This window comes from Protopterus annectens, chromosome 2.part2 (genome assembly GCF_019279795.1).
Source record: "Protopterus annectens isolate FY-2018-M chromosome 2.part2, PAN1.0, whole genome shotgun sequence".
Classification (NCBI taxonomy): domain Eukaryota; kingdom Metazoa; phylum Chordata; order Ceratodontiformes; family Protopteridae; genus Protopterus; species Protopterus annectens.
This window is the reverse complement of record NC_056730.1, coordinates 150,306,508-150,594,865: the sequence shown is the minus strand read 5'-3', so window position 1 is coordinate 150,594,865 and position 288,358 is coordinate 150,306,508. Positions and strand designations below refer to the sequence as shown.

The 288,358-nt window shown below is 38.9% G+C and overlaps 1 protein-coding gene across 1 annotated transcript; it reads right to left on the bottom strand.

Annotated features, from left to right (window-relative positions):
• Positions 1–67,067: 67,067 nt before the first annotated feature.
• LOC122796011 (protein DVR-1-like) lies at positions 67,068–191,341 on the bottom strand. Its single transcript, XM_044064492.1, has 2 exons — positions 190,986–191,341; positions 67,068–68,733 (listed from the first exon to the last, which is right to left on the bottom strand). The coding sequence occupies exons 1-2, from the start codon at positions 191,311–191,313 to the stop codon at positions 67,928–67,930; spliced, it is 1,134 nt and encodes a 377-aa protein (XP_043920427.1). The 5' UTR covers positions 191,314–191,341; the 3' UTR covers positions 67,068–67,927.
• Between the last annotated feature and the right edge of the window lie 97,017 nt (positions 191,342–288,358).

Genomic DNA, 288,358 nt, shown 5'->3' with positions numbered 1-288,358 from the left:
TTATGCCTTACTGCAGCTGTGTAATTCCACCAGGTTTGCAGTTGTGGGTGCCATCTTGGTCGTACGCTTGTCCATCCATGGGTATTGCCTACTGGACACTGGTATAGGGCTGTACACATTTCACACCTGCATTTAGCATTATCCGGGGGATGCTTTGCATTATTAGTGGGGAGTAAGGCATGTGCTATACCCACATCCCTCCCACGGGGCGGGACAACGGATTATCTGCCAAACAACACCGAGCCCCATTTCTGCATACCCAGGATCCCATGGCTGCAACCCTCGACCGTACCCATTACACATCCTTCAGGTGTGCGGGACTGGGATGTGGACGCACCTCTATGGACTCGACAATCTGGGGATTTCTGTTCATATGTCCTGCATTTCATGGACACTTGTCATCAACCTTAAACACACTGGTGGTGCATATGTCTAGCTGTGCCGTAGTCATGGCTATCAGTTCTTCTGGGTCTATCGGTCGCAGCTGGTAGATATTGCGTACGGATCAATTTTTGGGGTCCTACAATGGACACCAATGTGCATATGTAAAGTGTAGATGTTGTTGGACTGTGTCCATCTGGCCAGTGGTTTTGACTGCTGCTGTATGTTCCCCAATCGCGGATGTCTGTTTGACTACCCATATTATGTAGTGCTACGAAAACCAGGTTTTTCAGAACTGAAACCAAATGGTGTACATCCAAAGATGCAGGTTAGCAACTGCTTTAAATAATCCTCAGAAGTCCCAATAGGAAATATCCGCCACTGTATTGTCAACATAACACCACCAAAACATGTAGATCCTATTAATTCATTGAAGCATGTTCTTTATAAGTGGGAACGCCATAGTTTAACCATCCTATGACCTTCCTAGTTGACGTTGTTGGTGTGCCATTAGTATGTGTTCCACAGGTCGCCCATTTCTTCCGCAGTATGGAAGCGAGTAATCCCCATTTTGTTGCTGGCAGATTGAGTGCTGTGTACGCCGGTATTCGCACGGCGGTCTGACTTTGTATGGGGAGTGTCTACTGTAGTCCCTATCTGTATTTCCTGTGTTATGCCTTACTGCAGCTGTGTAATTCCACCGGGTTTGCAGTTATGGGTGCCATCTTGGTCGTATGCTTGTCCATCCATGGGAATTGCCTACTGGACACTGGTATAGGGCTGTACACATTTCACACCTGCATTTAGCATTATCCCGTGGATGCTTTGCATTATTAGTGGGGAGTAAGGCATGTGCTACACCCACATCCCTCCCACGGGGCAGGACAACGGATTATCTGCCAAACAACACCGAGCCCCATTTCTGCATACCCAGGATCCCATGGCTGCAACCTCGATGGTACCCATTACACATCCTTCATGTGTGCGGGACTGGGATATGGACGCACTTCTATGGACTCGACAATCTGGGGATTTCTGTTCATATGTCCTGCATTTCATGGACACTTGTCATCAACCTTAAACACGCTGGTGGTGCATATGTCTAGCTGTGCCGTACTCATGGCTGTCGCTTCTTCTGGTAGAACGATAACGGCTGGATGGTATTCCGTATGGAACAATTTTTGGGTCCTACAATGGACACCAATGTGCATATGTAAAGTGTAGAACTTGTTGGACTGTGTCCATCTGGCCAGTGGTTTTGACTGCTGCTGTATGTTCCTCAATCACGGATGTCTGTTTGACTACCCATATTATGAAGTGCTACGAAAACCAGGTGTTTCTAAAATGAACCCAAATGGTGTGAATCCAATGATGCAGGTTAGCAACTGCTTTAAATATTCCTCAGAAGTCACAATAGGAAATATCTGCCACTGTATTGTCAAACTAACACCACCAAAACATGTGGATCCTACTAATTCATTGAAGGATGTTCTTCATAAGTGGGAATGCCATAGTTTAACCATCCTATGACCTTCCTAGTTGACGTTGTTGGTGTGCCATTAGTATGTGTTCCACAGGTCGCCCATTTCTTCTGCAGTATGGAAGCGAGTGATCCCCATTTTGTTGCTGGCAGATTGAGTGCTGTGTACGCCGGTATTCGCACGGCGGTCTGACTTTGTATGGGGAGTGTCTACTGTAGTCCCTATCTGTATTCCCTGTGTTATGCCTTACTGCGGCTGTGTAATTCCACCAGGTTTGCAGTTATGGGTGCCATCTTGGTCGTACGCTTGTCCATCCATGGGAATTGCCTACTGGACACTGGTATAGGGCTGTACACATTTCACACCTGCATTTAGCATTATCCGGTGGATGCTTTGCATTATTAGTGGGGAGTAAGGCATGTGCTATACCCACATCCCTCCCACGGGGCGGGACAACGGATTATCTGCCAAACAACACCGAGCCCCATTTCTGCATACCCAGGGTCCCATGGCTGCAACCCTCGATGGTACCCATTACACATCCTTCATGTGAGCGGGACTGGGATGTGGACGCACTTCTATGGACTCGACAATCTGGGGCTTTCTGTTCATATGTCCTGCATTTCATGGACACTTGTCATCAACCTTAAACACACTGGTGGTGCATATGTCTAGCTGTGCCATAGTCACGGCTGTCGCTTCTTCTGGGTGGAACGGTAGCAGCTGGTTGATATTGCATACGGATCAATTTTTGGGTCCTACAATGGACACCAATGTGCATATGTAAAGTGTAGAACTTGTTGGACTGTGTCCATCTGGCCAGTGGTTTTGACTGCTGCTGTATGTTCCCCAATCGCGGATGTCTGTTTGACTACCCATATTATGTAGTGCTACAAAAACCAGGTTTTTCAAAACTGAAACCAAATGGTGTACATCCAAAGATGCAGGTTAGCAACTGCTTTAAATAATCCTCAGAAGTCCCAATAGGAAAGAATCGCCACTTTATTGTCAGAATGACACCACCATAACAAGTAGATCACGAGCACTTTCGCCCGGTCTTACCGGGCATTTTCAAGTGTAATTAGCTGAAACATATAACTAAATAAATAATAATAAATATTTTAATAATAAAGTTAATAATATGTTATTTGGACAATAGCTTCTGCTATTGACATACAATGCTGTGGGTGGTGCCGGTTACCATACATATGGCTTTCTCAAAAGCCGACTTCACATTTCTAAACACTAGTGTGGTCTCCTTTAAGGCCCCTGAGCCAGTGGTGAACATTACTCAAGCCACTGAATCACTTACATATGCCTTCTACCAGCACCTACAGGACTGCATGGATCAGGCAATCCCTTACACAACTGTGAGTCTTTGTACCAATGCCAAGCATCCAGTCTGGTGTACCCCAGCCATACACAAGCTCTACAATGAAAGGAGGTAGCTACTACAAGACAGAGCAGACTCCTTGTGAGGTATGACACCCTTGCTCATTATATGTGAAGAACTACAAGCTCTCATGACATCATCCATGGCAGGTCCGACAGATATATCACCAAGGACTCGACAGACAATCATACGGCCTTCTTTAGCTATGTTGGACACCTGGGAGGACACTCCCAGATATGCTCTGACTGGGTCCACAATGATGTGAAGTTTACTGAACATACACACATTGCCAACATACTGGCTGACAGGTTCTGTGAAAACATCTCCACCCCCTCCCCCCACATGGAGAGATGTCTGTACCAGAAGATTGTGGCCCCCGAATGTTCTGTAACGCACAGGTGGGACATGCTCTCTCCAAGGTAGTGAACACAGCATCCATGGGACCAGATGGTGTCCCAGCTGTGTACTCCGTGATCTCATTGAGGAATTAGACCCACAGTTAGGACAGCTGTTTAATCTTAGCCTCACCTCAGGTAACGTACCCAAGTTGTGGCGCACGGCGACTGTAGTCCCACTTCACAGGGGCAGTGCCTCCACTGACCCTGGTTATTACCATCCCATTAGCTTGAGAAGCCTTATCTGCAAAGCCATGGGGAAGGATCATACTGGAACTCATAGATGACGACATAGGGGACTTGCATACTTTGCATCCAACCCAGTTTGGCTTGGTCAAAGGCAGATCATGCGTTTAAAACTTGGTTGACGTTTTAGGAACAGTCACTGAGGCCATTGATGAGGGTCAGGCAGTCCATACAGCCTACCTCGACCTGGCAAAGGCCTTCAACACAATACCCCCCTCGGTTATCATTGATAAACCCATTGGCTTGGATGTGAACCCGGACATCGCAGGATGGGTTGCACACTGGCTAGGTGACACAACCCACACGGTCATAGTTGCTGGCACCATGTCAGACTCACTGCCGGTCACAGGCAGTGTCCCACGGGGCTCTGTCCTGGGTCCACTCTTTTTCTGCATCTACATTTCCAAAGTACAAGCAAACACAGGGGGGTTATGGCTGACATTGTTTGCAGATGACTGCGAACTGGGTGCCATAGTGGGACGGACATCTGACACAGATATCCTTCAGAAGGGCCTCACAGATATGGATATCTGCTGCCAGGGACATGGCCTACAGCTAAATGCCGGGTAATGCATAGTCATACCCTTTGGGAAGAACAAGGTTACCCCTAGCTGCCATATAGGTGGCAATCCACTGAGCACAGAGGGAATTACCAGGGATCTGGGGACCCAGGTTGTCAGTCACCATTCATTCAACACACACGTTGCTAACGTGGTTAGGTAGAACTTCTACATTGCCCACCTGATCGTGCAGGGATTCACATCTAGATCAGGGGAGGTCATCGTCTCCTTGTACTCATCACTCATTAGACCTATGATTGAGTACATTGCCCCGTTCGGAAGGTATCTGACCTGACACCTGCAGCAGCTGGGAAGGCCCCATAGGTTCATCATCAGACGGATGCAGGGTGTCAGGAATTTGTTTTATGCTGCCCGACTGTAAGGACTCCTGCTCCATTCAGTCACATACCACTTGTTCAGTGGTGACCTGTGCCTGACATACGAGGCCATGTCGACCCAGATTTGATGACTATGCTTCACCTAATGGATCTACATCCCTCAGAACCACAGGGGCAGGTGACGTGAACCTTGACACGGTCATTAATAGAATGTGTTGGAGGGACAGATACATCACCCAGACACTCACTATGCTGTGGAACAACATCCCAGTACATGTGAGGCAGAGAACCTTGCTGGCCTTGTTCGAGGGGGATCTTGACCAATGGATGGGAGATTGCAGATATACCCCAGGGATTACATCATTGTCACTGCTTGACAGAGGTACAGCAATATAATAGGCATTGTTATCTCCGGACTGGAGGGTTGGCAAAGGAAACATAACTATGGGCTAGGGTTATAGCTGCCCTTGGGCAGATAGCCTACTATGTACCTATGGACCTATGAACCTATGTTCATAGTTTGTCCCATTCACACTTGTCTATCCCCTATCCTCATTCATATGTGTATATTTCTGTGGCACATGATTGAACTATGTATTACCTGCAGGTATGCTGTCTACAGTGCACATACATCACGGTTGATTACAGTGTATCTGTGTACCTACCTCTGTGATACTGAGGACTACCACACATCCTTCACAGCATTACATGCATATGTCCATACTATTATTCTTTGGCCTGGGGGGGTTGTTAGGGCAACGGTTACACGTGTCCCTGTTTGTGCACGCGTCATGGTGGTCTTTGACCAGCCTCCGTTGCTATCGTGGGATGGACGGTAGTGTTGGTGTGTGTTTGGGATGTGTTTCCACTGCCGGTACATCTGTGGGGGGTGGGGTTGGCACATGTTCCTCTTTGCAGGGAGCCCCATCCTGGACATTTGTGTCATGCGTCAACACTTGGCACATGCCATATGTTCTGTGCTATTCCCACAGTCGTGTATGCCTTCCTGCATTACTACTGCGTGTTACTGGCTGTTTGTATCTGGTACACATGGCTATTATGGTGGATAGCTTGGCCTATTCCCATGCTATGACATACCCATTCATCCAGGCATATACATGTTATTCCATCCTTTGCATTGGCCGTGGGTGTTTGGCCATCCGGCAACGCTATTCTCAATGTGTGATGTCCCACCTTCACCTTCTGTGCCTGTGGCACCCTGTTGAGGCGTTCTGCTTGGTGGGCAGATGTTCCGCCATATGTGTTGTGTTTGACATGTCTGCAAAGCTAATCATCAGTATGGTGGCTGAACATGCTGCCTTGTCCAGATGTGTACAGTTATGGGCACCGTGGCGTGTGCACGCCTATGGGGTTTCGACAGGTCCATACCACATGCGGGATGTACACATTCTGCCGACACATTCACATGCAGCCATTTGGATATCTGTACCTGAGGTGGGATGTTAACATGTGGGGTACATATTTGCCCGCGTGGCACTGCCTAGGACAATACTTCTTACTACATTTCAGGTATACCCATTGTGTGTAGGTGTGCAGCTGCGCTAGGCTGCTAGCTGGGTTGGGTGCACGGTCATACATGGGTGCGGGTTACATGCTATGACGGGGCTGTTGTGTATTACATTTGCATGCATGGGTTCTGCTTCTGGATATTACGCTTAGGCATACGCCGTCCTATGTGTATGCAACGGGCACGTTGCTGGGTGTAGTACATGTTGCTATGCACATGTTTGTCTGTGTTTAGGGTATCTGGTTTCCTTCTTGTTGTTATATCGACACGGCTACCCGGCTGTGTACTCTCACTACTGCTGGTGACCATGCCCATGTGGCTACTTCTATGTAGGTGCGGCGCGCTGACATGCTGCGGTACACCTTCACTGGGTATGCCCACTGACAGTGCATTGCGTGACGGACATGGTATTACGCATATCCTTTGTTCCTTGGACGGGTACAATTTGGACTTCATGGGTTAATGTTTGGTTCTCCGTTTTGTGTGAACGGGTACTATGTTGCATACTCTGCGTACGTTTCATTATCCACGGACCCTGGCTGGTGCGGTTACTATTGCAGGCGGCCTGTAGAAGTCAGCACTTAAGGTTGCTCATCGCCTGCCGGCTTGGCCACGCCTACGGCCGCATCCTACTTGGGCTCGCTCACGTGCCCTCCACACGTGTCTGTAGTTGCGGCGCACACTCATTACTATGCATATGGCGCTGCTACGCCGATTATTCACTGCACTGCCGGCGCAAGCCTTACACCGGCCTTGCGCCGAGCTTCATGAATCTATTTTTGAATAAGTTTTATGTCTATTAGAAAAAAAAGTGTATGGTAATGATTTAGAATCTGCCTGATTATTAATATCATTCAAATGATATAAGTTAATGAAATCCTTTAAATGTTTTGCATTAGATGTGATTTTCCTTTTTCCTATAGTAGTAGTGTCTTTTTCATGCAGAATACAGTTAAAATCTCCTGCTAAAATAATATCTCCTATAGAGAATGATATAATCTTATTGAGATGGTGTTTCACTGTATTAGTGCCAATTCCTGGAATCCAGTATACATTAATTAATGTATATATTTTCCCATTAATCTGTATTGTGACCATACAGAACATTCCTTTATCATCTTTATAAGACTTAATAGTTTTAGGTATAGGCATATTTTTGTTCCATAGGATAGCCACTCCTCTTTTTTTCTGTGTGTGTTCTGAGCTAGCCAAGACTGTATATTTATTAGTGGCTAATTTATCTATATCTTTTTTTAGGAGATGTGTTTCTTGAAGGAATATTAAATTGGCTCTATGTAGATTAATATATCTCATTAAACTTGCCCTTTTACATGGGTTATTCAGTCCATTAATGTTTAAAGAAATCCCTTTTAAAGTTACCATTTAACTGTTATAAACATATAAAACTCATAATCAGAGTAACATTTATTAAAATAAGTAGTATTATGTCTCCTCCTTTAAGTATTCTATTAATTACAACTGTATTTAATGAAAATCTTATGGAATTTTCTGTAATTCTAACTCTTGTTTGTAGTGACAATGAGTTTATAAAATGTATTGTGGATGTCAAAACTATATACACATGATAATAATCAGGTGAAAATATTGTTTGGATAAAACAATGCATCCAGCCTGGAGTTAAAAACTCCAACTTCGAGTAGCAAATACCACTCAAGTTATCCCCCTATCCTAAGCAGAAGTACTCCAGCTGCCACCAAATTACTTCAATACTAACTATTATTAACTAAAGTTAACCTCATTTAATTTGATTATCTATTATAGCAAAGCTTAAATAATTTATATAACAGCTTCATATAATCATATAAAACATTTATAATCAACTAATATTGCTATGTACATCTATTCTATATAATAAATTCATAATCATAATAGCATTCTAACAATCTTGAAAGTGAGAGCTGAGAAGAGAGAGAGAGAGAGAGAGAGGGAGAGAAAAAAAAAAAAAAGGAGGAATACCCATATGGTAGTTTAATAAAAATTTGTAATAATAAGTCCATATTATATGTTTATGCTCAGTTGAATTCAATAACATTTGTTATCTCAAGCTATCATGACTCAGACATCACTTACATTAGGGTATACCCATTTTCTGTCAAAGCAGTACTGTTAGTAGTTTTAAAACTTTAAATTACATGCACTAAAAGCTTCCTTCTTATACTCATTCTTATCATATAAATAAAATGAATATTCACAATATATAAGTTAAAAGAACATACTATACAGCAATATTGATCCCTGGTTATACATAAATCATTGTGATGAAAGCCATCTGTATCCTATATATCTGCACTGCAGCTTTAAAATGTATCACATGACATTTTCTTCTGAAATATAATCATAATAATGCACATACTTGTCTTTTAGTCAAGGCAGATGCATTATAACATTACATATCTTTAAATCATATGCATCTATATGTTTTAAGGTGCAGCAGTCATATAAGCTTTCAAAAACATATGTGCATGAGTTTTACCTTCTATGCCTTCTAAATTTTTTCATTTGTTTACTATGGCATATTAAGTCATTTAAAATCATTATAACTTTTATATTTTATAAGTTACATCTTAAATAAGTAAATTATTATAAATAAAAACTCACATTTTGTTGTCATAAAGTTCGTTTTTCATCACAATACCGCATTTACAGCAGTTCTACTTCCTGAAACAGTTTACTTCTTGAATTTGCGATGAGTCTGTGTGAAATCAGGGGTCAAAGTTCAAAATGGCTGCTTTCATCTTCTCTGCGTGTTTTCTTGATGTTGAAGCTTTAAAAATGACTTGAGGACACTATTCACGAGGATACCCACACCCAAATTGTCTCCCATAACATTCTGGCGGGAATTTTAATAAAAGTAAGTGACAGACATTCATTTTGTAGTACAAATGGATCTATGCAGTGTAAAACCTTCTCGAAGCACTTCACAAGTCATTGCAGTCTCTATGGCAGTGAAACCAAGCCTTCAATTGTTTAACACACACAAAGGGGGGCCACAACAGACCCCAGGAACTACTGCCCCATTAGCCTGACGAGCCTTGTCTGCAAGGCCATGGAATGTATCATCATGGAACTCATAAACAAAGACATTGGAGATTTCCAAACTCTGGACCCCACACAGTTTGGGTTTGTAAAAGGCAGATCATGTGTCCTAAACCTGATTGACTTCTTTGAAGTAGTCACCAAAGCCATAGATGAGGGTAAGGTGGTTCACACAGCCTATCTAGATCTCGCCAAGGCATTCAACACCATCCCCCACTCTGGAATTATAGATAAACTCACTAAACTAGGTATAAATCCCTATGTCACAAGATGGGTTGCCAACTGGCTTACTGACAGAACCCACACCGTGAAAGTAGCAGACTCCAAATCAGACTTCAGACCAGTGACAAGTGGAGTACCACAGGGTTCAGTCCTGGGTCCTCTCCTGTTTGGTATCTACTTCTCTGAAGTACAGGCTAACACAGAAGGTCTTTGGCTAACTAAATTTGCAGATGACTGCAAACTAGGAGCCATAATTGAAACTCCTAACGATGTGGACATCCTGCAAAAGGGCCTCACTGAGACAGATGCCTGGTGTCAAAGACATGGTCTCAAGCTCAATGCCAAAAAGTGCATTGTCATCCCCTTTGGTAAAAACTCTGTACTCATGAACTACCACATAGGCGGTATTCTACTTAACACCAAAAGTGTGATAAGAGACCTTGGGACACAGGTGGACAGTAGTCTCTCCTTTGATAATCACATTGCCACAGTGGTCAGGAAATCTTTCTACATGGCACACTTCATCACAAAAGGTTTCTCATCCAGAAAAAAAGAGGTCATTGTTACCCTCTACTCATCACTCATTAGACCCATTATTGAGTACAACACCCCTTTTGGTATGTACCTCACAAGACATCTACAACAACTGGAAAGGCCGCAAAAATACCTCACAAAGAGGATTACTGGCCTCAAATAGATGCCTTATGCAGACCGTCTCAAAAAACTACAGCTTTACTTCGTCACATATCACCTACTCAGAGGCGATCTCTGCCTAACATACAAAGCTATAGGTTCATAGGTTCATAGGTTCATACTAGGCTATCTGCCCTAGGACATTTATAAGCCTAGCCAGAGTATGTTTAGCTTTCGCCAGCCATTTTAAATTAATTTTGCTATGCCCTTTTTCGAGGTTAGTATACTGTGCCTCTGTCTAACAGTGACACAGAAGTGATACCCGGGGTAAACCTACGATCTCCCATCCACTCATCAAGATTCCTCTTGAAGAGAGTCAATGAGGGACTCTGCCTAACCTGGACTGGGATTTTATTCCAGAGTGAAGGGAGCCTCTGGGTTATGAATCTGTCCCTCCAACATGTCCTATTTATTTCAGTGCTGAGGTTGAAGTCTCTCGAGCGTGTAGCTCAATGGGATTTGGATTTTTTGAGGTGCAGCATGTCCCTTAATTCCGGTTTGGACATGGCTTTATATGTCAGGCACAGGTCGCCTCTGAGCAGGCGGTATGCCACTGAGTAGAGCTGGAGTTTCTTTAACCGGGCAGCATATGGCATCTGTTTGAGCCCTTTGATCCTCTTGGTGAGGTACTTTTGGGGTCTTTCCAGTTGCTGCAGGTGTTTGGTAAGGTACATCTCAAAAGGGGCATTGTACTCGATTATGGGCCTGATGAGGGATGAGTAAAGAGACACGATGACCTCCCCTAATCTGGATGTGAATCCCTTCATGATTAGGTGGGCTATATAAAATGTTTTTCTAACCACTTTGGCCACGTGGTTGTCAAATGAGAGATTGCTATCAACTTGGGTCCCCAGGTCCCTAATTACTTCTTCTGTACTTAATGGATTACCACCTATGTGGTAATTTGTGGGCACTTTGTTTTTGCCAAAGGGGATGACTATACACTTTTTGGCGTTTAGCTTGATGCCATGGCTCTGGCACCAGTTGTCTGTTTCTATGAGGCCCTTTGGAGGATGCTTGTGTCGGCTGGAGAGTCGATTATGGTGCCCAGTTTGCAGTCATCTGTGAACTTGGTCAGCCACAGTCCTTCTGTGTTGGCCTGTACCTCCGAGAAATATATACCAAACAAGAGAGGTCCCAGGACTGAGCCTTGTGGGACACCACTTGTAACTGGTTTGGAGTCTGACATGGCTCCAGCAATTCTAACCATGTGGGTTCTGTCCTTGAGCCAGTTTGCAACCCATCTAGTGACATAGGGTTTATATTTAAGCTGGTGAGCTTATCTATCATGCCTGAGTGGGGTATTGTATCGAAGGCTTTTGCGAGGTCCAGGTAGGCTGTGTGGACCACCTTCCCTTCGTCAATGGCCTTGGTGACTGTTTCAAAGAAGTCGACCAGGTTTAAGAGGCAGGATCTGCCCTTAACAAAGCTGAACTGGGTAGGATCCAGTGTCTGTAGGTCCCCAATATCTTTATTTATGAGGTCCATGATGATCCTTTCCATAGCTTTGCAGACCAAGCTAGTCAGGCTTATGGGGCGATAGTTTCCAGGGTCCGTTGAGGCACCACCTTTGTGGAGAGGGACCACTGTTGCTGTACACCACTCTTTGGGTACATATCCTGTAGTAAGGCTGAGATTGAACAGTAGTTTTATGTTTGGGTTTAGCTGTTCTTGGAGTTCATGTAGGATGCAGCCCGGAACATTGTCTGGTCCCATTGATGCTTTGTTTTTTGCTTTGGAGAGGGCGGCTCTTACCTGAGCATCTGAGATGTCAGGGGGGCAGCACTCTGCTGGGATAGATATTTACCCTTTTGATGTGGGGGGGGGGAGTTTGCGCTGAACCTGTCAGCTAGGATGTTGGCAATGTCTGTGGGTTCGGTGTATTTTTTGTCATTTTGGACTAATTCTGAGCATATATGGGAATTCCCACCCAGGTTCCTAACATAACTAAAGAAAGCCTTGTGATTATCCTTAGCATCCTGTGCAATTTTTCTCTCGAAGCTGGCCTTAGACGATTTTATGAGTGCCCTTAATTTTTTGCTAATACTGATCAGAGATGCCTTCCCTTTTTGGGATTTTGCTCTATCATGTAGTAGCTTCCTCCTTCTATTGTATAGTTTGTTTATGGCTGGGGTCCACCAGACAGGATGTCTGCCTTTGGAGGATTGGGTCTTGGTTTTATTTGGGATTGCATGATCCATGCATTCCTGAAGGTGTTCATAGAATGCATTTATAAAGGATTCTGTGGTCTGGGCCGTATTTTCCACAGGCCCTGGGGCTTTGAAGGATTCCACCTCGGTTTTGAGGAGTGTGAAATTTGCTTTAGAGAAGTTTTTCACTGTGGTTTTCTGGGCAGGGGGTGGGGTCGGGATGTGAATATCCAGTGAGATCAGTTTATGGTCTGATCTTACCAGTGAGGATACACTTCTGGTCTGGAGCATAGAGTCCCCATGTTGGTGATGATCAGGTCCAGTATGTTTTTCCCTCTTGTGGGAGTGGTAACAAGTTGTTCCATAGCATTTGAGTTTATGAATTCTAGGAACCTTTGGGCTAGGGTGTTGGAGCTAGAGTAATGCTCCCAGTCTATGTTTGGGTAGTTGAAGTCGCCCAATATAATGGTGTTTGTAGAGACCTTCATATTTTCCAGTGTTCTCAGGAAGGCCGAGTGGGGTTCCTGGGTTTGGGAGGGTGGTCTGTAGCAGGCTATAAACTGAAGGCAGTTTTACCCACTGTTAGTTGCACATGGATAGTCTCTGATGCTTCGTGCTTTGCCACCAACCTGGAGGTGTGGGTATCTTTGATGAATATCGATACTCCCCCTCCTTTTGTGGTTTGGTCCAAGTTTTGGGGCCGAAAAGCATGGTATGAGGTATAACCTGGTAGTGCTGGGGTGCTCTCGGGGGCCCTGAACCAGGTTTATGTTACTGCACAGATATCGATGTTCTCCATGCTAAGGAGAGTTTCAAGTGCGTGCATCTTGAGGTTTAGACTTCTGGCGTTGAGTAGCATTACTCTTAGTTTCTTATCCCTTGTGATACCTATGGAGGTGGGTTTGTCTTTTGAGCCTTGCCTAAAAAAGGCACTATGGGGGTAGCAAGAGCCTTTGCCAATATCCGAAAGCCCAGGGGTGACAGGTGCAAGCCGTCCCTAGCGAAGCATTGTGGCTTGTCGAGCATATCATCCCAGGCTGACAGACATTGGATCCCCTTTGAATGACACCAGTACTTCAAATTGATCATCTTGTCTTCATATTGTGGCATCATTCTTGGTGAGGGTAAGATGCTACTCAAGGTCACGGTCATACCGGCCTGGGCTACATGCTCAGAGAGCTCCTCTATGTCTCTTTTCATGTAGTCCAGGGAGGTACGTCTCAGGTCATTCACACCAGCATGGACAATGACTGAGTCATATTTGTACTTGCCTTGAAGTGACCTGAGTGCTTGTGTTATGTGGCGGATCCTAGCGCCCGACAGGTTGCTCACTGTGACCTTTTCCTTGTTCAGCCTGGTGAGCGGGACGTCAGTGTGCCTGACGATAGAGTCACCTATTACAAGTGTATCAGGTGTGTTGTTTAGCCTTAAGGGCTGTGACTGTTCGGCACACTGGCTTTGTGAGATATGTGTTGCACGTGTTTTGTTTTGGGGTAGCGGTTGCTTGGGTGTCTGCTTTGGAGGTCTCTGCTGCTTAGGCAGATCTTTATTTAGAGCCTCCGAGTATGTTTTTGTGTGATTATGTGTTTGGTTTGCTGTCGTGGTAGGTCTATATGAGACTGGAATTGTAGTGAGTGTGGTTTCCTTCTCCTCCTGACTGGTTATGCCAGTACTGAGTTCAGAGAGCTTAGCCTCCAGTTTGGCTATATGGTTGCATCTCTCACATGTGTTGGAATTTGTTGGGAGGAGGAGAGGGTTGTCTGTGTACATGAGGCAGTTGTAACATCGCCTCAAGATTCCCAGGTTCACCAGCTGGACCGGAGAGGAGATTGACAACTGACCCTTGGACATGCTAGAATAATATTGGGAATTCCTTTATAATTGAAAACAAGGGCCGATGGGGAGTGAGGGTGTAGTGCTTTTAATTTTTAGTGCTGACTTATATAATTGCTTTAGTGAGCAAGTGCCAGGTAACTTAAGTGCAATGTGTTACAGGTAACTTAAATGCAAAAACGACAAACAGTAACTTTCATTCAAGTGAAACAAGGAAATAAGTACAGTAAGCAATGCAGATATCACTAGGGATCCACAGAAGCGCTGATAAGCCGCGTTTTAGGTGGAATTAGCATTCCAGGGAAATAACAAGCAAACAAACAACAAGCATACAAACAAAGCTAGATTCAGCAGGCCTGGATCTAGTCTATGCTACAGCAAACAAGGTGTACAAATTTCAGTAAGAAACAGTTCAAATATGCAGGCACTATAAACCTTTAACCAGACATTCCCAGCTCAGAAGGGCAGAGTCCAGCCTCTCCTCCCACAAGAGTGCAGGCCATGTCAAACCCAGAGCTGTTGGCCATGCTCCACTTAAAGAAATCCCAATCCCTCTGAGCTACATGCTCTAGGGACCTAAACCTTGTCACCACAATAAACAGAATATGCTGTAGGGATAAATTCCTGTCCCAGAGACTTTCCATACTCTGGAACAGACTACATATCTTTGTCAAACAGAGCTCCTCATTAACACTATTCAAGAAAAATCTTGATGATTGGATGGGTAATAGGAAATTCACCCTGGGGATCACTTCTGTGGTTTTGCTTGACAGGGGCACAGGAAAATAATTTTCTTGGGTGGCAAAAGCCAGGGTACCTTTTTGGCTAGGCTTGTATAGGCCCTAGGGCCATAGATATACATATATATATATATATATATATATATATATATATATATATATATGTAGACATTTATGTCTACATATATATATATATATATATATATATATATATATATATTATGTCTACATATATATATATATATATATATATATATATATATATATATATATATATATATATATATATATATATATATATATATATATATATATATATATATACACATGTATATATCTGGATCCTCTTCACATGGTCGTCTTTTCAGAAAGTCGACTTTCATGTGGCTGAGACCATATGATCAACTTTCAAAAAGCCGACCATGGGGAACTGCTATCTCTGTACAATGCAGAATGGGAACATTTTCCTCTGATGCACTTTAGTGCGATCTCGGAGTTGGTATATTTAAGTTACAGGGGGTGTAGGGGCAGAGCCCCCTATGGGGGGTGCAGGGGGGCATAGTCCCCCTGCTAACAGTTGAAGGTAAGTGTTTGTTGTGTTTTATGTGTTTACTTTACGTGGTTGGCTTTTTGAAAGTCGATCATATGGTCTCGGCCATATCAATGTCGACTTTCTGAAGAGTCAACCATGTAAAGTAGACCCATATATATATATATATATATATATATATATATATATATATATAAATATGGATCTAGGACGTTTGATCAAATGATTAAATGTCCGAATCCATAACCACTGAACACACTTTAACGAAAGCGCTTTAACTGAAAAAGTGCTTTCGTTAAAGCGTGTCAATAAAAAAAAAAAAAAAAAAAAACACTACATTTGCACTACATAGGTGCCCCCTGCACCTACTCCCCCCTAGGTGCCCCCCTGCACCTACTCCCCCCTACTTTAATATTCTCCCTCCAAGACCGCACTACAGTGGGGAAAAGGGAAGTTTCCCTTATCCGCACCGTAGTACGGCCACGGCAACAGGCATACTTACGCGAAAGTGCTTCTTTGGTGAAAAGCACTTTCGTGTAAGTATGCTCATTCTTATGGATTCGGACGTTTGATCAAACGTGTGTGTGTGTGTGTGTGTGTGTGTGTGTGTGTGTGTGTGTGTGTGTGTGTGTGTCTACATACATACATCTACATATGTAAATGCATTTTCCCTACTGTTGAATGACTGTGCTGCATGATATATTTGAGGAAACATCACATTTATATACTGCTTAAATGGCTTATTGATAAATCACTGTTGCTATGGTGGGGGGATCCCCTGTTTGAGACTTATAAGGGCTGATTATCTTGTTACTGGGCAGAACAAGGGCTGTTGGATACAGAGTGATTAAGGCACTTTTAAGCACTTGTAAGTGGGTTTGCGAGGCGGTAAGCCATGCTAACTTCAAGTTAAATAAGCTTACAGACAGTTAGCCTGACAGTGCTTAATCTGTGTAGCCATTGCTTGCTACCACTCAAACAGGCTTAAACCCACTTACTACTGGTTAAAAGTGCTTACTCCCGCTTACCCCCGAGCTAATTTCTTTAAAAGAAAAGAAAAAAGGGGTGATAGGAAAGTGGTGAAAAAGGGGGCACAAAGAGGGAAAACAGCAGTAGAGAAAGTAGCTAGGGATGTGCAAGATGGGTGTAGAGCTGTCCTTTTCTTCTATAGTACTTCTATTTACTGAATTTGGAGGTAGATTTGGACGCTCAAACCCCTGAGAGAGGGGTGAGGACAATAATAATGTGTTGTGAAGCCAGTTAGACCAGATTACATGTGGTCTAGTGGACACATGTGCAAAATGGACAGCTACGCTGCCCTCAAGCTGGCATAGTAGATCTCCAACCTCAGCAAAAACAAATTCCCAACGGGAACAAAAAACTTGGAAAAATAGAAAAAATGATCCCAACAATGACCTGGAGCACACCAGCTTTATTGACAACAAAATGTTCCTTCGACTAAGTGCTTTCGCCAGTAATTGGCTTCATCAGAGGGACTCTGATGAAGCCAATTACTGGCGAAAGCACTTAGTCGAAGGAACATTTTGTTGTCAATAAAGCTGGTGTGTTCCAGGTCATTTTTGGGATCATTTTTTCTATTAGACCTCCAAACTCCCTACACACCAATTCCTGGACCTGACTTCGGGTGACATGATCCTGTCCTCCGGGGGGGGGGGGGCATCCCCTGAAGTGGTTCCACCTGAAGGTGGCGCATGACCAGCTGATGAGGAGATCCCAGGGTGGGTCCCAGACATGCTGAGGCCTAGTGCCATGGCCAAATGAGATGGGAGAGGTGGGACCATTGGGACCGTCCTTCCCAAACATGCAATGGTGTTGCATTTTTAAAATATATGTGGGTTAGTAATAATCAACACAATCCAGGATTAGTTATAACAGCATGCATATATATTCTTATTAATCCAGAACACCAGATTTGGAAAAGTTGCATAGCAAACAGAACACATGCATATATGGAACCACAGTGGCCATTACAATGGCATGCAGGTAAAATTGATAGCAACAGGCCACCAATGATAGTATTTCAACATCGAACATTAACACATTTCAATATTTATTGAACAATAGGACATATGTCCCAACAGTAGGTTTGGTGTAAATATACCCATTGATTTATGTATTTAGATTATTGTTGCAGATATGGTGGGGGGGCAGAGAGAGATGTCAGTTAACTTATATATCCTTGTAGTACTCACAACTTTAATGATCATTGCTCTAATCATTAAGGTACAGGTATTATTACACTACCCTAAGGCCTTGGTTTGGGCAGTGGTATGTTTGTACACAGTATATACTTCATCTGTCTTATAGCTAAATTCTACACCTCTTACTTGGTAGACCTGTGGAGGGAATGTTTATTAACACTACCTGACTGTTTCTACACATATTCCCAGATTCCAAGTTAATATTATGCACATACCTCTTAATCTCTTAATGCACACACTCTGGACAAAACTTGACAACATGGAGGTACAAATAGGGACATGTTTTGAATATTGCTGTCATAAACTTGGACAGTTTCTAGAGTGTCAGGATTTGTTTTAATATACATTTTCTGAAGGTTTTGAGGTCTGAAAATCAAATGTATGTCATTATTTCTTGACTACAGTTCTGAGATCATCCCACCGATTTGTCAGGGGGACAGAGGAACAGGCAGAAAAAATGAGCTAATTATCTGGACATTCTGAAAAATCTGTACAGTTGAAGGTATGATTATGCATACAGCTTACTACCACTCCCAGGATTTGAAACATGGCTGTGTTTGCTAAAAATGCAACAATTTAAGTCACAGCAGAATGTGCTATTTGGATACTGCTGGTCATCTCTTCCGTGTTTTCTGTCTAAGTCTCTCTTGGTTGTACATTCTGATCTTGTATTTACAACAGTCTTATACATTCATTCCTAGAATTTTTTTTTATGTAGCACAGTGTGGGTAACAGTGGTTAACACAACATTACTATTCAAAGAATGCAACAATAAATGCCATACAATACCAGAGTAAATACAACCAGTCCAGGATTTAGAGCTTTATTGCCAGGCAGTTACAGTTTTATTTAAATATGACCTATATGGGACTATTACTGTCATATTGTCTGGTTTATTCAGGAAAACCCATACACAGTTTTTATACTGCCAGGTGACTTTCTACTACTTTATATTTATTTCTTCCTTGCTGCTGACTCCTTAACTGCATTTCCTCAGCTTGCTCTCTATCAGTCAAGTTTGTCTTTTTCATCTCCATACGGACAGCGTACTGTTACAAGTCCTGCATGTTGCATTAAATGGTTGCAACAAAACACGCCCATCATACAGCTTTGTTCTATCACCTTGCAGTATCTCCTTATCTGCAAACTATCAGTCAAGTTTGTATTTTTCATCTCCATACTGACAGCGTACTGTTAAAAGTCCTGCATGCTGCATTAAACGGTTGCAACGAAACTTGCTCATCACACAGCTCTGTTCTCTTACCTTGCAGTATCTCCTTATCTGCAAACTATCAGTCAAGTTTGTATTTTTCATCTCCTTACTGACCGCGTACTGTTAAAAGTTCGGCATGCTGCATTAAACGGTTGCAACGAAACTCACTCATCACACAGCTCTGTTCTCTTACCTTGCAGTATCTCCTTATCTGCAAAGAATGTTGGCTTAGTTTTTACATTTTACAATATACTTATTTAAGGCATTATCCACTGTACTCTCGAGCAAGTTGGTATGCTGTAAAGTAGATTGGCAGCAAGGAACCCCCACATTTCTTAACAGACTGCCTGTTAGTTTCAACAAACTTATGTCTATTACATGCTGGACTCTAGCCTGTGTTAAGATATTTCTTACCCAGTCTGTTTTAAGTTATTTCTTACCTGATAGTACAACACAACCAAAGCTTTTATTCTTACTATGAACAGTACGTAGCCTTAGTGTGTTAGAGTTTTTAGTAATTGTGCTTGACTCTGGGCTTGGCTCAACCTGCTCTGTTTGCCCTCGTTTCACTCGGGCTAACTTCGCTCTTCTCCCACACCCATTTCCACCCACCCCCATATCATTTTCTTTATAGTTAACTACTTTGCACCACCGACAACATAACCATCCCCCTCCTGTCTTTCATTCCATAATAGACTATACCTCAACCCACTTGCTGCTACAACAAAATATTCTAACTTCACCCCCCCTACTGGTACTAACTGGTATACACTATTATCCACTATCTAATAGACCAAAAAACTGTATTCCTGTGCATTTTATTAACTAAAAACACCCTACAATATGTACTCCTCCAAGAGTAAAATCTATGCATTTCTAACTACATCCATTCTATTACTGCCTTTCCTACTCCTCCTCCTTATACTCACATCATTTAACATCCACTTACACCCCAAACATATCTCCCCTACAAACCCAAATTACTGTAGCCATATAAATAATTAACAAACCTTCGCCATTTTTCAATCTATCTTCTCATTAAATACTCCTTTACCAAAAATATACTTACCTAACACCCAACTCACCCCTACCAAACACAAAACCAAATACTACACCCCCACTGCTAATATGCTCAAACTCATCTACCTCCACAAAAACATTCTCTTAGCTGGAGACATTCATCCCAACTATAGTCCAACACACTCCATTGCTAGCCCTCCTAACCCCAAAGTTAATAATCTCCCAAACAAATATCTTTCCTTCTATTCAATAAACACTAGGAGTATTTTGAACAGAGTAAGTGAACTACATGCTTGGATCTCCCATCATACTCCTGATATCCTTGTTCTGACTGAAACCTGGTTGAAATCCCAACACCAAGACATAGAGATCTTGCCCTCTGGCTATAACATACACCATCTAGCTCGACCAAAAAGGAAAGGTGGAGGTGTTGCTATCCTACACTCTAACCACCTTACCATTTCTAATTCTACTTTTACATTCCAAACCTTCTCCCCAGCTGAAATTTTATCTGTAAATTTAAATATTAATAGCCATTCCACTATCACCATTGTAACAATTTACATTCCACCAGGTGATAATATCCCGCTACTGGAAAATATGCTTCCTCATATCTCCCAACACATCCCAAATGAAACTATCATTCTTGGGGATGTCAACATTAACTGACTATCTCTCTCCTCTCAAAACTCCTCACAACACCTTAATCTCTATGGCTTTACTCAACTCATCTCTGATCCCACTTATTTCAATAACTCCCATACAGCCTCATCTCTCCTTAACTGGATTCTTGTGTCTCACCTTTCCAAATACCATAACCCTGAAATGCTACCAAATTCCCTAAGTGATCATTGTCCAGTAAAATTACTAAGATACACATCCCATCAAGATAAACTTCAAAGGTTTATCAAACACCGACAAATAACAAACTTTACTCCTGAAACTTTCAAATCTTTACTATCAAAAGTTAACTTGAATCCCTTAAAACTACTCCCTTTGGATGAAGCTGTCCACTTTTTTAACTCCACTTTCCTTAGAATTTTAAATTCTGTGCTCCCCTTAGAACAGTCCACATAAAGTCTAACATAGCTCCATGGCTGACCATAAACACACATGCACTACTAAAAAATAAAGACAGAGCATGGAAAATTTAGACTAAAACTAAACATCAACCAGACCTCCAGAAATGTAAAGAACTTAGAAATCTTGCCAAAAGTCACATAAATAAAGATAAGAAAAACTTCTATAATAATCCATCTTCTACCTTTAAATCCAACCCTAAAAATTTCTGGCACTCTGTAAATCAAATACTACACCCAGGTATGCAAGCCTCCCCTAACCTCATCCTGACAAAACACATGAGGAAACTGCCTCCATATTTAACAACTACTTTATAGACTCAGTATTCAAATTACTAAATCAAGACATAAACCATCCCAACAGCAATAATAGACCTAATAGCTCAAACTCTTCCATCAGTAGTAACCCTACCACTACCTGCTCCCTCAAACCTCTCTACACTAACTATATTAAAACTCTGCTAGCTAAATTAAACCCTTGCTCCACATCCATAGACACCATTCCCTCTCCATTTCTTCAGGTTGCTGCTGATGTTTTTGCTTTCCCAGTTTATATTCTAATAAAGTTCTCTATTATGGAATCCACAGTCCCTTCCATCTGGAAGCAATTTTACACCCTTTCAATACACAAAGGAGGAAACTCCACAGATATAACTAATTTTAGACCCATAGCCATACTCTCACCACTCTCCAAAATTCTGGAAAAATGTATACGCAATCAAGTCTTACAATACCTTCTGCAAGAAAATCTACTCACACCTACCCAACATGGCTTTCATCCCATGCACAGCACTACGACAGCTCTCCTCTCTTTCCTAAACTCTGTATCACTAGCTAGAGACAGTAACAAACTTATTTCCTGTCTCTTCACTGACCTCTCTAAAGCCTTTGATTCAGACTCCAATTAGTCAAACGGCTCTCAGCTTTCTCCCCTCTTCTTCCTGATAAAACGGGTGTTCCACAAGGCTCCATCCTTGGGCCCCTTCATTTTAACATCTTTACCAACCTTCTCTACTTTTCCTGTCCTGGATCCTCATTGATACAATATGCAGATGATGCTACACATATCACTATTGCTGAATCACCAACTTAACTATAGTCAGGCACACAGTCCTCTTTTAACTCTGTAGAAAACTGGCTATCTGAAAACCAACTTATCCTTAATCTAAAGAAAACCAAATTACTACTCTTTCTCCCTAAAAACCTTAACCACATAAAGTCTTCCTTCTCCATACTGTCACAAAATAATACTCAAATACAGGTGGACACCAGTACAAAACCCTTAGGTGTTACTATTGATGATAGACTAACCTTTGATTTGCACATCAATAACTGTATCCTAAAAACGCATCTCAAACTAGGTCTCCTCTATAGAAACAAAAAATATCTTACCAAAACAGCAAAACTAACCCTTTCAAATGTCTACCTCTTACCCACTTTACTTTATAGCTCCCAAATTCTCACCAGGCTCAACAATGGACTACTAAACAAGTTAGTAACAACTTATAACAGAATTGACAGATTTGCTGCCCCAAATTCTTACAAATCCTATCACTGTCTCTCACTAAAAGAACTAAATTGGCTAGACTTACCTAACCTGCTTTGGTATAATCAGTTTCAGATTAATCATTTCATTCTCTACAAACCCTCTTTCTGTCCAACTATCTCATCTCTAATCTCTCATTACCTACCCACTAGATTACTCTGCAGTTCTGAACAAGGCCTACTAAAAATCGACAAACCAAGGACCAAAATGGGTCACCTAGTCTATAGCTTTAACCCTTCCAAGTCCTCCTGGAATAGCCTATCACTAGATATAAGATCCCTTGAACATCCCAATCAATTCAAAACCGCTACAAAAAAATACCTTCATGAAAAATGGACTTGCCAATGTAATTATCCCCCGTAAACACTCCCCTATAACCTTCTACTTCTATTCTCTCTTTCTTCCCTTCAATAAACAAACTTACTACTTTATCTTCTCCTCTTGGTATATCACTGTACAAACATAACTAGTAAAATATTTCAGCTATGTAACTATTCCACTATTATGTTTATAATATGTAATTATGAATGTATCCCTCTGATGAATGTATTTCTATGTATTTCACTTGCCACAGTTTAATGTGTGGCACTGTAATGCAGTAACCTGTGGTACTGATGAATGTATTTCTATATGTATTTAATATGTAAAATTTCTATTTTCTGTTGGAGCTTTTCTCCTCGGGCCTCTGCTGGAAATGGGCATTTGTAGCCCAATCAGACAAACCCAGTCAACAAATATAAAATAAATAAATAATATATAAATAATCTGGTATGACTACTACAAGCAGGATTGTTACTCATCAGCCTTGTGATGCAGATTCCTGATTCCTGATTCATAGCCCGCTCAGTTGCAGCTGTAAGGAAAATAGAGAAATATTTAGGCATACCTATCCATCATATACACAGGCTGGACATTAGTAAACAGTTATTAGAATGAGTACTTACACACTGCTGGGACATCATCCCTCTGCCTTGCTTCCTGGACCCACTCATCCAAGAGCTCCCTCTTTCTCTGCTTCAAGTCGGCATAGTGGTGCTGGACCTGCTCACCAGTCGAAGGGATACCAGTGGCACTGGTGAGATCACGGGCAAGATGGTCCCAGGTTTCCGCTTTATACTGGCAGCCTTGGTACTGGCCCTGCAGCAGTCTCTCATCATGGTTTTGTACCAGGAGTCCTACCAACCATGACTTTGGACTCCTGTATGCCCCAGCACTGCGCACAGAAGCTCATGCCTTCACAAACTCCTGCCAGACTACCTACAGTGGGATGCTGCAACCAGTTATGAGCTATATTCCTGCCTGTGAGGTTTAAATATGGCTGTATTCCCACTCTTTGCCGTGATTGGATGGCTTTGAATATGCTGAGGTAAGCTAAGCTATGGGCAAACCTGCTTACCTAAGGTTGGCAGTGCTTAAAGGGGCAGGTTCAGCACCGCTTACAGATGGGCAAATCCACTTAGCTGGGCTACTCATTGCTTAGCAGTCATATTTACACAACGCTTACACCTGGTAAGCAGAGCTGTGCAATGCTTAGCATTGCTTATTTTTCATTTTATAGACTATCTGCTTTATGGCATTGATTCATCATTGATTACATATTATAAATTTGTTTACTGTCCCTGACATCCCCCAATGTGCTTTCATTACATTTATTCATGTGTGACTGTAGTGTATGGGGCACTTGTGTTTATATGGGGGTTTCACAACTTTATTAAACTGATACCTCACATCTGGACCTATTGCAGTACTCTGGTTAACAAATATATGTTATTTAGTAACTAATAATAATAAAAAAAAATATGTATATACTGCTTTCCAATGTAAAATGCAAATTGGTTACAGTGAGGATCAAACCAGGAATGGCTGTTTGCAAAGTGGAGGCTCTAACCACTACACTATTGCAACACTGCGCTTCTTGGATGTCTCTTGCTATTTAACTTATTGTGCTGTTTAAGCTGGACTAAGCGTAGCTAAGCAATGGGCACACTCGCATAGCTACGCTTAGACTTTATCGCATTTATAGAAAAAAATAATTTTTGTTGTGTTATTTTATCTTTACCCTTCAGAGTCTCCCTGCTAATGCTGAACCTGTTATTTTATCAACTTTCTGCTTTGTAGAACATTTGTCCCTTTTGGCTTTGTCCACATTTCTTACTCTGTCGGGTTGGGAGGTGTGCGTTATGCATTTATGCTACCTGTGTTATCCTAACAACATTTGGCTTGGTAGAGATGATTGTCCCTTATGCCTTTGACCAGAGTTGTTATCCTAATGAGCTGGGGGTGTTACAAGCATTCTTGCTCATTTTTAATTGCTGAAAGACAATTCTGGAGTGCAGGGGGAGTGTGTATTGTGAGAGCTTTGCTCTTAGATACATCCCCTGCGCTTGTACATGGAACCATGTCTGTTTTAAAGCATGGCAGTGTGCCTTCATAAATATGCATGGCATGCTGCCGTGCTGTACAAGAATGGTCCCTGGCATGCAGGAATAACTTATTCTATTTGCTGAATCCCAGGGATGGACTGTGAGCAACATACACAGCCACCACAGTCTACACCAAACCACACTAAAATGTCTTACCCTCAGTCTGTAAAAATCATTTCCAAAGCCTGCCAGATCCATGAAGGATTTGTATCTTTGATCATCAGCACCACATCACCTTTAGGTATAATTTTTTTATTTGGCAGCTTTATTGCAGATCACTTTAGACAGATACAATTGGACATTCCTCATGCATGGTGCATGCTATTTTCCCCAAGGCGATTGATCTATCTTTTGTTATCAAATGAAGATTGTTGTGCATTAAAAGTTTGTGCACCTGGATTCAGCCTGGGGTTACAATCATATCGCAGTATTATCAATTATTTACTGAAACAGTATTGAGTGTGTTCCATGCTTTTAAATCATCAAAAATTGTAGGAATGGGATAAAGCCTGACCCATTTCCTGCACTGGTGAGGCTATTATTGTTACCATCAGAGGCTGGATGCTACAACAGGAGAGCATGAGGAATATTGCAGTCCAAAATTATCCATTTTTCTTGTGACTGTTCCTTTTGCCTGTTTTGTGCACTATTAGCTCTAGCTTTTTAAGTTCCTCCATGATTAATATTACTCTTCAGATTGTGGATGTGTTCTGGGATTTCCATTTTCTAGTGACAGCTTTTTTGGAGGTTGAAAGTAACAAAGAAAAGCAGTGCTAGTAGGGAGGTAATTGGTTCTCATTAGTTACCCTTTGCCCTTGAATAATGAGTCAAGCTAGACCAGCTAGGTTTTGCTTGAATCTATAAGCGTGCTGCAGTAACCAAGATATGTTTCCATCTCTTGTTATTGCTGCTGAACATCTCTAACACTCTCTTTGAGATGTTCTTTATATGTGAAATAGTCTATTTAGGATATAAATGTATTTATGAAGGCATTTACAGCCAATGGTCTGGAATGTTTTGGATTTTGTTATTGTTTTAAGCCCCCCTCACAACTCTGTCCATAGGAGCTCTAGGTTGCTCATGTTTAAATAGGTTTCCCAGCCTAGTGCCCATCTGACTTTTACTTTGTTGCCAAGCCATCTATTAATCTTTTATATCATCTACATATTAAGCCCTTTTTGCTTGCTTCATCTGTTCTGTCTTCTATCAATAATTATATAACTTTGTGCCTAATCATTTTTCTGTCCTTTAATTCATTGTCATATTTTTTGAGATGGCTAGGGGACTTCTATAAAATATAGAGTATAAAGGCAGCTTGGAGAATCTGCCAACTCATTGCATCTTATCCTACTCTTAGTTGTTCCCATAAAGTAACTTTTCTGTCTTCTCGCTGCCACCTGTCAGTTTCTTTTTGTAATATTCAGTTTCATGTTAGGGGCTCCCATCCCAATTGGACATTGTTCAAAACCCAAACTTGTTTTCCCTCTCATTCTCAAGATTATGTCAAACGTTGCTTTGATATCCTTTATTGTTTTGGGCATCTCCTTGACCTTATGTAGGTACCACCAAAGCCCAATGTTTTTTTCTGGCTCTGACTTTCATAATTACTTTGCTGTGTGATATTCACATTGCAATAAAGAATTCTAAGCTGTGCAGTGTAGTACTCTTCAACATTTGGTAAACCAATTTCCCCTTCCTTGAGTGATTTGGAAGCTGGTTCTGTATCAACTCTTGCTTTTTTGCTATGTCATATATATCAAGACACCATTAGTTTTAGAGTAATCCAGTCATCTTTTGAGTATCCCCCTCTGAACCCTTCACTAAAATATAGGATTGGGGGGGATAACACACATTTTAATGACTAGGATCCTATGATCCAAAATCTATTTGCAGTAGGGATTAGTATCTGAGCATGGATCCTATACAACTTATAACTTCTTATAGTATAGGGATAGTGATGACTGGTTCGCTAACCAAACTCCCAAATAATTGATTTGCCAATGACTCCAAAGATAGGGAAATTCCTGTACCATCTCTAGTGGAGGTGCATAATTTACACACAAAGCCTTTGTCTTTTTAGTGTTGATTTTATAACCAGTATTATTACCCCAAAATCTCAAACAGATGTGGGTTGACCGGGTCTGGGGGAGTCAGGAAGATAATATCATCAGCAAACATAACAATCTTATATTCCTTCCCTGTGGTTTTCCAGCCATTAAGTACTGATTCCCTGATCTTTTCGGGAAAATGGCTCTATGTATATGCCAAATGTGAGGAGAGAATGCATCATGCTTAGTGCCTCTTTCCAGTTTTATTTCAGGAAATAACCTCCCATTCATGTTCAGTTTGGCAGCTGAGTCCTTGTATAGGTTTTAGAGCAAAGAGATCATCTCCAAAGGAAAATCAAACCCTTTCAGTACCAACCCAAGATAATCCCAATAGATGCTGTCAAATACTTTTTCTGCATCCAATTTAGCAGAACGAGCCTCTTCCCAGACTTTCTGCCTCTTGCTGAATTAAACTGGTTATCAGAATATTATCAAAAGTCTGTCTACATTTCATGAAACTACAATCGTCGTGCTTATGTTTGTGAAATATTTTGGCTATTCTGTTTGCTAAGACTAAAACAAAAAGCTTGTAATCTTGGTTTAAAAGTGCTATTGGTCTGTAAGATTGAGGGTTCAGGTGAGTTTTTTTTTCATAACAGTTATTATAGCCTTCTTCAAGGAGCGAGGAACCACTTTCTCCTTAAGAATTTTGTTAAATTGCTTGCCCAAATAGAAATAATTTCCTAGTGTAATCCTCAATTTAAGGGCCTGTTTCCTTCTCTTATTCAATTTGTCTACCTCTCTAGTCCTGTTTGTATTCATCTAACATTGAAATCTTTTCTTCAGTTAGCCTGCATTGTTTTTGCTCTAGTCTTTTAATTTGTTCTAATTTCTGTTTAGTGTCCTGAGATCTCATCTGTCTTCTTGCTGATTATTCCCCTTGTAGAAATGTTCTAATGCTGGGATATGCTCCCTTGAGATATAAAACCTATCAAGTCTAGACCAACTGATTTGGGGGGGGGGACTGAATGCTATGTGAATTCCCCTGGATCTCCGTTACCATTCCCAGGACTGACCAGCCATGGGCCCTGCACATTTGCTAAAGGAGTTTTCCTGTATAAGGTATTCTGATCACTCTAGGGCCCCACTAACGTGTCATATTTGTTATTAGATTCCAGTCTCTACCCATAATTATAATGCCTTCATGATATTCTACATTTTCATTTGCAAATGATTTAATCTCATTCACTCTTCACCTATATCCACTTAGAGAATATATCTACCGTTTGCATCTATTTTGTTATTCCCTCTGTTTATGTCTGCCCCTGTAATCATTCCACTCTGCCTTCCATTATAGGCTTCACTGCAGAAATCCACACATCTACTGAATAATAAGGAAGGTTTGGCTGTCTTCTGTAGTTAAGTGAGTTTCTTGTAGTAGCATTACATCATTTCTAAGTCTGCAAGTACTCTAAGATTTTATCTGCTTTCACTTGACCTACCAGCTCAATTATGTTCTACATAAGTATGTTTAACATGACTTTAAATAATGACTTGATTTCTTAATATCCTCTGTTCAAGCACCGAGATAATTCCCTCACAACTATAAACTGCCTGCACCCCTTTGTCTATTGCACTTTCCACTATACTGTCTAGGGCAGTGGGGTTATTCAACAATATTTGAGTTGTGTTATTCCTATTCCACTTTCGTCTTAGTCTGTAGTTATGAACAATTTTAATAAAGAATAGCTGCTGTAATGTTTGAACCAATAGTATAGCCATTTTGACAGAAGTGATTAACAATTGCAACCTGTAAACTATCTACAACAGTAATAATATGTCACTTCTTATTGTGTCTCTCCTGAGAGTACTGAGTGTATGCTCTGTATTTTGCACAAGATAAATTATAACCAGGAATGTAAAGAAATTGCAGTATTCTTCCTCCTCCTCCTCCCTGGCCTTGAATCAGATGTGTTATTGGAATATAATATATATATATAGGGATATAATCACACAGGCCTTTCTCTCATTTACCCCAGTAGTACATTGAGAAAGAAGTCCATTTCACTAGCTGAAATAGCTACTTGTGTCGGAAAAGGAAAGCAATACAAGTAGTTAACTCATATCCAACATTCCTTAATAAACTAATGAATATACTTTGGGTGGTCTTAGTAGACTATGGCATATGTATGTCACTGTTATCGGGTAATTTAAAAAGAGCCATGGTTCTTCAATAGTCCAAGTGTTTCCAAGCCTAATTTACTTAGTAATATCAGTCACCTCACCCAGTTTTCACATTCATATTAGAATATTATAAAATGGTTGCTAAATTACTCTCCTTGTTGACTGTCCTCATCAATGTTCCAGGATTCTGGTGGTCCCTCTGTCCCAAGAATATTGAGAGGCCACTTCATTTGGTAGTAAGCTTCTTTTTGTCTGTCCAGGATGTTTTGCCAAAACACTTGCAATGGTTCCAAAGGTAATCTCTCTAACAGCCTTCTGGAATTTATTTGACCTTAATTGGTTTCTCCGCATTCTCACTGGGATCCTCGCCATACACACTCATCTCAGAAAATCTTGGGATCTCTGATGTGCTTCCTTTGCATCTAGGAAGGACTTTCCCCCCTAGCAGAAAATAGACCTTTAGTGTAGCTGGATATAGTAATCTGAAATGTAGCCTTGCTTCTTTGCATTTTTTAAAATGGTATAAATTTGCTTCTACTTGGACCGGTGACCACTGAATCATCATGGTCCACATATACTGTTGTACCACCAGTTTTAAGCGGCTTTCCTGGTTTTCAGACAACAGAAAGTATTTTCTCCTTTGGTGAGTATGTCTGCAGTTTTATTACAATTGCTCGTGGGTGTTCTTGGCCTTGCTGTGGATCAGCAAAAACTCTGTGTGCCCTTTCTACATGTAATTGGTTTTCTGAATACCACTCCATTCTGCTAACCTGTCTATAAAAAAATTGAGGACAATCTTTCCCTTCCTGGCCTTCATGTACATTCATCAGTCTTCGTTCTCACATCTCGCTTTGTCTTCTGGCTTGGTTAATTTTTCTTCCGTGCTTTCTTTGGCTGCTTCTAATTGAAGTAACCTTTCTTTCATCTCTTCTCCTGTTTTAGTTAGCTTTGAGAGTTCATCAGTGACCCATTAATATCTCTTCAATCTCCTCCAGCTTTCTGTTTTTTTGATATAGTCAAGAGCTACTGATTTTGACCACTTTGATGTACATTTTGTCTATGTTTTGGTGCAATTCCAGATTATCTAGGCCTAGTTCATCATTCAGTTGCTTACTGGTTGCACTGGATGTTACTTCAGTCTGACGGATTTTACTTGCATTGTCTTGGTTTTTCAACCTTTTGGTGGTTTTTGTTAACATTACATTTAGTCATGGAGATGCAGACCTAGGTGCCAGTCATAACACTTGTGCTGGGAAAGGACCTTGTTTTCTTTTTTGCTATATTTTAACTTGAGGGTTTAGTGGGAAGTTCAAACACACTGCTTCTACCTTTCTGCCATTACCGGAAGCCCAGGATCTAGGTACCCTTTTAAAGAGTGCCCGAGAACAAAGTGAACTCAAACTCAGTACACCAGACCACTCTACAGATAAAAATGTTTTATTGATCAGTGACTTTATAGACAGGCACACTGATTCTCCTCTTACTAGGATGGACAAAGGTAGGGGTAGGCTGGACAAAGGTAGTGAAAGGGTAAGTTTTCTTTCAGGTGCCAGAATCTCTTTTACTTATCAAATATGACTATGACAAATGAGTGGTCCATGTGGGAATGAATGACATGAGATTCAAAATCTTAAGTTGATAAGCAGAGAGGAATTTCACAACTCTACGTGCATGCCACAAATGCAGGTAAGGATGTCGTCCTGAGTGGAAATCGTCCTTTTCCAAGAATGATGCATAAGTACAAAGGAATGATAATTATCTAAATAGCCATTGTCATTCCAGGGGGATCCAGTATGTGCCAGCATGGGATGAGATGCTTATCAGTCCTACTTCATCTACAAAGGATAGTCTGTACCTCTCACTCTAAGGCTTCTACATATTGTCTAAAGTCTTTGCTGCCCCCATAGCACCTTTTTAGGCATAGTCAGCTAATGGACATCTCAGCATAACTAACATATCAAAGGTGGTTCTGTTCAATACCATAAGTCTTAATAACTAACTGCCTGACCTTTAGGCTCTCCTGAATTTGGAATGTATTGATATCTGTGTGATTACTAAAACTTGGTTTAAATGTTCAGAAAGGACTCCTTCCATATTTTGTTTCAATATCTGGGTTTTGTGTCTGCCATATCTTCAGACACAGTGACAACTGTGGTAGTGTGTCCATATTTGTTAGTGACCATATCACCTCTAAACACATTTAAAGGGACCCAAAAATGGAACTCATTGAGCTACAAAAACAGTAAACAGAACCAGTCATCAGTTTATAGCCTATTACAGGATGCCCGCTGTGTCACCTAAAAATCACGTAGGGTTCCTAAATGCACTTGATGAACTCACTATAACAAAAAAATACATCATTTTGGTGGACTTATTTGCCCCTCAATAAACTGGAATATCTATACCTCTGGTATAGAATTTGCCCAAAAGTTCTTAGGTTTAATAAACATAAACTCCGTGGACCAGATTGTGAAGAGAACCATTAAAGAACATAATAATCTTGGGCCGGTGCTTTCAAGTACAGCTTCCAAATGTACTATGCGCAGTACTCTAAATCCACTGAAATGTTGTGTCTTTCGGCTTATCCTGGTTAGGGGTCGCCACAGCGGAACTCCAGTCTGCTAATGTTTGGTAGTGGATTTTTACATGCTGAGTTACCAGCCCTGATGCACAACCTTCAATGAAGGTACGCCCATTCACGCATGCCTCCACACAGAAGACGCTCTATCTGAGAATCGAACTGGACAAAGTCTTGCTGTGAGGTGACAACGCTACCGCAGCACCACTACCGCAGTTCCACTGAAATAAACATCTTAAAATTGTGGGATTTCAGAAGTAGTAATCCCATCAAATTGTATGATGAAGTTTCAAAATTCACTTATAGTAGCATCACCTCAGAGGCTCCCACAGCACGAAGCTTCACAAGGAGTTCTACTCATACTAATATAAATGCATAGAACTCACAGCCCCAACCAGATGTAAATATAATGGGAAATTTAAAAACAAACCACCCTGGTAGTCCACCAACATAAATAAACTATACAATAAAAGAAATAAAAACTCCTTAAAATATAAAACAATCAAAAAGCCTCATATCAAGGATATCATCAGGAACTGACTAAAAGCTTGGAAAATACTATTAGGTCTACTAAAGTAGCCCTTGAACTTAGGTAAGCATTTAAAGCTAAGGACAACAACAGATCATTATTTAACTGCACTAAAAAAAAAAACAAGAAATAGCACCCAACATTGGTCTGAACTTACTCATAACTGCGCCACCTACTCATGAATGGAAGACAATGCCAACATACCTATAAACTGATTCAATGTGAATTTTACTCCAGAGAAGATGATAATAAGCCCACTTATCCCTGAATCTTTCAGACCCTGCATCATCACTAAAGAACATGTATTGAAGGTGTTCTCCAAGACTAAAAATACTTTCTCTATTGGACCTGCTAATATGACTGCTAATACACCTGCTAATATACCTGGCTGTTGAATAAATAGAACTAAATAAGCCCTGGCAGAGCCACTCCTTAAAGTATTTAACCTGAGTTTGGCCACTTGATTTGTCCCTGAGGTTTGGTGCAATGCATTAGTGATCCCACTCTACTGACACTGGAAATTATAGGCCGATCAGCCTGATGAGTCAAATGTGCAAAGCCATGGAATGTATTATAAATGACCTGATAAACTATGCTATTAAAAGTCTCCTGATGCCAGACCCAAAGCAATTTGGCTTTGTCAAGAGTAGATCCTGTCTGATGAGTCTGGTTAGTGTCTATGAATGGGTAGCACAAGCTATTGACATCATTCATGCTTTCCAAATGACAAACTCGCTAAAAGAGAGACCCCACATGGTGCAGGTAGCAGGTTCCTCATCAGAAAGTATGAAGATGAGGCCTGGTGTCCTGCAGAACTCAGGGTTGGGACCTCTTTTGTTCAGCATTTACATTTCTGTTCTCCAGACCATGAATCAAGACCTCTGGATAACCAAGTTTCCAGATGTCTGCAAACTGGGAATCATTGTCACCTTCTTACGCCCAAGCCCTTCAGCAAGCACTCCTTAAAATGGGCTCCAATTAAATGCTAAAAAGTGAAATGTTGCCACATTTGGTAGACAACTCCTCCCCTAGCATATACCATAGATGACACCCGACTCCAAAATGAGAATGCTGTTAAAGAACTTGCAACATGGGTTGATAATTCCCTCTCCTTTGATCATCAAGTAATCAGAAAGTTCTTTTTAGTGAAAGAATTATCATGGAAATGATTAATAGAGATGTAGAAAACCTTCTGTCACTGGAGCCAACCTAGTCTGGTTGCATTAACAGCAGACCATGCCTACTCAACCTGATGGACTTCTTTGAGAAGGTCACCAAGGCAATGGATGAGGGCAAAACTGCCATATTTCCTACCTTCACCTTACTAAGGTATTTGATAGAATACCCCATGCAAGCATTGTAAACAAACTCATGGATATAAGCATAAATCACTATGTTACATGGTGCATAGCTAGCTGGCTCTCAGCTAGGACCCAGGAAGTTAGAATAGGGAAGACTACCTCCATAAAGAGGCTGGTCACTAGTGGATACCCTCAAGCCTTTGTGCCGGGTCTTCTCCTTTTTGGCATCTACTTCCCATAGGTCAATACCAATGTCAAGGGCCTCTGGCTAACTAAATTTGCAGATGATTGCAAACTAGAAGCAGTCATAGAATCCCCCCATGACACTAATGTCCTACTAAAGGCCAGGCCTAACACAGACAAATGATTGGTGCCAAAGCCACAACTTAAACTCATTGCCAAGAAATGTATAATAGTGCCCTTTGGGAAGTCAGCTACCCTAGGAAATTACCTTATTGATAACATAACCCTAAGAGTAGAACCAGTAGTTATGGATTTAAGTACATATGTAGGTAGTCACCTAGCTTTTGACAAATATGTGTCATAGGTTCATAGGTGTTTACTAGGCTAACGACAATAAGGGCCTTTTTAAGTGTAGCCATGCATCCCAAATCTCTGACAAGTTCTGATATTCTTGATAAGTATAAGCAAGGGCTTGGGAGATGAAACATTTACAAGCTAGGGCCTGGGAGATGAACCATTTCCAGGTTGTCTGTGTCCATTAGAGACATAAGTGCAAAACCAGGGATGAATTTTCTGTCCCCATCCAATTGTCCTGGTTGCACTTGAATTGGGTTAGGGAGGAATTCTGCTTCACATGGATGGCGAGCTTGTTCCAGAGACTGGCTAATCTCTGGGATACATACCTGTCTCTCCAGCAGGTCTTATTTATATCACAGGCAAGGTTTAAGTCTTTAGAATGAATTCTGGTTCTGTTTGTTTTGCAGATATGCAGGAGGTCCATCAGAGTGTGGTCTGACAGGACTTCACAGGACATTTTACTTAAGCCCTGTATTCTTTTAGTGAGGAATCTCTGTGGATGTTCCAACTGATGGATATGCCTGGCTAGGTACATACCAAAGGGGGCATTGTATGCATTATGTAGAAGATAGTAAGGAAGCATTCTATATTGCTCAGCTTAAAAGCCAAGGCATGGCATCTAGGCCCAAAGAAGTCATCATTCTACTGTATTCAGCCCTCATCAGGCCAATCATTTAGTACAATGCCCCCTTCATGATGTACCTGAATAGGCAGATGCAACAACTGGAACATCCACAGAGGTTCCATACTAAAAGAATGCAGAGCATAAACAGCTTGTCCTATGTAGATCTCCTCAAAGCCGCATCTCTTTTCCCACTGACTGTTGAGAGGCGATTTATGCCTGTCATACAAGGCATCCTAGGATGCAACTCTGATGGACCTTTTACATATCACCAAGACAAATAGCATCAGAATTACTCTATCTAGGGATTTAAACTTTGCTTTTGACGTAAATAGAACATGTTGGAATGACGGGTAGATATCTCAGAGAATTCCCCTTCTCTGGAAGAGGCTTCCCACCCATGTGAAGCAGAGCTCTTCCTAACCCTAGTCAAAGAGAAACATGGGCCAGTGGATCCAAAATCACAAGTGCACCCCAGGTCTAGCACCTATGTCTCTAATGGACAGTGCTAGCATGTAAATCCAGCTATAGCTTACATATATCCCTTAAAAACCCTCTAAGGTACATAAACTTATGGGATACATTTAGGAAGCTTGGCTAGGCTTACAAAAACAATGGTGACACCAGTACTTCTTTATGGTACTGAAACTTGGGCAGTAAAAGCAGAGCAGTTCAGGAAGTTAGAGGTGATGGAAATGAAGTGCCTGCAGTGGGCGGTAGGAGGCTCGCTGTTGGACAGGTGAAGAAATTAGGACAACAGGAGCAGGAGCTCAAGTAGATCCAATGGCAGAAAAGGTCAAAGAGAACAGATTATAGTGGATCAGGCACATGTGCAGGAAAGCAGAAGACAGTCTGGTGAAAAAGATTTGGGACAGACAGGAAGAAGAGAAGAGAAAATGAGGGCATCCAGCAAAGAGATAGATGGATTGTGTAAGAGAAGACCTGTGACAATCAGGCATGAGTATCGAAGAAGGTATGAGTGTGGCATTGAATAGAGAGAGAGATGGTGACAGTCGACATGACACCCTGTCCATGTTGAAAAAATGGGATAAAAGGGGTTGATGATGATGATGACTAGACTTAGAAAAGCCAGCATGTAAACTTATGGGATACATTTGGGATACTTTGCTAGACTTATAAGGCCCCATTAGCGTACTGTTCACTTATGAACCTATGAACCTGCATTTGCAGAAGGAATATTATTCATTTCTAAAAACTACATTGACACCCCTCCTTATATTCACTAGCCTAATGAGACTAACCTGTCAACAAAGGCTAAATTGAAAAAGATAAATATGTCTTAATCACCTTGTATTTTGATGAGCCTGTGATTATGATATATACCTGGAATTAGAATTCCATCTTCATTACTACCAGGACTTAGACTAGCAAGATTTAAGAAACTTTTCCAGCCAGCCTAGCCACTCACATTTACCCATAAAGCTGTACTTATCAGGACCAGCTCCAGATTTCTTTTAGTCTGTAGAAATTACCTTAGTATAGAGAATGGCTTCCTGCTACTGCTGTATTGCAAAATGCATTATTTATTTATTGGCATTTATTTACCAGGAAGTCTGACTGGGACATCACAGTCCCCTTTTCAGCAGAGGCCCAGAGAGAAAAGCTCCACAGTTAGCAAATCTTACAAGATGTCCTACAATACACTACAATAAAGTATAATACAGTAAATGTTATTTATCACATATACATACACGAATGGTGTATAAAGAAAAGAAAACCAAATTAAATAGATCCTAGATATCATTGTATTCCTCAGAGTTATATTTCAGTTTTACTAAGTAGCAGTGATATTGTTAAGAACTTACATTAGGATAATAGAAAGATGCAGCAGAATCTATGTAGGGCATCATTACCAGATATCAGATTTTTAAGTAAGAATTTCTAGGTGTGACTAAGCTATTGGGTCTTCTGATGAAAGATCAGAAGCTTAGTCTATGCTGGAAGACCAACAGGACACTACAGAGAACACATGCATAGATTTTTACTAATTTTTGCCAAGAGAAGAGTTGATGATTGAGTTATTTTCCATTATACCATGACCCCCCATTAATATTCCAAAACGTGCACGCTGATTGGTCAGCGTGCACATTGTAAATCGACTTATACTAATGGAAAAAGGTCCGGTCGCCTGGACTTTTTCCATTAGTATAAGTCTTTTTTTAAAACACTGTCTCGCTATGTTAAAGGAGTTTAACATAGCGAGACAGGTTTAAAAAAAGCAACGGAGATCTCCGTTGCTTTTTTTAAAGCTGTCTCGCTATGTTAAACTCCTTTAACATAGCGACACAATAAAAAGCAACGGAGATCTTGCTTTCTCCATTGCTTTTTTTTTTAAACCTGTCTCGCTATGTTAAATGGGTTTAACAAAGCGAGACAGCTTTAAAATAAGCAACTGAGATCTCCGTTGCTTATTTTAAAGCTGTCTCGCTATGTTAAACCCATTTAACATAGCGAAACAGTTTGTAAAAAGCAACGGAGATCTTGCTTTCTCCATTGCTTTTGCCCACAGCTCTGATGTACTGTGTAGGCATACGCATGCGCAGTACATCAGAACTGCCGCGGAATACCAGACAGCTGCGGAAGGGCAGCAAGGAGGCATTATACAATGCCATTATTTAAGAAAATGAATTATTTTTTTTCTTAAATAATGTCATTGTATAATAGCAATAACCCACTTTTGGGTGTGGGTAATGCTGGATTTACCCACGGTTGGCATTGTTTGGTCCTTCGGGCTTCGCCCTCATGACCAAACCACGCCAACCGTGGGTAAATCCAGCATTACCCACACCCAGGCGTGGGTTATTGCTATATTATATTTCTCCTCTATCTGGATACTGACACTCTGTCAGGGCTAACATTTGCAGGTGAGTATATTGCATTTGTTACTTTTTCCTAGGAATTGTTGCTGGCCTTCCCTTCTGCTCCCCTCTTCTCTTTCTGATGTCATGCCATTTTGCTCTGCAGTTAGTGTTCCACTAGTTAAGCAGCTAGCTGTGTTGATCAGACTTTTAGAAAGTTAATTTGTGGTATTCAGAGAACGTTTAGTTAGAATCACTCAGTCTTTGCAGCTGGTTTATTATATAGCTGTATATCTGTGGTAGAAGTGCTTTTATGCTTAATGTATGCATACAGTATTGTGGTTGCCATAGTTTCATAGTTTCAAATGTTCGTGATATAAAATTGATTGGGAAGACCATTTGTAGACTAGCCACTTTGTTTAGAATGAAGGGGGTTTTATTCTTTATAAAATTAATTATTTGAGTGAGGTATATATCATGCCAGCAGGTTTATGTTGGGGTGAAGTTAAGAAGGTCTTTAATATGAGTGATCACGATGTTGATGGTTTTGTGAATATGCAGGGGATATCTCAAGACCTGTAGGCCAGGTGGGGTTCATTCCTAAGGAGCTGGTATGATATAGATTTAAGGTGTTTTGTATAGGTAATGGGATTCCAGGGACAAAAAGGAAAGAATGCAGTGCAAAATGAAAACTCCACCTTCCTTTGCAGAATAAACATAGCAAACGTACCAAGTACTTGGGGGAAGGGGAAGACAACTTCACTCAACACTGTAAGATTTATTTATTTATTTTATTCATTTACATTTGTTAACCGGTTAGTGTCTGACTGGGCTAGTAGCCCGATTTCAGTGGAGACCCGGGGAGAAAAGCTCCAGTAGATTAACAATTTAAAAAACAAGTAGTTAATAAATGAGCAATTAATAAATCACAATTTACAACACAACAATTAACAAAGATGCTAAAGAAAACTAATAGTTGGGGAAACATAATATAATATATTGCAGAGATAACCTATAAACACCCAGTCAGGCACACTGGTCACAAGGGAAGACCAAGCAAATCCACAAACCACCAAGGTATGAAAAATGAGATTTAATAACAATCTAGCACAACAGAAGGATTTAACACTTTCATTCCAAAAGGGAACTTCATCAGAATAACACAGCACTAAAGAATCAGCCATTAAATAATCCAGTGAATACATATGCTGAAACATCATTGGCTGAAAACACAAAATGTACAAATGACATAAAAGAATGTGGTCAGACTTAAAAATTCTAAAAAAAATGGTAAATGGTAAATGTATAAAAACATATGTATATCAAAGGTATTTAATTGTGAAATACCTTACTTCAAAGCTCTTTTCTTTAAAGCTGGTAAAATGGAATAGAGTTCATTTAGCTCAGGGGGAGAGCAGGCATCAAACCTAAGCTGCCATATAAGCTCACAGTACTCGAGGCTAGTTTCCCAGTCCCCACCTCTCTCAAAACACTTAACTTGGTCTAACACCCAAAATTTAAAACAGTACTCCTCACATGTCAGAGTTTGTTTAAATAAAGTGTTGTTTTCTTCTTTTTAGATATTTCATAAGTGTGTTCGTAAATTCTCTGTTTCAACATTCTTTCAGTTTTACCAATGTAAAATGCAAAAGATTTGGAGCAATATGCCAGGTAGACTACCCCTTTAGTGTGACAATTAAAGTATCCCCTAGCTTTTAAACTCCCAACAGCGTCAGATAGATTTAGTTCACCCAAGTTGACTATGTAGGGGCATTGCGGACATCTCCCACATTTATGAGTACCTATCCTCTCTTTCAACACTAAATCAGATTTGGGACCTTTAAAAACATTCTTTAAATTCTGCCCCTTTCTTAAACTAAATTTCAGTTTCCTAGAGAAAACATCAAGACTGTTGGGCATACTAGAAAAAATATCCCAACAAGTTTGTATAATACTTTTCATAAAGTAAGTGTCTCTGCGAAAATCCATTACAAAATAGGTTTCTTTGACAGGTTGGGGGTTCACAACACGCAGATATCCATTACCGATAGTATCTTACAGGAGTAGGGCATGAAATATATTCCCATTTTACCACTTGACAATGATGAGGGTTATGCCGAGGGAGTGGCAGCTGCTGTGCAATCCAGGCGGGGGGTTGTTGTGAACCCCCAACCTGCTAAAGAAACCTATTTTGTAATGGATTTTCACCAAGACACTTACTTTATGAAAAATATTATACAAACTTATTGTGATATTTTTTCTAGTATGCCCAACAGTATTGATGTTTTCTCTAGGAAACTGAAATTTATTTTAAGAAAGGGGCAGAATTTAAAGAATGTTTTTATAGATACCAATTCGGATTAGTGTTGAAAGAGAGGATAGGTACCCATAAATGTGAGAGATGTCCGCAATGCCACTACATAGTCAACTTGGATGAGCTAAATCTATCTGACGCTGTTTGGAGTTTAAAAGCTAGGGGATACTTTAATTGTCAAACTAAAGGGATAGTCTACCTGGCATATTGCTCCACATGATTTGCATTTTACGTTGGCAAAACAGAAAGAGTGTTGAAACAAAGGATTTATGAACACACATTGAATTTCCAAAAAGAAAGAAACCAACACTGTATTTAAACACACTCAAACATGTGAGGAGTATTGTTTTAAATTTTGGGTATTAGACCAGGTTAAGTGTTTTGAGAGAAGGTGGGGACTGGGAAACTAGCCTCGAGTACTGTGAGCTTATGTGGCAGCTTAGGTTTGATGCCTGCTCTCACTCTGAGTTAAATGAACACTATTCCATTTTACCAGCTTTAAAGAAAAGAGCTTTGAAGTAAGGCATTTCACAATTAAATACCTTTGATATACATATGTTTTTATACATTTACCATTTTTTTAGAATTTTTATGTCTGACCACATTCTGTCATTTGTACATTTGTGTTTTCGGACAATGATATTTTAGCATGTGTATTGATTGGATTATTTAATGGCTGATTGTTTAGTGCTGTGTTATTCTGATGAAGTTCCCTTGTGGAATGAAAGTTCTAAATCTTTCTGTTTTGCTGGATTTTTATTAAATCTTGTTTTTCATACCTTGGTGGTTTGTGGTTTTGCTTGGTCTTCCCTCGTGACCAGTGTGCCTGACTGGGTGTTTATTGGTTCCTGGTGGCATTTTACACTCAGTTTTCCACCTTTTAAGTTCCTTAGTGTATACTACAAAGATGCTAATATTTTTTCTAGCGCAATCAGAACTCTATCAGAAAAATAGTCAACTCAGTTCTAGGCATAAGGCACTAGTTGTTTGAGGTGCAGGAGAGTACACAGTTGTGAAGGCATATGGCAAGGAATTACCCAGGCAAAGTACAGGGGTAGAGCCAGTTGCTACTGAGATATTCTTTTAGGCTTTTTTAAATGAGGAGATGTTAGCATTTTTTGGATGTGCTGAGGGAGAGCATTCCAGACCTTGGCTATCTTATTGGAATAGAGGGAGTCACCATGACAGTGGTGAAGAAGAGAGTACAGGCAGGATGGAGTGGGTGGAGAAGAGTGTCAGGAGTGATTTGTGACAGACGAGTACCAGTAAGAGTGAAAGGTAAGGTCTACAAGAGGGTAGTGAGACCAGCTATGTTATATGGGTTGGAGACAGTGGCACTGACAAAAAGGCAGGAGTGAGAGTTGGACATGGCAGAGTTAAAGATGTTAAGATTTGCACTAGGTGTGACAAGGGTGGACAGGATTAGGAATAAGTATATTAGAGGGTCAGCCCAGGTTGGAAGGTTTGGAGACAAAGCCAGAGAGGAAGATTACATTGGTTTGGACATGTGCTGAGGAGGGATGCAGAGTATATTGGGAAAAAGATGCTAAGGATGAAGCTGCCAGGTAACAGGAAAAGAGGAAGGCCTAAGATAAGGTTTATGGATGTGGTGAGAGAGAGGACATGCAGGTGGTTGGTGTGACAGAACAGGATGCAGAGGACATGAAGAAATGGAAACAGATGATCTGCTATGGTGACCCCTAATGGGAGCAGCCAAAAGAAGAAGAGCCATGATAGTTGTGAGACTGGGTAATTTTTAGCAGAAGTCTGTCAGAAGACCTAAGGGACCTACAGTTTACGTTGGGTTGGACCATGCTTGAAAGTGCAGGGCAGTTACTGGGGTTGTGTATGACTTTGTGGGCAAAGGTAAGTTGGTTTAGAGTTAACAGGTTGGGAAGTTCCAGCCAGCTGAGTTGCTGAAGAGAGTAGCAGTGATGAGTTTTGTGGGGGTGATCAGCTGGAAATCTAGCTATTTTTTTGCAACAGGATTCTAGATTATTAAGGTCAGCCTTGCATAGGTTGTTGAAAATATGTGAGCAATAGAGGAGGGCAGATAGTAAGTGGGATCTTGCTGTGGCTAGTCTGGCTTGGTGAGTGAGGTATGGTTTAGCCTGGTAGAGAGTGACACGTTTGGCATGGGTGTTTTTAATTGTTAGGGAGATATGTGCATCAACTTGTTAGTCTGTCATCTATTGTAATTCCTAGGAGTTTGGTCTGATTAGTTGGTTCAGTTTTTGTTCCATTAGAGGAGTACATGGTGAGAGGTAGAGAGCTGAGCTTGAATGATTTATGATGGTTTAATCATTATTTGTAATTTCAGAGTCTTTGACATGGGGCTTTAACCAGGTTTCAGTTATGACAGCTATATCTGAAGAGTAGGTGGCCAAGGTAGCATGGAATTCAGTTATTTTATTTACAAAGCTACTGAGATTCAAATTGGTTATTAGTAGATCTGAGTTAGTGATTATGGGAAGTGAAGTACATGGATTTGATCCAGTATGATTTTGGATAGTTGTAGTAGAGGGGGAGTTAAGGAGGTTGTGGTGATTAGGAGTGTAACATTTAAGCCTTCCACCCTCAAGAACTGCTGCAGCCATCTTAAGATGGAGAAGTTGAAGGCTACACCTTGTACCTAAGGAGACCAGGATGTCCTACAGCATTGACACTACAGTCCCGCAAAACATTCTGAGGGAAAAAACCTTGTCCATTTAGAACGTGAGTCTGCATCTGTTCTAAGAAACCCAGATTTCAGGTCTCTACCCCTCACCTGGGCTCACTGTATCCAAGGACTATCCTACCTATCACCACTGACCTGGCAATATCTCATCAGAGGCTTCTGAGCCTGGACTGGGAAGCCCTAGACTATACTAGATTGTTGGGTTAGTTAGGTTTAGGCATTCTATTTTAGTTGATTCCGACAAAATATGTCAGGCTTTTATATCAATGCAGCATGTGTGGCTCTAGGTCTTAACTCCCTCTAACATCGAGATTAGATGAGTATCCTCATTACCACATTTCTTTGGTTGTTCAGCCAAGACTTTCCTCACCATGCTCTGTCTAGGTTCCAGTCCTTGTAAGACCACCCATTGACCTTGCAATGCCAAGTTTGATGTCTGCAGATATATTGGTGTTGACCGTGATCTCAGCCCCAGGACTAGAGCTTTTGATCTCACCTTTCCTGTGGTCTATAGTGCCATTGTCATTGAGATTCTTGATTTCAGAGTCTATAATATCGAAGGAATCTTTGACGTTGAGGTTAGGTGCCTGATCTCTCAGGGTCAAGGTTATGTCTGAATTCGTCAGCACTGACCATTCTGATCCTGAGACTGGCCTTTCAGCAATCACCACTAAGACTACTGATAACAGCTCGGATACTGATCAGGATATTGGCAGATGATAGTGAGGCTGTCCAAGCCTTCATCTTCTCTATAGCAATTGCATTGAATAGACATACTTCATATCCTTCCCAGATCAAGCAATACATGCTTCTCTCATGTTTCCCACAAGCATGAACTTTCACAAATATTTATACTTTGGGTTTCACAGTGACTGGAAAGGGGGCTGCTTCTTTCTGAGGTTGAAGCCTCTTCCGAGCAGCTCAGCTGTTTTTTCTCTTTAGAATCTTCCCTTTGAAATCACGTAAGCAGACCTGATGTAAGAGGAAACACCTTGACTCACCTCCTGAGCCTCCAATATAGATCAAGATGACTGAGCTGCACCTCCATCCCTGCTGTATGATGATATGTTCATGTAGATCTTAGGGATTATAAGTGCTAAAGTATAACTGACCCCAGAAACCCTTCCTTTATCTGAACACATGCTGATTAAGGCTTTACAATCAATTGAGCTATCCTCCTAGATGGTCCCCAGCAGACAAAGTAGTTCATATGGTGGTTGAAACTGCATGAGAGAACACCCCTGTGGTGGCTGTCATTAAAAAGAGATTGTACAGCACTGAGCATTCCAAAAGTGGGCTTCATTTGGTGTTGGCTGCCTTGAGGAAGGGTCCTACTCCACAAAGCTAAGGAATCTCTCTGCTGAACAAACCATCATGCCCATTGGATAGGGAACACATTTTCTTATCCTTCACATTTACTCTGAAAGCAGTAATCTACACAGCTCATATATTGAGATTTCAGAGAAACCTGGCCTTAGAAACTTCCAGAATTTTGGAAGGGTTGATAAACTGGTGGGTAGAGAAGAAATTGTAGTCCCAGATATCAACCATGTGTTAAATTTCAAACATAGGCATTTGTCTGGTCTGCAATGCTACTGATATCAGAATATGGGTGGTAGGCACTCATTGCAAGTGTTCTTAACCCTAGAAGAAGCTGACATTTGTGCAGTCACAGAAACCTGGATCAAAGCTGCGGAGATCACCCTGGCCATACCAGGTTACTCATGCTATCATTCATTCAGGCCCCAAGCTGTGGACAGCAAAACAAAAGGAGATGGACCTGCAATATATGTGAAAGACATAAGAACCTCTAGGCTGGTCAAATAGTATGATGCACAGGAAATACTCCAGGTGCATTTAACAATTGACAAGACCTCTATTTAAATCATAACTATTTACAGGCCTCTGACTCAAGATGTCCATTCCACCTATCTGGACCTCTTCAACTCTATCAAGATTCAACCCTTTACCCTGATCCTGGGTGACTTTAACTATTCAACCATAGATTGGAAGAAATACTCATGCCAAACCACAAATGCCCAGAGATTCCTTGATTTCGTCAATGCAAATGCCTTGGACCATTTGTTTGACACCTCCAAAAGAGGTGAAAATATCTTGGACTTGGTATTCACCAACATGAGTAACCACTGCAGCATCCCTACAGTGTCATCATCCCTGGTACGATCTGACCACAAAGCAGTCACTTTTGAAGTCACCATCTCCCCTGACCCCCCCCCCCAGCTAGGGTCAAACAAAAAAACTTCTCCAAAGCTGATTACAACCTCCTGAGGGAAGGTATAAACAGCTTCACAGCCCCCTCCCCCTTCAAAGAAACTGGCACATATTTCCAAACTTACACCGATGTACTATATGAGCATTTATATAGCTGCATGGAATCAGGAATACCAGACATGATGAAATAATTCTCCTCAGGAAAGAGTAAACCTGTCTGGTGGAGATCTACAATAAATAAACTCTATAATAAAAGGTAAAAATTGCTGTCCAGGACCAAGAAGGAGCAGGTGTCTAATTGGAAGCAATCTCTCCTTAGCCTGAACAAGCAAATAAGAGCACTAGTGAAATCCTCCAAAGCAAACTTCGAGTCCACATTGGCCACATCTACTAAAGACAGTCATAAGGCTTTCTTCACATATGTCTGTAATCTCAAGAGAAGCACCCAGATCTACTCAGAACTGGTGGTCAAGGACACCACATATACAAACTCTGTAGGTATAGCCAACTTGCTGGCAGACAGGTTCAGTGAAAACTTCACTCCTCTGTCCCCCTATCAGTAAAACAGGACATCCCCAATACCTGCTCCCTCCCTTATCTCTAGGGAGCAAGTCATCACTGCCCTCTCATAGGCAAAAAATACAGCCTCCATGAGACCCAATAACATCCCAGGCTGCATCCTACATGAACTCAGGCAGGAACTTGCAGCACCATTAGGCACCCTGTTCAACCAAAGCCTGAGTACTGGCTTCATCCCAGCCGAGTGGAGGACAGCGACTGTCATCCCTTTGCATAAAGGTGGAGCATCCACCAATCCAGGAAATTATAGACCCATCAGCCTAACTATCTTAATCTGCAAGGCCATGGAGCGGATTATCATGGACTTCATTAACAAGGATATTGGCATCCTCCAGACACTTGATCCCACACAGTTTGGTTTTGTCAATGGGGAGGTCATGTCTGTTAAATTTGGTTGACTTCTTTGAGACAGTCACCAGGCCATAGATGAGGGGAAGATGGTGCACACCACCTACCTTGACCTGGCCAAGGCCTTTGATACTATTCCCCACTCAGGTATAATAGATAAACTCTCTCAACTAGGCATCAATCCATATGTTACCAGATGGGTAGCAAACTGGCTCACTGATAGAACCTACCTAATCAAGATAGGGGATGTCACCTCAAGTAGTGGACCCATAACAAGCGGTGTACCCCAAGGATTGGTCTTGGGGTGTCTGCTATTTGGGATATACATTTCAGAGGTGCATGCCAAATCTAGTGGGTTATGGCTAACCAAGTTTGCAGATGACTGCAAGCTAGGTGCTGTCATCAATTCCTCTAGTGATGTGGACATCCTCCAAGAGGGTCTCACCCAAACAAACGAATGGTGCCAGAAACATGACCTCAAAGTGAATGCCAAAAAATGCATCATCATCCCTTTTGGGGAGAATGACATCCCCACAAATTATCACAGTGATAATAAGGCACTAAGCACACAATCAGTCGTGAGGGACTTGGGCACCTGGGTTGATAGCAAACTGACTTTTGACCACCATATTGCCTCCATTGTGTAGAAAGCTTTCTACATGGCCCACCTCATTAGTAAGGGTATCTCATCCAGGGGCAAGGTGGTCATAACATCCCTGTTTTCTTCCCTTATAAGACCAATTATTGAATACAATGCCCCTTTTTGCATGTGCCTCACAAAGCACATGCAGCAGCTGGAGAGACCACAGAGATTCCTCACCTGGAAAATCCAGGATCTCAAACATCTACCCTACACAGATAGGCAAAAAGCCCTGTCCCTCTACTCAGTCTCCTACAGACTCCTCAGAGGTGATCTCTGTCTGGCATACAAAGCAATCTCAGACCCCGCCTTGATGGGACTGCTGCATATCTGCAAGTCAAGCTCCACTGGAGTAACCCACACACGAGACTGAAACCTGGTCTGTGACATCAATAGGACTTGTTGGCGGGACAGATTTGTGTCCCAGAGACCCCCCCTTTTGTGGAATAGACTCCCTCTCCAAGTAAAGTAAAGTACCTCATTAAACCTTTTTACGTGCAACCTGGATAACTGGATGGGGAACAGAAAATACACCCCTGGGATTCCACCTATGTCCCTGATGGACAGTGGCATAGGGTGCGGACTTGTTGGAACATGGGCTAAATTCTTGGCTAGGCTTATAAGGGTCTCAGGGCCAATAGCTTAGTAACTTCCTATAATCCTATGATCCTATGAGAAGTATTAGATACTATGTCTGGCTACACCTGATGGATTTTGCGGAGAATGCCAAAGTCAATATCATAAACACTTATTTAATAGAACCCTGGTTTTCAGCCAGGCAGTAAAATTCAAATTACAGAATCAGGAGAGCAAAGCCCTTACTTCTGTGAGGGATAAGTTGTAAGTTCAAAACCCCACAATACAAATTTTCCACCATGCATTGTCACCTGTTTCAATTATGATTCTGATGTGGTCAACATCAGTTTGACAGCAGAAGTCCTGGAAGAATTGGCAGATGTCATGGCCATGTCTGGAATGGCCAACAAGAAATAGTTCTTTAGAACTGATGAAACAGTCAGGAGTACCACTGGCCACATTACTTATTATCTCCTCCCTTTGGACCTGCCTAACTATCCCATTTTAGAAGTTGTTGGAGGTTGCCTGCCTTCCACATTCTGACATGTGTGGTAAACACAAGTAGAACATGGGTTAGAACCACCATTTACAGATGCTACAAAATACCATCTTTATCCCTTTCTATGCTGCATTCTCTTTGCCTTCTAGACATCCAACCTCATCAAGTTGACTGCAGCAAAAACGTAGGCATTATTTCTCATAAAACTAGAGCAATCCAAGAGGTCCCACCAAACTAGCAAGGGATGATCTTTTACTCTAGTTTTGTTCTAGTACCCAAGAAAACTAATGGCCTCATGCACATTCTTGATTTGAGCAGTTTAATTAATTCATTCTCAAAGAGCATGTCTGCATGGTCACCATACAATTCATCCCTCCTTGCTAGAAGGAGACTGGATGTGTTTTTTAGATGTCCAAGATGCTTACCTGCATATGAAATTGCAACATATTCACTGTTCCTTTGTTTCCATGTAAGAGTCATTCATTTATAGTTTTGGACTCTTTTACTTGATTTCATTTCATTACCCAGGGAGTTACTAATGTGTTGTGGTCATAACAGTACATCTAAGGCTCTAGGGCACCAAGGTTTTTCTCTTATTTGGATGACTGGTTTGTAGTATCTCCTTTGATGGACTGTCTTACAGCTTCCAGTGGCTACCTTTTGTTTCTCCTCTGTTTTTTACAGATAACTATGAACACTACAAAGTACCAGCTGATGTCCACATATTGTCATCACATTCAACACCTAGTGTCATATGACAGTAGATCATCAAAGCTCAGAAGAACCAGGTACTAGATCTCAAAGAACTTTTTATCAAAATTTCCTGGATGTGCAACGATCAAGTTTGCTGTTGAATTCATGAATCCGACCTGTATTTCACAGACACTTCCAAGCCCCCCCCCCCCCCCCCATGATGGTCACCATGGACATCTGTTTCCTAGAGCAGATGTGTATTTTTAAGAGCAGATAGTACAAAAGACATTATCAAATGTTCTGGAGATGAGAACAGCCCTTCTCACCTTCCATGTGTTTCAGGATTCCATTCCCCAGGGTGATAATGCCATGAATACTGGCAACATGGTATATCAGCAAATAGGGTGAACCCATTCCTATACTCCTTGTTGTGAGGCCTTGAAAGTTTCAGAATGGGCCTTAGAAACCAGTCACCATCTGATTTCTGGTCACAGCCCATGAAAAACTAGCTCCTTAGCAGACAAGTTTAGCTGCTGTACACTCATACATCATGAGTGATAACTCAACTATAGCCCAAAACACGGTCTCACTTTAAGGGGAGCTTTGCTGAGACCTTTTTGCCTCCTCAACCAATATCAAATGCAACAACTTCTATTCCTTTATTCCTCCATCTACAGAACATCCAGGAGATGCTCTTGTCCAAGAACTGACCCTCAAGTCTCCTTTGCACTTACCCATTTCCTCTTATTCTCAAGTTTCTGGAGGAGATCAAGTTTCACAAGTGCAGTCATCATCATAACATCTATTTGGCACTGGGATGTCTTGTTTTCCCTACTCTGGTCTCACCTACTGGACAGTTCTCAATGTCTAAGACAAACCACTCCTCTGGCAAGCCTCCCCTAGTCCTCACTTTCTGTGCTTCACTATATTGTTTATACACTCCAGTGGTGGTCAGGCACCCTTCTTAACTAGAAATAATGCTCCAAATTCTTGCCTCCACTCAGAGACCAAATGCCAGGAAGGTATAATAAAGTAGTGGATTTGTTTTTCCATTTGGGGTATAGCCCAGAGTATTGGCCATTTCTCTACTCCAGGTCTAATGGTATCAGATCGCCTTCACAACTTTTTTTTTATTCTGGCCTCGGTTATTCTGTAGGTAAAGTGTATTTATTGGCTATCTCTTATTTTCACCAAGACTCTACCTCTTTATTTTAGTTTTAGTAAAAGTGTGCAGGACATTGTTGGAAGGCACTTTTATTTTGTTTCTTCCAGTCGAGGATCCTGTTCCTCTTTGAGATCTTTATTGATAGCCTCCATTTGAAGCAGCTACTACTGCAGATCTCAAGTATGTTTTCTGGAAGACTATGCTACTTGTAGCTATTACTTCATTCAGGAAGATCTCTGAACTGTAAGCTTTGTCTGTTAGATGGTGTCCCACAAAGACAGTGACCATTAGAAGAAAAGCTTCCTTCATACATAGGGTTGCAACAGAGGCAAATTTAAATCAAACTATCAGTTTATCAGTATTCTGTCGTAACTAAACAAAAAAAAATATGTGTTGAACTGTAAGAATGTTTATGGCAGCTCAGATTTTATATTGATACATATAAATCAATCAGAAAAGATCCCGAGCTCTGTATATTAGATTCAGGAACGTCACTGTGGAGTAAGTTATCAAGATAAATTTTATCCAAGTGGTTATTTGGCTGTAGCAGATTCTTCACTAATTACTTTAACAAAGGACAATGTCTGTTACATTGCATGGATGTTCATAGACAGCTCAGATTTGTGTTGCTAGAATTAAATGAATCAAGAAAGATTCACAAATATTTTGGACCATAGTCAGAAAAGTCATTGGGAAGTGAGGAATCCAATGTAACTTTATTAAAGTAACTATTCGATTTCATCAGATTTTGCTATAAAACTAAAACAAATCTTCTTCCTTAGAGCCCGGGTCCTACTCTGTCAAGGCCATGGTGAATTCTCGGACATTTTCTGAATCTTTATTAATACCTCTCAACTTCTCAGTGCAAGAAATCTGGACAAAGCCAGAAATAATAGGGGATGAAGCCCCCAAAATAGAGACAGATTTTAAATATTGCTCTTATAAAGTTAGAAAGTTGTTATAATAACAGGTCTTGCATTGTTATGTCTTTTCTGAAGGATATGCTGTCTAAATCTCAAATGTCTATCATTATTTAGTAATATTTAGTTACTTCAATCCTCAATGATTTGTCAGAAAACCAGAAATTTTATGAGGAACAGACTGAAAATATAAGGCAAAAATCTGAACATTCTACAAAAATCTGGACAGTTGAGAGTTATGGATGGTATTTTTGTAGTGGCTGCACAGACATCATTGAATAGGGTTGCAGGACACTATAAACTCAGGGTGGTCTCTAGAGTAAGGTCTTTGGTGACACTGTAAATTGGTATATTTTTTCATGAGAATCCACCCACATAGTTTTGCTAGGAACTCGGGCCTACAAGAATGATAATGGAACTCCTAGATACAAAGGTTATGACACATCCATCCTCCCCAGCTTAGACCTAACTGGCTGGACTAGTGGCTCATAAAAGTTGCTATTTACCTTGAGTATAGTTGCTTTAGTTCTTAGTGTTTCCGCCTTGTGTAGACCACAGATACAGACATCTGGTGAGTACCCTGATGAGAACAGAATTATGGGCAAAGGAGGTGGGCTAATTAGCCTGATATGTTTATATTGTTGAGCTGACTAAATGCTGCTAGTCTTAGTCCTAGTGGTAATGAGGATGTAGCTGCCAGTCCAGAATTATTCTTATAGTCAGTAAATAACTTTTATATGTCTTCCTTTCAGTTACAATTTTGGTTGTGGGAAATATGCTAGCATGCAGTCACACTGTTTGAAGACAAATGTATGCTCATCTTTACATCTAATGTGAACAACTACATTTGAATTTAGCTAACTGTTATGACATATATTCCTGAAAAAATTGAAACAAATGAAAGGGCAACCAAGGACACAAGCCACCGTCCAGCAAAATAATACGAAAAATGATTGTAAAGCGACACTCTTTCCACTGCTTTTCATCCTGTGTGAATCACAAAACTTCTTTAGACAAAGTGTTTTCAGATGACAATGCTTATAAATATTGGTAATTAAACAATTAAGGGTGATTAAATACTTAAAAAAGTAATTCAGTAAATGGGTAGCAAAAAAAGTACTTATATAAGTGAAAAAACGTCAGTAGAAAAATACAGGTAATCAACCAACACTTCTCCCAAAATAAATGCCCTGTTAAAAAATAAATTCTACTTTTATTATTATTTATATAGTAAAAATGTTAAAAGCATTAAAAATATATAAAATATATACAATATATGTAAACCTAAATTTCTGTGGTCAGTGTTAAATCAACTTAAAAAACCATGAACAGCACTGTTAAACAACATTGGACAGTGTTATCTAGCTAGGTTCTTAAGCTTCAAAATACACTTGATGGATAAAGAGTCCCCAGGGAAACTACGTGCATACAAGCAGAGTTGCCAAATTAGTTCTAATTTTTCTAGTAGCAGTGACAGTGGGCCACCTCTTACGTTCATTGGAACCATATCTATCCCTTTAAAACTGAACTCGTGTTGGGGGTAGGTTCCTATGTGTTTAGCTAAGGCATTCTCATATTAATTTTGTTAATGCAATACTGGAGTTCATACACACGCTCCCGTAACCTCGTGTCGGTTTTCCCAATACAGAATGCGGGACAGTGGTTGCACTTGGCTAAGTAAACTACCCCTCTAGTTTGACAATTAATCTTGTGGATGATGTCAAATTTAGTACTTCCCACCACAAAGGAAGATCCAGTAGTCATGAACTTACAAAACTTACACGTTACATTTAAACATACCCTTCCTTGTCATAAATGGTATGTTCTCCCCCTCCAAAATACCTTTAAGGTTCATACCTCTTCTGAATATAATTCTAGGTTGGTCTACAAGATTTTCTCTAAAAGTGTTCTCATTAGTTAGGAAGCACCAATTTTTTAATATTATAGCTTTAATGTTACTGGCATCAACACTAAATGAACAAACAAAGTTCAATTCAGCTGGTAAATTCTCTTGTGTGGAAGTCATAAGTAAGCCAGCTTGGCCTAAATTTAAAATTGGTTTATAAAAGCCAATGTCCCTCTTAGTTTGGACTTCGTACATCACTTCCAAGACCATCCTGAGGGGGTACCCTCTTTTAATAAATATGTCTTTTAATAGATCGCATTCCAATAGGAAATTATCCATTCTTGTAACCATTTGGGCTGCTCTAACTAATTGCCCTTTCACAACTGATTTCTTCTGTGACAAGGGGTGACAGCTAGAATAATGGAGAAAGGCATTAGAATAAGTCTCCTTCCTAAAAATTCTAGAGACATAGCAGTCTTTACTATAATCTTTGGAAAGCTCTATGTCAAGATATGCTATCCTTTCAGTACAAAAGGAAGATGTGAACTGTAAAAATGTGGTAGTAGAATTAAAGTAAGATAGTAAATTTCCTGCCTGAGAGAGGTCCCCTTCAAACAAGATGAATATATCATCCAAAAAGCGCGTGTAAAAGTGGATGTTTTTGGAAATGTCGATAGTGTTATTCAATACAAATTGGTTCTCCCAGTGTGCCACTACTAGGTTGGTGAAGCTGGCCCCACAAGGTGACCCCATCGCTATGCCAACCTTTTGAAGATAGTACTTGTTGTTAAAGGTCACAAAATTACAAGATAAAATAATGTCAAGCAATTCACCCACCAAGTCGAGTTCCTCATGTGTGGCACCATTTTTCTGCATGGTTACCAAGGCCGATTCCATGCCCTCAGTGTGGGGTATAGAGGAATAAAGGTCTTTAACATCCACTGTTAGAAAATTATTTTCACCACAGAAAGGTAGACTGTTGATTTTGTCCAAAAAAGACCAAGAATCCTTACAAATCTGACTTTCTGGCAGTAAATATTTTTTCATGACAGAATCAGTAACCTTTGCACAAGCATATGTTATGTTATTTCTTGCATCCACTAGGGGACGCATCGGGAAGTCTTGTAAATTCTTGTGGATTTCTGGAATGCCAAAAAATATCGGTATCCTTGGAGCTGGCATGCTAAGGTAGCTAAATATGTGTGCATCAATTCAGGCTTCAATGAACATGTCATTAATATGTGAGTTGATCCTGTTATATGCAGTGTTTATCTCACTTCTGGATACTTCCTCGTATGAAACTGCTTGACATTGCTATTAAATTTCAAACTGTTTTTAGAGTAATGTCCTGTGTTAGTATGGAATACCACTATGCCTATATAGTCCTTAGACCATTCAATTTTGTACCATTCTGTTCAAAATAAACATGCAAATGTCATTTGCTTTAGCTAAGAAATTCAGTAATTTCTAAATTATCTCTGTTGTGTTGTGTAAAATGAGAATTAAAGATAATATTTCTTAGAAAAGAGGTATTTTCTGTCATTTTACAAATGTTACACCAAAATACTTTAAGCATCTGTACATTTAATATGTTGTTGTTTCCTTAAATTTAGTGTTATACGCTTATGTGATGTCTTAATGCAGGGCTGAATATCAAACAGTCTTATCTTCAAAAATTTAAAAGAAAATAAGATGTAACTACAAAAGGCGGAGCATTTACAAGAAGTAGAAAATTAAGTACAGAATAGTTACTAGAAAGTGATAATATATTTAAATAAAAAAACTTCAGCTGTGTTCAGTGGGCCCCTAACCCTGTTACGTTCTGTTTTCCATAGTTTTATATTTTCTTCCAAGACTATTGACCCTATCCCCATGATGTTTGTTTAGCCCCTGTAGTTTACATATGAATAACCTAGAGCAGACAATTTGTTTACAGGTTGCCCCTTTCCATAAAGGACAAGGGTACAATTCCAGGGTTGAATATGGGGTTCCCATCCATTCATCCAGATTATAGCTGAATAGAGAAAGAGAAGAAATTTATTTTATGCAGAGTGGAAGACAATTCCAAAGAAGTGTAATTCTGTGTGATATAAATCTATCCCTCCAACATGTTCTATTTATGTTGCAGTAGCAATTAAGATCTCTTGAGCAGGTATTTATGCCACCATTGGACTTATGGATGTGCAGTAGGTCTGAGAGAACAGGATCTGTTGAGGCTCTGTATGTGAGTTAGAGGTCACCCTTCAACAACCTGTATGATAATTATAATAGGGACAAGGCTTTGAAATGGTCAATGTAGTTCTTATGATTCAGACTCTTGATTTTCTTGGTGAGAAAATAATGTGGGCGTTTAAGCTGTGTCAAATGATTAGACAGATGCACACCAAAAGAGGCATTATACTCAATGATCTGTCTAATTAGTGCCGAATACAATGGGATGATCATATCTCTGGACCTGGATGTGATACTCTTATTTGTAAGCTGTGCAATGAAAAAGGACTGTCTTATAATAGTGGAAACATAGTAATTGGTGGACAGTTTGCTACCCACATTGGTTCCCAGGTTTCTAATTAGTGCATTGATTTTCAGGGGTCTGTTGTCAATGCGGTAGTCACAGGTGGCAATGTGCTTGCCGAAGGATACCATTATACATCTTTTGGCATTTAGTTTTAGTTCATGCTTTTGACACAAGCTATTTGTTTGAGAAAGACCCTCTTGGAGGATTTTGGTATCCTTTGGAGAGTTAGTAATGGCACCTACTTTACAGTCATCTGCAAACTTGGTGAGCCATAAGCCCTTAATATCATCTTTGACCTCCAAGAAGTAAACGCCAAAGAATAGTGGCCTAGGTCCAGTGCTCTGTAGTAAACTGCTGCTGACAGGTCTTTTGGCGGAGATGGAGCTGCCCACCTTAATTGCCTGGGTTCTGTTTGTGAGCCAGTCTGCTATCCATTGAGTTACATAGGGATTGATATTTAGCTGAGAGATTTTATTAATAATACCTGAGTTTGAAATGGTGTTGAATGTCTTGGTGAGATCTAAATATGTGGTGTTTACTGATTTTACCTCATCCATTGCTTCAGTAACCTTCTTGAAGAAGTCATCTAGTTTGAGTAGACAGGATTTGTCATTGACAAAACTGGATTAGCTTGGGTCAAGGGTTTCTAGGTTGCATATGTCCTTGTTTATTAATTCAGTAATGATCATTTCATAAGCTTACAAACAAGGCTTGACAGAGTTAAATTTCTTGGAGATGCTACCACCATTTAGAATAACTTTTGTAAGGAACCATCCATCATGATAATTTTAGGAGTATGTCATATAGGTAGAGGAAGACGGACTGATCGTATCATCTATGAACTTTATCTACTTAATATAATGACAGATGTGTAGGAGCATATTTGTTCTGAGTCAAGAAGTCTTATTAGGGAGCTCTTTTCTATATTTTTGACATTTATCACTTATTATGGCTTTGTGTGTGATAACAGATATGGAAAATGGTTCCTCTGTGCTTAGAATTATGGGCAAATGGAAGGAGCCAAGTAGAGAGGAAAAGTTTTATATGCTAAGCTGTCTATATCTTGCTGATTCTGAGTCCTATAGGTAGAGGAAGATGTACCTGACCCTACGCAGCTATCATTATATTAAGTGCATGACTTTCATTTAGTAGGCACTTTGGGGAAAAGGTCATGGTACTCAAAAACATGTACATTCGTTGAGTGGGTTTTGTAAGATTTGATTACTGATCTTTTATCTTATGTGAATTAGGAAATGAAAGCTTATCATTTAAGTCTTTAAAAAGTAGAGCAGTTATAACTATTGTGGGTTAGTACTTTGTTATAACTTGCTTAGAAAAGGGAGGAACACCCTGTCTAGAAGAGTTTATATACTTGAAATAAATATAGCAGTAGATGTTGATTGGTGTGTCTAAGCATCTCTGCAACAGGTTAAGGTTACCTGTGCTTGCCTAAGTCATCCTGAAATGAGATATATTGAGAGTTTCATTTCCACAAGGAACTTAAGTCAGCAGGCAACTAAAACTTTAACAGGCTATCCACCCCTTTACCCACAATGTTGTGCATCTAAGAATCCATCTCATCTGTTTTGCTCAGTGCTAAAGACAGTCACACTGAAAGACAGCCCAGGCTGCCATTCTTTCTAAGTGTTATTTTTGGAAGGTCTTTTTGCCACTGAAGTTATCACATTTGATTTGCTTTGTCCTCTGTTTAATTCAGCTCTTTTATTCACATTTTGCTTTATATCACATATTGTGGCAATTAGTGAGCTTCAGATTGCACTAATAGATTATTCACTGTATATTATGACCTTATAGTGTTGATTTCATCCACTGAGGTGACGTACAGCTTTTTGCTTCCTTCTCCTCAAGAGGACGGAGTTCTGAGGCAATTAGTTATCCTCCTGTCCCCTCCTATGTTCTGGCGCCATTTTATTTATTTCCTGCATTAGTGTTTGGTGTTATCATTCTTTTCAGTTATAGAGAAAAAGTGAGGTTCTCAATGCTTCAAAAACTACAAATGTTGGGCAAAAATGCTTCCAACATAAACACTGAGAATGTTAAATGCCTAGATGAGGGTATTTATTTTTATAGGAGCAATAGATTTGCTCCACCTTTAAAGCCCTCATTTTAAAAAATGAAGGAAGAACTGTTTAAAGATGAAGAAACTGTTCATTCTTGCTGTTGATGTCCTCAGTTTCTCCTTCTACCTCCAAGGCATGTTCTTCTAATCCTTAAAGAATGAAGTGACTCCTAGAGAACATTTTATGCCTGATGCTAAAATTCTAAAGTCGATCTGCTGAAATATCTGTTTCAGCTAAACCCATGTCTGCTGAAGGGATGGAGTTTGTAGAACCAATACTGCCAAGTCTAAGCATATTGAAGGTATAGCTCCCCTTAAGAAATCCCCTTTCTCATGCTAAAAGTGTTTCCTTAGTTATATTTGAGCCTGACCTTCATATTTCCACCCCTCTTCTTTGATGTCTTTCAAGTCCTACAGGTGTGAATTGGTCCAATTGGACTATAAAAGGATGTGGCAGGTATTTTTCAGTGTGCAGCAGATGCATTCTGACTTGTTTTTCCTGCTAATACCAAGGAATCAGAATCCCCTTCTATGTTCACCTTTTCCAGTCTGAGTCATGACCATTCCTCGTTGTGGTTGATTAGAGCCCCAGTCCCTTCAAGGACACCAGTCAACCCATCATCAGTGGAGTCTACCTCAATGGACCAGTAGAGTTGATACTCTTTGATTTCAGTGGCTCTGATATTAAAGGTGCCATCTACATCAATGCCTTTGATGAGGACACCTTTGGGTGTGGTGGTGCCTCTTTGAAGCCAGGGTATGACCTGCCAGGGTTATCCTCAGCTCTGTCCCTTTTGGAACCAAGTATTCAACCCTCAGGTTTGACCTTTTCAGAGTTGACATCAGGTCACCATTCTCAACGAGGCTGCTGATGGCTGTTTTGATTCTGCTGGTATGTACCAATTACCAATAAGTCAGCCTCATGGCTAGGGTCAACCTTCTCAACTTCATTCTAGGGATCATCATTTTTTTGTGTTGATTTCCTAGCTCAACAGTCTCGGCCTTGAGTCTGGAGCCAATGCCAGTTTTGATGCTAGTGAAACAGACTTCCATGAGCCTCCACCAATGGCAATTCAGGCTATGGCCCAAGAACCCTATGCAACTATTGTAACTCACATCTACCTCCCTTCCAGGTCAGGACAGAGAACCTGTGGGATCTCTGCAATATGTGTTAATTGCATCTGACCATCACTCTTCCCCCTCCTTGCCATCACCCTCTGCAGTCTACAGGCCAAGCTAAGAGTAAAAGGAAGCACTCCAGACATTGACTATGACTAGCAGGGCTGATTCCCCTTCTCCTGCCTGAAGATCCTAAGTTTGAGGTGATATCAGAATTTATTCAGTTCAAAGTGAAATGACCCTCCCCCCGCCAGTCAGACTGCGTCTTTATTGATGCCTTCCCTTTCCCATAGTCTTCCTTTTGGTTGGTTCCTTTGGCTGACAAAATGGCTCAACTGCTTAAACAAAATGCATGGAAGAACCCCAAAATGATGGCACATGTTCTGAAGAAACCAGACAAGATCCTCTGGTCTGCCAAGGCTTGCCTAAGCTTGTTGTAAAATGCTTTGATGGCGTCCATAAGTATCATGACTGCTGCTAAGAAGCCCACTGAATAACTGGCAAAACTATACATCCTCCCACCAAAAAAGCAATGGGTAGTAGACAGGGGAAGCATGTAATCTAAGATTGGAAGTTCCATCTTCATCATCTTTGGGACTCGGTTGAGCAGGATTTAGATATTCTGGAAGAGCATTTAAACTTTCCCAGGAATAAAGATGTGTTGATAAAGACCCTTTTCCTGATCTCTTTTGCAACATGTTAGATACAATTGCATATACAAATTGTCAGAGGCTGCTATTTTTATATTTGGTGTTTCTGGTGAAGTTTCAGTATATTTTCTTTTTTCCCCCAAACACCTTAACTTCACACAATAAAACATAGTGACAGGGATATACTTTCAGTTCTAAAAAAACAAACTATTACATAGATTTTTCCTTTTCATGCATTATGAATATAATATTTATTTATTAACAATTATTATACATTTTAGCATTACTTAGATTGCTCAAGACTTGCCTTCCTGAAATTTCACTCCAATTCCTCCTGAACATTGTTCTGCATACTTTATTCCCACAGATTCCATTTATTTTTATGTAATTTGCTTCTTCCCTTTCCTAAAGATCCCACCTTCAGTTATCTCTTCTGCTTTACAGCATACAATGATTATGTTACAGCTCGTTTAGCTTTTGATTTCTCTTTTCAAGTAATTGCTTTTTTTGCCAGCCAGCAGCATTTAACGTTGTAGGATTTTACTTTGTCTAGATCTCATTTTCTATATATTAACTCAAAAGAATCGTTTCCTTACTTACACTAATTTTCTTCCCCAATATTTCTCACATGCTACCCAACAGAGATTTTTTTAAATCAACCAACTCATTGTTGTTACATGCCAAAAAACAATGTTCCTAAGTAGTGCTCTCTTTCCCAGCATGCTTCCAATAATTGCTATCTGTGGAAAAATTCTCTGAAGTACTTGGGATATAAAAATACCTATGCAAGCACTTCCATGCAAAAATCCTAAACCTTTTAGATTTTGTTTCATATATGGGAACTGTACAAATATCCTCCCATTGTGTCTTTGTGTATTGCCTTTCCATTCTTCTTTCCCAATCTTTTCTGACTACTTCTGATTGTTTCTTATTGCTATCATGAATTATTTTATATGCTCTACTAACTATCCCTTTTTAACTGCAGCTTCTGTTTTAGATTCAACTGTAAAGTCAACTAGATCAGGTCTTTCATTTAACAACCCTTTCTATTTGTCTATACTTTGTGATCAATACCTGGCAGAGATGGCAGTCTCCAACCCATAGTCCAAATTTCTGCTTGGCGTCCTCCCACTCTGGCTCTGTGACCTTTCCCTCCCTAGTTATTTACTCTAAATATCTTGGTTCCTTTGCTAATTTTCATCATTAAATTCCAGCTCCTGCCTATTTTGTAAGTCCCTACTTGTAGATAATCCTACTTCTGAAATCTCCTTTCTCCAGTCTGGTGTTGTATTAATTCTCAAACTACTTTCTGCTACTTTGTAAATATAATATTGTGTGTGGTGGTTTTTGCTCATAAAGGGTCTGCATGCACAATTCTACTCTTGTTATTTTGTAAACTCCCCCATTTCATCATCATTTCTTTCCTCTTTGATTTGTAGTCTTCTGCTTGTGTTATGTATATAAGCCTTGGCTTTGTACCTCTAAAGTATCCCTTCCAAACTGGCAGTCTTCAACCAACTTGTTTTTTGGGGAGAAACAACTTATCACACTCAACTCTTCCCCTCTTTCCTTCCCAAATAAATCATCCAATTCCTTTTTTAATTATGGTCCACACCTTCTCCTCTGGTTGGTAAAAATATGCTCAGTTTGTGTATAGTATTAAAGGGACTGCAAACAGTTTCACTGCTTGTACCCTACTATCCAGTTCTATATTGAATAGCTTCTATCATCTTAATTTTTGCATTAGCTTTTGTTTAGTCTCTTACCAAGTAGTCATACTTGCTATAACAAAATATTTTTAATCCAAATACCTATATGCTTTATCTTATCATGTTCCCATGGGTATTGCTGAAACAATTGATGCACAGGAGCATTTGTTTTATTTTTATTTTATATCTTGAAAAAATAAACTGTCTTAGAATGTCTACAAAACTGAAGTATCATTTTCTGTATTTATCAAATATAAAATACCATCTGCTAATAAGGCTAGCTTTTCTTCACTACCATACCAGTTACACCCTTGAATTTCTGAGTTTTTTTTTTATTTTCTTTGCTAAGGTTTCCTAAGTACAAGGCAAATAACAAAGGGAAAAGAGGAAATCCTACCTGTTTTCTCTATTCAGACACAGCCTGTTAGAGAGGAACCCTCCCACCTTAATTCTTGCCTCTGGCCCTTTTTATATCTTACTAATTAACACTTTTGCACATGTAGCCCTATGCCTGCAATATTCAAGTCTGCTCTTACAGTGCGAGTTTCAAATTGTAAAACAGTCTACCATCCTACAGCCCTACTGAGTGCTCCACAAACACAAAATATTCCCCTTGACTAAAGAGATGAATATTCAAAGTCATGATTGCTGAATTCCATGATTGTGAGTCTTTAATTGCAAATAATAAAAAAGCATACGTACCATTAGAAAAAAAAGAGTAAAATGCAAATGTTCAATACCTTTTTCTTTCTCATATGGTAGATTTCCCAGTGACCGTATAAAATTATATTAGGCCAGCTAATCATCACCCACCATGATTAAACAATGTTATGCATCATTTGCGTTACACTGCTGGTAAAAAATCTATACATAAATAATTATTTTATTTGCCAGACCGTCAGGAAGCAATCTGAATCTCATTGTTCCATCTGGAACTGACCAGACATATGACATCACCAGAGAACAAGCCAATCACAGTGTCTGGCATCTGGGCAGTTCCAGACTGAATGAGTTACAAACCTTCATTTCCTTTATTTGCAGACGACTGTTTTTGTGCTCACCATTTTCTACTAATTTTATTTAACTTAACTGAATTCTCTCAAACTCTGAGCACAGGAATTGGGAGCAAAGCCAACAAAGATGCATGACACACATAACCCGTTGCTTGTGTACTTTCTTAGATGCAGTGCTCTTTTTTTCAAATGAAATATATATTGTGGTTATGCTGCATTACAGCCATGCATATTTATTGTTGATCAAGTGGATTTCCCTGGAGCCAATGTACCTGTCAATGTTATGCAAATGTGATCTTGTAATCAGGAATCCCCTGGAGCCAATGTACCTGTCAATGTTATGCAAATGTGATCTTGTAATCAGGATTACCCTGGAGCCAATGTACCTGTCAATGTTATGCAAATGTGATCTTGTAATCAGGATTACCCTGGAGCCAATGTACCTGTCAATGTTATGCAAATGTGATCTTGTAATCAGGATTCTAACGTGAGTAGATCTCAAGTACTTGTCTGCACCTTATACACATGACTTTTTCATTGCAGTCTTTAGAATTATTTTACGCAATGCAGCATTATAATTTATCTCACTAGTAATACTTTTAGTTATACATATATATATATTCAGAGCAATGTAGCTTTCAGATGATATCATAAACTTTTTATGGGTACATTGCTCCTGTTTTTGTTTTGAGAAAAGTAATCCTCCAATTCCTTGTTACTTTTTTAGGAACTAAACATGATATGTTTTGGAAAAAGCAGTGCTGTATCTTTAATAATGGCAGTATTTGCTCAGACATATTCCAGCTATAGAGTGCAAAACCTATAACACCACTAGTGCACAAGCACAGTGATTAACGGACTTTGTCAATACAAATACCCTGGAACAATTAGCCAGTGTATCCATTAGGGGACATACCAACTTGGATCTTGCATAGATGCATCTGTATCTTATAGGAACAAATGCAGGACAAACCCCAGGAACATGGTGGAATGGTAATATCAACAAGCTTTGTAATAAAAGGAAAAGAATTTTGACCAAAAGTAAGAAGAGAAATTCCCAGAATGTTATAGCCCTTGTAACTGAAATGAACAAACAACTCAGGAGTTTAATAAAATCCACCAAAGCCAAGCTTGAAGCTAAAATTGCTATCCAAGCCAAAGACAATCACAAGGCATTAATTATGTTCATAATCTCAAAAGTGCAATTCAATAATGCGCTGAACTGATTGCGAATGATGTTACCTTCACTGAAGCTGAAGATACAGAGAACCTACTGCCTGATAAATTTAGCTCTAACTTTATCCCTCTCTCCCCTCCATCTGTCCCTCATCATATACCTGAAACTGGCTCTCCACCAGCTATCACACAGACCAAGTCCTTAGAGTGCTATGAAAATAAAAATACTGCATTGATGAGTCCTGACAATAACCCTGGATACATTTTACATAGCATGAAGCATGATTTATCCACACCCAGAACAACACTGTTCAATATCAGCCTCCATACAGATTTTGTAACAAACAAATGGAAATCAGATACAGTTATTCCCCTTCATAAGAGTGGATCTTCCATAGACCCAGGCAATTACAGATCTATAAGTCTGTCCAGCCTCATATGCAAACATATGGAAAGACTTATCATGGAATTAATCCATCAGGATGTATGGAACCTCTAAACACTGAACCCTCTCAATTTGGATTCATCAATGTCAGGTCATGCTTATACTCAACCTGATGGATTTTTTTGAAAAAGCCACTAAAGCAACAGATGAAGGCAAAACAGTATACGCACCACATACCTCAACCTGACCAAAGCTTTTGACACTATTCCCCAATCAGGCATAGTAGAAAAGCTAAATAAACTGGGAATAAACACTCATGCCACCCACTGGATTGACAACTGGCTCACAGACAGGATGCAGATAATCAAAATGGGGAAGTTATCTCCAGAAAGAGACCAGCCACCTATGGAATCCCCAGGGTTCTGTGCTGAGACCTCTCCTGTTTGTTACCTACTTTTCTGAAGTAAAAGCCAATACTAAAAAGTTCTAGTTGACTAAGTTTGCAGGTGACTGCAAGCAAGGAACAGTCATTAAATCCCCAAATGACTTCACCAGCCTGTAGGAAAATCATAGACTTAAACTAAATGCCAAAAAATGCATTACTGTATACTTAGGGACATCATCTACCCAAGGGAGCTACCATATTGACAATACACCCCTAATAATTGACCCAGTTGTTCAGGATTTGGGAACTTATGTGGACGGTGATGTAACTTTTGCCTAACGTGTCATGGTTGTAAGAGAGTCCTTCTATATCGCACAGCTTCTAAACAAATGATTCATGTGTAGCTCTAAGGATGTCATTGCCCCAATTTACTCAGCCTTCATTGGGCTGATAATTAAATATAATTCCCCCTTTGGCATGCATCTGTCCAGACACATGCAACAACTGGAATGCCCATAGAGGTACCATACTAAATGGATGCAAGGCATAAATAGCATGTCTTACATGCACTACCTCAACTCCTTGTCACAATACTGGGTATCCTACAGACTGCTGTGATGTGATCTGTGTCTGGCATACAACGTATCCTCCAACCCATTACTGATGGATTTACTGCACATCAGCAAGTCAAGTGGCTTCAAATATACTTGGTCTAGAGATACAAACCTCTTCTGCAACATCAACAGAATGGTTTGGAGGGACAGGTATATCTCACAGAGGATACCTCTGCTGTGGAACAGACTCCTCATCCGCATAAAACAAAGTTCATCCCTGTCTATTTTCATGTGCAACATAGAACTATGGATGGGAAACAGAAAATGTACCCCACGACTACTTCCTGTACAACTAATGGACAGAGACAGCTCCTAAATGCTTTATCCCACTCATGAGATCCCTTAAATTATCAATGGTATGATCAAAGTTATTCTCATTGGGGTAATATATAATTATTGACCATGATATGCATAAGACAAATCTATAATCAAATGGGATAGGTTATTTTGACCACAGAAGAGGAAATTGGCTAGGCTCAAAATGGCACATGAGGGCAGGTGGCCTAGTACTTACCTATGAACCTATGAATCTAAATGAAAGTAGTTTTTCATACTGAAATTATGTCAGGATCATTTTGACTTACTTTTTAGGAACAATACTGTTTTTGCAAGCATGCACACAAAAAGAGGCTCACTTATCTGTCTGTACACATTAGAACATTTTTTCGACAGTTATCTGTTTATATAGAAATCCATCCTACAGAATAATTTCACAAACACCAGAAGAACATTATAAAGGCAACTGCATTTCAATTATCTCATATTTGCAGTTGTTACTTATTAGTAATGACAACAATATTAAAAGGTCCTATATAGTAAAAAAATGGGATCCTGAAATGAAATAGATTACCATTACTAATCAAGTTTTCATATTTATAGCAAAATAACCACATAAGATATTCTTCGGTAAACTTATTGTTTGCTGGTGGACAGTTGATCACAACTTCAGCGTTGTTAGTTATTAGATTCTTTTATATCTGATGGTCAGATAGTGTTTTTTTGGCAGACTTGTCTTAAAAGCAAAATACTTTTTTGTCAAATTCAGTTTGCTTCAATACATGCATCACCACAGGAAAAAAAAAACATTCTAATGGTAGTTATTATGCCAACAAGTAAATCAGATAAATTGTGTACCAAGTAATTTAAATTAAAAGTCTATAAAAAGGAAAGATAAATGTGAATTTTGATTTTAATTTCATGCTTAAATAAGGTCATCTGCAATACAATCCTGGAAATGACATATCTATGAGACGTAGGGCATTACGTTTCTATACCCCTTTATAAATATAAAAAACTAAATACTACAAAGCAGATACCGTTTATGTAGTTAAACCTTCATCGTGATGTTCATATCAACATTTCTGCTATTTGCCCAAACAATAATGCAGATGAATTCACATTTACTTTCATTCATTAACCTCAATTACTATGTATACATGCCTTATAACAGCATGTATTTTTCCTAGACATGCTATAATAATATTTTTACAATCTTGCTTCTAGAAAATTGTTATGTACATTTTGAAAATCAAAATCCACATTGCCAAGAGCTCTATACATTTTATAAGCATTTCTGTAGTGATTTATCAGATTACTTTTAACTCTTCATGTGGTCATTGTATTTCCACGTTTCCAATTCACTGGATCTTTCCTCCCTGAGCCACAACCGAAAATGGGCTTTTGTTAAAGCTCAGCCAGCCTATCCCAAAAGTAAATAAATATAAAACACAATATGAATTTACCTTCATGGCTATAATCTGCATGTATTCATGCATATCTTCATGTACTAAATCTGCCTTTCAGTACTACACTAATAAAGCCAGTACTAGGAAGTAAAAAACAGGATTGTGTTAGTCCTTAAACTGATGCTATATATTGCCATTTAAAACATATTACAGTTGCAATCTTTTCCTTCATGAAGCTAGGTTTCAGCTAGGATAATTTGTGTTTTTTAATTGTTTCAGTCTAATAGATAGTATTGCTATTGTCCCACTATTCAGCACTTTGACTCACTGGCAACATTAATTCCCAAGAATATGCACTGTGTTAGGATATTCAGAAACATGTAGCACTTATACGAACCACTAATTAATGCAATGTTTTTTTTATTTCTCGTAAAGTGGCTATAGTAGCTTGTTATGCATCTCAGATAGCATATCTAGCCTGGATTATGACTATAGTAGCTTGTTATGTACCCAAAATACATGTTTTTGCAATGCACATCTAGCCAGGATCTATGAAACTAGATAAAAGTAAAAAAAAAAAACACTTGCTTTTATTATTTAGCTCTTAGCATATATACTACACTTTCTGAATATTCATCTGTGTTTAAACAGGCACTTCCAGGGTAAAACCACATAAATGCATTACCCAGGTGAGGGTGGATAGCGATAGGGTTAAATGCATTACCTGGGTGAGGGCAGAGAAATGTGGTAGGATTAAATGCATTACCCAGGTGAGGGTGGATAAGTGCGGTAGGCTTAAATGCATTATGCAGGTGAGGGTGGATAAGTGTGGTAGGGTTAAATGCATTATGCAAGTGAGGGTAGATAAGTGTGATAGGGTTAAATGCATTACCCAGGTAAGGGTGGATAAGTGTGGTAGAGTTAAATGCATTACCCAGTTTAGGGTGGATAATTGTGGTAGGGTTAAAGGCATTACCCAGGTGAGGGTGGATAAGTGTGGTAGGGTTAAATGCATTATCCAGCTGAGGGTGGATAAGTGTGGTAGGGTTAAATGCATTACCCAGGTAAGGGTGGATAAGTGTGGTAGAGTTAAATGCATTACCCAATTTAGGGTGGATAATTGTGGTAGGGTTAAAGGCATTACCCAGGTGAGGGTGGATAAGTGTGGTAGGGTTAAATGCATTACCCAGCTGAGGGTGGATAAGTGTGGTAGGGTTAAATGCATTACCCAAGTGAGGGTGGATAAGTGTAGAAGGGTGAAGTATGAAAATAGCCAAAAAGTAATATGTCACTGAACATGTATGTATGAACTGTACAGTGCAGCTATCAAACCACACCCTATAGCCCAAATACTAAAACTACTGCAAAAGGGAGTTATGCAACCTTTTCAGGTACGAAATATACAACCTTTGCAGGTAGCTAATGTACCACATGCACCAAGGTACCTGGATTCAGATGTGCCATCTCTGTTTGATCAGCGCATGCATTTGCATTGTGTGTGTGTGTGTGTGTGTGTGTGTGTGTGTGTGTGTGTGTGTGTGTGTGTGTGTGTATGTGTGTGTGAGTTTATGTATGTCTATGTGTGCATGTGTATGTGTTTGGACAAGAACAGACCCAACACAACACCAGAGTAGGTATTTATCAGTTCACAACACTGTTACAAATCAAACCAATTTTAAAATAAATTATTGAGTGTAATGCATGTCAAATAAACATATGGTTTGCAATCTGAAACTATGTTTACAAAATAGCAGCTAGCATATGAAATGTATTCTGACAACACTGAGACAGTAAAAGTACTTAGCACTGTTTTAACCTATTTTTAATAACAATGTTGTTTAGATCTTTGTGACATATTTGTGTATGTGACTTACTCAGTTTTACAATAATTTATCTTTCCAGATGACATGATATGTTTGTCTAACAATGCATGCATTGTTGTAGTTATTTCCTTATGTGTTCCGTCTCCAAGCACAATCTTCATAAAGATTAGGAACGCGTTAATATTATGTAGAAACATAATGTTCATGATCAGTTAGTCTGCCAAACTCTCTGTTATTATCAGTAATGGTGCCTGCCTCCTTTCTGTGCATGGACCTGCAGTTTGCATGTCTGTTGCACAGGTGGTTAAAAGATGCAGTTCACCTATACCTTTACTGTATTGGCCACCATTCTTACCAAGTTACTTCCACAATATTACACAGACTGCAGCAACCTGAGATGGGTATCCGCAAATCAGCTTCACATCCAGTAGTGTATCCAGGGTCCCATGCTGTACTGTAGAGTCATTAACCCGCACACTAGCTTTTTAAGCATTACTGATTATACTGGTACCATTTCTTTGTTGCTGACAGTATTAATAAATAAATATATGCATAAGCAGTTAAAATTTTCAGTAAATGTTCATAAACATCTAGGAGCAGCTGCATTTTGATACAATCATGTTATCTAAGGCACTAATTGTTAACTTTCCTTCACTGTCAAAATGCATAATTGTCAGAGGTTCATGCAAAGCTGGGGCGCACTGTGGACCTGGAATCTGACCCTTTGAAAGGCTGTGCATTTTGGACTTAATTACGCTGTACGCATTTGCTGCTTTATATTTTGCAGGGCATGTACCATCACAGTAAAATGCATTATAGCTTTGTGGGGCTACAATCCAGTCTGACCAACCCATGTCTTTAAACGATACCAAAAGTGGTTTTCTGCAGCACTGCGTTTGGTTTTCTTGGCAGTCCTCACCTTCTACTTCACGCATTATTCTTTTTGGTTTTAATATTTTATGTGCCTCTATTTCAAGTTCTACCTGAATGTTGTAAGTGGCATTATAACCATTGTTCTCACTAGACTGAATGAGGAAATACGCAACCTCAATTTCTACATTCTCTTCTGGATTTTTATTCCAGTGATCAGCGAGCTTTCTAAAGCGGAAGCGTTCTTTCTTCCTTGATTGTGTTGTGATGAGTTTTGAGGCAAGCATCTGACGGCGGAATCCATTTCCAGGTGCTTTGGCTTTCATCACATGGTAAATTTCAACAAGATGAACTTCTGCACTCATGTTTTGCCTTCTGTTGATTTCCTCTTTAAGTTTTATAGAGAATTTTAGCTCACCTTGAATAACTTTCATATTCTGACTCCAACCTGCACTTAAATTAAACTTCAGCATCTGCTTTCTCTTTAAACTCGTGTTTCTTTCACTGATGTTCATCGATAACATCCCTATAAGAACATATTAGGAATTAATCAAAAGAACAATTTTCTATGCATTACTTTTTATGTTAATTAAATATGTAACTAACCATGGCATATTTAGCAGTTTTCACTGTTGTAGTGAATATTTTATTAATAAAAGTGTTTTCCTCTGTGCACATGACATATATTAACTATTATACAAATAGCAGCAGTATTGCTGCTGTTACTGGAAGAGTACTTTTAAGAAAAGTGCATAAATGTTCAAAATGAAAATTTGATTGTTGTTAGCCGCCAAGAATTAAAAAAAGAAATCAAAATAATACATATTTATTTTTCTGCACATCCACCAGTCCAGAAAGCTTTAGTGAAAGTGAAATTCATGACTACAACAACCGTGTTCAACATATTATTGTCTATAAAACTTAAGGCAACTTTTTTCTGTCCTGCAAGCATCAGCAAAATAAAGGCCAGCATACCTGTCTTCGGCCAAATTAAATACATTCATTTTAAATGGGTAATTTGTTTCCTACCTTACTAAACTACCAGTACCATTGTTGTTATTGATAACAAAACTACATGATATGTAAGCAGTGTTTTTTCAATATTCCATTAAGCACCATGTTAATGGAATGTCCCTTCCACATTTGCTATTCTGTAACTCAGTTTTGTCATCTGAAGCTTTTCTTTATGGTTGCTTTATCTTATTGATTATGACGGCAGTAGCAAGCAGCATGCATTTAAGGGGTACTTATGACAACACATTTAGTTTGAAGTATTAACAGGTTACATATTCCTACTCCTAGCCATATTGACTAGACTTAAACTGATACTGTGTGAACTGTAATTATGCTATAAATAACTAGTTTAAACAGTAAACATTCCCCATAATTATAGTTACAGAATTAATTACCCAAACCTACAGAAATGACAAGGATGAGGAAAGAGAGAGAGGAAGTACATGCAAAAACGTGACTAGTTACCCACATTTCAGTTTTGGAGTTAAATCTTTTATTTGGCTGTATTCTTCTTCTCATCATATACAGCTGTTTTGTTATAATGATTCTTGCCCCTCTCACAAGAGTACTTATTAATTATCATCAGATAAGATCCCATTAAAGCCATTTCAAAGCTGTCTTTTCTGTCTTCCAGCTCTGGATCCATTCAACTACTGTTTAGCAACGATGACTATGTATGTAGGCCACATTGGTACCATTCCCAGAATCAGCAATCAAAATAAATGAAGCCCTGAACTGGTCACAAAGCTCATCCATATAAATCCTCCCATTCGATCATTTCTTGCTAGGTATTTCCAGTGCTTCCCTGGCTCTGGGCAATATGTTAATTTTGAATTGTTTATCAGTCATCTCTCATGACTAATATCTAAAAGCAGTTTGAAGAATATATTTCTAGCATTTTACAGTGTATATTGGCAACACTTAACCTATAACCATTTTTTGTGGATTTTTCTCATAAAGTTGAGTTGAACTTAACAAAAGTATACTCTAGTAAATGTCAAATCCCCGAAAAAGATAATCACCTCAAGTGTCTGTTTTGTTTAGGGGAGAACCACAATTAATGATACTGATGGATATTGTTTCTCATTTAACAAAAAAGAAACAAAAAAAACTTCTTTCTCTATTTTTAGATCCCCTTCACAAACAAAAAGAAAAACATGTGGTGGACAATGGAAGAACAAAGCTAAAATGTGTAAAATGATGTAGGTTCTTTCAGCTACTATTCAGGAACAGGTAGCAGTGGCAGACAGGCCTGAACCTGATAGGTCAAGTGATGCAGCCTTTCCAATGTCTGCTGGTAAGCAGAGAAGTTTCCCCAAACCACTAGGGGCATCCTTTCATTGCTTTCTGGTCCCCCACTGCCTCACTGCTGGGTCTACTTTAGAACAGTGAATGATCAGATGATCGAATGCTGTTATATCGACTCCTAAACATCAAACTGGCAAAACAGCGAGTGGCCAGAACAATGATTTTTCTGCCCTGGGAAAAAATTGCTGGGCCATTGTCCAGGCTGTGCTGTTTCCTCCACTGTAGTGCGATCTCAGAGTTTGTATATTTAAGTAGGCGGGGAGTGTTTATTTAGTGTTTAGTGTTCTTTTTTTTTTTTTTTTTTTTTTGGGACCAGCTTTTTTTTCCATGGGAAAAAAATCACTGTTCCAACTGTTTGCTGTTTTGGCGATTCGACGTTTAGGGGTTGATATCATTTGATCATTCATTGTTATAATATAGACCTTTACTGCTTACATGATGTTTTCTGTAAGGACAAGCACTAGTTCAGTAGGTTGTTCTGATTACAAAAATTGTTGTCAAAATTGCACCTGAAGGGGAAAGATTTATGTTTGTAAAAAAAGTCTTCTCCAATCCAAGACACGTAATCTGATGTCAGGGCAAGGGAATATCCTCCAACTTTGCAGTAAGTCTCTAGATGCTGTTGGGTTTCATTTATTCCCCCTACTGACTTTCCTATTATTGAGATATGAAGTCTCAGAAATGGATACTGGAGGGAAAAGCCTCCTGAATGAGTCCATGCTTATTCTCATAGGAAAAGGAAGACAAATGCTTAGTCGCCTGAGGTTTAGAAGGTTCAAGAATTCAAGGTAGGGTAAGATGTCAATCTTCCAGACTTTACAGGAGGTTTCTACATTGAATTCTGCCAGGTTTACCAGAAATATTTTCAAATGAAGGAGCAGGCTTTGATGGTGGACTTCATGAGTTGCAAAAACAGAAGAAGAGAAAAAAAGGCTGTTATTCTTCATCATTCCATGTACAGTTTGGATGAAGATCATGGAACCTTAGCTTATACAGATCTTATGCTGGGGATGAAGACAATTTTAACGTTGGTTCCCCAATGAGGTGTTTTCCCCCCTCATTTGTTCCTACTGCCTTCTTCTCATCAGATCCCTCTCAGCCAAATGACTTATTTGATCCCTCTTCACCAAAAGCAAGAAGTGGCTGAGAGGGGCCCATGACTTAGGCAGGCATTGGGGGTGATCTGAAGTTTTTTTCTGCTTTTTTTTCATCTGTATGTCTTCATGTACATTCTGCTGCACAATGGAAGGGGATATTCAATGGGCTGTCTGCAATGGGTTTCCCTCACAATTGCAAGGGATGTTGCCATCAAGCTACCTCACCCACCACCCCAAAGCAAAGGACGTGATCTCCTCATTCTATATTAGGAAATTATACCTGGTGCATCTTCCCAGTGTGGTCCCATGTGCAACCCTTTCCACCCCATGGAAGAGGCAAGCAGGCAAACTTTCAATCCCTCTTACCTTGCTTCTTCAGTGCATGGGATGGTAATCAAATATTGGTCACCAAGGCCGCAGTCAGTATTCCTTCCTTCTGCATCACCGAACCAGGTTAGGAGGTGCTTCTTTTTATAATACCTTAAACTTTATGAAATAATATTTAAATGATCTACTTAAACCTTATCCTCCCTCAAGATTAAATACACTAAAGTGATTAAGCTACTGATTCTTTTAAGACTATTTCCTTAGAGCTTTCTGTAGAAACTACTTCAAAACCACCCGCTTCAAAGAAGCCTGATTTTACAGGGTTTGGAATTAGGGCAAACACCCACTTCAAAGAAGCCTGATTTCACAGGGTTTGGAATTAGGGCAAACACCCGCTTCAAAGAAGCCTGATTTCACAGGGTTTGGAATTAGGGCAAACACCCGCTTCAAAGAAGCCTGATTTTACAGGGTTTGGAATTAGGGCAAACACCCGCTTCAAAGAAGCCTGATTTTACAGGGTTTGGAATTAGGGCAAACACCCGCTTCAAAGAAGCCTGATTTTACAGGGTTTGGAATTAGGGCAAACACCCGCTTCAAAGAAGCCTGATTTTACAGGGTTTGGAATTAGGGCAAATCAGTCTGGCACAGTGTTCATTGTGAGTCCATCCATCAAATGGAGAATTTAGCCCAAGGTATTCAAGATATTTCTCTTAAGGAGAAAATTATTAAAAGTTGGGTCAAACTTCAGACAAGACAGAGGCATATACTCACCCAGGTAAAGACCTAAATGTCCTTAAAAGATATTATAACTCAATTGCTAAATGCCTATATCTTTATTTGCACCTTCCTTGGAGTAACTGATTTAATTACTGAAGGAAAAAACAACATTCTTGAATATGGAAAGTAATTGTTTAAGTCATCATTTCCCAAATACATCTGATGTTTCCTTTTGAAGCCTTAGCCCCTTTGTAGAAAGTTAACAAGTGGGTAGCAGTATAAGAAAAATTTAACAAGAACTGCCCGGTAAATAACTGTAACACTCACAAGAAGGAAGGAATCAGCAGCAGCCATGGCCTCCATCTCAGGAAGGAAGATGATTTTCCTCAAGTTTCATGTTGAGAGGAATTACAGTCACCCTTTACTGTCTGTCCTAGATCTACAACACAAAGGAGGTGGAATGTCGTTTTACAAACAGCTGTTATCTATAACTATACTCAAATGGATGAGAGGGTTATTCACAACAGATTACATCACAGAAATGTGCACCTCTCCCAGATTTAAGACCATATTTCAGACACCCTAAAAGTTCAGCTTCAGGTATATTAATTACATTGGATTCCAGGTTTATCAGGTTTGTGATGCATTAGTCCACATTTCCCTAGCAGACATAATAACTTAAACATAAATATAATATATGGTCAATATATTCAAATGATGATGAGTACTGTTTCAGGAAGTGAACGGGGATTGGTGTGCCTGTCCTGTGAAAACCATAGTGCCTGTTTTCCACATCAGCATTAGAAGAAAAAAACTGGTGCAAGAGGTTAGTAGGGACACCAAAAATGTCACAAGTTATCTGTGTGTTAGAGGACAGTCATTACAGTTCTGTATCAGTCTGGACTAGAGGGCATTTAAATGTAAATGCCAATGAATGCATTTATGAATGGGTTTTATTGTCCCACTTCTTGTTTGCTTTGGAACTCTTAACAAAAAACAAGTTTTGCTTACATAAACTGATGTTGCATTGAGAACATGGGCTACTTGTGGTGTGGCCGCTTAGTGGCCAGTTATTTAAAAGGTTATTAATTAAAAATATCTTTTCCGTAACTGCATGCTGTCTATAGACAGTGAGGTAATCTAGATGCTGGTTGTTTCCATCACATGTGCTATTTTATCAGGTCCTCCTTGCATACAGTCATAGCTCCAGTGACATCATGACACTGCCACTGTCACTGATGCAATGGTAAAATGAAATCTAGAAACTGTAGTTTAAAAGGGCCACTTAGAATTTTGTGATGTCTTATTATTATTTTTAGTTTAAAATGACATTTTTTGGCAAATACAAAACACTTGCAAGGTGTGATCTACACCATTATTAAATTCTTCATGTTTAAGGCCAGGAAGAATCTTTTAGAATTTGAGGAACTGAAGGCTACCCTAACTGATGACATCTTCCAGGTCTTCCTCGTCAACCATCGAAGACTTAGGTTGGGGTTGATGGCCTCTGCCTTGACAGTTCTGATACTGAGTTTGCCAATGGCATCATTGCTTCTGACCTTGGTGCCTTTTGGGCTGGTGCTCCTATTGGCATCCAGACTTGATCTGCTGGGGTCATCCTCAACCTCATTTCTGTCAGAGATGAGTATTTCATCACCCTAGCTGGATTTCTGGCATTGGATGTTGTAGCTACCAACCTTGACTGGTGTCTTAATACTTGCTTCAGTCTTGATGCATGGAGTAAAGCTATTGATCCTGAGGCTGGGGCCAAGCCTATCAGCATTGACTTTGGTTCCATCACATTGGCATTTGGAGTTGATCAATCAGGCCAGTGGCTATAGCTTCAGCTGTGGGACCATTACTAATACCACCTATTGTCCACCACCGTGCAACCTTGCAGGACATAAGGATCAGTGGGTCTCGGCAGGATGCACTTATCATATTTGGACAAGAAGTGCTGTTCTTCCTCAGAACTGTCAGCATTGAGGACAAGAAAGAAGGCCAAATGTAAGCGGAAACATTTAGATTCACCACATGAGTTTCCAATTATGGATATTGACAAGAATGAGGAAACCAATTACCCCATCCCCACCAGATGACCCCATAATTGGACAAATGTATGTATCTATTTATTGCATCTGATTACTGGACAAATCCATCTGAGCAATAAAACCTCTTTTCACTAGAGACTGGGAGAGAGAAACACACCATTTGATATAAAAATATATATACACACATAAGATACATATAATCTACATAAACAGCAAACATCTCTGCTAAGACAAAATTAGTAAAATAAAATCCATATTTACATGCAATTTACAAGGCTGCATTCACACTGTAATCTGTAATAACATACAATGTCATTCTCATTGCATAATGCCACTAACAGTGATTGTTATGTGTGTGCAAACTCCATTTAGATTTAAGAAAGGAGAATATAATCATACAAACAATATACATGGTTGTGTTTGTGTTGCAATATACAGAGTTATGTCTCATTGAATCAGTTAACAGTGGTGGAGATCTGTGTGCATATTTTATTTTTAGATTCACTAAATCATCTGTGAAGAATATCTTGCAAGAATGCAATAAGCCATACTGCAAACTGTAATAACACATTTTTGTCAGCAAAAATTAGTTAACTATTTTGGGAGGGAATGAGTGTGTAAAAGATTTTGATCCAAAGAAAAAAAAATAGGAGAATGTATGGGAGATGCTACCTGTAGTACTGAGGTATAATTTGGGGTCTAGCCTGGAGAACTGCAGGAGCCCAGCCAGGAGACTGATAGCTGTTTGTTTTTAGTTGTGGCTGAAAGAAGTTTGGATTGTCCATTTGTCTGACAGTGAGAGGGATGGAGTCCCACTTTTTGGAGATGTAGTGGGAGTACAGGAATCTCCTACTAGTTACTAGTAGTCAGTGTTTGACTGTGGAATACAAAATTCTGTGAGTGGAGTAGCACCTGAACTTGATTATACCATTTAGAGATGGTCAGTGTTCTGATTTATTAATAAGATTATGAGTAGTCACTGACTGTAAGAAGGTTAGGTAGTGGGGCAGTTCTGTCCGGTTTCACTGTTTCAGAACCAGGCAATGGTGTGTTCTATGAAGTAAAGTAGCAATGAATCTAGTAACCTTGTTATACAATTGCTCTACTTGACTTTTCTGTGATTGTAGGTTTATGATAATGGTAGTGATATAAAGGAGTACTGGAAGAAGATGAGTTGAGGTAATATTTTATAAGTTAGATATAGTTTGATCCTACAGAGTGAGCTGAAGTTTTGGTGTTTTTTTTTAACTGCCTGTTTTATGTGAAGGTCAAATGTCATGTTTTCATCATCTATGACTGTCCCTAAAAATTTGGTGCGAGTAGCTTGCATTTTGCTTTTTATTAAACTTTAGGAATTTAACTGATCCGTTGGTGTTTTATTTTTTAGATTATATAGGAATGAGAGGTGTCCTAACTGGTTCACAGAAAAACTAGCTGATGCATAGAATGTACTACCAACTTACATTACAGCAAGCAGTAGATTAGGTATTCTTACAAACAACCTGGACCCCTATTATGGGAATAACTGTTTAGTATATTGCCAGGCTTATAGGGCATTATTGTCTGTGCCTGGAATATTTGTATGCAAGTCTGTATATATGTATGTAAAAAGTTAGCACCTTGATGAAAATTGGCTATGTTTTCCTGTTTACCAAGTTCAGAATGTTTGGATGTGCTAAGATAAGGTTTTTGCATGTATCACTTTTGGCTGAGAGAAATATGGTTTTCCATGTTGTGGCCTAGTCTTTCATAGCAACCCCTACACCTGAGGCCCCTCACACTCTCCTGACACACCCATTCAGCAAGCCTCTCCTTGAACCTTGATTCTCCATGATTAATCACATGGTTTCTCTAATGATACTACTGATGGCCTGGGTATCTTCTTATGCAGAAAGGGTGGCCCAGACCTGACTTTGTCCAAAGACCCAATACAGGAAAGACTTACAAAAGTAAATGGACTCATTTTTCACTATGGACCATGACTGGGCTCTTGACCCATTTACTAACCCTGTTTCTGCCATTCCTGATTATTTATCTCAAAATTTTGACTAAAATTTAAGTTATTCTTCTTTTAAAGCTCATTTTGAGTACTTAGCAAATTTTCATCAAGTTGCTAACTTTTTACATACCAACACACCACTGAAGACAAACCTCAAATTTAAATTAACAAAAATCTAAAGCACCGTCAAGTTAAAAACCAACCAAGTATTGCTACTTCCACAGCTGACAACAGCAAGCAAATTCCAAACATAAGTATATAATACATAAAGTGAAAATATTTATATTTGTACTTGTCTCTCAAGGAGTGTAAATATGCATATAAAAATAAAGTAATATATAAAATGTGTAGTATTTCATTGATGTTTTTCCAGTACTATAACATACTATAAAGTTGAAACATGTCACATTCTCTTGATACCAAGTCAGATCTCTAAATTACTAAATATCTTACCACTAGTGTTATAATAAAATTACAGTTCAGAACAAAAAAATATTTTATCAGTTCAGAACAAAAACATTTTTCAAAGCTAGTTAATTAAATCTAAAACTGTAACAAAATAAACCTGTTACAAAGGGCTCGGGATGAACTATACAAAGAAATAAACCTAAAATACAAGTAGCTTTTTTACATACATACATACATACATACATACATACAAACATACATACAATATTTCAGGCACAGGCAATAATGGCCATCTAGTCTCCAATATATCAAAACAGTTATTCCCATAGTGATTTTCCAGATTGTTTTTAAAAATACCTAAACTAGTGCATACTTTAATGCAATTTTGTAGTCTATTCCATGCATCAGCTAGTCTCTCAGAGAACCAATTAGGACACTTCTCATTCCTATAGAATCTTCTACATCGGTTGTCTGATGATTCTCTACTACTTTTTGATAACCTCAAACTGTCCTAGAGGTAGTTGTTTCTAAATGCCCTATATACCTGAATAAGGTCTTTTTTCTTAAATGCCTGTATGAGACACTGTACAAGTTCAGATATTTTAGTATTTCATAACAACTTAAATTTTCACATACTTAGATGTCCTTGATATATTTTAACTGCACACTTTCCAATTTACTCATGCTTGTTTTCTTATAAGGTTTCCAGAATGTTATTCCATAGTCAAGGTCGGGTCTAATGTAATTAACAATGATTTCATCATTTCTGATTTCCTAGACTTTATAAATCTTTTTATAAAACCTATAGTTCTATAACTATCATTAACTAATTGGTTGATATGATTAGAAAACTCAAAGCTGGTTCTACCCATATACCCAGGTCTTTAAATGAATCTACAGCTTCAAACACTGTGTGCTGTATTAAATCTTCACCTTTCAATCTATGCCTCATAGGTTCACAGGTAAGTGCTGGGCTAGCTACCCTTAAGGGCCCTTTTAAACCTAGCCAGTGTGTTGTCTGAGGTAAAGGAGACTTTCCTTTTTTGTGCTTAAAATAACCTATCTCATTTAAGTATAGATTGGCCTTACCCATCCATGGTTAATAATTATATATTACCCCTAATGAGAATAACTGGGATCATACCATAGATACTTTGAGGGGACTCTTGCTTGGGATAAAACATTTAGGAGTTGACTTTGTACATTGGTAGTACAGGTGGCAGTCCTAGTGTAAATTTTCTGTTTTCCATCCCTAGGTCTAAGATATAATTGAAAATATACTTATCTATTTTTCTGGTTATCGTGTAGCATGGATTCCCTAGATGAGTTACCATCATTGTTCTCGCCCAGGAGGGACGAGATTCACAAACTGCAATCCGAAATGGCTATTGTGAAAGGGGAACTAACTAGGTTCATTCAGCTTTTCAGCCAAGTAGAACCTTGTAGCACAGCCAGGTGCGTGCTGACATCATCGCGCGCTCAACGGAAGGATGGGAAGGATGTGAACTCGATGGTGGCTGTTTCAGTTGAAGGGGAGAAGGACAACATTGATAGGCGAGCCTCTTATGGATCCGGTTCCAGTGATTTGGACATCAATGACAAAGTTGGTAACCATACAGAAAACGGATCGGAGGTCGTTTTTGATGCTTTGGGCGCTAAACCCAAACGAACGGTTCCCAAGAAAACCTATGCTATGAGCATGAACACTGGTAATACAGGTACTGTACCGTCACGAAAAGACTGTAATTCACATCAACACAATACAGATTGGAATTTAAACAACTTTTTAGTTCAAAACGTAGATTTTTGTGCTAATTTCAACAAAGCACATAACTATGAAAGGCGGAATGCCAGTAATGATGAAAACGGAACTTTAAAGGAATCTATCATATTGTTTGGTAATAAATTGAAAACTTTGAAAAGTGTACAAATGGATAATATCTATTTAAAACAATGTATAGATGCGAAGATTGTTCCTATGGGACTTAGGTTCTTTAAATACCCATTAGGTATTGAGATGAATGAAGAGAATATTGTGGAATGTACCAATATGTTTGACAATTTTGGCTTCTGCTTTATGAAATTCATAGTATCTTGCAATGACAGAAAAATTTGCTGTTTGTTAACTGAAGTAGAGGAATTAAATGTTAAGATTACTAACGATTTATTGTATGAAGAATATGAAATGTTATACAACAGTCAGTTTACTTGGGTGGAGAAGGTAATAGACAAACAGTATGAGAGAAAATGTAGAAAGATGCACAGATATAGACAGCAATATGATAATAAGGAGGCATACAAGTGGGTTAATAATAAAAAAGATAATGTGTATAAAAGTAAGAAACATTATTATGCACATAGGGACTACAATTTTGGAGCAAATGGAAGACCCCAATTTAACAATTTGAACAGCAAAAAGGAAGAAGGAGATTTTTTAGAAGAAAGGGAAACATGGAAAGATGCAGAAGCGAGGCAGGGCAAAATGCATTACAATTGGAGAGGGGACCAAGGAAGAAACCAGCAAAGAAACAAATGGGGAACGGAACGGAGAAAAGATATAACATACTAAAACATAATGAAGTTCATTACAGTTTAGGTGAATACAATATTTTTAATTACACACACCTAGACATTAAAGAAGAACATTTCCAGTTATTCACCAAGGGAATGAAATTTGTCCCCAATAAGACAATCAATATAGTAGAACATATTATAGATTTTAAGAAATATATACATAAAATAAACCTTTGTGTACTGTTAGAAGGGAAGCAGAGTAAGGTGAAGAGTGAATTTAGTAAGAGAAGCACATACACCCCACCCTTGAACAACACCTTAGCCATATTTGAAAAGTTGGTAATAGTTGAAATGTATGCATATGCAAATAAATGTAAAAACAATAAGATGAAATACAATTTAAGCTATACTGAACACAATTTAATTAATGATTTAAAAATGAATGGCAATGTGCGTATTATGAAACCTGACAAGGGAAGGGGTGTTGTGCTGTATGATGGGACGGAATACATTAATAAAATTAATTGTATATTATTAAATTCTGGAAATTCTGAAATTTCATCCATCAATGAAGTAAATATAGGTTATCATAAAATTGATTTGTTTTTGGAAGAATTGTTGTTAGACGAAGGAATTGATGCTGACATGTATAATTATTTAAAAGTTGAGTTTCCTGTTATTAGTACTATAGTAGGGATACCTAAAGTACACAAAAATGTGAATGATCCCCCCTTTCGTCCTATCATATCTGGTAACAGATCTAAAACTTTTCTTTTTGGATCTGTAATAGACAAATGGTTAAAACCTTCCTATAATAACATAAGACATCTATTGAAAGACTCATGGGACTTCTTAGGGAGACTAACACCGGACTTGTATACCACAAGCATACATTTGGTCACCATTGACGTAGTAGACCTTTTTTCTAGCATCCCTTTGGATGAAGGGATGAGGAGATTTAGCAACAGTATTGACAAGTATAGTACCTTGGATTGGGACAAGAAGTTACTAGTGATGGAATTCATTGATATTGTGTTAACACACAATTATGTGTATTTTGAAGGTGAATATTACAGACAGTGCAAAGGGGTAGCTATGGGAGCGGCTTGCGCTCCCATATTTGCAAATTTGTTTCTATTAGATTGGGAGAATGAACACATTTTGCAAACTGAATGGAAAGGTTATATTAACCTATACACGAGATTTTTGGATGATGTATTTATGATTTGGAATGGGGGAGAGGTCAAACTTAATGACTTCATGAAATATTTAAACACTAGAAGTGACTTCTTGAAATTCACGTTTAATACAGACTCTAAGTCTATACCATATCTTGACACTTGTATAAGTATTGGTTACGAAGGGTTTAAATCTAAAATTTTTAGAAAGAACACCTTCAGTAACTCATATCTACAATACACCAGCTGCCATCCCCATTCACAAAAAAGAAGTATAATTAAGGGACAATTTATTAGAGCAGCTAGGATGACAGATTTGTTAGTTGAATTGGATTTTATAGGAGAGATGTTTAGAACCAGGGGATATCCAGGCAACATGATTACTGAACTAAATAATATGTGGTCAGTAATAGGGACACACGGTATGAACCCATTTTGGGGTCAGTTGTGCAAGACAAACTAAAGGTGGCAGAGAGTAACAGTAAGACCAATGTTAATAATTATTCTGGGGCATGTATCCTACAGTTTGCACCTCACATACAGGATATAAAGGAAATAGTGGAAAGGAACTGGAATGTGTTAAGAATAGACAACAGTATACACAATATTATTGGAACAAGGCCTTCATTTGTATATAGAAATGGATTTAATTTGAAAAATGAGTTTGAGCATAAGATTAAGGATGTTAACAGGAAGGAGATGCGGATGGGTACATACAAATGTGGGACATGTAACCAGTGCAACTTTATCACAAATACTAAGAAGTTGATGTTAGAGGACATTAATTCTACTGAAGTTATGTTCCAAAGGGGTAATTGTAGAACATCCCACATAGTATACCTAGCTAAATGCACGAAATGTGCCTGTTTCTACGTAGGCAAAACTGATAGATGCCTTCGAAACAGGATATACGACCACTATTATTGTATTAAAAGGAGAGACGAAAAGAATGCTTTATGGAAACATTTAAAAGGAAACGAAAGTTGTGATAAGTTTCTTTTTGGCATTTTGGAGATTGTACATCCAAGCCCTAGGGGGGGTTGTATCAAGACAAAATTAGGTGAAAGAGAAGTAAGATGGCAGATAAAATTGAATGCCTCTATGTATCCTGGTTTAAATGAAAATATTTCTATTAAACCTATTTTGGATCATAATATACATTAATATACGACTATAAGGCATTACTGTCAACTTTATATGATAAAATTCTTATATTGCACTTTATAGAAAAAAAGTCTCATTGATATTATGTTATGTTCATTGTATTACTACAAATCTGATTTATAAGGTATTGATTATACGCAGGGAATATATATATTACATACAGTTTTTAGTTTTACACCTAGTAAGGGTAGTTAGTGTATTTATTCGTCAGTTTAAAGCACAGGGCACTTTAAAGTATTTTTAATGACTACAAATTTTCTAATTGCATTTTTTAATTGCTTGTTAACCTAACAAGGTAAATGGATTGGGTGCTTGGGTCTATATTAACTCAAGGAATTAATTGAGAAGTTGTTCTGGGGAAGTCTACCTGTGTGTAGATGAAAGCGCTCAACTGTTGTGTTTTTATCGAATAAAGTGGATTTTATTTACATTCCAGTGCCTGTGCTTTTATGTGCTACTATCAAGAACAGTTTGGTTGCTTTCATTTGATTTTATACTTGAAAATGGACAGGGATGAATTTTGTTTTATGTTTCACAGAAGTGGTGTCCTCTACAAAATTGCAGAAGGCATTTTGTTCCCCAGACCTAGTGTTTCCAATGCCATTTGACTTGCTGATGTGCAGTAAATTCATCAGTAATGGGTCGGAAGATGCCTTGTATGCCAGACACAAGTCAGCTTCTAGCATTCTGTAGGATACCAAGTCTCCCAAATCTCAAATGCTTAGTATTTGATGTATGTATCAGTATAATATTCCCCTGGGCCAAAATGATCAATTTAGTCACATTTTTTGCAGACATGCCCTATCTGTAATGCATGTAGTCAGTTTACCCATTTTCAAGTCATCTGCATACAGACTGTAGAACACCTCAGATGAAAAAGATAGATCTGAAATATACAACCTAAACAAGTATGGCCCTAGAACGGAGCCCTGTGGAACACCATATCTACAACCTAGAATTTCACCTGTCCAATTGCTTGTCATGTCCTGATTGTAAGCCATACAACTATTCACCTTATTAAGATTACAATACTATGTTGTTCTAATTTATTGATCAGTATTTTATGAATGACCCTATCAAATGCTGAAGTTAAGTCTATATAAATGATATCACAGCACAATTGTTCTTTTATAGCTGTCATTATATTTTTCAAAGACATCATGTCACATGTGGTTATAGATCTAGTTTCATTCAAAACACGCACGCTGATATATAGTTTCAAGTCCCAACCTTTTCAGTTCTGATAATTTATCCAAAGTTACTTTTCCATTATTTTTCCACAACATGAAAGCAAATTTATAGTTCTGCATTATTCTGTTTTTTTTTCTATTCCCCTTTCCCTCAATGATAAGTTTAACTGATGTATGTCTCCAATCTTGAGGCATCTCTCCATACTTAAATGTCCTAGTTCATGCTGAAGTCTCAGGTCATTACTACTAATTCTGTCTCATCCCTGTGCTTTGGAGATGGATCAAATGTTGCTATCTGTGAACTGCTAAACTTTTAACCTGGAAAACTCCTATCTTGTGTTTGTCAAATACTGCAATATATCTGCTGCAAATATTCTCTTCCATGGTCTTGAAAAGTGCATGCCATCTGGTCTAAACATGTGTGCCTAAAATTAGGCTGGGATGCTCTACACATTTCCATTTTTTTAAATGAGCCATTTTTTTTCATGTAGGTATTTAACCCCCAAAGATCTTTCCATTCACAGTGACCAGCTATACTTTCTATATGTGTCCAGCTCTACTTTCTATATGTGACTTGCGGAAAATAAGTTGTAACATCTGTACAAGTTATGCTATCTAAGAGGGCTATAAGTTCCCTGCTAAAAGTCAGAAAGTCCTTGGGATAAGATCATGTGTACCAATATGAATAGCAAAAGATCCATACGTCCTTATATTAAGGTATTTTAAGGCCTTTCTCATCTCCTGTCTCATTGCTGTTGGTAAGCATAACACTATCTGATGTTCATTATCACCTCCACAGATATTTGTGTCATTTCCTCTAATAATTGAATCTACAATTACAAGTGTAGCATTTCTGACAGATCTGAAGACTCTGAAGAATCTTCAGCTTCTATTTCAGTAATATCTGCTCTATCAGCTGTTGAACTTCATCATCATTAGCTTGTTAATTCCACTGTTTTTATTCTTTATTATATTTACAAGCATATAATTCTCATCCAGCTGACTTTGTACATTCCCTGTAATCTATGTGTTACATGAAGCAGTGTCCTTTGTTAGTATGTATTCTCTTTTCTTTATGGATATTAGTTTATTACTCTTCCTTGTTATTTGCTGTGAACTTTCTTTCTTTTTTATCTTCTTCTATATGCTCTGAACCCTCAGATTGCAGAACACTTGCATCCTGAATTCCAAAGTTGTCCTCGTAGTATCTTGTTTAACAGGGGTTGAATGAGCTTTACTGACAAACGACACTTCCTTTCCTAGATGTGTTCTATTTGCACTTTACCTGACATTATTTATCTCATTTGTCCAGTCATTAGTATATGTAAACAACAAAAAAAAAAAAACAGCCAGCTGGAACAGAGCAGACCACAAGGAGTTCCAAATGTACGATTTGATTTACTTTGGTTATCGTACACTTGGAACTCTGGTTGAGAGGGTGGCCTAATGGTTAAGGTGGTTGCCTTACAAACACAAGGTGCAGGGTTTGAGTCTCACAAGGGATAATTGGCTAGGCTTAAAATGGCTCGCAAGGGCAATTAGCTTAGTACTAACCTATGAACCTGGTGGTCTGCTCTGTTCCAGCTGGCTGTTTTTTTAGTTGTTGTTGTTTCTACTGGTTTTGCTTGGGGAGTATTTAAGTATCATTAGTAACAACAGTTCTCCAAGCTGTGCCAATTGCACATGTGCAATCATTATCAATATGTCTAGATTTACTATCAATAATGCTAAGCAAATCATCTCATTTTTGACATGAGGAACATACGTCACTGGTATTGTCAGGTGTTTCCTTTAAATATACATAGCATTTAGTACACTATAAAAGATATAGTACACTATAAAATATATTTGTGCTTTAGAAAATCTTTAATGACATACTTATGTGAGGAATCCATTTTCATCTGCAAACGAATAAAGACTTTTAAAAGAAAAGACTAATCAAAATCAGTCACCACAGAATTCAAAGAGACTTTAAATCAACTTCTATTAGGAAAATCACACAAATGATATTAACTAAATATTACATTAAGTACAATAAAATCATTGCACTGACCTACCAGCCACAGAAAAGCTGGAGTTCCTTTACTTCCCTGTTGTTCACACGTGCACTTCATTATAACAGTACAGATCAATAAATCAAAAACCGACACACAATTGTTTCAGATAAGCTGTATATGCAGAATAATGTACACAATGAGTGGGATTTTAGGGAAGGCAGGACTTCAGCAATCTATGCAATATTAAACTGAATAATTGATAAGACAAAAAGTATATTTGTATAATGTGTAAAATTGCTGTAATGGTTTGCTTTCATTTTTATAACTGAATGTGTACTCGTGTTATTATGCAAAGTGTGATGTTAATAAAGATGTTTAAAAACAAATCAGTATGAAGAGGTATTGATCTCTATGTATTAGTACAAAGTTTGGAATACAATCCTCAATCACTTCAGACATCCCCTTCTAACTCTACCCTGGCTCAAACAACACACAATAAAATTCCCAGATTTGTGTACCTAGCTAGCACCATTGCAATGTGATAGCTAACTGAAACTGATTACTTGTGTAAAAACTATGCTATATGAAAGACAGCAAAGTTAGTCTCTGCATAGTACAAATTACAGAATCTAGGCAGCCTCCCTTCATTTAGTAATCTATGAGAAAGCCTTTGCTAAATGGCTCTAGCCTATTGAAATGAGATTCCAAAACACATAAAATGCAGAGAAAATTTGAAAACATTCAAAAGAAAACCCAAACCCCACAAAATTAGGTTAAGCAAATGTTAATACTTTAGAGCCACTGGTTAATGTAATCTTAGTCTCCCTGTACCCTTTCATTATTCAATTCTAGCTTGCATATTTTAGGTTGGGTGACCCATTGTCTTAAGAAGCAAAGCTTGCTGAGGAACTGTCCACAATTTTACCTTCAATTTTATGCTTTTTTTCATCAAATGCTATTCCTAGTCCTTATTCCTATACATACTGCTGCCTGGTTTTGCTGATTTCCAATTTTTTTGTTCGACCAGGTTAGACATTTTACATTTTTGTTTATTTTTGTTCCAACTCCAAGTTTGGCATATCCTGTACACATGTAAGTAAAGTTTCTTATAATAGTTTCAATATTAGGTTTACTTACTAGATTAATTGCTTTTTAGTTGCTCTGTACAATTGATGTACATAATATGTACATGATGTTTTCTACTCATCTGTATTTTGGAGCTTGTTTTATACTCTATTCTGTTAGTGAGACAAATGATGTTTTCTCTTGATTCATGTTTGCATTGCTAATGGCATATGAACCTATTTTAAATCTGTGCACTGCATTTTCTTTTTACTGAAGCCTCAACATCAACCAGTATCTCCATCGTAATACTGCTTGATTTATTGTCCCTTTCTGTTTGTATTCTTACTTGTAATTGTTTCTACCTTTTGGCCCACGTCATGACTGAAAATGGTCTTTGTGCCAGTTCATTTACCTGGTTAACAAATTAAAATCTAACAATCAATAAAAATAAATAAATAAATAAATCCTTTATTCATGCCTATGTTATATACTGAAACAAATTAGAGCCAGATAATTAACATTTGCATATTCTTTTTACAAATTACACAAAAGAAACAAAATGTAACCAATGAATTTGCCTCTTTTTCCCAAATTATTCAAGCAAAGGAAATATTCATTACATTGCATGGATGTACATCAACAGTTATGATTTTATATTTACAGAATGAAAGCTACAAGAAAAGAAACTGATTTTTTGTTCCTTCAGAGGGAAAATAAGGTCTAAGGTTTCCAGACTAACTTTATCAAAATGTAGTGATACAGCAGTAGCACTGTCACCTCACAGCAAGCAGTTCTCTGGTTCAGTTCTTGGCTAGGGTTCCTTCTGTGTGGAGACTGCATGTCCTCCCTGCATTCATGTGGGTTTCCTCCCATGTTATAAAGACATGCATCTGGAGCATTTCTCCCCAGGCCTCTGCTGAAAATTGGCTTTGTTCCAAGTCGGGCTTTCCTGGTTAATAAATAAATATCTTCATGATTATAAATAAATATCTTCATGATTGTACTCTGTTTTATTATCCGATGTACAACAGACTCTTACCTTCTGAACCTGGAGCTCAGCTTTTGCTACCTTTGAAATGTTCTTTAAGAATCCTTGGATGATACATGTGCTGCTGCTACTGCTACATAGTAAAAATAAACACTTTTATGGTAGAGGTGATTTCCAGGTCCAGGCCATCCTTTGGAGGTATGATCATCAGAGGTATATTTCCATGATGACCCACAAAGGAGCATAATGTTGGGACTCTGTCCACAAGGTGATGAAGATGGAGCTTCCAGTTCCAGATATGACAGTTGTAGTTTTAAGAACCAAAAGTGCAAGGCCAAAAACCAAGAAAACAAAAAAGACGAACCTGGGAACTGATCTCTCCACAGAGTTTATTAACTTATAGATTTAGCACTTTCATTCAGGTAAAATCGACTTCAGAATACCACATCACAAAGGTTAAACACATTTATACCATCCCAAAACCTCATGATCCAAGTAGAATAATTAAAAGAGATTATCAATGCTAGTTCTTATTGGATAACTTCAAACTGACAATTAATGTGAAGGAGATGATCTCTCTTTCTGAGACAAGGCAAAGTTTTTCCAAGAAACAACTTATTAGTGGCTAATTACCATTTATCTGAATAAAACACTGCACTGCCAGTCCTGACTGTGCTAGTGTCTCTCCTACCAGCCCATGAATCTGAGTTGTACACACACACACACACACACACACACACACACACACACACACACACACACACACACACACACACACACACACACAGCTCACCTAAACTCAATTCCCATAGGATGGCCACCCAGACATAAACAGACACAAACACATACTCACACTAACAGACATGAACTCCCCTAAAGACACACACATATACACATACACCCACACATCCATGTAGCTGCATTCATGCCCCTACAGACATGTGTACACTCATCCACATGTGTATATATATATATATATATATATATATATATATATATATATATACACACACACACACACACACACACACACACACACACACACACACACACACACACACACACACACACACACACACACACACACACACACACTCAGTAGTGTGATACCCTGAATCACTCCAGCATATTATTCCAGTGTTGCTGTCATTTCTGACTCATTTGCATTAGCCATACCCCTGGTCTCCCATATTTGCATGTAGCTTCACCAGTGAGACCACTGTCCATGCTATGACCCATGTCAGCATAAATCTGTAGAGAGGATTGTGTCTGAATTGCTTGGGTTAACTACACTGGTACTGCTGAAACCTTTCAAGTAAAGGCCTCCTCAGTGCAGTATGTCTTTCAGCATCCCAAGGAAAGCTTGGATATTCTTATAAATGTTTAGAGTTATAAAATGCGCAATAGCTTGTTCAGCCCTGCCTTTCTGTGATACGTAGGAGTATTTAGTAGTTCATGGGCTGTTACATAGGACTTGTACTCTACTGACTTGTAGTGGGGCACTAATTAATAATGTCCAGCATAGTATCTGACTTGTTGGGAAATACTAACTTATGCTTATATTATTTAAGATCTAGCTTAATGAGAACTCTGCTTCCCATCTGACAGCAACTATCCCTCCTGGTGCCTCTATTGTCCAGTGCTCTAGAAGTAGTCCTGCTCATGAATTGTAGCAGTTTGTTTTAGACTGTCACTGAAACTGCTTTGGATTCACTCTGGTATGACCATCTTGTTTGAATATGCCCTTGGAACACAAGCAACTTTTATATTATTTTCTGTGTACCAGGTAGGGTAGGCATTTTCCTGCATGAGTTCATGGACTTTCTTATTGACACAGTGTTGGATCACCCTAACCGTATCAAAACATATTTATTAATGATGAGTTTGTAGTGCTCGATAGATAACTCCTTCATGTTATTGCATGACTCAGTTTTGTTTAGGTAATTATTGCTGTTACCCAACCTTGAATATTCACTGAATTTGATATTCGGTATAGGTGTATTTGTTTCAGACTTGAAGCTGATTTCAGTCTGTTGGTGAAATCACCATTTGATTATTTTGGAATTGCATCTCCCTATAGATCAGTCTATCAACCTTGAAATTACTAAGTACAATAGCATAGTTATATTACTAACTCACACGGTTTACATGGGAAGGGAGTTAGTTGGCCATCATTAGAAATTTGCCCTTTTCCTCACTGTAGTGTGATCTCAGAGTTGGTACATAGACGTATGGGGGAAGTGGTGGGTGCAGCCCCCCACCTTGGTGAGCTTGTAATAATGTAGTGTGTATGCCGATCACTGTGGTGGACAAGTAATTCACTTCCCTGTTAAAACTGTTCACTGATGTGAACATTCGTTGAATAGATGTTTGATGTAAAGGGCTTGATGATTAGGTATTCATGGAAATAAAATGTTGATGAAGTAATATAGACCCCCAACAGTGACCTGATCCTTAAAGTGCTGGTGAGTTAGAGGTGCTGAGCTGGGTATGTAGTAGCACCCTGACTAGAACATTTGATTTACTAATCTCATGTTCTGGGTGCCTTGCTTCAACCATAAGTAATGTGTCTTTTCATGTTAAGGCACTAGCTCAGTCTCAGCATAAAACAGTGACATTTGGTACTTCAGTGGAGATGGAGGTGATCAAGTCTCTGTGAAGACAGACATGCTGATAAACATTACTCTGTTCACTAGTCAGAAACCTCCTTTAAGAAGATAATTAAAAGACAAAGTATTCAATATGTTTATATTAATTACATAGCAAAATGTTTTTATCTAACCTCATAAACCATCTTCACGCTAGTGAATCATAATTTCAAAAATGAAACAAGGAGGTCCATCCTTGTTAACAGTAGGGCTATTGCCATCAATGTTTAGGCAGCCCATCATCAGAAACTTTTTCCAGGCTGCTAAGCCTGTATACCTTACTCTCAATGCTCTGCATGTTGACCTTCCTCTCCAGATCTTTTTTTTGCCACACTGCAGCATCCAAGCATCAGAGAGACAGCCCTAGGCTATTTTCTAAAATTTATTGTAAAAAAAAAAGTTTTATAAGTTTAGCAATTAAACTATATACATCAGGCAGAGCCCCTCACTAGCATTCTTCAAGAGAAACCTTGACGGGTGGATGGGAAACAGAAAATTTACCCAGGGGATCACTGTAGTGGCTCTGCTGGACAGAGGCACAGGGAACTAATGGCTCTGCTGGTCAGAGGAACCGGAAACTAATCTAACAGGGTGGCAAAAAACATCCCACTGGCCTTGCATAAAAGCCCTACTCTGGGGGCAGCCAGTGAACATCTGTCTGCTCACCTTCCTGTGTGGTTGGTCATCATGCAGGATAAGTGGATTAGAAGAGTGATATTTAGGAAGTATACAATCCCATCACAGACCCATTACAACCTCACTGCAACAAGATAAAGTTTTAACCCTTCTAAAAAAAACAGACACTCATGTGGTCTCACGACAACAGAGAGGGTTAGGGTAAAAATCCAGGTCCTTTTTTGTACCAAAGAATATGAAAGACGCTAAGCCTATTTTGGACTTGAACAGCCTAAGCAATGTCATCCCAAAATAAATCTTCAGTTGGACATGGTGCAAGTCACCTGACCTTCAAAATGCATTCCTCCACATCATGCTATCCAAGGAGCTGAGGCCATAGCCCCCAGGATGTTCATCAACTGTCAACATGCAGTTACAGCAAGCCAGAGGTTGGAAGGGATTTTCATACCTGAATAAGTGCCTGCTAAGTACTCCCTTATTGAACAGGCTAATCTGTGTCTGAGCCCCTAATGAGTCTGTTTCAGACCTTAGAGATCATAGTGAACCCTGCAAAGTTTCAGCTCGAGCCATCTCAGTTGCTCATATTATAGACTGCACTCTATTCAGAGCTTGATATCTCCCAGACAGGACCCTACCTCCTGCAACTTGCTTCTCACCTCATTCAGCTGCTGCTTCTCATCTTTGCCAAAAGATATTGGTGCTGATGACACTGACAATTCCCTTGGTACCCTTTGCAAAAAATATTTTATGAGAGTTTTCCTATGTGTACTGTGCATACAGCAGTGGCTATTCTCATGTCCAGTAGCTCAGAGGTTAATAATATCAAATGCCTGCAAGACACATCTAAAGAGTGGTTTGCATGTCAAGCCTAACACTAGAGAGCCCATTTCTAATTCTAAATGCACTAGTGGCTATAACCTTAATCAATGCTGCCCTGACATAAGAGGAACATTGTCAAGGGCAGGGCAGGCTGTTTAAAGTGTTTAATCATGCTTAGAGGCCAGCTTGCACAATATATTTATGGAGATGAAAGCAGTCATTGTTATGCTGTCATCCTTTCAGGACTCCTCCTTTCAGGATGCAATAATCAGCTACAATAACAATTAGGCAAGGGTTTGGTATATCAACAAAGAAAGACAAACCCACTCTCATTCTTCTTATTCAGCAACATTGAGGGCTTAGGAATAGGGCATGTCAATCTGGGCTTAGGAATAGGGTATGTCAGTTTGGGTTTAGGAATAGGGCATGTCAATATGTCTTAAGAATAGGGCATGCCAATCTGGGCTTAGTAATAGGGCATGTCAGTCTTGGCTTAGGAATAGGGCTTGTCAGTTTGGGTTTAGGGATAGGGCATATCAATCTAGATTTAGGAATAGGGCATGTCAATCTGGGTTTAGGAATAGGGCATGTCAATCTTGGCTTAGGAATAGGGTATGCCAGTCTGGGTTTAGGAATAGGGCATGCCAATCTAGATTTAGTAATAGGGCATGTCAATCTGGGTTTAGGACTAGAGCATGTCAATCTTGGCTTAGGAATAGGGCATGCCAGTCTGGGTTTAGGAATAGGGCATGTCAATCTTGGTTTAGGAATAGGGCATGCCAGTCTGGGTTTAGGAATAGGGCATGCCAATCTGGGTTAGGAATATGGCATGTCAGTTTGGGTTTAGGAACAGGGCATGTCAATCTTGGTTTAGGAATAAGGCATGTTGGTCTGGGTTTAGGAATAGGGCATGTCAATATGTCTTAGGAATAGGGCATGCCAATCTGGGATTATTAATAGGGCATGTCAAGCTTGTTTTAGGAATAGGGCATGTCAATCTTGGCTTAGGAATAGGGCATGTCAGTTTGGGTTTAGGAATAGGGCATGTCAATATGTCTTAGGAATAGGGTATGCCAATCTGGGTGTAAGAATAGGACATGTCAATCTTGGTTTAAGAAAAGGGCATGTCAGTTTGGGTTTAGGAATAGGACATGCCAATCTGGGATTAGGAATAGGGCATGTCAAGCTTGTTTTAGGAATAGGGCATGTCAATCTTGGCTTAGGAATAGGGCATGTCAGTTTGGGTTTAGGAATAGGACATGTCAATCTGGATTTAGGAATAGAGCATGCCAATCTGGGTTTAGGAATAGGGCATGTCAATCTTGGTTTAGGAATAGAGCATGTCAGTTTGGGTTTAGGAATAGGGCATGTCAATATGTCTTAGGAATAGGGTATGCCAATCTGGGTGTAAGAATAGGATATGTCAATCTTGGTTTAAGAAAAGGGCATGTCAGTTTGGGTTTAGGAATAGGACATGCCAATCTGGATTTAGGAATAGGGCATGCCAAGCTGGGCTTAGGAATAGGGCATGTCAATCTTGGCTTAGGAATAGGGCATGTCAGTCTGGGTTTAGGAATACAGCATGTCTGTGTCTCTCTGGCTACAGATTACATTCTGTGGAAGCCATCTCATTAGTGCACAGACTCAGACAAGGTCTTATGATGGTAAACAAGTGGTTGATCAACCTGTCAGTGGAACAGATGTTGGTCTGCAACTGGTGAAGACTTGCTTTGCCTTTTTGCCTCTCCAATAATTGCCAAACACAGTGACTTCTTTTTCCTGCTGCCTTTACCAGTACAAATCCGTTGATGGCCAGGGATTCTGCTTTTCTATTCATAGGTTCATAGTTTCATAGATTAGTACTAAGTTAACTGCCCTTGCGAGCCATTTTAAGCCTAGCCAATTATCCCTTGTGAGACTCAAACCCTGCACCTTGTGTTTGTAAAGGCAAACACCTTAACCATTAGGCCACCCTCCCACCAAAGTGTTTCAGATTCTCACATCTCTGCAGAATCCCAGTACTAAGAACACATATAAGTAAACTGACACATTTTTCTATTGGGGGTTCATCTGGAGGACTTAACCCCTTTACTGCACCTATATCTTTATCAACAGATTGCTTTTCACAAGATCTCTGTTACTCATCTATAAAAATACATCTAGCTGTTATACTGAATTTCAATCAGGGATCAAACTCCATGACTTTGGCTTTCTTAAAGCATGCAAAAACTTTCTGAAGGGTACTTTTTGGACACGTCATTTTAAGGAAGCTGTTCTACTGCATGATTTGTATTTTGTGCAAGAAAAATCTCACTTCCCCTGTTTTGAACCAACATTTTCTGCAGAACTGAAATTTATGTCTTGAAAACCAATCCTTCCAGTGGCCATCACTTCAGCCAGAATTTTGGATCTGCAAATGTCAGCAATACATCCTCCTCACCTTGTATTCCAGATTGATAGAGTGCTTGGGCATACCAATCCTTCCTTTATGCCTAAATTAGCTACTGGCAGTGGCGGCTGGTGACTTCAAATCAAAGGTGGGGTTGCAGGAGACAGTTGAATGGGTGGGGCCAATGGGGAGGGGTGTGGTCAACAAGAAAGGGGAGGAGCTATGCTCAAAACCACAAAAACTGTGACTTTCATTAAATACGCTGCCCTGGGTGCCAAACCATCATTATGAGAGTCCAATCAAGACAAAATGAAGTGTAGAAGAAAAAAAATATTTCGGGTACATGACAGCTTACTTAATATCTAGATGAAAACAAAAAGGTTGTGAGGCATGAAAAAATAAATTACTTTTTAAAAACATTACTGGAATGTCAGTCAAAATCAAGTATATAAAAAAACAAGCAGCACTAAACTCAAACCACTTCTCCTTGCACTGCATTTCTAATTATAATTTATATTCAGCTTTATAAAAGTACCAAGTAACATGCTGAAAGTAGCAATCTCTGTGATACCCCCACTTGTAAAAATGTTTTTTATCTATACACTGTTAGAAACTCCTTGTGTTCTGACTGAAGAGTGCTCTCAAACAATCTGGCAATATATCACTTGTTGATGTTTTCGGCTTTTCCCGGTTAGGGGTCGCCACAGCGGAACTCCAGTCTGCTAATGACTGGCAGTAGATTTTTATGGTGCCGAGTTGCCAGCTCAACGCCCAACCTTCAACAAAGGCACACCCATTCACGCATGTCTTTTGAACACCACTTGACCGCAGGGAGGACATGCAGACTCCACACAGAAGGCAATCTGGAAATATATCACTGATAAGTATATTTCTTGGCACTTCCTTTCAGTGTTCTGCATTGTCTTAATTTTTGCCTGACTGAATTATTTTATATATTTGCTGACTGAATTATTTTATATATTTGCTGACATTGCTTTTTTTTTGTTTCTGATCCGTACTGAAACTGAATAGTTGGTGGCTTTGCAGTTGCCCGCCCCTACAGTAAATTTGATCTGGGACACTCCGCCCAGTCTAGTGTTTATTCCACCTAATACAGAGAGAACATTTGAGAAGGCCAACCCACTTAGGTTCTTAACCTTGAATTATCTTCTGCTCCTCCTTCCTCCCCTTGTACTTTACTAACAAACAAAATCTTGTTGTGTTCTGACTGAGTGTGCTTCTCAGCTGATAAGTATATTTTTGGCACTTTTTAACTGTTCAGATTTGAATAAAACAACAATCAAATTTAGTTCAGAATACAATTTGAATAAATTGCATTTATTTAAACTGTATTTGCTTTAATACTGCTACACCCTCAAGTGTGCTAGTTTGCGATGCACTTGAATTGTTTTTAGTGCTGTTTTTAGCTGCTTTCTGAAAAAAAAAATCTAAGCTTATTTCCTGCCTTTTCTGTAACTAGTCTAGTCCAGATACAGATTTGCTGTATCCAGGACTGTTGGTAAGCTTCTGAGCCCCCCAAGCCTTTCTGTGTTGGAGAGAAGCCTTCCAGCTTATCATTAGGAGTGGTGAGCACTGGGTAGCCTATCTACCACAAGAGGAGTGGTTTCTGGCCTAGAAATTGTAGTTTAGTGGCCATTTGGGCAGTTTTTTCCATCTCTTTCAACTTTCTGGTTTAAAAGCCCTCATTTGTGCTTGTTTCCCACCTTTCCTGTAACTAGTTTAGTTCAGATACAGATTTGCTGTATCAAGGACTGTTGGTAAACTTCTGAGACCCCCAAGCCTTTCCGTGTTGGAGGGACGCCATCTAGCTTATCAGTGGGAGTGGTAAGCACTAGGTAGCCTATCTACCACAAGAGGAGTGGTTTCTGACCCAGAAATTGTAGCTTATTGGCCATTTGTGCAGTTTTTTTCCATCTCTTTCAACTTTCTGGTTTAAAAGCCCACATTTGAGCTTGTTTCCCACCTTTCCTGTAACTAATCTAGTCCAGATACAGATTTGCTGTATCCAGGACTGTTTGTAAACTTCTGAGTGGTGCCAAAGTCTGCTCTTCAATTTTTCCCTTACATCTGCTAGTTCTCACCTCTCCTGCACTTTTACTAGATTATTAGTTTAGCACTTTACCAGACTTCTTGTAGCAATTATTGTAGTGCATAAAAGTCCTACCAGCACTAAATGTTCTACAAGGAAACAGCTCCAGTACTTATTAATGCCCACCCCTCCAGGTATGTCTAAAGGTCAGTTCCCTGTGCTTTCTGCTATTAACCTGGTGAACTTGGGCAGCCTGAGGCAATGTAGCAACTGCCTCATGTACACTGACAACCCTATCCTCTTACCTCCCAACACTCAAGCTTGTTAGACATGCACTTATATATCCAAATAGGAAGCAACGCACTCTCCAGCCAAGACCAGAAAAGCTGGTCAAGAGGAAAAGGTCAACACTTGCACCACACCACTTGGATCATATAGCCCTCCAGAATACACACCAGCACTGCCTTCACATAAAAACACAAACTACATACCCACCTTCATGGAGGCTCTCAATAAAAATCTACTCAAACAGCAGAGACCTCCAAGGCAGAAACACACTCGACCACCACAACACTATTCACGAGACACATAACTCTCCTTAACAGTGTGCCACTCAACCAAAGCCCCTAAGGAAAAACAGCATACCCAACACACTAGTCATAGGTGACTCAATAGTGAGGCACACTGATGTCCCACTCACTAGGATGAACAAGGAGAAAGTAACAGTCAGCTGCCTGTCAGGCACCAGGATCCACCACATAACCCATGCACTCGGGTCCCTCAACAACAGGTACAAATACGACTCTGTCATTATACATGTGGGTGTGAATGACCTGAGATGTACGCCCCTGGACTACATGAAAAGAGACATGGAGGAGCTCTCAGATTATGTAGCCCAGGCGGGTATGACTCTAGCCCTGAGCAGCATCCTACCATCACCCAGAATTATACCACAGTACAAGCAGAAAATAATTGATTTCAACAAATGGCTAAGTTTCTGGTGTCATTCTAAGGGGATGCAGTATCTGTCTACCTGGGATGACATGACAGACAGACCTCGATGCTCTGCCAGAGATGACCTGCATTTGTCACCACTGGGCTTCTGGATACTGGCCAAGGCTCTTGTCACCCCTATAGTGCCTTTTTTAGGCAGTGTTCTAAAGAATAAATTACCACCGTAACAGCTACAAACAAATGCAATCCGAGAGTCATGCTGCTCAACAATAGAAGTCTAAATCTCAAAATGCACTCGTTCAAAGCACTCCTTAAAATGGAGAACATCAACATTTGTGCTGTAACAGAGACCTGGTTCAAGGCAGCAGAAAGCACCCCTGCACTACCAGGCTATAACTCATTCCACACCTTTCAGCCCCAGAACTTGGACCAAAGCTCCAAAGGCAGTGGTGTTTCCATATTCATAAAAGATGCACACACCTCCCGACTGGTAGCCCAACATAACGCATCTGAGATACTTCAGTTGCAGCTAACATTGGGTAAGACAGTAATTCAGGTTGTAGCCTGCTATAGGTCCCCAACCATGTCCCAAGACTCACACTCCATGTTCTTAAGCACCCTGGAGAATATTAGGGTCCAACCTAACACTCTTATACTGGGAGACTTCAACTATCCCTCCATTAACTGGGAAAACTACTCATGTCACTGCGAGCCATGTGCTCTAGTGAGCTAAACCTTGCCACAACAATAAATAGAACATGCTGGAGGGATAGATTCCTGTCACAGAGACACCCCATGCTTTGGAACAAAATTCCAAATTACATCAGGCAGAGCCCCTCACTAACACTCTTCAAGAGAAACCTTGACGAGTGGATAGGTAACAGAAAATACACCCCTGGGATCACTTCATTGGCTCTGCTTGACAGAGGATCAGTTAACTAATCAATGGGGTGGCAAAAGCTGACACACTCTGGCTAGGCTTATAAATGCCCTCAGGCAGATAGCCTAGTACCTACCTATGAATTTATGAACCTATGTACCAATACACTTGCCCAACACTTTCTGGAATTCATTAATTCCAATGCCCTGGATCAGCTCATTCTTACCCCCACTAGAGGTAGCAACATCCTTGACCTGGTCATTACTAACATGGGTGACCGTTGCTCTACACCAATAGTCATCTCCTCCCTGGTTAGATCCTACCACAAACTAATCACCTTGGAAATCCACATCCCTTCCACCCCCCGCCCACAACGGTAACCACCATGAAAAGCTTCTCTTAGCTAACTATGGGCTCCTAAAAACAGAGGTAGCTAACTTCACGGCACCCATGCAAATGGAGAATAGTTGCATGACCACCGAATCATACACCAATGCACTGTACGGACACGTACACAAATGCATGGATCTCGCCATACCCAATAGAATCAAAATGCTCTCCTCAAAAAAAGGAAGCCAATGTGGTAGTCCCCTGCCATAAACAAACTGTACATCAGAAGGAGGAAATTGATGCAGAATAAGATGAAGTCCCAAGATTGGAAAAACTCCCTTATCAGCCTCAACAAAAGGTTGAGATCCCTCATCACATCTTCTAAAGCTAGCTATGAAAACAGAATTGCAGCAGATAGTAAAGACAACCACAAGGCCTTCTATAGTTATGTAAAGAATCTCCATGGCAATACCCAGATTTGCTCTGAGCTACTGCACAATGGTACCTCCTATACTGAGCCAACAGATATTGCCAATATACTGGCCAACAGATTCAGTGCTAACTTTACCCCCCCCCCCAAAAGACAAATCACAGTACCATTAGATTGCCAGGCACCCAGTATTACTGCTGCAGAGGTTAAAACAGCACTGTCCAAGGCCAAGAATACAGCTTCTATGGGACCGGACAATATCCCTGGCTGTGTTCTACATGAACTACGGAGTGAACTGGCACCTCACCTGTGTGCCCTGTTCAGTCACAGCCTCACCTCAGACTTTGTCCCTACCGAACGGCACACTGCTACAGTCATCCGTCTCCACAAAGGAGGAGCGACTACAGACCCCAAGAACTATCGACCCAATAGCCTGAGTCTGATATGCAAAGCTATGGAACGCATCATCATGGACCTAATAAACAAGGATATAGGGACTCTCCAAACTCTGGACCCTACACAGTTTGGTTTTGTGAAGCATAGATCATGCCTGATCAACCTGGTTGACTTCTTTGAGTCAGTCACCAGAGCTGTGGATGAAGGCAAGGTGGTTCATACAGCCTACCTTGATCTTGCCAAAGCCTTTGATACCATTCCCCACTCAGGAATCATAGAAAAAATCACTAAGCTAGGCATCAACCCCTATATCACTAGGTGGGTTGCAAACTGGCTTACAGATAAAACCCACAGTGTGAAAGTAGTTGACTCCAAGTAAGAATGCCGACCAGTCACGAGTGGAGACCCACAGGGCTCGGTCCTGGGTCCTCTCCTGTTTGGTATCTACTTCTCTGAAGTCCAGGCCATAACAAAGGGACTCTGGCTGACAAAGTTCACAGATGATTGCAAGTTGGGAGCTATTATTACCTCCCCAAGTGATGTTGATATCCTACAGAAAGGCGTCAATGAGACCAACGACTGGTGTCAGAACCATGGCCTTAAGCGCAATGCCAAAAAATGTGTTGGCATCCCCCTTGGGAAAAAACAGTTCCCTTGAATTACCACATTGATGGTAGTCCTGAGCACAGAAGACGTTATAATAGATCTGGGAACACAGGTTGACAGCAACCTCTCTTTTGACCATCACATTGCACCTGTGGTCAGAAAGTCCTTCTATGTGGCACATCTCATAACTAAAGGTTTTGCATTCAGGAAGAAAGAGGTCATTGTCTCCCTCTACTCTTCCTTCATTAGACCAATCATTGAGTACAATACCCCATTTGGCATGTACCTCACTAGACACCTGCAACAACTGGAGAGGCCACAAAAGTACCTCACAAAGCGGATCCTAGGCCTTAAACACTTGTCCTATATGGACAGACTCAAAAAACTCCAACTATTCTGTCTCATATCACCTACTTATTGGCCATCTCTGCTTGACTTACAAAGCCATGTCTGACTCAGCTCTGTCAGAAATGCTACAGCTAAAGAAATTCCAATCCCTCCGCACCACACACTCCAGAGACCTCAACCTCATTACCACAATCAACACAACATGCTGGAGGGACAGGTTCATAACCCAGAGACTGCCCATGCTATGGAATAGACTTCCCATACATGTCAAGCAGAGCACCTCACTGGGTCTCTTCAAGAGAAATCTTGTTGAGTGGAATGGTAATAGAAAATTCACCCCGGGGATCACTCCAGTGGCCCTACTCGACAGAAGCACTGGGAACTAAGGTTGGGTGGTACAATACCAGGTTAATCCTATGGACTAGGCTTGTAAAGGTTCCAGGGTCATTAGCCTAGTACACATCCATGAACCTATATGCATTTCAATACCTAAGACTTATACATTATCTAATTATGTAAATATTCTTTGCATGGCAACAACAAAAAGGCTTTCAATGTTGGTAATTCTTTAACAGTATGTTTATTAAAGCTTACTTGCATCTTACAATCTCAGACAAGCTTACCTGATGGTCATTAAAGCATTGCTACTTAAACACAGAGCAATAGGGACTGCAACAACATGCATTTTCTGAATAATAAGAAGCATAAATCAACAGTATAAAAATATGACAGAAAACCAGAATATTCTTAAAAATCAAGGACAGATGAAAATCCACTGTAGTACTTGTATCTAACTTGGATGGGGGGGGGTACTCTGCACACTTACACTGCATAACTGCTCCTTGCTTGCTTGGACACATCCAGAGTCACTACATGGGGGAGTGGTATGCAAGAATTATGTAATTTGAAATGTCTCTGGCTGACAGTGATGGCCCTGACACATTTATCATACCTCTCAACCTCAGAGTAAGAAATCTGGATGAAGCCATAAATAGAAGTGGGACAAAGGCCCAAAAATAAGGGCATTTTTTAAATATTGCTCTTATAAACTTAGAAAGATAATAGAATAGTAGGTATTGCATTAGTATGAATTTTCTGAAGGGTGTGAAATCTGAAACTCAAATGTCTGTCATTATTTTCTAACTTCAATCTTTAATGATTTGCCACTAATTTGCCAGAAAACCACACTTTTTTGAAAAATCAACCATCAGATTGATGGAGTATGTGCAATAAAGAGTGCTTTTAACGTATGTGCCTTTTGTTTCATTCTGGTGGAGTTCGTGACATACAGAGTTTTTTTTTACTATTTACTAGTTTTTTTTACTATTTACTAGTCTTTTTGCTATTTACTAGTTTTTTTTACTATTTACTAGTTTTTTTTACTATTTACTAGTTTTTTTACTATTTACTAGTTTTTTTGCTATTTGTGGATTATTATAAATTCGACTTTCTGCCCAGATATCATCACTACTGCTACCTCATGAATGAAGCCAGGGGGCATTCATTATTCCTACCTCACTTAGTAGCTGCTACCAAGCCTTCAAAAGACACAGACCATTTGGAAGAGTGGGCAGTAGTTAAATAGGTTTTGAGCTGTTGTGAAAATGTTTTAGTGTTAGTTTGGGTCCTAATATATAGAGGCATAGAGTTGCACAGTTTACTTACATTGACAGAGTAAATCTGGATTAAGTAGAATTTTTGTTGTGATAGTAGTGGTCTAGGAAGTTTATAGTTTTGGAAGGATAAAACTAATATACAAACACATACACATACTGACCATGCCTGTGACAAGCCACGTCTATCAGAACGTGCACTGATGTTTCACACACACATACACATATGCACGTGCATGCATGCACACACACACACACACACACACACACACACACACACACACACACACACACACACACACACACACACACACACACACACACACACACAGCATGCTCACCTGCATGTAAATTGAAGGAATGATAGTTCATCTACAGCATGTCTTTTGAGTGTTGGAGGAAACCAGAGCACCTGAATAAAACCTACATGGAGATGGGGAAGACATGCAGTCTCCCCAGAGATGGAACCATAGCAAAGAACTTAACCAGAAAAACTGTGACATGGAATTGCTACTTGCTGTGCCACTGTACTAATGATCGACTGCTTTCATAGACATCCTGCCCAGACCACCAGAGATAGTTCTCTGTCAAGTACAATGCTAATGTTTGACTAAAATGGAAAGTGAAAGAAATTATGGCCAGCTTGTCACTGTTAAATAGACTGCAACTCCCCTCCACAAGCACACATACACAAATATGCATATAAATACAAGTATAAGCTATAGCAATAATCAGTTACATTGGTTTTAGAAATACATTATGTGATACTGCTCTTGCCTCATAAAATCGGTAACTATTTAACAGTAATAAAACACCTTCAGGGCTAGGTCATTTTTGTACACAGACATCCACCTTACCTATCAGTTACAGACACTTTGATTGTACACATTCAGATGTCTGTGATAGAAATGGCCACATTTGATTATTCCAACTTATTTTACACAAATGACTGTATAAACTGAGCAAATAACAAAAGGGTCCCTAACTTTCATCCAAAGTTATAGCCACTTTGCTGACTTTGTACACCTCAGACATCTGATTGTGGTAAAAATGGCCACAGTTGTCTTTGTTTCATACAAGCATTAGCCACAGTAAAATATCATGGCTTGCTTCATACAAATCACATTATTCCTGGAAAGACAGTAGTCATTTTCATCCCCAAGAGCTCCTGTACCCAACAATCATAGCTTCTTTATTATGTACACATCAGTTGTCCAACCTCAATAAAATAAAGTAAAATATGGGTCACTGTAATACATTTCAACCATTTTGCATACAAACATGCAGTTGATTAATAGCATACAATAAAGTACTCTAATAGTAGGCCCATAAAACCATCCACTGACTGTATCTAGTTACCTGCCAGTATAAAAAAAAACTCATGCCACAGATGGTTACTGCCACTTCTTCTCTTTTCATGGAGATCATTGCATCCACCTAACCATTTAAAATTTGTGGGCTTTCTCCTCTTCTCATCCTATAATCTAGATAACAAATCAGGAAGCTGATAAATGGAATGGAGCAGAAAGCCTCAGAATTAATGATTGGGACTACAGCACCTCTCCCATAAAACATGGCACCTGCAGCTGCTTTGAATAGAGGTACTGTGGACTATTTATTTTTAAAGTAAAAAAACTGCTGTTTCTTTACTTTACAAAAATAAATAAACAAATACATGAAAACAACTGTGAACTGAATGTGTCCTAGGTGGTTACCTGGTTCCCTTACTGGTAAGGTCAGCCATGCATCCCACTATAATGATCAGGACATTGATGTCAAGGAATTCACTTCAAGACAGCTGCTTTGATATACTACTGGTTAAAGAAAAAAGAAAAAACAGGAAAAAAAAATGTGGGTGTACAATGTTTTACATGTATGAAGACTATGAAAAATGTTGCACTACCATACAAACAGTAGCCAGAAGCTAAGTGTAGCTCTCACAGACCAACAACTTTAAAAGCTATTAAAATTATCAGCCTGTCCTTTTTATGTGTCATCCATAAGTGTTTTTCAGCTTTCTAAAATATTTTTGTTTCTCACTGCTGTTTTCTGGTGGCAGCTATATTTGCTGTAGTATGAAACTAGAGCAACGTTGTTGAAAGCTGTGCATAAAACAAAAGATTATGACTGGGTCTCCAATCATAGCCAAGTTGTTACATGTTCAAGACATGGTCAAGGACATACAGCAACTTCATTATGATTGGAAAGACATGATGATAATTCTTTGTAGCTTGTAGAGCTTTATTTACTCCATAGACCACTAGTTACTAAATAAATATAGGAACATCAAGTGTTTTTACAGCTTTGAAAGCTGCAAAACAATTATTGCTGCCATACAGGCAGCATGCAGATGTGAAATGTCCCTTTGAGGACTTAAGCACTTTGCAGTGACACAAAAATGAAAAAAAAAAAAGAAAAAAAAATGTGGAAGAGCAGTGTCTAAAATTTCAAAGCCATTTAGTTTCTCATCTCTGTTCTCTGGTTACTGCACTGGCTACTATTATAGTCTAATGAAAGATTAGAGTCTAATAGCACTGACAGGTGCTTAACAAAGTTATTCTTTTCCTGATTTTGATGCATAATTGTCACACTTCATGCAGTACAAAGCATACTACACACCTCTTTGACATCACAGAAGTGTATAACGAGCTTGTCTTTTTTCCCAGTTTTGGAGCTTTTTATGTACTACAATAAAACAATAACCTGAAAGATAAAGAGTAGGTTGCATCTGCACTGTGTTCCCAAAATAAAATAAACATACTGTCATATTGGCTAGAATAATGAAGTTCATCTTTTTGAGCTTAGACACATACATTTTTGCCTCCCACTAAGCTATATCAATAATCATGTAACAATGATCACAAATAAGTGCATAAATAAATAATTGTAATGGTAACCATTTGAAATGTTGGGTCCCACTAGAGGAAGATCCAAAACATGGAAAATAAGTGGCCAAAAGATTGGACTTACATATACTAAGTTCGAGATGCCATTTCTTAGAATATGGCCTAAAGATTAGAATTACATATACTAAGTTTGAGATGCCTTTTCCTCAGAATATGGCGTAAAGATTAGACTTACATATACTAAGTTTGAGATGCCATTTTTCAGAATATTCCCTTTTCCTCCAAGGTATGGCGATCTCAGAGTTGGTATATATATTTTCAGGGGGTATGGGGGTGCAGGAAGGTTCAGGGAGAGCTTCCCTACTGCAAAAAAGAAGTTTAAAGAAGAACAATTTTTTAGATTTGTTCTACTCTTCTATTTTTGGTCTTTTTATTTTTCCAGCTTGTCGGCATTCAGCATTTCAAGTACTGACATTTCAGCAAGGAGCCCATTTAACTGCTATTTGCTTTTATGTATAGCTGAAAAACCTTTTACTCCTCAAAAAGACAATTTCAAATGAAGAAGAATGAAAATGAAAGATAATCGTCTTAAGTGATGTACTTCAACTTGCTGATCTTAGGCACATACACCTATGATGTTTGCAATGAAACTGAAAGTAAATAATGCCCACATCTATGGCCTGAAAAAAATTAAGCTAGTTTATGTGTTAGAAAGCAAAGCTGTTGGCAGACACATATAGTCTGCACAGTATTGCATCTGTTTTAAAATGCAGGCATGCCAGAATGTTGATTTCTTTTTATGTCCTAAAACACTCACATATATAGTGTCTGCCCAAAAGTACCACTATAGTTGCCAGCATTATCGTTTTTGTTGTGTGTGAATTGCCCAGTTAACACTTAACAGTGATGGGGTGAGGGTGACAGAGACAGAGCTACCTGCCTGAAAGGATGCTTCTGCCCATCCTTAATTACAGTTTAAAGCAGGGGTTGGTGCGGTGAAGTATGTCCTTTAAAGAGGAATGCGGCAAAACTGATTCTGCATGGTGAAGGGGTGCTGTTCTGATGCCTCTTTCTACAAATAAAAGCACAGTTCCCTTGTTCAGTTGCTGACACTCAGAGATATCTGCCTTTGGAGAAAGTGTGAGAGAAAGAATGACAGAAAGAGAGACTAAATACATTCCTTCATTAGTAATGCTGATATGCTGGTACATTCCTTCATTAGTAATGCTGATATGCCGGAAGGTGCTTTATTTATATATTATATATAAGTTTGTGAAGAGTGGGCTGCCATTTTGCAGTATGCCCTTCATTTGATTATATTTGATTATGTCAATATTTATAATTAACCATCTTTATATTCACCTTTATTCAATCTTTCATGCATATACAATCAGATATATGTTGACTTACCAACTGACTCACCAACAGCAATTTTAAATGATTTCAGATTTAGTGAAGTAGTTCCACTGATAAACACTTTTTTAGCAAGGAGAAAATCCTCCTGCAACCCCCCACCCCGACTTACATACTAACTCCTTGGTCATACAACAAGGGAGGGAAGGTTAATATGTCAACAATGATGAAACTGTTTTTCAGTGGAGCTTTTTCACTGCATCAAGACACACTTAAACCTGACATTTTGTCATCATTAGGCTGCCATGTTCCCATTTAATCGTTCAAAAAACAGTGTTGCTTTTTGTCTGGTTAAGCAACTCTATTTTTTTTTCAAATTAATGCATTCATTCATTCTAGCTCTGAAATTGACTTTATCATATTTATAGATGCAGGGGAGTCAGAGCCTGTCCTAGCAATTGATGATCCAAAGAAATAATCCTGCCTAGAGCACCAGTCCATCACTGAATACATGCATTCACTTAATCACTTCACTGTATGCATATCTACAGGCAATTAACAGTTTCATACATTTACCAGATATGCTAGTTTATAGATTAGCACTAGGTTAATTGCCCTTGTGGGCTATTTTAAGCCATGCCAATTATCCCTTTTGAAAATTAAACCTCGTACCTTGGGTTTGTAAGGGCAACACTTTAACCATTATGCTGACCCCATTCCCCATGGGGTTTACAATCAATACTTCTGTACTAGTAGCTTGTGACACACTTGCTCTCTGCCACTTGCCTGAAAAAACAAGTGCTTGAACTCCTACGAGCTCAATCTCCCATTCTATGTAGTCCTCCCAACACCTGACCCTATGAACTATATAGCCCTACCAAAACCCTAAATCTAACCATAAACCCCCCACCAGTTCCCAACCAGAGTCATTGCACAATTACCATTAAATTCCACTCCTCCTTCCTACCCCTAAAGTCCCCGATTGCTCCTTAAACCTAAAACTCCAATCCTTCTCTGCAAACCTAAATTCTCCAGTCATTAATTAACCCTAAAACTCCCTTCTCACACCTTAACCCTAAAACTCCAATCCTTCTCTGTAAACCTAAATTCTCCAGTCATTCGTTACCTAAAACTCCTTTCTCACGCCTTAACCCTAAAACCCCCTTCCTGTTGCCTAACCCAAAAATCCCCTTCCCACTCTATAACTATAAAATACCCCTGCTGTTCTCTTCCCCATGGCTACTCTTACTTCACTCAGGTTTGGTGAATGTGCTCAGGTACGCTCTGGCAGTTGCTTGCCCAAACACATATTCAAGTTCGAGTGTGAGCATCCACCTACACAAGTAACAAGATGCTTATGTCCCTGGCTATGAGACAGTAGATTTCAAGCTCTTCACCCTGATGGAAAAAAAAAAAAAACAGTAAAAAATAATGCAGGCACAGGGAGCAGAATAGACTCCACACTCAAAGCTAATCATCCAGGATCTGAATCATAAAAATCAAGAATCATAAGGCAGCAAAGCTAACCACTACACCCCCCCAACAAAAGAAAATATAAAACTTAAGTCCACATGTGGAAGTTATTTTAACATCTTATTTTCTTCACAGTGGCTAGAATACCTTAACCTCAATCATGATTTAAGAGAAATGGCCACAACTTGTTATCTTGAGGACAAAAAAGAAGGTATGCTAATGTACTTTACTGAATACTGCAGCAATACTCTCTATGCCTGGGATGTACAATAAAAGCTAAGAAAGCAGCTGTGAGTGCTAGCTACCCCTTGTTTTATAGTATATCAGGTGGTTAAGTGTGAGTTTTTATTTGCCTTTGTTTATTGGGAAAATTTGGTAGGCAGAGACAAAAACTTGCATATTACCACATTACACATTTGTACACACACACACGTATTAACATTTAAGTACATACATTTTATAAGTACCATTTTTATATAGATCATGAAGATTAATCATTTCATTATGTCTTAACTACAAATGCATGTGTTAGACACACACACACACACACACACACACACACACACACACACACACACACACACACACACACACACACACACACAGAGTCAAACCTACATTTTAACATGCAAGTACCGTATTGGATACATTTTTGTAGATCATTCAGCATACTTTAAGTGTGCACGCCCAATTCTTGTAAAATTTTCAGCATATTCATCTTAGAATGTTATAGTAATTATATCAGAGTAACTGCAAGAATTCAGAAGTATATATTACAGTTGTACAAAAACCAGAACACCATGATTTACATACATTTAATTATACACACACGCAATGAATGAGGTATGTTCAAATTATGTACAACTAACTGCATATACATTTGACACGCATAGCTAGGAGCTATAAGTGTAGAAATCTAAGATTTTTCTGTTGTTTGCTTGGTCTGATATGAAAAAGGGAGCTTTGTGGTGGAATTTGGTGCATTGACAGGATCATCTTGATGATATGTATGTTTTTACTGAACTTTCAAATTGTTGGTTGGATTAAAGTTTTTAGACATTTGTTGGGCTTGAGTTCCAAAGTTTAGCAATGAATATTGCTAATAGTCATTGCCATTTTAGTAAACATGAGATGTTGGTTTTGCAAATGCAGATAGGTATGCTTTTAATAATTAGCTGATGGCATGGAATTTTTCAGTTCTGCAGATTACGTTGTGTGCAGTTTTGAAGTAAGAGCAGCCTAGTAGATAGGGTAGCTTTAACTAATTAAAAAACTTCAGTGCAGGACAGTGGTGGGTTGTTTTGATGTAGTTACACTGAAATCTTACTATTATTTATATTATAACTTTGCTCTGCTTTAGCCAGCTGGGGAGGTTTGTAAATTACTGAAAACCGATACATACAGAAGACTTACAAGAAGAAAGGCATGTCTCTGGTCCTACGTTTGGTCTGTTAGGACAGGTTTGACTTTGTAAAGTATTTTTAGTTTACTTTTTTAGCTATGTGTTGAATGCATTGACCAAATCTTGGTGTTTGTCAGTTATTATTACCAGTAACTCTGCAGTTATACCTGCTACATTTTAGGGTTATTGCCTGATAGTATTTACAGTTTAGTTCTTGTGCTATGGGTATATATAACATTAATCAATCCAAATTGTAGCTTGCTACAGATCCCCCACCATGCCCCAGGATTCCTCATTTCTTGATACACTGGAAAATATTAGGGTACAACCTAACACCCTAATAATGGGCGATTTCAACTACCCCACCATTAACTGGGAAAACTACTCATGCACCAACTCTTGTGGTCAACGTTTTCTGGAATTCATAAATTCCAATGCCTTGGATCAACTTATCGACACCCCCACCAGGGGCAGCAATATCCTAGACCTGGTTATTACCAACATGGGCAATTGGTGCTCCACACCAATGGTCAATTCCTCGTTGGTCAGATCCGACCACAAGCTAATCACCCTAGACATCCACATCCCTCCCCCACCCCCCATTAGGGAAACCACAGTAAAATATTTCTCCAAAGCCAACTTCACGCTTCTTAAGACAGAAGTGGCAAACTTCACGACACCCATGCTGATGGACAATAGAGGTATGACTGCTGAATCCTACAAAAATGCACTTTATAAGCACTTACACGAGTGCATGGATCGTGCAATCCCTAACAAAACCAAGAGGCTATCCTCCAATAAAAGGACGCCAATCTGGTGGTCCTCTGCCATGAACAAACTCTACAACAGAAGGAAGAAACTGTTGCAAAAAAGAGTAAAATCCCATGACTGGAGAAATTCCCTGGTAGCCTCAGTAAGAAGCTGAGATCCCTCATAAGATCCTCCAAAGCTAGTTACGAAAACAAAATCGCCACTGATTCTAAAGACAACCACAAAGCATTCAATAGCTATGTCAAGAATCTCAATGGCAACACTCAGATCTGCTCTGAGTTACAGCACGATGGCACTAAATATACAGAACCAATTGATATTGCCAACATCCTGGCAGATAGATTCATTGCTAACTTTACCCCATGTCATCCCCTAAAGGGCCCATCTCTATACCAGAAGAATGCAAAGTTCCTGTAATCACAGCTGCACAGGTAAAAAACACACTAGTCAAAGCCAAGAACACAGCATCCATGGGACCTGACAACATCCCAGGCTGTGTTCTACATGAACTACAGAAGAAACTGGCACCCCACCTAAGTACCATGTTCAATCATAGCCTCACCTCAGGCTATGTGCCCACAGAATGGCACACAGCGACGGTTATCTCATTCCACAAAGGGGGAGCTACCACAGACCCCGGAATATACCGCCCCATTAGCCTAATGAGCCTGGTCTGCAAGGCTATGGAACGTATCATCATGGAACTTATAAACAATGACATTGGTAATCTCCAAACTCAGGACCCCACCCAGTTCGGATTTGTAAAAGGCAGATCATGTCTCCTAAACTGGATAGGCTTCTTTGAAGCAGTCACCAAAGCCATAGATGAGGGTAAGGTGGTTCACACAGCCTATCTAGATCTCGCCAAGGCTTTCGACACCATCCCCCACTCTAGAATTATAGATAAACTCACTAAACTAGGTATAAATCCCTATGTCACAAGATGGATTGCCAGCTGGCTCACTGACAGAACCCACACTGTGAAAGTAGCAGACTCCAAATCCAACTTCAGACCAGTGACAAGTGGAGTACCACAGGGTTCAGTCCTGGGACCTCTCCTGTTTGGTATCTGCTTCTCTGAAGTACAGGCTAACACAGAAGGTCTTTGGCTAATGAAGTTTGCAGATGACTGCAAACTAGGAGCCATAATCAAAACTCCAAAAGATGTGGACATCCTACAAAAGGGCCTCGCTGAGACAGATGCCTGGTGTCAAAGCCATGGCCTCAAGCTCAATGCCAAAAAGTGCATTATCATCCCGTTTGATAAAATCTCTGTACCCATGAACTACCACATAGGTAGTCTACTTAACACTGAAAGTGTGATAAGAGACCTTGGGACACAGGTGGATACTAGTCTCCCCTTTGATAATCAAATCGCCACAGTAGTCAGGAAATCCTTCTATGTGGCACACCTCATCACAAAAGGTTTCTCATCCAGGAAAATGAGGTCATTGTTCCCTCTGCTCATCACTCATTAGACCCATTATAGAGTACAATGCCCCTTTTGGTATGTACCTCACAAGACATCGACAACAACTGGAAAGGCTGCAGAAATACCTCACAAAGAGGATTACTGTCCTCAAACCGATGCCCTATGCAGACCATCTCAAAAAACTGCAGCTTTACTCTGTCGCATATCACCTACTCCGAGGTGATCTCTGCCTAACACACAAAGCTATGTCACACCCAGAGCTTTTAGACATGCTCCACCTAAAGAAATCCCAATCCCTATGAGCTACACACTCTAGGAGCCTAAACCTTGTCACCACAATAAACAGAACATGCTGGAGGGATAGATTCCTGTCCCGGAGACTTCCCATACTCTGGAACAAACTACTTATCTATATCAAACAAAGCTCCTCATTAGCAGCCTTCAAGAAAAATCTTGATAATTGGATGGGAAATAGGAAATTCACCAGGGATCACTTCTGTGGCTCTGCTCGACAATGGTACAGGAAAATAATTTTCTTGGGTGGCGATAGCCAGGGTACCTTTTGGCTAGGCTTATACAGGCCCTAGGGCCAATAGCCAAGTACCTACCTATGAACCTATAATATAGTTTTATTGGGATTTAAGAGCAGTTTAGATGGTTCTACTTTTGTTAAGGCATGGGAAAGGTCAATTTTAAATTGCTGTTTTAAAGAGGCTGTGCATGCTGTTGAGTTCTCTGCATGCTGGATTAGATGTGCTGGGTAAGAGACCATATGCATTTTGTTTAAAAATATATTAAAAGAGTGAAGGTCCTCATACTGACTCTGGTAGAACAACTACTGTTATTTCTTGAGAAATTGACAATACTTAAGTATAGTGGACATACTGTGTACGCTGATTAAAGTTACTTGTGACCCTATTGATTGTATTGTTGTTCCTTGAGTGCATGTAGTAGTATAAAGTGTGAACCTATTAAATGTTTTACATAGGATTAACGTGGTTGCAATCATTTCATGGCATAGTTTATGAAGGTTGGTAAAATGAGAGCCATTCTCCTGCCATATTCTGGCTTTCTCAGGTCTTCTCTCACACAATCCATCCATCTCTTGGCTGGACATCCTTTTCTCTTCTTGCTTTTTTCTTGTTTCTCTCAAATCTTCTTTACCAAGTTGTCTTCTGCTTTTCTTCATAAATGGACAAACCACTATAATATGTTCTCTTTCCTTGACTTTTTTGAAACTGGGATTACTTTGGCTTCTGCCCTGTTGTCTTAATTTCTTCATTTGCCTTACAATGTATACAATACTACCTATCTCAGACACTTCAACTCCATCAGCTCAAGCTCCCCCACTACCCAGGTTTCTGTCCCATACAGGGGCACAAACACTGTTTTATATACCTTCCTGTTTGGCTTCGTTGGCATCCTTCTGTCATACATTACTCCTGGCACTCTGTGTCATTTGGCAGCATCACCTCTGATTCCAGCTTTCAGACTTCCCTGCTCCTCAACCATCCCTCACAGATACTTGAAGCTGTTAGTCTGTTCCACTATTTTCTCTTCTATTTCAGTTTCATCTTCTTCTGTTTTCCCTCATTTGCTGCTATGACCACTGTCTTGTCTGTATTTAAATTCACCACATGTGCCTTCAGTTTTGCATTCATGCCCACTGTTGGTTCATAAGTTCATAGGTAAGTACTAGGCTAGCTGCCCTTGCAGGGTATTTTAAGCCTATACAGTTTCCTGTCTGGTGGTTGAATTAACCTATCCCATTTGGTTATAGATTTGCCTTGCCTATAGCATGGTCAATAATTATATATTACCCCTAATGAGAATAAAGTAGATCATGGGTAAATTTTCTGGTTCCCATCCATACATACAAGTTGCAATTTGTTTTATGTTGATGTGGAGTCTGTTCCAAAGTAATAGTATACTTTGTGAGATTCACCTGTACCTCCAAGCCATTCTGTTGATGTTGCAGAAGAGGTTTGGATCCCTAGACCATGTATTTTGATACCATTTGACTTGCTAATGTGCAATAAATCCATTAGTACTGGGTCAGAGGATGCCTTGTATGCCAGACGCAGATATCCAGTATAATGATAGGGCTTTGAGTAAGTCCACATAGGACATGTTGTTTAGGCCTTGTATCCCTTTAGTAAAGCATCTCTGTGAGCATTCCAGTTGCTGCATGTGTCTGGACCAATATATACCAAAAGGGGATTATATTTGATGACTGGCCTAATGAGGTCTGAGTAAAGAGGGCAATGACATCTCCAGATCTAGACACAATCCCTTTGTTTATGAGCTGTGCAACATGGAAGGACTTTCTTATGACAATGGACACATGTTGATCAAATGTTTGGTCACTGTTCATGTAAGTTCCTAAATCCCAAATGACTGGGAAAAATTCTTAGGGGTGTATTGTCAATATGGTAATTCCTTGGGGTAGATGACTTCCCAAAAGATAGAAAAATTCAATTTTTGGCATTTAGTTTCAGTTCATGATTTTGGCACTAGTTATTTATTTGGGACAAACCTTGCTGTAGGATGGCTAAGTCATTTGGGGATTCAATGACTGCTCCTAGCTTGCAGTCATTTACAAATTAGTCAACCAGAGCCTTTGGGAGTGGCTTTTGCTTCAGAAAAGTTGATGCCAAACAAGAGAGGTAAGACTACAAAACCCTGAGGTCTCTTTGTGGAGGTAACTTCTCCTATTCTGATTTGCTGTGTCCTATCTGTGAGTCAGCTGACAATCTAGTGGGTAACATAGGGGTTTTCTCCCAGTTTATTAAGCTTTTCTACTATGCCTGAGTGAGGAATTGTTTCAAAGGATTTGGTCAGGTTGAGGTACGCAGTGTATATCATTTTGCCTTCATCCATTGCTTTGGTAACCATTTCAACAAAATCCACCAGGCTGAGTAAGCATGAGCTGCCCTTGATGAATTCAAATAGAGATGGGCCCAGTGTTTGGAAGTTCCCTATGTCCTGAATGATTAGTTCCGTGATAAGTATTTCCATGGCTTTGTATATGATCATTTTATTTGCTGAAGTTCCTAGTCAGATTTTGCTTGTAATACCACATTATTTGCATACAGTAACTCTTTCTGTTGTTGAACTACCCCCTTTGACCTGTTTACTAATGTTGTCCATCACCAGTATACTAAACAGGAGTGGTCCCAGACCTGATCTGTGGTGGACATCCACTCCCATGTACTGGCTTGCAGTAATTCTACCAGTGTTTCTGAAGTTTTAAACCATAACAGGACCACCTAAATCAGCTTTCTTGGGACCTCAAAGGAAATACATACGTTTCACCAAGATTAGAAGTAAGCAAGGGCTGTCAGCTGTCCAGCATGGCAGCAAAACTGGACAGGAAATGGAATGAAAATCAGAAAGACAGAACTTTCTTCAGTTTCAACACCAGGGAAAGAAACAACCGAAACGGCATAAAACTTCAGAAAAAGAAGACAAAAATGATGTGTTGCAAAATCTGCTTCTATTATAAATCTTGCTCTCACTGGACTGAAAGAAACATTAGAACCATTACAGATAGCTGTGGAGAAAATACACAACTGACTGAATTAATATGTATGATTTTGGAATCTGAGACAAAGCTCTCAATGTGTTAGCCAATATTATTAATGCTATATTATTCCACTCCACAAAGGTGGGAACTCCAATGACTTCTCTAACTATCGTCCTATAGCACTCCTATCCCCTCTTGCTAAAATATTGGAAAAATGTATACATAAACAACTACTTAACCACCTTCTCCAAAACAGCCTACTTGCTTCTTGTCAGCATGGATTTAGACCTTCCCATAGCACCACCACTGCATTGCTCTCCTTTACTAACTCCATCAACTTTAACCGCAATAAAAATATTCTATCATCTGCAGTCTTCATTGACTTGTCTAAAGCTTTCGACATGATTAACCACCAACTTCTTCTGCTCATTCTTACTTCTCTCTCACTTGATGCTCCTTCCATTACTTGGTTCACATCATACTTAAATAACCGTCAACAGGCAGTTCTCTGGAAAAACTTACTATATGATCACCTTCCTATCTCTGTAGGGGTTCCTCAAGGCTCTATCCTAGGCCCCCTTCTATTTTTCATCTTTATCAATGACCTGCAAACAGCTATCCCTAACACCACCTGCATTCAATACGCAGATGACTCCACAATAATCTGTACAGCCACCTCTCAAACTGAACTCCAGTCTATTACCCAAAACACCTTTAACACTGTAGAACAATGGTTCTCTCAACGATGCCTGCTCCTTAACCCTAAGAAAACTAAACTACTACTCTTCTCACCTACCTGAAAGTCCATTCCTTTACACTTCACTCTCACTTCCAACAGCAGTGCAGTTATCTCACCTGATCTTACCACTAAGCTACTAGGAATAACTATAGACAATAATCTCAACTTTGATTCTCACATTAACAATACTATAAAATCAGTTAACAAATAAATAGGATCACTATATAGAATCAAACCCTTTCTCACTCCACTAGCAAGGACCACAATAGCTAGAACCCACCTAATCTCTACCCTGCTCTATGCCTCACCAATATTCACCAGTCTCTCTAAAAATAACATCAATAAACTAGTAACATCCTATAATAACATTGCTAGATTTGCTACAGCATCTACTTTCAGGACCCATCACTGCCTGAACCTAAAAGAACTAGGATGGCTCAAACTCCCCAATCTACTCAAACTCCAACAGCTTACTATAGTGCACAAGACCCTATACCAAGCTAGCAAAACCCCAATACTTTCCAGTCTCATGACACCTTACACTAACCTGAGACACCTGCGCTCTTCTAACAAACCTCTGATCCATACTACTAAAACTAACAATTTAACAGGTGATTGCTTGTTCTCCAATGCTGTTGGAAATATATGGAATAAGCTTCCATCTGAGATCTCATCTCTCACATCACTCCCTCTGTTTAAAAGGAATCTAAAACTTTATCTCAATAAACACTGGATCTGCTCCTGTACTAACCCAGACTAACCCTCTCCTCTTTTCTTTTTCTTATTTCCTTCTCACTTCTTCTCTATTCTTTTTCTTCCTCATATCTCTAATACCTTTACCTTTTCACCTCAACGCATTTTTTTATCAATTTTTATGTTAAATTTCATTGTAATTAATAATATGTTTATGTCACAGTAATACTTGTTTTGTAATTTTGTAATTAATACTGGAGCTTTTCTCCCCGGGCCTCTGCTGAAAATGGACATATATCCAGCTAGACTAGCCCGGTCAACAAATGTAAAATAAAAATAAATAAATAAAATAAAATATATCTACAACTAGGATCTCGTGACCATTTTTAGGACATGCTACCTGTACAGGTGAGGAAGAAGGGGCCATGGAAACGTTCGCTCAGCGACGACAGAGATTTCCAGAAGAAAAGGCGGACTCTAGACTGACTCCTTTTGAGTATGGTGATGTTGTTTTTAATTTATCTTCACGTCATTTGACTGAGAATGAATTGAGAGTGTTGAATAAGGGGTTAACTTTTGTCCCCAGTAAGCAATGTAGCTACCAAGATGTTATTCTTGATATTATGTCGTTTTGTCGTAATTTAATGCTAAGTAAGCAATTTGGTAATAGTGTTAATGTCCGGACTGTTTTAAAAAAGCCCAGTAGCTTTGTACCGGCCTTAACACCAGCCCTACAGTTATTTATTAATCAGTGTGACCATGACTTGTTACGCTTTTTTCAGCAAAGTGATAGGGACAAGTATTATAACTTAACCCCTGAACAAAGACAGGCTTTGGCTGACCTTAGTAGTTACACAGATATTACTATTAAAAAAGCTGATAAGGGAGGGTCGGTTGTTGTGCTGGATACCTTCTGGTACATCAACAAGATTAAATTTATGTTATCAGATGCACAGACTTATGTTTTAATTAATCCAGTAGAAGTAAGAAGAACTATTGATAGAGTCCATAGTAAGTTACGGAGCTTAAGTGATAGTTTGCAGATTACGTTACAACAATTTGATTTCCTATTTATTGATAAACCACTGACACCGGTTTTTAAGGCTCTACCCAAGGTGCATAAGAGTCTATCAGACCCACCCCTTAGACCGATTGTTTCGGGCAGGGGGTGGGTGACTGAGAATGTATCCATCTGGTTAGAGGTCACGTTAAGACCCTTTGTTGAGAAAATGGACCATGTCTTGATTGATACAGGACATTTTCTAACCTTAATAGGTAGCATTAAAGCAGAGGATATAGCAGGGGATTATTTGATGGCTACCTTAGACGTTAATAACCTATTTACAGTTATTAATAACGACTATGGTCTTTCAGCTGTTAAAGCACTTTTAAATAGTTTGGAATTACAACACACCAAGGTAGAACTGATACTAGAAATGCTGAGTTTAGTATTAGAAAATAATATATTTCTTGGGGCGGATTGCATATATAGACAGGCACAGGGGATAGCCATGGGTACCCCCTGTGCCAACACATATGCAAATCTTGTTCTAGCACAATGGGAGAAACAACATGTATTTAATGACCATGCTTGGAAAAAACAGTTATTTATATATCTGCGCTTTGTAGATGATGTTTTTATTTTATGGAAGGGGGTCAGAGATGACCTATGTAAGTTCATAGATTACCTCCACTCTACAACTAGTTTCTTTAGATTTAGTGTGAAGACATCGAGTGATGTCATAGATTTTTTGGATGTCAGCTTGATTCAAGGCAGGGATGGTTTTTCTTCAAAATTGTTCAGAAAAGAGTGTTGGAGGAACACTCTGCTATCATTTGATAGCATGCATCCAAGGCACACTTTCCCAAATGTGGTGCAAGGTCAGATAAGTAGGATTTCTAGGATTGTCACTGACAATACACTGTTTGATGAGGAGATCCAACACCTTGGTGATTGCTTCTCTAACAGGGGTTATAATGAGAAGTTGGTTAATGATATTATGATGAAGAATAAACCCCTTAGAGGTAATAAATATAGGCCATGGTTAAACTTAAAAGACAACGCTAGTAATAGATCAATAGGTAATGCCCTTAGACGTGATGGTCATAAGGTGACACTTACTTATGGTAGTGATATGAGAGGGGTTTGTGATATCATATGTAATAACTGGAATATAATTGCCAGTGATGAAGGATTGAGAGAAATGGTGGGTGAACGTCCCATGTTTGTATATAAAAGGAATAAAAATCTAAAAGATATGTTATGTAAGGAGAAGAAATTAGTTAAGGATTTGAGACCTAAAGGAGGAGCGGGCACTGTTCCATGTGCGTCCTGCAAGGCTTGTGGATATATAAAAAAGGGAATAGAATTTAGACACCCGGTTAATGGGAAAGTGTTTTTATTTAAGGGTAGGGCAACCTGCAGGACTACTGATCTAGTGTACATAGCTGAGTGCAGTTCATGTCCGTGTTTTTATGTAGGGAAAACCAATCAAATGATAAAGGTTAGGATCCTACAGCATATGTCCAGTATCAGGAACAGTGATGAGCATAATGCCTTGTATAGGCATGTTAGGGATTACCCTACACACAGGTTTTTGTTTAGGGTCATTGTAAATTTAAGGTTGACAAATAGGGGGGGGGACATTAAACTAAACACTGAGTTAGCCGAATCTAGATGGATCCTAGAGTTAACAGCACATAGGGATCCAGGTTTGAATGATGTGGTCCCCCTTAAGCCTACCTTAAGTAAAAGGCGGGTTTTTTATTGAGTTTTATTGCATTTTGATTGGTCAAACAGTTATTTAAATAGAAGTTTTATCAGCAAAGTTTTTATCTGAAGAAGGGCAACCGCCCGAAAGCGCTCATCTTGTACCGTTTGTTTGTTGGAATTAAACTACTTTTTTAACTGAGCAGTATCCAGCTTCGTTATTTTGTTTGCTAGGATCTATGTCAGAAGATTGACTGATCAGAAAGATCAAGACCATGTGATTGACTTTCCAAAAAGTTAAATGAAGCAAAAAAAGAAAAATCTATGTTTTTGCAGGGGGCAAGCTCCCTGCACCTCCCACACCACCTGTAAATTATACATAACAACTCTAAGATCGCACTACAGTGGGAAAAGGATAAACTTCCCGATCCCCACTGAATCATGATCTCCACACAACTGCTTCAGCTTTTCTGAAAATCAATCATATGGTCTTGACCATATGAAGTTTGACCTTCTGAACAGTCGATCTTGTAAATGGAACCCTATAATTGACCTGTATTACAAAAAAATGCATTTGTAAAAGAAGAAACCGATTAACACAGAAGCTAGAAGTCGATGTAATACAACTATCCTATGTGGGAATGGGGAGGCAGATAGATTGCCTCAAATATAGGACTTCACAAAATTACTAGATGTTATTTAAGACATTCTCTTCCAACTTTCTGAGAAAGAAAGACAAAAGAATCCCTCATAAAAGAAAAGGCATGCAGAGCACATCACAGAAAGCACGCCTCTCATTTTGTTGAACTAGTTTACATAAAATTTATTAAACTTTCAAAATACATTAAAAATCCTTAGTACTACTAAGAATAAATCAGACATTACATGTCAAAACTGTCAGTAGAAGTTCCTTTCAGGCATTCCTATGGAATATAAGCAGATTTCTTCTTTGCTAATTGCTAATTAAAAGGAACATTTATTTTTCATGTCCTCTTTCCAGTTAAACTGAGTTATAAATATCAAATATCTAATTACAAAGAAACAAAGGCTGTTTTGGGCAGATTACTGACATGTAAACCTGACTGAAAATCTATAAATAACCATTTGTGTATTATATTAGTAAATATTTCTAGGGGTTCTTTGTTTCCAGTCTGTTTGTTGGATGTAGCTTAGATCCTGTTTTTCATGTTGCTAATTACAAATCCTTAAATGTGTGAGTTCTATCAATAGATTCTATAAATAGTTCAACAGTTTTAAGTAGTTTTATTTTATAGGTTCATAGGTGTGTATCAGGCTAATGGCTCTGGTGCCTTTTCAAGCTCAGCCCAGAGGATTACACTGCCATCGTGCCACCCTACTTTAGTTCCAGTGCCTCTGTCGAGTAGAGCCACTGGAGTGATCCCCGGGGTGAATTTTCTATTTCCCATACACTCATCAAGATTTGTCTTGAAGAGGGCCATGTGAGGTGCTCTGTTTGACATGTATGGGAAGTCTGTTCCATAGTGTGGGCAGTCTCTGGGTTATGAACCTGTCCCTCCAGCACGTTTTGTTGATTGTGGTAATGAGGTTGGGGTCTCTGGAGAGTGTGGTGCACAGGGATTGGGATTTCTTTAGATGTAGCATTTCTAACAGAGCTGGGTCAGACATGGCTTTGTAAGTCAAGCAGAGATCACCTTTAAGTAGGTGATATGAGACAGAGAATAGTTGGAGTTTTTTGAGTCTGTCCATATAGGACGAGTGTTTAAGGCCTAGGATCCTCTTTGTGCGGTACTTTTGCGGCCTCTCTAGTTGTTGCAGGTATCTATTGAGGTACATGCCAAATGGGGCATTGTACTCGATGATGGGCCTAATGAGGGAAGAGTAGAGGGAGACAATGACCTCTTTCTTCCTGGATGCAAACCCTTAATAATGAGATGTGCCACATAGAAGGACTTTCTGACCACAATGGCAATGTGGTAGTCAAAAGAGAGGTTGCTGTCAACCTGTTTTCCCAGATCTCTTATAATGCCTTTTGTGCTCAGTGGGCTACCATTGATGTGGTAATTCAGAGGAACTGAGTTTTCCCAAAGGTAATGACGACACATTTTTTGGCATTGAGCTTAAGGCCATGGTTCTGACACCAGTCATTGGTCTCAGTGAGGCCTTTCTGTAGGATGTCAACATCACTTGGGGAGTTAATAATAGCTCCCAACTTGCAATCATCTGCGAACTTAGTCAGCCAGAGTCCCTTCATGTTGGCCTGGACTTCAGAGAAGTAGATATCAAACAGGAGAGGACTCAGGACCAAACCTTGTGGGACTCCACTCATGACTGGTTGGCAGTCTGACTTGGAGTCAGCTACTTTCACACTGTAGGTTTTATCTGTGAGCCAGTTTGCAACTCACCTAATCATATAGGGATTGATGCCTCGCTTAGTGAGTTTTTCTATGATTCCTTAGCGGGGAATGGTATCAAAGGCCTTGGCCAGATCAAGGTAGGCTGTATAAACCACCTCGCCTTCATCCACAGCTCAGTTACTGACTCAAAGTAGTCGACCAAGTTGAGCAGGCATGATCTACCCTTCACAAAACCAAACTGTGTGGGATCCAGAGTTTGGAGATTCCCTATATCCTTATTTATTAGGTCCATGATAATGTGTTCCATAGCTTTTCATATCAGACTCATCAGGCTAATGGAGCGATAGTTCCCAGGGTCTGTAGTCACTCCTTTTATGTGGAGAGGGATGACTGTAGCAATGTGCCATTCGGTAGGGACAAAGCCTGAGGTGAGGCTGTGATTGAACAGGGCACACAGGTGAGGTGCCAGTTCACTCTGTAGTTCATGTAGAACACAGCCAGGGATATTGTCAGTTTCCATAGAAGCTGTATTCTTGGCCTTGGACAGTGCTGTTTTAACCTGTGCAGCAGTAATACTGGGTGCCTGGCAATCTTCTGGCATTGTGATTGGTCCTTGGGGGGGGGGGTAAAGTTGGCACTGAATCTGTCAGCCAGTATATTGGCAAAATCTGTTGGCTCAGTATAGGAGGTACCATTGTGCAGTAGCTCAGAGCAAAGCTGGGTATTGCTGTAGATATTCTTTACATAACTATAGAAGGCCTTGTGGTTGTCTTTACTATCTGCTGCAGTTCTGTTTTCCTAGCTATCTTTACAGGATTTGATGAGGGATCTCAACTCTTTGTTGAGGCTGATAAGGGAGTTTTTCCATTCTTGGGACTTCACCTTCTTCCACGTCAGTTTTTTTGGAGAAGAGTGTCTTGGTTATATTGGGTATGGTGAGATCCATGCATTTCTGTATGTGTTTGTACAGTGCATTTGTGTATGATTTGGTGGCCAAGCAACTATTCTCCATTTGCATGGGTGCCATGAAATTAGCCACCTCTGTTTTTAGGAGCCCAGAGTTAGCTTTGGAGAAGTTTTTCATGGTGGGTACCTGGGGGGTGGATTTTCAAAGTGATTAGTTTGTGGTAGGATCTAACCAGGGAGGAGTTGACTATTGGTGTAGAGCAATGGTCATCCATGTTAGTAATGACCAGGTCAAGGATGTTGCTACCTCTAGTGGTGCTAAGAATGACCTAGTCCAGGGCATTGGAATTAATGAATTCCAGGAAATGTTGGGCAAGTGTATTGGTACATGAGTAGTTTTCCCAGTTAATGGAGGGGTATTTGAAGTCACCCAGTATGAGAGTGTTAGGTTGGGCCCTAATATTCTCCAGGGTGCTTAGGAAGGTGGAGTGTGAGTCTTGGAACATGGTTGGGGACCTGTAGCAGGCTATGATCTGAATCGCTGTCTTACCCAATGTTAGCTGCACCTGAAGTATCTCTGATGCGTTATGCTGGGCTACCAGTCTGGAGGTGTGCACATCCTTTATGAATATGGAAACACCACTGCCTTTGGAGCTTCGGTCTAAGTTCTGGGGCCAAATTAGTGCAGGGGTGCTTTCTGCTGCCTTGAACCAGGTCTCTGTTACAGCACAAATGTCAATGTTCTCCATTTTAAGGAGTGCTTTGGGCAAGTGCATTTTGAAATTTAGACTTCCAGCGTTGAGCAGCATGACCCTCAAATTGCATTTGTTTGTAGTTGTTATGGTGGTAATTTTGTCTTTGGAACACCGCCTAAAAAGGCACTATAGGGGTGGCAAGAGCCTTGGCCAGTATCCGGAAGCAAATGGGTGACAGATGCAGGCCATCTCTGGCAAAGCATCAAGGTCTGTCAATCATATCATCCCAGGCAGACAGATACTGGATCCCCTTAGAATGACACCAGAAACTTAGCCAATTGTTGAAATCAATAATTTTCTGCTTGTACTGTGATATCATTCTGGGTGATGGTATGATGCTGCTCAGGGCTGGGGTCATACCCATCTGGGCTACATAATCCAAGAGCTCCTCCATGTTTCTTTCCATCTAGTCCAGGGAGGTACGTCTCAGGTCATTCACACCCACATGTACAATCACAGAGTCATATTTGTACCTGTTGCTGAAGGACCTGAGTGCATGCGTTATGTGGTGGATCCTGGCACCTGACAGGCAGCTGACTGTTACTTTCTCCTTACTCATCCTAATGAGTGGGACATCAGTGTGCTTCATTATCGAGTCACCTATGACTAGTGTGTTGGGCATGCTGTTTTTCCTTAAGGGCTTTGGTTGAGTGGCACACTGTTTAGGAGAGTTATGTGTCATGATTAGTGTTATGTTGTGGTGGTTGAGTGTGTTTCTGCCTTGGGGGTCTCTGTTGCTTGGGTAGATTTTTATTGAGAGCCTCCGTGAAGGTGGGTGTGTGGTTTGTGTTTTTATGTGAAGGCAATGTTGGTGTGTGTTCTGTAAGGCTATGTGTTCCATGTGGTGTCGTGCAAGTGTTGACCTTTGCCTGTTGCCAGCTATTCGGTATTTGGCTGGAGAGTGAGTGGCTTCCAATTTGGATATATAAGTGCATCTCTTGCAAATCTGAGTGTTCAGAGGTAAGAGGAGAGGGGTGTCAGTGTACATGAGGCAGTTGCTACATTGCTACAGGATGCCGAAGTTCACCAGGTTAATAGGAGAAAGCACAGGGAACTGACTTTTAGACATGCCTGGAGGGATGGGCATTAATAATATGTTCTGGAGCTGTTTCCTTGTAGAAGGTTTAGTGCTGGTAGCACATTTGTGTGCTACAATAATTGCTACAAGAAGTCTGGTAAAGTGATAGACTAATAAGCTAGTAAATGTGCAGGAGAGGAGAGAACTAGCAGATCTAAAGGAAAAATTGAAGCACAGAAAGGTGAAACAAGTGCAAACATGAGCTTTTCACCTTACTAACAATATTATAATATTCTTAGAAGTCTTTATTTTATATATTTTCCTAGTGTCCAGCTCAGGAAACTCATAGGTTTATTTTCCAGCTGGTTTGGCTATATTAATTGCTGGGAGCAGTGCCTGCAGTTTGGGGGTCCACCACACTGAGTTACTTTCTTATGTACTTTCTTCGCGCTATACTTCTGTAGCACATCTTTACCCTGTTGTTCTTCCTCAACACTGGTACAGTATAAGTTAAATGTTGCCTTGTAATTTCTTTTTTTCTGAAATTGCCTAATTTGTTGCAGATTTATTTTACTTCGGTTTGACTTCTTGCCTAAAAGCTGTCTTTTTCTTGGATTCCCTAAACATACTTGAGGAGATATTGTTCACACTTCAATAGATTGTAAAAAAAAAAAAAAAAAGTTGAACGTCATCACTCTGAACATTTTTTGCTAAAGGAAATCATTACCAGTGAGATTTCTAATTGAGTGCCAGCAATGCTTCCCTTGTTTATGGAAATTTTTCCCGTTTTAAGAGTTGGTGTGACTATGAAGTTGGTATATATAAGTTTGGGGGGTGGGGGTGACTTGCTCTCCACATTGGTAGTTGCAGGAGACTTACCCCATGTAAAAAACAGATAAAAATGATTGTTTTCACGTTTTACTTTTGGGAATTTTGTTCATCTTTCTGACAGATTGGCATTTAGGAAGCTGATATTTCATAGTCAAACCTTTTTTTTAACTCACAGCTAAATGTCTGCAATTTTTCAGTGCTGGATCTGTGGTTGGTACATCATGTGCACAAGGCATTTGATACACTGAAAATGTGTGAAATATGCTTCTCTTGAGCTTCAGATAAAAGCAGTTAAACAAAGCAGATAATTACATTGCTGATTTATTGCAGCTTTTTTTCTTAGCTGCGACTTACAATTTTAATGTGATTTAATACTACATTTTTGGTGTCCAACGCATTTAAAAGGTTTTAATCTGAACCCCATTTTAATACTAAGGCACATGATATCTAAGGCACTGTTTTCTAGGATGCTGTCTCTTTTATTTTTATCTTTGATATGTGTACTAGTCACATTTAAACACACTGTTTCCATGCTTTCTTTTTAACATATTCATCACAATTTAGCAGATAAGATGCTGTTTTTTTCTTTACTTCACTGCCTGCTTTAGGAAATCGTATAAAACAACTCAGTAGACTACTCTGTAAGAGATTTCCTCAGTGCAGGTTTAATTCTATGTTATCAATTATTAAATGCATATAAGCTGTCTTCCATGTTTCAGAAAAAAATTCATAAAAATAAAAACTTTATGAAGTTTATATCAAAATATGATTGAACTGTCCTAACGTGCTCCTTTTTATGTTATATGCAGTTGCTGTACTCAATCATCATGTTGCTTTCTGTTTTAAACAGTCTGCAGATTGTTTAATTTGGTGTTTCATTCTCACATAATTGATTTAAGTTTTCCTTGTATATTACATATGCTTGTACACCAGTTTGTATTTGATTGTTGTTATTGGTTTTGTTTTGCATTGAAAAAAATAATATAAAGAAATTTGACAAAAACAACCAATGATTATTAATTGTAATATACTCAGTAAATTCCAGCAATTATTTTTTCTGCTTCATGTGCATTCCCTCTGTCTATTAAGTGCTGCTATTAACTGTGCAATTGCCATAAATGTTCTCAGGTCTTGTGACTAAAGGATTTCTTTAAAGCAGTGAGGTGGTCAGAAATATTAGTGCTTTCAGGGTTTTTATGTCTTGGAGGCCATAGTTGGATTGTCTGTATACGTTTCGCTCTTTATATGTGCTTCTTTAACAGGCTACCCATAACACTGACCCCTTTGGCTGACTTGGAATCTCACGTGTTTATGGGGAGGGTCTTCTTATTCTTCTTCATGTCCTGACATATATACCTTTCCCTTCCCAAAGTGCACTAGCTTTCCTTTCAGCCCAGCCACAGACTACCTAATAGTGTTTAAAATGGGTACACATGACTCAAATATTTGTAAAATTTCCATAAAACATCTCTCAGGATAGAGAGATAATACCCTTTTCATTAAGTAATCTAATTCGTAGGAGTGGGATTTTAATACAGTAATGAAAAGATGGGTATGAGATCAGAATTGGAATATGTCCTCCTGGTAATATGGTTATACTCATTGAATAACACAACTGCTATTCATGCAAAATGAAAGTTGTACATTTATCTTACTCTCTGAGCACATAAAGCAGTACTGGAGGCCTTGACAGAAGCCACAACTGACCTTGCATAATGCCATGAAGTTCCTGCAGATGGAATGATATTCCTCCAATGCAGTAACTGCGACTCACTGCTGCCTGTTAATAGCACATGATCAGGCAGCCCTCTCCCTTCAAGAATGTCAAAGCTTTAATTGCCCGAGGTTCAACTTGCCAACAATCTGAGTTCCTCATAAGAAATCACTGTAGGTGAGTTGTGCTGGAAGTGATTCCCTTTTGAGGGGAATTTCCCCCTTTTTCAAGTTGGTGTGACCATGGAATTTGTATATAAAAGTTTGAGAGGTGTTGGGGGCTTGCTTTCCACAGTGGGGTGTGCAGCAAAAACTCTTTAAAAAGTGGTTTTGGTATTTTTTTTTTCAGAAAATGCAGATCAGGGATTCCTATCCTTGGTACATTTGCTTTCATGCACTCATAGTAGAAGCGACTTTCTTCACACTAGAGACAAAGAAACCTTTAGTAAATTAATATCTGATGAGTGGAGCAAGTTGACTGTGTAAGAACAGAATTCCTTAAAGTACAAATGTAAACTGATGGGCTGTTTAACATCACAGTATAAATATCAGTACCCTAGGAATTTAGGATAGTTGCTTAAGTCTCTGTTTAAAGTGAAGAACCTGATTACTGTGATGTCAGATAATTCCATTATTTGAAAGGGCATTACCAATATGTTTAATAATTTAGCTTGTACGCTTAATCTTCTGCTTATTTTATATTATTGCTTTGTTTAAATAGTTTTTGTGTGTGCTTTTAATTCACATCATGGCTAAAAAGGTCTTTGAACAAACCTATCTACTCTGCTAACAAATAAATAAAACAAAATAAAGATGAAGAAGGGTGTCATTATGACCCTTTAGGCTGTAATAAATGTATGTACATCACATCCTAAAGTAGATCATTATATATATAAAATGTTTTTAGTCAAAATTTAGGTAAGTAATATGGTAATGGAAATTTGACTTTGAGTTTACAGAAATTTTATATAGTATCAGGTGGTGTCTCACAGGTATTTACATTGTTTTATTTCATTTTAGCATTTCAGGAAATATACACACTGCATGTCTATATATAATCTTAATGTCAAATTAAACAAAATGATAACTCTTATTTTTAATAAAGCATATTTTAATTTTCCTGACATTCTGATACATGCAGCTGTGTACATTCATGTATTCACTGAAAGAAAAAAAAATAATTTGTTGCTTGACATTAATCTGCATTCCCTTTTCAGGACTACTTAAAGGTACTATGATTGATATATGATTTTACTGGGGACACACAGTTGTTTCCAAGTGCATGGTTCCAAATTTGATTTCATAACAAGCTAAGCAACAAAACTCAAAGTCAAAGTAAACGTTATTGTCACTTAGATCAACAAATGCAATGTATCACTGGATGACATTTTATTGCTTCAGATGCATTGAAAAAGTTTTCACAAGAGGGTGAAGGAAGCATATAATGGAAGAAATTCTAAACAGTACAGATATAAATACACACATAGATAACTTCCCCACCACCATTTTAAGACAGGATATCAGCATAGCATAATTCACTGTTCTCATACCTGTGCAACTAATAATTTAGTTCAGATTGCATAAATTAGATACATAAAATAATTGATACTAAAGACAATCATATTGCACTTATGGTTTGGTGCTCTCATAAACTGAGGGAATGTTGACATTGTTAAGATTAGTTGTTCAACAGACTGATCACTTGTAGAAAGAAACTATTCCTAAATCTAAATGTTCTACACCTGAATGTGATGGAGTTCACTGAATGTTTTTATCAAAAGGTTGGTTAGTACCATTTAAACAGCTGTGCACCTTGCAAGTGGGTAACCCCTTTACTCTGAGATGTAGTAACCTTAGAGGAGGAGGAGTAGATTCTACCATAAAAGGGGTGTAGAGGCATAACATTTTGCACAGATAGTGCAGGGAGTTTGTCCAAAAATGCAACATTATTTTTCAATAGTTTTAGTGGATGCAATGTTGCTTTTCATAAAGTTGCTTTTGTTTTTAAAGAATGGTCTCCTCTTCATTTCAGCAGCATTGAGTTCCCCAAACTAGGTTCACAGGACTGACTTTAAGTAATCTGAGATGTAATGTTTTATGACTGTTATTTTCATGTATAAATTATTAGTAAGAAATGTTCACTGCTGCTGTTTGATCTAAGTATGTGAGTACAGCCTCATATTAGCTATGTAATAAATGCATTATAATGTACATTTTGCACATTATTTTATAGCATTTTCCCTCAGAGTTACCACTATAAAGAGACCTAGAACTCCATATGTTCTTAACTGGAGAACACAATTAATTAATTAATTAACCAAATTTTTATGTTGATGTTTAGATGACCAAATACAGAAGACTAACCAAAAACTAACCAAAGACTAACCAAAAACATGCCTTTGCTTATAAAAAATACCTTACTGAAACAAAATTAGGATTTGTAATAAACAATGTAAACAGTTCTTGAGAATAGAAACTTAATACCAAATATGTTTAATTCATATTTGCATTACATTTTTTGTCTTGTCAGCTTATTTGTGGTGCTTATAATATTAATCCCCTTTTATCTTCCATAAGTAATGATCACAAATCTGTCCCCACCTACTATGATCATGTGTATTTGTTCCCTTACATGCCAGGGTGAAATATCTTCCTCGGACAGGTAGTCAAAAATCAGCAGTTTTAAAGATGTGATGAAAACTTAGATGTGATTATGACTTTAAAACTTGGTAAGTCCCATTTGTTCTATATATTTTTTCTACTCCTGTGGAAAAGCAAACTCCTAACTAATACATTCTGAGTTAAAAAAAACACAACATATTACAAGGGGTTCAGAAGTTAGGTGTGTGAATCTCTGTCAATCACAAACAAAACACATTGTATTATATGCTTGCACTGTAACCCTTCCTGTTCTGTCTATATATATATATATATATATATATATATATATATATATATATATATGTATATACCTACATTGCTAGTATGCCAGTTGCCAGTAAAGGCACAGACCACTCCTGCAGCTAATTGTGCGATGACCTATCTCGACCAGCTGCCACCCTCTCTGAAGAATACCAGAACAGAGGAACAAATGGGCTTGGCTAAAAGGAGGAGGCTTACTTGTCATCAGGTATGATGGGGGGGAAAAGAAAGGAATCAGAGAAGCCTGCCTTTTGTATATGTATACTGCAGACAGCTTAGAAAAACAACTCCTCCTGCTAACAGTAGGAAGAAAACATCTGCTTTTGTCTGCCTTGGAACAAGCTCATATAGACCTCATGGGGCATGTTTTGTGCTGCTCTTTCTCTCTCACTTTCTCTCTCTCTTGCTTTCTGTTTACCTAAAAGTAAGTGAAAATGCAATGGGAGCAGGTGTGTCATCTTCCATTTACAATCTGTCAATAAAGAGTGAACCAGCAGACTACAAACTGTGCCCCAAGTTTGCATCAGTGATGAACAGCAATGACAAATGGGGAGAGTCGTGTGCAGGTAGACATGTGAGGGCTGCAGCATGGCTTGGATCTGGGTTTGCAGTAGTGGGAGTGGACAGGGAGGAACATGAGGCTTACAGAAGCAGGGAGGACTGAACCCAAGAGGAAATGGATAATGAGCAGCTGATGAGTGGTCTTAACAGATGTTATTCTGAGGCCCACAGAAAAGACTCCAAAGGTGACGTTAACAACACTTAGAGTGATGATTCTTAGAGTTCTTGAATAACAACTATAATTCATTCAGCAGTGCCTCAGATAATGTACTGAATGAATAGTTGTCATTCAACTGGTATCTCAGCAAATGCAATTACTGACAATAAAAAAGGGTGATTTAATTTTTTTCTGATTGTACTTGTACTGACCTTTTTCTATACATAGAATCAAAACAACTATTTGTGTGCTGCAGAGCAGACTTAAAAATTAGGCTTGCACTATTCAGGACGGTCAAATTACACTGCAGGATGTTCTCAGATTTTATTTTCATGTAAATACGTACAAGATCAGTAGGACAGGTGTGTACTTATGACTAGCAGGAAACCATTAACAGTTAAACATTCACTTTTAGTCAAGGGCACCATGCTGTGTTCAACAGCAAGTCCCAGAGACAGATGGAATGTAATAACAATAATTATGGTGCTCAGGAAATTAAATGCACAACTGCAGTGTAAACCGGTAAACCATTTAACACTGTGCTTGAAAATCATTCATATTATTAAAATTCTTGTTTCTCTCAATCTATTTCAAATGTGCCAAGAAGCAAACTCTCAGTTTTAGAGCCTTTCTATGCTGGTACCGTTCATTAACCCTACAGTGGTGTTACCCCACAATTACAGACCTGTCTGCAGTGTATTATTAACTCAATAACATCCAAGGCTGTTTATGTTAGAAGAATACAATAAAATACAATAAGGGAGTTTCTGAATAAATATGAATAGAGTCAAATCGGAAAAAGAGCATGAGCTCTATCTTACTAAGGTTTTTATTCTGAAAATTACGTCATTAAAATCACTGCAAAATATTACGAGCAAGATATTACTTGAGATTATTTTAAATAGTGCTCATGTTTGTAGATATTGATTATACATAAAAACTACATGGCCAATACAAAATGCCCATGTCTGATTACCAAGTACAAGATCAAGAAATCTGTACCTGATTTCTGGCTTCACCTCATCTATGTCAGCATTAAAGATCCCTATTACCAGTGTGATGAATTCTTGATCTCGCTGTGTACATTCTGGTTATATACATGAAGAAGAAACGTTATCTTCATTTCCTAAGCTTTTCTGTGATAAATATTTCCTTGCTTTACCCCCAACCATATATTGTCTCATCTGAACTCACATTATGAGGTTTTTTTACTTAAGCATCTCCTGTTCTGATGTGTTATCCCACACTGAACCTTATTTATTCTATCTGCATTAACATGGTGGTGAATATTGTCTTACTGGTTTGTGATATGCTACTATTTAACATATTACAGTGCAGAAAACAATATGATCTTGCACATTAGTCTTTATTTTTTGCAACATTTAGACCAAGAAATATGTGAGACCTCCCACGTGTTCTGTGTTTGAATTTGGTAGATCTGAGCTTTTGTGATTTTAAAATATGTGCCAGGTGTGATGGTTATTATCTGGTCATAGCAGTGCATGATCCCAGGATGCACTGCTCTTAAGTTTCATCTTTAAGTAGTATTTCAAGATGTTGTTACACAAGTCTTGCAGATTTGACCATTGAGTGACCTCACTTTCATTGTGACAGACTACAGTTTGTTTTATGTGATGTCTACAATGCAGGATTACTACACTACAAGGAGCAGACAATAGCAGTATCTGCATTTATGTTTATTACACAGTGACAAACTTTCTATGTGTCTGAAGTATTGTGTCAGCAGTAAAGGCAGGCAGTAACACTGAAGGACTGTAGAGGAAGACAGATAAAGGTTTGGTATCTGTGGCTGGTCTGCTGTTACTGAAAAAGATATCAGTGGCCTTAGTTTTGGAATACAGCCAGCTAATGGATCACCATTTGTGATGGAAGTACTTAACACTTGAGACGTTATATTAGCTCAGTGGGAAAATGTCTTCACAGCTTTAAGATGTAGTGTTCGACCCTCACCTCCAGTCACATTGTGTGTGTGTGTGTGTGTGTGTGTGTGTGTGTGTGTGTGTGTGTGTGTGTGTGTGTGCGCGTGTGTGCGCATGTGTGTGCATGTGTCTGTGTGCACGTGTGTAGTTTTCATATTGTCCCCATGTATGCATTACTTTTCTCTGGGTATGGTTTCCCCACATCAAAAAAAATGCTTATTGGCTATATTTAATTGGAGTTTACATTATATGTATCCATACCTTTGTTATAACCATACCTCTCAACCTCTTAGAGTAAGAAATCTGGGTGACAAAGGCCAAAAAAGAGTGACAATGTTTAAATAGTGCTCTTACAAACTTAGGAGGTAGACAGAATAACAGGTTTTGCATTGACATGCATTTACTGAAGGTATGAAGTCTGCAACTCTAATATCTCTTATTATTATCTGACTCAATTCCTCAATGATTTGCTGAAAATTTGCCAGAAAACCAGAATTTTATAAGAAACAGACAAAAAATATAAAGCAAAAATCTGGACATTCTGCAAAAATCTGTACAGTTGAGAGGTATTATAACTGGTTAACAACTAGATAGACAAACAGAGAGAGAGAGAAAGAAATTTTGGCAGCTTGCCTTTCAAGTGAAAAAGCTCAGACAGTCTATGGCTTATGTGTGGCCCTTTGTGGAGACCAGGAGCATATTTTAAAGTTTAGGAGATTAATATATATATGTGAGAGTGAAGATATGTGCTAATGACCCAACTTTCTTTCATCTGCTGGGTAAATATTCCTATTCTTTCTTACAGTTGACCTCCCACAGGCCCTGCTGATCACCCCAACACACTAAGATCTTATACAAGTTGCAGCAAAGAATGAAACAAACCATAAGTCATCAGCTCACACATGTATGGTCTAAACCATGCATCCATCAGCTGCTAGCACTACATGGGGGTTTAAGACCAGGTGGCAGCTGATAGACATGGAAGTAGTGCACAGTGTGCCTGGAGGGAGTGTGTCAGGATCCTAAAATATAATGAATTAAAAAAAATGAAGGATGGTACATAGGCCTCTATAAAGTGGCTGATGCTCTTTCAGGTGACACGCAAGTAATTTTCTTTCATGTATTTGCCGATGGTGGCGGTAGTTCTGGGTTACAGCATTCATCCTTTTTAGGATGCTGTTTCCACAGAACAAGTTAAAGTGTGCTTTGAGAAACACATATAGCAGACATAAAGCTAATTTTTGTCAATATGATTTGTGTTTCAGCCAAAGCTGCCAGCTGGCTGTCTGCTAACAATTCTTTTTGCCCTCATTGTAGCATTTATTAAAATCTGTATCCGTATTACCTGAACATGTTGCTACTTCTCAAAGTGTCAGTGACTCTCTATGTGCATAATGCATTTCTGGGAACTAGATGCAGTCAGTGCTTTTCATTTTTAGTAATATAATAAATGAATTATATATGTGTTGATGTGTCTAGGAAACACCCAATCTGTGATGCATCTGCTTGTTTTATTTAAGTTCTACAAATGTTTAAGGTTTCGAATACCTTGACCGGAGTGGCCCCCAGTATTGCTCCAATCTTTGATATTTGATAAGAGTGCTGTTCTCAGCACACACAACAGACCTTCTGCAGTTGTTATGGAGGTATCTGCAATGGTAACAAATTTAAACTATCACCACCATCATCGGTCCCCTTTTTCCTATTTTCTATATGGGGTCGGAGTGTCGTGTCACTTCTAGCCATCTCTCCCTATACACTCCTACTGTCCTACCTTTTTTTTTGACACTCACTCCTGAATGTTGCAGGTCTTTTCTCACACAATCTATCCACCTCTTTGCTAGATAACCCATGTTTTCTCTGTCCTAAATCTTCTTCACTAGTTTTTCTTCTGCTTTCGTGCACGTGTGCCCAAACCACTGTAATCTGTTCTCCTTGACCTTTTCTGCAATTGGAGCTGCTTTGGCTTCTGCTCTCATGCCAACATTTCTTCATCTGTCCCACAGTGTGCATCCTACCATCTGTCTCAGGCACTTCAACTCCATCACCTCTAGTTTCCTCAGCTGCTCTGTCTTTATTGCCCAGATTTCTGCACCATACAGTAGTACTGGTTGCATCACTGTTTTGTACCTTACCTTTCAGTTTCTATCATCCTTCTGTCATACATTACACTTGACACTCTTTGCCAGTTGGCTGCAGCTCCTCTGATTCTTGCTTTGATCTTCTCGTTCAGACTCCTCAAACACCCCTCCCAGATTCTTGAAGCTGTTTAACTGTTCCACTATTTTCCATTCTATCTCAGTTTTCATCTTCTTCTGATTTCTCCTATTTGCTGCCATTACAACTGTCTTATCTGTACTCAGCTTCATTCCATGTGCCTTCAGTTTTGCATTCCATTTCCCTACCCTCTGCTGAAGTTCTTGCTCAGAGTCTGCCTATAATGCCATATTATCTGCATGAAGCAACTTTGTTGATCTGTCCTCCCTGACCTGTTTGCTAATGTAGTCCATCACCAGTATGAACAGTAGTGGGATCAGAGATGAACCCTGTTGCACACCTACTCCTACTGGGAATCCTTCTGTGAGACTGAACATTGTCAATACATGAGTCAGTGGGCCCTTGCACATATCTTGCACTAATTCTATTCATGTTTCTGAGAGTTCAATCCACTATAGGACTGCCCAAATCACCTTTATTAGGACCTTGTTATATACTTTCTTCAAGTCCAGTAATGTCCAGTTAGACTCTTTCCTTATCTCTAGCTTCTTCTCAAGTATCAGTCTGACTGCAAACATTAGCTCAGCTGTGCTGCATCCTGATCTGAATCCAAATTGCTCATTCCCCATCTTATTTCTACTACTCTGCAAATTCGTTTATCAATCACCCCTGTCTCACCCAACATCTTGATCACGTCTACTGTTGCCTCATCTAAGCCTGCTGCTTTCCATGACATCATTTTCCTCAGTCCTGGTCTTACTTCTTCTAGGGTGGGCTCCTCTTCTTCTTTCATTGTAGGCTGTATCTGGGGCAGTATAACTTCTGCAGGGCTTTCTATATTCAGAGGTTGATGAAAGTACTCCTTCCATCTACCTTTGATGTCCTGTGGACTGATGAGCAGGTTGTTGCTGGCATCCATTATGAAAGGTGTCTGACTATCTTCTTTATCTTCCTGTCTTTGCCTTGCAACCTGATAGAGTTTCTTTGTGCCATCCACTGAGTCACTTTCCAGAAGTTGGTAGAGTGCCTCCGATGCCTTGTTCTTTGCTATTGCAACTCATCTCTTAGCTTATGGTCTGTCTTTTCTTTCTCCTATTTTTTCCTGCACTCATTACTTTTGATGAGTTCCTGGACTTCTGCTTTCCACCACCAGCTTTCCTTATGTACCTTAGTTCTATACCTGGCTTAGCTGTATATCTGTTATGTAGCCCCAACAACACATACTGTTTTGAGGTGTTGCCATTCTTTTTCAGCACCACATATTTCCTCTTCTTCTTGAGATGCTACACCCCTGAGTAATTCCATGAATTATTGTACTTTCTCTACAGTCAGTTTGCAGGTCTTCAGCCTGGTCTCTGTTGACCTTAGAGCCTTCTCTAACCACTGCTTGCAGCTGATTGTTGCAACCTGTGGTTTATGCTGTATGACTGAAAATTCTTGTTTTATTAGCTGTTTTGCTGTTTCTTCTATTAGAACTATTTAGCTGTCTTTATTCCAGTGTGTTCTAATTTCTGTTTGTGTACCCTGGTATTTTATGACTTTATGTCTTTCAGTATACAGGACACTAGCTATTCCTATGATTAGTGCTAGTTTTGTCTTTTTTCATTCTATTACAATTTCTGATTTTCTTAATTCTTTCTTTATTGTCAGTATTGGGTGATCTATCCCATGTGAGCAGTACCTTTTCATTTTCAGTAATTATTTGTGGTTCATGTTTATAATGCTTCCCAGCTACCCGTATGTTATAAAATGTTCACAATCACCACAGAAACTGTCTTGCCACATTATTGAGTCTTTCAGTGTACAAAACCTCATCCATAAATATATCACAGTTTATAACAAGATGCACAACTGTTTCTAGTTCTGTACTACAGAACCTACCTCTCATTTTTTGTATAGACTTTATAAACCAGCACGTACATATCCTATTAACTTAAGCTGCCAGCTTTAACCACATATATTTTGGTTTAAATATATCTCTCCTTAGCTATTTATGTGTTATATCTTGAGCAATATGTGGTTGTTCCAGCACTTCTCTATACTTGTCACTGTAATGACTGTGGATGGTGCAGTGGTGAAGTGGTTGTGTTGTCACTTCACAGCAAGAGGTTCTCCAGTTTGATTCTCGCCTAGGGTGCCTTCTGTGCAGGGTCTGTATGTCCTTCCTGCATTCATGTGGGTTTCCTCTGGGTGCTCCAGTTTCCTCCCATGTTATAAAGACATCCATCTGGTGGGTTTCTCCCTGAGCCTCTGCTAAAAATTAGCTTTGTTCCAAGTTGGACTTTCCCAGTAAACAAATGTTAAGTAAATACAATTATGGATAGTCCAGTTTTCTTTCCTTTTTCTCTGATCATGTTCTTTCTGTTGCCAAATATATGTTTTTTTAAATACTTCTACTAATCTGAGCAAGTATGTCATTTTAGACTTGTTTTCTTCATAGTTTAAAACTTTCACTACGTTTGAATCTGATGATGGCAGCAAAGATTTTTATAGTCCAACCAATGCAGACCAATTCATATAGTCAGTTTCAGGGAGGCTCATACCTCTTTCAAATTGAGGGATATATAATTGTGCCAAGCACTGGCTTTTATATATCATTTGATAAGTATAAAGCAGTTTTTTTGTTTTCTTGTCAAATAGGTCCAACTCATTTTGAGGCCTGTCGATCACACTTTCAGTTCTATTACAAAATGCTAACACTTTTAAATATTTTGGTCTATGGCTACACCAGTCTCTCAACTTCTGCCTCCGTCTTCTCAAACTATGGAATGGTTAACTCAGTGCTATTCTGGGCCAACAAACAGTCTTTATTTCTATCCAAAGCATCCAGATCAGTCATCAGTAAAGCCACCCTTTTGTCTTAACAAGAGTATGGTCTCCTCATGGCAGCAACTGCTTCAAAGATAAATGTCACACACCTACAATCAATCACCAATAAAATATGCAGGTTCATCACTTTCTCCCCAAAGTATGAACATCAGCGCAAAACCAAGAAAAATCAAAATGGCTCCCAGTCAGGCAAGGAACGGACTTCCTATTAGGCTCCCATCTTTGAGACTTTTGTGCAACCAAACATTCTCCCCTTTGGCATATTCAGCTTCCTTACTACTAGTGCCAGAAAACAAGCTTCACTGCATAGCCCACTGCTTCTCTCTCTTCTTGGACCATAACTCTGAGAATTTGTTCCATCCTATCTCAAACAAATACTGTCATACACAATGTTCCAGATACAACTAAAAAGTCATCTTCTGAACTTGCTAAATGCCAGTGTTATGCCTTTGGCCACATTACCTAAGCACATCATATTCTGTCACTAATAACTTTCTTACTCTTGCAATGTAAGTAATTTCACATACTGGAAGCTTGACTATAGTTAACGTATTCTTACATTACTCTGTCCTTGTACACATTGTACAGCACTGACACTCTGTATTTATTACATTCGTTCATTTTATTGCTGTACTTTTCCCTGGGCTGACACTGAAACGTGTTATTTGTAATCAGTGCTCTACCCTAGTTAACAGATTCAAATAAGAACATATATAAAAAATGAACTGCCACAACAGTTTTTTTTTCAAAGTTACTATAAACTCCGTCTGTGCCAGTTCTAATATACGGTTTATATGCCATTAGAAGGCAAGTTATTGGATGGCTTGCAAGTTCACTCTTAAGGCGGAGTGTATTTTTTCCTATTGTTAACCAGGATGGTGTTCATTTGGAATGTGCATGTAAATAATTTATACTCTGGGCTAAATCACTACACAGAGATATAAATACCTTTAGTCAGAAGTTAGGTACTGCATCAGAACCTAGGGTTTTCCATTTAGGAGCCTTTCTTAATTTTATCTTAATTTTTCTGGGTGTTACTTCATTCCATTTCACATCCTTTATATTGAAACTTTTCACTGCTTTTTAACTCTTCTGACCAGTAAGCATTTATGGTCAACAGGGTCCTCATAAACACTTCTCCAAAATGTACTGATTTTTGTTTCATTTTTAGGTTGTCATTATAGCTTTTGCTTTCTTTGCTAGTTCGTTATAAAGCTTTGTTGGGTCATCAAATTGGATTGCAGCTTTCTAGGGCTGGCAGTCAGAAAGGAAATTAAATGTCATGAAATCTTTTCAGAAAACCAGCTATCTGCATTTCCTGTCTAGCTGATGTTTAGCAGAAGTCATTTTCTTACATTTAATGTGCTTAATCACATAGCTAAATATTCCAAATTCAGGCTGAGATTTAGTTACAGCGAAATCTTGTGAAGACCTCAAAGTCTCATTATGAGACTAAATTAGCATCCCTAGCTAAAGACAACCATAAGGCATTCTTTAGCTATGTCTGAAACCTAAAAGGGAATGCCCAGCCGTGTGCAGAACTTATAGTGGATGGTACCACTAACACTGAACCTGAGGAAAATGCCAACTTGCTGGTTGACAGATTTGGCAATAACTTCACTCCCCTGTCCCCACTAACCATACCCCAAAGCATTCCTGACACCAGTCTCCTAATGAGTATCTCCAAAGAACAGGTCATACAAGCACTCTCCAAGTCCAAAAACAAGGCCTCTATGGGACCAGATAACATTGCAGGTTGCTTACTAGACAATCTATAAGAAGACCTGGTGGAACCCCTTGGCAGTCTCTTTAACCATAGCTTGAGCACATGCTTTGTTCCAGCAGAGTGGAGAACAGCAACAGTAATCCCCTTGCACAAAGGGGGTCCATCAACTGACCCAGGAAACTATTGACCCTTAAGCCTAACCAGCCTTATCTGCAAGGCCATGGAAAAAAATCATCATGGACTTATCAACAAGGACAGACACGACCTTCAAACTCTTGACCCAGCCCAGTCTGGTTTCATCAAGGGTAGATCTTATTTATTAAATCTGGTTGACTTTTTTGAGAAAGTCACCAAAGCCCTGGTGAGGGCAAAGCAGTATATGCCACCTGTCTTGATTTAATCAAGGCTTTTGACACAATCCCATACTCAGGGATCATTGACAAACTCTCCCAGACAGGGATTAACCCATACATCACTAGATGGGTAACAAACTGGCTCATTGACAGAATGCATACTGTCAAAGTAGGGGAGTCCACTTCCACCAGTAAACCAGTTACCTGTGGTATACCACAAGCATCTGTGCTGGGACCTCTGCTGTTTGGAATCTATTTCTCTGAGGTCCAGGCAAAGGTAGATAGTCTGTGAATTACCAGGTTTGCAGATAACTGCAAACTGGGTGCAATCGCTGAGTCCCCCAATAATGTAAACATATTACAGAAGAGGCTGGCACAGACAAATGATTGGTGCCAAAGTCACAGAGTAAACTTCAATGCAAAAATGCCTCATCATTCCTTTTGACAAAGAAGTAGCACCTGCTAATTATGATATAGATAGCACCCCCCTAAGCTCAAAGCCAGTGGTGCAAGACTTGGGAACACAGGTTGATAGCAATCTAAACTTCGATCATCATGTGTCCATAGTGGTAAGGAAAGCTTTCTACATTGCACATCTCATAAATAAGGGCATTGCATCCAAGACACAGGAGGTTATAACTCTGCTGTACTCAACGCATATCAGACCATTAATTGAGTACAATGCTCCCTTCTGAATGTATCTCACTAGACACCTGCAGCAACTGGCGAGACCACAGAGGTTTCCAACCAAGAGAATCCAGGGCCTTCAAAACATGACTTACATGAAAATATTGAAAGCCCTGTTACTGTACTCTGTATCATACAGGCTGCTGAGAGGTGACCTATGCCTGGGCTACAGGCAGTCTCTGACTCTGCTCTAATGGAAATGCTGCACATCCACAAATCAAATGGGACAAGAGTCACTAGCTTCAAGTATCTCAACCTAGCCTGCAACATTTACAAAACATGGAGAAACAGATATATCTTCCAGAGATTGTCACTCCTCTGGAATAAGCTCCCACTTCATGTTTAGCAGAGCTGCTCAATGACCTTATTTAAGGGCAACCTTGATAATTGGATGGGTGACCATAAATTCACCCCGGGGGTGGCATCTATGTCCCTCATGGACAGGGTTAGTCAGTGCTGATCATAGAATCTCTCGGCTAACAATGACCATCTATCTACAGTCAATTAGGGTACACAGTTTCTTTGCCTAGTAACCTCCTATAAACCTATGAACAAATTCTGTGTGCATGTGTGTGTGTGTGTGTGTGTGTGTGGGTGCATGTGTCTTACCTCTCAAGTACTACTGGCTTGAATGGGACGAGGCGGCCCACACAAGTAGTGCTACAGCTTAACAGTTTTAAATTCTAAATGTGTGAAAATAAAAGAACTTAGGAACACTAAGTCTGAGAACACTGTATCTTGGAGTTTTCCCTTTTTATCAAGTATGGCAATCTTAGATTTGATCCATCTATCTATCTAGCTGCCTGTCTGCTATAATCATATATAGAAGCATAACCTTCCATCAAATTGGAAAGTAGTCGATCCTACAATGATTGACTACTAACCATTGAAAATGTAAACATTGATTTGCAAATGCTCTGGAAAAAAAACACAATGTTTTCTGTAGGGAGTGCACCCCTGCACTCCCTGCTAATGACAAACACACGGCCTTACTGGCTTATGGGTAGATTCTCAAAGCTTACCCAATCTGGGTGGAGGAAGAATAAGGGTTCAGGAGCCCCTGGAGAATGGCCATGGTGAAGCTTGCAATGGATCTAGAAAAAGTATCCAGTTTGTAGTGCTTCATGAATGTATGGGTGGAAGGCCAAGTTGCTTCCTCTAGAACACTTCTAGATTCCACTCCTTTCCAATAAGCCATGGAGGAGGAAAAGTCCCCAGTGGAAAGTGCCTTTATCTTGCCTGGATTAACCTCTCCATGGTGGGTATAACAAAAAAAATACCACATGACAACCAGCGAGCAATGGGCTGCTTAGAGACAGGCTGACCTTTTTTTCTCCAGAAATGGAAATAAAAAGCCTTTCAGTCTTCCTAAAGTGCTTTGTTCTATCAAGTTATTACCTGGGATACCTATGCACATCTAAATATGAAGTATCCTCTCTTCCTTATTTTTGGGTTCCTGAAAGAACGCAGGGAGATTAATAGACTGAGTTGAGAGTGAATCCTGAGATACATTTCAATATGAAAGAAGGATTAATGCATAATATAACCATATCCCTGTGGAAAATCAAGTAAGGCTGTGTCACTATATGAGCTTGCAGCTCAGAAATATACCATTCAGATATCAGAGCAAAGAACAAAATAGTTTTCTGTGTTATAAACTTGAGATCAACATGAGATGAGGGTTCAAATGGTGGTAAGGTCAAATTTTCAAGAACAAAATCTAGGTCCCACAAAGGAGGAATTTGCTTGTGAGGGAGTCTCATATGCTATTACTTTCATGAACTGTTTTACCAAAAAAGAAGTAGAAAGAGGAGGATCTATTGGCAGACAAGCTGAGATGGCTGCTAAATGCACATTAATGGATCCATACAAGAAACAGATTCCACAGAAAAGCACAAACGTTTTAACCACACACAAGGCAAGGTTGGAGCTGTAGTTCGCCAACAGTTTATTGCACCACAAAATAAAAGAAACATAAGCGCTTTCGTTATATAAAATACATAACTTCATCAGATAAAAGCCAACATTCAAATGGGCACATATATATGACTTGCATTATCACATGACAAACACCAATTAATGAATTAAAGCAACAAAGTATGAAAATATAAAAACAGTTAAAAACACATATAACCATTAGTAGATTCCCCAGAAAATATATATATATATATTTATTTAGGAAAATAATGCATAAATATGAATGTGAAAAAGCACATATTTAAAAACAACAACTAAAAATGTAAATATGTAACAATGTGTGTATAAGTCCATTAACACATATTTATGTGTATAAATCTATGCTGTCTCAGTTATGCCTTCATTTATAACACACATCCTATAGATGCAATTTCATTTAAACCTGGGAACCCCACTGCATCCAGGCGCAAAATCCAATACAGCTCACGGTTCTCCAAGAGCAATTGCCAGGGACCACCTCTCGTATTCTTTTGCACTTGTTCAATTATAATGAACTTGAAGTGGTGTTCAGGGAACAGCAAAAGGTTAGAATTGTTCAACCTGACAAAGGTGGGGGGTTGTAATAATGGACATGGAGAACTATATCCAATGTATGTATAACATTCTTTTCAGTACCACTTACTGTCAAGTGTCTGGGAATGAGGTTAACAATGCCTATCATAGGATTAACACACAATTAAGTGATATGGTTATCTAAGGTCGCATCTCACTTGTTGAATTTAAATATTTAAAAATGAATGCCCCAGTTATTCCAATTATATTTGGGCTCCCTAAACTGTACAAACAAATTATAGATCCACCATTCCACCCCATTGTAGATGCCCGTAATTCTATTATCTCCCCTATTGCTACATTCCTAGATACCAAACTTAAATTGTTATTAAAAACTGAGAAACATCTCTGTGTCGACTCTTGGGATTTTTTGCTAAATGTAATGAGGTACAGTTCAACAAACAGTTTTTCTTTTTTACTGTGGATGTAAAAGATTTATTTACTGTAATACCTCATAAAGTTGGCTTAGATTGGTTTGGTGAATTTTTATTTAGAAAAGGGATTGACCAAAATTCCATCAACACATATGTTGAAATGATGGAAATGGTCTTAAGGAATAAGTATATTTATTTTGATGAGTAGTTTTTTTTGTCCGCAGACCGGGGTTGCAATGGGAGTGGCTTCTGGACCTCTTTATGCAAACATTATTATGTGTGAGTGGGAGGAGAGATTTCTCTTTGAACACTCAGGGTTCTAAAATTGTATTCTATACTTGAGATACCTGGATGACCTGTTTTTTTTATTTGGAATGGGAACAGAGAGAGTATTGGCATTTTCTTAGACTATATTAATAATACAACTGACTTCCTACATTTCTCTCATAACATTGGTTCATAGGTTAGTACTAAGCTAACTGCCCTTGCGAGCCATTTTAAGCCTAGCCAATTATCCCTTGTGAGACTCAAACCCTACACCTTGTGTTTGTAAGGCAACCACCTTAACCATTAGGCCACCCTCCCAACCCAGGTGAGGAGAGTATTAGCTATCTTGATGTAAAACTTGAGAAGGATGTGATAAAAGGGAGATTTGTTTCTACCATATATATAGGAAGCCTACCTATTCTAATGCCTTCCTTCATTTTGATAGTAGTCACCCATTGTCCCAAAAGAAAGCAGTTGTTAAGGGACAATTTGTCAGGGCTGCAAGGATGGTGTCAGATTTTGATTTATTTTCATCTGAGTGTGCCCTTTTAGAGAGTATGTTGATTAAGAGGGACTACCCCATGGACTTTGTGCAAGATATTAAAAGAGAAGTAATAAACAAGAGAAGATCTGGGTTCTATTCCCCCATTCTTGATGAAAATGGTCATGACTATAATATAAGTACATGTAATTCAACTATTCTAGTAAATAAGGGGAGTACAGTTACTACTATTGATACCAATTTCAAATTGTCCTTTATAACCAGATTTTCTGTGGACTTTAAATCGATCCAGGAGATTCTAACAAAAAATTGGAAGGTTTTGTTGGGAGATGGGGAGATTAGATCTAGAATTAGTAACAAACCAGTCATAGTATGGAAAAGAAGTTTGAACATCAAAAACTTGGTTTAAAAAGTTGATAAACAACATGATGATTTAAAATATAGGTACATGTATCCATCTGGGAGATGCCATCACTGTAAATACATCAATGTGGGTGAGCTTTTTGCTATTAATGGGTTAAATTTTAGAGTGAAGGGGAATTACAATTGTAATAGTTCTGGAGTTGTATATGGGGCATTTTGCCAGGCCTGTCCTGCTTTTTACATTGGCAAGACGGAGCGGATGCTGAAGCAATGTATTTATGAGCACAATTATGATATACGGGGGAAAAAAACCTACCAATGCCCTATATAGACACATTCTGGAATTTCTTGAACACCACTTCAAGTTCATTATAATTGAAAAAGGGCAAAAGAATACGAGAGGTGGTCCCTGGCAATTGCTCTTGGAGAACCGTGAGCTGTATTGGATTTTGCGCCTGGATGCAGTGGGGTTCCCAAGTTTAAATGAAATTGCATCTATAGGATGTGTGTTAAAAATGAAGGCAGAACTGAGATAGCAGAGATTTATACACATAAATATGTGTTAATGGACTTATACACACATATTTACATAATTACATTTTTAGTTGTTTTTTTTAAATATGTGCTTTTTCACATTCATATTTATGCATTATTTTCCTAAATAAATAAATAAATATATATATATATATATATATATATATATATATATATATATATATTTTTTTTTTTCTGGGGAATCTACTAATAGTTATATGTGTTTTTAACTGTTTTTATATTTTCATACATTGTTGCTTTAATTCATCAATTGGTGTTTGCCATGGGATAATGCAAGTCATATATATGTGCCCATTTGAATGTTGGCTTTTATCTGATGAAGTTATGTATTTTATATAACGAAAGCGCTTATGTTTCTTTTATTTTGTGGTGTAGTAAACTGTTGGTGAACTACAGCTCCAACCTTGCATTGTGTGTGATCCATACAAAAAGCCATCCTGAAGTAGCTCACCCAAATATTTCAGGACAAGAGGGATATTAACCTCAATGGACTCTGTTTCTATTTAGGCACCACTTTGGAAAATATCCATTTGTAAACATAAGATTTTTTGTAGCAGGATTTCTGGATTTCTTCAACGTTTGCTGCACATCATCATGAAACAAGTGCCTAAATGGAGTTAAGACTAAATCATCCAGAGTGTCAATTGAAGTTTCTCCAAATCAGGGTGCACCAGTTGCCCTGAGACTGTGTAAGCAGATCCAGCATGTGAGGAAGTCTGTGGAAATTGCCCTTTGCCAATACCATTAACAGAGAGAACCAAGATTGCCTGAGCTAATAGGGGGTCACCACAATGATCTTGGACATTTATCTTTGAATTTTCAGAAGTACCTTGTGAATCAGTGAAAAGGGTGGAAATACATACAGAAGTTTCCAACCCAAGGGAACGAGACTGTGTCTATACTCCAAACATGGCTGCAAGGATATCTGGCACATAATTTCTCCATCTATCTGTTTTGAAAGGAAGTGAACAGATATATTTGAGGCATTCCCCACATCTGGACTAGATCCTGGAACACCACTGCCTTGAGCTACCACTCATGTGAATCTGCCTATGATCTGCTTAATCTGTCTGCCACAGTGTTCTGCTCTGACAGTATGTATGATGCCTGAAGGGTCAGAGATTACTGATAAACCTGCTCCCAGGCTATTGTTGTCAATCAGCACAGAGGGTAAGACCTTGTACCCCCTTGTTTGTTGAGGTACCACATCACCGTGGTGTTGTCCATAACAACTAGATGAAGACCCAGAGTCCAAAGATGGTGAAGAACTTTCAAGGCATGAATCACTTTCAACATCTCCTTGATACTGATGTGCTTCCATGTGTCCTTAAACCCCCAAGTGACTTGCACTTACATCGCCATTGACACCGCTCCCCAGGCAAAGTTGGATGAAACTGTCTGCACAGATTGTACTAACATCAGAGGGGAAAAAGGAAGCCCTGGATTGATACTCAACTGATATCTCCACTACTGTACCTTTCATATGATAAAGGGCAGCAGTAGCAACTGGGATTTCAGGGAAGGGAGATGCTGGGTCTAACAATTGTGGATATAACATTGAATTCCTCATGTAAAGATGGGCCAGTGGTATCATGAGAATCATAGAAGCCATCAGTCCAAGACATTTTAGGAATTCAGTTGCTTAGGTGACATTCCTCTTGGAGAATTCCAGAATCATTGTCTGATATGACTGGACCTTGTCTTCGGTCAGAAAGGCCATGCTTTTGTTGGAGCTGATCAAGCACACCAGAAAGATGAGTCTTTATGAGGGTATCAGATACAACTTTTGGAGGCTCAACTTGAACCTTAGATGGGAGAGTAAGGTCAAGATCAAATACCTGGCTGCAGACTCTGCACAGATCAGCAAGTTATCCTAATATGGAACAATGTGAATGCCCGGAATATAGTAGTGGGCCACTACTGGAGCAAAGCATTCGGTGAACAGTCTCAGTACAGTGGATAGCTCAAAGAGCAATACAGAAACCTAATCATGTGAACAAATCTCAGTTATCTCCTGATGTGATGAGCAATGGGTATATGATGACAGACATCCTTCAAGTCCAGGGTGACCATGAAGCAGTTGTCTGGTAACAGAGGAAGCACTGCCTGAAGAGTGAGCATCTTGAACTTAGAGACCTTGAAAAATGTATTCAGAAAGGAAAGGTCCAACACCAGCCTTTACAACTGCCCTTTTTTGGGAAGCAAGAAAGTTCTGGAGTAGAAACCTCTCATTCTTTCCAAAGGAGGGACCAATTCTATGACCCCTGAGTCCAGCATTTGCTGGAGAATAGGGAAGACTAACAAAGTTTGGTGCAGCAGAGGAGGGGGAACTCTCCTGAATGAAGAAGGGTGGTCTTTCCACTGCAAAAATTGCAATCCATGCCAATAATGTTTAGCAACCATTTGTCAGAAACTACTGACAGTCAGGCTTCCTTGTTGAGAGCTAACTTGAAAGAAAAGGAGACTAGATAAAGGCAGGAGCTGTACCTTGGAACAGTCATAAGCTGAGAGGGGAGGTATCCCTTTTAGGAAAAGAACTGTTCTTCTTGGGTTTGGAGGAGCTGTCATCCTGCCATTTCCTTTTATTGCCTAGGTTCTTGTTCTTCTGGGACTTCTGTTTGCTAGGCAGCTGAAAGTTTTCTTGCTTAAAAGAAAAAAGGGGGAGAGCATGCGAATATGGAACATTTTCAACATTTCTTGTATCAAATTATCTCTGTCATCCCAGTATTTAAGGATCTAATTAGCTACTGTACCAAACACACAATCAGACTCAAGAGGAACATTCAAATTCTCATTTTTTGAGCTCAACAGCAAAATTGTGAGAGTGCAGTGAAGCATACCTCCTAATGACCACTGGCACTGCTTCTTTTCTAGAACTAGCAACAGCCACCTCCAAGGCACTTTTTAAGGCATGTCTTGACACCTGACAACCATTGAAAATGATATCTTTAACACACTTTTGCTCTGTAGGCAACAATGAAGCAAACTACACATTTAAACTGAACGTGCATCTCAATACAAACTTTCACATAAAACACTGGTAGTTAAATACTCTAAAAGTTACCAAGCTGGACTGGTCCAGCTTCTTTTTCCATGGTTCTAGCCATTTTCCTAGTTTATCTTGAGGGATTGGCTTAAAAGAAGAAATGGCCTTCTTATTAGCAAAAGTCACTGGGGAAACTGAAGCAGGGTCTGCAAAAAAGGGGCTTGGAGGCCAGGCAAGGTCAAGCATACCCCAAATTTCTTAAACATTTTCTTAGGTGCATCCTCAAGAAAGAGAGGGGAACTACAAGCTTTCTTGAAGACATCCTCCAGTGCTAGGATTATTGGAGGAAAGGTCTTAGTGTGTGCAGTTTAATTCTCAAAGAGATCATAAACTCTGTTAATCTTGGTGGCAGTTGAAGATAGCTCCCAGTTGACTACATGTCTAAATCTAGTAAATACTCTGGAAAAAGAAAACAACTGTTTGGGTACTTGTACCTGTTTGTCATCAGAGGTACCCGAATGATCCAACACATAGAGGTTAGAGGCCTGAGACACAGAATCCCCTCAGTTGTAGACCAGCCAGTACTACTCATAACCTGGGTATGCACCCTGTAGGCAACTGTTTGAGCAATGGATCTAGCCATATCTATCATCTCAGGTGAAAACTCAGTCACAGACTGTTCTGTCCCAGCACTTGTTGAAACTTCTGTTTCTTTTTGGCATACACTACACTAGTGGGAAAATCCTCTGGGAAAAGTAGCAATACTGACAACAGATTCTGCTCCCCCTGTCTTTCTCTGCACCTAAACGGTTTGGTTCTTCCATACCTGTAACCAGGAATGGAATAGCCCCAGATGGAGTGTCTGACTCTTGTGTCATACACAGTTGTAGTAGTATGACTACTCCAGGGGGCCTGGATGTAACAGAAGGTGAGTGATCCGATAGCTTTTCTGCCTGGGCCCTATGCTGAAAATGGGCTTATACACAGTTGGACTTTCCTGGTAATCAAATATCAATCAATCAATCAAGAAATAAATAAATAAATAATTAAACCTGAGGCTACTGTAGAATCACAAGCTGTAGGCTAACACATATTTTCTTATTTATTCTTTTGTTTTTATACTTGTAGACGGGAGGGGGGATAGTGGGACGAGAGTCTGAATCTGTCAGTTCATGGGACAAGAACAGCTCAATACCAAATACTGGCTGCCGTGATCAGCCCAGTAAGATGATGGCCAAATCCCACTATTCTCCCTCTAAACAGCAATCTAAAGACTATTTCTGTAGGGATACTATTCTGAACTGCATTGAGAAAATGACAGTTCAAAGCACAAAATATGTGCACGAAAATCCCGAGTTTGTAAAAAAAAGGCTAGTTTCAGTCCAAATGAATGGATGCAGCCTAAAACTGTATTAGACAAAAAATAAATCATAAACTGATGAAAAATTCATGCCAGAAAAATTTAATATACACAATGATGCCAAAAGCAAACTGAAGTCTATTTCTGCAGGGGTTATGATCCTAAAGACTGCACTGAATCAAATGACAATTTTGGTAACACAGTTCCAATCACAAAATATGTGCATGAAATCCCCTGATTTTTATAAAAAAAAAAGGCAAGTTTCAGTCCAAATGAATGGATTGCAGTCTAAAACAGTATTAGACAAGAAATAAATTATAAACTGATGGAAAAGTTCCTACCAGAAATGTTTAATATACACAATGATGCCAAAAGCAAACTGAAGTCTATTTCTGCAGGAGTTATGATTCTAAAGACTGCACTGACTCAGATGACAATTTCAGTAACACAATTCCAATCACAAAATATGTGCATGAAATCCCCTGATTTTATAAAAAGAGGCTACTTTCAGTCCAAATTAATGGAAACTCCAAGAAGAGCTAAACCCAAACATAAAACTACTGTTCAATCTCAGACTTACTACAGGATATCTACCCAAAGAGTGGCGTACAGCAACAGTAGTCCCTCTCCACAAAGGTGGTGCCTCAACGGATCCTGGAAACTATCGCCCCATAAGCCTGACTAGCTTGGTCTGCAAAGCTATGGAAAGGATCATCATGGACCTCATAAATAAAGATATTGGGGACCTACAGACATTGGATCCTGTCCAGTTCAGCCTTGTTAAGGGCATATCCTGCCTCTTAAACCTGGTTGATTTCTTTGAAACAGTCACCAAGGCCATTGACGAGGGGAAGGTGGTCCACACAGCCTACCTGGACCTCGCAAAAGCCTTTGATACAATACCCCACTCGGGCATTATAGATAAGCTCACCAGCTTAAATATAAACCCCTATGTCACTAGATGGGTTGCAAACTGGCTCAAGGACAGAACCCACATGGTTAGAATTGCTGGAGCCATGTCAGACTCCAAACCAGTTACAAGTGGCATCCCACAAGGCTCAGTCCTGGGACCTCTCTTTTCGGTATATATTTCTCGGAGGTACAGGCCAACATGGAAGGACTGTGGCTGACCAAGTTCGCAGATGACTGCAAACTGGGCACCGTAATTGACTCTCCAGCTGACATAAGCATCCTCCAAAAGGGCCTCATAGAAACAGACAACTGGTGCCAGAGCCATGGCCTCAAGCTAAACGCCAAAAAGTGTATAGTCATCCCCTTTGGCAAAAACAAAGTGCCCACAAATTACCACATAGGTGGTAATCCATTAAGTACAGAAGAAGTAATTAGGGACCTGGGGACCCAAGTTGATAGCAATCTCTCATTTGACAACCACGTGGCCAAAGTGGTTAGAAGAACATTTTATATAGCCCACTTAATCATGAAGGGATTCACATCTAGATCAGGGGAGGTCATTGTGCCTCTTTACTCATCCCTCATTAGGCCCATAATTGAGTACAATGCCCCTTTTGGGATGTACCTTACCAGACACCTGCAGCAACTGGAAAGACCCCAAAAGTACCTCACCAAGAGGATCAAAGGGCTCAAACAGATGTCATATGCTGCATGGTTATAAATAGGACATGCTGGAGGGACAGATTCATAACCCAGAGGCTCTCTTCACTCTGGAATAAAATCCCAGTCCAGGTTAGGCAGAGTCCCTCATTGACTCTCTTCAAGAGGAATCTTGATGAGTGGATGGGAGATCGTAGGTTTACCCAGGGTATCACTTCTGTGTCACTGTTAGACAGAGGCACAATATACTAACCTCAAAAAAGGGCATAGAAAAATTAATTTAAAATGGGTGGCAAAAGCCAAAAACACTCTGGCTAGGCTTATAAATGCCCTAGGGAAGATAGCCTAGTATGAACCTATGAACCTATGATACAGCCTAAAACAATATTAGACAAGAAATAAATCATAAATTGATGAAAAAATCCTGCCAGAAATGTTTAACATACAAAACTGAGCGAACATCACAATTTAAATGAAAAAAATGTTTAAAATGCTATGATCCTACTCAGTCACTTCAGATAATTATAACCCCAAAGAAAAAAATGCAATATTACCAAGTTTTTTGTTAAAATTTCCAAATGAAGCTTTTAATCAACAGGCCATACTGTGCTAGTCAATGTAAAAACAGAATGCATATGCAAAATTATCTATTCTACCTCACATAATATCTTCCTACTATTTCTGTACTTTCAGTTTAGATACTTCAGTAACCCTGTCTCCCAAGTGACACTAACCACAGCCTTTTGAATACAAATTATCTCAGACTCTAATTGATATCCTTATATTCACTGCTGCAGTATTCTTAACAGATGGGATTCCCTGCTGTGGAAGCCCAAACATCCGGCCAGTCTAGCAAAGTCTACTTGTCATTTTTAAAAGGTACACCAAATGTTACCCAAAACCTCCTCGCACAGTGTAGGGCATACAGGTGATGTTCAGGCCTACCATAAACAGAACTTCTTTGCCGCCAGTCTAAACGTAACTTTTTACCAGCAGTCTGCTTACCTGTGTCTGTTTTCTGCCAGTTGAACATATTTTCATTCTCCAGCGACTACCTACTCCTGTTTGCTGACTTCTTTTGCAGTTGCAGATAAGTGCACTGGTGGGGATTTTGTTTTTTTTACTTTTTTTCTTGTGCTCCTTGGAGTTAAAGTCATCCAGGAAGGGTAAATGCCAGTGTGGGAGATAGATTCTCCATAAAGACTGCCACAATAAGTGTCTTTTTTTGTGTATGAGCTTCTCTTGACCATACATCTTCTTCTATTTGTCAGGCATTCATTCCAAAAACCCTTCACAGTAGACTTTCTACCCTTTCCTTGTATCTTGAGAACCAGCATCTTAAGCTTCTTGCTAAAGATACAATGGAAGGAATCTCCTGCCTCAAGGGTCAGCCATTATGGAAAAAGAATGGTTCTGTCGACCAGAATCTTCTGCTATCCAGCCTCTGCCAGGTGTTTCTCCTGAGTTTGTTACAAATCTGGAGGCTTGCCCGATTGCGTAGTTGGATTTCTCTGCTGCATCTGTGTAGGAGGCTGATGAGGGTCCAGCTGGCAGCATGTCCAAAGAGGCTTTGCAGTCATCCATCTTGGACATTTAGGGGGAACCATAGCTGATTTTATACTGAGGGCCTAGGGGAGTTTCTCAGTTTTTGGTAGGGGAAGAATTTCCTACTATGGTTCTCAACTGCTGTCCTGGGTCTGAGCCTTCTGAGCTTTCTGGAGGGGAACAGTCCCTTAAAGAAGAAACAAACAATTAAACATGTGTCTTCTGCCACTAGGGATCCACAAACTGAGTGGCAGTCCATGACTGAGGGGCTGTATGCTGCTTTCATGTCTTTAAAGCCTCCTCAAGGGGTTTTGGTTCCTGCTCCTCATTGCTCCTCTACTCCTCTTAAAAAAGCCCTAGAGAACAGGATTCTTCTGAGGGGAGTCTTATTCAAGTAATGAATCCCTGACTTTTTCTACTCAGATTCCTTATCCTTTAGACTATGGGTCAGAAGAGGAGGAATCTGTTAGTCCAGATGTTCCTTTTGAGGAAATTATCTTTGGAGACACACACTCTAGGATGATGGATTTTTTAAGCGTGACTGAGCTCAGGTCTCTGATATCTACAAGAGGTACTATGAGTTGCTGCAGTTGGATTCCTGTAAACCTGGGGCTGTTCCTCCTGTATGGCTGCTTTACTGGATGCTTTTTCCAGTGCCTCTCATGTGCCTGATTCTCTGCCCCCTGCTCTAAGAAGCCTGACAGGATTTGTAGGGTACATGATGATTGTGCTTTTGTATATAAATGTCTTGATGCTGATCCTTCTGTCGAGTCTGCAGCCTCTGATAAGCTGTCTCAATTGCTTCCTTCCCCCAAGTTATTGCCTTCTGACAAGGACAACAGAACTATGAAATGTTTGGTAAGAAGGTTTACACTTCTGTTACTCTAACTTTTAGGGCTATTAATTATCAGACCCATATGTCTAGGTTTGTGTTGGCTCTTCTTTCTCAGGCCTGTCAACTTATTTCTGATTTTCCAGACTTTGAGGGTAAAACTTTTGTTCTTTCCTTGATAGAGACTTCCTCTCAAGTCATTCATCATTCTATTAAATATAGTTATGATGCAGCAGATGAATCTTCTAGGGTTGCTGTTTTTGGTTCAGATTTGAGGAGGTATTCTTGGCTTAGGCTTCAACCTCTACCTGATGATATTAAAGTTTTGTTGATGGATGCCCCTCTGGATTCTAAACTTTTGTTTGGGGAAGCTGCTGCTGGTTTGTTTAAGTCCCTTCAGGATAAGGGTAAGGCCTTACATGAGCTTAAGCATGTGTTTGTTTCTCCTGTGCCTAAATTTCATAGGTTCATAGGATCATAGGTAGGTACTAGGCTATCGGCTCAAGGGCCTATGTAAGCCTAACCAACAAGGTTCCCTGGCTTACGCCACTCAAGAAAGTTATTTTCCTGTGCCACTGTCAAGCAGAGACACAGAAGTGATCCCCAGGGTGTATTTCCTATTTCCCATCCACTCATCAAGATTTTTCTTGAAGAGTGCTAATGAAGAACTTTACTTGACATAGATGGGTAGCCTGTTCCAGAGTATGGGAAGTCTCTGGGACAGGAATCTGTCCCTCTAGCATGTCATGTTTATTGTGGTGACAAGGATTAGGTCCCTAGAGCGTGTAGCTCGGAGAGATTGGGAATTCTTTAGGTGTAGCATGTCCAACAGCTCTGGGTTTGACATAGCTTTATATATTAGGCAGAGATTACCTCGGAGTAGGCGATATGCTACGGAGTAAAGCTGGAGTTTTTTGAGATGATCAGTGTAGGGCATTTGTTTGAGGCCAGTAATCCTCTTTGTGAGGTACTTCTGTGGCCTTTCCAGCTGCTGCAGATGTCTTGTGAGGTACATTCCAAAAGGGGAGTTGTACTCTATAATATGTCTAATGAGTGTCAAGTAGAGAGGAACAATGACCTCTTTTTTCCTGGATGAGAACCCTTTTATGATGAGGTGTGCCACATAGAAGGACTTCCTGACTACTGTGGCGATATAACTATCAGAGGAGAGACTACTGTCCACCTGGGTCCCAAGGTCTCTTATCACACATTCGGTGTTAAGCAGATTGCTGCCTATGTGGTAGTTCATGGGTACAGAGTTTTTACCAAAGGGGATGACACACCACTTTTTGGCATTGAGCTTGAGGCCATGGCTCTGACACCAGGCATCTGTCTCAGTGAGGCCCTTCTGTAGGATGTCCACATCATTTGGGGACTTGACTATAGCTCCTAGTTTGCAGTCATCTGTGGATATAATTTCAGAGAAACTACCCTGGTAAGAAGAAAACAACAAAATAGAACTGATATCACCAAAGAACAACAAAAGCCAGTAAAATCCAAAGGTTTATTCGATACACTCTAGCGCCTCGGCTACAGTAAGCCTTCAAGGAGTAACACTCAACACACCCAAGTTTGAGTGTTACTCCTTGAAGGCTTACTGTAGCTGAGGCGCTAGAGTGTATCGAATAAACCTTTAAACTACCCTGGTAAGCCTGCCTTTGTTTGTAGACAATCCCACTCTTCAACTTAAGTTAGGAAGAATGGCAAATGGGCTCCTCCTGCTTAGGCTTTTCAGTTTTCAGGGACTCCAAAGCTTTCCTTTCTGGACAAACCAGGTGCTGTATGACTCTCCATCTCTTCCCAGCCACATTCCTCTTTCTGTTCGCCTTTCTCTTTCTCTTCCTCTTCCTGTTTAGTTTCATATCACTCAGGATTCTAGGGTTCTGTAGATTACTCGTCAGGGGTATGATGTGGAAATCCCATTCTCCTTTTATGGGCATTCCTCTGCCTCCTTGGGAACAACTTCACTTTTTCTCAGAGGCTCTTCAAAATCTCTTGACTCAGGGTACTATATGACAGATGCCTGTGTCCCAGAGGGGTAACGCTTCTACTCCAGACTGTTTCTAGTGCCCAGAAAAGGGGTCACTTGGAGACCTATTCTAGACCTGTCTCATCTAAACACTTTTCTAAAAGTAGCTTCCTGATGTTGTCCTTTCAAATTCTGTTTCCTCTCTTACTCTCTCATGCCTATATGGTGTCTTTGGATCTTAAGGATGCTTATCTCCATATTCTGATCCATCCCTTTTTCAGGAAGTTTTTGCATTTCTCTGTTGTTTCCTGGAATTTTCATTTCTCTAATTTGCCCTTTCACCTTTCTACTGCCCCACTGGTGTTCAACAAATGCCTTGCTCCTGTGATTGCTTTTTGCAGGCTTTGAGAGATCCAGATTTTTCCTTACTTAGACAACCTGTTGATTCAGGAGTCCTCTCCAGAGATCCTTTTTCAAACCTTCATTTTGCCTTTCTGCTCTTCAGAGCCTGGGGTTCACTATAAAATTCAAAAAGTATTCTCTGACTCCTTCTCAGGATTATTTTTTTCCTGCATCGCAGGATTCAGGCGGTGCCAATGCTTGCATGTCTATGCCCTTCAAAGGCCTTAACTCTCATTTCTTTCTTTCTTTCTTTCTTTCTTTCTTTCTTTCTTTCTTTCTTTCTTTCTTTCTTTCTTTCTTTCTTTCAAACTCTTCTTCCTCTGGCTTCCATTATGACCAGGGGTTTTCTAAGAACTCTGGGTTTCATGGCATCCACCATTCTGATGCTCCCTCTGGCCAAACTTCACAAGAAAGTTTCAGTGGTTTCTGAAGTCAGTGTATCTCCAACATGCACATCCTCTAGACTTTGTAGTTCCTCTTCTTCCTTGTCTCAGACAGGAACTTCACTGGTGGATTGAGCAGTTGTCGCTGAATCCAGGGATACTTTTTCACCCCCTCCTCCCTCCCATAAATTGTTCACAGACCTTCAGTCATGAGGTGGGGGAGGCAACATTTGGCTCCCTAAAGGAACAGAGGGTGTAGTTGCCTCATTAGCAGAAGGAGCACTTCATTGTCAAAGAGATGAAAGCTCTTCTGCTGGCTCTTCAGACCTTTCATCCTCTTTTCTCTCCAGGGCTTCTCAAGGTGTTCACAGGCAATACCACAGTGATGTGGTATATCAACAAACAGGGAGGAATGAGATCTTATCTTCTTTACCGGTTGGCACTTCTGGTATGGGATTTTGCTGTCAAGTATCAAGTGACTCTTCAGGCAGTTTATATCCCTTCTTGTCAGAACCTTGTGGCAGACACTTTGAGCAGGTCCTTAACTCAGTCTCATGAATGGATGCTTCACAGGGATGTGTTTCTTGATATTATCCACCAGTGGGGTACTCCTCAAGTGGATCTTTTTGCCTCCCTTCTGAACAGACAACTTCATCTGTTTTGTGCCAAAGTCCCAGGTCCTCTGGCATGATGGACACCTTCTCATTTTCTTGAAAGGGGATGTTTCTTTATGCATTCCCTCCCCTTCCTCTCATTCTGAAAGTTCTGTTCAAGATTCAACAGGATGTTCCCAAAATCTTGTTGGAGACTCCCTTTTCACCATGACAGCACGGATTCCATCTACATCTGCATTTAGCCATGGGAAATCATCATACCTTACCTTACAGTATGGATCTAATCACACAAGACATGGGATCTCTCATCCATCTCCACCTGTCCATGCTTCAACTGACACTGTGAGTGATAGGATTTTGATTCTTCATGGACACCATTTTTCTGAGGACGTGTGGCAAGTTCTGCAGGAGGCTAGAAAACCTACTACTAGGAAATACTACTTATCCAAATGTTAGAGGTTTTCTATTTGGTGTCTCTATTATAACCTAGACCCACTTACTGTGGATGTTCCTTTGGTTCTCTCTTATTTGTGTGAGTTGCTCAATGCTGATTTGGTTTATTCTTCTGTTAAAGCCCACTTATCATCTATCTCTGCTTGTCTTCCTTTTTCTCCTCCTTTAGCTTCTAAATTTGAGGTTAAGTTATTTCTGCAAGGTGTCCTTTATATTAGATCTCCCAGGAAGCCTTTTCCTTGGTTTCTTAGTTTTGTTTTGGAGAAGTTGACTCAGGTTCCTTTTGAGCCTGCTGCTTCAGTTTCCTTGCTACATTGTTCCTGGAAGACTGTTCTTTTGGTAGCTCTTACTTCTGCCAAATGGGTGTCTGAGTTGCGGGCCCTTAGGGCTTGTCCTCCTTTTTTGGTCTTTCACGAGGAGAGGGTGTCCTTGCACACTAACCCTTCTTTTATGTCTAAGTTGGTTAATGAGCTATCACTGAATCAGTCTCTTACTCTGTCTACTTTTTTCCCTTGTCTGCAATCTGGTAGTGAGCGGGTGTTGCATACTTTGGACGTGCATAGGCAACTCAGAGTTTATTTGGATAAGACAGATTTAAACAGCAACAAACTAATAAAATGAAAAAAAAAAAAACACCACCACCATAGATAAGACTAAGGCTTTTAGAAAATGAGATCAGTTATTTGTTTCTTTTCATCCTAGATCTTTGAGACTTGCTGTATCCAAGCAAACTATTTCTTCCTGGATTTCTAAGGCTATTTCCTTTTGTTACACTTTTCATGGCAAGAGGCTTCCTTCTTCAGTTAAGGCTCATTCTACTAGAGCTGTGGTTCTTCGGGTGCTTTTTACAAAGGCTTAACTACAAATTATATTCTTGAGGCAGCTACCTGGATTTCTGTGCATACCTTTACCAGGTACTACAAGTTGGATGGTATTTTTAGAACTAAGGTTGGTTTTGGTAGTGATGTTCTTTGTGGATTTTTATGGGGCTCTTCTGTGCCTTCTTTCTCCTAAATTCCTCTTGAGCTTTGGCACTCTTCTATATGTTAAGAATACTGCAGCAGTGAATGTAAGGATATAGTACAGTTGTGTAAAATATTAACATAACGACAGATGCCCTTGCCTTCACTGATGCAGTATTAGCTCCCTCCATCCCCCTAGTCCTTTGCCTTCCTGGATGTACAGATTACCTCTTGGGTTCCTTGGACTGGTGTTCCTACTGGGGCATTCAGTTCTGATTATGGTAGGCCTGAATTTTACCTTTATGCCCTATGCTACGCATGGAGCATTTGGGTGATGTTCGGCATGCCTTAAAGCAACAGTAGTCTTTGGTAGACTGGTCGGACGTCAGGCTTCTATGGCAGGGAATACCATATGTTAAGAATACTGCAGCAGTGAAGGCAAGGACATCTACTGTTATGATAAGATTTTACACAATGGTACTTTTCTTCCCTGTCCAATCACTATCCCCCTTTTAATTTCTGAAAAACCCTCCCCTTCCTCCTATGACTAATTTTAGATTTCTCATCTCAATATATGCAGATGCTGTTTTGCTCATATTCACTTGCTATTATGCTATTACATCTGTAACTGTTGCAACAAAATATAATTAGGACAGTATGCATTTATATGTTTGTATTTTTTTTTGTTTTGTATTTTTATTTTTTATATTCAAAACATATGGAATGTTTCTATTAGGCCTTTGCTGAAAATGGGTCATGGTGCCCAATCAGCCTTTCCCAGTAAACAAAAGCAATAAATAAATACATACATACATACAAAAATAAAATTTCTAATCAGGAAAAAAAACAGTCAAAGCACGAATGGTTACCAGAAAGTTTACCATTTGGAACTATCTGAATTTGTGGGATCTGTTTAAAGTGGGTAAGTCTAGAACAGCTTCTCTTTCATTGACCTTCTTGGGGACAAGGAAAATTTTGTTGTTTATAAGGTATGGGATCCCTTTCTATCACCCTCTTCTTTCACATTTTCAGCAAAAGAGTGGCTTTTCTGAGAAACATATATTTGTTTGTGCCAAGAACTAGTTTGTTGAAGTCTTTCTATTGCCATGCTTAACTTACTAAATTATTGATATTTCTTTAAAGTCCATGTTGGCAGCACCTTGGTGCCCTGTCTTGGAGTTTTCATTGTTTTCATAAATATTTCCAGGATTACCCTCTCCAGCATACCTGCCACTTACAATACTTCTCATGTAGTAAATCTTTGTTTCTGATGCATCTTCAGAAAACAAAAGCTCACCCATTACTGGCCACCGCAAAGCAATCCAAAATTCATTCAGTTGCATGGGTCTTTTCCTTAACGTAAAATAAATAGATAAATGATGCCATGATCATTAGAACTACCAGACATCTCCTCAGAACTCTAATATATGATCTGTAACCTGTCATCTAGGTGATTCTCTACACCATTATTGCTTAACTGCCAGCTTACCTTTGGAGTCAATATTAACACCTCTGTTACTAAGCTTAAGGTTGTGCTGGTGGTATGTTACAAAATGGTACATCATAGGCTCATAGGATCATAGGAGATTACTAGGCTATCTATCTTGAGGTCATTTTAAACCTAGCCGTTTCAACCCAATGTAATACCGTAGAGGTACTAGCCAATCAAAAAGGTTGCATTTAGTGATGACTGCCCATGTCCAGGAGGGTTGTGGGCACTATCCCTGGTAAAAATTTATGGTTCCCATCCACTCATCCAGGTTCCTCTTGAACAGTGTCATAGAGGTGCTCTGTTTCACATGAATTGGAAGCCTGTTCCAAAGACCTGGCAGTTACTGGGAGATAAATCTGTCCCTCCAGCATGTCCTATTTAAGTCACAGGCCATAGTTAAGTCCCTGGAACTGGAGGCCCTAGACCCATTTGATTTATGGATATGCAATAAGTTCATTAGGTTTGAGTCTTAAGATGCTCTGTAGGCCAAGCATAAGTCACCCTAAGAAGTCTATGCAATGCGGAGTATAGTGACAAAGATTTTAGTCGGTTTGTGTAAGGCACATGCTGGAGGCCCTTGATCTTCTTTGTTAGAAACCTCAGAGGGTCTCTCTAATTGCTGTAGGTGCTCAGTACAGCACATACCAAATGGGGTGTTATACTCAGTTATGGGCTGGATAAGTACCGAGTATAGGGGGTTATAACTTCTTTTGCTCTTGAGGTGATGCCTTTACTAATCAATCGAGCTATGTAGAAAGCTTTCCTTACAATGGTAAACTCATAGTGGTCTAAGTTAAGCTTGAGGTCAACCTGTGATCCCAAGTCCCTTACCAATTCATGGGTACTTAGGGTATCTGTTAACCAATGAATCCAGAAGCACTGGTGGAAAAGGAGTACATCCTGCTGTCATGAAGTATGACATTCCTTTGGCTACACATTCATACCTCTCAACTCTACACATTTTTGCAGGATGTCTAGATTTTTGCCTCATATTTTTGGGATGTTTCTCATAAAATTGTGTTTTTTCTGGCAAATAATTCAGGGTTGAAGTTGGAAAATAATGGCAGACATATGAGTTTCAGACTTAAAATTCATGCTAATAGAAAACCTGTTATTCTATCAACTTTCTAGGTTTGTAAGAGCAATATTTAAAAAATGTCCCTATTTTTGGGCCCTTTTCCCCCCATTATTTATGGCTTTACAGATTTCTTCCTCAAAGAGTTTGAGAGGCATGCCACACATGGGTCTTACTGAATTGTAACAGGCTTCAAGTACTTTTGAATAAAATTTGAAGGTTCATGGTTCAGTCTCCTTACTCAGAACATCACTGTGCCAACCTATCTGAAGCTAAAGATGTACCCATTGCACAGAGAACTAATATTGTCTCATACTGCCTTCTCTATGACATTCTTTACCTGAAAGTGTCACACTATGGAGTCTTTCTTTAAGAAAAAAAAACACTTTTCCTCTGAACTTGCAGTCATCTATTTCAAATCTTTTCATTTTGAAAGCCTCTAAACATACATTGGAATGCTTCACTCAATCCTTCTCTTAGTGGGGACCACTTAACTATGAAACTTCCAGCTCTTGACAATATACTGTAGACCTCACTTACTGGTGTGTGCCTAGCTATGTCTAGTGGGGATATTATGTTGTGCCTGTTACATCCATGTCCCTGGGGTAGTCATAGCACCACAACTGTGTATAACATGAGGATCAGACACATCCTCTGGTTGCATGTATGGCAGAACCAAACCATTTAGGTACAGGAGAAAGGCACAAAGGATGATAAATCATGATTGACATTCTTTTTAGTTTTTTAGTTTATTACTCCTTTTGAAAGGATCTTGTTGTCACCTTGGTGCTAAATAGTCTTTAGTGATGGGAGTTTTGTGACACCTTGTTCCTGTCTGGAGACAGATTAAGATTTAATTACTAGTTCTGTGCTTCAATTTATATGGACTTTGTTTTATAAGGGCTCTTTCTGTTTCTTATTTTACTTTGGATTTTAAAACTGGCTTGTGTTACATCATTGCAGTGTTTAGTTGTAGGCTTGGCTCCTTACTATGTATGAGGTTGCCAATTATGATTTATGATCTTTTGTGCTTTTTATGTATATATTATTTTTCCATGGTTAAAGCTGTTATTGAAAAGTTGATCTGATGAAGTCCAGCTGGTAGACAAAAGCACTTATAAATTAAAGCTGAGTTATTCTGGTGACTAAGCCTGTTTGAATTTTCTTCTTAAGTACCTTCATAGAAGAGGAATTAACATCTGAACTTTTGGACTGTTTATTACTATTGCTTAATAATGCGACATTTAAGTGGTTTTGTTTTTTATTTTTCACAAATAATAAGGAAGTGAAGTCAGTCCTCTGCCTTATTGTTGAGGACAGCTATCTCATTTCATATTTGTTGTGTTTTTTGTATTTGCTCATCATCTTACTCACGTTTTGTGATACACAGGGTTCCTGGATGTGAGGTGGATTTACCAGAGCCATTGGCGATCTTTGTCATTAGATGTAGTAAAAGGGAGGCAAGGCAGATTCATATGTTTTGAGACTGCTAAGAATTAAAATATGGTGGCATAATGTCATAGATGTCTTTGTAAAGAAAATACCTCAAGGTTGAGAATTTTGTTTGTTTGCATTAGGATGGTTGCTCTCAAAAAAAGTGATATTCCTTTTCTTCAGTGTAGCAGCTACATCAGCAAAGCTTGGAGGGGTAATATAATATGAAGACTAAAGACCATACTCTCAACCTTTTAGGACAAAAAAATCTGACAAAGCCAAAAATAATGGGGGGACAACCCCCCCAAAAATAGGGACACATTTTAAATATTATTCTTATAAAATTAGAAAGTTGTTAGAATAGAAGGTTTTGTGGTACATTGCATTTTCTGAAGGATATAAAGTCTGAAACTCAAAATGAATATCAATATTTAGTGAATTCAGCCCTCACTGATTTGACTCAAAAACCAGAAAACCACAAATTTTATGAGGAACAGACCAAATATATGAAGCAAAAACCTGGACATTCTGTGCAAATCTGGTGAGTTGAGAGGTATGCATCAGACATTGGAAGGAATAGTATCAGAATGTGTTACAAAATGTTATGTGCACAGGATGGTACAGATAATAAACTGAGGGTGCAAAAAGACTGGTGTAAAGTAAGGGTGTACTACTACTGGCTAAACAGTTGCAAAGACAATAGCAAAATGGTCACGGGTGGATAGATATTAAAGAGTGGGAGAATCTCAGTAGGACTACTGTTTTTATTGAAAGTGAAAGTATTTGATGTGCTAATGCACAAATTTAGTTTTCTCTTATACTATGACATATTTATAATGTTCCATTGATTGATATTATTCGGTTGGTTGGTTGCTAATTTTTGTTTTCAAATAAACAAATTAAAGAAAAAAATCTTACCTCATCCGGGGACATTTTTGAGAAGTGGAAGTCAAACTTTAAAGAACTCCTGAATTTGGTAAAATTGACTTTTTATGAGGAGACAGTGCCAGACATAGGTACTGGAACTGGATCCATTTTAATAGAGGAGGTTACTGCAGCTATTACATTTTATAATTTGCTGTAAGATTGTGGGAATTTAAAATACCCATCCCAAAATGTTGAAGTCACTAGATATTGTGGGAATGTAATGGTAAGCATGTCTTTTCAGTATGTTCATCAGTTAAATGTACCAGTGTTCAGACCCAATGGCCCTGCGAGAACACTAACCTCTCCTTAAGTTGACATCAAAAACCTTGTGCCAAAAAAGCAATTACTAGAAAATGGAAATCAAAATCTAAACCAACTATATTAGAAGTAGTGAATATAGTAACAGAGATAAAATACTGGAATGTAGCTGTTTAGAAAAGGGTAGGAGCAAACTACATAGGGAAAAATGTGAATTGTGGGAACAGTACATACAGGGGAGGAATGAGGTTTACAAGAAGGCAGGACTTAAATGAGCTATGTAATGTTTGACTGAAAATGATTGGGTAGATTATAAGTGATGTATAACATTTGCAACTGGGAGTGTGTCAGTAAGGTTTGTAATGTTAAATGCTTGCAACTAGATTGCATCAGTGTGGTTCGTTTTCATTTATGTAAATGTATGATTGCTTATGTCAGAAGTGATGGCTTATGGAAATTTTTACATAGATCTTTTTATACACCTTTGATGATGAATAAAATAAATAATAAAGATAATTTATGTAAGAGATGTAATGTAGAAATTAATGCTGACTGGGCTCATATGTTTTATGACTGTATAAAATTGAAAGAATACTGGAAGTCAATTAATGAATTTTTGCAGGCTCTTTTTACAGATAATTTCATTATTTCTAAATCTCTTATATTATTCAACACACCTATACCTCAAAGTGTTAAAAAGGTTAAGCTTCCCTTGTTATGGTCTATTCTAGCAGTGGCTAGGAAAATAATAACTAGAAATTGGATTTCAGATACACCTCCTTCGTTCAATGAATTTAAAAATGTTATGAATATAGTGTGCCATATGGAAATAAACACAATTAGGACAAGAACAAATAGAAAAACATCTTATTATATTGTATGGGATAATTTACGAAATTTGTTAAAAAAATTTTAATTTCAATAGCATGGTATTTTAGTTTAATTAATTGATCTGATTGTAGTGGATGTCTTTGTAAATACTTTAGTTGTTTTGTTGAATATTATAATAATACCTATTTTAATTACTTGTATAAAATTGTTATGATATTTCTCTTATATGTTAAAACAATAAACCTGTTTTGAAAAAAAAAGAAGTGATGGCTTAATAAAGATGTTTCTTGTTTAAAAAAAGGGGCAGTAATTGAATAATTTATGTAATGTTGCTTAGGTTATATGATAAATAGCAATATATGTGAAGTATAATGTTTGTTAATGTTAATTTAATACAATTAGATTACTTTTGTATAAATGTAAATTTGCCTATGTCACAAGTGATAATTCAATAAAAGTGTTTAAAAAAAAGACCTTGTGTCCAGCCCATTCATCTAAATTTTTCTCATACTGATTGATGATCCCTTAAATTTTTATACAGTATTGCAATTTATTTATTTAAAATTGGTTACGAGGTAGAGCACTGGGTGTAGAATGACTAATTGTAGGCTCAGCCTGGATTACAATCACATTGTAACAATGAAATGTAGCAATTTATTCCGTAGACATGGCGCACTTTGAATAATGTACGAGTCCCACTTATTGGAATTGTTCAGTTTGATGACAACATTTGCATTCTTATGTCTAAATGTTTAGACGTAAGACTTCATCATGGCATATTCTGTAGGCCAGCAAGAAATTTCCTCAAATGTATCTATTTTGTGCAGTGAACAGATACATGTTTTTACATCTGCAATAATATTCCATTGAATTATGAGAGGGAATGTATCTTGTGAATGTTTTCTGGACCATTTCCTAACTCTTTAGTTGTTCCTGAGTATAATTACAGAAGGCAGAATTATATTCCATTATAGGTCTAATAAAGATGTTATAAAGTTCAGCTAGTTTATCTGGGTCACGCATAGTGATACTCTTAAATACCATGCCATCTTGTCTTATGGCCTTATCATTTAACCTAATAACATGTTGCTTGAATGTTAATTTGGAGGTTATAGTTACCCCCAATCTTTATATTTTGTAGCCTCTTCTAATTCTTGATTTTGTAGTGTTACATGCCTGGGAATGTTTTGCTTGCCAAAAATCATTAACTTTCACTTCTCAGCACTGAATCTTAAACTAATCTATATTGCCCAAGTTATGAACTCATATGGGTAGTTATGGAAAGGGCAGAGATATGGATGTTAAAGAACAAATGCACAAATACTGTATCTTTTAAGGCATGTCTTCAGAAGTGCCAGCAGTCTCTGTGAAGCTAAGTGGAGGACATAGGCTGTCCAGTACTAGTCCAAAAGGTCTCATAGGGAGGGGAAGTTCAAGTCATGCAAGGCTAAATACTTAGAGACCAGAATTTTATCAGAGGTCATCTACCACAATAGCAGCCAGTGAAGCTTTTGCAGAACCTCTGCGATATACAGGTCACTAACTGAGTTCTGGAGGTTTAGACAAGCTGAAGTCTTTCAAGTTCATAGTTAGGAAGCCTTATGTATGGCATATTACAATAGTTTAACTGGAAGAAGACCAAGGCAAGTATGACTACAGGATGGTCAAAAGGTGGAATAAGTTGTTTAATTAGGACAATATTCCTGAAATGTAAACAGGAAGATTTAACAGCTCCTGAGAGATGGTCCTTTAGTGACAGTCTGTCTTCAACAACAACCAAATCACACACACTTGACACAAATGCCACCTTGTCTGAACAGTATATAATGCTGGAGGCCAAAATGAAGTAGACAGATCTCTCAAAGTAGGATGTATTAACCATGGCAACAGCCTTTGAAGAATTGTGTTTCAAACAGTTTGCGACCATTCAGTCATGGATGCATTCCAAGTTGTTGGCTAAATTAATAATGTGAGGCATAGATATAGTGGGAAAGGAGAACTAGATCTGTGTGTTATCAACATAGAATGACAGAGTAAATAATGTCTCATTGGTGAAGCACATATACACTGAACAGTATTGAACCCAACATTGAACCATAAGGAACATTGCAGGTAACAGGGTAGGAAGCAGAGGAATTAAACCCAGATACTACCCTAAAGAATGTTTAGAAAGATAAGAGGCAAACAAAGTGAGGACCACACCTCTAAAGTCACGGTGAGTATGTAATGAATGAAAAGAGGAGAAAGTTCATAATGAGACTGGCAGAATAAATAAATCTATTACTGAAGATTTACTTTTTGACTCAAAAAAGGTTACTTATTATAGTGTTTTTGATAAAATAGACAAATAGTTGGCTTTGAATAAGCCCAAAACAGCCATGAAGTCAGAATGTAAAAAAAAGGCATATGACAACAAAATTGCCTATCTTTTATCATGTTCACATACTCACACTGGGTGGTGAATGACCAACAAAGTACCTCGCATGATAATTAAAGGAAAATAGAAGTACTTAAAGATGGCGCAATGAATGTAACTTTTAGACAAAGGAGCATATGTACCAATGAGATGGTTGGAGAGACTTGTATACAAAACCAGAGAAGAGGGAAGGGGTAAATGAAAAACACTGGAGACCAACACATTCAAGACCTCAGTTTCAGAGGAGGGGCAGAGGAAGAGGGAGAAGATGGGAATGAGGACATTGATCCAAAAAGTGATGTCTTTGACAATGATTTAGATAATGACAATATTGATACTGGCATGAATGAGTTACTGTGTACTAACTACATCTGTGTGAGTTAGGATGGAGTAACGTACCCTTGCAAAGGTTTTAACATTTTTAATTACAGTGTCTTGGGATGAAAAACATTTTAAACATTTTTGAAGGGGCTTCACCTTTGTACCTTCTACAAAATCTGATCTAACTGAAATAACCATTGAGCTGAAATTATATAGTAGAATATTGAATTTAAGTTGTGTTTTATAACAGAAGTATTAATAAAACCTCACAATTTAGAAAGAAAAGTGTATTTAATCCTATAATGCACCCAGTAATCAATTTGTTTGAGAATTTATATGAGAATGATATCAGAAGAGTTTTTAAGGAAAATATTTTTTTTCTTTTAACTTAACTAATGAAGAGCATATAATTCTCAAGGAACTTGTGAATAACAGGGGTATACAGGTAATGAAGCCTGACAAGGACAGTGGCTCAGTCACTGTGAATATTAGTAAGTATGCCAGTGCAATGTTTAATGTGTTAAAAATTATAAACAGTACACTAGAGTTTCTAAAAATGAAATAAACTTTGCAAATAGCAAAACACTGTAGATGTTTTTAGATTTATTAATACAATACACCATTGATTATGAAATGTTCAACTATTATGAAATGTTCAAATATCTTAAGGTGGAATTCCCTTTAATTCTTAATTTGCTTGATATACCTAAAACACAAAAAATGTGAGTGATCAACCTTTTTTGTCCTATGGTGGCAGCAGCAGGATCCAAAACACACACATTGGCAGTTCATGTGGACAAGACATCAATTTTTTTGTGATAAACATTCCTAAATTGGTAAAGACTCTTGAGATATCTTGGTAGGTATTAAAGAGGAATTATTTTGACAAGGAGTGCCCTTTAGTCACAATAGATGTGGTAGACTTATTTACATTTATCACTCATGACACTGGATTAAAGTGGTTGCATAAAATACGAGTAAAGTACAGTAGCTTACAAAATAATGAGGTGATTATGATTACTAGTTTGTTGAGCTCATATTAAAAACAAATTCACCCAGTTTGAGGGGGAATATTCTAAACTGACTTGGGTTATGATGGGGATGGCTTGTGTCCTCATTTATACTAACACTGTCATATTATTCTGGGAAGAGCAGTATGTGTTGAATTCAAATTTTATGGATGTTACCATGACATATCAAAGGTTATTTGATAATATTTTTGTGATTTGTAACAGTAATGAAGATAGTTTATTGCATTTTATTGATTATTTGCAAAGTATAACTGGTTTCTTAAAATTCACATTTGCATATTCTAAAATTGAGATTAAGAATCAATTTTGTCAATGGATGCTTTACATAGACTATTTACAGGTAGCCTACTTTCTCCAACAAGTATTTACATTACAGAAGTTGTCATCCTGCAAGACAAAAATGTAGTCTCATAATAGGGCAGATGGTCAAATTAGCAAGAATTATTTCTTTAGGTTCTGACATGGAGCAAGAAGTCAAATGCCTTATAGATACGTTTAAGGACATAGGCTATGCAGAAGGCATCATTTATGAAGTAAGAAATAAAATCTAGGGAGGAAGGAATGATACATTCACACCTATTTTAGGAAAAGGGTCCACTAGGAACAGTCTGGTTAATATTAACAATAAATATTATGAAATATCTATGGTTTTAAAATATAGTGATCTTTGAATTTAAAATCTAGAGATTTTAGTAACTTGTTACAGTCAGTTTTGAAAAGGAATTGTTAGGTTTTTGAAAGTTTTAGTGATATTATAGGTATTTTAGGGTAGAATCCCAAATTTATGTTTGGTAGACATCAAAACATAAAGGAAATATTACAGAAAGATATGCAAACAGTAGAGCCCTTAATGGAAGTATGGGAACCAGTAAATGTGGGACTTGCACACAGTGTAATAATATTTATGAAGGCATTAGTTTAAAATTAAAAACATATGAGCATATGTTTTAGTATAAAGAAAGGTATTGCTGTGGGATGGTTGGGATCATGTATATAGTCTTTTGTGTTCCCTGCCAAATGTATCATGTGGGAAAACAGAAAGAAGCCTCAGGGAAAGGATATATGAATACTTGTATGAGATTAGGATAATAATGTAAACTAATGTACTGTATAAGCACACACTGAAATGTCAGGAAGCATGAGAAATTGTATTTTTGTATCATTGAACAAATCCCTTATAACCCAAATGTATGGCCAAGGGAGTATAAGAGTGAGTATAAAGCACGCATATGGAGTGTTAAGTTAAGTGTTGATACACCCCCTGGGATTAATGAGAATGTATCTATCAGATGTCTTTTGAAAATGAGAGCAGCTAAGTTGTAATTTCTGCACTATTACTTTCACATGCAGTTTTGTTTGCATGGGAAAAGTGAAACAATGCTTGCTTATTGTGTCAACCTAGACTAGTCCAAACTCAGAACTGACTCCCCTCAAATCAGCATAAATCTACATGGTTTCTATCAGCTAATAACTTCCCCCACCCGATTTCATAACAACTTAACTTCTAGCTTCATAATTGACTGGATACTCACTAACTCCCCTAACCTCTATCACAACCCTACTACTCTACCAGACCAGCTTAGTGACCACCTACCCACCTCTGTCCTTAGATTCACCTGCCAACCACCCAAACCTAATCTTTATAGAGACTGTTGAAAACTCTCTAACTTCAACATTACCCAATTCAACTCTATTCTATCTTCCACTGACTGCTCACTCCTTAAACAAATCCCTCTAGATGAAGCAATAAATAGTTTCAATATCATCTTCCTGAACACCCTGAAGTACCTTGCTCCCTCTAGAAAGATAAGAATACAATTCAATTATGCTCCTTGGCTTTCCAAAGACACTAAGTTCTTTATGCTCCAATGAGATAAAGCCTGGAAAGCCTGGGTCAAAACTAAAGAATTACCCCTCCTTCAGAACTACAGACAATTCAGAAATCTTACTACGAAACAGTCCAATGCTGATAAAAAGTCCTTCTTTAACACAGCATAACTGAATAGTAAATCCAACCTACATAAATTCTGGTCAATTGTAAATAAAATTCTCTTTCCTGGCTGCCCCTCTAACCCCTCCCCCTACCCTAATACATCCCCTCTAGAAACAGCTATCCTACTGAATAAACACTTTATCGCCACTATTCAAGCACTCTTACCATCCAATGGTAACACTACAACCCAACCTATCCCTCCCTACCCATCTAACAATAACCCATCACCTTTCATCTCATTCCCACTTCTTATATCAGATCTCTACCTCTTAAGCTAAAACCTTGTTCCTCTTCTACTGATAATCCACCTCCTTCCTTCCCCAAACTGGCTGCTGACTTAACTGCATACCAAATGTCTATACTAATCAATAGGTCCATTCAGGAATCCACTGTACCCCCCCTTAGGAAATCCTTTTTCACTATACCCTTCCACAAAGGTGGTAATTCTCCTGACCCATCTAACTACTGTCCCATAGCTATCCTATCCCCCCTATCTAAAATTCTCGAAAAATGCATCCACTCACAACTACTAAAACACCTCCTCCAAAGCAATCTTCTCACACTCACCCAGCATGGCTTTCGTCCCAACAATAGCACAGCTACAGCCCTCCTATCCTTTACCCATAGCATAGCTGAGTCCCTAGATAACATCAAACATATCCTGTATCTTCTTAGACCTTTCCAAAATGTTTGATACTGTCTCCCATCCCCTACTGTTATCTAAACTTGCTTGTCTCAATCTATCTTCCTCCTCCCTTTCCTGGTTCTCCAGTTACCTATCCTGCAGGCAACAGTCCATTAAATGTCTCTCTTCCTCTTGTCCATTCCTACCTGTCCCAACAGGAGTACCCCAAGGCTCCATCTTGGGTCCCCTCCTGTTCAATATCTTTACTAATGACCTCCACACATCTTGCAAACAATCCTCCCTCATACAATATGTCAATGATTCAACTTTCATCTCTATCTCTGACAACATCTCTGAACTCCATACACTCACTCAACACACCTTTTCATCTACCGAACAATGGCTATCCAGTAACTTACTCATCCTCAACCCAAAAAAAGACCAAACTCATTTCTTCCCCATTCTCTGACTCACCACAAATCTTCATTTTCTATCACTTCCTCAAATAACACGATCATTAAACCTGAAACTCACAGTAAATTGCTAGGAGTCATTATCAATGATGAACTCATATTTAATATGCACCTTTTCCAATGCATAAAAAAGACAAACCAGAAACTAGGTTTACTTTATTGTAACAAAAAATTTCTAACTCCAAACGCTAGACTCTCCCTTGCTCAAGCTCTCCTCCCCCCTCCCTCCTTTATGCTGCCCCTGTGTTCACCAACATTCAAACCGTAACCTTAAACAAACTCCAACAAACTTATCATAAGATAGCTAGATTCATCACAAACTCTCCATACAATACTCATCACTGCTTGCCCCTAACATTCTTCCAATGGCTTTAGTTCCCCCACTTACTGTTGCTATCACAACTTCAAATGTTACACTTTATTCTCTATAAACCTTCATCTTGTCCTGTGCTCTCTTCCTTCATCTCTAGCTACACACCTTCTCATATTCTTCGTACCTCATATCAGCTACTACTACACACCTACCAACCAAAAAAAGCAGCAGGCAAACTCTTATATAAATACTCCATCACCCAAATTTGAACAGACTTCCTAGAGGCATATGCTCCACCATTCACCCATCCCGCTTCAAAGAAAAATTAAAACTCCATCTATTTAACTCCAAAATCTGTCTCTATCAGGACCCAACCTATCCCCTATCTCCTCTTTTTGGGTACGCCTCACAGTACCCCCCTCTACAAGTATTCCCCCTACTTGAGGATATTTATTTCTACGTAATATGTAAATCTGATTGGAACCAACTCTTTTTGTAAATACGTAAATAAATCATAACCCTGATAACATAGGACAGGCATAACTACAAATGTGTTAAATTTATCTCTTTTTACTTTCGTCTTTTAAATACTATTGTATAATTTCAATGTTTGATCACATGTTAATGTATATGTTACCAGTTTTGCTGTCTTCAAAATGTCTGTTTTTTGAAATTTTTATTTAATTCCTGTTCACATGTTAATGCATATATTATCACTTCTCTGTATGTATAATCGCTTGTTTTTCTTGGAGCTTTTCTCCTCGGGTCTCCACTGAAAACGGGCCACAAGCTCATCTGGACTAACCCAGTTAACAAATGTCACTAAATGAATTAATAAATAAATATTTATTTGGGCCTTACTTAAAAAGTCACACTGATATTTATTGCCTAACACCCTTTTATTGTAATATGATTTTAAATTATATGTTTTTAACAATATTTGTTGATTCAGTGGTATTATTGACGTGTTTATCCTATTTTTTCATACTCATTTCTACTTGTTATACTCAGTTTAAAGTTTATTTTGAAGCACTATCTTTAATTGATGACCTTTAATAGTTACATGAATAAATCACATGACTAAATGACTGTAAGTTTATGGAATGAGGTTTACACTAGTTCTGATGAAGTCTTGTTGGAGGATGGAAGCACTTAACAAGTGGAGTTAATTAAGCTTGCTTTTTTTGGGGAGATGGGGTGGGGATATATTTTTTGTGCGGATGTGGTTCACCTGCATTGGTCCTGTTATTGGTTATTTATTTATACAGGTCCGACCCTTTTTTTTTTGGTCCTACAGTGATGTGTACACCTCCATTCACAAGTGATGGCACCTTAATGTATTCAGCCCTTAATGTTCATGCAGAGAAGTGGTACTATACTAATTCAAATCTAACTATTTTCAAAGGATAAATATGACAGGCTGAGTGAAATTTGCAATCGTTATGCAATAAATCATACCAAATGCTATGTTAAGCAGGGTAAACATATTTTTTTATTTAAAAAAAAAAGTGCAAATAAAACTGCGGTTCTCACATCCAGTAAATTTTGAAGCATTTAAAATGTGACCTGTACAGAGCATGCAATTATTTTCAGTAAAAATGCAGCGGAGCTTATAGAAACTGAAACAGACTTCTAAAAATGCACAGATTTTTACTGATTAAAGCTTAATGGTCCTGGAGATGTAACACCTGGTCAAAATCATGCATTACCTTATTTGAACTCCCACAGAGTTATATGACTATGGGAAATGGAAAATATTCAACAAACTGAAGAAAACAATACTGCTTGGTATTTTTTTAATTACTGTGTGAGTGTCTTACGGGAGAGGAGAGAGTTGGTTAGTTAGCCACTACTTTGCTTCTAGAGTGTGACCAGGGGGACAACATTTCTGAAACAAAACTTAAGATGAAAAACAGTTGCCTTGGGAACTGGACAACTACTATCTGGACTTCTGAGTCAGAGGTAATTCGAGTTCAGTAAATATTTTAGCTGCTGGTAGTGATAGGATCAGATGAATTGCTAGAATTTATCTATATGCTATGCTTGTTTAAATCCATTTATTTGGTATTTCATTGTGCAAGTGTAAAGCTATTTGTACATTTAATTTTACAAAGTGTGTTGCTTAATTTTATTTATTTCAAGGAAGATTTTTATTATTCAGTTTTAAATACTTGCAGATAGTGGTTTATTTATTAGTTTAAATGCACGTGCAAATATAGGAACAACAGGTAATTTTATAGTTGCATTAAATAATCAGCAAATCATGTGAAAATCTTAGCTGTATATATCAGATGTAGTAAAATATTATTTTTGTAAATATCTGTAGTCAGTTACTTCTAAATGGTATTTAAATATGTATTTGTTCCATGCATGCAATACTTATGCAACACTCCTATAATACATATTATGGACTACAATTATATCAAATATGAATAATCTATATTCTGTTGTTATGCATGTATCATTGCATGAACTGCTTGCTTTAAATGTGAATGCTTTTAGTCATGTCAGATTTGAGGACTTCTTATATCAAATATAAATACTTTGTAGGATTTGCTTATTTGTAAGCTTCTTGCCCATTTCCTTTGTATGTGTTTGTTTGCTTACAGCCTTAAAACAGGTTATAGTTTGTGCCAGCTAGTATGACTCTAAAGTCTGACAGTTCCACTTTAGTAATCTCTGTGTCTTGAAATTTATTATTCATTACTTGCATAAGGGGAGACTCGATATTTGACTCTGCTTGCTGGAAATTAACTGTGACATAGAGCATAGAACAGAGTTGATAATGCATTGTGCAAGTCTATGGAATTTTGTAATCATCAAAAGTCTTAAGGTCAGAGCTAGAAAGGTGGTGCAGGGTTCATTATGTAAAAGTTTCCAAAAATTCTAAGAATGCCGGACTGGTATGCCACAACTAAATTAGGCAGGCAAATATCTCCTAAATTTTGTGGTGCATAAAATGCAGACAGAGGATCCACGTGTGATAATGAAGACCATAGAAACTTTAGAATATTTCTTACTTCTTCAGCATTGAGAAGGGAAGGTTTAAAGACATCTTCTCCTCTGAATAATATATAAAACCTTAGGATAAGTATAAATTTGATAAAGAGGGTTTTTATTTTGAGGGGTATATTCCCATTCCTTCAACTGTTATTCTACTGTTGTTTGTATAATTTGGATATTCACCTCCTTTATTCCCTTAGGAGTAGAGAGCAGTGTGACACCTTGTTGTGTCTTTCAGCTTTTCCTGGTTAGGGGTCGCCACAGCGGATCTCCAATCCGCTAATGACTGGCAGTAGATTTTTACGTGCCGAGTTGCTGGCCCTGACGCACAACCTTCAATGAAGGTACGCCCATTCACGCATGTCTCCACACAGAAAACATTCTAGCTGAGAATCGAACAGGACAACGTCTTACTGTGAGGTGACAATGCTACCGCAGCACCACCACTGCAGTCTAGCAGTGTGACACCTAAATATATGAAATGGAGTGAGGGGTTAAAAGTGGAGCTAAATTTGTTTTTAGCACATGACAACATGGGCATGTTGTGGGTAATTAGGACAGACTTTGCTGGATTCACCCTGTATTCCATTGGGTTAAAATATCCCAACTAATGGAAAGATATTTTTGGGGTTTTCTAAGAAATTTAAGAGGTTAATAGGTTCATAGGAGTTTACTAGGCTAATGGACCTATAGCCCTTACAAGCCTAGCCATATTTATCCTGAGTTGTCTCCAATTGTTGTTGGTTAGGTAAGTGAAGTTCACAGAGGTAAAGGTCTATGGTAGTTAATACCAACTTCTTCTGTCCAGGAGGGACATGGGCACAACCCCAGGAATAAATCTGTGGTCACCAATCCATTGATCTGGGTTGCATTTGATGAAGGTCAGGGAAGGGCTCTGTTTCACATGAACTGGAAGCTTGTTCCAGAGAAGTTCAGTCTCTGGGAGATATATCTGTTTTCCCAGCATGACCTGTTAATTTCAAAGGCTAGGTTATGATCCCTGGAGCAAGTGACCCTCATACAGTTTGTTTTATGAATGTATAACATTTCCATCAGGGCTGGGTCTGAAACTGCTCTGTAAGCCAGGCACAGATCACACCTTAGCAACCTGTAGGAGACAGACTACAGTGACAGGGTTTTCAGTCTTTATGTGTAAGACTTGTTTTGTGTACCTTATAGTTTCTTGATGAGAAACTTCTGTGTTCTCTCCAATATTTGCAGGTGTCTGGTGAGGTACATGCAAAAGGGAGCTTTGTACTCAATTACTGGTCTGATGAGGGCTGAGTATAATGGAATTATAACATCCTTATATCTAGATGCAATGCCTTACTTATAGGATATAGTTTCATAGTTTCATAGTTTAGTACTAGGCTATCTGCCCTGGGGCATTTGTAAGCCTAGCCATAGTGATGTGGCTTTTGCCACCCCATGAAATGGTACAAAAATGTACAGAATAAATTTAGAATACTGTGCCTCTGTCTAGTAGTGACACAATGAAGGTCCCCTTATATAATAGAATTAGTTTACTGTGCCCCTGTCTAGCAGTGACACAGATGTGACCCCTGGGGTAAACTTACGATCTCCCATCCACTCATCAAGATTTCTTTTGAAGAGAGTCAGTGAAGGGCTCTGCCTAATACGAACTGGGATCTTGTTCCAAAGCATGGGAAGCCTCTGGGTTATGAATCTATCCCTCCAGCATGTCCTATTCATACTTGTGCCAAGGTTTAAGTCTTTAGCTCTCGTGGTCCTGATAGATTTGGATTTTTTGAGATGGAGCATGTCCATCAGATCCTGACTGGACATGGCCTTGTACGTCAGGCAGAGATCACCTCTGAGCAGGCGGTATGCTACTGAATAGAGCTGAAGTTTCTTTAGTCTGGCAGAATAAGACATATGTTGGAGACCCTTGATCCTCTTGGTGAGGTACTTTTGTGGTCTCTCCAGCTGTTGCAAATGCCGGGTGAGGTACATACCAAATGGGGCATTGTACTCAATCATGGGTCTGATGAGGGAGGAGTATAGGGGTACAATGACATCCTTGGATCTGGATGTGAATCCCTTCATGATGAGGTGTGCAAGGTAGAATGTTTTTCTAACCACTTTGGCAACATGGGTGTCAAATAAGAGGTCGCTGTCGACTTGGGTCCCTAGGTCTCTGATTACTTTTTCCGTACTCAGTGGGTTACTGTCTATGTGATAATTTGTGGGTACTTTGTTTTTCCCAAAGGGGATGACTATACATTTTTTGGCATTTAGTTTAAGGCCGTGACTCCGGCACCAGTTGTCCGTTTCTGTGAGGCCTTTTGTAGGATGTATGTGTTCGCTGGTGTATCGACTATGGCGCCTAGTTTGCAGTCATCTACGAACTTTGTCAGCCACAACCCTACCATGTTTGCTTTAACATCTGAGAAATAAATGCCGAACAAGAGGGGTCCCAGGACAGATCCCTGTGGGACACCACTTGTGACTGGCTTTGAGTCTGACATTGCTCCAGCGATTTTAACTTTATGGGTTCTGTCCTTTAGCCAGTTTGCAACCCATCTAGTGACATAAGGGTTTACAAGTCCAAAAACACAGAAACGAACCAGAAAGGAATGATAAATCCACAGCGTTTAATCCACAGCGTTTAATTCAAAGTAGCGAATGGTAAAAACAATAAGATGTGAAGCGCTTTTCGTCTGGATTAGTATCCAGACTTCATCAGACAAACAGTTCATACTAGATACATCAGATTCAAATAGTTTGCTCATCATGCACTGACCAATCAACTGTGTTACAATGTAACAAGTTGTTAAAGAAACAAACCCTTATATTCAAAAATACTTCTTTCTTTATACTTTACATTTGTTTTGCAATAAAAACATTTCATTTGTGCGTGTATTTAAAAATCAGGTTCAATGTAATGCTTTTTGTACATATATCTTAAAATTGGATATATCATTTCTCCAAGAGGTTTTCCTTCTTTATAAACAATCTTACGGACACATATCACAGTTTTCCCAGTACTGCGTATTTAGTACATATATGTATGTATAAAATGCATAATGTATTTTACGCGTGTGTCTTAAAAAATGAAGATGTCATTTCTCCTAGAGGTTTTCTTTCTTCACAAGAGATCTTAGAGACAAATATCACAGTTTTCCGATGCTGCGTGCATAGTGCACTAATTAAAATAGGAAAAAGACATTTTTATAGTTTACGAGCAACTATAAGATCTCTATGATAAATCATTAGATGTCATTAATTTATCTTAGTGACTGAATAGTTGCTAGATTCTTTGTACTAAAACATATTCTTATAAAATTCATAAATTAGTTTAAAAAACTTCTGTTTTAATACCTTCTTTAAAATTAGTGTTTTTTACTATTTCATTTAAACTATAATTAAATATGGGGAACCAGATAGTACAATAAATAAATAACTGATTAATAAGTTTAAATAAATTTATGTGTACTACAAGTGGAATGAACCACTTTTGTATGAATCAAATTATTAGTACTTTTAATATATAAAGTTTTGTACCATTAATTATTATTTATAATATTTAATATCTAAATCATTATCGAACCAACAAGAACGTGTGTACAATAATAATATCATTCAAACTGATCATATGTAAAAACTTTAAAACAAGTAAAAGCTAAAATGTATAACAGTTTGATTATCCCAGCAACAGTTCTAATCTGTTTATAAACGCCGTATTGTGATTCCAACACGTCAATAAAGTGTGTTGCAATATTCTAGTTATAAATTTTCAAATGCACTGTGAGGAAACGGCTTGTGCTCGATAACTATCCTGGATTTAACTTCTACAGTTAGTTACTGTGTTGTTAGCACTTATACAATATTCAAGAAATTATATAAATATTTATATACTAAAACAATTTATAATTTATATTTCAAATTCCATACCATAATTCCTTAATTATAATGTTTTATGTCTAGTACTTTATGAATACACCGAAGGTGCATATACAGTGGTAGTATCATAAATAACGAACAAATTAATCATATTAAATATTAAACAAGCTAAGACTGAGTTGTGTAAAAGTTTAACTGTACAGGCAACTGGTATAAAGTGTCTGTAAATGTCGTGTTATGTTACCTGCCACGGCAATCAAGTGTATTACACTGTTCATAAGGGTTTACGTTTAAGCTGTTGAGCTTATCTATGATGCCTGAGTGGGGTATTGTGTCAAAGGCCTTAGCCAAGTCCAGGTAGGCTGTATGGACTGCTTTGCCCTCATCAATGGCTCTAGTGACTGTTTCGAAAAAGTCAACCAGGTGGTTCAAAAGGCAGGATCTGCCCTTTACAAAGCCGAACTGGGTGGGGTCAAGTGTCTGTAGGTCCCCTATGTCTCTGTTTATGAGTTCCATAATGATTCTTTCCATAGCTTTGCAGACCAGGCTGGTTAAGCTTATGGGGCAGTAGTTCCCAGGGTCTGTAGAGGTACCCCCTTTGTGGAGTGGGACCACTGTTGCTGTACGCCAGTGTTCAGGTACATATCCTGTAGTAAGGCTAAGGTTAAATAGCATTTTTATATGCGGGTTTAGCTTCTCTTGGAGTTCACGTAGCATGCAACCTGGGATACCATCAGGTCCCATTGATGCTGTGTTTTTAGCTTTGTTGAGGGCGGTTCTCACTTGGACATCTGAGATGACAGGGAGATTACATTCAGCTGGGATAAGTATTTCTTCTTTTGGGGGTGAGGGAGGGGAGAAATTTGCGCTGAACCTGTCAGCCAGAATGTTGGCAATATCTGTGGGTTCAGTGTATTTTTTGTTGTTGTGAACTAACTCTGAGCATATCTGAGGGTTTCCGCCCAGGTTTCTAACATAGCTGAAGAAGGCTTTGTGGTTATCTTTAGTGTCCTTAGTGATTTTTCTCTCAAAGTTGGCCTTGGATGTTTTTATGAGAGAACGTAGTTTTCTGCTAATGTTGATCAGAGATGTCTTCCCTTTATGGGATTTTGCTCTGACGTGCAGTAGCTTCCTTCTTTTGTTATACAATTTGTTAATGGCTGAGGTCCACTAGACAGGACGCTTGCCTTTGGTGGAGAAGGACTTGGATTTATTTGGGATTGCATGATCCATGTATTCTTGGAGATGTCCATAGAAAGCATTTGTGAAGGATTCGGCATTGTAGGATGTGGTAGCCACTGGCCCAGTGGGCTTAAAGGATACCATATCAGTCTTAAGAAGAGTGAAGTCTGCTTTTGAGAAGTTTTTCACTGTGGTCTTTTGTGCTGGGGGTGGAGGTGGGATATGTATATCCAGGGTGATTAGTTTGTGTTCAGATCTCACTAGTGAGGGGTATAACTCCGGTGTGGAGCATTTTGCCCCCATGTTTGTGATGATCAGGTCTAGTATATTATCTCCCCTAGTGGGAGAGGTGACTAGTTGTTCCAGTGCATTTGAATTTATGAATTCCAGGAACCTTTGGGCTAGGGTGTTAGGGCTAGAATAATGTACCCAATCTATGTTTGGGTAGTTGAAGTCTCCCAGTATGATGGTATTTTGTGATACATTCATATTCTCCAATGTCTTCAGGAAGGCTGAGTGGGGTTCCTGAGATTGGGAGGGTGGTCTGTAACATGCTACCAGTTGTATAGCAGTTTTGCCTATGGTTAGTTGCACCTGTATGGTCTCTGATGCTTCATGTGTTGCTACTAACCTGGAGGTGTGGGTGTCCTTGATGAATATGGACACTCCCCCTCCCTTTGTGGTTTGGCCCAGGTTTTGGGGCCGAAAAGCATGATACGAGGTATAGCCTGGTAGCGCTGGGGTGCTCTCAGGAGCCTTGAACCAGGTTTCAGTCACTGCACAGACGTCAATGTTCTCCATGCTGAGGAGTGCATCGAGTGCCTGCATCTTGAGATTTAGACTTCTGGCGTTGAGGAGCATTACCCTTAGTTTTTTTCCATTTTTGTTTTTTAAGGAGGTGGGTTTGTCTTTTGAGCCTTGCCTAAAAAATCAATAATCAATTAATGCCACATAGAAGGATTTCCTTACTGCTGTGGATACATTGTGGTCAAAGTTGCTATCAACCTGAGTACCCAGATAACATACCGCTGGGTCTACACTTAAGGGGTGTGCTGCCTATAATGTAATTAACAGGCATGTCAGCTTTCCCAAAGGGAATAATAATTCACTTTTTTTTTACATTTAGCTTTAACCTGTGGTTTTGGCACCAATCATTTGTCAGTGTTACCCCTGTCTGCAGTATATTAACATAATTTGTGGACAGGCCGTCCAGGTTTGCTTGGAATTCTGAGAAGTTCCATACAGTAAGGACCCAGCATGGAACCTTGTGATACACCACTGGTGACTGGTCTTTTACTAGAGGTGAAGTCACCCACTTTGACAGTATGTGTCCTTTTGTAAGCCAGATGGCTACCTATCTGGTAATGTAGGGGTTAATACCCAATTGGGAGAGCCTCTCTATAACATCTGAGTAAGAAATTGTTTCACATGCCTTGACTAGGTCAAGACAGGTGGTATGTATTGTCTTTTCCTCATCCAGGGTCTTGGTGACTTTCCCAAAGAAGTCAACCATGTTTAACAGGTATGATCTACCTTTAATGATTCCAAACTGGTTGGATTGTTTAGTTTGGATATTCACCTCCACAAACAGGGCTACTCCATTATCTACTGAAACCTCAGTAGGACTTAGATTGTCAGAAGCCAGCATCTTTCACATGGTTGCTATCAACAGCTCCATCTATATGATAAATAGATGTGGTGCCAGAGGACACCCTTGTCTAATGGTCTTATATATACTTAATGGCTTAGATATATATGGGTCTATTCATACCACCACTGTTCACTATTGGTATAGCTTCAGTAAGGTTTGACAAAAGGCATTAGGAAATTATAGGCTATCGAAACTTGACATAAGTAGCTCCATTTGATGTTATCAAAAGCCTTCTTGGCGTCTACAGAGTGTAGGGTAACTGGCAAGTTACCAACATAGCCTCTTTCTAACCACTGAGCAGGTCTCAAAAGTGCTGTGTCAAAAATCCTTGCTCTTGATGAAACCTACCTGATTAGAGTGTATCAAAGGAGGGAACTGGGAACTGACTTAGGCTGCCCATATGCCCATATAGATTCTGCTGTCAACATTAAGTAACACAATCAGTCTATAACTTGAGGGTAGAAATAGGTCTTTGCCTGGTTTTAATACTTAAAGAAAAAGGGATTGCTTCCATGAAAGGGAGTAGGAGATATCTAACCCTTCCAGGAAAGATTTATGGCAGGAGGAGGGAGTTGCTTACAAACTTAAGACAGAAGCCTATCATTGTCCTAGGCTTTTTTGGTGTTCAGTCTTTTAATGAATGTTTGTAATTCTTGTTTATTGATAGCAACACTGAAGTTTTGCATTTGCTTTAGTGTTAAAACAGGTAATGTTGAGAGGATTTAATTTAAATGAATGTTATCTGAAATAAAACATTTGAGAACTCTCTGCATCATTATAGATCTATTTATAGCAATTATAAAACTTGTTGACTATATTTGCAATGGTAAGATGAGTTAGAATATTAACCGTGGGTTAAAGGGGAAATTCTTTAGCAAATATTCTTATCTATGCTGGCTAACCTTGGATATATTTGTGGTGATATTTCATAATATTGTAATTGTAGTTTATCCACAGCAATTTCAATTTTTGTAATATTATTTTGTATTTTTGTAGGGGGATTATGTACTTGTAAACTCTGAGTGCGTTTTTGTTGATATTGTTAATGGAACGATTCAGTTCTACATTCCACTGCTTCCACAGGCTGTGGCATATGACTGTTATTTGGCATGTAAAATCCTACATAGGCATCTCACAGTATAGATGGAGAGTATTCCTTGAGACTGTGAACTGCTAAGAACTCTTTTTTGAATGTAACTAATGATTAATAAAATCTGGTGTACTAGTGTAATATGGATAAAGTCTACAGTCTTTGGGCATAGGGGAACCCTGATCTAAAAGGCACATAATATGGTCTCACAGTCTAAGTATGGACGGGGAATTCCATAATAATTGAGTTGAAAATCCAAATGAATGTCCTCTGCTGATATCCTGTCTATTTTGGTGGAAGTGCCAAATCTTAGAAATTATATGTAAACTGCTTAGATGCTGGTTGAGTATGGATGCCTAAGTCAGTTAAGGACATTTTGTCTGCCCAGGTTTTAAGGTATTTGGCACATGAAGATCTATGAAAGTGTCTATCTGCATAAGTGTCTTGAGAGTCTATGATACAAGTAAAGTCCCCTAATATGACTAATAAGCCTTTAAGATTTTCATGTATGTATTGTAAAATCCTGCTAAGTGCCCTGGTTCTGATGATTGGGCGAAAATAAATGTCAACTAGTGTTAAAATCCTATTTGCTATATTGAGAAACTGCCCCAGTAATTTCGCACAAAAACATTGCCTTTTAACCACTAGGACAACTCCCTTATGTTTTGATGAGGATGCAACCAAGTCATAACTCCATGAAGATAATTTAACATGTTCACCTTCTGACAGATGAATCTCTTACAATGCCAAAATATCTCGGGAATAATGTCTGACCCAGGTAAGGAGGTTGGCACATTTGACAGAGGAATTTATTCCATTAACATTTATAATAAGTAATTTCATGTAGATATCTTACTCGTAGGTAAAACTCATCTTTTGCCATCAGGTTTTGCATGGAAAAGGATAACATAGATATATTAAAAAAACAACCTGTGATAGTATAGATTAAGAAAACAGCATACATTTACTTCTGTTTGTACCAAACTAACAAAATACAAAGCAATGGAATACAAGCAAATAAGATTCAATGTCCAGGAGAGTTGTGGGCTCTATCCCCAGTAAGAATTTACGGTGCCCTATTCATTCATCCAGGTTCCTGTTGAACAGTGACATGGAGGTGCTCTGTTTCACATGAATTGCTAGCCTGCTCCAAAGACACAGCAATTGCTGGCAGATAAATCTGTGCCTTCAGCATGCCCTATTTAAGTCACAGGCCATATTTAGGTCCCTGAAACGGGTAGCCATAGTCCCATTTGATTTACATTTCTACAGCAAGTTCATTAGGTTTGGGTCATAGATTGATCTGTAAGCCAGGCATAAGTCTCCTCTAAGAAAACTATATGATACTGAGTATTTACAAGACACAGGACAAGCAAATGAGGCAAAACAAGGGACATTTTGTAGAATCAGAGACATATAAAAGATATGCAAAGAGCAACTACCCAATAAGGGCATTGGAAAGGCAGTTAACACTTCATAGGTTCATAGATAAGTACTTGATTAGCTGCTTGTAGACCATTTTAAGCCTAGCCAATTTCCCATTTCTGTGCTCAAAATAAACTATCCTATTTGGTTATATATTAGCCTTACCCATACCATGGTTGATAATTATGTAGTACTCCTAATGAACATTGATAATTTGAGGGGACCCCCCTGTGGATGGGATAAAGGAGTTAGGAGCTGCCTCTATCTATTTGTAGTACAGGAAGCAGTCCCATGGTAAGTTTTCTGTTTCTCATTAGTAGATCTAAGTTGCACTTGAATATGGACAGGGATAATCTTTGTTTTATATGGATGGGGAGTCTATTCCACTGCAGCAGTATCCTCTGCAAGATATACCTGTCCCCCAAACCATTTTGTTGTTGTTGCAGAAGAGGTTTAACTCCTTAGATCGAGTCGTTATGATGTCATTTGACTTACAGATGTACAGTAAATCCATCAGTAATGGGTTGGAGGATGCCTTGTATGCCAGACATTCATTCAGAATAAAAAAAGCCAAAATATTTGCTTTAATGGCTTTACATCACTCTTCTTCTGTGCCTGTTGACCATAGTTAAACTAGTAACAAGTTCTTAACAGCACTGAAAGGGTGCATGTAATTGTTAAGCACCTTTCTGATGTCAAAAAAGTGCTTAACAAGTCTGTATTTTCACTAATGTCAGAGCATAAGCTTAGCACTACATGTACTAAAACTTTGTTAATCACCTATCTGATGTCAGAAAGGTGCTCAACAGGCTTTTGTTAATCACCCCACAGTGCTATTATAGTCTGGGGTTTGCACTATGGGTTATCAGCAGACAGTGCCAACCAGCAAGGAACAGCAACAGAAGATAAAACAGCTTTAATATCTGTGAGATATTTCAATCTGTCACTCATTTAGAAAAAATTTGCTGCACAAAGTATCTAACAATGTTTAAAACCATTTGTTCTTCACATGGGTATTTAATTTCTGCCTGTTACCTCTTTGACAGCTATACATGTTTTGCCAGCATTCAAAGTCTTTCAAAAGCCTTGAAAGCTGGAAAAACACTTCATGCTCCTACAACATTTTTTGTTATAACTGGTAGCACTTGGAGCAGATAAAGCTCCATGCATTACAAAGAATTATGATGCATCTCACTTATTATAACCCTTTATTATGTAGTCTCAATATGGTTGCCAAGAAGCACCTCTGGAGTTTTGTTGATGAGGTGAATTTCTTGTCATCCATGCCTTATATGCCTAATACACTGATTATGATCAGACATTGGATCATATTCCTTTGTATTGTATCTGTATACTTGCATCATCACGTGTGTTACCTGTTATAAGTGTGAATGCCATGTTTTAATGTGAGTGCTCCTAAATACCCGAGTTACAGCAAAAAAGGGTTGACAAATCAGTCCACTCATCCATTTAACAGGTGGAAGGTAAGTAAATAAATAAATTAATTAATAAATATGTATTGAACTGGTGGCATCTCAACTGTTGGTTTCTGTCTTTTGAAGAGCTATTGGTTCCATTCAAATATTTAACAGTTGGCTTATTTTAAGATTATGGAGTAACTATGGTATGGCTGTGCTAGTAGAGTAAGTGACTTACCCCGGTATAAGCCTACCTTATACATAGGTCTTATACTGGAGTATGACACTTATACCTACAAGTCTTTTGGAACTTGGACCTTTGTGTTTTTTAAATTCAAACCATAGGTTAGTTTGCACATAAAAAAACACAAAGGTCCAGGTTGCAAAAGACTTGCTGTAGGTGTAAGTGATGTGCATTTGTTGACTTGTACTAGGTGTATAAGCTTCAATTACTGTTGGTGAGATTGCAGTGCAAGATAATGGGCTCAGTCTGACATAATTGAAATCCTGGAGTGCTAGTGGTTATAACTCTGATCTGCAGCTGTACAATGTAAATATTATTTGGCTGTGGCAGGTGTTAGGTATTACTTGAGGCAACATTACACATTTCTTGTCTGCTCTTAATGCCAGTCACACCTTGTATATTATTTGGTGGCCAGTTGTGTGGATCATGAAATTCTAGTCCCTGACAGTTACATATTAATTGGTGGAAATGGGTAGGATTACACATCCATTATTACAACCAAATATGACTAAAAACTAACATGTTACTACAGATTTTTATTCTTCTTTTTGACCTGATTTATCTTCTGCCAGACTATTGCATCCCTCCCAGCCCACTGAGTGTACCTATTTCATTCTCCTGTGCAACAGCTAGGTTAACTGTAAAAGGAAGCTGTCACACATACTTTAGAGAATGGATTTTTTTCTATAAGATCTTGTGTTCTCACACATGCTCTTAGCATCTAAGATGAAGCTTGGCTGGATTAGATCATTATGTATTGTTTATGTCTCCTTATCCCTGTCCCCCCTTTCAGACAGCAACTATGCATGACTATGATCTACAACATTGGTCTTACTGTGGAATGTGTGTTGAGATACTTGCTCCCCATCCCTCTCCCTTAGGATAGCAGACAGGCTCCATATTATCATTCCTCTCCTTCCCCACTTCAACCCCAGCAAGGGCCTTAGACAATAACTGAACTCAAGTTGTTTGTGTCATAGCCAGACTTTAATCCTATATGTTAGTGGAGCTGGAGTATTATTACAATCTTTGTAATCCAGTTATTATATGTGTACATTCAGTCCTTGATATACTGGACCATAACTGGAAACATGTCCATAAAGAAAATGAAAACTAATTGTACTTTTTCTCAGCTACAGATGAACTAAGCATTGCATATATAAATTAATTATTCTAATATTACTACTTGATAGAGAAAAATGGATAAGGTCTCATCAGGCACACTTTAAATAAGTAAAGGTACAAGAAGCAAGGAATGTGCTTCCTATAATATACTAAATATAATCATCACTCTATCATGGCAAACATTTCCATTCTTTTAATAGCTAGTATCATATCTGAATTATTATCTGAAACTATAAGCAGCAAAAATTTACAAGATTTATCCCCCATGAGAATATGAGTATGCAGTTATGTTCATTTTTAATGTGTGACGAATAAGCTCTTGATAAACTTACGAACACTTAAACATACAAGCTATAAAACCAGAAGAGTGTGAAAAAATCAAATGCTCCTTTGTCATTGTTATACTTTAGCACAGTGAAGAACAAAAGTCACAAACTTGCAGAGTACATTTTTACACATTAGTTACTGAAAAAGAGGAAGAGTGAACATTTAACTTATTAATGAAGATACTTCTGGCAAAGCAATTTAACATTCCATCTCAATGAATGCATCAAATAATGATCCCCCAGTATAAAAATCTTAATACTTTAAGTTATTGAAAAGTTGTTGTTCTTCTTTCAGTTTTTCTCGGTTAGGGGTTGCAACAGTAGAACTCCTGTCCGCTAATGATTGGCAGTAGATTTTTTTGCAGGTGCTGAGGTGCCAGCTCGACGCCCAACCTTCAACAAAGGCACGCCCATTCTACGAATGTCTTTTGAACGTCACTCGACCGCGGGGAGGACATGCAGACTCCACACAGAAGGCGCTCCAGCCAAGAATCGAATGGGAGAACCTCTTGCTGTGAGGCAACAATGCTACCGCTGCACCACCATGGCTTAAGCTATTGAAAAGTATGTTGCATAAAAATATACAGTATTTATACTAAATAGCTGCTCTAAGAGAGCTGGTACTTTGTTATTATTTCCTGCTTTAAGTAGACAGTTTTATGCAAATGATACAATATAAAAAAGACCATATAAAATGTTATGCCAGTTTGCATTAAAGATTAACCAAGGGGGTTAGGGATACCATATTTTGCCTTTATGGATTAAAAGTAAATTTTGTGAAGAGTTAAGACACAAATACAAAACATGTAAAACTACCACTTATGAAAAAAGTAGATACAGTGAAGTTGTGCTGCTTAACAAATGAAGAAAAATAAGCTGCGACAAAGGAAAAAAAAACTTTAAAAACATGAAAAAGATGCACAACAAAGTATGAAGGAAAATAACCAAGTAGATACAGGAACAAATCCAAGACAAACCGTATTACTTTTCTCCAAGTACAAGTAGGAGGGCAGGCCCTCCTGCACCCCCCATTTGGGGGCTGGCCCCCCCACCCCCTGCTACTTGAATATATCAACTCCAAGATCGCACTTCACTATACTAACATGAATTATGTTGTAGTATTGCAAGTTAGAAGGGAACATGACTAAGGTTACAACAGGCAGTCATGAAACACATAATGGTATGATTGCCATTTTGTTCTGTGGAGTGCAATCTCGGAGTTGATATATTTAAGTAGCAGGGAGTGTGGGGGTGCAGTGGAGCTTGCCCCCCTGCTTATACTTGGAGAAGTGGTAAAGAGTTTATCTTTTATTTGTTTCTGTATGTAGTTGTACTGGAATATTGTAAGTGTTGGTATCCTGTGTGTTTTCAGTATTCTGAGATTCAGTATTTTGCGTTTTCAGTCTTTTGAACTTTCAAGATTTTGGTCTCAGTCTTTTGAAATTCAAGATTTTGGGCTTTCAGTCTTCTGAAGTGAATATATATATATATATATATATATATATAAATATATATATATATATATATATATATATATATATATATATATATATATATATATATATATATATATATATATATATATATATATATATATGTATATATATATATATATATATATATATATATATATATATATATATATATATATGTGTGTGTGTATTTATTTATCTATACATACCTGTATCTATATCTATCTGTCTATCTATAGACACACACACACACACACACACACACACACACACACACACACACACACACACACACACATATATATATATATATAAAACAAAACATAAGGTAGTACAGCAGAAATTTGCTTTTCCAGCCTTAAGGTTAGTGTCAACTTTCCTTAAGGAAGAAGAAAGCAAAAAAGGGAAAAGAAGTTGAAGAGGAAGGATTACTCTTGATACTGACATGCAAATGACTAAAGTAGACTATTGATACACAAATATATACGTATACTATTGCATATATATATATATATAGCATTGTGTTTGCACTTTTTATTTTAATTATATAAATATGATATTTTTTGGCATATGTGTATTTTATTTACTGGTTCAGCACAACTGAGCATTACAGTAGTGTGTAGTTGTGTTATTTTATGCTATATTTTGTAACCATTATGCTACCACCAACTTAATATGCCTACTTCCTTGACTACCACTTTACAATGTTTTGCTTTGGGAGGTTAAGGGACAGTGGTACTCTTGCAAAGTATTGCAGAAAGGATAGTAATTAGTTACTACACAGACAGGGTAACAACAACGAAAGTCCAATAAAATGTATTTGTTTGGTTTTTAAAAATAAAGAATGGAGTCCTTACTCTTTCGTTAAGTGTGATGGGATCTTTAACATCCACCTGCTCAGAAGATGTTATACGACTTAACATCTCATCTGAAGGACAACACCCTTCATGCTCTGCTGTGTCATTAGTATTTGAACATGAATCCAAACAAATGATATTTGATCAGAACTCACAAATATCAGATCTTACTGGCATAAAAAGTAAACATGCTATTTTTGAGCTACTTATGCTGCAAAAGTCTGTTAAATTCTGTAACAAGAGGAGATGTGTGCAAAGAAAAAAAGGCAACCATTGTTGATGAAAATGGGAATTGGATGGGTTATATAGGAAGATGAAAATCAGTCCTGAGGAGGAACAGCATATGATAATCAGCTTGTAGGCCTAGGCAATTATACATCAAGATATGGTAAGGATGTGAGGTGTGACAGAAATCATTTATGGGTAGAATATAGCAAAGATCAGCTGAGAGATGGAGGACCAGCAAAGAGATAAGAGATGGAAGACCAGCAAACAGAAATATAACAAGATGGCAAGCAGTTAATAATGCTAAATGAGCTTCCACCTCATTATTAACAGAGACAGCATTGGAAGGTTTGTGTGTATGTGGGTAATGATCAGCATACATGGACGGATGCGGTAGTGACCTGGTAGAAGTACAGCAGAACATTAAAAGGACATTGGTGACTAGTGAAGAAACAGAAACCAAAATCAAAGGAAATTTTAGGAGATAATAGTCAGGGAAGAAATTAAGGAAAAACGCTAAGGACAGTGGGGAGATAATAACTAGGGAAAAGTAGGACATAAACGCATAGGTCATTGAATAACAACACACAAGAACTGAATGGGTTGCCTTTCCGTGTACTTAAACATTTGGCAGTAGTGCTTGGTTTCTTTCCATTAAAACTACAAGGGTGCCCTTGGACTGATTGCAGCAGTGACGTAGATGTACATAATTAGTGTCCAGGAGGGAGTAGGCAATTACAAGTCTATTACCCTTATTTCTTTTCCTGGAAGGAGGAGGAGGGAATTAAAGGTCTTTTACCCTTATTTCTTTCTCATGGAAAGTTCTAAGAAATTCTGTTTGGCAAACTGGTGAAGTTTCTGAATTAGTGTTTCTCTACTAAACTTGCTAAAGAAAGCTGAATAGTTGCAGTAAATGTGGATGTCAGCACAGATCTTAGCACAGACCTAAAGCAGGGACTGGTAAGTTAAAGGGCATGGGTTTGGAGCCCATAACAGTGAAAGGATATAAAACCAAATGTCTGATTTGAAATTTGAAAGTATAGCTCTTTTTGCTAAAAGGCTCTGACCAGTAGGATGACTCAAAGCTTAGTGCTGGAACCTGTCCTGGTTACTGTATTTCTTTGAGAAATTTCATTGAGGCTTAACAACAAATCAGACTGCTGATTGACTATATCAAGACTACTCTGGTAGAACTCGCATGCAGTGAATTCTTGCATTCTTCTGGGGATTTCAGGCAGAGCAAATACAAAATAGCTATGGTTTATTGCAAAAAGAAAAAAAAAAGAAAATGCAGAATGATGGAATTTTATGGAGGGAAGAGGAAAAACATAGCTTTTTAAGGGAAGTTCTTTGAGAGGCAGAAAAGGAAAATGATCTATGGATTATAACCATAGCTACAATCAACAGTCAAACCAGGATTTTTGGACTTGTACATCAAGTTTTAAACCAACCTGCCCTGCCCTCCACTCTGGAACTAGCCAAGCATGTCTCATTTGTGCACCAAATTCTTATGCTGCTATATTTCTAACATAATCTTAAATACAACAGAATTAAAGAGGTACCACATACTAGGACTGTGACATCATTAACATTTACTTGCATATAATATAGTGCAGAAACATTTATCACTGTGGATTAGAATAAACTTTAGTGTCTCATTTATATCCTTGAAATTCCCCTATACGTTTGAAGTTGGTACATTTGCCGCCACTGTGATGGGTATTAATTTTGGCCCAGAAAACTTAATCTGTACACCAGAGTTTACATAGTATATAGCTGCTGGTTATGCCTGTTCGTGGGTTTAGGATGAATGGAAAAAACAAACCAAAACTGATAACAAGTAAAAAATAAAGAAACCACTCGTTGAGCAGGAACAGATTTACTGAAATAATTCCAACACTCAGTATAAAATACTTTTTTATACTGAGTGTTGGAATTATTTCAGTAAATCTGTTTCTGCTCAACGAGTGGTTTCTTTATTTTTTACTTTAGGATGAATGGGACATACCAGTGTGAAAAGGGGTAAATACAAGGTTAATATAATGCTGAGATATGCAGTAAGAGCAGTAAACTTAGAATATTCATAATATATCCATTTATTGTAGAGGGAGCTCATAATGCATTCTGAGGTTAATGAATGCACTAGTAAAAGGAATTATGGAGTGCAGGTTAATAGGGGTGGTTTGGAGCTGCACAAAACAACTGGAATATGGAGGATGAAAGGGAATGGTTAAGATGGACTTACTCAATGCTTTTTTATATCATAGAGCGCACAGCATACAAGCCATTCAGGTGCAGAAGTGAGTATGTTGTGCTTGGCCACAGCATTAAACTACAAATAAGTGTTTTACAAGCTGCGGTGTATACTGAAGTGTTTTGTTGCACTGTGTGGGGTATAAACTTTTGACATTCAGTGTTATATTTATGTATGGACATGATATTTTCTCTGCTATGGATTAGCATTAAGAACATTTAATTCAGCCTCTGATAACTGATTAACTTATCTGCTAGCAGTTATCTACTGCCACAAGAAATGTAAAATGATATAACTTACAATTAAAGTAAATATTTTACATATAACATTTACTGGCTGCATGTAGACATTTTAGTTAAAGACAACTAGTGTATATAAGCTTTGTGAAATGAGCTTGTGTCACTAATCAACAAACCACATTTATGACTTTCTAAGTGTCGTTTTGTAACTCATATTTATCAGCTCCTTTGTTATTTTAATTTTACAGGTCTCTGAAATACTTGGTGTGTAGTTAACTCAGGACTAGAAGTACTTCAGTCAAAATGTATACAGGTTTGGCAACACAGTATATCTGTTGCCCAATGATCAAACTCATTCAAAAGGAAAGGGTAGCTCCAGGAACCCAAACAACAGAGGGAAGACTGGGGAAATCAAAATCAGAAAGCATATAAAAGTAAAACAATAAAAGGAAAAATTACTTCTGCAACTTTGAAAGTATGACATAATCTCATTTATACATGGAATTTGTAAAACATCATAAAGAAACACCTTACCTCCTGCATCATGGACATTAACAGGTATTTTTATTTTCATAGAGTGATGCTCAGTAAAACTATAGTTTCCTGTAGATTTTCTTGTTTGTTCTAAGTACAACTTGTACATCCTCTGCTCTTCTGCTCTTATTGTATGCTGTTTTACCCTTGGAGGTTTTTGCAGCCCCAAGTGTTCCAAAATATCTTGCTTTATAGCCTTAATTCGGATCTGCTGCTCATCTGTCCATGGTGGGATGTATTTTTGTGGCATAATATCACAGCTTGCTAGCAATACAAATATCAATAGGATATTGAGGCACTTCACAACGAAAGCAAAAAATTCCATCATGAGGTACTTCCTGAAAGCTTCAGCAGAGGGGGTGGTGCAAGGAAGAAGTGAAGTGCTCTGCAATCAGTCATCGCTTCTTTAATGCTTAGTAGTAGGGCTAAGGTCATTGTCAGTCTGTCACTCAAGATCTATGTCTGTTAACCCTGCAAAAAATAGAATTTGCATTTCTGGGTGCTTATCCTCATCACAATAATGTGACTATGTTTTTGCATCTGAAAGGATCTTATTTTTTAGAAAAATGTATTGACTATTAGTCATATTTTAAAGTGTTTACAGCCATGGAAAAAATTTGAATTATAACTTATTACACTGATCATTTTTCAGAGAGAACTTTTTTATTTTAACTAATTAAAAAATGCATAATTATATATGTAGCTATTAAGCTGTATAAATATGTACTCACAAACACACACACACACACACACACACACACACACACACACACACACACACACACACACACACACACACACATACACAGACCCCACACACACACACACACACACATGCACAAACTCACACACAACCTCTCTCACACACACATTTGCACATCTTATTTCTTTCAAGTAGTTACCATAGAATTATATTTCTGTCACTTTCTGTCATCCCAAATCTGGGCATATATGAGATGCATTAAGAATGCATGGTGAGCATGCAGGGCTAGTTTGGCAGAAAATCAATCAACTCAACTTAATATTTGTTTGATTGCCTAATCCTAGTGCTCCAGAAATATATTAATTGAAAGAAAAATAGAAATGAACCATGTCTTTACCAGTAATTGGGAAGCCTAAATGTAGGCTGGGTAGATAACAATAAACTAACCTGTTATGCAGAAACAGAATAGCAATGAAAAAAACACTAATGTATACGAGTGCTTTAGAAGAATTTACACTGCAAAGTTAGTAGAAAACATAGACGATCATGGCTATACTGAATAGAAAATTGGATTTCAGAATATTTGTCAGATACAAAAAAAAAAATGAAAACAAATAAGAGAAAACCCCAGCTATACAGCTATCTGAAAGTACATTCAGATGCAGGGTATCAATTTTAGTACAAAACATTTAAGAATGGATTAGGATGGGCTAGCATGGCCAGCAATGAAAGTCTGTTTAGTAGAAGGGAGACATTTAAGATATATAAGCTGGTGAGCATAAGTCATTTTAGACTAAAAGATGACTAGGAATTGGCTTGTCATTTACGTATAGAATTTAAACATCTAATAAAATTTATGGTTAGTTACGTGACACAGATATGTTAGTATAACCCCATATATAAATATTGCATGCTGGTTGCATATTGTGTTCTAAGCATTTTAAAAATCAGGTTTTAGCATTTAAAAGTACCTGTTACACTGCACTTGTTTCTTGAAAAAAACCTGATCCAGAAGTAAAACTAGTCAAAAGAAATGTAGATAGACATGTTGGAGCTCACTATGCATGTGGTAATTGCATGTTAAGACTCCATCCCTGACTGGAGTTCTACCTTAACCCAGAAAGATGTCAAGATACAAAAACAAGATAATTGGCTTTAAAAAAAATTGGCTCTGAGTAGCTGGTGTCATTGTAGGGGGTGCAGTATGAAGCAAACCAAGCAACGCTGATACTGAACAAGTGTTTAATAAAACAAAGCTTTCATGTCAAACAAACCCTTCATCAGTGTATAAAATACTAACACATACTAAACATTTTTATATATTATCAAAAATTACACAAGCTTATTTTTAAGATCTCCCCCTCATATATCCTTACATACTCTATCACCCTAAAAGAGAATTTATGTGCATTTCCATATGTACTGATACGTTTAGCCAAGGAATTAGTGTCAATATTTCTTCTTATTTCTGAATGGTGCTCAGTTATTCTTTCCATCAGTTTTCTGGTAGATTTCCCAACACAAAATGCATGAAGGAATATCAGTGGATAATATGTCTTTGTGCTGATGTATATTACCAGGTTTAAACCAGACTGTTTCTTTAAAACCTGTACTACGGTATAAACAAATGTGTTTGAAATAGAGTTCTGTGCTTCTGCAACTATTGTTTTTAACTAGGATTGATTGTTTAATTGAATAATTAATGGCTGTGTGATTTTCAATAGTATATAAAAATGGTTAGTATGTGTTAGTATTTTATACATTGATGAAGGGTTTGTTAGACCTGAAAGCTTTGTTTTATTAAACACTTGTTCAGTATCAGCATTGCTTGGTTTGTTTCATACTGCATCCAGTCTTGGTTTTATGAACTAAGCTTTGTTCTGCAACTGTTTGGCTTTTTGTCATTGTAGGGGGATCAAGTATGAGTAAGCTTGGGACAAGATGATTGACAGCCCAACTTGTTTCACCAAGGATGGCATGTAACTTTTGTTCCACAACATCCACATACTGGTCAAGCATTTGTTTACCCTGTAGTTCCTTTTTAAGGTAAACTCCACCTTCTGGACATTCTAATAAAGAGAAAAGATTTGCAGTGCATTATGACCTGGACCACATCAAGGTTATTCTGCTTAATGCCAGAAGTCTTACCAAAAAATTGCTCGATCTTGAGGTTCTCCTCCAACTTGAATACATCCATATCTGTGTTGTAACTGAAATTTGGTTTCATTGTAAAGTCAGCTCTCCCTCTTTACTCTGTTTAATCACCTACCATGTAGTTAAATCTTTTGGAAACTGAGGGGGAGTTCAATATTTGTAAAGAGACCCATGTTTTATTAGATATATGTCCCATGGTCCATAAGTAGAATTTATTGAACTTCAAGTTACATTGCTAGGAAAATTTATCAATAGATATCCTGTTTCTAATTTCTCCAAGCACTTTGGGTTTCTAATACCATGACGGGAATGGACCCCATTCCTAAGTCAAAGTACAATTAAAATTTAGGAAATTAATATTGTTTCACTCTTTGATGTCAGCCAAAAGTGCTCTTCACAGCACCCACAATGTGCCTAGTAATTACTCCTGCAATTCATATGGAGTTGCATGCATTGGTAACATATCTAAGTACGATTGTAAATTCTTTTTTATGAGACCCATTGCTCTTACTACTACTGGAACTGTCTGGATATCCTTCTTCCACATTGCCCTTGTTTCTGCCTGCAAATCTTGGCATTTTATGACTTTGTGTCCCTCTGTACATAAGGCACCATAGTCACTGCGTATAGCAATTTTAGTGATCAATGTTACCTTTCACTTCTTATCATGGACTACTATATCTGGTTTTCTTGCATCTATTTTTTGAACTGTTGGTAATATGTGATCCCATATGATATAAACTTCATCATTTTCTATAATGCTTTATGACTCATATTTCCAGTGTTTTTCATTTACTTCAGTATTATAATGTTTGTACAATCTCCAGTACAACAGTCGTCACATTATTATGCCTTTCAGTGTACAGTCCTTCTGCCATTAGCATATAACAACCAGCAACAAAATGTGTGACTGTTTCTATTTCTGTTTTACAAAACCTACATTTTCTGTTTTTTCCACATTTTCAATGGACTGTGTAAACCAACATTTATGTAGCCACTGTCCTTTTGTCTTTTGCTTTAAATTCACCTCTCCTTAACCATTCCTGCATTTGTTCCTGATCAACGTGAGGTTGTTCCAAGAGTTTTTTTATACTTAACAACTATTTTATGCATTTTCTACATTTCTTGCCTTCTCATCTGATCATTCACCTTATATTCTTTCTTCTGTTTTTTGGCACATTCAGTTGCTGCCTGATTTTTATTTACTTCTGGTTTTATTTCCATTCCCGCTTAATGCCGATATGCTTGCTAAACTAAGCAGGGAAATCATCTTATACTTGTTCTCCTCATGTTTTAAAACTTTGACTATATTTCTGTCTTGTGAAGTCAGCAGATATCTATGCAGTCCTACAATTGCAGATCTATACATATAATCAGTTTCGAGAAGGCCCTTCAGAACAGGGAATATGTAATCTTGTTATATACTGATATTTATAAATCATTTAATAAGCATGAAGCATACTTCTTGATTTCCTGTCTAACTGATCCAGCACCTTTTGGGGTCAGTCAATCACTCCAAAACTGTAAGGTTAGGACAGGAAGAGCAAACTGGTTTATAGCTTGGATTTTATTCCAAGTTGTAAACTCCGTTTTCAGTATTAATTTTAGTCTTCTAAAATATTCCTTAATAAGTTTTATTTGCATTTGTTCATGTTTTATTGTTGATCCTTCATCATTTCCCAGATATTTATGCACTACCTCTTGCTCAAGTTATTTTATATCACATTCCTGTCCCAAACTGATGTTTTCTTGGTGTTGGAGCTTTCCTGCTTTAAAGGTTGCTTTTGCACATTTATCAAAACCAAATAACATTCTTATATTGTATGAAAAAGTTTTGATCACTTGCATTTGTGCTTTCAGTTCCTCGTCTGATGAACTATACAGTTTTAAATCATCCACAAAAAGAACATGAAAAGTCTTTGCACTTTGTTGTTTTCTGGGATCCAAATACTAGCCATGGCCTAATTTGTTAAATAGACAGCTTAATAGGTTAAGGGCAAGACAAAACAGCAGTGGTGGCAAAGAGTCACCCTGGAATATCCCCCTTTGAATTTTTATCCCTGGATTAATAATTTGTTCTTTATTATGGCTTAATTGCAAAGTGGTGTGTCACTATTTTGTGATCACTGTAATGTAACTGATCAGTGTAGGGGTATCTTATACACTTTTAAGCACTCTTTTATCCATGAATGTGGGATACTGTCAAATGCTTTTTTGTAGTCTATCCATGCCATACTTAGATTTTTTTCCCTGTTTACAGTTTTCCAATATGACTGTAACAATAAATGATCATTTGTTCCATATGGCTATCTTTTGTTACCCTTTTGTTCTATTGCCATGAATGAGTTTTGTTGTAAATGACTATAAATTCTGTTGGCATCAATTCCACTGTATAGTTTATACATCGTTGGAAGGCAAGTTATTGGTCTATAGTTTTTAGGATAGTTTGCAGGGTCATTCTGAGTAGGAGTATTGTTTTTTCTGTTGTTAACCAGATTATTGTCTGTTTGGGGTGTACATATAAATAGTTCTTACTCATGACTAAATCTTCATGTAAAGATGTTAATGCTTTTAGTCAGGAGATAGGTACTGCATCTGGGCCTGAGGTTTTCCAATTAGGAGCTTTTCTTAACTTTCTTTCAATCTCTCTGGCCGTTACTTAATCCCATTTTATATCCTGCACATTTGAACTTCTTATTCTTTCTTTTACTTCTATCAATTTAGCATCTTTGTTATGTTTCACAGGATCTTCACAGATATGTCCCCAAAATGTATTTCTTCTTTTTTGGTGGTGTTTCAATTCATTTTGCCTTGTTTCCCAATTCTCTATAAAACTTTCTTGGGACATCACATTGCACTTACTTGTACTACTTGTATAGTGTTTTCATCTCTAGTCAAATGTAATCACAAAGCAGTAATCTTCTCCTTTAGGACTCCCAAAGACAATACAGTTAACGGCTCTAAACCAAAAGACATTTTGACAAAGACAAACCTATTAACAATTTCATGCTTTTAGTGTCATTCTCGCATTTGTCTGATTCATGCCTGCAGCATTAGTCCTGTGATAAGAGCCTCCATATTATGCCTAAAACCCACATGAGTACTCCCTACAAAAAAACATTACTATAGCCCTACAGGTGAGCAGGTAAAGATGCACAGTCATGATAACCAGGTGATATGATTATGTATGTTTAACTGCATATAAAAAAGGATACAGTGAATCAGGGACAGTTGGGGGAGTAAAAGTAATAAGAAAAATAATAAGAAAAAGTAAGTTGTTATTGCTTTTTCAGTAACCTATCTGATTGATCTTCCAGTGCCAAAGTAAATGCATGCAGAATGCATTAGTATGTAGTAGAAGGAGCTCCGGTGTGATTGCTGCTGTCCACAGATTAATAATAATTCCATGTAAGCAATACATATGCGTACTTCTCATATCTGCATAGCTATCTCATGCAGTGCCCATTTGGAAGCTTTGTAGAACATCATTGTCCAGGTCCAGTCAGCACACAGGTCAGTACATGAGTAGTTGGTAAACAGATATTGTGAGTCAATTAATTCAAAATTATGTATACCATAATAGCATTTCAATTAATATCCTGAACAAGAAGGAGTTTTATATAACTTCATGGCATCAAATGTTGCATATTTTAAATGTGAATTGTATTAAGAAGACACACCATTCTCTGGTTCAATTCTTGGCTGGGGTGCCTTCTGTGTGGAGTCTCCATGTCCTCCCTGCAGTTGCATGGGTTTCCTCTAGGTGCTCCAGTTTCTTCCCACATCCCAAAGACATGCCGTAGGTGGATTGAACACTATAAATTGACACTAGGTTTGTGTGTGTGTGTGTGTGTGTGTGTGTGTGTGTGTGTGTGTGTGTGTGTGTGTGCGTGTGTGCATATGTGTGTGTGCGTGTGTGTGTGTGTGTGTGTGTGTGTGTCTGTGTGTGTGTGTGCGTGTGTGTGTGTGTGTGTGTGTGTGTGTGTGTGTGTGTGTGTGTGTGTGTGTGTGTGTGTGTGTGTGCGCCTTCTTGTGGAAGGTTAGCTAGTAAACACTTCACTTCCATAATATGACATTAGTCACTGCCCAACACCAGATCTTTAAAATATGCTATGGCTGGTAAACATTTCATATATGACACAAGTCACTGCACAACACCAGATCTTTAACATATGCTATGGCTGGTAAGCACGCCACTTCCATAATATGGCACTAGTCACTGCACAACACCAGATATGCTATGGCTGGTAATCACGTCACTTCCATAATATGGCACTAGTCACTGCACAACACCAGATATGCTATGGCTGGTAAGCACGTCACTTCCATAATATAGCACTAGTCACTGCACACCACCAGATCTTTAACATATGCTACAGCTAGTAAGCACGCCACTTCCATAATATGGCACTAGTCACTGCACAACACCAGATATGCTATGGCTGGTAAGCACGTCACTTCCATAATATGGCACTAGTCACTGCACAACACCAGATATGCTATGGCTGGTAAGCACGTCACTTCCATAATATGGCACTAGTCACTGCACAACACCAGATCTTTAACATATGCTACGGCTGGTAAGTACGTCACTTCCATAATATGGCACTAGTCACTGCACAACACCAGATCTTTAACATATGCTACGGCTGGTAGGCACGTCACTTCCATAATATGGCACTAGTCACTGCATAACACCAGATCTTTAACATATGCTATGGCTGGTAAGCACGTCACTTCCATGATATGACACTAGTCACTGCACAACACTAGATTTTTAACATACGTTGAGGCTGGTAAACATTTCACTTCCATAATATGACAATACTCACTGCACAACACCAGATCTTTAACATATAGTACGGCTGGTAAGACATACTTACAAAGGCCTCGTACAGTCTGAACAGAAAAAAGGTCAGCTTCAAGGAGAATGATGTAACACCAACTACCACACCCAACAATATTATGTCTGCACGTAGCTCCAAAACTAGTCACCAGAGAGACTGAAGCCCGTAAGGCCATCAATGTCTACCACTGCTCACAGAAATGTTCTAATCATTGTAGAATCATTGTTTGACACATTAACACCACACTCAGCAGGACAGACAGTAACAAGATGACCATGAGCTTCCTGTCTGGGCCCAGAGTCTGAGACATTACAAGGACACTAAGGACCTTTAAACATGTTAAATGCAAATATAACCTAGTGGTGGCTCATGTGGAAATGGATGACCTTAGGTGCTCCACACTAACATATATACAGGAAAACATGACAGAACTTACTAAGGATGTGTTAGGGGCCAGGAAGTAGTATCTTGCCTGTACCAAGAAATGATGCCTAAGCCTCAAGATAAGATAACTGGCTTCACACTTGGACAAGTAATTGGTGTCATTCAAAGGAGATCCAGTGTATGGCAGCTTAGGATGAGACAGTAGGTAAGTTGCCCTGCTTCAGAAGGAATGACTTACATCTTTTGCTCCAAAGCTTTCACATACTGGTGAAAACATCTCCTGTACCCATATTGCCTTTTTAGTCAGGTTCCACTTGCTGGACATTCCAACATGGCAAATTCATTTCCAAACAAAATTAATGTGGTGTTACTCAATGATAACAGAAAGTTTTAATACAAAAATTCAAGAACTTGAAGTATTTCTGCAACTTGAACACATCAATATTTGTGTCGCTGCCAAAACATGGCTTCAGTGCAATGAAAGTATTCCCTCTAAATACCAAGGTTCAATGCCTTTCATGCTTTCAGTCCTAAAGGTAACTGCGAGGAGGGATCTTTTTTTGTTAGAAACCCCATCATGTCACACTAAAATGTCCCATGATCTTAACTTAGAGCTCCTAGAAGTTCAAACCATGTTTGATAAAAGTAACTAGTATAATATTTCTTCCTACAAATCTCCATTAATACCCTCCAGGGCCATGATAACTACTACACTGTACCTGATGGTATAACTAAAAACTTTATAGCATGGGACAGTGCAGTGGTACAATGGTTGTACTGTCACCTCACAGTAAAAGGCTCTCTGGTTTGATACTGGGGTCCCTTCTGTGTGGAGTCTGCATGTTCTGTCTGTGTTCATGTAGGTTTCCTCCCATGTCACAAAGACATGCATCTGGGCTGTTTCTCCCCAAGCCTCCACTACAAATTGGCTTTGTTCCACTAAAATTGCCTTCATTCCACATTGGACTTTCCTGGTAAACACATTTTAAATAAAAAATTATGTTAGGAGAGGTTTAACTACTCAGTTATTGATTGGCATGCTTACACCCAAAAAATAAATATGTTCAGTGTTTCTTATTAATGTAAACTAGGAGTCCAACCACTTTTGATCAGATCCCTACTAACTTGTTTCTGGCCTGGACTCCATTCTGTATCACTACATCCCTGGTAAAATCTAAACACAAATCAATCATATTTTCCTTTTGGTACCTCAAACCCACCAAACATGTTGGTCTTAAGGGTCTTCTCTAAGGTTAACCTGCTCTAGCTGTTAGATGCTCTAGACACATTCTCCAAGAATCTCCCATCCATAGATTGGGCTGAAAACATGGTCTCTTTCATCTCACTACCCGCATAGGCAAGTTAATGTTCAGCCATTTTAAATATGGAACACTCATATCAGTAACTTTTATAACACATAAATAAATAAAACAAACATATAAATCAACACATGATACTGAATACCGCTAAGGAAATCTAAACCCCCAACCTCAAAAATTCAATGAAATGAACCAGCAAAGATCTTAAGAGTGATATTAGGAAATACAAAACCGAGTATGAAGGAAAAGTTGGGTATATATTAGAACATCAAAGTTTCAAAACTTCGAATGTTCTAATATCAAACCCTATTCAGCGAAAGCTGAACATATCGAAGCAACTGAAAACCGAATTTTTTCCTAAGGAAAGAATTCGCTTGTCCGTTTCTGTTGCTTCGGTATTTCCAGCGCTGTGGTGGAAAGTTACGGGTCAGGTTCAGGTAAGTGTGCGACTGAGTGCGGGTTAGGTTAGTTAGGGTTAGGGTGCGGGTTAGGTATGTGTGCAATTGTGTGGACCTGAGGGTTAGGGCAGGTTAGATGAGTTAGGGTTAGGGTGCGGGTTAGGTATGTGTGCAACTGTGTGGAAGTGAGGGTTAGGGTGGGTTAGGTGAGTTAGGGTTAGGGCGCAGGTCAGGTAAGTGTGCGATTGTATGGACATGAGGGTTATGGTGGGGTAGGTGAGTTAGGTTTAGGACACGGGTGAGGTGAGTGTGCGATAGTGACGGACCTTAGGGTTAGGGTTTGGGTTAAGGTAAGTGGATAGTTAGTGGTGTGTGTATAGTTTAGTGCAGAGTTAGGTGTAAGATTTTAGGTGTATGTGTGTGGATTGCTGTTTGTTTGGTGTGCTTGTGTTGTGTGTATGTGTTTTAGAACAGCAAATTTTTTCCTTGGAAAACATTTGCTGTTGTGTATGTTCGATGTTTTCAGCCTTCGCTGAATAGGGTTCGATATTAGAACATTCAAAGTTTTGAAACTTTGATGTTCTAATATAGACCCGGAAAAGTTGCCATATACACCAGAGGGAATTCTAAATCATTCTTCATCTATTCTAGGAAACTAATAAACAATGCCCAGCAATAACACCACTCACTCCAACCAAGAATACATAGTTGATATCTTGGTAGACAAACTTGGTTTGAATTTTGCCCAACTCATCCATATAATCTCTCCCACTATTTCCAGTATGCCCCCCCCACAAATCACTATAGAACAAATCTTAAATTTCCTGTGAAAAGATACAAATGTTTCCTTGGGGAATGAGACAAGGGTACAGCCTTGTTATCAGACCCCATTGGCCTAGTAGATAAGGCACTGACATCCTCAGCCAAGAATTGTGAGCTCAAGTCTCATCTGGGGTGGCATAATCTTGATACAAGTAAAGCTTTCTGGGTGGGACGTTGGCATAAAGGTTAAGGTGGTTACCTTACAGACACAAGATGCAGGGTTTAAGCCTTACATGGGGTAACTGACTAGGCATAAAATGGTCCACAAGGACAGTTAGCCTAGTACTAATCAATGAATCAGTGCTAACTATAAATTGTCTGAATCCTGTCTCTATGTTTTCAAATTTAGCATAGTCATTCCATTTGTTCAAGAAGCCTGGAGAACTGGTATATTTATGTCAGGCCATGAAGGTGCTTCTTCTTCTGATCCTGGTAACTATAAACTCATCAGTCTCACCAGCTTTATACGTAAAGCCATAGAATGAATGATATCCAAATTCATAATTGCAGACATAGCAACATATGCTTGCTTTACCCCAAACCATTGTGGATTTGTGAAGGGTAAATCCTGCCTCATAAATCTGGTAAGCTTCTTTGAAAGGTTCACTGAGGAACTAGCCAATGGTCTCTCAGTGCACACACTACATCTCAATCTGACCAAGGCTTTTGGTACCATTCTTCAAGACAGTATAGCAGACAAAGGAGAAAAGCTCAGTAGAAATCCCCATGTTGTCTGTTGAATTCCAGATTGACTGTCTGACAGAACCCATGTTGTGGAAGTTGCAGGTACACTTTTGGAATACAAAACTGTAGTTAGTGATATCCCACAGTGTTTTCTATTGGAACCTCTCCACTTTGGCATCTATATTGATGACATCCAGACCAATACCTCTGAAGTGGGGCTATGCAAGTTTGCTGGTGGGTGTAAACTGGGTATTATTATTTGTTCCTCCACTGATACCAAATTTATTTTCACAGGGGCTGAACTATGCATACAGATGTGGTTTTCAGGAGATTGTTTCAAACTGAATAGTAAAAAGTGAAGCATGGTACTGTTCCACAAGCAAGCCATTCCCACTTCCTTCCATATAAATAATACCCCTCTATAAACTGACAGTCCTATAGGAGACCTCTGCATATATGTGGATAATTCACTATCACTTGACCACCATTTCTCCACTGAGTTTATCTGTCTGGTCCAACTGATATACACAGAGAATTTCCTGCAGATCTGAAGATGACATTATTCCATGTAACCCAGCCTTATTAGGTGTATTATTAAATGTAATGTCCTCTTAAGGGTATACCAAAGCTCATTACTCAGCAGAAAATTCAGACATTTCTAAATGAGAAAATTAAGGGTTTTACAACTCTCAGCTATCTGATACATTACCTTGACTGGCCTTATACACTGTGGCCTTACAGCTCCTTTCAAGTGACCTATATTGCACCTTCCATGTCGTGGAAGAACCAGCCCTTTGACCCACCCTATACCTTAGCAGGACTACCTGAGGAATGTTCATAAAGTTACGCACCAAATCTATCAGTAATAGGTCAGATGATGTGTTGTATATCAGACACAGTCATCTCTTAGCAGTTTGTAGGATGCTGAGTATAGTGACAGGGCTTTGAGTCAGTCCATGTAATATATGTTGTTTAGGCTTTGTATCCTTCACTGTGGGCATTCCAGTTGTTGTATGTGTCTGGACAGATACATGCCAAAGGGAAATTATATTCAATGATTGGCCTAATGAGGGGGGGCAAGGTCATCCCTAGATCTAGACACAGTTCTTTTGTTTATAAGCTGTGCAATGGAGAAAGACTTTCTTACAACAATAGACACATGTTGATCAAAAGTTAAGTCACTGTCCACAAAAGTCCCAAATTCTGAACAACTAGGTTAACTCTTATGGGGTGCATTGTCAATGCGGTTGTTCATAGGGTAGATGACTTTCCAAATGATACAATAATGCATTTTTTGGTATGTAGTTTCAATCCATCATTTTGGCACCATTTATTTATTTGGGACACACCTTCCTGCAGGACAGCTAATCATTTGGGGATTCGATGACTACTCCTAGCTTGCAGTCCTTTACAAACATAGTCAGCCAGAGCCCCATGGTGTTGGCTTTTACTTCAGAAAAGTTGATGCCAAACAGGAGAGGTCCCAGCACTAAACCTGCTGGACCCCACTGGTGACTGGTCTGTTTGTGGAGGTACCTTCTCCTATTTTGATTATCTACATCCTATCTGTGAACCAGTTGGCAATCTAGTGGGTGACGTAAGGGATTTATTCCTAGTTTATTTAGTTTTTCTACTATGACTGTATGTCCTTTTCAAAAAAAAATCCACAAGGGTGAGTAAGCATGACCTGCCCTTAATGAATCCAAATGGAGTCAGGTCCAGAGTTTGCAGGTTCTCTATGTCCTGATTTTGTATCAAAGACTATAACATGAATACGCCTTTCTGTTTACCTCACTGCTATTTTCCCCCTGTTCTTTTTCTCTGCCCCAGCCCCCAGTGAGACATTAAGCAGGGACTAGAGCACCAGTATTGGCTTTATTTGATTAGATTGCTTTCTAGGAAATCTGCTTCATGCAGCATGAATTTTACTTGAATCCTCTCACCCTATTCCTGCTGTGGTTTTAGAAGGTTGCGTCCTTGACTTTCCACCCCTTATGGGAATGTGATTTCCAAAGTCCCTTTCTCTCTTCTTTCATTTCTGCTGTCTGTTGTGTTAGATATTTAAGTACTGCCTGTTGTGTAAACTATTTATGCACTTTTCCCACCCATTGTTTTTTCATATAGCCATAGTACTAAATGCCTATGTGGCAAACCAGTATTGCTCTTTAGTACATTTTATTTATAAAACTACCCTTAGAACTGAAACTCTAACTTAGTGTGCCTTAAACAAAGTAATTGTGTGGAGAGAAGCTAGTTTGCACATTAAACAGCACTACTATCAAATCGTAGCTCAATCTAACTTAGTTTAATGCCAAACCCCAGAGATCACCCAAGGAGACCTTTGTATAACGTAGTTCATAACCTACAGTAGTCCACCTAAATACAGGTCTAACAACAAGGATATGCAATTGCCAAATGTCTCCATAGCGAGCTTGGTAGATATGGGTATCCTGAGACAAAGTAGCGATTGTCTCATGTTCACAGACAACCATTTAAGGAACAAACACAGTATGCGAGGGATACACATACACCATTTGACTGGAGGCAAAAATCTCGCATACAAACAAGGCTGTGAAGAACACGCACACACACACACACACACACACACACACACACACACACACACACACACACACACACACACACACACACACACACACACACTACATTCACTACACATAATGTCTGCCACACACATAGACTAACCTGTGCTGAGGCACTGCAAAGCAATCGTCTCAAACCTAAAGAGATCCTAAGCCTAGAAATGGTAAAGTCAATCATCAGCAATTTCTAAAGCACTTACCAAGAGCAACACCAAACACCGCTGATACACTTACATCCAGCAGAGCTCCAAAGAGCAAAGCCCATAAGGCAAGTAGCACATTGCCCAAGACTCTTGTCATAGAAAACTCAATTGTATGACTCACAGATGTCCCACTCACCAGACTGAACAAAGGGAAGATAATTTCTAGTTGCTTATCTGGAGTCAGGATCCGCCAAGTTATGCACGCACAAAAGGCACTGCACCACAGGTGCCAGTATGATTCTGTCATAGTCCATGTGGGCATTAATGACCTGAGATATACCTCCTTGGACTATACAAAAAGACACATTGATTTCGACGAGTATGTCTTAGGCAGGTATGTGCCTTGCACAGAGCAGCATTCTACTTTCACCAAGAATGATACCACATACGAATAAAAGATGACTTACTTGAATAATTGATTAAGTTTTGGTGTCTTTCCAGGGGAATGACATGATTGACAAACCACACTCCTTTGCAAAGGATGATCTGCACATACCCCCCCCCCCCGGCTTCTGAATATTGGTTAAAACTTTGTCCACCCCTTTAAGTCCTTTTTTAGGCATGCCAAATTGAAAAACCTACTGATATAGCAAATAAAAACAAAATAAACCAAAAAGTGTTACTGCCCAGTGCTAGGAACCTAAGAAAGAAACTCCACACCTTACAAGCTCTTCTCACTCTGGAAAATATAGACATCTGTGCTGTGACTGAAACATGCTTTAAATCCACAGAAAATACTCCCTCAGTGTAAGGTTCAGTGCCTTCCACACATTTAGACCATCATCTGTACAGACAGGGACACAAGGTGGAGGGATATCAATCTACATTAGGAGTAAGTATATTTCGAGGTTGGTTAATCAGGATGATGCTCTGGAGTTTATCCCTATGCAAACCATCATAAAGAAAGTCCCATACTATATCCTAGCAACTACAGATCACTTTCTATGTCTCAGGCATCCCATAGCTCATACCTAGACCTACTGGAGACACTCACCATTAAACTAAAAATCTATTCATGGGAAACTTTAACTATCCCTGTAGAGACCGGGAAATCTAAACTGCTGAGTACTCACAGTCAAAATGATTTCTGGACTTTATTAACAAAGATACCCTTGACCAGATAGTGTGTGCAACCACCAGAGGTTCAAACATTCAGGACTTGGTGCTCACCAATGTGGGAGAGCACTGCATACTCCCCAGTATCACATTGTCATTAGTGAGGTCAGACCACAAATCCATCTCCTTCAAAATAAAAATCAACTCAGTAACCCCAGCAACCCCTGTAACAGTTTGGAACTGTTCCAAAGCAAACTACACCGTATTAATCAACGGTTTGTCAAAATTCAATGCCCCATCCTAATTCAGAGTTCACAGCAACCTATGCAGAATTGTTCACAGAGACCCTGTACATCTATGTAAATGGCTGTATAGAGGCTGCTTTACCTGCTCAGAAGTAAGCCAAAAACAAAGTTGTAGATCAATATGTGCGTATGCTTTTAAGAAGCTTTCTAGGGGCTTGCACAAGTGTATAAATACTGAGCACATAGGTTCATAGGTTCCTAAGTTGGTACTAAGCTATCGGCCCTAGGGCCTATAAAAGCCTAGCCATAGCAATTCCCTGACTGCCATTTTGTAGTAAGCTGTTGAGATGTAAGCATGTACGTCTGTATAGTCTGTCAGTTAATCAGTTTGTTTATATTTTGTGCTGCTGTTATCCATCCTGATGTGTTTCTATGTAATAAAGCATGTAAACAAACTACCCTGCCTGTAAATCATCTATACTAAAGAGGGATGAGTGACAAAAGTCCAAAAATACATCATACTGGTGGAGTCCTAACCTTAATAGAATATATAACAAAAGAAAAAAAAGTCATGGTTAAAATCAGGAAGAGCAACTCCGAGGACAAGAGTAGCTATGGGCATGGTATATGCCAACAGCTATGCCAATATGGTTTTGGCAGAATGGGAGTTACAAAATGTTTTCTCAGATCTTAATGGATTTAGGGGGTCTGTTCTCTTTTATGGCTGCTATGTGGACGATCCGTTCCTTATTTGTGGGGACACAGTAGAAACCCTTGACCAATTTGTACACCATCTTAATAACACCATGGGTTTTCTTCATTTTACCCATGAATGGTCAGAAAATTCCATTTCATTTTTGGATGTGATGGTACACAAGACCCTGGGAGGGCTTTATACAAAACAGCATGTGAAACCTTGTAAAACCAATAATGCTGTACATTCTCGCAGCATGCACCCCAAGCATGTGAAACAGAATGTCCTCAAAGGACAGTTCTTTAGAATGGCTAGGTCGAACACCCAAGATAGTGATATGTATGACTCTTTTGAGACTCTCACTACTAACCTCCTGAACAGAGGATATGATAGCTCAGAGATTGCAACTGCACAGAATGATGCAATTATGCTGAAAGACACTCGCACTAGACCATACTTTAATGAACAGGCCGGACAGTCTACTCTCTCTGCCTCGAAGTCTAACCAGCAACCATGTATGAGTCTCACATGCTCTAAGGACTCAGGATCCATCTGTAGGATTATTAGAAAACACTGGAAGGTTCTTGTCTCAGATGAGAAGTGCAAAGGATTGTAAAGACACTTTCCCTAATTCTGCTTTAAGAATCACAGCTCATTGAAAAAGTTGTTATGCTACAAGCCTTTAACCAACAGAAGGAAGAGTGTAGTAAGCGAAAGAGCAGGCACATATTCCTGCCATCATTGTAATGTGTGCAGATATATAGATACAGATGATCAGTTTGTACACCCAGACACGGGACGTGTCTATGACATTAAACTTTATGCTGATTGCAGTAATCAGAATGTTGTGTATTGTGCATCCTGTGTGGTCTGCAAAAGTTTTTATGTTGGGAAGATGGACCGCTGTTTAAGAGAGTGAATAAGAGAACATGTTTATAGTATTAATAAGGGTGATGAAAAGAATGCACTATCAAAACATGTGAGGACAGCAGGGTTGAATCACTGGTTTAAATTCCTTGTGCTCGTATTGTACATACCAAATTCTAAAGGAGGTGACATTAAAACTAAAACAGAATGTGTGGAAATAAAATGGATGCATTTACTTAGGGCAAATGAAGGCAAGGGGTTAAATGATGTCATCACTATTATTAAGCCAATACTAAGGTCACGCGAACTTAGGCATTAATCTATAAGTGCACTCTGGTGTAGTGATTTTGTATTGGATCTGATGAAGTACCTATGTGTATGAAAGCATTTATCCTGTTTTAACAATCTTTATTTTATATATATATTTTTTTATTAAAATTCTTGTTTGTACTTCTCTGCCTAGCCAGCTTTTTTCTTTATTCTAGTGTTTTTGACATTTGCTGGTTGCTCAGCTTTTTGTACTGTATAATTCACAGATTTACACTTGGATTGACTGGTATCACCCTCTTTGAGAAAGGAGGTTCAGACTGAAGGAAGGTACTGACAATACTTAAATGGAAATAAGCCCCAGTGGTCTTGGAATATCTATGAATTTGTGAATTTGTGAAAAGAAATATATAAAAAAAATATATATGACAATGATAACCTTGCAGGAATAATTGGAATCAGCAAAGGCCTATCAGTTCTTCTTCAGGGTAACAGCAGTTTAATGCTAAGAGTTTGCCTGTGACACTCTGGAAGCAGTTATGGGTCATCTGTCCCTTCATTTTCAGGTGTGAATGACAATCACACAGAACAAAAAGATAATACCAGTATCATGTCGACACTATATGAGACCCTTCCACACCACTCCTTAACTCCACTCTTCTTCCCAGACATCCCACCCCCATGAAAAGAGTGCTGCAAGAGAAAAGATGTTAAACCTCGCACCGAAAAGAACCATCTAACAGGTCCCACCAGACCAAAATAGATTAGATTTTTACTCAAGCTTCATTTTTGGTACCCAAAAAGATAAAGATCCTCAGGCTTTTTATTAGACCTGAGTGCCCTAAAATTTATTTATCTCCAAAGAAACCTTTTAAATAGTAAATGCATACATGATATGAGTTGTCCATCTTCCTCAACCTGTTGGACTCAAGGCTGGTAGAACTGAGATAGCTTAGCATCTAAAACTTTTCTGGGATACACAACTCTTCCCTTTACCCAAAATCCAGTAGGAAAATACCTCCCTCTCTAAATCTCTTTTGTCATGCATAAGGTTTAGTCACATCTGTAAATGGCCTCTAGCTGCCATTTTTATTTTTTAGGATTTCAGTTGAATTATATGATGTTTTCCAAGGATGTTGATGTTTTAATTCATCTCTTCTATTGGTCACTTCCAGTCATGGAATATTTTGCTTCAAGGCCAGTATTTGAAAGTTTAGCTAATCTAATCCCCTTTCTATTCTTTTTTGTTTATTAGATATTGAATGTATTTTGGTTGTTTTGACAGCTGCCATTGAATTATTTCTGGAATTATAGTTATGCTTAATGTTTCTACAATGGAAATTGTAGTTTCTGAGGTGGTATTTCATGGGTATAAATATTTTTTACTACAGCTCTTCTCAGTTTGACACTCTTCCCAACCCTGTCTGGCTTCATTGTTGCCTGTGTATAACATGGAAAATATATTTGTGATCTTGTCTCTTATGGTCATAGTTACGTTTTGTTACATTTGACATAGTTCTTCTCAATGTGGACTTGAACCAGCCCTGTTTTTGACTTCAGTGTTAGTTGTAGCTGTAAACTTACATGGATCAAACACTTCCCCTCTTAGTATTCTGTAGGAGACTGAATATAAAATTAAGGCTTTGAGGTAGGCAACTTATTCCATGTGGTTATTGGCTCATATTATTTTTGTAAGGAACCTCAGTGGGCATTCAGTTGTTGATATGGCTGGTCAGGTACATACTGAGGTGAGCATTGCACTCAATGATTGGCCTAATAAAGGCTGAGTGCAGTGAGACAATAACATCCTTGGACCTGGATGCCATACCCCTTGCTTATAATTTGTGCAATATAGAATAATTTCCTTACAACAATGAGCACTTGATAATCAAAAGCCAAGACACTGTCTATATAAGTTCCCAAATGTCTAACCACTGGGTCTACTCTTAGGGGTGTATTCTCTATGTAGTAATTCCCAAGCATGTCTGACATTCCAAAGTGTGTGTTTCACTGCAGACTTTTTGCATTGACTTTCAGGTTGTAGGTGCTAAATTTATGGGTTCAATTCCCCTATCCAGAGGCAGAGACGGCTTTTCTAGTGTAAGAGGCTGTTCTCCAATCTAGCTCCCTACCTTCCCAGCTCTTTAGTTGAACAGCAAAAAAAAAAAAAAAAAAGTCTACTCCATTATACTGGCCCTCCATGTCAAATACCTGCCCCCTCCCTACCCCAGCATTTCATTGGAGCAGACAAAAAAACGGCCAGTTCTACTTTGTTAGGTTGGCTCAGATGCTCAGATATAACCTCTCTTATTTTTATTTATTTTATTTTATTTTATTTCAGTTTGATAACTGGAGATGTCCACTGGGCCACGATGAGCCCGTTTTCAGTGGAGGTCTGGGGAGAAAAGCTCCAATGAACAGTTACAGAGAAACAATATACACAATAAAATTGTCAATGTAAAAATACAACATTCAATACAAAATGGATGTGGTAAAACATACAATACAGTTCAATAAAAATAAAATGAATGCGTTATACATATTTTCATGAAGAGAAATAAGATGAACTGTGAAAAAATTTTCTCAGTTTGAGCAGGAGAGAGATGTGAGTGCAGCAGAAGACTGTCACAAAGAGATAAAAAGGGGTGATAGTAGCTGTTGATGCAGAGGGTGGAGAAGTTAGGGGAAATTTAAGTTGGGGAGTAGGATGGGCATATACATTTAGTAGTAAGACAGGAGAATAAGAGGGATTTAAATTTGGTGTGATTGGGGATATTGCGAAGAGTAGGAGGAAGAGATTTCCAAAGTTTAGAAATGAAGCAGGAGAGAAGGAGGTGGCCAGGGGGTCAGGAGGGTTTGTAAATTTGTAAGAAGTTTTGGTTTTCTGATCTTAGTGAGCAATTAGGGATGTAGGGGCTTAGTGCAGTGGAGAGAGGGTTTGTGGATGAGCTTGTGGGCATTAGTGAGTCTAGGTAAGGTCATGTAATTGGGACATTCGAGCCACTGTAGAGTATGGAGAGAGTGACAATGGTGGCAGGAGTTTTTTGAGTTGGTAGCAAATTTGCTTATTTTATTATAGCATGATTCAAATTTGTGTTGTAGACCGAGTTGGAGATTGTTTAGCAGGGGACACCATACATAAGAGAGGGGATCAGGTAGGAGGAAGCAAGGGGTTTTCTGGTGGAGGGGGAGAGGTAGTGGTTGTGTCTGTATAGAAGGCCTAGTTTTTGGTGGGATTTTTTAATGGTGGATTGAATATGGGTGTCAAATTGTATGTGCTCATCAATAATGACACCAAGGAGTTTGGTATTTGAAATGACTTTGATTGGAATGTTATTGTTACTGAGTACTGAGAAAGAGTTTATGTCTGTTGGGGAGTTTCTAGAGGGGGGAAAGATCATCAGTTCAGTTTTATTAGCTTTAAGGGCAAGGTGGTTATTTTTCATCCAGGATTCAGTTTTAGAGAAGGCTGATTGAGTTTTTAGAAGAAGGTCGGAGGGGGTGCTGGCAGAGCAGATGATTGTTGTGTCATCTGCATATTGGATTATAGATGAGTCAGGGATGGCATGGTGAATGCTGTTGATAAATATATTGAAGAGTAGTGGTCCAAGAACTGAAACTTGTGGGACCCTGGTGGGGGTGTCTAGAAAGGGGGAGTTTGAGGATTTTCATTGAACAGCTTGTTGACATTCTGAGAGGTAGCTTGAGAACCAAGCTAAGGTGGAGGTAGAGAGGTTGAGGGAAGAGAGTTGAGTTAAGAGTAGGGGTGGGAGATGGTCTCAAAAGCTTTGGATAGGTCAAGGCACAGGGAGGATACAAGTTTACCAGAGTCGTGAGCTTGATTTATGGTTTCAAGAAAGGATAGGAGGGTAGTCATGCTACTGTGGCCAAGATGGACAACATGTTAATTATGGAGAAGAAGGTTGTTTTGAGTAAAATGTGACATGATTTGAGTATGCATACATTTCTCAAGGATTTTTCATATGGGTGAAAAGATAGCTATAGGTCTGAAATTGGAGGTGTCAGTGTTTTTGCCTCCTCTGTGTAGTGGAATGATGTATGCATGGTGCCAGTTGGATGGGACATATGCTTCTTGGATGGCTCTATTGATAAAGATGGAAATGGGAAGGACTATGCTGTGAGGCAGCTAATTTTAGGAAGGTTGTTGGGAGATTGTCAGGTGCGTTCCAGCTGGGTTTTAGTTGGAGTAGTAGTTTTTTATAATATTTGTGGGGATAGGTTCAAGGTTGAAAGGGGGTGGAAGTAAGTGGTTGGTGGGGTTGGTGGGCTGGAGTAGTTGTTGGGGGTGGGGAAAAGAGGATGACAGTTTGGCTATGCAGTCTATGAAGAAGGAGTTAAATTGGCTGGCAGTGTTCAGGTCAGTAAGGTTTGGGTTTGGACAGGGTTTTTCTTTGTTTCCATGGTGAAAGAGGAAGGAGAGTCCAGAACTTTTTTGGGTTGTTTGAGTGGACAGTTTGAAGTTAGAAGTAGTAAAGTTTACGATCTCTGGTTATACTTTTTTTACAGAGTTACGAAGTTGTTTGAATAGTAATTGGTAGTTGGGTAGTTTGTTTTTTTGATATAGTTTCCAGGTTTTGTCTCTTTGTAGCATGGTAAGTTTGTTTTTTTGGACAGCCAGGGGGAGGCATTAGCTTTGATTTGTTTAGTTCTTAAAGGGGCATGGTTATTGAGAGTGTTTATGAATGTGTCATTGAAGTATGAAGTGACACTGTTGAGGGGCAGGGTTTTCAGGGGGAAAGTCATTAAGTTTTAGACATTCGGTGAAAGTCTGAGGTTTGAAGTGGGAGAGATTGTGTGTGTGTATGTAATTGTGCTGTTGCTGGAGAGGGCAGGGGTGACGGTCACCAAAAGCTGGGAGGTAGTTGCTGGGGGGATCTGGAAGGATGCCAGAGTTTGAGATATTTTTGGGATGGGAAGTAAGGATCCAGTGAATGATGGTGCCAGAGGACCCATCTTTGTTTGGTCTAGTAGGGGAGTTTATAAGCTGGCTAAAACTGAAGAGATTTACTGATTGAGATGGGGCTAGTGAATTTATTGAGGACCAATTTATGTTAGTGTCTCCTAGGATGTAGGTTTCATTTTTTATGTTGGAAGGAAACCAGGAAAGGATATCTTCTAGAGTTGGGATATTGTTACCTGGAGTATATATTGGGCAGCTGTACATATGGATTTGTGGTTGTTTAGTCTTAGTAAAGCAGTAGTAATTTCAGCATTACTAAAGTTAGGCATGGGATTGGTGTAAGGAGTTATGGTAGAGGAGGAAGAGAAGATTATAGCTACACCTCCGCCTTTTTTGTTAAGTCTATCATTATGTATGATTTAGTAGCCAGGTGGAAGGATTTCATAGTCTTTTATGGGGGGTTTAAACCAGGTCTCTGAGATGGCTGTTATGTTAGAATGGTTGTGATGAAGCCAGGCATGGAGGTTAGGGATCTTGTTTCTTAGGCTCTGGACATTAAAAGTGGCAAGACGTTTAGATTTAGGTGTGTAGGTGTTACTGTGTGGGGAGTTCGGGGTAGGTGCTGGGGGTGTGGCCCTGGGTTAGGATGAATGTCACCGCATATCAATAGAGTAATTTGAAGGAGGATATGTTTGATGTGGTTTAGTGTGATTGAGGAGTGGGAGGGTAGGAATGGGAAATATTTGGTCGAGTGTGGGTTTGGGGGTGTGTTGTGAGTATGTAGGATGGGCAGTATTGTATGTTTGAATAGTAGGGTTGGGTTGAGTGGGTAGAGTTCATACGTTATGGAGTTGAAAGGTGGTATGTAGGCATGTTGTATAGTAGATGTGGAGTCTGTAGGGGGTGTATGGTTGGGGTACGGCAGTTGAGTGTGGTAAGTGAGATAGGAAAGTGAGGTAAGAATGATTACTACAAGCAGGAGATGGTATGGGGGTGTGGACATACTGTAAGAGGTGGGAGGGGAGAGAGAAAGGAAGGTTTGTGTGGTGAGGGTGGTAGATGCTTGGTTGGGGGACTGGGGAGATGGGTGGGGTTATGTTTGAAATAAATGTACAGGTAGTGGGGGCAGGTGGAAATTGGGGGCAGAGTAGGGGAGCGGAGTGAGACTGTAGGGCAAACGGAGCAGGTTAGAGTCCAGAAGAGGTGAGCAGAATTCAGTCAGTGAATGCTGATATTGGCTGGGGGTGGTGGCTTGGTCCAAGGTATGAGGGAAACAGTTTGAGTACGAGTTGTTGCCTTAGAATACTTTAAATAGGCTTTATGGTCACCAAATGTAACTGTTAAGGTAGATTCTAAAACCTTAAAGTATGGGCTAAAGTTAAGTGACTGTGCAGTCTGTTGCAGCCCTTAAGCTACCATGAAAAATGTTTACTGGCTACAGCAGTTGACTTGGGCAAAGGTGCTATCTGGTTCCGTTGTACCATATGTGCATCAAGGTTCTATAGGGCATAAGCCAGTTGGGAAGGCAGAGTGGCAAGAAGGGAATAGTTGTTGTTTGCTGCCACTTAGTGGTGATAAACAGGTTGTGCAGTTAGTGAGCCATGGTGGGATAGGGTCCATGGGAGTGTGCACTCTATCGGGAAATGCTGTAACAGATGGTATTTTCAACAATACTTGTGCAGGTAATGTATAGATCATGAACACACTAGCTTACATGCGTTCTTGGTGATTTAGCAACAGAGCAGTTAGGTATTCAGTAGTTTCTTTGGTCCTGGTTGCAGGGAGGTAGTTTAGGGATTGGTTCCTGGTTGAACAGGCTTGCAAGATGGTTCAAACGAGCTGGAGTGAAAGGAGAAAAGAGGAATATTATCAAAAGGGGAGAGCAGAGCTGTGGGTAGATAGCTAAAGGGAATAAGTGGAAGAATAGATGGATGTGTGGGGTTGGAATGGAGGTGATGAACGTGGCAGGAGTGTAAGGGAAAGGAGATTAGTAAGATGACAGTGGGAGTGCTGGAATGGATGCAGTCTTTGGGGACTGAAATACAGCAGTGTAAGTGAATAGGGTGAAGCTTTGAGATGGGAGTCAGTGGATGGAAAGATGGGACAGTCAGATGTGTGGGAGAAATAGTGATACCACTGATTAAGTTAAAATATACAGAGATAACACCCTCAACAGTATTGCTTCTAGATGAAAATATGCAATGCAGTGAAAAATAACCAAAATGCATACACACACAAGATGATGTTAGGCAGAACACAGTCTTTTAACTGCTAGGCAAACAAGCAATATGATGACATATGCAAGGTAGCTAATAAATGATCAAGATGCATAAACGCACACAATGCCATTAGGAAGTACACAGACTTAACTGCTAGGTGAACAATCTCTACAGAATATGTTATCAACACTTCCTAGGTGCTACAATCACATGTAATGTATTTTACATACAACTATCAAGCAGAATATATTAAGAACTGGAAGAAAGCATTGTTAGGATGATAATTCAAGCATGCAACCACTGTGTAGGATGTAGCAGCTTAGTTATTTCTGCTTTGAGGGGTTGTTGGAGCAAGACGTATATGCGTTAACATGTGGCACTTATTTTAATCAGCCGACAAGTCTAGCAAGGCATATGCATAATATATCAGCTTTAGGTACAGAAGAGTTCTGAAAGGTGAACATAGACAAACTGTTAACCAGCCATGCTTTCAGAATGGCACAGAAGTCTCGTATGTGTGTTAGGCTATACTCACTTTGTACACTGATGATTTACTATTGCTTACAACCACCACATGTTTGGGAGAGAGACAAAATAGAAACACTCCAAATTAAAAAGTATTCACAGATACTGAAGTACGGACCTAAAGGTAGTACAGCTTACAGTTCAGCGGTTGTAATGTGTGATTATCATCCTTTCGGAGCTTACGTAATTGTACTAATTCTAAACAAATATATTCATTTAAGCAGCAGTTTTCCAGGTCATATATAGCAAATCACAGTATAATACAGCTAATATTGAAAAAGATAACAAATGAACAGATAGCAATTTCTGTATAATACAGGTAATAGGTAATATTGAAATAGATGGCATCTTACCGGAGTGCACACTACACGGTGGGCCCAGGGGGGAGAAACAGCCGACCAGTTCGAGATAAGGCTATAATATAGAGCTCTCTTCTTCCTCCAGATCTTCACTGGAGGAGCAATCAAAATAAATAAAAAAAGAAAGAAAAATGTTTGTTCTTCTGTGCTGGCTTTCCTAGCCAGATACACATTCCCACCCTTCCCCAGCTGTTCACTGGAACAGCAAAAGAAAAGAAAAAAACAAACAAAAAAAAAATTTTTTTTAAATGTGGCATGCCGATATCTACATTTGTAGCAGCTTTCCTCATGCAAAGCCCAGATGCACTGAACTCCTTTTCTGTTCTAACATTTATAAATGCTGGTACAGAAAGAAGAATGTAGAAAAAAGCACTTCACGATCATGCCCCCAAGACATTGTTCCTGGGGTAGCTGCCTCCTTTGCTCCACCCTTGCCACACTTCTACCCCTATGCAATGTAGACTGACATATAACTAACAAATTATGTCAAAGCTGTACTCTCCATTGAGTTGGCAGAGTTTAAAAATTACCTGCAGATTACTCTATCTAAAATACTATGTGATCAAATTGTTTTTTGAGCTGTGATACAAAATCAGAATTGCCTAGACATAGTAAGGCCCTGCAAAGTCTAATAGTGGCTGCCAAAAAAAAAAAACAATTACTAGTAAATGGAAATCAAAGTCTAAACCTACAGTGCTAGAAGTAGCAAATATAGTGACAGAGATAAAACAACTGGAATCGGGATCTTTAGAAAAGCATAGGAGCAAATTACATAGGAAAAATGGGAATTGTGAGAAGAACACATACAGAATAAAGTTTCAGAGGAGGAATGAGATTTAAAAGAAGGCATGATTTGAATGAGCTATGAAATGTTTGACTGATAATGGCTGGATAGACTGTAAGTGATGTATAAAGTTCACAACTAAAAATATATCAACATGGTTTATTTTCATTTATATATATATATATATATATATATATATATATATATATATATATATATGTGTGATTGTCTATGTCAAAAACAATAATTTAATAAAGATATTTCTTGTTTAAAAAAAAAGCTGCACTGTTCATGGCATTGCTGCACTTTTCAGACATGTACTGTATTAAAGTGTCTTAATCGATGATACTTATTTAATTGCAAGTTTCTGTATGATTGTGTAGGGAGTACAGCAGTTTCCAGCTCCAATTTATGCACTAGATGTGCTGGTAGCTTTGGGATCTATTCTCAACTGATGCTCATTTCACTAGCTCCCACAGAGAAAGACCACTGAGTGTTTTATTTATCCTTCTGAGTACAGTGCTCACAATCTGATATACACATTGGAGTGATCTGGGTTGTGTCTGTTTTATGCTGCAAATCTATTTTTCACTTCAGGCTTGGTCGCTGATGAAGCTCTGCATGTAAATGCATTGCATTTCAGCTTCCTGGCAGCAAAGGCTGTCGGTTTAAGTTTCCAAACTGGTTATATATTAGAATGTCATTGAAGGGGGTGGGACTTTCATGACCATTGCATTATAATAAATGTAAAATCGACTTAGGTTAAAGTTTTCCTTAATTTTTTAATGTATTTGTACTCCCCCTTTTTTCTTGTTATCCTTTCCATATGATATACATGTATACATATGCCATTTCTCTCTCCAGGCCTGTCATCTTTCCACAGGTGGTTACTGCACCACTGGCAACAATAACCCAGCCACATCAGTGTCTCCAGCTACTGTTGTCACCTCCACACCCCCAGCAACACCTGCAGCTGCCACTGCACTACTAAGGAAGGTGGTAAAATAGCACCTGTCAGAAGAAGTGAAACCTTTTTGCTGCTGTTGCTGTGTGTGTGTGTGGGATTGTACAGATAATCACTGAACCACAAGCATAAATAACAAGCACTGCTGCTACTTGTAGTACCCCTGCAGCTGCATCATATTACTACCCGCTATTCCCACACAAGCAGGATATTTAAATAAACATTATCTTTGCACTCTTGCCTCAACATACTCATTCGTAATGAGCATTGGGGATTTCCTGCACACGCAGTAAACAAGGGGGAGCTGGGCATGATTGAGTCTACACCCTTTCTGAAGCCTAGGTATGTTTATCACAATGACAGACATATCCAAGTTGGGACTATAACGGAATCAAAAATTGCAGGAGTTCAAATCGAACTTATAAAATATGAAGTGGATTTTGAATACTGCATTCCTATGGGAGCAAATTCCCTCATAATCCCATGAAAGGAGGTCTATCTTGTGTATCCACTTGGGTTACTATATGAAACTCTGAGGTCAGTGTGTTTTGTGGAATTTTCACTGTACTGAAAGCATTTCTAAAGAATGTTTTTTTGCATTCAGTACATGCCTGTTGCACTCATTATATCCCGTCCCAGTAACTATGCCTCTACATAGTTTCTGTTCAGGGAGTAGTTGGCTTAGCAAGCAGTTAACAAGCTGTTTCCAGTGGTGCAAGATTCAATACTGGGTGACTTTAAGCAAGTCACTCAACTAGACACCCTTCTTGGGCTGTGTCTGCAAAAGGTCCATAGAGATCAGTGCTCTAGCCCAGAAATAAAATTAAGTTTTCATGACTAAATGACACTATGAACACTAGAGCATTATTTTTGTCTATTTCTTTCTTTCTTTTTTCCACTAAGCGCACATGCCTCTCTTTGTATATGAACTGGGGCTGAGACTTTGGTTACAGACTTTGTTTACAAATTAGCTCAAACTCATACAGTAAGCAATTTAGCAAGTGCAGATTTAAGTCTAAAGATTTAGCCCTGTGCCAATCAACCAGACAAATGTCCTGCTTCTTAACATTAAAAGAAACAAGGCAACAATACTTTGTATGAAGAATATCTTTAATAAAGTACCTTGTGAAAACTTCATGCAGTGAGCATTTAAAATGCAATCAAACAGGAACCAAAATATAAAGAAATAAGTGAAAGTAACACAGGGGTCATACAAAAATCAAACACAGTTTCAAATTATACATCTCACACACATTTTCATTCTTAACAAGCTTATCTAGTGTTGGGATTTGTGCAAAATAATATTTTAGAATTTTGCTACAGTAAATGAAAAAGCATAATGCTGTGTAGTCTCAAGCTGAATGATCTCAGCTGATTATAATAAGGAGGTGTGTGAAGGTAGCCTCTGAGTGAGGGTGAGGGGTGTGTGCCCTCCATAGAAAAGTCATTTTAGCTTTTTTACTTTTGAACCTCTTTTTCAGTAGGCACAGTTATTTAGCCATTTTGATTGCAGGCAGTTAACCAAAATTCATCTATAACAAGCACAGGCCCCAAAACCATATCTCTCAGTCTCTTAGCACAAAAAGTTTGGACAGAGCTAAAAAATAATGGGGGGTGGGTGCAAAGGCCCATATTAGGAACACATTTTAAATATTGCTCTTATAAAACTAGAAAACTGATAGAATAACAGGTTTTCTATTAACATGCATTTTCTAAAGATAGGAAGTCTAAAACTCAAAGGTCTAACATTATATAGTGACTTCAGTCCTCAATAAATTGGCAGAAAACCACAAATTATTATGAGGAAAAAACTAAAAATATGAGGCAAGAATTTGGATATTCTGAGAAATTCTGGATAGTTAAAAGTTATGCCCCAAACACAGCCTCTTTTCAGTAGCCTTGGTTTCTTGGTTAAAATGGGATCATACCTCACAACCAATCAGGGATAAATTTCAACAGAATCAGGGACAAAGCCAGAAAAAATCAGGGACAATCAGGGACACTTTTAAAATATTTCTGCTATTAACCTGAGACATTCACAGAATCACAGCGTATGAATTAATGTAGATTTTGTTAGGTAAAAGAAATCTACAACTCTTAATTATTGCCATTATTCATTAAGTTTAATTCACCAACTTTCCTCCAAAAGTCACCAGTATTAGGAGGGATTAAGAGGGACAGAGCTAAAATTTGAGTCAAAATCAGGGACATCCCTGAAAATCAGGGACAGTTGAGAGGTCTGAATGGGATACATAGTTTTGCACTGGCTGTGTATAGCCAACATCTACCTTAGAAATATCATGGAAAATAGCATTTCAGTAGTCAACAAAATTAGTGACCAGTGCATTTACAAAATGTGGATTTTTCCCATTAAGTTTTAATTAAAAGCATAAAAGACCTATGCTGTGAGGAAAGATGCATCAGACCACACTTTCCTCACAGCAGCGGTCTTTCATGTTTTTAGTGTGTGGTTACACTTGTTAACTGTTTTTTCTGAATAAGTTTTAATCAAAGAACTTGTATCCAGATGTCAAAAAGTACATTCTGAGAATATTAGACAACTGCTCCTGAAATAAGAACTCTCAAGAAAGAGAAGCACAGCTGTATACACATAACACACACTGACAATCAGTATACTGTGTACATGGGCGAATGGTAGGTAGCACGCCTGTGTAAATATAACACACACTGACATTCAGTGTGCTGTGTACATGGGTGAATGGTAGGTAGCACACCAGTGTAAATATAACACACACTGGCAACCAGTGTGCTGTGTACATGGGCGAATGGCAGGTAGCACACCTGTGTACACATAACAAACACACTGACAATCAGTATACTTTGTACATGGGCGAATGGTAGGCAGCACGTCTGTGTAAATATAACACACACTGACATTCGGTGTGCTTTGTACATGGGGGAATGGTAGGTAGCACAGCTGTGTAAATATAACACACACTGACAATCAGTGTACTGTGTACATGGGTGAATGGTAGGTAGCACACCTGTGTACACATAACACACACTGACAATCAGTGTGCTGTGTACATGGGCGAATGGTAGGTAGTACACCTGTGTACACATAATACACACTGACAATACATGTGCTGTGTACATGGGCAAACTGTATACGCATAACATACACTGACAATCAGTGTGCTGTGTACATGGGTGAATGGTAGGTTAACTGCCTTGAAGGGCGATTTTAATCTTGGCTAATATCCTGAGGTCAGACTCAAACCCTTGACTTTTTATCTAGGAGGTGAAGACCTTAACTATTATGCCATATCCACCCCCCAGTAAGTGTTGTAAAATTTCTGTTGGTCATTCCCAGCCAACACGTCTGCATTTAACCCTATAACTCAGCTTTGAAATAATTATGCAATGGCAAATTGTGGAAATGAAAGTCTGCCTCTCCTGTACAAAGATCAAAACCAGAAGGTCACCCCAATGTATCTCTCTCTCTTTCTCTGTTGTGCACACACACACACACACACACACACACACACACACACACACACACACACACACACACACACACACACACACACACACACACACACACACACACACACACACACACACACACACACACACACACACACACACACACACACACACACACACACACACACACACACACACACACACACACACACACACACACACATACACACACACACACACACACACACTCACAATTAACACTTGTACACAGATGCTCACAGTCCCATTCACATACTGTCCCTATCCCTCCCAACACACACACACACACACACACACACACACACACACACACACACACACACACACACACAATTAGCACTTGTACACAGATGCTCACAGTCCCATTCACATACTGTCCCTATCCTTCCAACACACACACACACACACACACACACACACACACACACACACACACACACACACACACACACACACACACACACACACACACACACACACACACACACACACACACACACACACACACACACACACACACACACTCACACACAAACACACACACACACACACACACACACACACACACACACACACACACACACACACACACACACACACACACACACACACACACACTCACAATTAGCACTTGTACACAGATGCTCACAGTCCCATTCACATACTGTCCCTATCCCTCCCAACACACACACACACACACACACACACACACACACACACACACACACACACACACACACACACACACACACACACACACACACACAATTAGCACTTGTACACAGATGCACACAGTCCCATTCCCATACTGTCCCTATCCCTGGCAAAACACACACACACACACACACACACACACACACACACACACACACACACACACACACACACACACACACACACCTGGATCAGATGCAGGGGTGCCAGAAGACTGTGGGGGCAGAAGGCAAAAGAGGCACTTAGTAATGTGAAAGGGCAATTTGTTAACACCATAACAGAAGCCTATCCATGACACAAAATGTATATGGTGTAAATATGAGTTACATTTGGAATGGCTGTACAGAAATTTCATAAAAAAAATACAAAATAAGCTAAAGTTGTACCTGCATAGTATGAGAGCCAGTAGCTGTAAATTCAGAAGTTAGAGAACAAAACTGCTGCGGTGCTGTAACATACTTAGCGTCGCCACACAGAGTGACCATCAGAGAAGAGTGGTGGGAAGCTGTTAAACATTGCATTCAGACTGTTAAACACTCCGTCAAACTTTAGAAAAAAGTCTAAATTAAGTGTTTACCAGCTTCCCACTGCTCTTTTGTAGTGATGACTGATTATTGTTAAATGCTCTAGTGTGTTACTAGAGCTTAACAATAGTCACAAATCCACAGTAGTTCAGTGTATCCAACAAGGTTTCAGGCATAAAAAGTCAGATTCTCTTGTAGATAAAACTCTTCTTTAATAAAACACCAAAATAATCACAGGATGAGCGCTTTTGCAACAATGCTTCATCAGATCCTACTACAAAAAACAGGAAAAAGTAATTAGATATTTAAATAACCTGTATCCAATCACATGCATACTCATTAATGATGTAATAGTCTAGCTTTAAGTGCTAGTTTTAAAGGTATAGTGTAATTAAGACCAGGAGGTCTATGTGCCTGCAGAGCTGCTGTCTAGTTCATCTCATTATATTCCACTCTGTTGTTCAAATTGCCTCCTCTAAGGTTATTATGAACAATATCTACCACTGTAAATTTAAAAGAATGGCCTCATTGTCCTTAATGTGTTTATATAGAGCATTTCGATGTCTTTTGTTCCTAACATCACCTAAGTGTTGCAGAACCTTCTCTTTAAGCTTCTGAGTGGTCTTCCCTATGTAGAAAGATGTACAATCTACACATGTAGCTAAGTACACTAAATTCTCAGACCGACAATTCGCATACAAGCGAGATTCATATAGCTTGCCTGTAACAAGGTGTTTAAACTGCCTATTCCCTGATATGAAACTGCAAGCTTTACAGCTCCTACAGGGAAAAGTGCCCTCTCTTATATTCAATCTAGTTTGTTCACAGTGGAACTTATAACACAGCTCCCTTTTCAGCGAAATGTTATTTTTAAAAATAAATTTAGGCTTAGCACCCACCAGTTCATTCATCCTATCATCTATTTTTAATATAGACCAGTTACTTCTAACCACATTACATATAGATTGTATATTACTACTATACTTTAATACAAAGCCACATTGAGGTTTATTTAGATTCCCTTTTTTTTCATAACTCCTATTACCTTTAAAATATGGTTTCTTCTCTGTGTCTCTCAGGGCATGTACCTCTTGTTGTCTATTATTTAACTCCTTATGGCATATCCCCTCTGTCTAAATTCTTCACTTAATGTATCTACAGCTACCTCATAGTCTATTACATTTGTGTGTAATCTTGATATATGTAGAAACTGACTTGGTGGTTAACAAGCATGCTTTTCCCCAAATTCAGAACATAATCACAGTGACTCATACACTACAAGTCATCATCTTTCAAAAATAATACATAAAATGCATCAGAGAACATCTAGATCCTGGCAGCATCCACAACTCAGGTTGGAGAAGTGGAGTTTGATACAAGCTTATTGAGGCCTTCTGTCCTGGACTCACCTGTTCTACAACTGGCCCTACTGAGAGGTGTGCACAGAAGATTGCTATAACTCTGCACGAGGGATGAGGATTATAGGGAGGAGCAAATTAAACTTATCAATGACTTTAATAAGAGAGGATACAAAGTCAAAGAGACACAGACCAATGAAGCAACTACCTTGGAACTACGCTTTCAGAGGGGAAGACCCTATTTCTCAGACCAAGGTGAAATAGTTAAGATCAAGCGAAAGGGGGTAAAGTCCAATCTGAGATGCCAGTTGACATATAGTACTGACAATTTTGCTATTTGTAATACCATCAGAAAATTTTGGCCAGTGCTAACATCTGACAACAAAATTAGGGAAATTGTTGGAGAACAATCCAGCTTTACTTTTAAGAACAGGAAAAACTTAAAAAGACTATTATGTTATAAAACAGAAACTGAAGCGATTTCTCAAGACAGGAGTTTTCAGATGAACAGGAGAGTTGGAACATTCAGATGTGGAAGTTGCAAGGCATGCTCTCATATAAACATCTACTTTTACATATCCCCTGACTAAAAGGAATTATAAGTTTGAAGGATTTGCAAATTGTCGGAGTAAGAACATTATCTATGTGGCAACCTGCAGTCACTGCAAGGCATATTACATAGGGAAAACTAATCAAATGCTCAAGGAAAGTATCCTAAAGCACTTATCTGACATAAGAAAGAAAGTTACCACAATGCACTTTATATGCATATTAGTATAAATGACAGTCATTCTTTCAAGTTCATGGCACTAGCTAGGCTTCATGAAACACCAAGAGGTGGGGATTTAGTAAACCGAACAGAAATTGAAGAGATGAAGTGGATAATGAATTTGCAATCAGATCAGTCACCAGGTCTGAATGCATTTGTCCCTTTAAAACCTGCACTAAAAGGGAAAGCTCTGCAGCACTCAAAATGACATAATTAGAAGGGTGTGCATGCTGCTATGGTTACTAAATGCATCTAAGTGAGTGAACACTAGGAAATGAAGGTATTTAAGAAGAAGTTTCACTGGCAAACATTTAGGATTTGAAAAAGGTATTATACCGAAAGTGCTTATCTGGTTTATGAGCCAGTGTGTTTATTTTATTTTATCTTATCATCTTATATTTTATTAAAGTTTTAAGTGTTTTTAAGTGGAATTGGTGGCAGAACCATTTGTTTTTGGGGTTGCTATAACTTGTCTGAGACTGGGAAAAGTGTGCTCATTATTTCTTGAATTTTCCTCACAATTAAACCTCAGAGGTATGCACAGATCACTCTGGCTTTTATGGGGCTATGACATTATGGCCATTATTTCTTTAACTTTTCACATAATTATTGGGAGTGTAAAGGGGTGTGTAGGGACAGTGTACTGTCTAGGAACAACTGTCTAGAATACGTACATGACTGTCATTTTTTTCTGTTGTTCTCACAATCAGAAATCAGAAGTGTATATTCAGATTGCTACCTTTCAGAGGTTGGGGTAAGGTGGCATATTGTGAATATACATCTATGATTAACAAGTTAAAATATGTCACTAATATTCTGGTTGTCATATGTCATGTCATACAGATGGTAGCTGTCTTTTAGGGATTGGGGTGAAGATGCCAGCTGTATGATTTGCAATATCAGCAAATTGAAATAAATGTTTAACCAGTGAATGTAGTGACATAAGTGAAATTGTTCCATCATCCCCTTTTTTCTCGCAAGCAACAGAGACTGCCAGTTTACCTCCCAACCAGGAGGCAAAAAGGCAAAACCAGAGGTTGCAAGGAGTAAAGAGTCACATTTTCAACTTTAGTGAAAAGACTTTTTCCAGAGATGAACTGGAAGTGTTGGCAAAAGGTTTTTTCTTTTTTGCCAACAAATAAAGCCTCTCTAGTTAACACATTTATTGACTTTAAATTATTTGTTAGAAAGTTGAATCTTAAATATATTTCACATGATGCTAACTTAAAAGATTGTGTTTTTAAAAAATCTAGCACATTCAATCCTGCTTTAGTCAATACACAAACCACTTTTTCTTCTGTATGTGAAGTGGAATTACATAAGCTGTTTTTACAAAAAAAAATTAGATAACATTTTTTATAATTTGGATAAAAAACATTTTGAAGCGCTTAAGAAATTAAGTTATTACACAGACTTAAGGTTCATGAAAGCTGATAAGGGGCAGGGCACTGTCATTATGGAAACTGTTAAATACAACAAAGTTATGGAAGAAATGCTCTCTGATGAAACAAGTTATAAAAAAAGTTTCCAAAAGTTATGTAAGATAAGGTTATAAAAGAATTGATATGTGATTATTTCATGTATTACATCAGGGATACGTTTCTTTAGATCTATTTGAGTATCTTATGGTTGAAGAGCCACAATTAATTAATTTGGGATTCCTAAAATGCATAAAAACTTAGACTATCCCCCGTTTAGACCAATTCTGTTTGCTCCTTTCAAAAGATTCATGGGTGTTTTTAGATAAACTGAAGAGTTATGTTTTTACAGGCAAAGAAACTATGTTATGCACCATTGATGTTTGTTCCTTATATACTTCTATTGATAAACAGGAAGGCTTAGATTTTGTGAGGTTATAAGCAAGCACTGTAGGCAACTGAAACAGGATGTAACCATTATTTGTCATTTATTAGAATTAGTGTTAAAGAATAATTTTTTTATATTTAACAAAGACATTTTTCAACAAAAAAGTGGAGTGACAGTGGGAGCCCAGGTTGCTCCATTATTTGCTAATTTAGTGCTTTGTTGGTGGGAGCAAGAATTTTTAACAAAGACTCCTCTTTTTAGTAATGTATGTTTTTATCAGAGATACATTGATAATTTCTTTTTCTTCTGGGCAGGTAATGAATTATTTTCTGAATTTCTCAAACAAATCAATAGTACTGTAACATGGTTGAACTTTGTTTTGAATAATATGGGAACGTCTGTTCATTTTCTAGATGTGGAGATCAGTGATAAAAAGTTTTCCAGTAACAGCTTTAAAAAGATACGTTTACTAATAATTATTTACATTATGAAAGTTTCCCTCTACTTTTTATGAAACTTAATGTGCTCAGGGGCCACATTATTGGATTGCGTCACTTAATAAGTGATGATAAAGTGTTTCTTGAAGAAGCAAATAAAGTAATCAGTTTGCTTCAAAAAATTGGGATTGGGAGGGTGGTCTAATGGTTAAGGTGTTTGTCTCACAAACACAAGGTGCAGGGTTTGAGTCTCACAAGGGATAATTGGCTAGGCTTAAAATGGCTTGCAAGGGCAATTAACCTAGTACTAATCTATAAACCTATGAAAGAAGTTATCCTTCAGATAAACATTCTTTAATTTTTAGCAATATAAGAAGGGAAAGGTATGAAAGGTTTCCACTGATTTTAAAGGCAGGGTTCTGTCCCAAGAAAAGCAGAAACATCAACTGGAGGTGAAGGCAAAAAAAGAGTTTAATTGTTCCTTCCCAAGTGGGAAGGAAATGATATAAGGAGCATTATTAACAATAACTAGAAAAATTTAATAGGGAATCATAAACTTATTAATATTATAGGGGACAGGTCAAGATTTACTTATAAAAAAAAAAAATCAAAATTTAAAACAAATATTAGAAAATTCTTCTAGAATTTCATCACATTTAGGTACAAAAAGGAGATTAGGAACTTTCCCTTGTTATAGTTGTTCGCAATGTAGATTCATTTTAGTAGCAAGTAGTTTGCACTTTGAACATAATTTTTTTATACATTACGTAGGACAGATTTGACTGTTAGAGTGAGGGTCTGGTGTATGTTGCAATATGTTGTACATGCAAACATTTTTACATAGGTAAAACTATACATAGACTAATTGATAGAATTAAAGAGCACAATCCGCTGTAGCGACCCCTAACGGGAACAGCCAAAAGAAGATGACGATGAATATGGCAATTTAAAAGAAGTACAACACAAATGCATTAGTCAGAAATTCAAGGTTATGTACATATTTTAAGAAATTTCAATTTCTGGTTATGGAGAAAGTTAAAATTGAAAATGTTGTGGGGACTTTCAATTTCTGCTTAGAATATTTGGAGCTTAAATAGTAGATATTTCTAAGAGCAGATGTAATTCCTGGTATTAATTAAAAAAATTCTATAAAAAGCTATCTTAAATTGAAAAACATCTAGTAGGAATGATGTGATTGTAGCAATAACAATATGTTCATCATAATACATAAGTTAAAAATGTATACGTTTTTCTTGAATGTTACGTTTTTAACTATTTTGCATTTTTTATAAGACAGTTTGATTGGTCAATTGGTTAACTATGTACTTGAGTACAACTATTTAAATGGGATTGGTATGTATTTCTGGGTTTCTGAAGAAGTTCTGTTAAATAAAAGAACAAAGGCACTTAAAATTAATTCGTTTTTATTTTTACAGTTTTATGCCTGAGTCCGTTTTTGTTATTAACTTGAAATACATGACTGAGGTCATTTGTTCATCCTGATTGAACAGGGAAATATACACTATTCTATGATATGATTAATGTATCTTTGCAAGCATTTATGTTCTCAGTTTATTTGAAGCTACTATTTTGCCACTTTGATCAGTGAATCATGAAGTGCAGTGGATTAGCAAGGAGGAAGTAAGGATAGCTATGAAGAGGATGAAGAACGGAAAGGCTGTTGGTCCAGATGACATACCTGTGGAAGCATGGAGGTGTTTAGGTGAAATGGCAGTGGAGTTTTTAACTATATTGTTTAATGAAATCTTGGAAAGTGAGAAGATGCCTGAGGAATGGAGAAAAAGTGTTTTGGTACCGATTTTTAAGAATAAGAGTGATATGTAGAGCTGTAGTAACTACAGAGGGATTAAACTGATCAGTCACAGCATGAAGTTATGGGAAAGAGTAGTGGAAGCTAGGTTAAGAAGGGACATGATGATTAGTGATCAGCAGTATGGTTTCATGCCAGGAAAGAGCACTACAGATGTGATGCTTGCTCTGAGAGTGTTGATGGAGAAGTACAGAGAAGGTCAGAAGGAGTTGCATTGTGTCTTTGTGGATTTAGAGAAAGGATATGACAGGGTGCCTAGAGAGGAGTTGGGTATTGTATGAGGAAGTCAGGAGTGTCAAAGCAGTATGTAAGAGTGGTACAGGATATGTATGAGGGTAGTGTGACAGTGGTGAGGTCTGCAGTGGGAGTGATGGATGCGTTTAAGGTGGAGGTGGGATTACATCAAGGATCAGCTCTGAGCCCTTTTTATTTGCAATGGTGATGGACAGGTTGACAGACAAGATTAGACAGGAGTCCCTGTGGACTATGATGTTTGCAGATGACATTGTGATTTGTAGTGAGAGTAGGGAACAGGTGGAGGAGACCCTGGAGAGGTGGAGATATGCTCTAGAGAGAAGAGGAGTGAAGGTCAGCAGGACTAAGACAGAATATATGTGTGTGAATGAGATGGAGGACAGAGGAATGGTGAGGATGCAAGGAGTAGAGGTGGCGAAGGAGGATGAGTTTAAATACTTGGGATCAATAGTTCAGAGTAATAGTGAGTGTGGAAGAGAGGTGAAGAAGAGAGTACAGGCAGGATGGAGTGGGTGGAGAAGAGTGTCAGGAGTGATTTGTGACAGACGAGTACCAGTAATAGTGAAAGGGAAGGTCTACAAGATGGTAGTGAGACCAGCTATGTTATACAGGTTGGAGACAGTGGCATTGACAAAAAGGCAGGAGTCAGAGCTTGACGTGGCAGAATTGAAGATGTTAAGATTTGCACTGGGTGTGACGAGGATGGACAGGATTAGGAATAAGTATATTAGAGGGTCAGCCCAGGTTGGAAGGTTTGGAGACAAAGCCAGAGAGGCAGGATTACGTTGGTTTGGACATGTGCTGAGAAGGGTTGCAGAGTATATTGGGAAAAAGATGCTAAGGATGAGCTGCCAGGTAACAGGAAAAGAGGAAGGCCTAAAATAAGGTTTATGGATGTGGTGAGAGAGGACATGCAAGCGGGTGGTGTGACAGAGCAAGATGCAGAGGACAGGAAGAAATGGAAACAGTTGATCTGCTGTGGTGACCCCTTACGGGTGCAGCCGAAAGAAGAAGAAGAAGATCATTAAGTCTTTTCTTTGTCACAATGTATGTTTTTCTTGAAAAGTAAAATAAGACTGAATTTCATAGGTTAGTCAGTCATGATTTTCTTCCATGCTACAACTGTAACAAAAGGCTAAGGAACCAAAGTATAAAATGTATCTCACACCATCTAGAATCTCATAGCTTCTGAGGCCCAAGCAGCAGCTTCCAGACTCTCAGCTTAATTCTGTTATTTTCTCCACAGTTATTACACTGCAGTCTTGGCCATTCAGGGAGTGGTGACAGGACGCAAGAATAACATGAAGACTTAGAGTGAATTTCTTTCTTTACCCACAATTCCTGTTTAGGCCATATTTGTCTCACAAGAAAAAAAGCGCTAAAATTGAACTCACAGCATTTAAAACCCAGTGGCTTTGGAGGTGGGGGTGGGGTGGTACTGAGCTCTCTGGCTTAATATGATTCTTTTCCCCTCATTTATTATGGTGTAATTGTGGACAGTTAGGATATATTGTAACAATGCAGAAAAAAATCTGAACAATACAACAAAGTATGAGAAAACAAGAAAAAAAGTAATCTGAATGGCATGGCTAGACCAGGGAAAAATAGGGGTATACTGGGGTGACAGTAGTTAGGATATATTGTAACAATGCAGAAACAATCTGAAGAATACAACAAAGTATGAGAAAACAAGAAAAAAAGTAATCTAAATGGCATGGCTAGACCAGGGGAAAATAGGGGTATACTAGGGTGACAGTAGACAGAATGGGGTCCGTGCAGTCCTTTTTCAAGGGTTGCATTTCACCAAAAGCTAGAGTCAAAATACTCAGTACTGTCAGGGGCTGCCCTATTTGAGTACATTTATTTTATTTGTACTTTATTTTTTATTTTATTTAATATTTGTTGACTGGGAAAGTCCGACTAGGCTCCACAGAGCTTATTTTCAGCGAAGGCCCGGGGAGAAACGCTCCAGTCGCATGCCTTTAGACACCACACAGCTTATCAACAAGGTCTGCTACTAAAGCATTTCATAACACTGTAACAACTGGATAAGAAAAAAGTATGAAAGATGCTTGTTTTTGTCAGATATCTGGTATACAACAATCCTTCTCAGTGTGTCTTTATTTTCTACTATGTATCAAATACCTTGTTACATAATCATGCTAAATATGCCAGTCTATGACACAGCATCGAAAAGGCTTTTTATTGAATGGCTTAATAATTAAAAATTGCATTAACAAAAGTCAATTTTGTGGGGGGCTGTGCCCCCACACCCCTCGCTAAATATATATATATATATATATATATATATATATATATATATATATATATATATATATATATGTATACCAACTCCAAGATTGCACTACAGTGAGGAAATGGCAAATTTTGTAATGTTCACTGTACTGAGATCTCACAAAATTTTTGATTATAAAGCTGATGAGTCCTTTTCAATGCCGTGTCATAGACCCAAATATGCCCTTGCAGACACTCCTCAGCCTGTTTATCTACTGTCTTTGTTTCTGATTTGTAGTCTACTGCAGTGGTGATGCTGCTTGATAAGGGTGGCCTTACAACTGACCTGTGTAGTTAAAATCCTATCAGCCTTAGAAAGCCTCATCTGAAAAACCATGGGGTGTATCATAACTAACCTCAAAAACTGTGATATCAGATTGCTTTGTGAAGGTAGATCCCATCTAGTTAACCTGGTAAATGTCTTCAGAATTGTTACAGAGGCTGTAGATGGTGGCCATGACAGTGTATCTTGACCTGAAGAACATCTTCAGCCCCATTCCCCATGCTGGCATCATACAAATGCTAACCGCTTTAAAAATAAACCCATATGTGGTAAAATGGATAACAAAATGGCTGAAATATAGCCCCCCCCCCCCATGCGAGTTGCTGATGCCTCATCCGTAAGTATGAAAGTGACTAGTAGTATCTCTCAGGATTGAGTGCTGGGATCTCTTGTTTTTTGTATTTACTTCTCAGATCTCAAAGTGGAGAGCCAAGACCTCTGGCACTTAAAGTCTGCAGATGACTGCAAACTGGAGGATGTTATTAAGTCACCCTACAGTACTCAAACTCCCCTGAATGAACTCTCCCAAATTAACCCTTTGTGTACTGAAAATGAACTCAAACTATATGCTAAAAAGTGTAGTGTCACTTTTGGTATGCACCCCCGCTAATCATATTATTCTATAGCTCACACTCCACCACAAAATGAAAGTTTTGTCCGGGACCTAGAAACTTGGGCTGATAGCGCCCCCTCATTTGACCATTATGTGACAACAGTTGTCAGGAAATCCTTTTATTTAACCCACCTAATTGCCTCTAAAGATGTAATCACTGTCTTATAGTCAGCATTGATCAGGCCAGTTATCAAGTACCCCCCCCCCCCCTTGTGAGGTATTTCACTAAACACATCAAATAATTAAAAAGACCCCAAAGGTTCCTAACCAATAAAATCACAGGCCTAAAGTCCCTGAGGTGACAGCAGAGTCAGGAAACTCTCATTTTACTCAGTGTCTTACAGACATTTAAAATGGAGATCTGTCTTTCTTACTGCACCATTAGAGACCCAGTTGTTCTGGACCTCCTGTTTCTCCACATCAATATTTGAACCAGGGACCTAAATCCTCACCAGCAGTTAAATACAGTACAGTGAAAAGCCTTGCTTATAAGTCAGCACCTCTCAAAACTTTGGAAAAAAATTCCCCTACATGTTAAGCAGTGAGATTCACTATCTTACTTTAAACGTAAACTAGTGGCTGAGAAGGATATCTACAAATTTAATCTGGCTTGTACTGGTATGGTCATCCTGGTAAAAGGATGTGCTGCCTGAGGGATGGTACTGGAAAGGCATGAATGGTAATAATATTCTTGGCCTTGGAACATCTATGAATCTAAACTGTTTTTATGGCTGATTCTCACATTGTTAGGACATTTCTGTCTACACTCATAATGATCCTGAACAGCATAAAGTGGGTGTAAGAGAATGAATGAATAATTAAATACAGCAAAATGATTAATTCTTTATACGTCAGTCTAGCTCCAGTGAAATGTACCTCTGTGGAAAATTCTGCCACAAACAGGCTATTAGATAGGAAGTGAAAGCTTATCTTGGTACTCAATGGGTGAAAGGCAAAACCCTGCAAGCCTGCACCAACTTATGAATATCAAATCTTACTTCTAGGACATATGCCTCAACTGTACAAAGTGTGTACATGAATTTAATTTCTTATTTTACTTTTGTAAAGTGTTGTCTTTACTGCTGTTGATCATAGGTTGTGTCCAAAAAGGGTCAATAGAACATCTCACTTACCTGGTAAATAAACAGGAATCAATCAAAAAAACAAATAAAAAACTGTCCACAATTTTGTAGAACATGCCTGATTTTGCCTCCTATTTTTGCCTTGTCCCTCAAAAAATATTTGATTTTCTAGTAAATTGCTCAGGATCCTAGATATCAACTCTCCAAAATTTCACAGAACATCCAGATTATTGCCTTTAGTTTTTTGTCTGTTCTTCATAAAACCTGGCAAACCACTGAGACCTGTGCTCATTAGATAATAAAACATTTGAGTCTGAGACTTCATATTCTTCAGAAAATGCATGCCAGTGCAAAACCCATTACTCTAGCTGCTTTCTAAGTTTATTTTTATTTATTATTTATTTATTTATTTACATTTGTTGACTGGACGTAGGTCTATTTTCAGCAGAGGCCCGGGGAGAAAAGCTCCACAGTTAAAATAAACAGACAGCAGTTACATTGGATTACATAGCAATTAACAATTTAACATAGCAATTACTTACAACATATTTACAGATGAAGAACATAGTACATCAGTAGACAACTAGAATCTTTATCTGTGAAGTACATAACAGACATTAACAAATGTTACAATGAGAAGTTTCTGCTGTATATTAAGTACTAGGCTTATGAGCATCTGAGCTTGCTATAATCAAGGTAGTTAGTGGAGTGGAAAGAAAGGTAGTGGGTGGATGGGGTGGATGATATTAGAGTGGGAGTTGCAAGGGCATAGCCAGCATGTTTTTAGGTGTGCTTTTAGTAAAGTTTTGAAGTGGGTGCATGATGGTATGGAGGTAATTGTGGGTGGAAGGGAGTTCCATAATTTGGCTATGGTGCAAGAGAATAGGGCTTCACCAGCAGAGTTATTGGCTTTAGTGATCTGCAAGTGATTTTTGTTGCTTGATCTTAGTGGTCTGGTGGTGCGATAGCGTTGGAGTAGATTCTGGAGGGATGGGACCTTTAGTGGATGGTTTACTAGTTTGTGGGCGAGTGAAAGTTGATACCACTGAAGGAGGTGAGGGAGTTCAAGCCAGCCCAGTTCAGCAAGTGAGAGACAGTGGTGACTACGGTAGGATGCCCCTGTGGCGAATTTGGTGATTTTGTTGTAGCAAGTCTCTAGCTTGTTTAGATCGCATTGCCTTAGGTTGGTATATTTTGGAGAGGCATAAAGTAGGGTGGAGATAAGGTGGGAATTTGCTATTGAAATCTTTGCTGCTTTGGTGAGAAATTGCTTATTTCTGTATAATGCTCCTAGTTTTTTGTGGACTTTTTTTATGGTTATGGATATGTGAATGTCAAATTTTAGTTTATTGTCTATTTCCACTCCTAGCAATTTGGTGTGTTCAGTTGGGTATATAGTGGTGTTGTCTTTTGCTGTGATGTTAAAGTGAGAGTTGTTTTGAGTATGTTTGGTGGGTTGGAAGATGAGTAGTTTAGTTTTGTTTGGGTTGAGTATTAATTGGGCATCAGATAACCAAGTTTCAACAGAGGAAAAGGTTTCTTGTGTGACTTTTTGCAGTTTGGGTAGGGACTGGGCTGAGCAGATGATGGTTGAGTCATCTGCGTATTGTATGAGTGAGCCATGTTTGGTGGCAGAGGCTAGATTATTGGTGTAAACAGAGAAGAGTTGGGGTCCAAGGATGGATCCTTGGGAACCCCTATGGAGACAGGTAGTTGGGGAGATATGTCATTCTGCCATACAATGGATTGTTGGCGGTCAGACAGGTAACTCTTTAACCAGTTGGTGACTGATTGAGAGAAGGATAGGTTATTGAGGACAGAGATAAGTTGTTTGTGTGGGACCATGCCAAATGCTTTAGATAGGTCTAGGAAAGTAGCAGAGGAGAGATAGCCATTGTTTTTATGCTGAATGATAGTGTTAGTAAAGGAGAGTAAGGCAGTGGTGGTGCTATGGTTTGGTCGGAAACCATGCTGAGTACTGGAAAGGAGGTTGTTAGTAAGGAGGTAGTCTGAGACCTGAGAGTGTATGCATCTCTCAAGTATTTTGGAGAGTGGAGAGAGAATAGCTATGGGGTGGTAACTGGTTAGTTCTGTGGAGGGTCTGCCTTTGTGGAGGGGAATTATATGGGATACTTTCCACAGTGTGGGAACCTAACTTTCTGACAGAGATCGGTTAATCAAGATGGACACTGGGTAGGCCAGAGCATCAGCTGCGATTTGTAGGTATTCACTTGGGAGGTTGTCTGCTGCTAATTTGGTGGGTTTAAGTTTAGTTAAGAGTTTTTTATGTTGGAGGTAGGTACAGGAGAAAAAGAGAAGGCAGTGGGGAGATTACTAGTTGAAGGTGTGGGTTGGAGGGGAGGGGGTGTATTGTTTAGCTAGTGATAGTATGGTTTGGGTGAAGTGTGTGTTGAATGAGGTAGCAATATTTTCTGAGGAGTGAGGGGATGTTAGGAGGAGGGGTACTGACTTTACCTGGGTGGAGGATGGAGTTTATGGAGGACCAGAATTGTTTGGGGCTATGTTCGGAGAAGTCTAGGGCAGACTGGTAGTATTGGAATTTGTCCTGTTTTATTAGCTTTTTGACTCTATTGCGTAGTTCTAGGAATTTCTGTCTAGTTGAGGTGGTTTTGGTTTTGTGCCAGTGCTCCCAGGCTTTATCCCTGTTTTTCATTATGTAGCCATGGGGAGGGTTGCGCTTTGGATCTGGAAAATCTTATGGGGGCATGGTAATTAAGGATGCTCAGGAAGGTAGTATTAAAAAAATTCAACTGCGTCATCTAGACTGAGGTACTTTAGAGGATGCCAGTTACATTCTTTGAGGGATCAGATGAATGTGAGTGGGTTAAAGTTTAGTTTTTTATGTATTTGACAGTAGATGACAGGTTTAGCTTGGTATAGGTATTTTATGAGTAGGAATGTTGGGGAGTGATCACTGAGGCTATCTGATAAGCAGCCTGTTATATATGACTGGGGGCTCTTACTGACTAGTATCCAATCCAGGGTAGTGTGCTTGCTGGAGTTTTTATTTATCCTGGGTGGTGACTGGACTAGTTGGGTGAAGCTATGAAGGTTTACATGATGAGTTGGATGGTTGCCAGAACAGGATTGCCAGTCAATATTGAAATCACCTAAAATGATAGTTTCTTGGGGGAGATGGTGGGTAGACCAGCTGAGGAGGCTTTCTAGTGGAGGGATGTTTTGGCCAGGTGGGAAGTAGCATCCAATTATGTTGATGGTTTTGTTTTGGTTTATTTTGAGGTTGGTATATATTATTTGTTCATTGCCTATTTGTGGAGCTGATGATTTTAAGATCTGGATGTTTAGATGCTGTTTAAATATTATAGCTAAACCATCTCCTTTCTTGTTTAGCCGGTCTACTCTTAGTATGCCGTAACCTGTAGGGAGAATTTGCTCACTGGTAATGTGAGGTTTTAGCCAGGTTTCTGTCAGGATGACTATATCTGGGGAGTACAAGTCTATGGTGGCATGGAGTTCATGGACTTTGTTGGATATACTTCTAATATTTAGGCTTAGTAGAAGGAAGTCACTTGGCTTTCTATTGGCTGTAATATGGGAGAAGTTGTGGTTTCTAGTCTGATTATGAGGATTGGGGTTGGAGATGGTAGGGCCAGGGTTGGGGTGGATATCTCCACTTAGGGCTAGTTTCATATGCTTGAGGTTATTAGTTTTCTCAGTTTTTGAATGTGTTTGTTTATAAGGGAAACGTTATGATTGCGCTCTGTGGGTAATAGGTAAAAAAAGCAATATTAATATTTATAAAAGCAATATTAAAAGCTGTTCTTGATTTTGCTCCTTTATCCAATATCAAAGGCTGTTCTTGATTTTGCTCCTTTATCCAATATCAAAGGCTGTTCTTGATTTTGCTCCTTTATCCAATATCAAAGGCTGTTCTTGATTTTGCTCCTTTATCCAATATCAAAGGCTGTTCTTGATTTTGCTCCTTTATCCAGTATCAAAGGCTGTTCTTGATTTTGCTCCTTTATCCAATATCAAAGGCTGTTCTTGATTTTGCTCCTTTATCCAATATCAATGGCTGTTCTTGATTTTGCTCCTTTATCCCCCCATCATTTTTAGCTTTGTCCAGATTTTGTAAGCTAAAGCTGGGAGGTATGCAGAGGATTACAGTTGTTCAGTAATGCCAGACAGTAAAGTTTTATACTTCTGTTGTTCAGAAAATGCATGTTCATTTGAAACCTGTTCTATTAAAAATTTAAACGAATAAGCAATAATTAAAAATTGACCCTAATTTTGGGCTTTCATTCTGCTGTTATTTTTGGCTTTATCCAAAACTCTTCATGAAAGACCTTGACAAGTATGCCTTAGAAACACTCGCATAGGAATTTCTATGATAACTGCAAGCTTGGGCAGCCAGAAAAGGATGATATACTACTCAAATTACCTTTTTATTTTGGCTTATTGAACTTGTGGTTTCCTCTGAAATGCAAACGATTCCATGTAATTGATACCCCAGTAGCACTTTCAGGGCACATTGAGCAGCTGTTGAAAGTGGCGGTGGGCTCCTGCCTCCCCCTTGCCCTATTGTTCCGGCACCCATGATCAGATGTCTGCACATGATAAAGCTGTCCCAATTCTCCTGCAGAGATTTCCCCACTGAAATGTACAGGGATATGCCACTACCTAGTGCCATATACTTACACATTTCCTCCACTGCTTTTTAGGGCAAGTTGCATAGTAAGAGTGGGGGACTTCTAAACTGTCCAGATATCCTAAAGGAGTACCACAAAGGTTACTTATGGGGCCTCTTTAACACTGCCCATGACCTCAAGCACTACACTTAAATATTACATCAAATCACTGCTCAGTAACAGAAAGATGTGCTTCTAGTCAAAGAGGAGGCCGGAGTTTTATGAAATGGACAAGCTTATCTCATATGCAAGCCACCATTGCACAGCTTTGCATATTATGCAACCTGTCTATGAATCCTGACAAAAACTGCATTAAAGAGCAGACACCTCTGTGGTATAGAAGTGTAATGACCCACCACTGCCAACCAGTAATCAAGGAGCCTCAGTCCTCACCACTGGCAACTTTGGCGGATGTCCACTGGGAGGATAATAAGTGCACACACAGTATTTCCAGATGCAGCTGTCTGTATCAAGTGCAATTCTCCTTAAAAGTGCCCAGAGACCACAGTCAGTCCAGGGCTGGTTTATCCCTCTTTCTCTAGATCCCCAGTAAGATTCCCCACTGGCATAGCTATAGAGCCGAGACCTCCAGCACCCTCCCTGTCCAACCACTGCTTCATGTCCCTGCCCAAGTAGCTAACACACACAGTCTTTGAAATTTGATTTACACACACACACACACACACACACACACACACACACACACACACACACACACACACACACACACACACACACACCTGGAAAAGGCTGGCACAGGTTTACTAGCTATGCCTCTTCTGCCCAGGCTATAAGGTAGATACCGCTGCTACCAGTCACTCCTTATCAGCTACTTTAGGGCCCTTAAAAAAGGGTGCCCAGTCTTCCTGTGTAGTGTTAATATTAATACAAATGGTAGTTTGACTAAGAGTAAGTCTATTAGGAGTGGCCCACACAGGGTCATCAAATAAATATGCAAGTACTCTCAAAACTTAAATATCTTTACACAGATCAGCCACAATGAAAAGTTTAAATATATTTAATAATGAATAGTAAAAGAACAAGACAATACTAAATATATATTCACAGTGACTTCAGAGTTCAAAACTACAGGAAATATTTAAAATAACATTGCAGTACAGACTCACACAAATAAAGAAAACAAAATCTAAACTAAGCTTCAATATATTCCTGGCTGTATCTAAGAGAGTTACTATACCCTAATAACTTACTTAGAGCAAGGCAGATGTGGTGAATACTTCTTGTCATTGTTGTCAGGTCCAAGACAGAATGCAGAATGCTCTGTCTCACTCAGAGACTTCTCAAAATAATATCTAAATATTATTGATGGCATAGCTTGCAGAATTATATCATTTCTGGTCATCTAACTTCAGTTACCAAGCAACCTCCCCCCCCTACTGCTGGAAGCTGGCAGTATTTAGCATCTACCTGTAAAGATACCCAGAACAGGGCTTTGGCTCAAATCTTTGGCAGGTGCTGGAAGTCATAAAACAATTGCATTCCTTCATGCTTCCATACTAGCAATTAGTTCACCCCAAAGACAATACAGAAAGCTTCCTGGTACAGACTTTGTGTCTCTGGCTGCATTGAAACATCTTTATGGCCTAACCTATAAAGTGATTTAATTTCAGATATTTTTCTAAAGTTTGCTGGACTGAAGTTAACCCTTTGGTTTCCTCTGTTAACATATGCATTTAAACAGTTTCAATAGTGCATAACATAGACATTTAAACAGTTACAATAGTGCATGTACATTTCTGTTCTCTTCCAGTAGGGAACAGTGTGGATACATTTTAAGCACAAGCACTTTACAAATACCTTTTCACCACAAACATCTGTACAGAGCAGTTTGATATGCACATGACATACAGTTCTAATGCATTTGTAACACAAGCATCTTACATCAATTAGTTTGATATTCACAAATGACATATAAATATTTACAAAATTCCAGATAGCTGCGCTTGCAGTACCTCCCTTTGTCACAAGAAGGATAAAGCTCTGACTATAGCACAGGTGACCCAGGTTTAATTAGCAGCTCATGCACATGTAGGAGCTACCCTAGGAAGATGAGAGATGAGCAGCCACTGCCAGATTGCCCATCCAGGTGAAGGGAGGTGGCGTGGCTCACCACTAGGGTGACAACTAGTGAGAACACTAACTATTCTGTAGTGGAATTTGAGACAGTCAAGCCTATGTAGTTACACTACCTAGCACCATTAAAATGAGGGGAATTCAGTGAGCAGAGGCAATCCTCCCCTAAGGAGATTGCAATAGAGGACATGGCAGAGTTGCTGAGGAGGTGAGATGCTTCCAATTGGGAGAGGGTAGGCTGTCCCAAGAACCAGCAAGCTAGCCTGCTTCCTACCACCCAACTCTCAGGGACGGGGATGGAGAGTTGTTTGAGTCTCCCAGATAGGAAGAGATGGGCCATAAGGCTCTTGCCTAGTCCCGGTATAGCTGGCTGCTATGCCTGTGGAATGAATGGGCCAGATGAGTGTGAGAGGAGCAAAAAATTGTATTAAAGACCTTGTTCTCTGGATAAAGCAATTACCTGAATATGAAGGAGTTTGCTAGGGTGGGATGGCAAAGTACAGTGGCTCAGTTGTTAAGGCATGCCCTCTCAGCTTCAGGGAGCAGCGTTCAGTCCTGGTCTCTTCTCTCTCTCTTTTTCTAGACTTTGCATGTTCTAGTCTACTTGCTTTGTTTTCTAAGTACTTGGGTTTCCTCTCACCTCCCAAAAATATGTTGATTAACTGGTTATTCTATTGATCTGTCTTTACCCTTACTTTTGTAGCCTGGGTCATGGTGAAAAAGGGACATAGATTAACTAGTTCACTTAACTGGTTAAAAAATCATAAAATGCTGATAAGTGTGTATGCTCTCCCAAATATATATATATATATATATATATGTATATATATATATATATATATATATATATATATATATATATACATATACATACACGTGTTGTGGTATGTTGGTCTTTGAAAAAAAAGGGAATATGTATTTAAAAGATCCTCGATCCTCCTCGTGGTTCTGCAGAGTGGTCCTAGCAGCAGGGAACTCAGAAAAGCGACTACTTTCTGGATTTAAGTATCTTTGCTTTTTTTTCACTTGGAATAGCTTCTGTAGCTTACCCTGAACTAGCGTGAACTGTTTTTTAACTGTTTGCTGCATTATTTTAAAATCTGCGCTTAAAGTTACATTTTAGTCGAATTTGATCGAAAGGTTGTTTGTTTGTTTGTTTATTTTAACTGTGGAGGCTGCCCACTAAAGTGTGCTAGCCTGTGTATCTAATTTATCACTGTTTCTGCATTTTCTGTGGGTTTCTACCAAAAAAACAAAAAAATAATCCTTGTTTTCCCGCCTCTCCTCGACTAGTTTAGACCAGTTTACAGGCATTGCTGTATTCTGGGCTGTGGTGTAGTTCCTGTGTTGTCCATTACCTTACTTGGATAGAGGGAAGTTTCTTTGCTCACCAGTGGGAGTGGGGAGCCTTGAGCAGCCTATCTGTCCCTGTAGGAAGTGACCTCAGCACAAGAAGCTGTAGTAATTGGTTGTTTTGGACCATTTCTAGCTCTTTTGTAGTTCACTGTTTAAAATCCGCCTCTGGGCAATTTTTTTTCTGGCTATACTGCTCAGACAAGCTCCTCGTGGTTCTGCAGAGTGGTCCTAGCAGCAGGGAACTCAGAAAAGCGACTACTTTCTGGATTTAAGTATCTTTGCTTTTTTTTTCACTTGGAATAGCTTCTGTAGCTTACCCTGAACTAGCTTGAACTGTTTTTTAACTGTTTGCTGCATTATTTTAAAATCTGCACTTAAAGTTACATTTTAGTCGAATTTGATCGAAAGTTTGTTTGTTTGTTTAATTTAACTGTGGAGGCTGCCCACTAAGCAATTTGAGGAAAACACAAAATTCAGGGATTGTTTGAGCAAGTTAGCTAAGGAAGTTTCCATTTTGGAAAATAACCTTAAAAGCAAGAAATTGCACAAATTTGCCCGGGACAAGGAAGATTATCAGAAGGGCAGACAATTTGAATCACAGAAGGGAGTCAGGTTTGCTCAGGGCACCAAGAATGTGTCTTTTATACGCAAAAAAAGACCTCTGTCTATTCTTAAAAAGACAGGTACAAGTTATATCACATCTGGTAAGGAATCCTCCACCACAGATACAGACATACCCATTGTGAGGGATTCTCCAAATGCCAAAAGGGGTAGAACAGCTGATGTCCCTTTAGGGGCAAGAAACACAGAGCAGGCACAGGGGTCACAAGCTTAGAAGAACTCTTCATGTCAGTAGTGAAGTAAATGAACAACATACAAATGTACTCAACATTTCAAAATATGTTTTATCTGATGAACAACATGCTTTATTGAATAAAGGCCTCGGTTTTATTCCTGGTTTCTTTATTGATGAAAGCTCTTTGGTATCAGACACTTTAGAGTTCTGTAGAAAAATTAACCTTAAAATATTTTTCCAACAACAGGATAAAAGTAATGACACTCAAAGATCATCTGATTTTAGATTTCATAAATCTTCCTTTATGCCTCCTATGGACAAACAAGTCGCTGTTTTTCAGCAAGCAGTCATCAAGGATATACATTTTCACTTTAGCTCTACAGAAATCATGAAAAATAACCTCTCACAACAGGAACAAGTAGCTCTTACACAACTTAAAAACAATACAGATATTGTAATTATTCCTGCAGATAAAGGGGGTGCGGTTGTTGTTATGGACAATGATTATTATCAAAGTGAAGGTCATAGACAATTATTGAATCATCATCATTACATGAAGATGGACATTGACCCTACACCTCGTTTTCAAACGGAAATAAATGAATTTTTGGAACAGGCAGTTGAGAATGGTATCATCTCAGAGAAAACCAAAACACATTTGATAGTCAAAGAACCTGCCAAACAATATCTATACCTTTTACCAAAAATTCATAAATCCGTACAACAACCACCCGGCAGACCGATTGTATCTGGCATTGGTTCACTAACGGAACCTTTATCAGCCTTTCTTACTGAGAAACTAAAGCCATTACTCACACAAATTCGTGCAAGAATACAGGATACCACTGAATTCCTACAGATAGTCACAGAATCACAGCTAGATCCAGACTGGCTTATGTGTACTTTGGATGTATCATCATTATATACCAGTATTCCTCACTGGGCTGGTTTAATGGCATTGGAATTCTGGCTTAACAAATCAAATCTATATCCACCAGGAATGAATATGCTTATATTATGTACGGCTGAACACATTTTGACCAAAAATGTGTTTTATTTTCAACAGGATTGTTATTGGCAACTACAAGGGACAGCTATGGGTGCATCTTTTGCACCCATATATGCGGACCTCTTCATGGGTTACATAGAAGAAATGATTATATACAATCCTATGCATAATATATACCTACCAGAAATCGATATATGGAGAAGGTACCTGGACGACTGTTGGTTAGTTTGGAAGGGAGGCAATGAATACCTCCAGGAATTTATGGAATATTTGAAATGGAACATCTGGGGTATTGAATTTATGGAAGAACATCACTTGGATGAAATTAATTTCTTGGATGTTCATTTGAAAAGAGCAATAGATAACACACTTCAAACATCAGTTTATAGAAAATTCCCACAATTCAATACTCTTTTGCATGCGGAGAGCTTTCATCCCAAACATATTGCTAAAAATATTCCAAAATCACAGTTTCTGAGGATAAAAAGAATATGCTCTTCAGAGGATGAGCTTACCAAACATCAAACGGATTTAACCCACAGATTTTTGTCCAGGGGATATTCACCTCAAATCATCCACTCAGCCATACAATCCAGCAATACTAAATCCAGAGATTCTCTCTTAAAATACAGTAGAAGAAAAAGAGACGATGGTTCCAACCTATGCAGATTTGTCACAACCTATGGACGTAACAGCAGGAATTTGATTAATATCATCAATAACCATTGGAACATACTCAACTCGCACCCCCTTTTAGAGAATTATTTAAGAGAACGTTGCTATTTCTCATACAGAAAGGGTAAATCACTGTGTTCTCATTTTTCTCATTACAAAAGAACAAACCCAAGGCATGACAATTTCATACAAAGGACACTCACAGGGGATAAACTAATTGGTATTTATCATTGTGGTCATTGCAGCTTTTGCAATTACATTTTCAAAACCACTTGTTTTACCAGTAAAAACACAGGACAAATATACAACATTGAATTCTTTGGCAATTGCAGTTCAGATTGGATAGTCTACCTCGCCACATGCACCTGTCAGGCTTTTTACATTGGCCAAACTTCCAGACAGTTTCGCACCAGAATTTCTGAACACCTAGGGGATATCAGGAACCAGAGAATAACAAATGCACTATATAGACACACAACTAAACATTCCACTGCCAAATTTTCATTTACCATCATTGATCGCATCATTGGTAACAGAGCCTTCAAGACAGGGTGGCACGATATTCTTAATAAAAAAGAAAGGAGGTGGATAATAAAACTTGGGGGACTTTTTTCCCCCGGATTAAATGACAAATTATGAGTTACTAGCAATAACTAGTCAGTTTAACTATTATTTCTTGTACAACTGTCATTTTACTCCATTGCATGTATAACTTTTTATCCACAGTTCCTTCTTAGTTCATTTTTCATCTTGTTTTATTTCATATGTATTTTCTATGATAATATTTGATTTTGCATTATTATGCTATATCCTAAAAACTAACCTATATTTTTTCTTTGAATAGATGTATATCAGTTTTCATATTTAATATGTGATTTATGTTGATTATCCATGATAACTTTTTTCTGTTTCTTTAAACACAGGAAATGATGTCATGAATCTAATTGATTGCAGCTATATAAGACCATGACCTAATTATTTTACTTTGTACTACTGAGGAAAGCCTTGTGCTGAAACCGGTCTAGATTACAGTTTACAATAAATGATTATATTAGATTCTCCATGGTGCTGGCTATCTTCTTTTTTATTTGGATCTACCGTACTTGCTTGCCTGGCACCAGCCTAACCTGCTAGCTATCTCCTCATACTGCAGTATCTAATTTATCACTGTTTCTGCATTTTCTGTGTGTTTCTACCAAAAAAACAAAAAAACAAAAAAATAATCCTTGTTTTCCCGCCTCTCCTCGACTAGTTTAGACCAGTTTACAGGCATTGCTGTATTCTGGGCTGTGGTGTAGTTCCTGTGTTGTCCATTACCTTACTTAGATAGAGGGAAGTTTCTTTGCTCACCAGTGGGGAGCCTTGAGCAGCCTATCTGTCCCTGTAGGAAGTGACCTCAGCTGTAGTAATTGGTTGTTTTGGACCATTTCTAGCTCTTTTGTAGTTCACTGTTTAAAATCCGCATTTGCACGGCTTTGCGCGGTTGTGCGCATAGCGCAGCGCCAGTTAAACAAGGTTAAACTTTTTCTGGCTCCGCCAAGTATGCTCTTCAAATTTTCCCTTAAGGAAGCTCTACTCTTAGTATAACCAGACTACTCACTATATTATAAGCCTAGCACTTGTTCTCAATACTTCTCTACTAAGTAAGCACTCTCGTACTAAGTAAAGCACTACATCTACTTACCACCCCTGTGACTATCCACTTCCCTTAAAGGTACAGCACTCCCTTATACTGTTCTAGCATGTCGAGTGGTAGATTACTGGCGTCGTCTCCAATTCAGCTGGTCAATCTGGGTATCTTGAGACAATGCTACAATTGTCTCATGTACACAGACAACCCTCTCCTCCTCCCAACAAACACAAATACATGTGAGAGATGCAACTATATAGCCAAACTGGAGGCTGAACTTTCTCAACTCAGGGCTGGCATGACCAGACAGGAGGAGATGGCAACCACACACACAACAATCCCAGTCCCACATAGACCTACCACAACTGCAAACCAAACACATAAAAACACAAAGACATACTCGGAGGCTCTAATAAAAAACTTACCAAAACAACAGAGGCTCCCAAAGCAGACATCCAAAAATCCACCACCTCAAAACAAAGCACATGCAACACATACTTCAATAAATCAGTATGTCAACCAATCACAGCCCTTAAGATGAAACACCTTGCCTGATACACTAGTAATAGGTGACTCTATAGTCAGACACACTGATGTCCTGCTGACCAGGCTGAACAAGGAGAAGGCGACTGTGAGCTGTCTATCGGGAGCTAGGATCCGCCACATAACACACGCACTCAAGTCACTCCAAAGCAAGTACAAATATGACTCTGTCATTGTCCATGCTGGTGTGAATGACCTGAGACGTACCTCCCTGGACTACATGAAAAGAGACATAGAGGAGATCTCCGATTATGTAGCCCAGGCTGGTATGACCCTGACCCTGAGCAGCATCTTGCCCTCACCAAGAATGATACCACAATACAAAGACAAGATGATCTGCTTTAACAATTGGCTCAAGTACTGCTGTCATTCAAAGGGGATCCAATGTCTGTCTGCCTGGGATGACATGTTGGACGAGCCACGCTGCTTCGCAAGGAATGGCTTACACCTGTCACCACTGGGCTTCCGGATATTGGCTAAGGCTCTTGCCACTCCCATAGTGCCTTTTTTAGGCAAGGCTCAAAAGACAAACCCACCTCCTTAGAAAACAAAAATGGAAAAAAACTAAGGGTAATGCTGCTCAATGCCAGAAGTCTAAATCTCAAGATGCAGGCACTTGATGCACTCCTCAGCATGGAGAACATCGACGTCTGTGCAGTAACTGAAACCTGGTTCAAGGCTCCTGAGAGCACCCCAGCACTACCAGGCTATACTTCGTATCATGCTTTTCAGCCCCAAAACCCGGGCGAACCACAAGGAGGGGAGTGTCCATATTCATCAAGGACACCCACACCTCCAGGTTAGTAGCAACACATGAAGCATCAGAGACCATACAGGTGCAACTAACCATAGGCAAAACTGCTATACAACTGGTAGCATGTTACAGACCACCCTCCCAATCTCAAGAACCCCACTCAGCCTTCCTGAAGACATTGGAGGATATGAATGTATCACAAAATACCATCATACTGGGAGACTTCAACTACCCAAACATAGATTGGGTACATTATTCTAGCCCTAATACCCTAGCCCAAAGGTTCCTGGAATTCATAAATTCAAATGCACTGGAACAACTGGTCACCTCTCCCACTACGGGAGATAACATACTAGACCTGATCATCACAAACATGGGGACAAAATGCTCCACACCGAAGTATACCCCTCACTAGTGAGATCTGACCACAAACTAATCACCCTGGATATACATATCCCACCTCCACCCCCAGCACAAAAGACCACAGTGAAAAACTTCTCAAAAGCAGACTTCACTCTTCTTAAGACTGAGATGGTATCCTTTAAGCCCACTGTGCCAGTGGATACCACATCCCACAATGCCGAATCCTTCACAAATGCTTTCTATGGACATCTCCAAGAATGCATGGATCATGCAATCCCAAACAAATCCAAGTCCCTCTCCACCAAAGGTAAGCGTCCTGTCTGGTGGACCTCAGCCATTAACAAATTGTATAACAAAAGAAGAAAGCTACTGCATGTCAGAGCAAAATCCCATGAAGGGAAGACATCTCTGATCAACATTAGCAGAAAACTATGTTCTCTCATAAAAACATCCAAGGCCAACTTTGAGAGAAAAATTGCTAAGGACACTAAAGATAACCACAAAGCCTTCTACAGCTATGTTAGAACCCTGGGCGGAAACCCTCAGATATACTCAGAGTTGGTTCAAAACAACAAAAAATACACTGAACCCACAGATATTGCCAACATACTGGCTGACAGGTTCAGTGCAAATTTCTCCCCTCCTTCACCCCCAAAAGAAGAAATACTTATCCCAGCTGAATGTAATCTCCCTGTCATCTCAGATGTCCAAGTGAGAACTGCCCTAAACAAAGCAAAAAACACAGCATCAATGGGACCTGACGGTATCCCAGGTTGCGTGTTACGTGAACTCCAAGAGGAGCTAAACCCACACATAAAAATGCTATTTAACCTTAGCCTTACTTCGGAATATGTACCTGAACACTGGCGTACAGCAATAGTGGTCCCACTCCACAAGGGGGGTGCCTCTACAGACCCTGGAAACTACCGCCCCATAAGCTTAACCAGCCTGGTCTGCAAAGCTATGGAAAGAATCATTATGGAACTCATAAACAGAGACATAGGGGACCTACATACACTTGATCCCACCCAGTTTGGCTTTGTAAAGGGCAGATCCTGCCTTTTAAACCTGGTTGACTTTTTCAAAACAGTCACTAGAGCCATTGATGAGGGCAAAGCAGTCCATACAGCATACCTGGACTTGGCTAAGGCCTTCGACACAATACCCCACTCAGGCATCATAGATAAGCTCAACAGCTTAAAAGTAAACCCTTATGTCACTAGATGGGTTGCAAACTGGCTAAAGGACAGAACCCATAAAGTTAAAATCTCTGGAGCAATGTCAGACTCAAAGCCAGACACAAGTGGTGTCCCACAGGGATCTGTCCTGGGACCCCTCTTGTTCAGCATTTACTTCTCAGATGTTAAAGCAAACATGGGAGGGCTGTGGCTGACAAAGTTCGCAGATGACTGCAAACTAGGCGCCATAGTCGATACACCAGCAGACACACCAGCCTCACAGAAACGGACAACTGGTGCCGGAGTCACGACCTTAAACTAAATGCCAAAAAATGTATAGTCATTCCCTTTGGGAAAAACAAAGTACCCACAAATTATCACATAGACAGCAACCCACTGAGTACGGAAAAAGTAATCAGAGACCTAGGGACCCAAGTCGACAGCGACCTCTCATTTGACACCCACGTTGACAAAGTGGTTAGAAAAACATTCTACCTTGCACACCTCATCATGAAGGGATTCACATCCAGATCCAAGGATGTCATTGTACCCCTATATTCCTCCCTCATCAGACCCATGATTGAGTACAATGCCCCATTTGGTATGTACCTCACCCGGCATTTGCAACAGCTGGAGAGACCACAAAAGTACCTCACCAAGAGGATCAAGGGTCTCCAACATATGTCTTATTCTGCCAGACTAAAGAAACTTCATCTCTATTCAGTGGCATACCGCCTACTCTGAGGTGATCTCTGCCTGACGTACAAGGCCATGTCAAATCAGGATCTGATGGACATGCTCCACCTCAAAAAATCCAAATCCATCAGGACCACGAGAGCTAAAGACTTAAACCTCGGCACAAGTATGAATAGGACATGCTGGAGGGATAGATTCATAACCCAGAGGCTTCCCATGCTTTGGAACAAGATCCCAGTTCGTATTAGGCAGAGCCCCTCACTGACTCTCTTCAAGAGAAATCTTGATGAGTGGATGGGAGATCGTAAGTTTACCCCAGGGGTCACATCTGTGTCACTTCTAGACAGGGGCACAGTAAACTAATTATTTTATATAAGGGGACCTTCATTGTGTCACTACTAAGACAGGCACAGTATTCTAAATTTATTCTGTACATTTTTTGTACCATTTCATGAGGTGGCAAAAGCCACATCACTATGGCTAGGCTTACAAATGCCCCAGGGCAGATAGCCTAGTACTATACTATGAAACTATATGATAATGTATACTGTAGGGATATTTTCACAAGTAGCTATGTAATTCTCTGCATCAGATAGCTGCTAATGAGGTACAAACTGATCATTACTTCTGTGTAAAAGAAGGTAGTTTGATACAGCAAAATCAGAAAGTCAGTTTCTTATGTGAGGAGCAACAAACAAAAAGAAGATCCTGGCAGTATGGTGATGCCAAAACAGTCAGGATAAGGCATGGAATTATGTTTGATGGAACTTCTGTGCAGAGCTGGAATTAAAGCCTGGTTGAGGCTTCCAGTCATGGACTTTTAAATACAGTTTTCTGGTTAGAAGACTGTGATTGGTTAAATGGAAATTGAGAAATATGCTGTATGTAATTCTGAAAATCCAGTCAGTGCTGTCTTTCATTGTATTTATTTTACAATTTGATTAATGTCTATGTTTTTATATACTTGTGCCTCCAGCATTTCTTACAGGCAACACAGACACACACGTGTATATATATATATATATATATATATATATATAGATATATATATATACATATATATATATTCATGTATATATAGCTAGATATATTTATATAGATATATATCTATATCTATATCTATATATATATATATATATATATATATATATATATATATATATATATATATATATCTATAGAGAGAGAGAGAGAGAGACAGATAGGTATGGAAACATACTGCTTTATTAGCTTACAAGTCATAATGACCTTAACTCACCAAGACAATATTTTTAATGTAAGTTGTTTTCACTTTACCCATTGTAGTGCAATATGCTGTTTGGTTACATTAGCTGAGGTATGTGGAGACACAACTTCCCAGAATGCCAATGGCAGAATTTCTCTTCTAGGAGGAAAACTCGTGTTTAAAAACTCGTCATTTTGATGAGTTTTGGATATGATGAATTGAGAGCCGATAAGACTATAGGAGATAGAGAAAGACAGAGAGAGGTGTGCATGACCATTGTCAGCTCTACTATCCTATACGAAGACGGTGAGAAAGACTGTGATGCATGAATGACACCTTTTGGAGAAAACATGCTGATTCATGCATAAACTGATGCAGGGCGCACTGTGGCCTTGGCCTGCCAAGCAGGTTGCTTGCACTGCAGTAAACCAAGTACATGGAAACATTCCCGCACATCACAGTATTTTAGGGTTGAGTTTACTATGACAGTCTTTCACGTGCAAACTGTGGTCCTACATTGCTGTGCAGATGATAGGTAAGGTTGTGACAAAGAAAGCCCTGACTGAAGAGAGATCTCTTGAGGGGTGATATAGGATGCTGTATTACAAAGAAATGGTTTGCATCTTCCAGATTGCAAATATTCAGCAGACTGAGTCTTAGAGTTATATTTTAAGTTAACCAATAAAGTCTATAAAGTTTTTTAAAAAAGTATATTAAGTTTAAAAATACTTAAAAAGGCAACTGTTTTCACATTACTTTACTTTATAAATTATGTAAAAAAGAAAAATGTGCGATAATATCATATGACAGGTATCTGATATTATAATGATAAGTTTACTACTTGCCAGTAGACTTGATAGTGTATAATGTTCATTATAATTTAAACATATTTCATAACTTTGAATGGCACAATGCAGGTCTTTAGTACAGGATATAAAGACATGATTCCACTGCAATACATGTATTTAGCTAGCAGTAAAAACCCACACAGAAGAGTTAGTTAAAAATAAACAAAATGAAATAAACAAATGGAATAATTACGCAAAATCACAGTAATGTGACTGAGAAGGGTCACAGTACAACATTGTTACTGTGTTATTGACCTTGCATGAATTCTTATACGGAATTAAACAACCATATGGCCTTGACTACTTCCTGACCTTGCTGAAGCAGAATTTCTCGAAGGAATCTTTCTTTATAAGTGAAGAGGGAGTTTATTCATTGTTTGCCTTTGGCAAGAGAGCTCGATGTGAAGTGTTGAGTTATTGCTCAATAGTTTTATTTTTATTCTTGACATAAAGGAGCCTGATTTCAGCTAGCTTCATTTTTACAATAACATTATATTAAATTGTCTAAACAAATGTGGTTAAGCATTATATGGGAATGCTTGCATTTAAATCATGTTGCCGGAACTTGAACTCAACTTTTTTTCCCTTTTCCCTTTCTTTCTTTCTTTTTCTTTTTTTTTTCTTTTTGAAAATTAAATGTACTTTATTGGATTTCAAAAGCCAGAGACAGCATTCTACCCAGAATAACAAGAAAACCACTACATGCAATGTGCAGATTTGCTGCCTAGGGCATTCTTCATGGGTGGCTAACAGTTGCCCTATTTCTAAGTGTTTGAATCATGGTTGTATAGACTGGATAATGAATAAGTGATATGAAGAGTTTCTCTGGTAATTCATTCATTTGCTCCTTGATTCATTTGTTTTCAGCAGTAATGTAACCCTTTTGGAAGGCTTTATTTAAGCTAAATCTTGTTTCAGCATTTGTTGGGCATAAAGTAGGAATCATTTCTGGATGGAATGACAGTTCATCAAATGACAAACCCAGCCTCACATGCACACAATGCACACCTAATTTGAGTCTGGACAGTCAACTGTCCAGAAAGCACAGTCCCTGATAAAGCCTATATAGACACAGTAAGAATATGCAGAATCCATACAGAAGGTATCCCAGTGGAGAAATGAACCAGAAAGCAAAGTGCTTTGGGGAGCAATGGGGGTAACTCCTGCATCACGCTTAGCTAAAATGTCACAAAAACACATCATTGGGAGAACTTTACCCTGCAGCCTCAATTTAGATGGCATTGTCACTATTTTATCCTTACTTACTACAGACTATTTGAGGTTACCAGTTTAGGAAGGCTGTAAATTCAGAAGTTTGTTTATCTTTTTCTTGCACCCTACATTTTCTGTATGTTTATTAGTAAAATACAAGCACTGGTTTTCCAGGCTGATAGTTTAATGGTCTGTCAGAAGAAGGTAAATAAAACAAGAGTGAATATTTTAAAACTGTTTTTTTTTTGAAGGAGTCCAAAATCTCCTTGTACCACCACGTATTATCATGGAAGTTATAAATAAAGACATTGGCAACCTTCAAACACTGGACCCCACGCAGTTTGGGTTCATGAAGGGCCAATCATGTCTCCTGAACCTGATTGACTTCTTCAAATCAGTCTCCAGAGCCATGGATGAGGGTAAGGCAGTCCACACAGCCTATCTGGACCTCGCCAAGGCCTTTGACACCATCCCCCACTCTGGAATCATAGATAAACGTACTAAGCTGGGCATTAATCCCTATGTCACTCAATGGGTTGCCAACTGGCTTACTGACAGAACCCACACTGTAAAAGTAGCCAATTCCAAATCCAGCTCCAGACAGGTGACAAGTGGAGTACCTCAGGGTTCAGTCCTGGGACAGCTCTTGTTTAGCATCTACTTCTCTGAAGTACAGGCCAACAGTGAGTAACTCTGGCTAACAAAGTTCGCAAATGACTGCAAACTGGGAGCCATTATTGCATCCCCAAATGATGTGGATATTCTACAAAAGGGCCTTACAGAAACAGAAGCTTGGTGCCAGAGCCATGGGCTCAAACTCAATGCCAAGAAGTGTATAGTTATCCCCTTTGGGAAAAAAACATGTCCCCATGAATTACCACATAGGTGGCAGTACACTAAACACCGAAAGTGTGATAAGAGACTTAGGAACACAGGTGGACAGTGGTCTCACTTTCGATAACCACATTGCTACAATAGTCATGAAATCCTTCTATGTGGCACTCCTCATCACTAAGGGCTTTTCATCCAGAAAAATTGAAGTCATTGTCCCACTGTACTCATCCCTCATTAGACCCATCATAGAGTACAACGCCCCATTTGGTATGCACCTCACAAGACAGCTGCAACAACTGGAAAGGCCACAGAAACATCTCACCAAAAGAATCACAGGTCTAAAGCAGATGCCCTATGCTGACTGACTAAAAAAACTCCAGCTATACTCTGTTGCATATCTTCTACTCAGACGTGATCTCTGCTTAACATACAAGGCCATGTCAAACCCAGAGCTGTTGGACATGCTACACTTAAAAAATCCCAATCCCTCAGAGCCACACGCTCCAGGGATCTAAACCTTGTCATCACAATGAACAAAACATGCTGGAGGGATAGGTTCCTGACCCAGAGACTCCCCATACACTGGAATAGACTGCCCAGACGTGTCAAGCAGAGCGCCTCATTGGCCCTCTTCAAAAGGAACCTTGATGATTGCATGGGAGATAGGAAATTCACCCCGGGGATAACGTCAGTCACCCTGCTAAATAGGGGTCCAGGGAAGTAAATATTGTGGGAAGAAATATCCAGGGAATTGTTATGGCTAGGCTTGTATAGGCCCTAGGGCCGATAGCCTAGTACCGACCTATGAACGTATGAACATGTAAGCTCTGTCTCATACTTCCAGTCTCTGAGTCTCTAAATATACTATTACTAAGATCACACCAACTCAGAGAAAAAGGAGTAAATGTATTTTCTCCTTCAGTGAATTTGGGTGACTTAAGATGTAGTGTATTTAGAGAGTGGGGTGTGGGCAAAACCCTCAGGTTGGATTGAAGGGTACAGTTCCCCTGCAGAAATTAGCTTTGTACAATTGTGCCTCTTGTTACCTATTGCAATGGTGTATCAGGCAGTAGGATAGTAATAAGTGGGGTAATGGGTATGTGGTAGTCAGTGATGGTCTCTCAAAGTAAATGCCTCTGACCTTAAAAAGTAGTGCTCGTGTGAATTTGACAGAACTGCTGTCAAGGATCACGCGACTTCTTTTGCTGTTCTGTGATACCTCCCGTCACCCACAGAATGAAGGTTTATTAGTGTCTTCTCATATAACATTAAATAGCTGAAGGAATTTCCAACCCCTCTGACTCTAACAAAATGTATTTTTTGAAACTCCTCTGATTCTGAGAGAATGAAACTGCATACGACATTTGAATTATTATCACACACCCACACACACACACACACACACACACACACACACACACACACACCTTCAGGATGGCACATGTACCTGTACAGAAATAGCAACTTATTCTGATTGATCATCCAGCTAAGTGTTGTTAACATCTCTTATGGCATGCAAGGTTGCCATTTGCAATTAATCCCAATATTATGCTGTACAATACAGATTACGTGATTACATTTCACACTGTCTTTGTTAAATGTAAACTGAGTAATGGTTTTTGCTGTTTTAGCTAAATTCATAACAGAAGCAAAACATATTTTGAAGCCATTTGAACCTTTCCTTATTTGACAACTGTTGCAGAGGGCCCACCTAGTTGCTGTAGCAGTGTTTTTAAAACAGTGATACTTCTACCTGAAAGGAAATAGGATACGGTGTACATTTCTACATCTCTTCTGTTGTAACATTTAACAGGTTCAAGAATAACAGAGCTTAGACTGCTGAGTGTTTCAATAAGCTTCAGTAAGTGAGGTTTTTCACTATTTCATGTACATTTTCACATCTCCTTCCTCATGTGGACAGTGATAATATTTTCCGCTGTGGCGACGCCTAACCGGGAAAAGCCGAAAGACAGCAACATCAAATATGGAAGTAGGAATGCTGTTTGTAGTATCAAAACTCAGCCATCTATGATTCGCTAAAACAGATTTCAAAAATGAAATGACATTGGTAGAAATATAGTCAGCCTTCACTGTTACACCTGTTAGTTTTTGCTGGTGAGATGTCTGCTTGGCCGTAGACGATTGATCAGTACAACGGAGAGGTGAATGGGAAAAGATTTACATGATGGTATGCAGAGAAGGCAGAGCGATATTCATGGGCTCAGTTCTAAAAGGCTTGCTGTCAGTTTACGTGACTTCTTACCAAGTAAACTAGCTTTCTAGATAGACCTTAACACTGGCGTTAGCCACTTACACTGAGAGTAAGTCTTTCAGAATCTGGCCCACTGTGTGAAGCACATGATTTACAAGTGCAACATACACATATTAGATGTGAAAGGGGCATGTAGAATATGTTCACAATTTGCATAGATTTACCTGAGCTGCACATGTGATGTGGAGGATGTATTTATTCTTCCTGCATCAATTCAGACTCACCTGTACTCATAGTTCACTTCATTTTCCTTGTATGGGAAAGAAAACTAGCAAAATATGTTTTTATTCCATTCAGTGTGATGTCTGGGTGGCACTAAGCAATTAATGCTCTCTTGTCCTTGGTCTTTTGCTCAGGTGAATTTCATACTTATTCTGCAGTATCTGGTATATGTAGATGTACTTGTGCATAGAACATATGGAAGTAACTCGTCTTATAACAGTGCTTTTGTGTGCAGTATAACTGAACATGTTCAGGAGTTACTTCACATTTCAGGTTTATTCTAGCAGTCTGCAGATAATGTGGTAACTGTACTGAAATTAAAAATCACTGGAAATACTCATGTACAGGAGTTTTATGGATTTATTTTGTTTATTTCATTAATACTTGGTGGATAGATGGACTGACCTAAATATAGTTTTCATGTAAGACCAGGCCTGAGAAAATGTATAAGTCAGAGTAGAGAAATAATGCACGCAGAAGCTAACATTCTGAATAATGCATAGTCACAGGTATACAGAGATAATATAGTATTAATACCTGCATTGCTACTGCAACACCAAGCAAATACTTATTACCTACAGTGAACATGAATGCCTACCTACAACAAGGTAAAACAGTCAATATTAAGTTACCTTTAAGTGAGTAAAGCATAAATGTTTGTAGCATCAGTGGCTGCCATCTACATTTGAAGATTTTTATAGTTGGCATTTACATAGCTATGTTACACCAGTGTGGAAGCAATACATTTGACCTTGGTTTAAGCTGAAGCCTCATGACTGAGTCAGGTATCAACATGCTGTGATTAAAGGGGCATGCCATTGCAGAGGTTGGACCCATCACCTGAAAAGGCATTATATGCGGAAGAATAGAACCAAGACTAGAGGCTGAGAAGGACATTATGGAAGTTCTAGTGAAGCTGCAAAAAAGATCACAGTATAAATCTGATCCGCTGTCTATTTACTGAATAACAATGCCCCTATGTTAACCAGGTAGGCTTACAGTATTTATTTAGTAACACTGCCCCTATGTTAATCAAGTAGGCTTACAGTCCGTTTTCAGGTGCAACATCTGCATAAGTAATTTGCTCAAGTCACACAAGAGACAAATGAAGACTACGGGAATCAAACACAGTACCACAGAAAACTAAATCTTAAAGCCTTAACACTGTAACTGCCACTTGTTCATTTATTTGTTAGTTAGTTGTTAACTAGTTGCCAAAATCTATATCCCCATATAATTACAAATTGATAACAAACAAAAACATTATGGCAAAATGGGGTCCCTATTAAGTCAGCGAACACTGCTTAATCAAACCTACTTACCCGAAATGGCAAAATCCCAAAAGCATGGAGCAGCAATTTTTTTTCCTAGGGAAAAAAAATCACTGGTCCATCTTCAGGACTTTGCCATTTCCTCCACTGTGGTGCGATCTCGGAGTTTATATATTTAAGTAGGGAGGTGGGGGCACAGCCCCCCACATCAGGGGGTGTGGGGGGCAAAGTTCTCCACTTTATTTTGTTTTTTGTTTTTTTTTTTTAATGCATCAGTGATTTTTTTCCCTGGGAAAAAATCACTGATCTGTTTGTTCTACATTTAGTTTTTTCTATGTTAGTGGATCGATTATATAGCATTCACAATTTAGTGCATTTGCTTATATAATATAGACCCGGCAAAATGTGAGTTAAACAAGTTAGTATGGTTAAAACAATAAATACATTTAAACAAAAATACAGGTAAATTATGGAACCTAAAAGAAGACTATCTTAGCAGGTTTGGGTAGACTGCCCTAATCAGATGATATCTGAAGAATCTTGAGAAGGAAGCTTCACTACTGCTAACCTTGAGATGATTTCACAGAACTGGAGGATGATTAGGCAATAAAAATCCTAATTATGTCTGATGGTGGTTCCTCTGAACATCTAGCAGTCCTCATGTCATGGTCTGATAGGCCTCACTGGAGAATAAAGCACAGGGAGCTCTTACAGTAAGTAGATTCCAAATTCTGTAGGGCTTAGAAAGTTAATACTAGACTCTTAAAGGGACATTTGTCAGCAAATAGTGCAGATATCAGAGCACAGGTATTATATGGCTGGAGTAAGAAGTATCACATACCTTTTACTGAGGATTGAGTCAATAAACAATGACATAAATCTGAGTTCCAGATTTTATATCCTTCAGGAAATGTATGCTAACTCAAATCATGCTATTCTAGCAACTACTCTAGTTTATAACAGAAATATTTAAAATCTGTCTCTATTTTTGGACTTCTGTCTCCCAATTAACATAGGCTTTTTTCAGCTTTATTGTGCTAAGAGGTTAAGAGGTGTGTCGGGCAGGGTTTAGTTTGTTAGACCTTGTCAGGTGAATGAATGAACCCCTAGAAACCACTGGCTGAATCCAGTTTAAGAGGTTAAAGGGAAGCCAATGGAGAGCACAGGAACCTAATGCACAGAGGGACCATAAATGCTGAGTCAAGATGCCATAATCTACAGTGTCCAAAGCCACTGAGAAATTATGAAAGAACAAGTAATCATACCCACAGATTTTTTTTACTATAAAAAGGTCACAAGTTACCCCTATTGTAGTCTGCTGTTTTTGGATTCTGCACAATCAGCAAATAAAGGCAGACATTTTCTAACATAGGTATGAAAATGCCCCTGTCAAAGCATCTGTAGCCTCATTAGAAAGTCGTTGGCGAGCACTGTAGGTGCACTTTAACTTAGGTTAAGTTTTACTTGCACTTTAGACAGGTCAATTCTCCACATGACATAAGACATGGACTATGTGTCTAGTTACATTTTGTACATTAGAAATAGTTCCATTTTGTATGCATGTATTTTTTTCTTTTTCTTTAATATGAGAACTCAGTACTTCATAGTGCAAATGAAAGCATTACGTTCTTTAGTTTGTGTCAAATGAATATCTCTCAGATGTATTCCTTGTTAAAGAATATGATCAACTGAACTGTATGTCAAGAATAAATGGTTCTGGCACCCAAGAAATGCAAAAGGAGATAACTGAGCACAACTAGGAAAAAAAGGAAATGCCATATGGAGATATTATTAAATAAAAATATTGAGTTTTAGTACTGGCTGAAACTTAAATTCAAAAAAGGAATTAATTGCAATGTGTTGTTAACTGTGTTCTTCCCACTTCATTACAATACTAGAAACAAGGTTCATAGGTTGGTACTAGGCTATCAGCCCTAGGGCCTATACAAGCCTAGCCATAACAATTCCCTTGCTATTTTTTCCCACACTATTTACTTCCCTGGACCCCTGTCTAGCAGGACGACTGACGTGATCCCCGGGGTGAATTTCCTTTCTCCCATCCAATCATCAAGGTTCCTTTTGAAGAGGGCCAAAAAGGCGCACTGCTTGACATGTATGGGCAGTCTATTCCTGAGTATGGGGAGTCTCTGAATCAGGAACCTATCCCTTCCGCATGTTTTGTTTATTGTGATGACAAGGTTTAGATCCCTGGAGCGTGTGGCTCTGAGGGATTGGGGTTTCTTTAAGTGTAGCATGTCCAACAGCTCTGGGTTTGACATGGCCTTGTATGTTAAGCAGAGATCGCCTCTGAGTAGACGATATGTGACAGAGTATAGCTGGAGTTTTTTAAAGCGGTCAGCATAGGGCATCTGCTTTAGGCCTGTGATTCTTTTATTGAGGTATTTCTGTGACCTTTCCAGTTGTTGCAGATGTCTTGAGAGGTACATACCAAATGGAGCATTGTATTCTATAATGGGTCTAATGAGGGATGAGTACAGTGGGACAATGACCTCCTTTTTCTCTATGAAAAGCCCTAAGTGATGAGGTGTGCCACATAGAAGGATTTCCTGACTGTTGTGGCGATGTGGTTATCGAAAGTGAGATCACTGTCCACCTGTATCCCTAAGTCTCTTATTACACTTTCGGTGTTTAGTATACTGCCACCTATGTGGTAATTCATGGGTAAATGTTTTTTCCCAAAGGGGATAACTATACATTTCTTGGCATTGAGCTTGAACCCATGGCTCTGGCACCAAGCATATGTTTCTGTAAGGCCCTTTTTTAGAGTATTCACAGCATTTGGGGATTCAATAATGGCTCCCAGTTTGCAGTCATCTGTGAACTTTGTTAGCCAGAGTCCCTTAGTGTTGACCTGTACTTCAGAGAAGTAGATGCCAAACAAGAGCGGTCCCAGGACTGAACCCTGAGGTACTCCACTTGTTACTTGTCTGGAGATGGATTTGGAGTCGGCTACTTTTACAGTGTGGGTTCTGTCAGTAAGCCAGTTGGCAACCCATTGGGTGACGTAGGTATTAATGCCCAGCTTAGTAAGTTTATCTATGATTCCAGAGTGGGGGGTGGTGTCGAAGGCCTTGATGAAGTATAGATAGGCTGTGTGGACCACCTTACCCTTGTCCATGGCTCTGGAGACTGAGTTGAAGAAGTCAATCAGGTTCAGGAGACAAGATTGGCCCTTCACAATCCCAAACTGGGTGGGGTCCAGCGTTTGAAGGTTGCCAATGTCTTTGTTTATAAGTTCCATGATAATACACTCCATAGCCTTGCAGATAAGGCTCGTCAGACTGATGGGACAGTAGTTTCCGGGATCCAAGGTGGATTCCCCCCTTGTGGAGTGGGATAATTGTAGCTCTGCGCCACTCAGTGGGCATGAAACCTGAGGTGAGGCTATGATTAAACATGACACTTAGGTGAGTTGCCAGTTCATATTGTAGTTCATGTAGTACACAGCCCAGGATGTCAACTGGTCCCATGGATGCTGTATTCTTAGCTTTGGAGAGTGTGTTTTTTACCTGTGTGGCCATTATTACCGGAATTTGGCAATCTTCCGGTATTGAGATGGGCCATTTAGGGGGTGAGAGGGGGGTGAAGTTGGCACTTAATCGATCTGCCAGGATATTGGCAATATCCTTGGGATCACTATATTTAATGCCATTCTGTTTTAGCTCAGAGCAGATCTGAGCATTGCCATTTAGATTCTTGACATAGTTATAGAATGCATTGTGGTTGTCTTTGGAATCTTTGGCAATTTTATTTTCGTAACTAGCTTTGGAGGATTTTATGAGCGATCTCAGTTTCTTACTGAGGCTGGTAAGGGAGTTTTTTGCATCCTGGGATTTTCCTCTTTTCTACAACAGTTTCTTCCTTTTGTTGTAAAGTTTGTTTATGGCAGCGGGCCACCAGACTGGCTTCCTTTTTTTGGAGGAGAGCATCTTGGTTCTATTTGGGATGGCACGATTCATGCATGAGTGGATGTGCTTGTACAGTGCCTTTGTGTAGAATTCAGCAGTCGAACTTTCTGTTCCTGTCTGCATGGGTGTCATGAAGTTTGTCACTTCTGACTTGAGTAGCATGAAGTTGGCTTTGGAGAAATTTTTTTATGGAGGTTTCTTTACTGGGGGTGGGGGTGGGATGTGGATGTTAAGGGTGATTAGCTTATGGTCAGACCTGACTAATGAGGGGGTGACCATAGGTGTGGAGCATCGATTTCCCATGTTGGTAATGACCAGGTCTAGGATATTGGAGCCCCTGGTGAGACTATGGATTAGTTAACCCAGGGCATTGGAATCTATGAATTTCAAGAACCGTTGGGCAAAGGTGTTGGCACACGAGTAGTTTTTCCAGTTAATGGCAGGGTAGTTAAACTCACCCAGTATTACGGTGTTTGGTTCTATCTTAATATTTTTCCAGTATGTTTAGAAAGTTGTAGTGAGAATCTTAGGGCATGGTGGGGGATCTGTAGCAAGCTACAATTTGGATTGCAGTCTTACCTAGTGTTAGTTGCACCTGGAGAATTTCAGATGCATTGTGTTGGGCAACTAGCCTGGTGGTGTGAATATCCTTGGTGAATATGGACACTCCTCCACCTTTAGTGTTTCGGTCCTGGTTTGGTGGCCGAAAAGTGTGGTAAGAGTTGTAGTCTGGTATTGCAGGGGTGCTCTCTGGAGCCTTGAACCAGGTCTCAGTTACTGCACAGATATTGATGTTCTCCATTTTTAGGAGTGACTCGAGAGAGTGCATTTTGAGGTTTAGACTTCTAGCATTGAGTAGCGTTACCTTTAGATTTTGAATGCTTGTACCTGTTATGGTGGTGGTTTTGTCCTTTAAACTTTGCCTAAAAAGGCACTATAGGGGTGGCAAGAGCCTTAGCCAGTGACCTGAATCCCAGGGGTGACAGGTGCAGACCATCTCTGGCAAAGCATTGGGGTCTGTCGATCATGTCGTCCCAGGCAGACAGATACTGGATCCCCTTTGAATAGCTTAGCCAATTGTTAAAGTCAATCATTTTGTCCTTATATTGTGGTATCATTCTGGGTGAAGGCAGGATGCTACTCAGGGCTAGGGTCATACCTGCCTGGGACACATGATCCGAGAGTTCTTCCATGTCTCTTTTCATGTAGTCCAGGGAGGTACGTCTCAAGTCATACAGAATGAAATAAGTGACAAATGTCTTATATTCTTATGACCATATTAAAACAATGAAAATCTTCACTACCTGTAATCAGCACTTGGCACTGTCTGTACTATTTAAGGCCAAGGATACAGCTAATGATGACATTACAATTGTACATGTAGAAGACAAAAATTACTGTCTACATTGTGCTGCTGTGGAATGCTATCCAATTAGAAATAATGAATGCATTTTATTTAAAATAATACAGTTTACATTACATTTAAATAAGAAATAATTATATTTTACAAAGGCTGATTAACAGAACTCCTTATTTTAATGCTACAAACCTATTCTGACTAGGGAGAAGCTACATTTTTAGAACTAATCTGTTATTATCCACTTCATCCTTTGGGAACATTTCTCATATTGATAGCAAACAGATTTCTGACCAGAGGACATTCATAATGTTTTACATATTTCTAATGTTCTACCCTGTATCCTGGATGTGTTTATCACCATAAACAGATAGCACCTGCAATGTTGGTGTATCTTGTGAGCCATGTGCGACCTCAGAATATAATTTTATATTACACAAAATATTAGATAGGGGATATATTTTCTTTAATGTTGTTTTTAAATAATTTATCCTCTGACAGTGCTGGTTTTCAGACTTCATATCTCAAAAAACTTGTGGTTACTGGTTATTTACCAGCCATTGGTTTTCATTTTCATTTTTCTTACTGATATCACTTTCCCTTGATCATTTTTTGGATAGGTACTTTGAAGGATGGCCTCGATAACTAGTGAAAATGAGGACCACTTGGATTATCTGCAGACTACCTCGTCTGAGGAGCATGGGCCAAGTATTGTCTAAGAGATGAACATGGTCAACAGTGAGATGGCCTTTGTAGGAATGAATTATTCTTCTTTGTGAAATTTTAGTAATGTTACTTGGATTAGGAGCTTAGTTCACTAGTAGTAGACTATGTTCAGCTAATATCAAAACTTTATTAGTGCAACTCATGATGTCTAGTAATTGCAAATGTAGAGTTTTGCAGTTGCAGTTTTTTTTGGGGGGGGCATAGAATTCTGCATACTGACTGAATGCTTTAGATCTTATTCTACTAAGACAAATACAGTGGTTGCCAGTAACAATGGAGACATTTATCATGTGAATGTTCTAAACTGAAGTGCCCTGAACAAACTGGCATTAGTATCCCTTGAGAATTATTTTGACAATATCATGCTGGCTGTGTTATATACTCAGATAACAAGAATCACTTTGCATTCTAATAGTAAAGCTGAATTTATCATTTCACCTTTGTGACCCCTAACCTCTGAACAGGAAATAAAATGAATGATTACTGGGTGATTTGGTGAAACACATTTCATCAGTCTGCTTCACTTAATCAGCCAGTTTCCTACTATTTACTTTGGTCGATGTGAGAACATTTAATTTCCTTCACTGATAGGGTATATTCCAAAAGTTTTTAACCAAATACACTTTGGTAAAATATTTGGAAAAATGTGCTTTACAGAACTAGATTTTGATCATCTAAAGGGGACTCATCTGAACTGTCCTACTTACATGGTTAAAGGTGACCCCCTTCATTAAAGCATCCACTCTTTGCTTTGTACATAGAAATAGCTTTCATTTTTTACTGGTTTTATCTTATTACTTTTCTAAGCATTTACTGACATTTTTGAAGAAATTTTATATCCCTTATGATTGTTTAAATGTGACATTTAGGGGCTTAGTTTAGTATTAATAGTCATTTGAAAATTATTTGGGAGCATAAAGTTAAACTGTATACTAGGTCACATAGCAAAAGTGGTTGCTACCCAGCAGTCATCATTTAGTAATTAACTGAGGAAATTTATTATGTTTATCTCCTTTTGGGGTCATGGTTATACAGTGATGTCATTAAGCCAAGTATAACCATCAGTCTCAGTCAAAGGAGGTGCTACTCTTGTCTATAAAGTTAATACTCTACTGTACCCCTAGTCTTAAAGCGGTCAATAAAGGCAAAAATGAGCATCTGCCTTTTTTTTAAAACAAGGCATATTTAGAATACTTAGTCAGACAGTCATTCATTCTAAGCTGCTGTTCTGGTGACCAGAGTCAGGCTCTGCAAGCACTAAAAAAATACTAAATAATTTTATATATAAAATCTTAAAATGTTAACCTTGTACTATAATACTGAACAACAAAGGTAAACCTAGAATACATGTCTTTTTGTGATCTATTTAAGTAAAGACACTTACTGTAACATTTAGTTGACCCCTCTATGTACTATGTTGTGTATGAGCATCAGATAATAAATGACAATTCTTCTTGGAGAGCTACCAGTGTAGTGCAGTTGGACGCAGAATTATGATCGTAAGTTGCAGTTGAGGAAACTTTAGGTGTTATAGGATTGTCCATCTTTCTGTGCCAATAGGACTTTAGAATTCAGTCAACTAAACTTTTTCAGTATACATAACTACTTCCCTTTACCAATAATCCTGTATGCAGAATGACCCTCTTCAGGGTTATTTTGTTATGCTTAAAGTTAAATCACATCAGTAAATAGTTCCAGGCCACTGTTTTCAGAACTTCAAGTGAAGTTTGCTGTCTCTTACAAGGATTGCAGTGTTTTCCCTTTGCCTCTTCTCTCAGTCATTTCTGACTGCAAAATAGTCGGTTTCAAATTCAGTATTTGAAAGTTCAGTTTATTTGTTCATCTTTCCCTCAGTGTTTGCCATTTTCTTTTTTCCTGTTTTTTTGGCACAGTAAGTCTTGCTTCTTCTACTGTAACTTGGCTCATCCTTCCAAATGTTACCCACCACATGACCCTCCCCCCTGATATTTGTACAATCATATGGGTATTTCAACCCTACAGGCCAGAGTTCAAGTCCTCCTTTTTGTATGTCTTCCTTAGGGATAGCAGGCGAGCCATAGAGCTACCATTGCCATTAGTGGAGGTAGGACCTATGCTTGGTTTTGCCCTAAATCCTTCTGTATTTGATGGTATCATCTGAAAGTCTGGTCATGCAGTGAGGTATGGCTTATGGCTTATGCAGGCCGTGCATTGCCCCCAAGCCTTAGGATGGCTATATCTCCAATAACAAACCATACTCCAACCTGCAACCACTTCAAGCCCCGACTTTCACTAAGGCTTTGAATGACCTGCCCACAATTTGTTCTGCCCTCTATTAAGATAGGCACTCATCCTCCCTTGCCTGTACCCTCAACTGCCTGCACCACTAGTCAAATTTTGGTTGCCTAGGCCATAGTCAGGCCTTTAGCCCTCTATGCCATTAGTGAGGCTAAGTTTGCCATTTTATTATTATTAGCTTCATGCTGCACAAATGATATTAGTTTCTTTAGTGTTCTGTTGTGTCATAATTTCTGAATTTCTAATCAAGAAATAGCTTTCTAGTTTCTTTCTAGTTACTTCTTTGTTCATTAGACATTGATTGCATCTTTGTTGATTTTGTTGCCACCCTTTGCTTATTGTTGACTTAAAAATGTGCTGAGTGGTTCTAGAAGTGTATTTTTGAGGCTGTCATTCACGATCATATGTGGTTTTGTTACACTTGATCCAGTTGTTTGCTGTTTTGCTCTCTCTCCTTACCCTTTTTGAGCAGCCATGTCAGGAGTGGCTGTATACTGATGTGGCTAGTGCACCTTAATTTACTTGCCTGCTTCATTTCAACATCAACTCCAGCTCAAGGCTGAATATCAGTTGTTAGGAAAGTCAAATTTTTACTTAGTATTGAGTTAGATCAACATTTCAACTTTAACCCTGCTTCTAGGTTAAGCATAAACCTTCTGAAAAGGTTGTTTTCATTTTGAACCGAAGTGGGTTTCCATGTCAGCATTGCTCAGAATTACTTCTGCCTTCACTTAGTTTGTCTTCTAGACCTAGTTAAGTTAAAACAGTATACCAAGAGCACTTAGACCAAGACCAAACTATATCCAAGACCGGCCTAGGCAAAATAGAAAGAAATCCAGTTTGTATCCCTAGTGTTGACATATTTATAGCCCTTGCTACTCTCAGGCAGTGTAGGAACTGTCATATGCTGACAGGCAGTGAGCTTCCTCTTGATACAAATAGTTAAATCTATGAAAGGTGGGAATATCTGTGCAATCTGGAGGTATCCCTTTCATCTAATAAGATAATCTGTGAGCATCACACACTACAGACAACCATCTAGATCTTGTCTCACACTACCCCCCCCGCACACACACATGCATCTGACCAAAACCACAACTTATGCTGGGGCTGTAAAAAAATGTCATTACCATAGCCTTCTACAGTTAAGAAGACTCGGCCTCGACAGATTTTGACTACCACTTCAGTACTTTGCTCACACATCATAAAGGGTTATTAGGAGATAGACCATAAACCATCTGATACCTCAAATTCCATGAGTAAAAACAGAAATATCTAAGTAATTGGTGATTCCTTTGTCAGGAACACTGACTCCACACTCACAACAGAGGGCAAATACAGGGTTAGTAATCTCTCTGGTGCCAGGATTGTTGAAAGGTATCAGTCAGGAAAAGGGTACAAAAAATTTCCACATCATTGGATATACCATGGAACACAGTGAAGAGAGTCATCAAAGAGTGGAGAAAATATGGGACAACAGTGATGTTACAAAGAACTGGACATCTCTCCAAAATTGATGAAAAGACAAGATGAAAACTGGTCAGGGAGGCTGCCAAGAGACCTACAGCAACACTGAAGGAGCTGCAGGAATTTCTGGCAAGTACTGGTTGTATACTACGTGACAACAATCTCCTGTATTCTCCATATGTCTGGCCTATGGGGAACGGTTGCAAGACAGAAGTCTTTTCTTACACAGAAAAAACATCCAGGCCCGGCTAAAATTTGCAAAACAATACATCGAGTCTCCCAAAAGCATGTGGGAAATGTGTAATGGTCTGATGAGACCAAGGTTGAATTTTTTGTCCACAATTCCAAAAGGTATATTTGACACAAAAATAACACTTTGCATCACCAAAAGAACACCAGCCCCATGGTGAAGCATGGTGGTGGCAGTATCATGCTTTGGGATTGCTTTTCTTCAGCTGGAACTGGGGCTTTAGTCAAGGTGGAGAGAATTATGAACAGTTCCAAATACCAGTCACTTTTGGCCCAAATCTTTCAGGCTTCTGCTAAAAAGCTGAAGATGAAGAGAAATTTCACCTTTCAACACGACAATGATCCCAAGCATACATCCATATCAACAAAAAGAATGGCTTCCCCAGAAGAAAATTAAAGTTTTGGAATGGCCCAGCCAGAGACCAGACCTAAATCCAATAGAAAATCTGTGAGGTGACCTGAAGAGGGCTTTGCACAAGAGATGCCCTTGAAATCTGACAGATTTAGAGTGCTTTTGCAAGGAAGAGTGGGCAAATATTGCCAAGTCAAGATGTGCCATGCTGATAGACTCCTAACCAAGAAGACTGAATGTTGTAATTAAATCAAAAAGTGCTTCAACAAAGTGTTAGTTTAAGGGTGTGCACACTTATGCAACCAGCTTATTGTACATTTTTTTTATATATATTTTACCCCCTAACAGATTTGTTTTTCAATTGAATTGTACAGGTCATAGGTCACATTAAAGGTGGGGAAAGTTTTGAAATTATTTATTATGGTCTTATTTTTTTATTTCACATAAACCTGGCATTTTAATAGGAGTGTGTACACTTTTTATATCCACTGTATATGACTATCCGGTATAGTTAACTTTTCGATTCTCATGATATTATCACAGACCTCTGTTCCTGCTCTCTTTGATCTAATTTCAATCTAGAATCTTCCACATCTTAAATTCATTTTAAATTGCTTCAATAGCTCATCATATATTTTTGATATAAATGTTTTAGCCATGTTAGCTATCTGAACAGCCAGATAGTTCATGCATGCAGGCTCCCCAAATATTGATACATGTTTTTCATATACTGAGAAAGGATGTAATTGAAGGACATTGTTCTTATCTTAGTAGTATTAATCTTACAATATGACACTTAAAAAAACAATTTCTGCAAATCCTCTTCTGGCCAGGTTAAATGCAACACAGTTTACACTGCAGACAGCATTATCTTTAAATCCTTTTGCCCTCTTCTATACTCACATAGATATCATTGTTTCACCCATGCCACCAAAGGCTCCACATTTATTACAAAAGTCAAGGATAAAAGATGCTGGCACTGACAGCAGTCCCTTGACAGTTTAAAAGGCAATGATAATGAGCATGGACTTTTATCTTAACCTCCAGCCTTGTAAGTACAATCAGTATTGAATTCACAAATTAAAGTCTTAAGGCTAATGGCATGTTGGCCAAATAATAGCACTCTACCTTATCAAATACTTCTCAACATCTAAGAAAACCACCATCCAATCATTTTGTCTCACTGTAAACCAATTACATTATTATCTTAGTTTTCAAATTATTGTCAAAGGTTTGTCTTCCCATGACATGTCCATCCTGGTCTAAATGTATTACCCGTAGAAGCTGTCCTGCTAAAATAGCCATGACAAATTTCTATAATTTTATATAAAAATCAGTCAGTAGGGTGAAGTTACCAATGTGTTGTTTTCCTCCTTTGGATAACATTACTGCAAAACTTTAACAAGCATGAGCTATATGTATCTTTATACAATCTTCAAACCTCAACTATAACTAGGCTTTCTCACCTGACTAGTCTGCCATAACCTCCAACAACTCTTCTTAAGTAATTAACTTTGTCAATAAAGTTGCTTGTTTGCAGAATTTTATGAAATTTTCTCTCAACCTAAGACTAGATTGGTAAAAGTTCCTGAAAATTTCTGTGATTTGTGACAAGAGTCTTGCATTATCGACTGACCTGTTTGATTATACATCCCATCTATTACCATCTATTATCCTGTTCATCCTCTGATGCTATAATTATTCTGACAAGGACTTCTGGTACTTATGACAACTGCAATAATATTTATCTATTGAAGAAGCAGTATAAAATTGCAATTTTCATCTTTAAATTTTCAATCTCCTCACTATGTTGTTGTATCTACTGCTTTAGCTCTCTTACTCCCTCAGACAACTTTCCCTACAGATCCTGCCATTGTTTCCTTTTTGTACATAAATTATTTCTTCTCCTTTTTTGATACATTATCTGTATATAGTTTAATATCCAATTTCATTCATACATTTATCCCATCAGAGGGCAGACAATTCTAGTTTTTGATCAACCAGCTCTTTAAAATACAGAATAAAGGTATCTCACTCCACTTGCGTTATTGGGAATCTCCAGTGTTTCTCCATATAATCTGTGGTCATAAGGGATAACAAATACTGTAGGGGAATGCATGACCTGAAAATAGAGTAGAAATGGCCATCACCTTCTTTATCAAGTAAGCATACTGTGCAGTTATATTCGCTTTATTAATCAACAGGCTTGATTGGAATCTGCCTGAATAATATGTAAACTGACTTCTAAAATTGATTTTCTTCATGTCTGTCATAGGAAAAATAAACTTTAAATATGATCAATACATGGTAGGTTCAGGTTAAGGCACTTTAATCTTGCAGCAAGGAGACAAAAACGTGCTAATACAGAGTTTGTCTAACTAGAATCAAAAAGTGCAGATATTTTTATACACTTTCTAATAAGACATTGCCTACCAAGCTGACGTAACAGATCACAAGTTTTAACATCATCATTGCATAGCAGCTGTTTGTCCATGATTTTCTGCTTGCTCTATCAATTTTATGAAAAACTTCCTAAGAAAAACAACGTGGCCTTGGTGACCACCGGTTAGATACAACTTCCCACTATGTTATGTTACCATTCAAGGTACTATAGCTAATTCGAGCATAAAGCAAAGCAAGTACAGATTCTTCAAGCAGTCTTTTGTTTCTTGTATCTCTTCTTTTCCGCAGCTGTGCATGTTCTCATAACATGAACAGAGCTGATTGTTCATATTCAATTATATTATAGAAAACAGTATTGTTCTATTCATACATTTTCCTGACCTAGCAGATAATCACCTGCTTCTCAGTACATTTCCAAAAGGCATAAACATTAATTTTGCTGTGCTAGCAAATACTAGGTCAGGGTGCATCTTGCAGTTTTAGAAAGCATACTGTGGTTTGAAAAATCATCTTATAATTTCATACAGAATTAAGCTTGTACATAAAATAGAATGAAAATGTGTTAACCCTTTTAGCTTCTAATAAGCATTAGACATATATAAAAATGAATATTTTTCTGACATTTCCCCTGTTAATACTTTTTATTCTATTTTCAAAAACTTAAACAGTTTGCTTCTTCTCCTAACCTCTTCCATTTCGGATTTGCAGTTAAGAGAGCCATTTAGTTTAGACTTATGAAAGCATTTCAGTTTTCAACAACTCTTCAATTTCAGTACTTTGATACAAAGTTTCAGAAACTGATATGTCTATAAAATCTTTGATTAACTTTTTCATGCAGGGAATACCACAACAAATGCATGCTCCTAATAGGAGTAATCCCACACAAATGGCAATCAGGATGTTCATTAGGATGGAAGCCCACCCCCCAAACAAATTCTGGAAAAAGTCCGACAGAGGGTTTGGGCCTGGTTTGGTCATGGTCGACACTTGCTTGGTCACCTCAAGATGGTCGTTTATCTCATGCTGGTTGTCAGGAATATATGAACAGCATTCTTCTTTGATTAAAGCACACGCACCACCTCTCGCCGCTAGGGTGAAGTCAAGAGCCATGCGGTTTTGAAGCACCACAGTTCTCATAGCATTTAGTTCATCAGTCACTAATTTGAGAGCAGAAAAAGTTGCATTGCTCATAACTTCAAGAAGTTTGGACAGTTATGGTTTCTCCACCCTGCTTCGATTCATCCCACTGGATTCTCGGGTCTCTTGATTGGACTTCTAGGTTTACTGCTGACCTCTCTGACGTTTCAAATTTTCCCCTGAGGCAAAGCTGCAGTGTGTCGTATGGCCGGAACCAGGTAACCCAAAAAACAACTGCCGGACCAATTCTCATGTAGCCATTTGTATGCCTTTTTCCCCACAAACAAAATAACAATTCTCTACTTTAATATTGATATATGCTCGCCCTGCATGAAACATTTACTTGTCAGTAATAGAAAGTTGCTTCAAAAGAACAGGATTATGCTGTATTTCACTAACAGTTCTTTTCATTTTCTCAAAGTATGAGTCATAGTTTGTATCACAGATAGTTTCTGCCTTATTAGCCTTAATATAACATTTATAAGAAACAGTCACATTGCAATTGCTCCAACCCACCTGAATAGTGTCATTTTTATAAAAACAAACAATCCCTTTTTGCGTAACAGGTAGGTACAAAGCTATTTTGTCTTGTGATTTCACAGGTGTAGTATCAAAAATCAAGTTTTCCCAGGTCTCATTGACCCCTAGGGGACAGCAGTCATTAATAATCCCCTGTATGCTGTTGGTATAGCTGTGCAAATCCAGCAGTTTGAAACATTAAAAGTCTCAGCATACACATATTTAATTGCTTGGTAAGTGTTAAAATTTGGATGCCAGTCTATGAGTAATGCATCATGTTTGTTCAGTTCAACTAGTGTGGCTGGAAAGAGGAAAGGCCACAGCAAAAAGATCATTGTTATTAGTATAGCTAACAGGATGATTATGCAATTTTTCTGAGGTTGTTCTGCATCCCTGTTTACTCTATACCTGGTCATTTTATTCTCGTTGTACAACAGTAACAAGGTTTTTGTCCAGTTCAAAGTTCTTAACCAATTTACAGTGTGTCAGATGAATCCAGGATGTTCACTCTGCGATCTTGACTGCAGTGGGTGTTGACAGTAGCACTTGTTATGGTCCTTCACACTTTGGAGAACTCCAATTCTTTTTCTTCACGACCTTCACCCAGACCCACATGCCTGGGACTACTGCTGCTTCCGATGGACTGGCTTGTTCTTTATCTGAAATAGAATTTAACTGCAGAAGTTTGTTATTCAAAAATCGCCTCATATACTCTGCAAGTGAACTGTCAGCCTCCTGGTCTGCAGGCATGAGAGGTTTCCACTGAGGTGTATAATATGCCCTCCCAAACAGAATTTCAAAAGGAGTTAACCCTTTTACATTTGGAACAGTTCTCATACTCAACAGTGCCAGAGGCAGACAGTGCACCCAGTTCTTTTGTGTCTCACTAATCAATTTCCTAAGCTTATTTTTCAGAACTCCATTATGCCTCTCTACTAATCCTGCAGATTGGGGGTGGTATGCACAATGTTTTTTCAGAGAAATACCGAAATAACGGCTCAATTGTTGTATGGTTTGATTTACAAAGTGTGTGCAATTGTCACTATAAATCTTTTCCGGTATGCCAAATCTAGGAATAATTTCTTTAACGAGGACTTTTGCAACAGTAGCTGCATCTGGATTTTTAGTCGGAAAAGCTTCCACCCATTTGGAAAACATATTTATAATGACAAGATGGTACTTTTTATTTTCACATTTGTTTAGCTCTATAAAATCCATACAGATAGTATGGAACGGATACGGTGGTGTAGGGAAACTCCCTTGCTTAGGCTTCAGTGCCCCTTGTGCATGATGCTTGTTACAAACATGGCATGCTGCACAAACATTTTTTGTGTAGTTTGTAAATCCATACGTTGTAAACACTCAATTCACTAACTGTACCATCCCCCCTGTTGAGACATGGCACTGCCCATGGCTCAACAAAGCTGCATATCTAAACAAGTTAGATGGTAAAATTTGTTTTCTTTCTTTGGAGATGTACAGCCCTTTCTCAAGAATTGCTACTCGTTTTATCCATTTTTGTTTTTCTACATTTTTAGTAAGTGTCTGCATTGTTTTTATCATTTCTAAATCTAAAATTTCAGATGGTTGTAATTCCTCACTCAAAAGAAATACTTCTGAAGCTGAAGCTGCTTGCTTTGCAGCTGTATCAGCTCTCACATTACCTTTTGAAATCCTATCCTGTTGTTTGGTATGATTCATAGATTCATAGATTCATACATTATTACTAGGCTAATTGCCCTTGCAAGCCATTTTAAGCCTAGCCAATTATCCCTTGTGAGACTCAAACCCTGCACCTTGTGTTTGTAAGGCAAACACCTTAACCATTAGGCCATCCTCCCACCCCCTTAGTTAGCCCATAGTCACCCCTATGAGCTACGCATTTACAAATAGCTACTTTCTGAGGTAACTGAATAGATTCTAACAAATCTAAAATAAATTGCGCATGATTAATTGGTTTACCAGTAGATGTTATCATTCCTCTATTTTTCCACTGCTGCGCAAAAACATGTACAGTAGAAAAAGTGTACTGGCTGTCAGTAAAAATGTTCACACGTTTATCCTTTGCCAAGGTACATGCCCTTGTTAAAGCAATCAATTCTGCTGCTTGTGCAGATAAGTTGTGTGGTAAAGACTTTGCTTCTAAAATCTCAGTATCAGAAACTACTGCATATCCTACTAGATTCTGTCCTGTAGGACCCCTCCTACATGAGCCGTCCACATAGTATGTCACCTCAGCATCATCCAAGGGAACATCCATGAGATCGTTTCTAGGCAGCGTCTTTTGCTTAATCTCCTGCAGGCAGCAGTGTGCTTTGCCATCTGCAGGGGTTGGGAGCAAGGTTGACGGATTCAAAGTTGTGCATCGTTCAATTGTCATATGAGGTTGGCTCAACAGTATAGTCATACAGGAAAGATGTCTAGCAGGAGAAAGATATGCTACTTTTTCTTGCAATAAAATAATCGCGACTGCATGAGGCACTTTCAATGTGAGAGGGTGGAATAACACTACTGAGGCTGAAGCCTGCACTGTCATTGCAGCTGTGACTACTGCTTGTACACAGTGGGGCAAGGATCGCTCCACTGGGTCTAGCTGTGATGAATAGTAAGCTATGGGGTGTTGTTTGTCCCCATGTTGCTGTGTTAACACTGATGTCATATAACCCTGCTTACAATCTACAGTTGGAAAAATCGTTTATGATAGTTCGGTAATCCTAAAACTAATGAGGATGCTATCAGTTGTTTCAATTTGCAGAAAGCTGATTATGCTTCTGGTGTCCATTGTAATAAATCTTGTGCTGCCATAGGCTTCTTGAATATTAAGCTGGTCAGTGGAACAGATTCCAAGGCATAGTTTGGAATCCAACTCCGATAAAAACTAGTCGTACCTAGGAAGGACATAATTTCCTTCTTGGTAGTTGGTTTGGGTGCTTGTAATATTGCTGTTTTTCTGTCTTCATCTAATGTTCTGCCTTCTTTGGATATTAGATATCCCAGGTATTTAACCTGCTTTTTCTAAAGTTGCAGTTTATTTTTGTTTACTTTCTGTCCTTGAGTAGCTAGAAATTGTAGTAATGCTATGGTATCTTCTCTGCATTCTTGCTGGGTGGGGGCTGCCAGCAGAATGTCGTCTACATAAAGTAAAATCTGGCTGCCTTTCGGTGGGATAAATCCTGCCAGGTTACTTGCCATTTCCTGTGCGAATATTGTTGGACTCTCACAATATCCCTGTGGTAGTCGCGTGGATGTATATCTTTTTCCCTGAAATGTAAATGCAAACCAATGTTGGCTGTCAGGGTGTATCGGTATTGAGAAAAACGTATTGCTAATATCTGCCACAGAAAAATACTTCTGTTGAGGTTTCAAATCATTTAATAAGGTGTGTGGATCTGGCACCGTAGGTGCTCTAGGTATAACTGCGTCATTTACAGCTTGTAAATCTTGGACCATACGCCATTCTCCATTTGCTTTCCTAACAGGAAATAAGGGTGTATTACATGGTGAATCGGGAGATTCTATCATTACTCCTTCCTTAAGTAAGGCTGCTATTATAGGTTTGATTCCTACTTCTGCATTCTTTCTTATGGGATACTGTCTCTTTTGAGGTCTAAATGCTAACTTTGGTGTGATAGTGACTGGTCCTGCTGTACGAATAAGTCCTACATCTGATTTTCCTGTTGACCAGAGAGTCTCTGGTATGTCTCGTAAGGCTTTTTCCTCTTCTTCTAGTAAGAGTGCTACTCAGCTGTCCTCACTTGCCTGCAAGTGCACAGCTGGGTGTGTCTGTCTTATCCAATTCAACTTCTGCTTTTGTACTCCCTTTCTGAAAGTTCTAATTGTGTCTGTTTTTCCCACCTTGTGACTTTTTCTCCTAGGTCTGCCCACTTCACATTTTTATCTTTAGTTAAACTAACATGTGGTAATCGATTAGATTTGTAAAGCGCTAGGAATTCCTGGGGCAATGAACAGCTAACTACACTGTTTCCTTCTGTGTCTCAGTACAGATTATGTAACACTAATCTGTTAGCATGGTTTCTAAACAGTTCTTGCTCATATTCTTTATTAGGTCCTGATTTGCTACAGTAATATAGAGTACAATGTAACAAATGATGTTTATCAGTGTCAAGGGAGGGGGATTTACTGATGGCTACGTTCATCAGTTCTTCGGTTACTGCTTCTGGACCAGTCGTAACCAAGTCCTGGCTGTTCCAATAAAATGTTTCACCCTCTGGTCACACCAAAAAAGTATCAATTTGTCGCTGTGCTTCCATACCCTGCATAGCTGGAACTACTGCTATGCCAAATATCTGTATTAGATCTCTGCCCAAAAGATTTACTGGGCATTTTGCAGAAACAACAATCTTGCTTTTCTGGGTCATCCCTGAAACAGGGTCAGTTATTGATATGTTGTGGGAGAGTGGCTCCCGATACAGCTGTCCATTAGCTGCTTTCACTAATATGTAATCAAGTGATTCTGAATTTTCTGGTAGTTTGGAAGGATGTAGCAGGGTCTGTGAAGCCCCTGAGTCACACAGGAATTTAACTTCCCTCCCCTCTACCAGAAGTGTAACTTCCGGTTTTGTGTCTGCTAAGTAGAGCTCTAGGCTCAATAATGCCAAATCTAAAATTTAATTTTCTTCACCATCAGTGATTTATTGTACTTCCTCTATTTCTTCTATCACATTCTCTACTCCTTCTATCACATTTGCATTTGTCTTTTCTTGATTATTCCCTTCTAGCGATTCTTGACTATCATATAGACAGTCCTCACCCTCCTTGTCTTCCGTGGTTACCTTTTTATTTTGCCTGCAATCCCTTGCCAAATGTCCCTTTTTTACGCATTTAAAACATTCACCCTTTTTCTTTCTCTCATCAAACTCCTTTGATCGCTTATCAAATTGTTTGTTTCCCTGGGCATTTTTCTTACCCTTCTTCCTGGTCTGTACTACAAAGACTTCTGATCCATCTTCTACTGCAAATACTTGAGTTTTCTTTTTCTTTTTGCTATTAAAATGCCTTTCGGCATGTCTTGCATATTCAAGTAATGACTGTAATTTACTAGTACGATGATTTACCATGTGCTTTGTAATAAAGCTGCTAATGGGTGCAATACTGCCTTTCAAAAATGCATTCTTTAATTGCTGCTCAAATGGGGAATCATGTGTTTGGTCTTCAGGTACCTGCATTCCACAATGGTTATTAAAACAATCTAATAATCTGGCATAATATCTATCAACAGTTTCACCTTCTTGTTGTATGCATTGATTAATGCAAGTCCAGTCAGCCCTAGGCTTCCATTTCTCAGAGATTCGGTCTGTCAGACCTTTCACTCTGTTATCCAGTTCTGCGTTACTATGTGGGAGTGGCCTATGTTCTGAGTCACGGGGATTCCAGTTGCCACTGATCATGTGCCAATCTGGACCTATGATTTGTCTGACTACTTTCTCTACTTCTTCTCCATTTAAATGGTAACTTAACCTCATGCCCTGTAAGTCTTCTAAGAATTTTCTAAAATTAACTTTCGGATGGGGAATTCCCTCTGTGGCTTTCTGGATATCTTCCAGTGTCCACGGTCTATATACTAGAAGAGTTGGGTCCTGCCCTGCCTGTCCTGCCTGTGGATTTGGTACTTCTATGAGTGGACATATCTCTTCTTCACTCATAGCTCGTGACTTTTTATTTATTTCATACAATTCAATATCCCTTCTTAAGTTGCATGTTTGAGAACTAGTCTTGATAGGATCTCTGACAAACGTTTTTTCATTTCGCAGGGACAGCTGGATATAGCGGAGGTGGATCAGCTTGTCCATTCGCTTCATATTCTGGTAAGGGAAGCGGATGGGGCGGAGGGGCTGATGCTATCACCAAGTTATTGTCTTCTTTATCTAAAAACATTGCTTTTGAATTTTTATTCTTTTGTTCCCTACGGTTTGCTTCCTCAAGCCACCTGTGTGCCTGAGGAACTCCCAGTTGACGTTGCTTTTTTACCTGACCTTTTGCGTCTGTTTTAAGTTGTTTGACAAGTTTGATAAGTGAAGGTTTATCTAATTTGCCATCAAATTTGTATTTATTAACCCATTTTGTATAATACCTAACGTTATCGGCACGTTGTAATTGCATATATTTCGCGTCTTCGGTTAAAGGCGGATCTCAGGATCTTTTTGTGCACTTATTTCCCATGTTGTCTCAACATAGTTAGAAATTGTTACATAACCCTTCTTATCACGTGGTACCACGATTTTCTCTTTTTCACAGTTTATCTAGAATAACTGCCTACCTATCCTGTTTCCCTGATCTATGACAAGACAGCAATCTTTTTTGTCCCTGATTTATATAAAATCTCCCTGACAAAAACAAATACTGTAACAAGTCCCTGATCTGAAACAAAGAAAAGGTAAATTCCTTCTTACCTGAGCCTCTGTGATTGATCGTCTCACCGGAACTGTTGACTCGTCCTCCAATCGCAGATCAGAAACAGTGGCTGGCCTCTTTTGAACGACAATTCAGTCAGAGATCTTTCAGAGCAGAAGAACCTAACCCTTTTAGCTTCTAATAAGCATTAGACATATATAAAAATGAATATTTTTCTGACAATGTCATCGATAAAGTTCATTACTTTTACAGGCAACTCAATATATCTTCCCTTTCTGGACTATCTAACAATTCAAGACTCTTCTCTGACCTCTCCAATACTTATGACTGTAGTCTAGTCTCCCATAACTAAAGACACCTGTTCACTAGGTGCTACCAAACAAGTTATAATATCCATAAAATTTAACTGTCAAATCCATGGAGGCATCTAATCACTCTTCCCACCCTCCAAATAACTGTTCACCCTAATATAACAACTTTGGTCATCAGTCACCCTATATTCTAGGACTGTACTCTTTGTCACCATATAGTTGCTCAGTGCTCCAAATGTAAAATCTAAATGATCGCAAATGTCTTGTCATGGAAGACAGGTTCGTAGAAGATTGCGAAAGGAAATGTGGTAACTGAGGATATCAAACACATCTGCCTGGCATTCAATTCATATCTGTATATATATTTTTCAAGCACTGTGCCTCTTATGACCTTATGATTTTAAGATTATTTATATGTTATGCCTTTAAATGCCTCATCTTTTGGCCTTGTGGATGTATTTATATATTTAAATTTCTCACTGCATGTTCTGTCAATATTACAGTGACCACAGTTATGGGCCTGTGTTAAACCCAAAAGTACAAATTCATGTCTATTAATCTATATTCAGCCCCACTTCTAAATCACCACTGCCATCATTAAAGCTGAGCAAGACAGCAGAGATGCTCTGCAAACTGATAATCTGTGCAATTGTATCAAAACTCTCACTGAGCATCAGAATGTGCTTTTCTTATCCAGAAGGAATCTGAATGCTTGTTCATTTTGTTAATCAGACAACTCATTAGCTTACTAGCTATGGTACAAACCATTTTTCTCAATGCTGTAACAAGTTTAATGTTTACTAAGTAAAGAAATTAATGCATTAGCATACTAGCTTGAACACTCACCCCTTCATCTTTAATAAATACTTTAGTTGGCAAGGAAGTTTAAAAAATTCTTGTCAAAGCAATAATACAATAGCAACTTTGTTAAACACATTCTGATGAAAATGCAACTTGGCTAATAGTTATTGTTTTTGTTGGTATTCATTTAGGGAAAATAACATTCTGGTTAACCCAGTAGCCAGAAGGGGATTCTGCATGTGGAACAAGAAATAAGTGTAACCATATAACTTAAATGTAATAATTATTTACAGTACTTCAAGTTTCCCCCACAAAAATGAGTAAATGTTTCAAAATACTAGAAAATGGCATCCATCTAGTGTTACACTTTTTGTGTGTTCACAAGACCATTTTTTCTCCTAGAATACTGTTGCCCTATAAAACAATAATAGATGAATAAAATATTGTGTGCTATTGTATGTTTCTTTCAGTACAGTTCACCCGGTCATTTAAATGCAGTAATGTGGTTGTTGGAACTTCCAGTGATGATGTAAGTGTGAGTAGATATTTCCCTGTCTGATCTTTCTGAATGCTTTCCACTCTACCCTTTTATGCTGATGTACCTGGTAAGGACTGCACCAAATTCTGCCTGTTGCCCTGTCAAGAGCATTTTATGGATATGTATTAATAATGATGTGACTAGAGTGCATTGGTGTTACCTGTATGTGTATTCAAGTAATGGGAATTCAATCTGAGACTAAATTTCAGGTAAGATTGTCTCAAAGTTTAAAGGGACTACTCCCATGTTGTTTTGATAGGGGTTTCCATGAATTGGACTGTGTTACTGACAAAAAAATAAGAACTTTGTTTCCAACATGTTTCAAAAGGGGTGTATACCACATGACACAGAATGCAGGAGATTTACCAAGGTGGCTAATGAGAAACTGTTAAAAAGGTGCAAGCTGAATAATAAAGACATCAAATTACCCTATTGCACTGTGCCCTAATCTGTGTGCATCAGTAGAGGGTGATGCTTATGGTAGAGAATAACTGTCCTCTGGACATGAAAGAAAGGGGGCCAGTATATATATATATATATATATATATATATATATATATATATATATATATATATATATATATCTTTTCATTTAATCCACATGCAGTTATTTCTACACAAAATATCTAAAACAATGGGAAGTCACTAGATAAAAATGACACTCATGGAGTTGCAGCATTTTTTTTAGATGGGCAAGAACCTACCTGTGACTCTGGCACCACACTATCAATGGCCGACTGATTGACCACAAAGGGTCAAAACATGCAGATGGTCAACAGGTGTGATTTATCAACAGTCCACCAGTGGAGGAATATTCCTTTTTCTTGGGGATTGTGCAATCTTGGAGTTAGTATATACAATTAGCAGGGGTTGTGGGGGATGCAGGGGGGGCTTGCCTCCCTGCAAAAAAAAATGTTATTTTATTTTTTGGTTGCACACAGCAAGGAGTTTATTCATGCATGTGCCATTGACTATTAACATTTCCATTGTCAGCCTATTGTGGTTGATGTTCTTGCCATTAATGTTGCAGTGTGTCAGCATGATTCAGTAATTCCATGTACTTAGCCGGCGTTAGGCACACGTGGAACCTGCAGAGGCGGTGAGTCCCAGACTATCTCCCTATGAATGAGGGCCCCCATGCAGCAGCTATGGGTTTCTCCTTCTCCTCTGTTTGTTTGTTCCTTGGCACCTCCTGGAAGTCTGCATGGCACAGTGTGATCGCAAACTTTTTCCATTTTTTTTTTTTTAAATTGACTGTAAGCTGCCCTCAATCAGGTCCACATCAGTGAAGCAAGGGACCTGAGTGGCTGCAGCAGACAAGGAAGTAAGCTGTCTTTTTTTTTTTTTTTTTTGAGGGAAGTCTACAGATTTTGCTCTCTCCCATTTATATTCTGCTATAGGAATTATTAGCTATGTGTGCATACCTCTTAACTGCCTAGATTTTTGCAGAATGTCCATATTTTTGCCTCATATTTTTGGTTTGTTCCTCAAAAAATTTTTGATTTTTCTGGATTTCTGTGGAAAATCAGTAAGGACTGAATTTGCTAAATAATGACAGACATTTCAGTTTCAGAATTCATATCCTTCAGAAAATGCATGGTAATACAAGACCTTTTATTCTAGCATTTTTTTTAAGTTTATAAGAGCAATACTTAAAATTTGTCCCTATTTTTTGGGCTTTGTCCCCCCATTTATTATTTTATTTATTTATTTATTTGCAATTTAATTACCAGGGACGTCCACTGGGCCAAATTGACTCATTTTCAGTGGAGGCCCAGGGAGAAAAGCTCCAAGATGCATTATACAATTTAGATACAAATGATAGTTAATATTAAAGATCTTATGTAGAATAGTTACTCATAAATGCATTCAATATCATGCATAGTTAAATTCATTAAGCTTGAAGGTAGGGATCACACAGTTTCATTTGAGGAAAACAGATATGGGTTAGGTGTGGAAACAGTTTACATACAAACCTTTTAAGAAAATGTAAATACACTTTAAATACACACATCAACAGTAGGATGCTATTTACAATATTTACAAGGTTGTGCTGTGTGAGGGTAGCTGTAGGAGGTGAGAGCTTAGAGAGAAGCTATGGAAATTGTTGAGAGCTTAGATAGTCTCATAAGAAGATAACTATGAGAGTTGTTGAGCTTGGGAACCAGAGCGAGAACCCCCTTGGATTAGGTTGGGTGAAGGCAGGTATATTTCCATTTAGTGGACAGGTGTTTGAATAGTTGGGTTTTGAAGTTTTCTGAGTTTGGTATGGTTCTTAGTGTGGAGGGAAGGGAATTCCATTTTTGCCTAGTGAGAAAGATAGGAGAAGGTGGCCAGCAGGACGTTTAGGTTTATGGATAGTAATTGAGTTCTGATTTTTAGATCTGAGAGCTCTGTTGGTTGTATAAGGGGGAAGGATGTTAGTAAGAGCGGGACATTTTGTTAGGTGAAATATGAATCTATATGCAGTAGTGAGTTGGAGATAGTCTAGGTAGTTTGGGAGTACAAGCCAATTCAGGGATTGTAGGGTTAGGCAGTGATGGGTAGTATTTTTAGATTTAGAGGCAAATTTAGAGATTTTGTTGTAGCAGTTTTCTAGTTTAGAGGTGATAGAGGAGGACAGGTTGGTTAGGAGAGGGGCTCCGTATAATAAGGAAGGAAGAAGATAAGTCAAGGCCAGAGTTTGCCTGGTAGAGTTGGAGAGAAAGTGATTATTCCTGTACAGCATACCTAGCTTTTGGTGGGTTTTCTTAATATTTTGTTGAATATGAATATCAAACTTGAGGTGTTCATCTACAGTAATGCCAAGTAGTTTGGCAGAGGGGACTACTTCTATAGGTGAGATGGTTTGACTATAGACTTTGAAGTTGTTTTTATCGTAGGAGACGTTCTTTGTGGGAGGGAATAGTAGAATCTTTGATTTATTTGCATTGAGAGAGAGGTGGTTTTGGCGCATCCAGTTTTCAGTTGTTGAGCAGGCAGTTTGGGTTTTAGTCAGTAATTCAGAGAGTTTTGAAGCAGAGCAGACTAAGGTTGAATCATCTGCGTATTGAATGATTTTAGCATCAGGAATAGCAGTGTGAAAGTTATTGATGAAGATGTTAAAAAGCATTGGCCCAAGGATGGATCCCTGTGGTACACCAGTTGGGGTAGGTAGGAAGGAAGAGATGGAGTTCTTCCATTTGAGTGCATGTGATCTGTCTGATAGATAGCTGGAGAACCAGGATAAAGCATTATGTGAGAGATTAAGGTTTGAGAGATGACAGAGAAGGTGCTTGTGGGAAACAGTATCAAAGGCTTTAGACAGATTGAGTAAAACAGTAGAAACTAAGTGGCCTGAATCTCAGGCTTGATTGACAGTTTCTAGGAAAGAGAGTAGAGTGGTTATTGTGCTATGGCCTGGATGGAAGCCATGCTGGGTAGGAGTGAGAAGATTGTTTTGGGTCAGGAAAGGCATAAGTTGGAGGTGGATGCATTTTTCTAGGATTTTGAAGATTGGTGAGAGCAAAGCAATGGGGTGAAAGTTTGAGATGCTGGTATTTTTGCCTCCTTTATTAAGAGGAAGAATATAAGCTGAGCGCCAGAGTTTGGGGACGTATGATTCTTTTATGGATCGGTTGATAATGATGCTGATTGGAAGTTCAATGCCATCAGCAGCACATTTTAAGAAAGAAGAAGGAATATTGTCGGGAGCGTTAGAGCAAGGTTTAAGTTTGGACAAAAGTTTTTTTATAAAATTAGTGGAGATGGGTTTGAGTTCAAATAGATGAGGTGAGTTAGAAGGGGAAAAGTGTATAACAGTTGGGTTATTATTGGGAAATGTCTTGGTGAGGGTAGTAATAGTGTCTATGAAAAATGACTTAAATTCAGAGCCTAGTTCAAGATCAGATTTACTTGGGTCAGGACAGGGATTATTCTTGGAGCCTGGATTGAGGATTGAGTTTACAGAGTTCCAGAATTTTTGGGGGTTTTATTGTTATTGGACTGAAGTTTGATATAGTAGGATTTTTTGTCTTTGGTGATTAGTCGTTTTGCACGGTTGCGGAGCTGTTTATATTGGAGCAAGGTATTGTCCAGTTTGTTTTGGTAAAGCTTCCATAGTTTGTCTCTGTGGTGCATAGTCTGTTTTGTCTCTTTGGATAGCCAAGGAGGTGTTTTAGTTTTTATCCTTTTGTTTCTTAGTGGGGCTAGTGAGTTTAAAGTATCAAGGAAGACAGAATTGAAGTATTCTACAGCCTTGTCAAGAGGAAGGATGTTTAGAATTTGCCAGTTCATTTGTTTGAAAGTATTTGAGAAAGTAGTTGGGTTGAACTACTGAGGTTATGAGTTTGAATGTACTGATGCTGGTGTGGGGAGGAACTAGATGCATGAAGGCTGGGAGGTGGTCACTAAAGGTATCAAGAATTGTGCCAGAATTGGTTATTTTATTTGGATCTGAGACTAGGATCCAATCTATAGTGGATCTGGAAGGGTTTATTTTGTTAGGTCGAGTGATGGAGAGGATTATTTGAGTGAAGTTATAGAGGTTAATGGATAGGGAGGGAGAGGGGCAATTGATTTTATTCAGTCAATATTCACATCACCAAGGATATAAGTTTCATAGTTAATTTCAGTAGAGGCCCATAGGAGAATATTTTCAAGTTTAGAAATAGGTTCATAGGTTCAAACTAGGCTATCTGCCCTAGGGCATTTATAAGCCTAGCCAGAATGTGTTTGGCTTTTGCCACCCATTTTAAATTTATTTTGCTATGCCCTATACTGTGCCTCTGTCTAACAGTGACACAGAAGTGATATGATCTCCCATCCACTCATCAAGATTCTTCTTGAAGAGAGTCAATGATGAATCTGTCCATCCAGCATGTCCTATTTATTTCAGTGCTGAGGTTCAAGTCTCTCGAGCGCATAGAGATATTGTTACCAGGTGAGATATATAGGGCAATGATGCAGATATTTTTATGTTTATTTAGTTTTAGAATTCCAGCAGTTAGTTCAGTGTTCTGGAATTGAGGAATTGGAATTTGGAGGGGAATTAAGGTAAGAAGGTTGGAGTAGTCTAGGGCAGTGCCTCCACCTTTTTTATTTAGTCAGTCATTTCTGAGACAATGAAATCCTGGGGGCAGAATCTCAGAGTCAGAGATAAAGGGCTTGAGTGAGGTTTCATTGATGGCTAAGATATCTGGTTGGTTATGGCTTAACCAAGCTTGAAACTGGTGTACTTTGTTGTTTAGATTTTGTGCATTAATTGTAAAAATCTTTAGGGTGTTGAGATAGGAGGAAGAGGGTAAGGGATGAGTGTTGTTAATAAAGGATGTATGACCAGGGTTAGGATGGATATCACCAGCTTGGACTAGGTTGTTAAAGGAGATATCCTTTAGCTATATTGGTCTGCCAGGCATGAATTTTGGTAGATTGTAGATTGGAGCAGGTGACAGTATCTTGACTTTAGAAGAGAAGAGTTTAGGGTGGAATAGGTGCAGAGGGTTGGGCTGAATGAGAGAAGAGGAGATAGAGTGGAAATGGGAGTAAGAGTGAGGGGGAAGATGGGTTTATATGGTAGTTGTCTTTGTAGGTGGTATTGGACAAGCATTTGTGGAATATGAGGTAGCATAGTATAAGGGAAGTAGGAACAGAAAGAGGAGGCTGGGGGATTGGAGGGTGTGATAACTTGAGAAGAGCATGTTGGAGCAAAGAGAGAGTGGTATGAGTGGTTAGGAAAATAGAGAAGGCTATGAAGAAGAAAGGGGTTTAAAAAGTGATGGAAGTATTCTAGAGATTTAAGGAAAGAGGAGGGGACTATAATTATTGGGCGTTGTACATATTACAGAGTTTAAGGAGGATGGCTATATGTGGGAGGAGTAATGAGGGGGGAGCTGGTACTGGGTAATTAGGCTGAGAGGGTGGGGTAAGATAGGAATAAAGCTAGGAGTACTGGGGGTGGGTGGAAATTGGGGGCAGGGTAGGGGAGTGGAGTGAGCCCATAAGGCAAATGGGGCAGGAAAGAGCACTAGAGGTGAGTATGGCAGAAGTATCAGCAAAGAGCAGTTTAAAGGTTGTAGTTGGAAGGTATGAGCTAAATATTTCCATCCAGAAAAAGAAGGCTGCCTTTACAGAGGGTGGTTTAGCAGGGTGGAGAAGATATTTACAGTCTAAGGATATTAACTCATAACCAATTGTTTGTGAAAAAATAAAACTTGTTGGGGTTATAAAGAATATCTAGGATTTATATTGGTAGATGTTGTCACCTAATGGTAGAAGGAGATAGCAAACAGCAGGGATAGTTGGACCAGTCTTAGCTTTAAATATATTCTAGGGTAGTGATAGGAGGGGGAGAGGGCAAACGGTCTGTGGTAGGCTGCTAGAATGCACACACGGGAGGGCAGATTAACTCTATAGATAGTACATCAAGTCTACATTTAAGTAGTGTTAAGCAACATACATTTACACAATCTTGTTGGAGGGGGTCTTCTCAGTAGTATTTTTCTAAGTACCAGGCAAGCTGGCCAATTCAGGATGTCTTCATGTGATGGCCGGAGGTATTCCTTTTGTGCTTAAAGCATGGAGGGATCACCTGGGATGGATTACTGTAGAGGAGAGGGAGACAACACTGAGTTAGTTAATATTGCAGATGTAGAGGGAAAAGGTAGAAGGTAAGGGATGTTTAGAGAAGAAAGGAGGGTGTAAGAAAGCACAGTAGTAGAGAGAGGCTATGGTTAGATGAGGCTAGAGCAAGTATGTAGATGAAGATTAGGTTTAGGGGATTAACAATGGAAAGCAGCAGACATTATGCTATGAACAATACAAGTTAGGCAATATAGACTCCATTAAATAGAAGAAAACATTAATTCAGCAGTTCAGCATGCTATCAGTGACCCTAGTCCGTTTGAGAGGACAGGGTTATACAGCAGCAGAGACAAATATAAGCAGCAGAAAGCAAGGGGTAAATGATAAAGTAATACTATAAAATCTCTAAACAGTGCAATATATAGTGCTCAACAGACTAACACAGTAAACTACGATATGTTCATGCTGTGTAATAATTTCTGCTGAACAGTTTTCAAAACAGTTTTCAGAACAATATAAAAACCATGTGGTACCCTTAGAGAGACAAACGGAAAAGAAAAATAGCTGCTAAGCCAGTAATTAAGCTAAAGGCTCTAGTAGCACAAATGATCCACCTTGAAAGAGAAATAAAGGCCTTCAATGATATATGTTCATTGGTGTCCTTTTAATAGGACATCTGGAGAGCAGACTAGGCCAGCAAAGTGCAACAGTTGAGCCCTGTATACTCAGACTAAAGTAATGCAGCTGGCAACAACATAGAGACCCACTCGTCCCAAAAAGCAGCTTACAGCTGCTAAGCTGGTAATTAACCTAAGCAAAGGGTAAATGACACAGTACAAAGCAAGCAGTCAACAGTACAGTATATAGGCCAAAATGGTCCCCAAAACCATGTAGAAGCTGTGCGGAGCCCTTATAGTTACGAATGGAAAGAAAAATGGCTGCTAAACCTGATTTTAAGCAGAAGGCTTGAAGGGGGATTGTTATTCCTCCTTAAGAGGCTATCCGGCATTCAGCAATGCACTTTGGTTGGCATCCTTTTATCAGGACATCATTACACCAGGTTTCTGGTCATGGCAAGCCAGCAGTATTTAATCAAGCCCCTTGTACCCATACAAAATTAATGCAGCATTAGTCAGTGTAGAAAAGAGCCCCACTCGTCCCAAAAGCAGCTTGCAGAGGTCAAAAACACATGTAGGTCACAGATAAATGAAGTCGTCAGCATGAGGCCAACAATAACCATACAACACAGTTACAAACATTTATTATATGTATTCATATATTCATATTCATATATCATATATTATATGTAGTTAATCAGCTTCTTATGTGATAGGGACCAATTGCTGTATAATTAAGTGAAATCTTCTTCCAACTTGCTTTCAAAAGCACTGTGACTGTCACTGAATTTTAAGAGAAGTATGTAATCTGTGTACTGACCAGCTTGAGATGTAGGAGTTCAATGGGAAAGTCATTGACAAATGGGTGAAAATAACATTTTCTGGCAAATCGTTGAGGACTGAAGTCACTAAATACTGAGAGACATTTGAGTCTCAGACTTCATACCCTCCAGAAAATACATGCTAATGCAAAACCTATTATTCTTTCAACTTTATACATTTGTAATAGCAGTATATTTAAAAAAGTGTCCTTACTTTTGGGCATTTAGTCCCCCTACTATTTTTGGCTTTGTCCAGAATCTTTGGGCTAAGAGGTTGGGAGTTATGCATGTGACAGGTTAGAGTGAAGATGAACAGGAAAGCAGAGATCATTAGATATCAGGGGAATCAGCAAACTTACCATATGAGAAGCATGTCATCTCATCAAACTTAGTTTTGGCCAGTGCAAAGAACTTGAAGGCAGTTCACTGAAACCAGTTTTGTCAACTGTGGAAATTGCCTTTTTCTCCACTATTGTGTGACCTCAAAGTTGATATATATAATTATTTTAATGTTCACTGAAGATGGTTTCAGTGAACTGTTTTTGCGTTTTTTGCATTTGCTGAAACTGTCTTTGATGAATTAACATGAAGCTGTGTAAATTAACCAAGGAAAGTCTCTGAATAAGTACTGATGACAGTATACATGTGTGTGTGTGTGTGTGTGTGTGTGTGTGTGTGTGTGTGTGTGTGTGTGTGTGTGTGTGTGTATGTGCATGTGTGTGTGTGTAAAATGCAATAATTGTGGTAGAGCATGTGCCTTGGAAGAGGATTGCAGAATTTCCTAAGAGAGGAAAAAATACAAAGCAGACACATAAAT

What these genes read in the sequence shown, in the direction of transcription:
- LOC122796011 (XM_044064492.1), bottom strand. Translation starts at nt 191,313, where the DNA reads ATGATGGAATTTTTTGCTTTCGTTGTGAAGTGCCTCAATATCCTATTG. An exon ending in TAATGTCCATGATGCAGGAG is followed by an intron (nt 68,734 to 190,985) that starts GTAAGGTGTTTC and finishes ATGTTCTTATAG; the next exon opens with GGATGTTATCGATGAACATC.